Raw genomic sequence first — 203,640 nt, 5'->3', positions numbered from 1 at the left:
GACACTTTGTTGTGTAGACCATGTAACTAATGGAGGTCTCCCCGGGGTGGAAAGGGTGGGGGGGGCATGCCCATGCTCACACTTGCTTTTATCAGCTCTTACGCAATCTCATGGCTCCAGAAAGTGCTCCAGCTTGGCTCTACTTTGTTGTCGTTTACCTCTGATGATGATGGATTCTGCCGTAGTAACACATTAGGAATTCCATACAGCTACACCAACACATGAGTCACGCTCACAGGAAGGGTGATTCTAACCGTTAACATACACACAGTTGATTGTCGTCTCCTTGAGATGGTGCACGTGCTTGTGTGTTGACCCTGATGGACCCCTGTAATCAGAGGAGGAAGTGTCCAGATGCGGCAGCGTGTGTGATTCATGACCTGCTCATCGGCGAAACAGAGGAGGGTGATTCACTTTGAATTTCACAAGTTCTGTAGGTGGCAGCTTGGAAACTTGCATATGCATGTTGTACATTTGACATAGGCGCTGACTAAGCGCGCGGTGACGGCGGCCTCCAGATGTTTACCGTAATCCCGGCTCTTCATCTTCCGGATATCGGCTCAGCAGCGCTTCTGTTTGTGAGATAATTTACCCCCAAAATAGCCTGAACTGCAGAGGCTGAGGGCACCCGTGGTAACAATAGAGCCTATACATACGGGCTAGTTTGACGTCTACGCAACCACGTGGATAAAAACCCTGCTATGAGCTCCAGATGTTTGGTTCAGAACTGCGAGATTTAAACTAGCCGTGAGATTAGATTTAACAGACAGATGTGGGCCCGACACACACGCACTCATCCCGAGGAACAATCCCGCTCTTTCTCCCGGCCTGCACAGTTCTCCCATGATGCCACACTTCAAGAGCGTGGATCCCAGCTGTGCTGCGCTGGGGTGGAGCCCTGCTCTCCTGACCCCACGGAGGAGTGGACGCGGCAATCCATATCCATGTCCCTGTTTCCTCTTCCTGGAACATGGGGAACAAGGGCGGCTGGTGGTAAACAAGACGAATGGGGCGAATGGAGAGGTGATCACGAAACAGCTGGCAGCCGCTTAAGACGCCCACGTTCTGTTTTGTCGATGAGCGGCGCAAACTTCTGGAAGGATGCGAGAGTTTCCGTGTGCTGCTTGTTCTGTTTTAGGACTTTTTTTTATTCCTGCAGGATTCTTCACACAAAACATTTGCATCAACATCATTATGAGATATTTTCCAACTTTATGTCTTCGGTTCTTCGCTGAATAAAAGCGAAAACGAGTTCTGGTCCGTGTGAGTCGATTCAAACCGCTCCGGCGTGAAGGTGACCTGAGCGTTGCTGGTTATAGAACCGATTGTGTCAGACACTTGAGACACGATTTGCATCTTAAAGTCAGTGTCGGCTCTTGTTTAGAGAAGAAAAATGGTTTATTTAGCGAAGGCGTGTAAGATGAGTTTGATTAGATAAGTTTCATCTTTACACACATCTATGTTAGAGATTGACTCAGCGTTGAACTTCTAAACGGATGGCTCAGCACTTGGTGCAGGATGGAAATTGCTGCAACGGCCGGTCGGCCACCTTTGCCCCCCTCCCTCACGTCTGTCACCTCACGGTCGCATTGATTGTGAAACCGCAGGGTTGCGAGATTGATTACGGCTGACTAGGATGTGACAGATCCTGAGTCATGCAGGAAGGGGGAAGAAAAAGAAAAGGAGTCAGTGAAATTTATTAATAAAACCTGACAGTTGTGCTTAAAATGGCTGAGGTCAGATTGATTCCTAGGACTGTAATCAATTAACAGAACCAAAACCTTAATATTCAAGAGTTTACCACTTTCAGAATGTGACTTTTTTCTGAACGAATCAGCGTATTATGTGTTTCTTTGTCTGAGAGTCCTCATTTGTTCCACTGAAAGACGTGTGGACACACGTTGCTTTGAGTCTTTCATCTACAGGTGGGGACAGGTTTCTTCACGTCTATTGTCTGTCCAAGCTTTTAGCTTTTAAAATCAATGGCATCTAACAAAAGGTGACGGTGGAAACCCCAAGAAGCGATTTTAAAGGTGCCGTAAAATAATATTAGCGGCTGTAATTAGCTTTTAACGAGATGCAGACAGCACCTATTGTGTTTTGACTCTGACACTCCTCTTCCTCCTCCTCTTCCTCCCCCTCCTTCTCCTCCTGGGGTCATTTGGGACAAGAAGATGAGGCATCAGGTGGTACTTCAGGCTCTTCTCCTCCTGCATCCCCACAGGGACCGACCCAGCCGTGGTGGTCCTGACGCCCTGACTCAATATGGGTCCACTCGTCCATCCTTTTACCGAAAATTCAATAATGAGCCCTGTTTGCTTGGGCTAAGGTCGTCAATAATGCATCAAATGTATAAGACAGCTCTGAGCAGGTTTTAGCTGTTAGCATTTTTGTCTGACCTGCATTATTCGGGTTGTTGAGAACAGGGAAAGTGCAGATTTGAACAAAAACTGTGGTTGAAATGGGCACTTTAGTAGAGAAATCCTGCCTCACGGGCAGCGGATCTCGTTGGAGCCTGACGCTTTCTGGGTCTGCGCAGATAAAATGGAAATGTTCCTCTGTTTTAGTTGGAGCGGAACAGAGATCAGGGGGTCTGTGGGCGGCAGCATCAGCAGTGCTCCTCACCCCTCCTCGACATTGCGCCGTGGCCAACTCACACAACCGTTACACAAGCAAAAAACAGCCAATGGCTGCAACTTAATCACTTTGTTTTTGCAAGTGAATTCCTAAAAAATATTCAGGAGATCTCTTAGGGTTTGTATTGAGACACAATGGGGCTGTTTTCAATGGCTGCAGGAGGTGGGTGTGAATGTATTATATTGGAATAAAAATAAAGAGCCCTGTGTCGGACTTATAAAGGTTTTAGTCTGAGGCTACTTCAAGCTACATCAGGCTGTACAGCTGAATAAAAGTCCAGAGAAAATGTCAAGAAGCTGGACAATCGGACTTTTGCCAGTGGTCCCAAAAAATGTGAAGAGGCCAAGAGAGCGTCGCTGACGGGTGGAAAAAATGGCTCATACTGAGTGGGACATGTTCAGAATAATGTCTCTCGGGATTTTTCAAACTTATTAACGTTTCCAGTGAATGGACAGTGTATTCCCCCGAGGGGACCAAATCCAGCAGCATCCCGACCCAGCATTACGCAGAAGGGCTCCTTCACCCTGGACGGTCTTGTCTGTCAGTCTGTCTGTAATGAGAGCACTGATGTCATCAGGGAAGGGTTCTTCTTTCAGATGGAGACCTGCTGCCAAATCTGGGTGCTTTGTGTTCGACCAGAACCTTCCAGTGAAGCCTAGAAAGGGAAGTGAAAGTCACACGGTGGCCATATTTAAAGCTATTCCAGGTTGGATGAGCTGATGTGACCCCGAAGAGAAAAGCCATTAGTTCAAAAACCACTTATCGGCCACGACGCGCAACGACCCTGACCTTTGACCTCAGCAGATCCTCTTTAACCACCATGCTTAAATCTGGAAAACCATCAATAGGATCGCCTAAAAGCACCATAATTACGATGGATATTCTTCCTGTTAAAGAGACGCAGAGGGTGAGCAGACAGACACCCCCACCCCGTCCATCCACCCCCGCCAGCCTCTCTCCACAGCGGCATGTCCCTACTTGGCCCTTCATGGATTCCCAGAATGTTTTAGATACACTATCACAAAAGGAAAGGGAAATCAAGAGAGCGCACTCACCGGCAGACATAATACACTCTGATTGCTGATGATTACAGACTCAACCTGCCAGGTCTTTGTGTAAATCTGCTGGATAAGGAGATGTTTGTATGCTTTTTCTCCCCCATTTTTTAGCACCTTCTCTCAAATATATTCTGTAAACTTGCTTCTTCAGTCTTATTTTTTTGCAGCATAACAAGTACTAATTTAGCTTCATTCATTCCTAAAACGGTCGATTTTGTCTTTCATCGCAGAGCAATGAGCACCAGGGATCCACTGTTTTCCGCCGTATCATTCCTGCTTTTGGTTTTCATCCATTCTCCAACATTACAATGTACAATGCAAACAGTGGAGCGGCTTCCTCTGGGACGCTCTGCGTTACTCGGTGACCTCGGGGAGAACAAAACGAGCTCAGTGACAAAGTCCAGTTTCACCATGACATCATACGGAAAGGTCGCAAAAGGCCGATCCATCGATTGCCAAAGTAACCCAGCGGGATTCTTCCATTGTTCACACTGTCGCATTTTCCTTTCATACTTGATTGAGTCGAGCGGGAGTTGTTGGTCTGTGGAGAAAGAAGCGCACGAGGGAGCGGAAAGACAAAAGGAGGACAAAGGAGGACAAGTGAGTCCATGATATCCATGACGGGGCTGATGGTGACCTGGGTCCAAATAAAGGGCCCTGAGGTGCCTCATCTGGTGGAGACACTTGTTTAACCCACCCGGGTGGAGATTGTGGAGCCTTAAGAGCACCAGGAGTTACTGTAACATCTGCAAGGTTTGGAATTATAGGAAGATCAGATCAAGATTCTTCATATTTTCACAAAATTAGAAAGAAAACAGAAAGAAAGTCGACCAGTGTGATGAACATATTCAAGATGATGAAATTAATTGAAAGTAAAATTACAGCTTCGTCGTTGATGACATCATCCAACAAAAAAAGACTGAAAGTCGGAGTCCCAGTCGACAGAGACTGGTTCCATTACTGGTAATCGAGCTCAATTACACAGCAATCAGCAGACAATGAGAGTAAAACTATGTTTTGGTGTGATCTCCTGATGTTTCCAGGCTGTGAAAACACTGGTTTCACACCATTTCCACCAGGTTTCCTGGTCATTTTTAGGTTGTAGCAGCTGGATTTGGCCCCATCGGATGACTTTAAATGTGATTCATCTCATTATGGAAATTACCTTCAGGATTTTCAAGATGGCGCGGCGATAAACTCGTGATTGATGTGTTTGGATTTGATTCATCAGTCTCACACCATATAAGGTGGATTTAGAAAAACACCATTTAACATTTGCCCGTTGTTTTTAGACATATTTCTCTTTTTCGGTTAACAAATATCCAACATGGCTCACCATCGTCATGTCTTCAGGGTGTCTCTGCTCCCTCCTGGATCTTTTTGAATGTACATCAGGGTCTTGGCATCCAGAGCTGGAATGTGGATCAAAAGGATCCAAAATGTACTACCAACCTGGAATGTCGAGAATGAAATGGGATTTGGGGCTACACTCGCGATAAAAGGTTGTGCAAGTGTAAACATGCAGGGACGCAGAGACATATGGAAGCTGTTGTCCTCAGAGGCTTCGGCGCAAGTTTGATGTGACATGAAAACAGCTGTAAAAGTAACAGGCCTGATGATAAAAGCAATGCTGCCCTTCTGTCTAAAGCTCAGGTGCTGCTGCAAGATTGGACAATATTTACAAGAGAACACGTAGTCGTGTGAAGAAAATATAGGCTGTAAAGTGGTGGTTTGGGTGCAACATATCAAAGCGTTTCTGCACTTCACCTCAGGGCTGTACGTTAATATTTCAGGCACTAGGAAAGAAAGCAAAACATGTCCAAAAACAAGTGATTTCTTATACTGTATATTTAAATAATTGTCTTTTTTTTAAAAAAAATGTATTTGGGCATCTGGTTGTGTCTGAACTCCTGCAAATGAGTGTTTAACTGTTACTGTTGAGGTGAGTAGACATAACAAATCCTCCTGGATGAATGGGAAGAAAGACCATCATTTACAGAACCGTGGAGATGATGATGGGCTGGTGTGGGAACAGATATTAAGATAAGACTACAAGATAAAGACAGAGGTTAGTGCACAAACACTCACGCACACACGATGAGCGCAGCCTGCGTTAAAAATAAAAAGACTGGATGAGGTTGCCCTCTAGCGGCAACAGAGAGATATGTCGCCTTTTAAGAACAACAAACGGGTGATTCTGAAGACGTTAGTAGAAAAGTAGTAAGTCATAGGGAGCAACATTAACGAGAAAAAATACTCAAGTCAAATTAAATCGAAGGTCTTAACTTTATTGATCTGGCCTGTCACGCTAGGGTCCGCTATTATAATGTAACTACTACGTGTTGTGACAGAGGCGTTACTTTCTGTTGCCCCTGACAACACTGTTACGGAAACAGGTAAACAAATCTCCAAAGACGGGCGTGAAAGCGAAGATGAGCGACTCTTGAATTGTTGTGCATCTGGGAGAAAAGGCTCGGAACAGTCGCTCATTGGCTGTTCCTCAAAACCTTCGCTGCTAATTGGCTAAAACCGGCTACTTTTTGCTTTTTGTTTGTATTGCAGGGTATTTTTTCTGGTTTGTGAACACAAGAGGAAGGACAGAATCCAGATTTCCGACATTTGTCTTTAAAGTTTTGAGGAAGAAGGAGCGGAAGAAAAGCAACCCTCGAACAGCGGACAGAGAAATCGTAAAAATGGATGGTGAATTCGAGCAAACGTTTTCATTTACGCATCTGCCCTCCAAGAAGTTCTCATTCCTAGAGGACAAAAACACGTATACGCTGTTGATGAAATGGTAAATTCCAGCTACACCACTTAAAAGCTTGAAGCCCCTTCCTCGATTTAATGCTTGCATGAATCATTTTAGGTCCATGTTTGGGAGAATTTCCGCTCAGACTTTCACCTTTGACAGGGACTTCCGTCCTTACAACAGTGAAAAGTTTGCTCTGGTAAGACCTAATCATCATATTTAACCATTTCCTATAGAAGGTCTTTGTTTTGATGTCATCTTGATGTTTGTCTGTACAGTGTTTTTTCCAAAGCCCTCAAGTGGTCTCCAGCCTGTCCACAAAGGTGAACACCGGGGCCCCTGTGCCTCTTGGTATGTCACAAAGCTTTTCAGCACTGATAATAGGTGGAAATCAAATCTCACTGGAATGTGTCTGACCTGTGTGTAGACAGGCCCGTGCGTGTGGAAGTGGAGCAGGTACCGTGCACTCGAGTCTCCATGGACCTCTTTGACCCCATCTACACATGTGGCATCCTGAGGCCCTCTGGTCACATGGTCAAATGCTTTCACGATGTCTTCCCTGACTACGATGAACTCAGACAGGTCCTTGTCTCTTCTCATTTACCCGTCTGCCTCGCTCTCTCTCTCTTTTTTGACATGGTCCTCGTGCCCCTCTGCTCCTCTAGATGCTACAGGATGAGGAGTCCCAGCACTATTACGTGGTTGGGAGGGAGGCGAGAGAAGAGTTTTTGTTCGTCCTCTTCAAGCACCTGTGTCTAGGAGGAGAGCTTTGTCAGTACGACGACGTCATTGATCCTTACATGAACGCCACAAAGCGGATCTACAAAGATCTGATCAGGTGAGGGAGACCCCGTGTTGTTGATAGGCAAACCCAGCTGAACGTCTCGAGCGTAACTGTTCCCTTTACTGTGTAGCGTTCAGAAGGCTCCAGACACGAGGAAGATCTCCATCATCTCCACCGTCTTTAAAGTCCGGGTCTACGTGAGTGACCTTTTTAGTTCTAATCATTTCTTTTTAGCAAAGACGCTGCTGACAGGTCGTGTTAATCTTCCTCTGCAGGATGAGTCTGGACGCTGTTACCCCGGGAGGAGGGATGAAGAGCAGAACTTTGCCTATCTGATCATCAACCCCGTCAGCCATCACGTGACGTTGTTCAGCCACTCCTACGGCGTCGGGACCTTTGAGTTCCCGTAAAATAAAGAGCAACACGAGAGGCACAACCAGAGGCCGAAGCCAACAGTCCCAAGAATTTTATTGAAACAAATAAATTAATAAGTTAGTCAAGTGAGTTCAATTTCTCCTCAGTAGACACACACACGCGCGCGCACACACACACACGTCTCTTTGAAAGGTCACATGAACGTGTGTCTTAGATTAGAAAATAAAATGACACACATTTCATCAGCCTGTAACTATCGGTGGGAGGAGGACGACTTTGTAGGCTTGGCGTTTTTCTTATTGCTGTGGTCGCTGTGTGTGGGAGCTGAACGACAAATAAAAGCGCCGTAAAAAGGGAAACGAGCTGGAATGTCGGAAACGACAGCAAGTCAGTGAAGGATGGATGAGGACTAACATGCAGATTTGAGCCATGCATAGTATAGAGTCAGTCGGACGACCACTTATTATTTCTCTCACTTTTTTTCTCCCTAAACTAGCGCCTCCTAGAGGCCTCAGAGGTAGTTGTGTGGAAGCCATAATTCACTACGTGACATGCTTAAGAAAACACACATGCCTACAGGGTTTCCTGCCACGACACAAATGCCCACGCCTCCAGGGAGGCCTTGGTAGGATTGCCGTGATACGCTACGGAAGTATCAAGGGGCACCCTAAAACTCTAAAGTTACATCGCAGCAATGGGATCGACGGGGTCGCAGGTCAAAAGGTAAGCCTCGAAGCACATTGGAACACAGAAGGCACGGGTCAAATCCTCTGGCGTCTCGCCTTGTGACATTTTTAGGTTTTCTTCTAATGGCCACCACAAACGACAACATGCAACACTGTGGCTAACATTCCAGGTGGCTAAGTGTTCATTCTAATACGCTTCTAACAAGGAGGCACCTCTGCAGAGATTTAGGCCACCGAGTAAATAAAGCTATCGTTCCTCTACGAAATGAATGCATCCACCGTACCACGCCGAGAGCAAGCATTGAGGAGCTAGTGTATTCCCCAAGGCAGCAAGAGCGTCCGATTAGGGAGAGATCTACGAAGAGCGGAACAGTCAAGTACATTCGCTGAAATCGAAGCATGGAAGGAAGAGTGGAGCACCTGAGTCAACTGTCTGGACAGACACAGAATAAATGTGTCCCCAACTCTTTTTGCTGGCCAAATACCTTTATGGGCTATCGAAACCCAGCCCATAAAAGGGACGCAATTCGACCAGGTTTTGTGACCTACCAGGGCAGCGGTTTCGTCCCTGGGGGGACAGAAAACCCGGCTGGATCATCCTTAAGGACTGGGTTTGGACAAGGTCTGAATATTTTCTTTGCTGAAGTTGACAGGAATTGTCTCATTAATAAAAACCAAACATTAGTTACAGTTGTGTTATTGACGGTGATATGACAAGAGTTAGATTAAGGATTAAATCTAACTACATTAAACATGTTAACGTAGATATGTTAACAGAACTCTTAGCTAGATGCTAACTGTTACTTTAACTGGCAAAATCATTCTTAAAAAAAGACAGAAATTTTCGTTTACACAAAATTGAGTGCATGATCATAATCACGATAATTAAAAGGTAAAACATCAAGTGCCAAAGTGTGTGAGCAGGAATCGGTTTCATCGTGGCTATGAGCGGTATGTGCGTGCATGAACGTACGTATGCACGCTCTCCAGTTTTGTCCACATGCACGTTTTGCCGTGCATCAATCGAGTCCGATAAAGAGGCAGAAAAGGAAAAAAAGGCTGAGCCTCTTACGCCACTAGAGGGCGCAAAACACGCAAACGCCCGTCAGGGTTGGTTTCATGGGTAAAAACTGGCCAAAAAAACAGTCTGGATGGCATCTCCAGGGCTGTTGACTGTAAGGTCCACCGTCCCTGCAGGTTAGGCACCCTGACCCGAGGTGAGCAGCCTTGAAAACCCCATGTAGGTGACGCAGGGCCAGAGAGGTGTTATCTAAAGGAGAATGCATTTGGGCTGGGTTGGGCCACAAGCACAAAGGGTTGTGATTTGAAGGGGTTTTCCTTTTTTTTTTTTTTTGCAAGTGGGCTTTTTAGACATAAAACAAGCACAGAGTACCAAACCCTCCAAAAACTGTTTTCAGTTTTTCTGATGATTTTGTGTTAGAAACGTCCATGCACCTGTAGGGCAACTCCATTGAAGTCCAGGTTTTGCTGGTTTGTAAGTAAATTCATACAGCCAAAAAATAAATGTAAGGAAAGAAACTCTTTACAGATCTATTAGGAATTAGATGGATTACAGTCGAAGCTTCAGGCATAACATGAGGGGCTGGGGTGAAAGTGTGTCAGTAGTCGGGTCAGGGTTGTTCTCCTGTGAGCTGCTTTGGTGAGGCTTCTATGTGGAGTAGAGCCCTCTAGCGGCCGCCTATGGGAAAACCGTCATTTCAGGAAAAAGAGGAGGATGCTGCCGAGGTCAAGAGTGTAAAAATCACCTTGGACTGATATGAAACAGATGTTGGAGAAGGCGTTAGGTCAGGCTGCTCAGAGGACATACTGTAAAGGGTTTGCAATTGTGCTAAAGATAAACAAACAGACAGAAAAAGCCTCAGTTCTGCTCAGGTCGCTGTCATTCCAGATTGCCACTTTCAGATGTGGAGATGTTGAGTGTGTTGGCGGAGGGGAAGAGGTCTCTTTGGTCTGTGGGGCTGTGGTAGTCAGACGTCAGGTCAGGGTCCAGGAGGGTGGACAGCGTGTAGTTGGAGGAGCCTTTTTTCAAGCAGTGGGAGTACAAGTTGAGCAGAAGGTCCAGTTTGTTCTCGATAGACTGCACCTGAACAAACACACCAAGCAGATCGTGTCCTACAAGTGACATTCCATCAGCTCGTGTTTTCCCTTTATCACACGTCCTCCTTTTTTCATGCACCCATCCTTTTATTTATTTCATTTTGGCGGGGCCACTAAAATAAGCACAGCCCTGCAGATTCAACCCAAATGGGAAACACTTGTGCCTCACCTGTTTCTCCACCTTGACTACACGTCCCATCATGCTTAGCTCATCCAGTGAGTCCAGTTCTGGGGGTGTCTTCTCTCCCTTTTCAGGGCGTGCCTTCTTATCGGGCTGGACAGCTCCTCGCCCGATGATCTGATCCACTCTTTCACACAAATACATGCATGCACTGGCGTCACCACTGGAGCACGAGCGCTAAGCTAACAGAGCACTAAGAAGACAGAGCAAACTGTACTTTTAAGGTATAATTAACACTTTTCTGTGTTTATTCCAAGCACCACAACAGCAGGGGTTCTGCTGGTCATAGCTACCGAGTCTGCAGGCTCTTGATACGTCCCAGCATATCCAGGTGTCCAGCAGAGTACTGCTCTATGACATCCTTCACGTCGTACGGACGCAGCGTCTCCTTAAACTTCCTCTTGGCCACCAGGAACTTTAATATCCTGCAGAAATGCACAAGCGCAGCAGGCCAGCTGTTATCGGTCCTCTGAGAACCTTTGAAAGAGCCTCACGCAGCACATCCACATATACGGACAAACAGTAAACCTTTAGAGAGAACGCAGCCATCAAATTATGTGGGAGCTCTTGAGGATAACAAGATTAATTACACTGAGAGTGACCTTATCATTCAGAAACAGCCCCATAAAGAAAGCTGCCCCCATCCCCGACTGAACCCGGTAAATGTACCGAGGCGATGACAACATCTCCTGGAAGACATTTGCTTATGAGCGTTTGCTGATTGCTGCTTCAGCAACTCTGTTCTCCTTAATGGGCGTCTCATCCCTGTTTCTTTTTTTAACCCTAACCCTAAGATGACAGCTGTGAGGGTGCCACTGGTGAACCACAGCTGTGAAGATGAGGCCAAAGGTCAACAACATCTGCAATAGCAGAATGGTGACGTCGCAATTCTACGCCCAGTGAATGCATCATTGACGGCATCGGCAGTCAAGATGGTGACACGTGCAAATGGAGAGCAGGGGGGAGGGGGGTTGTGTGTGTGTGTGAGTGTGAGTGTGGGTGTGTGTGTTTGTGGGTGGGTGTGGGTGTGTAGGAGGGGTGGTTACATTGAAGTTCTTCTAAGTTCTTCAGAGAAAACGTCAGGCAGCCACATTTCTACAAAGCAAAAATAGAAAGCCAAAGATGCAAACACACACGTGCATGCACACACATACACACACACACACACACACACACACACACACACACACACTCGCACACACAGGTGAAATCTGAACTCTGGCGAGAGGTCAGCCTCAGAAATAACCATTGTAACCTTTGTTGAAGAGTGCACCGCTTGCATTTGCAGGAGCCGTGCACACCTCATGATTTTGCGGGATGTTCGGCTGCAGCAACAAAGGGGGGAGGGGGGTGGGGGGGTCCAGCAGCTGGTGGTGCAGCAGCTCCCCCACATGCAGCACTCTGCTTCTTGATGACTCCTGTATTTGGAGCTATTTTTGCAGGAAGTCTTTTTCTTATTTTGCAGGTAGGTGCAGATTTTTTTTGCCAAGATGGATCTCAGGTGTGGGTAAAAGCAAAGATCGGAGAAATGAGGGTGGGGGCTTTTGATATAGAACCTTCAAGGCTTTTAAAAAAAAATCTTTAGATGTGCTGACGCTTTTTCTCTGCTTAAAAAGCATAAAAACCAAATCCACCCTGGATAACCACAGGGCAACAGTCACTGCTATAGCTGGGACAGGAAGCAAACACATTCCTGGAACACCTGGATGAACACAAAAGTCTCACCTGTGTCCTCCGAACATCTTCGTGGGCTCTCACAAATTTAGCATGAATATTAAAGTGAAAACAATAAGGGGAAGTTGTGAACTGTAAAGCTGGGGAAAAGAATGCTGTGTGTGTGAAAGAGAGTGTGTGTATGAGCGCGAGAAGCACCTGCTGTTGATACACCTGTGTGATCTGAAGGAACTTTCTCCCTCTCCTCCCATCTATTATCTGCAGCTGCGCTCCGAACCATCTCGCCGAGTCACATGTGAACCAAAGGGATGAGAACATACATCTGATATCCAATTTAAAAGCCAAGATGAGGTTTGTTCTCTACACATCTGGCAGACCGATTCCTGACCAAACTAAAATTTAATAAGGTCGACGGAATCTTCATGTACATGTTTTTGGAGCCCTACAAAGATAATGGCATTAAGAAAGCATGAATAGAATCTCCTGAATGGCTGCAAACCCCTTGACGATATCCTTATGTGACTCCTGACAGGTTTACAGCCGCCAGGACGTCCTCGCGCGCTGTTTATTTCCACACAGACGCGTGCTACCTTCAAGAGCTCCGCTTGAAACCACGTGGACAGTTTCATGCTGCGGTGAGTAATGTGGCGAAGGAAACGGCTCTGACATCGAGGGCCGCCACACTCAATCGCCACCATCCGAGCTGCTCGAATCTCCCTGGAGAGCATCGGCGGACAGATGTTTGCTAACGGAGGTTTTGTGGGGTTTTTTTCCCCACATCAGTTAAAAACCTCTACACACGCTGTTGTGGGTGGTTGAGAAAGCGAGTCTGTTTGAGATAGTTCTGGGATGTGGATATCAGCGTATAATCGATGGCTATCACACAGACCAATATGATTAGTTTTAAAAGCTGGAATGTATTAGCTCTGTGTGTTAGTGTACACACGTGTACATCTGTGTGTCTGAATAAGCAAAAGGTCACAGGGGAACTATTGATGCCTCTGCGAGGGTTCGGTTACCTCTTCCAAAGGGAGATTTTTAGCCCTGTTGGCTAAATCTGCTTACACAGGACCTATATGGGAGAGCAGTATGTTGTTCGCCCATTAACACCCGCTGTAAATACCACGAGGTGCGAAGGTTGTTTATCTTAAAGTGACCTTATTATGACCTCACTAAAGGGGGCCTCTGCGCGGTTTGTTATTGCGGGTAAATGTTTCATCTGAGGCAGAGGTTCAACACTTAAAAAGTAAAAATCAATATACTATCTGACGACACTGAATCAAATGGACCCAGATTTGAATGCAATGCGCTCTGGACTCACCTGACCGCTCGGATGAGGGTCTTCACCGCAGGAATAACCTCCTCCATGGCCATGTCACAGTACGGTTTGTCCTCCGTGCTGTCCTCCCCAACCCCCTCCACTGTGGAGACAGAGGGACAAATTGTTATTACACTGAAACTGTCCCTGCTGTTTACACCGGTTCGATAAATACCATCGGCAGGCGGACGCGGCTTCAGCCGAAGGGACGTTCGAAAGCGGGTGCGGTCGTTAAAGCTCCAGCTCTTCTGGACCTTCCCCGGGCTCGTGGGGTCGGGGACGTTCTCCTGGCTGGGGGAGCGGCGCACGTTGGAGCCAGGGGGCAGCGGCGAAGCCTTGCTCCGGATGGTCTGAGACGAGCGGGAATTGTTCATCCGGATCCGATCCCGGAAGCCGATTTTACTGCTGACAGCGAAGGGGAAAAGCACTTAAACACTCGGAGGAGCAGGTTTAGATGTCTTCAATGATCAGAAACGTCTGTAGGAGGAGTTCTGATATGGTAAACAGCACACATGGACCCTCTCTAAAGGCAAAACCAACGTTCTGTCTCAGTGATAGACGGACTTATCACGAAGGCCGCTCCACCGCAGCGACCCGTCCATGTTGCATTTTCTGCCTTTTTAATGTGCATAACTTAATACCTGATTCAGCACCATCAGACTGATTCTGCTGATATGGCAGAAAATGAGGAAGTATTTTTAATATAAAGTCTCTAATTCAGGGAACATTCGATGACTCGCAGGAGCCACAGCACTTCAGTAGGGGGAGGTCATCTATTTACATCAAGGCATTAAGGTGAACATTCTTGAGTTATAACAGATTAGCTCTAATATAGAACACCCTCTTATAGCACCGCTGCTGCTGGGTGTCTTTCATGTTCACGCACCAAGGAGCAATTCCTGTTCAGTCCTTCAATCCGGCCTTTCTACAATCACATACCCTCTGCTGTGCGTGTTACATTTAAATAAAATATGTAGGAGCAAAAAGGATATGAGCGGAAACACCTGAAAGGTTTTCAGGTAATAAACATCAGGGGACAATAGGTGGAACAAGCTCGCATGCTTGCTGGGAGAAGAAGTCGGCCGCATTCCAGACCGAGCTTCCGTGATTGGCAATGAAACGCAGATAAAATGCCGCATGCAAACATTTTATGCATTAAAAGCTTTCAAAGTACAACACAAACATGCCGATGGTGCGTAAAGGTTGGCGCCATATGATGAGGAAAAAGCATGCAGGAGCGTTTTAGCCTTCTCCCCGAGAAGGAACGAAGCAATCAGCCGATCTGAAGCCAAGTCCAGAGCGGGGAAACTCTTTAGACTTTAGCTTCCTTCAGCGACATCTGATTCCCTCGCGTGCAACTGCTGACGTCTTTCACGCGTGCCAGGAAATAAAACACATCGTTTTCAACGCGTTTCATTGTCGTTTTCAGACAACATCGAACCTGACTCGAGGTTCTCTGGAAAGAGTTCAGGAAGGAGCAGCACTGCACCAGCAAGATTCACTCACATTTGTGGACCAGAGTCCAGAACATTTAAGCAGTAACAGCTGGAATATTCAAATTATCCGGGACAGCGGCGTGCTTTATTCTATTTTTCGTTATGGATGCTTTATAACAAAAAACAGAGATTTTTGAAAACAAATGACTGCACTGATCCACAAAATGGTGAGTGTTTTCAGGCAGGCTGAGCGGATTGTGTGTGTTAAAGGAGGACTGATGTTATTGATTGGTAATGTTTCAGCGTGCCCCCGTGCACAGGCCCGGAGCCGTGGATACCTCTGCTTGCGGCCAGCGTGAATCCGGAAGAGACCCCGTTTTTTAGAAAGGAGCTGACTGAGAAGACACACAAGTCAGAGGGAGAGAGGGTGAGGGGAGGGGGAGGAGTGGAAGAAGGGGTGGGACGGTGAAAGAGGACAGGAAGTCCTGGGACACACTCTGGGAACATGGTGGAGGCGTGAGGTGTGATGTCTCAATACTCCAAAGCCCCCTAATCTGTCCTAACCTTGTGTCCTCGAGGTTTATGAGAGGCAGTTTTGGACTATGGAGACAGTGATAAGGTGAAGGTTCATGCGCCTGTGGCACGTTTCACCTGAGCATACGTATCATGGAGTGGCAGCAGCTGCTCTGAACAATAACAGTAAGTTTACAGTCGTCTCGACAGATCTATGAAGTCCTACACTCATCTTTATTAGAGTTTCTATTAAAGAGGTCGGTAGAGTTTCCTGCAGCAAATCCTCTCTAATGACTGACAGAGATCAGTGAGAAGGTCTCTGGATCTAAGGAACGAACCTGCGTGGACCCTCTGCCTTCCTGAGAGCAGATGAAGGATGGTGGATGGAGGATGGGCAGCATGGAGAAGAGCAGATGGAAGGGGAACGGAAAATGAAGACATGAAGATGGAACCAGTGAGTCAACAATGGGAGATGGAGCAGTTGAGCAAGTATGAGCTAAGCAGACAAAGATGTAAAGCAGCAGTGTGGGGAGGGGGAGGAGGGGGGGCGTCTGCAACACAGTGGTCTCAGATCAGCATTAGTGAGACATTAATAGACACATTCATGCACAAAAAAGATCTGTACACACTCGTCTGTTCTTGGAACACCTCCTGAATGCGTGTGAGGGTGAGTAGTCGTAGGACTGGCTGTCTGGGTGTAGTGGAGTAGGCTGTATGAAGGCAGTGGGGTGCATACCTGTCCCCCGACAGGTAGGGGGAGCTGTAGGGCCACAGCCCAGACAACAGCGTATGGTAGGAGTTGTGGAGAACCTTCTTGGTGTTACGCTGTCGCTGGAGGTGACTGAACAGTAGCGTCAGTTCTCTGACAGCCCACGTGCACAAATAAACACATGAAGAACACATGACAAATAAACAAAAGAAACCCAACAAAATATGAAGAACTCACACAAAGGCCAAATCAATGGTCCAAACACTCAAAAGAAGAGGGATACTTAGGGGAAATAAGATGAGTTGAGATGCACCCATCTGCTGTCACAATACTCTCAAGCTTTGCTGAATTAAACTAAAATAATTTGTACTTGAGCAGAACAATGAACAAACACACAAAAAAGTTTATCATTAGATCGTTGCCTCTATAAGCAAAAATGTTCTGAGATTGAATTTTTCACTTTAATTTACCCTCTCCTTTTAAGCACATAACAATTAGTCAAATTAATACATAAAGGTAAAGAATAAGAAACCACTGTGCAGAAAAAAAAAAAAATGAAATCAATCCTAATGGACTGGACCAAAAACTGAATCAAGAAATTGCAAATTAAATATTAAAAACACCACTTTCAAGACCCTCTGGACCCAATGTGTAGTGGATATGTGAGTGGGACCAATACAAAGTAACGCCAGTAGTTGAGTCGAGTTCTGCCAGAGACCTCTTACATCTCTGTCTGCATATATGCACATGCCACAGCTCCAGCATGATTCCTCTCTGAGCTGAAGCTAATAGAAGAGCTTACCTGAACGAAGGCAGCATGCTGTCATAGAAGTACCATGTGGCTGTAAGGTAGGAGTGACTGGCGTCTGTAGAGTAGAGACGCCATGCAGCCTGTAGGAAGACAAAGTTCAGTAAAGTTAAAGTTAAAGTTCAGATCTGCTGTTATGTTATTTTGAAAAGGAACCCTGCAGCTGTCACCTGTATCAGGTTGGCAGCAGGCATCCTCCTCTTCTCAAAGTGCTTCTGCCGGTGCTGCTCCTGCACCTTCAAGGCGAAGCCCGACCCCAGGATTCCCTGAGGGTTGTGGATCGCGAGAAGATGTGTGATTGTGATGCCCGCGTGTAAATATCCAGTGTGAATGCCAGAAGCTTACAGCAGGCAGAGCGAAGAAGGAGACTCCCAGGAGAGCAAAGCCGGCAGCGAGCAGTCGTCCCTGCCAGGTACGAGGGGTCTTATCGCCGTAACCGATAGTAGTTAGTGTAATCTGGATGGGTCAAAGATAAAGATTAAATGCCATGAAAGGTCAAAAAAGCACTGATTTTGTGCTCTTGATCGCATGTATGAATGTGTCCATATTTGCAAGGACAGCGTGCTTTACTTCTTCAACAGACACATCGTGCGCATCGTGCAGTACTCACAGTCCCCCACCAGAGGGAGTCTGCATAGGTGTTAAAGTCTGTGTTGACGTCCTTCTCTACCAGGTAGACAAAGAAGGAGGCAAAGATCAGGACCAGAAAGCCTATGTACCAAGCAGTAATCAACTCCTGAGAGACACACAAGCAAAGACAGATATTACTCACACCTGTCAGCAGGAGCAGCTCCATCTTTACTTGCCACCATGTCATCATTATTGGCTAAATTCCCATCATCCCCATCACATTTAGCTCCTACTTTGACTCAGCAGGGAGTTTCTGCTTACACGAACAGCTGATGCATCAATTTATCATCATCACCACTGTCTAATTTTGTTGTAAAGTCAAACGGGCTCCGTAATGTAATGAGGTAGCAGGTGGACATCATTGGACTTGCCGCAACCATGTGAACATAACATGGATGTTACTTTTTACTATTGTCTGTCCTCAAAAAGTGTGTTTTTTCTGGAAGACTGCGCTGAACATTCCCACCTTGCTGTGAGCGTAAACGACCGAGCCGAGAAGTTTCCAGGTGCCTCCGCGCCGGTCCATGCGAACCATGCGTAAGATCTGCAGGAAGCGCATGCTCCGCAGGGCTGACGTGGCGAAAATGTTACCCTGCGTCCCCGCTGCTATCACCGCCAGTGACGGCACAAACACGATCAAGTCTGTGAGTAAGACGAGCAGAAAGGAGAAAGTGGAGAAAGTGGTTATTGTGGGAGCGGACTTCGCCGTTCTGACAGTAAGTCGGGGAAGGCGCGTACCTATGACACAGAAGGGCTTTCTGGCAAATCTCAGCCTTCCCTGCCATCCTCGATATCTGCAGCAACAGCCGGCTGCCCAGATCCTGATGAAGTACTCCAGTCCAAACACGACAATCATCACAAACTCCTGGAAATCACACACATGCAACAGCCACGTGAAAGAGGTGTGTGACAGATCCCCTAAACATCAGTTTGACCACAGCTGATGTGAGTAGTTTAAGCCCAATAAAATTTAAAAACAGCTGTAGTTTTCAAATTCAGACGATGCTTTTGGAAGCATCACGCTTTAGTGTACTGTATTCAAGGCTAAGTACATTAAAAATGAACTGATTGCAGTGTTCGTGTTGAATATAAAAACCTCACATATGTCTTCTATGCAAACTAACAAGTCTTTGCTCAGCACATCAATCGTCTCCCACAGTTTGTCTGTCTTGCTTTCAGGTTTTTAGACCCTACAGACAGTTTAAGAAGCAATCTGTCATTAGAACAAATGTTCATGTGAGTAAAGTCCACTAATGGCTGATTTCCTGATAATGGCTGGACGATTGATCGAAAGAGCCGACCGAGGGAACGTCAAGAATCCCACTATTAAATCACTCATGGACTGGAGCAAGGTGGGGAGACAGTGTGTGAGACGGGCTCTAAAGGAGAAAGCAGCCCATTAAAGCAGCCTGAGTGGAGGGGAGAGGGGTGGGGGATTATGGGATAGCTATTAGGATTAGTGGATCATGTCTGTGATTTCCTGCAAAGTCGACAACACCTGAATCCCCCCACCTGCTTACACGGCTGTCTGCGCCTCCACTGGCGAACAATTCAACACACACGCAAGCAGATATGGATACGGCGCAGGAAGTGAGGGGGCGTGGCATATGGGGGCGGGGGGGGGGGGGGGGGGACAGATGCTATAGCGGTCACATGAAAAGACTCTTACCAGGATGAAGAGTCCTTGGTTGGCAAACTTCTGGTGTTCGTGGATGGTCGAGAACACGGACAGCACCAAACAGCTGAACACCAGCAGGAAACTGAAAGGGACACATCAGACACTGAATTCATTCATTCATTCATTCATTCATTCAATATTAACGGGCTATAACTGACAGGAAACGAGCCTGTCACATCAGTAACACAAAGCATAATTAATCTAAACTTAAACTAAGAGCATATTCACAGCATGAAGGTCCGCTCGGCTCTATTTGTACGACACAAACCAGGGTTGCACTCAAGGAGGGTAGCGATCTCATGCACTTTGGACAGATTCATTATGTCTGGGAGCAGATATCGGAGTGAAGCTGCTCAGCTTGGAAGTTGGAATCATTCCATAGTGTTATAAACCACAGGAGCAAATCAGCAGTTTTGCTGTAGTTCTGTGCGTCAGAAGGCACGTGAGGAAAGTGAACCGAGCAAATTAACAATTGAAAGACAGAGGCCCTGCAGCTCTTGACAAAAGCGACTGCCCCACTTCAGTTTAAGACCTCCAGAATAAAACAACATCAATTGCTTTTATTTGCGTCGTCTGAAGTGCTCTCATGTTAGCATCAACACTGGCTGGGCTGCAACACTAGGGAGGTGAGAGGTCGCCACCGGATTACTGGTGAAATGAACTCAAGGTTAAAACAGAAACCCGTGTATTCTGTGTGAAGGGACACGTTTCTCCCAATGCACAGGACATTTATAATCCAGTTTCATTGCATTCACTTGCGGTTTGTTTTCATATTACATTGTCAAAGAAAGGTTTTCAAACTTAGTTTTCATAAATTACTGGCTAAATCTAATTTTATGTGTGTTGCACAAAGAGATAATTGTTCATGTTCACTCATATATGCAGGTGGCACTGCTACTATTACTGCTGCTATCGTGTGACCAGGTCTGGTGGCAGAACTTAATGTAGGATAAGGTCAGTTCAATTATATTAATCTTTATTTAAATAGCAACTGTCCAACCCGTCCCGAAGTGCTTCACAGAAACTCAGATCCTGACCCCAAATAAATATCAGTAGAAGGAGAAACTCCTTATTAACAGGAAGAAACCTTGAGCAGGACCAGGCTCATGGGGGGAGCTGATGGACGGCGAGTAAAGAAGGAGAAGTGGGGGGGCAGGCAGAGGAGAGAATAGACATACATCATACAGGCAAATAAATGTAAAGTAAATGTAAGTTATATTCCATCTTCTCTTATTCATTTGTCATTAATTTTCACTGAAATGTAAAAAAAAACAGGTTGGCCAATTATACTGGATATAACTGGAAAATGACGTATTACTGCTGTATTTAGCATCTGCAGGAGTGACTCAGTGTCATTAAGAGTGTAACATAAATTTGGGAGAAAGCTATATTCTGGAAAAAGGAGGCGATTGATGTATCCTGCCTGCCTGCCGAGCAATGAATGGCGAGCAGCAGCAGGCTTAGGCAGCAGCTGCTGGTCCAGCTGGTCCACATAGCTTAAAAGTAAAAGGACATTTGTTGGACACAACAGCTAAATCTCATGGTCAAACACAATGGCGCCCTTTCTTTCAATCAGAATGTGTTCGGAGGGTCAGTGTGAGAGCGGAAAGGAAAGGGCCCTCGCTACAAAGCTGCTTAGAGAAGTTCTGGTTCCAGTCCGACAAGAACACGTTCATACAAAGAGCGCAGAGAAACGGAAAACAGGAAGTGCACTTCGTAATTGTTGAAATGGCAATAATTCCAGAGCCTCGATGACGAGGATGGACATGGACCCACAAAAAAATGATGAAAAACACATTTCCGCATCTGGTAACGTTGCGTTCCCAGAGCACGGGTCCCTCGTTACTAAGGGCACCAGTCAGAACAAATATGACACAGCTCGGGCCGACCAGCAGCCCATGAAGGAGCAACGTCACCCACTGCTTTGGTTCCGTCTGCACACCCAGCCAGATGGCGGGTTACCACAAATAGAAAGACAAAGTAGGTCTTAAACTGCTGGAGACATAAACGGAATAAACACACGTCCCCAAATGACTACTGTGGATTTCAGTAAAGCATGAAAACACACAGACAGCATATCTTGTTTGTTCATCAGTCCGATAATATGCTGACCCGCTTGTCCGTCTCTGCCCCTCAATTACCTCAAAGTGTGTGTTTCTATAAGGAGGAGAGCAGTTTGGACAGCATTGCTCAGGTGGTGTTTTACAACACACTCACACACACACTCACAGCGTCCCCGAACACCAGACGAGTTATGGAAACAACCATTTATTTCAAATGTTTTCGTCTCCATGTAGGAACTTTTTCGCTGTCAGAAGGTTTTTGGAGACTGGAGCTGCTTTGGGGGTGAAGTTCTGAAAATTCCTGACATCATTAAATCCGAACCGGAAAAGAGGAGGAAAATGAATGCTTCTGTTGAAAAGCTGTTCCTCAAAGCAAAACAGCGCTTGTTTGCATTAGATATGGAGTTATTTATGTCATTATCAAGATAGCAAATGTTGTTTCCTGGAGAACCTGGGATCGTTTCTCAACTTCTGGATGGAAAAAAAGCAAAGATGACAACGACTGGCAGCAATGTCAGGCAGAGAAGTGGTGCAAACAACCAAATATTAAACTCTAGGCTACTTAATTATCTCCTTTTAAAGGATAGAGGGAGTAAGTTGGAACAAAAGCATCCCAATAAACTAGATGATAACTCCAGTGTAGGTCGGAGGTTTACTCTGTTATTAATTGCTCCCAAACTTTTGGAAAGAACGATCCTTCCTCAGCTCCACGCAGGATATCTGATTTTTCTAAAGAGGCCAAACAGACACAATTTGTCTCAATTTGTGGACAATGTGTGAGGACGGGCAAAATGCAAAGTAAGCAAAGAACAAAAGAAAGAACTATTATCATGGACATCTATACGGCTGCGCCTCCCACTGAACTGATGTTAAACAGAGAAATCCTCTGCTCACAGCTTGACTCTTGCTCCGGAAAGGTCCAGACAGCCAGACAACAAGTTAATGTACATCAGCCCACACAGCAACCTGATGGATTTTTAATAGAAGCAGGGCACGGTGCTTTTACTGCCATTTTCCAGTAAGTGTACATGTGTGAAACACCAAGATCAAGCATTACTTTGACTGGACTGTCAAAATATTTTAGCGAGATAAATAGCAATAACCAGTTCTAATAAACAAACAGGACTCTCTATACTTGTCTTGCTCTATCTGTGTGTGTGTGTGTGTGTGTGTGTGCGTGCGTGCGTGCGGCGTGCGTGCGTGCGCGCGCGTGCGTGCGTGCGTGCGTGCGTGCGTGCGTGCGCGTGCGTGCGTGCGTGCGTGCGTGCGTGCGTGCGTGTGTGTGTGTGTGTGTGTGTGTGTGTGTGTGTGTGCGTGCGTGTGTGTGTGTGTGTGTGTGTGTGGAGTACAGACACTACTAAGCGAAGCGGAGAATTCCTTATTGACTAAATCACAGTTTGGCAATGAGGCCAAGAAGAATTGAATTTTTCCCTTTGCCCCTACAAATTCCACTGGAGAAACAGTTTTCCCACTTTAGAGCGTTCATCTGCTCTCTGCGTGCTGAGTAGGGGAGTAGTGAATGAGTGTGTGTGACTTTGGGCACAGCAATGCTGTTTTAATCCACTTCAAACTGGAATATTTTTATTTCTTCCACCTTTTGTAGTAGCTACAACAGCATGAACACATTTCAGCAGGAGGTGGTGGAGCGGAGAAGATCTGACAGGCAGGGAGGGACGAGGTTGTGGATGGCTTTGAATGTATATAAGAGGTATATTCTGAATCTGATCTATGGATGGAGCTTGTTTGGTAAACTGAGGAGAAGGAAGTACAATAGTCATAGGCGGCAAAGCGGCAGTATACTCGATGCTACATAGGAGGAAATAGTCTGACCTGGTAATATTATTGATTTGTGAGTGAAGAAGACAATGAGCTGTCGAGCAGATATGATCAGATAGGAGAGGCAGGCGTGAGAGTGGAGAAGAACTAGAACTTTGACATGTCTGGAAGCAGGTGAAGGCCATCAAGACAAAGCAGCCACGTGTCTGTACCTAAACATGCTCATACGTGTGAGCGTGCGTGTATTCCTGGTGCCGTTTCTAATCAATGACGCTCCGACAACAGCTTTCAGGAATTGACCCTCACCCATACGCGTGCACAGAGGGAAGAATAAACATGCAAACACAGTGATTATTGAGCCACACCTTTGCACAAGGGCGTACGACAGGTAAACACTGAAGTCAGCTCAATCAGACGTTTATGTTAGGAAAGGAAGATGCGAAACCTCAGATGTAACCTTGGAAATGCAGCAGCGACCCGCATGTGCTCACCACACACAACCAACAAGCAGGAACAAACAAAGGAGAGCGTATTGAGCCTCGTGCACAGGTGAATAAAGAGAGGGTGGTGGGGAAGGAGGCCGGGCCCTCCAACCCTCCGCCTCCAGCTTCTTCATCTGGGACAAATAAAATCTTTTCCTAGCAGGAGGGACAAAAAGAAGACAAACCAATAAGAGATGAAGTGTGCTTCTTCACAGCAACAAAAAGAGCTGACTGGCCGATTTGGAGGCTACTGGCGCGCACCCCGGGAAGGGGGGCAGAGAGGGACGGGGATCCAGTCTAATGTGAGAGCGTCATGATCATGATAAATGTCCTCCCCCACCCCCCAGCATCCTTCAGGAATATTATATGATCAACAGAGAAGCGCGGGGCTGCGTTTAAGAGTTGGCATGCTGGAGTGCACCCCTGGCACAAGTACACCCCCCGAAACAAAATCCAAGTGATTTGCTATATTATATACACACACTTCACCGAGACACTCTCTTCTTTACACACGCAGGACTGCTGCTGATGTCTCAAACGTGCACACATTCACAAGGACGCCGAGACACGAGGCCCTTCAATGCATTCTGATTCTGGATGTTTTCCAAATCCACTTAAATGGCAAAATTTCCGATACATTTCAGTGGAAATTGCGCATTATTGAATCGTATTGGTGCACTGAAGCTGCAGCTGCACAGAGAAAACATGAGAGAGGAGGATATTAACGTTGCATCCTCAGTGGTTTTCATTTCCTGGAGCAGATAAGAATGTGTACATCATAGACCGCATGTTTTAGCAAGGCTGATGGTGGCAGAAGTTCAGGGCCTCGGTAGTCACATCAACAGTGTTAGTTCATGACACACACAAACCCCGCAAACAAAATCTGTGTGGGCACCCCGAGTTAAACATCATATAGGAGAATTAATGAAAAGTAAAGGACTTGGACTTGATGCTCACTGGTTTGCACTCATTTGGCTCTATGACCCTCTGCACATATGAGATACTAAATGCCACAGACTGAAATATGTGCAGCAGAGTCACATATCTATTCAGTAAATGGGGCAAATGAAAGTACAGCACAAAGGAAGCGGTGGGGAAAAGCACATGAGTGTGTGTGTGTGTATGAGAGAGAGAGAGTTGAAAACACATGAGTGTGTGTGTGTATGAGAGAGAGAGAGAGAGAGAGAGAGAAAGAGAGAGAGAGAGAGAATCCTGCACACTCTGGTGATATGTGGTGCTGTGTCTTGATGGTAATATCAGATGAGCGCGGTTTATGACACTGGGACAATTCGGTGTTAAATCGTCCACATAAATTATAGAAGATGGATGTGATTCATGTGCACACTATTGACATCAGTTGCTCACTAAGGTGGAAGAAATGGTAACCATCGTAAAGTCCTGGATAAAGTTATAATTAGCCGTTAATTCACCCCCCGACGCACACACGCACACATGCAACCTTCCTCCGCAGCCCCGCTCAGTATAATCCAGAGGACATTGTTCCTGATGCCGGGTCGTACTATGTGAAACTCGATGCTTGCGATGCAATCTGGTGGAGGCGAAGTGTGGAGAGAGGTCTGACATTTAGCTGGGGTGACACTGTTAGCAACGTTGTTAGCAGCCGCTAGCCAATTAGCACAGAGTGTAGGGGCTGCACCGCCAGTCCAATGCTGACATTTTCCCATTGAGGGGATTTAACCTTCATTCAGCTTGGCTCAGCAGGCTGACGGTGGGCACTAGCAAGAAGCATTTTGGGGAGCAATGGAGAAAGGCACTGTTAAATATGTATTTTATCCTAAAACCTTCCACAGAAACAGTTGCCAGTAGCACTCAGGACCCAACTGCGCAACTTACCAGAGGTTTATGAGAAGTGAACACTCACCTCTCACAGAACATATAAAGCTCTCACTCTGTTCCCCCCCTCCTTGACCGGGGCTACGACTGAATTTCTGGCCAATCATCATTACTCTGTGGCAGGTTTAATCTTGTTACCGTGAGAGCGGGGATCTCCAGTGATGGATTACAGAGGGTCAGGGGCATCTCTCGAGGATTGAGAAACAACAAAAAGAATGCGGTGGCTGTAATCTTTGAACCCGGGGTAATGGGATTGGCCCAGCAGTTTGACGCAGCGGGTGTGAGAAAGTGAGCCAGGGTCACACGCTGCCTCGGTGGTCAGCGGATCCAGAAGAGGAGCTGACAGGATTTAGAGAAGGGAATAATGGTGGCGGCATAGTTAAGGCTGCCGTTACTAATATGAAAAGGTCAAGGGGCGGTGAAGGGACTGTGTGAAAACCCAGGCCTAGCCTACACGATGAGCCATCTTTAGGCAAAGCCCATGATGCTAATGTTAGCACTGGTGCTGACCGAGGGGCTGCGTCCTGACCGTAACCGTTATCTGCGCCGTGATTAGAGCCAAACCCCGGTAGGCAGACCTGCCACCCCTCTCTGTCTAGTGTCAGCGCGCTGCCATCTCAGCTCTCCCCGGACAGACCCCGCTGTCTATGCTCGTGTTTGTGTAACCGTCAACGTCTTTATGTCGTGTGTAACAGCCAGACAGAGTCCAGAGCCGAGCGCACAAAAGAAAAAAGGCGCAGATCAGGCCCCGCTGAAGCCCTGTAAACACCATCATCACCCACACAAACATGCCACGTTGTTGCAGCAACTTCGCCGTCGGGTCAATCGCATTCGCAGCTCCAGCGTCAGCCGCAAACTAACTATTGCGCAATGCATCACTTCCCGAAAATAGAAAATAAAAAAGTCTGAAAAGTAGAAAGTCTACTTGAAGCGCTTGACCAATCTTTTGGTCATACTTTAGGGTTGTGGCTCCACAAATGTACACTTTGTTGTACAGATTTAATATTTATATTCAAGGTCTCACCTCGACAGCAAAAATCCGGACCTCCTCCTGTAATCGTTACCTTTCTCGGCTCCTCTCCCTTTATTCTTTCATCCTCCTTTGTCTAATTGTAAGAGAAGTAAAAGTGTGGTCAGATATGGGCTTCTCACCCTCCTGCTTTTTAACTCATTACAACCAATTAGGTGACTGGTCAAGGGAGGAGAAAGGTGGATGAGAGCAAAGAGATAATAGTCTTCTGAATTATTCATCCATTTGTCCGGTCTCATTCTCCCTCTGCCCCTCCTGCTCTCTCTTTGCTCTAAGATCCCCCGAATTACTGTCTCTTTCGCTCGTTTACACCTCTGTGGATGCAGATGTTCCAATCAAAATGCAGCTTTTTAATTCTGCAAAGCATAAACTGTAGGTGAGACGTTGAAGCCCTAAAGAACAGCTAGCGCCGTGTAAGTACGGATGTCAAGAAAAGAGGGAACACAGAGAATATAATGTAATATAAATAATAGAAATGTGGTGAGAAATGTAGCAGAGAAGCACGTGGACATGGAGATAATGAGAAAAAAATTCTGAGCGGGGACAGAAAGAGGTGGCTGCATAATGTATCGGATGGACGAGCGAGTCAAGAGGGACCAGAATGGAAAAGAGGGAGATGAGGTATCGTCTGTGAGGTCTCATCACACACTTGCTGACATCGCTTTAATGTCAGGGCCAAGTGAAGAGCAGTGGGTCCACTGACCAGCATGCACGTACACATACGTGCACACGCGGGGGACAGATTTACTATATGTTTATACACCAGTGTTGCGGAGCCCTCTGTGCACAGGGAGGGGAAAAAAAGACAAACTCACACAGAAACCCTGCATGACATCATGAAAATAAGGACGGATTGATGTGGCAGATTTATGCTTGTATTTACACGCTTTGTGCATTTCTGTACTTCTAAGAAGAAAAGACAGCGACTTCTCACCATCAATAACCCTTCATCAGTTAAAATCCTCAAAATAAAAGCACAGGAAATGAGCATCTGTTTATCGACCCATCCGCGCGCACGAGAGCGAGCTCGCAGGCCTTATAAATACTGTCCTACATTGTGATTTTGTTTGAGCGCTGTCTCCATGGCGCTGCTTCCTCACATGTTTATAGCGAGTGTCATTATAAATTAAATTGATCTTAACAGCGCTTAAGATGGGCCTCGCACGCGGGCGCAGGCGAGCAGGGACAACAGGGGAGGAAAGGCAGCGGGACCTGGGCTCTCCCACGATCCAGGAGCACAGAGACAGGCGGTACCGTCAGAGGACGACCGGGGGACAGAGCGAGCGTGGTCGCTGAGAAAAGGACAAAATCCTGATCAAAATGAGGCTGAACACATGTTTCTAGTGGACCAAGAATAAAAAAGAGAGAAACACCGTCGTACGCAGATATCAATCTTTCTTTATGTAGTTTAAATATACTTTAGTCTGTTATATTTATATCTTTAATGTTGACTTCCTGAACTTAGTTGAGCAATTATTTAACTGTAAATAAAATTGTCCTCATAAAGCGTATTAATATCAGCAGGAGCCTTTGAATCTATATTACTGATTTTGCTTTTAGGTGTTTTTTTCCAGCAATATGATGATGTACATTGAATTTCCGGGTGTTATTTGCCTCGTGGATTGTACCTCACACTGTCTCTGGAGCCCTCTTGGTTCTTTTTTATTACCTTTATCTTTAACAACACTGCCATCGTTCTGATGGAGACCAGCAAATATGATAAAAGGAAGCCTCTCCCACATTAGCGTAAACATGTTAATTCCTCATCAGTAAGTTTCCGCATTGTTCAGCTGATAAGCGTGCCGACGCAGCCTCTCACTGGGGTCAGGCCTTAAGTGAGCTCCATAATAGCAGGGCTAAACTTATTGATTTATGCTCCGGCTGACTTAAGGCATCCGCGCAGATGCTAACATCGGGCACATCCACCATCCCAAGACTGCTTTGATGGCCAGCGTCACGGGCAAGTTCACTGACGCGCCATGGTTTTGACATCCAGGGAACTGCGAAAGTCAGGGGAAATGTTCCCAGGGCTTGAGGCACGTTTCCAGTCAAGAGCACTGGGATTTACTGGCAGTGGTGGCTTGTTTTCACAGCAGGTTTCTGACAAACACTCAATCAAAACAGCTTATCATCGGAAGGGGAAATATGGATCAATTACCCTGAAGCAGATGACGTTCCAACACTGATGGTGCAGGCACAGGAGTTGTGGAGACAACTAAAAATTGTTTTTGGGGGATACGTTTAATCAGCATATTGACACAAAGTCTTAGATTAAGTTGAACCTGTGTTTATCTAAACAATAAAAAAACCTGTGAAACCAAGTCCAAATTTGCTCAATGCCTTCAACCTGTCATAATAAACTACTGGCATTTGTCTTTGACCCTATAAATATGCTTGTACAAACTACCAGTCCTTCATCTGTCACCACCATCTAAAAGCCAACAGTATCTGGAAAAAACAACCAAGAAGTCCTACCAGGCTCTTGCAATAATTTGATAAAGTTTATATTTTATCTAGAATCCATTGCATATTTTTCCTATTCTACTTCATTACTCAAACTGCTGGAAAAAAATGCCTTTAATCCTTTTTTAAGTACTCGAACATGTCCTGTACATACACATAGATTAGTCACACTCTGTCACATGATTTGCACTGATCAAGTATAGAAGCAAAAGGATGTGTTTCCCACCAAGAACAGAGGGAAAAAATCATGAGGGAGGCTGCATGTGCCTGTGTGTGCGTGTGTGTGTGTGTGTGTGTGTGTGTGTGTGTGCCTGTGTGTGTGTGTGCGTGTTTTCTTGTACTTGCTACATATTGAGAACCAAATAACTGATTCTAGTAGCAAAGTGAGGACATTTTGGGAAGTAAGGACATTTTGGCTGCTCCTGGCAACTTCAAAGGTTTGTTTGAGGGTGAAGACTTGGTTTTAAGGTTGAGGTCAGATTTGGGCCTAGGTTAGGGTTAGGATTAGGGTTGGGATGGTTAGGGTTAGGGCTCGTGGCTGGGTAATGTATAATGCCTTACGGGTGTCAACACAAAGATAGAACAACGAGGATGTGTGTGTGTGTGTGTGTGTGTGTGTGTGTGTGTGTGTGTGTGTGTGTGTGTGTGTGTGTTGTGTGTGTGTGTGTGTGTGTGTAAGAGAGAGAGAGAAAGAGGGAGATTGGGAGAGAAACTTGATTCTTGATTCCTGGGCAGCCTCCCCCCCCGGATACACATTTTGCAGTGAAAGTGGAAATGAATACAGGGACCAACCTCAGTTCCTCAGGGTCACTTCCTTTCCCCTCTCAGTGTCTCTGCCCTGCAGGGGTCAGACTGAAAGAGAGTGCTCCTGCAGGGGTGTCAGTAAACGAGCACATTCAAACTTCCCCCTCCTGCCCTTCTCCCTCTGTGTCACGCCGTCACCGTTGCGCCACAGGAAAAGTCAAGTCACAGTTAATCATAATTCCATAATATTGCTGCATCACTGTTGTAACTGTTGGGTTTCTGAGAAGAAAGGAGGAGGTAAAGACAGGTGGCGATGGAGGGAAGGGGGTGAAATGATGGAGGGGCGGGTGTGGGAGAGAGAGGGTGTGACAGAAGCATAAACGTGCCCTAATGAAGCAGAATTTACCCCTCGCAGAAAGGAAGAACCTGAAACCGTAGAAAGGTTCTCCCTCTCGATCCTCACCCCCTACCCCGTTTCTCTCCACCTTACTCATCAATAAATACCCCCGCGTGTGCTGAGTGCACAGCCGCACACAGCTATTTTCTGATTTTCATTACTCAGACTATTAATAATAAAAACAGGTGCGGCACCGAGTGACTCAGGGATTCGTTGGCTTTTTGGTTCGTTCTGTTCATTTTTTTTTAGCAGTTTTAGTGATTTTTTAGCTTCTTCTCTAATGTTGCAAAGCTGAAAATAGAGAAAAAGGCAGACGGGGCTGTTATCACGGCCCAGGTGGAAGAGCAAATCGTCCCGGATGGGGGTGGGGCAGGCGTAGACCTACAGGAGGAACACATTCCATCACAAAGCTGTGCGAGGTGAATGACTTTAATAATGTCAAAAAGGCAATTTAGCTTTAATGAAAAGCTTCCGAGCTGTGTACAGCACTATTAGCACAAAAGATGCGTGAAGAATTACCCATAATTCAAAGTGATTAGAGGGGTTATGGAAAACCTCCTGGAATCCCGTCGCAGGTCGTTTTCCCGGTACGTCTTTCGCAAACACTACGGCCGCCGTCGTCAAAGTGTAAACAAAATGTTTGGTGTGTTTATTGTGTCTCAAATACAAAGTTTTAAAACCTCATTGGGAGTTTTCACAAAGAAACTTTGCACCATTGAACTGCTAAAATTTCCCTTTTTAGCCTCCTTTAGGCTCTAGGGATCCAGGCCCATCTCCCCTGTGCTGACCGCTGCTCGTAGCTGGAAGATTACCTCCCATGTCAGGGTTTCGGTTCTTAAATGAAGCTGATTGTGGTTCACATTTGAGAATATGATATATGTTGGTGAAGCAGAAATGTAGAAGAAGGGGAAGAGACATTTTTGTAGGTTCCTCATCTAAATGATCTTCATGGTTGCTTCAGTTTGGTTTTTCTTTCCTTTATTATTGCGCAATCCCACCAGTGTGACTGAAGCTGGTTCTAGGCTAACGCTCCAAGTTATCTCCCTCAGGGGGGGGGTCAATAATACAAGACTGGTATATTTTCACCCTCCTCAGAGCCAGTCGATTACTCCGGCTGCTTGGCACAATCTCGGCTGCTGCTCCTCTGTTTTAAACGGTGAAATTATATCAATCCAGACTCGCCAGCCAAAGTCAAGGAGCAATCCAGGCGTTGGTTGGTGACATTGTGTTTGGCACCATGTGGTCTCATTTCGAAGCAGAGTTCGTTCACCGTAAACCCCCCCTGTTGGGATGAATTACTGAGGACCTCATGTGATGTCTATATGTGGCGCTGACGGTGGTGTAAATGGGCTGGGGGTTAAAGGTGAGGAGAAACACTGAAACGATCCCTCTGCATGTTGGCGGTCATCTGCCAAGCAAACACCAGGTTTACACAGAGATGTGCACACGCGCACACGTGCACACCCGCATGTGGGGAAACATATAGATCCCCAAACAGAAAATGAATCTCAAGGGGTTTTAGCCCTTAGACTCCAGGATATAATTGTGATATTTTAAGAACTTTTCCACAGAAATGATTCTATACTTTAAATATCTTCCAGTTGAATATTAATCAACTTATTGGGTCAAACATTTTAGTTGCAGTATGAACAAATTCATTTCTGCTACATGTGTTGTCCAGGCTTAGTTAAACGCCGATGAAATCAAGAGATTTGAAAAGGTTAAAAGGAAAAAAAAGAGGCTGGCTAATCTGTTATTTAAGGTTTAAACTCCAGGTTTAAAGTTTAGCTTCTGAAACGTCCCTGATCTGTAATCAGCAGTAGCTCCATCTTATCATGAGTGCACAAAAACAAAAGTCTGATGGTGAAATCCAAACTTCTTCGACAGTATTTACGAAACATCATGACATTAACGTCCCTGTCAAGGTGATATGTGCGATGCACATGAAGAAATGAATGGTGGACGGTAACGGGACACCTTGCTTTTACGCATATATAAATGTTTCATGTGGACCACGGTTAGATACAGAAGATGTTTTTTAAGGGAGGGAGAGCAGAGGATATCTGCTGCTGATTTCAGTCAGGCAAAGAGACAAATTCAGGGGGATAAAGAGACCTCGGAACTTTTACTGTAACAAGCGTGCTGTGTTTCAAAGGTGTGGACTGAAAAACACAAAGAACCCAAATTGTCATAGCAACCGAGTGGAAAAAGGGCACCTGTGGTCTTTTCTTTGAGGTTACAGGAACATGTGAACCCTGTTTAGGATGCTAAACCAAGAATCTTATGTAAGAGAGCAAGCTGCCGCTCTGAGGATGCCGTTTCTGTGCAGCTGCCACGGCTGCGGTGTACAGTGGAGGCGTTTCAGCTGAGCTGTTCAGACTTCTTTCTACACCTACTCCAGCAGACACCTGTGTTGAGAGGCTCTCTAGAAGCCGTGCACGTGTCCCGACGGCTCCCATTACGATACGCGGCTAATTAAAGGATCAGGGGGAAGTTAACCTAAGCGACCTGCAGCGGTGCATGTGGCCCAACTTCATTATAATAGATCAACACCGCCTTAATTGAGTGTCGCCGTGCGGTACGTCTTCCTCACGAAAAGGGGAGGCTCCCAGGGAGGTGGGCATTGTGTCAAAGTAAAGGTTTTCTAAAAAAAAAAAAAGGAACATTGTTAGAACAGTGACATAAAACAAGCCATCACGGAGGTGGCTGGCTACTAAAGCTGTGGCATCTGAAACGCGATCTGTGCGCCTCGGAGCCGTCGCCCTGCCTTCCCCGATGAAGAAATAACAACAGGGGCGCCGCCATCGGCTCTGACACCCGCTCGCTCGCGTCGGTAGAAATGCCACCGGCGGCAACCGCTGTCACCTGCCCGAGGCTGTGGGTCTTAACGAGGGGGCGCACTGGGCCTGGAGCGTGACGCGCGGCTCAGAGTGCGAGCTGCAGACACGTTTCCAGGTCCCGGGAGGAAGGAAGAAGCAGGCAGAAGTGAAAGGGGTGCAACTCAAAATGAGACTGAGCTTATCTGACCAAGCAGAAGTATATGGTGGAGGCTCGTGGCTCAACAGTGGGGTTTCCCTGTGCTATAAACATACGATGGCACTGGCAGTGAGACCACTGGGCTTATATAAACAATGACACATAAAGAATGGCCAAGAGTCCCCAGAGGATGGCAGCTGCTGGTGGCGCGCGACATTGTAAAAAAGATCGACTGAAATCAAAAGAAACTGCGAGACTCTTTCAGGATTTCTTCTGGAAATTCAAATAAGAGAGGGTCGCTCCTGCACGCTGCGGCAGTCCCAGGAAGCGGCTCTGAAGAGCCACCAGTGAGCTCATAGTTTTCCAGTGTTTACATCTTGCCTACATTATAGAACATATGGCCCTTGGGTACTTAAAAAGCCCTGACAGAATAGTTCAGTAAAGGGAACCGCTCCAGCTTGAGGACTATGTTTAGTGCATGTGTGGATTTGGTGAGTTAAAAAAGCAGTCAGACAGGCCTTTATGAGTTCGTAACTGCTTATGTATTATTTATTTACACCGGCCAGAAAAGTGCTACAGCCAACCAAGGGAGTCGATTTTGTCTACTGTGACATGAAAAATGCAGCGTCCTTTATTTGAGTGGGCGACTATCGGCAGGCATGGACGCAAAACCAGATTTAGAAATTTACCCCCTTAGAATTTCGGTCAAATCGAACTAGCTTCTCTCCTGGGGGGTTCTACAGAGAGAAACACGGAGAAAATGAGCACACGGGCCCGTGCTGTGATGCTGTATTGCTTCTAACTGCTGCATAAGCAACTCTGCGTGGCTTGATTGTATAGCGCAGTATATGGCTGATTTTTCTGATTATAGAAAAGTGATACCGGAACCACGGGGAGTGTTGTTATAACTTGGGCACTGCTCCGTTACTGGTGTGGGGACACTTACTTGAATGCATGGTAGATGAAAGCGAATCCTCTGGGTCTCTCCAGCACGTTGTACAAAAAGTTTTGCAACTTTCTGAAGCGTTTGCTTGACGCGGATGTGTTGGCGCGGGGTCCGGGCGGCCCTGGCAGCGGGGTGCCCAGGAGACCCGTGCGGTGAGACGGGTGCCCGCGCTCCGGCGTGGACGGTTCGCTCCTCTCTGTGTGGACGGCGGTGAGAGCCACAAACTCGACGCGTCGGTCATCGTCGGGAGCCGGGGGCGCCAGCATTCTGATGCCGCCGTTGTTCGACGGGCTTCCTAACATCCCGATCCTTGCGCGGTCACGAACTGGCACTTCTCACTGGAGCCCACGGCAAAGTTTTGACCGATCCATTGTCCGGTCCTTGTTGACTTTTACGCGTTCCAAAAACGACTCGGTGCGACGGCTTTTCTGCTCGATTTGAAAAGTTATCTGTAAATGAAGCCGCGGTCGCCAGAGAAAAGACGCACAAAAGTTGAGAACATGCGCCGCACTGGAGCGCAGCCGTCGGAGATCATTGTCCAGAATCAGAAGTGAGAGACGGCATTCGTACCGACTACAAGAAAACCTAAAGTTTCAGCTGCCATCACTTAACCCTTCTGCCGTAAACGCGTCCAGCATTCTGTTGTAAATAAGTAAAGTAAAGAAAGCGAGAAGGCGTGTAAATCGGTCTCCTCTGATTCCAACTACAGCACACAAGGTCCGCTCATCAAGTTTGTTTGCAGAGTTGTGTCTGTCAGAAAGAGGCTCGCCGCGGTTGATGTCATCCGCCTGCGCTCTTCTCCGTGCGCGTCTCACTGGTCCAGCACGCTTTCGTCCCGGCAGGCGGGGTGGAGAGCGCACCAGTCAAGACCACGGCGCTGACTGGAAGACTCAGAGGAGCGGGAATGATGGCTCGTCTGCGCGCGTCTGGCGTGGAGAGGGGGAAACACTAACCCGGAGGCGAACGAGAAGCGCAAAGGCGCAGGTGAGGACGCGCGACATGCGGTGCGCGCAGCGGCGACGCGTGCGGCTTTCTGCACTCATTGGGCTTTTCCCCGCAGGTTCAGAGTAAGATACCACCATGCTACATGTACATGTGAGCCAAAATGTGAATTATAATAACCCCCCCCCCCTCCCCCCTCCCCATAAAAAAGGTTTTTCCCGCTAAATTGAAGACGTAAGGAAGGAGAAAATGGAACCATGATTCAGAAACAGGTGTTCTGGGGGCGGCCACACAGACCACTGTCTCCTTTAGCTTTCTAAACCGATGACTGGGACATGGAGGCCTGTGGATTGGACCCAATTCCAGCGCTCTGGAGACAGATCACCTGTCAGCAAGGTCTCTGAGGAATGCTCTATGAGGTGGACCCAAACTTCTGGAACTTAGTGTATCAAGCCCCCGTCAGCAAGAGGCAAAATAACTCATAATGATGTCAAATTTCTCTGCTGCTGGAGCAGAGAGGTGCTGGAGTAATTGTAAACTCAGAGGTACCGTTAGGTAAATTCTCAGCAAGCGAAACAAATGAGGACTTTGGTTTTCTTCAAAACAAAGAGGCACAAATCTGCGCTCTCCCTCCAGAAGCTCATTGCTCAAAACAAGTGAAACCAACAGGCCCGTTCCTCAGTGACATCACTAGTGGAATTGAAGAGCAGGACAGTTGGAGGAGGAAAACCCAAAAAAAACGTCTTTAGACACATTAAATAGGTTTTGCCGCCACGGCAACAGAGGTGACTCGCGTTAGCTACGTAGGCTCTGGTTCACTGTGGTCTTTGCACACAGGTCTGCTGGATGACATGTGGGAATGTAGCTGGAGTCTCTCACAAGTCACAAATCTAGACATTATTCCCATGGCCGGCTCCCATTATGACTCAGTGCGACTAATCCTTCAATCTTGACTTAGCTCGACACATGGAGCGATGGACTCACGCTGGCCAGTGTAATGGAGTCACCTGTTGACAGCTGATCTTGGAGCAACGGCGGTTTAATGCAGACTGGTCACGATGACAGGATCCAACATGGAAAGTTAACTATGTATGAGCAGTCCATTTAAAATAGACAGAAACGATGGGATTTCTAATTGGTTTAATTATAGCTTTGGTTTTCATTCTCCTACCTCAATGGCAGTCCAACGGATCATCCCACTCTATCTCTTACATATTTCTCAATGTTTCTCTTTTGTTAAGTCCTTCAGTGTCCAAAAGGCACCTGGAAATGAAATCTTATTAGAATTATTACTAAATATAGCCAAGCAGTCTGAGACCAAATGGAGTCTTGCAAAGCTTGACCATGACAGGATGAAAGGAGGATTTGCTATCTGCACTGGGAATCTCCCACTACATCCACTCGCTCCCTTTTCCGCCTTGTGCTTCTCAGCTTTCCAAACCAGGCTGGGGGACAGAATGCGTTGACGGACACGCCACCCCTGCTCGTGCCCCCTTCACATGGACATTCTGCTTGGGCGATACTGAAGCAACACCCCCGCACCCACCCCACCCCTACCACCGTCTCACCCTGCCGCTGTGTTGCTCAGCATGCATGAATTAACCCTCAGAAAAAGGGTGGAGACCCCCCCTCCTCCCTCCACCCCAGTGACAGTACACAACAGCTGAGCAAGGTCAGAGCCTGTAAAACGGGACAGGAAATGCACCACCAGGACCCGCTCGCGCCCGCCCCCTGATTCGGCGGGCCCCGGCCTGGAATTACAGTTGGGGATGACCCAGAGCAGACTACAGGAGCCCTGATTGTTGCGCTCCACTCACACCCGCCTCTCTCCTTCTCCCCCCACCTCCCCGGTGTTGTTTTTCCAGGGCGCTACTGAGTGCACGCATTCACTCACGCCCCACAGAGCCAGCTGAGCTCCGGGAGTCGACAGCCACTTACGGAATCTATGGGAACTTAAAAATACTCACATCAGCAATTGTGCTGTACACAAAGTACAGCGTCAACCGCATCCACCCGACCCCCCCCAACTTTCTGCTTCCGCTGGGACATTTTTTTTTATGCCACTTAATAGCTTTCCCAGGCCGCACTGTTGTTTACCTTTGTTTAATCTTGTTTCTCTTCTTTTTATCAGTATCCCCATTAGCCCAGTTGTTTTTTTGGGGGGGTTTTAAGGCAGAAGGGGAAACGGTGGAGCCAAGAGGGGCTGAAACTGAAGCTGGTGAATCTGGGATTGACTCTGCCACCCGCAGACAAACAGGAGATGTTGTGAAAGAGGTCGACCGATGCGCGGCAGCTTTCCTGTGTCTGACCCGCTGCGGTCAAGCGAGCGTCAGCTGCTGTATTCGCCAGCTCACAGGAAGTTACAGTAGCGTGGGCTGAGACCTCGCTCAGTGGCCCATTCAGGACCAGTCAAAAGATCATTTGTGACCTACTACCACTTTATTTATTTTTTTTACACTTTGCCATTTGGTGCATGCAGCTCGTTACTGACAGCGCTTCAGAAGGCTGAGCGGAGATCTGCAGAGTAGACATTGAGACCCCCAGGTCAGGCAATAACCTTAATGCTGAGACTTTAAAAGGCGTTTGAGAGAGGTTAAAGTTCAGCCGCGACGAGGTCAGAAGACCAGCCTCCGACCAATAGAGAAGGCCGACTAATTGATCCAAAACAGACACAGAATATTTTTATAAGTATGACACCTATTTTATTTAATTCTGCGATATTCTAAGTGTCAGAAATAATCTGGGCTGAGGTTCTTTCATAGAAACAAGCCTTTTTCTTCCAGTTCAGGCCAATAACATTAATGAATGGAGAAAATTGAAAGGCTGAAAGATTTAAATCACCTAACAAGAACATCTTGTCCGTGATTGCACGTCAAAAGTATGTGAGAATTAAAGGGACTGAGGTTTATCCCTGGGCAAGTATTTATGCCGCTTTCCTGTATGATAACATTAATTGTGTTATTTATTAATTATTTATTGTAACATTCATGTTAAATGTAATGTAAAATCTATTTTTCTGCTGATTTTATATTTTTAAATGTTGTTTTTCATACAAATAGCCTTCTGAAAGATGAATAAAGGTGTTAAAGGGATAGATTTTACAGTTTTTAACACACAAAAATCAACTGTCATTGCTCTATACTTCTGTTTTCTTCTTGTGAGCTGTCAGGATATCCTCACAGAACACTGGTGGCACCTCAGAAAGCTTGTATTATGGGTCAGATAGTGATGGAGGCAGGGCGTCCCAGCATGCACTTCAGCGACCAGCTGGTGCTGTGGCCCAGTCACAAGATCCAGCCTGCTGCCAAGGTAGTCAGGCCCAGGTTCACACGGCCAAGGTTTCCCTGATCTGACCGGACAGGCTGGCCAAGAAAAATACCATCATACAATCCTTTTCATGCTGGACTTAATCCCAAACATTCTCACAATCCCAGGTGTTGTTAAAAAGAGCTGAGCACGAGTCTCCATTGATTAATGCAGTTATTGTTCAGCGATTAAGTCCATTAGAGGGGTTTGCTTGTGCCTCTGACTACTGTGCTTAGCAGGTGTTGCAAAATGTGCTTTTATTAAATAAAAAAAACACACACACCCAGAGAGAAAATTGCCTCAAAGTTGTACTGAGGAGTGACGTGTAGGTAAGAAAGCCTTTTACTCGGTGTCAATGAACACGCAGCATCTTTCTCTGCCTACTTATTCTTCCCTGAATAAATGGCTTGTATTACTTTAGAGCTTTATGTCAAGGAATGCAGTCTGAGCTCAAAGGAACCCAGGAGTTTCCAGATAAATAACCCATGACTCTGTTGTTAACCACCCTTAATGGCCATAAAGGTTTCCCAGCGCTTGAGAAGGGCAGCAGAAATAAGATTATTGGTGTCGTAGAGGGAATATCGATTCCAAATTTTTACTAGTGCACTACAGGTGCATTTGTGCTTGTTAAATTGTGCACCCGAGGGAAACAATGGAGACCTGATGTACTTTTTCAGCCACCCTGCCACAGCGCCACAATATTGAACAGGTGCTGCCCTCCCGTGGTCAACAAAGAGAACAACAGCTGTATCCACACCGTAATACAAGAAACGGGAAGAGGCCGGAAGAGGAGCTTTTGATAGGTACGTCTTCTGTTACAGGTGGCGTAAAACTGGCAGCATTCATAAAAGTAATATCTTACCATCGGTCAAACATGGTGCTGGTTGTGTGATGCTCCTGGGCCAGACCTCTGTTTTCTAGCAGAAAATCCCGAGGGACGTCTCACCATCAGACTGTGACCTTAAGGCTTAAGCTCACAGCACAGACATGACACCAGATGCTGTAAAATGTTCCTAAACATTCCATTCATAAATAATTAATATGTACTAAATAATAGTTACTATAGTAACAGTGTTCATCTGGGCTCCGCTGGTGAAAAGTAGTAACCAACGGTTGTCTCCATCAAACACTCGCAGTTTCGTTCCCCCGATAATAAAACAATGAAAACAAATATTAAGACTCAGGTAACTCAACTCCTCTCCTCTCCGAGTAGATCATTGATGTTGTTTCTTGTATAGTTTCTCTGCCCCCCCTCTGGATTCATCAACAGGTCTAGCCGCCTTTATAGCTGTATGCTGGCCTGCCGACCTCTGACCCTGCTGACCCACTCTACTCTTATACTTGTACTATTAATGTTTCTCTATGTTCTCTACCTATTCTCTCCTCTACCTGTCCCCCCTCTCCTCTCTCTCCACCCACCCCCCCATCAGCAGGAGGGTCCCCCTACATGAGCCTGGTCCTGCTCAAGGTTTCTTCCTGTTAAAGGGGAGTTTTTCCTTGCCACTGTTGCTTGTTGGGGGTCAGGCCCTGGGATTCTGGAAAGCGCCTAGAAACAATTTTGATTGTAACAGACGCTATAAAGATAAAGATTGATTGATTGACCTCAACAACAACATAAAAACACTGCTTAGAGACAATTTTAGAGAGATTTCATTTTAATCATGTTTTCTCACAAACAAATTGTGTTTACAAAAAAACCCATCAAAAATAAAATTGTACCTATCTAATGCATGACATGGCAGCAGTTTGAGCCACATGCAAAAATGAGATTATTTCTAAACACTGATAATAATCATTACTGTACAAACATAAAGGGAAAGGTATGAGACAAAATAATAAATGGAAAATTTAAAATTGCGCCCCTCCCTAATGAATCCGAGTCATTTCCTTGTAAACTAACATGAAGGGAAGGGTGGTGGGTAAAACAAAAAAGCAGTAAAAACGCACTTTTATAAAGAGATGCGGCGATGGATAGAAAAGTAAGTTGATGGAAGACCTACGATGACTGGCATGTGTGTTTAATTACAATAACACACAGTTTGAAGGCTTTACAACAAACTGAGGCTTCATCAGCAAAGATGATGACCCAAAAAAGAGAAACTACATGAAAATAGCCTAACCTAATAACCTCCTCTTCAAATCCCTTTGCTGTAAAAAGTGATTACTGAGGTATATGGCTTCATTTTAGCAATAAAATATATGGAAAAGGGGGGACAAATGGGATTAATTCTGACAACTAAGGTCAAACACAAACACACCAGAAACAAGTTTTGTAGACAGAGATAGACAACTTTAAAGTTAGAGAAATGCGTAGAAAAAATAGCCCAGTTTAAATTTAGATATGAGAAACAATGTTGGCCTGTGATGGCTTAGTGTCAGGGCCTATGACAGGAATTTGGACAGCACGGAGACGGCAGAAGAACCTAAGAGTGGATGTAAATGTGAGATCCAACCACTGTCCCTTTCCTAACCCAGTGTTACGTGGTGGGGTTTCCAAGACTGTTTAAGAAAGGTTGGGTCCCTCATTTCAGAAAGCATTGCTTAAAACCAGGGTGATCCAGAATGGGCCGAGGAAGATGTTGGCGGCTGTGAGCAACACGTGGGATGTTCAGCATGTTGTGGGTGGAGAAGGTTCCTGCAGGGGCTCAGTCGGTGCTGACCTGTGTGACCTGAGCATCAGCTGTCTGGTTGGTGGACTGAATGAACATTGTTTGGGTTAGCTCCTGTCCCGCTGGCATTGTAACTGGCTGAATCTGATACAATTGCTGTAAAATAAAGAGACAGCGGAGAAGGAAGTTTAGAATTTGGACAAATGTTGGCTGGTGGGCTGGAGGGTTGTTACAATATCCTGGTGTCACAACACAAATAGAGACGAGGTTGCTAATGCTTACCTGTCCATCCGTAAACTGACTGAACTGCTGCTGTCCCTGCTGTACCTCCGTCTGTGTGATCTAAAGAGAATATGAATTGAAGATTGTAAAAAGAAGGTTTTCCCATCACTGTGTTAATAAACACCTTTTTTTTGCTGAAATGATTACCTGCTGGGTGTTGGCCAGAGTCTGAATCTGACCTTGGACCACTTGTGTCCCAGATACAGGCTGCGCAAGACGAATGTACTGTAGCTGGCCAGTATTTACGTGTACCTACACACAATCGACACAAGGGGGAGACAAAGTTTGAAATAGAACAGAGGTGGTTGAAGGTAGAAGTGACAATAATGCACCGCTCACATGTTTCCCACTCCAATTATTTGGCAAATTAATAGCTTTTGATCATTTTAAATATAATTTTATTCAAAAAGTGATTAGCAATCACTGAGTGGATAGGTTTACTCTTCCTCTCAACCCCCAGTGATGTGCCATGCCATATCTTACTGGGATCTGCTGGATCTCTCCTGTGTTGGTGATGATCTGCTGCATGACCTGCATGGTCTGACCTTGGGCTTGAGCCGTCTGAGCAGAACCCTGTGCTGCGGCAGCTTGGACGATCTGAACCTGCTGGCCCTCACCCACCTGCATGGCAACAGGGGCACTCTAATGGGGAGGACAGAGAGGAGATGGAATCAGACATCAGCAGAAAGAAAAGGACTTAAAGAACAAACCAAAACTGGAAACAGCAGCAATAACTGGAGTGCAGGCAAAGGTTTATAACTGATGCAAAAAATTGGGAAATAACTAACTTCCATAAAGCTCAAATTTAAGGCACATCTTTGGGTCATCCTTAAACTTTAACTGCCTGGTTTAGCAATCATCCAGGCAGGCAGGCAGGCAGGGGATGGACAAAAGGTGACCTAGCAGTTCCTCTCTTCTGTCACAGTATTTAGAGAAGGCCATTTGATCTCCATCCGCAGTCACCTTTATGAGCGTTAGTGACCTGAGCCGGACAGCAGCTCTAAGCAGTAGTCTAATCAAAAGCCCTGCGGACATAAGCATTGGCCCGTGTGTGTGTGTGTGTGTCTGTGCTTGTGTGTGTGTGTGAACTGCAAGTACATAAATGCATATAGGCATGTGTGTTTACCGTGATGGGTGTGCCTTGTGATTGCACCTGCACCTGCTGTAACTGCTGCATTGTGGCACCTTGCAGCATCTGATAGCCCAAGAGTAGAATGAGAGAATGACAAAAAGACAGTGAGAAAGCAGTGGTAGCAACAACTTAACATATGAATGCAAGCAGGTGTGGAGAAGAATAGAAAGCTGCAACATTAGAGCAAAAACGGTGAATCTAAGCCAGATGCTGAATGGGATGTTTGTGAATAGTGAATGCTGAGGCGTAAGAAACAGGAACATGAAAGCAGTGCAGGGGGGGGCTGAGCAGGTGGATCACTCAATTTGCCCAACTGTGACAATTAAAGCAAAATCTGTGTCAGTGATCACATTTGCATTAGCTGTCTCCTTTAATCCTATTCATATTTCCTGGAAACTCTTCACTCAATATTCTACTTTTGCACTTTTCATCCAATGTTCATTTATTTTATTGACACAGGCTGATGCAACACATTTCAGGATCTTATCGTCAAATTTCCAAATATTGCTCATAAATTCTACCTTAGCCCACATGGGGTCAATATAAGTGCATGACCTTCCTGCCCTCAGAAGGCTGCAGCAGTAGCAGTGGTGGTGAATCAGGCTGGGTCTAAATAATCATGACAGCTCAGCTGAAGGCAGTTTGCTGAAGCAGCATGAAGCACAGCAACACGACACCAAGCTGCATAGACAACACTTACAGTAGAAGCTGCGTCAATAAGATCAATAGAAAGCAAAGCTAAATGTGTGTTTGTGACCTCCTGGACTGGTTAAAACAGGGTGGTGGGAGTAAGCGTTGGCAAAAAACTGTCTTTGCAGGGTCCATCATTAACTAGAATGTCAGATTTTTGGATTTCTTTAAGGTGTTTTATCATAAAATCAATTAATCGTTAAAAAAAACCACATTCAAAATACATTTTAATACATTTCTTATGAGCTGATAAATAGCATAACACCAAAATTATCTTCGTTTCATTTCATTTTGTCAAGTTTCCTGAGAGGTTTATTCTCATTCAGTTTCGATTCCACTTCATATAAAGGAAAGTAGAAGTAGCTTTTCTTTAAGGTTTCCCAGACAAGGTGTCAGCGGGTTTGGCTGTATTAGCTAAGTGTGTTCTCAGGTATACTTATTCCTTCCACTGGGACACAAATAGGCTACAGAATGTGAGGACTGTTATTAAAAAGCCAAGTAATATGTTTTTCACAGCTTGATTCGCAGCACAGGGTACAGTTAAAATAGAGGAAATCTTTTCAGCTGCTGGGTTTATTTTGCTTCTTGCTTATCTGGATAAAAGACCATTGGAAGTAGTGGCAGTATTTTGTGGAAAAACCTTTGGAAAATCTCTTATATATGGTTTTAAAAGTACCTGTCCTTGCTGTGGCTGTGCAATGATGATCTGGCCGGGCTGGATGGTGGTGGCGGTCTGAGTGCCGGGCTGCTGGGCCTGTTGTGTGCCCTGCACCTGTACAGCTCCTGGCTGCTGGGCCAGAGTGAAGTAGTACTGTACCGGCTCGGCAGGAGTTGCCGCCTGACGCATCTCCTCCTGAAGATCACACATGTTGTATTAACAGCTATCACTGCATTAAATCTCCAAGAATTATCTCTGGAGGTGTAGCAGTAGAAGTGGGAGGTTGGATAAATAACTGATGGAACGTTGACACAGAACAGTAATATAATATGGAGGATCCATTACACGATGCTGGGCTGTACTATATCCCCAAAGGCTTTGGGAAAACTGGGCAGAAGTTTAACTCAGCATGAAAACTTACACTATGGAAACTGTGAATAATAGGCAGAGTAAAAGCAAAAGTAACACATAAATTACGCCGAAACTAGGCACTACAACACATCGGAATATCGGAAAACACTGACTGTGCTCCTCACAGCTGCCTAATGAGCGAGACTTGATGAGGTTTCTCCATCACCAGAAGCGTAAACACCCCTCTCCCAGCTCCATGACAACACAGCTGAGAGTGTAGGATGTTTACATGCCTGGAGACAGTCCACTTGACAACTTCAAATACGTCATTCCTCCATCTGATATGCTACATTTGAAACGGCGCATCTCCAGTTCGCTCACACTTGTCGGTGTTATTTTCTCCATGTAAGAAGAGGGCGTTAATGGCAATAAGATGCTGTAAACATCCGACTGAAAGCCTTCACAATTTAAACCCCAGCTTCCAGTCAAGGATGTTTACAGCTCCTCCGGGTTGCCAATAATAGACAGAGGAAGGCCCAAATGACCGTAGGTTTACAAGTCTGTCACTTTCCTACCTGACGTTTGGGAGGTTTCAGGTCATCACGTGGCACGATGTCGATCAGGAAGTCAAACTGATCAAACTTGGTAATGGCCATGGCAATGTCGTTCCTCTGTGGACATATCAGAGACAGAAGGTCAAGAGATGAAGTCACACTTTAATTATGCTAATTCAATATATGCAGTGCTATATATAATCATGCTTTAAGCCCTAAGGTCAGCTGTCCCTAAATAGCAGCAGGAAAAGCTACTGGGGAACTGAAGTTCCCAGTAGTACTCTAACAGGTATTTGCTTTCACAACTGAGTTCATGGGAAAAGAGAAAAAGAAGAAGAATGTTGGTAAATATTGTTTTATTGCCGACAAAGTCCAAAGTTGCTTCTACCTGCTTCAGCAACACTTCAATTGCTCTAATCAACGGCAGATTTACAAAGTTAGCTCAAAATATTTCTGAACAATTCATCGGCTAATGACAACCATTACATGAATGTTAGAAAATGTAAACCCGACGACAACTGATCTGTGCCGTGTGCATAATTTAATCACGCCACTTTGCTGCCCTCGTGTACATGGCCTCTGATGCTAAATAGCCAGTTCTATATCCACGGCACTGCTCCGTCTCTGTGGAATTTTCCACAGGATATTGGCTGTCAGGACCCCCCACTGTGGCCCTCCCTCCACTGGAAGCTATTTATAGCTTGATTAATATCTAGTAACACAGGGTACACTTGTTCTATTGATGAGCGTTGCTAGGGTGACCCCAGCTGGCGTGCCTTCCTCACAATAGGGCTGTGATGTGTGTACTATCACGGTAAAGTGGAGGGTACCATTTTTCCTTGCTTATGCAAACAGATGTCACACATATATATAATCCTCATAAGGCACCAAGTATTGCAATAACAAATGCAAACCTAGAACAGAGGCAGATTTAAGTCTTCGGTAGTGGTCAGACAACAGGGAGTCTGAAATCTGCTAAAGGAGGACCATGTGTCAGATAAGCCAAGACACTTGCAGAGTAAACACACTTTCAAAGCACTTTTTCTTTTCTCAACTTAAAACCTGCCCCTTTTTCTACCTGTGTTGACATAAACACGCATATCCATGGGCTGTTAATCTCTCAGAGGTATGTACGTGGATAAAGTGGACTTAAGGGCTTTCGTGTTCTGCTCCACAGTTTTCCTCTGGACACATATGTGAGCCAAGCTCTGCTATGTTACAACTGCAGGTATATTTTCTGTTTCTATTCTCACATTATTACCACCTTCTTCTTGTTCAGTTGCGAGACACCAGAGTTAGCAAAGTAATGGATGAGGGGGATCAGTGACAGCACAGTTTAACTTTTATTGTTAAGGGAAAAGCCGTTCGCTGGGTGATTGTTGTCAGAGTGGAAAAGGAGTGAGAAATTTAGAGGCAGACCTGCAGTGTGCGTCTCTTGTTGTCTTCAGTGTGGATCCATGCTCTGAGGGTGAGCTCTGTGATGAAGATCTGTGCTGCCTTAGCAAAAAGGACTGGTGCCTCTGCACTGATCATCTGCACAAAGGAGATGGAGTGTTTAAATACACCCACACATTATAGGCATCAATCTCACATCACTTATAACATTAATCCTCCATTACTGAATACACGGCTTCATCACGCCTATAGACAGGACAAAATGAGCATTAAATAATCACTTATTAGCACACAAGAGCTGTCCAACTCCCTGATCTCAACAAAACCTTTTAAGTCTTAGTGGCAAATGGTCTCTTATTTCTACAGAAATCCTCAGCATGGTCAGCAGTAGGCTATATGGATACTAACCACAGGTCTAAATGTACAAGTTGAGCTGTAATAACAAGACTCTGCAGCTGTACACAAGCTGGGAAAGCTGCTGGGTCAGAAGGGGTCTTGTCTTCAGATACACCCGGCAAACAGGGAAGCCCTGATCTCTTTACCGCTTTAAGCTCTTGCTTTTCTAAGTGGATATTACTCTTGACACGGCACATTCAAGCTACACACACCCACACACATGATCTAAGGCTTTCTCTTCTGCAACTATGAAAAGCCCTGGCTGACGATCTGATAAAAGCTAAAAAGAAGCTACTCTGAATTGTATTATACCAGCACTTTGCAGCAGCTCGTGTAGTTGGTTACAGCATGATTTGGGAGTTTCACTTAGTAATGTTTCATTGTTCCTGCATGGACAAAGGTAATGTTTTGATATTCAATTTTGATTAAAAAAATGAATAAATAAATTAGTTATGAGGAGTTGGCAGTGTTTGGAGACACAGCCATAAAAACCATCATCGGTTAGACATTCAGGAATTCATTTGGCATGAGTTAGAAATGCAATTTAATGAGTCTTTGTACCTTCACGTCCTCATCCAATTTCATGATTTTCTTGATTCGAGCCAGGGGTAATTCCTGCACACGAAAATCCTTCTGGAAATAACGGTTGGATAGCATTCAGCGCATGCAAGAAGCAGACAATGTATTTCTTCATTAAACAAAATCTGTGCATTAGCTCTTAAGTACAGTATGATTGGCGTATATAGCTGGCACAAAGCCTACCATGGTCAGGTTCCTGATCTCCTCCATGACTCGAGGCCAGAAGGACTGCAGGGTTTGCTGGGCATCGCTGCCACTGGCTCCAAAAGCATCTGTGGACATCCTCTACTCTGCTGGGTAAAGAAATGTCAAGCAGGAGAGACATTAACACACAAGGTAAAATAAATCAAAAGAGAGTACACTAGACAGTACACGCACTCTCTACAACACCAAAAATACTATATTAGTTTAATCAGACCACAGACCACAGGCACAACACTTTTATTTTTGTGGCTTGTTGACATGCCCGTCCCAAGAACCCAGCGTTCCAAGTGGCTGTCATCATGTACCCAAAGCCTACAGACATGCTACTCCCTGGCTGCTGGTGACCCCACACACTCGGGACCAAACTGAAGCTACAGATCTACGTGACCCCGGAAAATATATTGCGCAATGTTTGCGTGAAGTGTCCTAACAGAAAAAAGAAATTAAACCTGTTGAAATACACCAACTATTTCATATGCATGCGTGTGTGCGCACATGCAGGCACGCACGCGCCCATTTAAAAGCCAGACATTCTGCAAGGGGTCTGAATGTTTGAAAGAGGATCCAACAGCAGGTTACTATGGCATGCCAGGAATCTGCTGGGGGAATATTGCCCTGCTTGTCTGAGCATGCAGAGCTTGAAGTGTCTGGATCACACTCTTTCACTCTCCCTTTTTTCTTACCTCGGTGAAAAGATTCAACAGAATGGAAAGAAAGGGGGGAAAGGAATTTGGGAGGTAGTAGAACAAGAGATGAAGTGTGTGGAGCTACTCGAGAGAGACAGACTGTGTAGAAGTCCACTGCTGAGGGAAGAGTAGAGCCTTGTCCAGTTCAACATGAATCCAGAGCTGAGACAAAGTATCAAAGGCTTTAACTGGGAAAGGTAAGAGAGCGACAGGGCTGCAGGCAGGCTATTGTACAAGCTAGCTATCTGGGTCAACCATGAGACAGAGGCCAAAATGCAAAGAGGACGTGACAGAACAAAAAAAGAAACATCTCTGCTTTGTTTTCTCTCGAGTTCTCACTCTGGGCTAGTAAATGATTGTTATGCCCCCAGTTCTGCCGACAGGCCAGACAGCTTACCCCATTACTCCCGACTGTCTTCCTTGTTGCAGCCACTGTGCACAGCATAAGAATAGATTGCCCCGACTCCCGTCGGCTTATTTGTACCACTTAAGTAGAGTTCTAACAATACGACATGATAAATCAAAATGTTATATCCACTAACTGGGCTCTTCACCTTGGTATTCAAAAAGAGGATACTGTGCTTGATAAATGAAAAAACATAATAAATGTTGTGGCATGCGGTCCTGCCATAGTTTTTCCTGACAGAATATATCCTAAATCAATGTGACAGAATGACAGGGTGGGGGGGGGGGGGGTTATTGAAATCAATCAGGCTGCTTGTAGCTATGGCATAGCAGGCTAGTGATTGACCTTGACAGTGTCTCCTCTTCTCTGTCTGATGCTCCAGTGTCCAGTTACATTTCAAGGTTGATTGAAATCCAGGAGCCACCAGAGCAATCCCAGCATTCCGTGGGGCAAAACACTAGTCTTTCTTCTAATTTAGCTGAGAAAATGATTCCCTTGTTTTTGGTAACACTAAAGATTATGGTAAGAGCCAAATCGGCACACGATCTTGTGATCATTTTTGAACAAGACAACCTTGTGTATCCCTCGCAGCTAAAATGGTAGCCTCATAAAATGGACAATTCGCTTGGTATTATTTCAGACGACTATTTAGCCAATTATCATGCTTACAGAGGAGAAAGTGGATATATAATCCCGCTCCCCCCCCCCCAAAATTCAAACAGTTAAATGAAATAAATGACGCCACATATACAGCAGCCCCCACTCTCTGACACCGTGACCTTCAACCTATCGCACGCTAACAAAAAGCTGTGTTGAGAAGGAGCAGAGCAAAGTCAGTGTGGGAAGAGATGAAACAGCAAGTGTGGCAAGAAGCAGCCTGAGCGTGAGTGGCGGTAAAATACAGACGTTAGATAAGAGGTGCGATGAGCGATGCATCAACGTGCCCTTCAGAGCTCCTTCTCCTGCTAGCTACCAAAAAAATGACCATAGCATTAGCTCACGTCCAAATGCTTTGTTTGAATAAGATCTGTGTGAATCACATTAAAGCCTGGTGGCCTCTTTTGACCTCTGTGGTGACTTTTGAAGTTTAACTACATTTTTTAAAAATCCTATTGGGACTTTGTTTTTTTTTGTTTTTTTTACACCTCAGCCACTAAATGTTTTAACATAAAAATTGTATTAAATATCTACAAGTTTAAAGTGAACAACCAGATATAACCAGTAAAAAAAATACAGTTAATTAACAATGATAAGTTGTTTGTTTAAATCTCTGACCTGTTTGAAACCTGGACTCAACAGTCTCAATTATTACTAGTTGCCTACAGTAAAAGCTCATAATCTATTCTATATCACAGATACAGATGTTTTTGCACTGTGACTCTTGACCTTCAATTGTTCCACTGTTCTTCCCTTGGTTGGGTCAGAGAAAGAAAAGCCATTGTAGGGTTTACAACATTCAATAGAGCTTTTGCTCTCTGGCAATGAGGGCCAAGTTAATATTGTTTCTCAGTTTTGTTGAAAACAGCTACTCGCACTTCCTGCTTCAGCAGCTCTACAGCTTTCCTTTATTCTCCTCTACAAAACTGCTGTTTGTGAGCTTCAAAGCAAAGAAACATTAAATCAGGACAGACAGAAGGACAAACAAGCTGGTTAAATCTTGGGTTTGTTCATTCAAAGCTATGAACTGATGTAAGAAATGCAATGAGAGATAGGACTAAGAATGCATCATATGTATAGCTGTTCACATGTGGTTGTGGAAAACTGCCGACGATGCAGATGTGCATCAAGGTCACTTCAGCACTACAGTGTTTAGAACATGTCTGCTAAGCATCGTGCAACTTAACCTTCTGCATTACTATTAAAAAAAGGGAGGTAAGACACAAGACTTCACTTAGAATGTTTGTGTTCAAATGGGGTTTTTTATCATCGCTTATTTTTAATCAGGTTTATTTTACTGTAATGATATATGGGGGTGTAACAACAAACATGTCCCACTCATACAAACACTAGCTTTAAATTTTAAGCATTAACGGTAAAGCCCTAACCCTGATGAACCCAATCACCTATCAAACAGAAACACACTGACATGGTTACAGCACAGTAAATGATCAACATAACTAAAACAAAAAACAAAATGTTCCCACGCAGAAATTACAGATTAACTATGGGGACATCTGCAACATTATCACACGTTGTTGCATTATCCTGAAAATGTGGCGACGTGAAGACAAGCGCGGGCAAATTGTCGATTACAGAGATGCTGATTTAGAACGCTGACGAGCGGGTTCGGTGGTGAAGCTGGACCCAGGCCGGCCAGAGGCCCAGCAAACTTTGCCCTTGGTTCTGCTTCCAGCCAAATCCAGGAAGTGCTAGTCACCAATCTCCCAAGGTCATTCAACAGTGGAGAGAGGGAAAGCAGAGAGGGAGGGAGGGAGAGAGAGATGAAAGGCGGAAGGAGAGGGAGGGGGAGGATAGAAAAGGACAGGTTTTTCAACTTTCACTGCAGCACTTAAGTGACCCTAGTGGTTCAAAAGGTGTACTTTCTAGGAAGCCGAATAAACGATCCGCTGTCAGCCACGCTTCATGAGAGCATTTAAGTTTATCTTCCTCTATCCTCTCATTGCCATCTAGACGTTCCCTTCTAATCGCTGGTAGAGAGATGACAGGAAACACATCTCACATTCCTGTGACCTTCAGCCAAGGCTAGCCCTTCTCTGACATCAATGTCAGTGGAGCTTAAAGAACTTTACATGCTTGATAACAGCTGATTCTGCCGGTTCGTCCACGCAGCTTTAGTCTAAACAGTCAGGGGGGAAATGTGGGCCTAAATGTGAACAGATGATGTGATAAACTATATGTTTCCTTTACTTTTTCCCTCTTCGGACAAAGCGTAACAGCAAAGATAGCGTTTAAAACTAATGCAGGCAGCAGTCATGGAGCCATGGGATTTGGCAGCAAAGATTTCACCCCTTTTTTTTATTTAATAAAATCTCCTTTTAACTCTCCGTCTCCATTTCCCCAGTGGGATGTTGTTTTATCAAAGGTTCAGATGGAAAGTTTCAATTAGAGAGCAAGGGAGTCAAAAGCAAGTTACAGAAGCTGCCCTAAAAACATTCCATCAGAGGAGATCAGATCAAACCATTAGTCTTCACTTCCCTTGAAGCTGACAGGCTGACAATCTGTCCCATCTGGGTGTCTGGCGCTGCTGAGGATGGGGCCCGTGGTCCTGAGGTCACTGAATCGCTGACACCCGCACTGACAACACTAAGAAATCCACTGCCATATACAGCTCGTGGGTGCCATCTTTGCCTCCGAGCTGTGCGTCACTACCTCACATGAACATGTAAACATGGACGTCTGGAGGAAAGCAAGTGTAAGAACCAGCACCAGACAGAAGCAACTGTGAGACAGGTCCCCGGGAATCAAGCAGAACTCAAGAACATCGGCGCACAGGGACGGCCATACAAGCTGCGCTGTGTAGATGCAAAAAAAAAGTATAAATAATTACAACACCCCTTCAGTATTAATAGCATATTCAAATGAACCTTCCATGGTATAAAAACCATCAATTTTGACATCCAACTAAAGGACATCTAAGACAATTGCGTAGAGCGGACAACTCCAACCTTCCAAGGAGAGTACTATAGGACAGGAAAGGGAGGGGGGATCGAGGACAACTGTAAAGGACAGACGCCGTCTCATCACTGCAGAGGGTGACGGAGAACCTAATCCAGGAGCAATATTCCCAGAACTTTAACCAACTTTAAAGCTTTGAGCGTTCACTTACCCCTATGTCCTTCATGGTGACCAGCATGCCCTGTTGAAGCAGAGCAGAATAGAGGGAAACAGATAGCCCCATTCAAGTCGTCTTGACAGCACCGGCAGCAGGAAAAGGACACACAGAGGTTGAGAGAAAAACTCTCCTTCACTTCCTCCAGTCCCTTGATTGTATCAACAGACAAAGCAACTCTGGCTCTTCTGGATACCCTTTAAAAAAAAAAAAAAAAAAAAAGCAAGCATGGCTTCGACTCCTCTCCGCGCACTCTTCTTTAACACATTTCTCCATTTCCGTCAGCAGATTCACACGATTCCATCAACATGATCCACTATTACTGAACATACAGCCACATCTTTCACTGTTTCTATTCTGACCAAGTCCCACCAACTCACCGACCTTCTCTCTTTCTTTTTTTTATTCTGTCCTGTGAGAAGCCATTTATCTTATAACTTAGTCCTAGTTGGTGCAAAGGAAAGGGTGAAAGGGACAAGAATGCCAAAGCCGGAGCAGGCAAAAACAGGCAAAGAGAACAGAGGCACTCCCGACTCGCAGACAAAAATCTCCTGCCTCCTTCCCCTTTAACGCTCCAGAGTAATCAATCTAGCATGCTACATGATACTCAAATCCCGCCTCTCACCCACTCGGGCCTCGCTCTCAAAGGCACAACCAATGAGAAGGCTCGCCCCTGCTCCATCATTGGACGCTGAAGGCGCCCATCAGTAGTGACACGTTCCCCCCCTGCTCCTCCTCCTTCCTCTGCCCAACCCCCTTTCACCAACAGCTAACTTCCTGCTCTAAGTTACCTTGAGCTGCAGGATAGGGGTCAGGGAAAAGAAAAGAGAAAGAGAGAATAGCTAAACAAATAGCAAGTAAAGTTGTGGAAAGTAAATGTGTGAAGAGCCGCTAATGGCGTCTTGCCTCGGCATTCTTTGTCCTTCAGTAGTCCCCTGCTTCTGCTGCTGCTGGACGGGTATGAAAGGTTCCACAGGCTGCTCTCTGACAACTGCTTTCTACTTATTTACAATGTCAAACTAAATGTCTCCCTCAGCCCCGCCCCCTCTCCGTCGCTACAGGCTGAGAGCGCCGTGATGCAGGCGGCCAGGATGATCCTCACTGGCTCAGCCAAGTGTCACAACGGATGCTGCATGTTGCATCCACATGATTTAAAGTAAAAAAAAAATAAAAAGAAGAAGCAAACTAGGCAGACTTGCTGTCTCATACGTGTGTTCAGGTATGCACATCCGCACAAATAGACATTTTGTCCTTGCTCTCTCATTGCTTGCAGAAATGGTGCAAGTCCCCTTAAGCAGCATCTGACAATGTCATCAAATAAGATTGATAATATGATCTAAAAGATACAAATACAGAGCTGCGTGAACGCTGCTTATTGGATAAAGTTGTTGAAAAGATGATGAACTAGATTTTGCTCGACAGAACTGATTCACAGCTACAGTTATGCAACTTTATTCATTGAGACATTGTTCTTGGTGTCAATCAGTTTTAAGCAGAAGAAATTAATACTCAATGGATCACGGCAAAGCCTTGGCACAAACTAAAACACTATCAGCTGACTAGTGGGAAAACCACACAATGTCAGGCTGCTTGTCCTATTTCTGGATAAACAAGACTTAGGAGATAGGAGGATAACTGTGTATACAAAGACATTGTTGTCCTAAACCCAAAACAGTATGCTCACAGCAGGTTCCAGAGTGGAAAAAGTTCCCAAAAAAAAGCAGTCAGGAATATCATACAATGACCTTTTTGTTAACTAAGACCTTATCCAATGGAAGGGCTGCATTCTTCCAAAACAGTAACCTTCAGAATGCCGCAATCGACCATTCACAACTGCACATGAGCACAGTTATTGTTAATACACCAGTATTACATTTGTAATTGCACCTCTTTTGGAACTAGATAATCTCACATACACACGTGAAGGTTTGACTACGACGACTCTTAAAGCGATAAGACAAAGGACACATTAGAGGTGACATTTATGCAAACGCATTTGTGCAAACTGGGATGGCAGCAATCGCTGAGGATTGGGGCTTTTTCTTTTTTTTGGGGGGGGGACTAAAAACTCAATTTACTAAAATATGACAATTGCACTAAAAGGATAGCAAGGCAGAGTCCAAACCTGTCCCATCAATGGAAAATGTAGAGGGGGAGGGGAACCGGAAGGATGGAGAAGGACAGAGAGGAGAGTTGTTACAGGAAGGGAGGGGCAGAAAATGCAGAGAGGGTAAGAGATAGAGACTCAAGAGAAACAAAGCTAAATGTTCTCTTTCTATTTTTGTGAGTAGCATTGGGACTACAGCAAGTACACCCATCCAGTTAATGATTAGATTAAGGGTGCAGAAAGGTTCATCTGCTGCAACACCGCTGTGGTTTTTGCTGTAAATGTATCGTTGCTATTCCAAATGCCTCATCAATGACATGTGACAAGGTCAACCAGAATTCCCCATGACCTGCACTACCCATAACAAATTGAATGTTTGCTTTTCGTAATGCTGTTTGGAGGCAAACATGCACCAGCTATAACTGGGAAGTTGAAGACACGAAGCATTCGGCTGAGTTTGTTAGGCAGACTCATGCATTCAACCACTAACATGCAAAATCACCTGCACCACCACAGGGTTGGTTGACTAATTTGCACTTTATTCAGATTAAGCCCCCTAAGGGTTGACCAACCCCTATTCTGTCAATTCAGATATTACACTTTAATCAAGCATTTAAGTTAATTTGTGAAATTAGAGCAGCACACATTGGGCTACTGGAACTATTCTAGTAAGACAATCCTATGACCAAAGTGTTTGAAATTCTAAAAGCACAAATATGAAATTCATCATGGAATCGTATGCTTACGCATGCAGCCTTACAATGTCCGCTGCAGGGGGTTTAAAATAAATAACAGAGGACAGAGGACACACATAGCCACGTCCACAGCGTGGACATGTCAGCGAAGTCCAAGTCGCTTTAATATTGTAGGACGTTTAAATATCGTGCCGTGCTTGACACACCAACGACTTATGGCATAAAGATTAACCTCGAAGTTAGCACCTGTGGCTAACGGTATCATAGCTGACCGTGACTACGGGCTACTGGAGTTACTGTTACCAGAGATGCGCGCCGGCGAACATTATACCGGACACATGTCCATCGGCAGTGTGCTAAGATTTATCTACACCGTGCAACGAGTCCTGTCATCAAATGAAACTTTGCAAAGCTTTCTAAAGCTAGGAAGAAACACTCTAACCAATAAAGACGACGTTTGGATCTGTCCTTCAGACCAATCAAACCTCGGACTAGATTCCACCAATCAAGGTTTTTAGAGCTAAGCTCAGTCGGCAAATGGCGCCATTTGGGGTCTAATGGAAATAGCCAATGCGTTTGGTAATAACGCGTGCAAGAGCCAACATGGCGGTCTTCAACAATTAGTTTCTTCGCCGCCCGTCGTCCCTACAGCGGGCCACCAATAAGCGCTTCAGAGAGCAGGGAGGGAAATGGCGCCTATGTTCATCTTCCAAAACAATCGTCTATTGGTCAAGAACAGCAAATGAAAAGAAGCGAAGTAATTGCCCCCGCTTCACCGAATGTGGGAGCCTTTCTTACAGACAATGTGTACATATGAGAATTTTATTTTCGTACTCACGTTGTTTTTCGGGTTCGAAGTGAAGTCCGACTCGGCGTATTATTTTTTTTTTTTTTTAAATTAGCTAGCAAGTGGAAACAAGATGGCTGCTATTCGACCCGGAAGAAGTTGTTTACGACGGCGTAATGACGTCATATAAACGACGTATGGATTTTTGTTCATTCCATTCAATTTACGCTCGGAATCGCAAAATTAATTTCTATCGATTTTGCATTCCATTGCCGCTGTAAGTGAAACTAATTTATAAAACTGGCACCCAAACTACTTTAATACTTGCAATGACACTTGCAAGCCTACAGATGAGCAGTTTCATTTTGACATCTGCATTACCCTCTCAAACCTCTTTGTTATGAAATTGACAAATGTCTAAAGGAAAGTACAAGTTTCAAGGAAACATACATCGTAACATAAAGTTGAATTTTTTTTTTAATTTAATAAAAGTGAAGGAAATACAGGCTATGAAAATGTTACAATTACTGCCTTTTCACGAGTTCCAGGAGTGTTGAGGTAATTTTCTCTAGGCTGCTGGAGTAAAGACCACTCTTCTCCATATATTGAAAATAAGCAGAAGGATGAAGGTCCAAATGGTCCTCATCACCATAAGAGGACGTGGGTTCCAGAGCCCTTTGAGGATAACTCGGAGCATCACTTAGATTGAAAACTTGTCTTGAAGGTATTTCGCTCTGGACGAAACCATCTGAAAAGGAATTTATAAATGATCAGAAAATGAAATGTATAATTTAAAAAGACAAATATGGACAATATAATACAAATAAGTTATGTCATATACATAAAATTAAATTTTAAAAAACAGTTTGCTTTACCTTCGTGATGGCTATGATTTGAGCTGGGGTATCTCGGCTCTGCTTGCATGGAACGGCTGTGTTCACTGTGCTGCTCCTCAGCCATATTGTGAGCAAGGTTCTCCCAAACACTTTCTCTGTGATCTTCATGATAATTTGGGCTTTCTACTTGTTGTCTGTAGTCACAATTTTCTCTGAGCATTCGCTCATACATATGTCTGGTAGGCAAACAGTCATCGGGATTTAAGCTGTTAAAGTTTTTGGAGACGAATGCTCTACTGGGGGTTTTCTGCAAGAAATATAGTTGTTTCTTCATTTGCTTTTATTTTTTATTTAAAAGATTGACAATTAATATAGGTGGCACATTGCAATAATTCACCTTGTGGGTTACACTTACCTCAATATTGTCTGATTTCTTGGCCATAAATTCTTTTAGAAGGTCACAAAGTTTACTTTTTAGGAATTCAGCTTCTTCTCTATTGGCAACTTCAATGTTTTTCTGGGAGATAATAGACAAACAATGAACAATAACAAAACAAAAACAACTTATATGCACAAGATTGATGATCTTACCAGCATATCATATACAACTTCTTTCTGTGAACCTCCTCTTTCTCCAGCTCTGTGATAACTTTCATAATGATGTGGGCTCTTAAAAACACATGTTTAACATCAGCTCATCACATTATGCAACACACCTTATATTTAACTCTGCCAGTTTTATCATTAATTACCTGTACGTGACCAGAATGTTGCGTTTCATTCATTCTAGGTCTCAGTGATGAGTGATCTGGTGAATGGTAGCTGTCATACTTTAGCTCTGAAGGTCCACACTCTTCATACCTTACACAAGAAATCAAATAAGTCCAAAACAGCAGCCAGCTTCATGGAGGGGACCACTTTGTTATCAACGGGAAGTCATTATCACTTACATTCTCCTTGTCTTTGCCACCTCTTCTATAGAGGCGTCAGAGAAGCGACTCTTTCTTTTTCTTTTACCCTGTTCAATATCATCACTTCTGCCTTTCAGGAAGCGCTTGAATGGCTCTGGTATGTCCGCCATGAACCTTGGAACATCACCTTTTCTCTCAAGATTTGATAGTCCCGGTCTGCTCAGCCCAGGTTTGGCTGCTTCGGTATATGGTTTTCCAATATTGTGGTCTTCCATTAACTGAGCATTTACCAAAAAGTCACGTGACTGGTCACTCTCCACCCCTCTAGAAAAGCTTCTTCTTCTGCTCTCTGGTTCCCTTGATCCCCGCCTTCTGTCCCAAGACCACTGACGGCTGTCATCATTTGGGTATAATTGCTTATAGACTGAAGACCGACCATGCTCAATTCCTTTTTCCTCAGTGCGTACAATATCCAGGGGATCCGTTTCTGGGTAACCCCTCCTGTAAGTTGCTTCTTCTACACAAGATCCATCTCGACTGTACGACTGTGACCGTCCAAGGCGCACTTCTAACCTTGAATAACAATTGGAAATGTTAGGCTTTAACTCGACAGCTCTCTGTTCAGCTCGTCCATATTGCTCTTTGTAATTGGTACGGTAATGAGGATCTCCATGAGCCTGTTTGCATCCATCTCTTTCCCTGTGATCTGTTTTTATAGTGATCTGTACATTTTCTTCAAAGCGGCCCCAGCTGCTCGTGTCCCTACAGTCTTGTTCCAAGCCGTAAGAATCTTCTTGATGGAACGAAGATTCATTTGGTTGTTTTGAGACACTGCCCCCTCTTGGAACACAATCAATCTTAAAATCCATGAGACTTGGAAGGTGTAATGTCGCACCTTGTCGTGCCAGTGAACCTTTTTTGTATCTGTTTTCCATTTGCCACCGTTGATCTGGGAGAAAAGATTAAAAAGAAAAACAAACTCTCACAACCTTACCCTTAACTACCCCTAGTTACCCTCTCCTAATTACCCTCATGCTAGCCATTCACAGAACATTTATCTCCAGAGATCCAAAAAGAATGTAGTAAAAAAACAAGCTGTTGGTAGTCAATTCCCTTTGATGATAAATGTTTGACTTGAGTTACAATATCAAGATGATGCCCATGTAGATTAAACTTTTACCTCCTGGTGAGGGAAATGTGGTGTTTCTGGACCTCTTGGCCATCTGCTGAAATAGAGAAGGACAAATATCTATTACTTCATGTATTTTTGCAGAGACAAAAAAGCCACTAATTAATTCATAATAATCAATATGCTAAATGTTTGCCATACAACTGGATGTCCTCGGCCGTCTTGTCTCTCAATCATCTCTGCTTTGGCCTTGCAAATGTTGCCTCCCAAGGATTCTCTTTTATTCCAAGTCACCAAGTCTGGTCGTTTTGTTTCCTGTATACGGAAATTAGAATACTGACTATGACTTTTATGTTAAAAAAAACCCCAAATCTTTAGCTTCCATATGTTCAATCCTTCTTACCATATATTTTTGCCTGTGTTTACGTCCAATTAGGTGGCGGACCATTTCTGTCAGATGTGCAGTCTGATTACACAGATTGCATGTGTATCTGGGATCACCGTGTGAATCATTGTTGGACAATTCTCTCAAGTAATCCAAGCCTAAAATGCAAAATAGAAAAAGAATGAAAGAAACACAGAGAATGCAAGACACCTGTTTAGTATTAAGTATTAAAAAGGATGCTATTCACCAATGATGGGCTCATCAAGTTTCATGTAATCCAGATAATGTAGAATGTCTTCAAATATGGGTGTGTTTTGCCGTCGCACAGCACGACCTAAGAAATGTACAAACTCCAGTTAACAAAAGAAAACATGGTGATATATAATAAAAGGATTTTAATGACACTTGATCAAATACAACTTCTGCCTTCCCAACCTTTATTATGATCAGGGTCTTTCTTCTTTGGTCACCAAGTTGACCTCTGATTACATCTGCAAATTAGCCCAACTCCTCTAAAACAAGAGTTCTTCTATATATCCAAGCATTTGCAGTTTTCCAGAAGACAAGGGATGCACAATATGCTGCACAGATATTGATCAGTGAAAATGCTCTTAATTATGATCCAACACAACAGTGTTTGAGATTGGGCAGCATTGTTTTGTGTGCAGGAGGGAGGGATAGTTTTTTCAGTTTTGTGCGACCAACGTGAATAACAAAAATGTTATTCGCTCAAAAGATGTGGCTAAAAAGCCAATGATCAGAGATCCAGATTCCAGAACATGGCAAATTAAGTTCTCCATTAGTGGAATGGTCCTTCTCGACACAGGCTGACAAATCACTGACCGAAAGTACAAGAAAAGAAAAGAAAGTGTCCGTCACTCTGTTCTCTGTGGTTCACCCATTCTAATTTACCATAAGTTCTGGTCCGGAGCGTTACATCCCCATGTTATGTGCAACACATAAACACTTGCTGGCAGTGGCAACACCATTGCAGTGTTTTCCAGTGCAAAGTCGTTAGGAGGCAGCGGGACTCTGTCCATCAGGGCTTGATTCTTGACATCAGGGTTGACTGTAGGAGATGATGGAGTGGGGCTCTGACCAATAACATTGGCCATTCTCTGTTAGCCAAAACAGAGTCCTGTTCAGTAACCTTTTTCCTTCATGCGTCTCAGTTGAGTGACAGTGGAGGTGGTAGCTGGCAGTAGAACTCCAGGTGTGCCAGTGGTTGGCTGTCCGGTACGCTGCCCCGTAAACAATAACCTGTCATTGGAAATAGTAGCCCAACATACGGTGTGTACGGCACCTTTTCCGTACACATGTTGAGCGGAATTCCTCATTTTGAGTAGACACATCAGTCCCAGGCAGGCAAAAGTATTTGCTGTTGATTTGCAACTGCTTTATCCCTCTTGGGGTCATGGGGAGGGTACACACACCTGGATGAGTTGTCAGTTGATTGAAGGACCCTGTATGAGCATTTGTGGGTTTGGTACCTTGCACAATAGTACCTGGGCAATGCTCTGAAGGTGTTCTGGCTCCTTCCCCTACTACCAGAACACCTTCCATGTTTGGTCTGTGGTGAGGCTCGAACCAAAAGCCCTCCACTTCTTAGCCTAATTCCCAACACACTGAGATACCACCGCCCCAGCCCCTGCAACAGGACCATCCTCTTAAAAACAATGGGCAGGAAAACAGTGACTCAGGAGACACATCAACTTCCAAAATCACAGAGGATTAGTTTTATGTCTCCTGCACAGTCAGTGCTTGAATCCTGGAGGGGAGTGGGGTTGGCACAGGGTTTCTCTGTATCGGGGGCAGGAGTGGTATGCCTTGCTTCCCATCCAGACACTGTCCATCATGCCTCAGTCCATCTCAGGCATTAAATTGATTATGGAAGTGTAACCGACCACACCATGCGTAGATAACCATAGGACTTACTAAACCATCCCAAAAGTTAAAAAAAAAAAAGAAAAATCCATCTGAAAGTTCCAGGCCAGTATTTTCAGTAATCCTGCTGCTGATGCATCATTTACATCAGGTGTTGATGTTTGGCAGCGTTGACTATTTTAGATTCAACTCAACTGCTCGTTGTGCAGTAAGTCCAGAGTTCAGGAGGGCACGGGAAAGCCTGTATTTTGAGCTATATCTACCAGCTTGTCAAAATATTTTTCTCTAAAAATAGACTGATATACCTGCCACAGAAGACGGCAAGTATAATCAGGGCAAGAGAAGATTACATTGACAAGGTGACATTTACTTACCCACAGCAATAAGGGCATCCTCCTTCTGCCGGAAATGAAAGGAGAGTAATACAAATTAAGTCAAACAGGTGCGTACACTGGTAAGATCAGTGCTACAGATAAAGAAAAGGATTTTTTTTTCTATTAACAAAAACATTTTAATTAAGTTATAGCTTATAGTGCAGTAAAATAGATGCCACTCAGATGGATTCCTTTTTTATCCCCAGAACAATCTGAGTACTTCACACAAAGAGCCAGACTTTTTTTCTGAATGGCTCATTTGTGATGCTGTCATATGTCGAGCAGCCATTTACATGCACTTTAACTTAAAGGGCTTCAGCTATGACTGAGCTATGCATAACCAATGTCAAGTTAATATAAAAGGATCCAGGGTGGGGGCTTTCCAAAGGGAGTGAACAACAGTCCCCTTCACAGATGTCTGCCATGGCAATATGGGTGCCATTTTGTTGTGATGGAAAAATGTCAGACCGTGACAACTGCATTATTCTTAGGTATCCATTTAATGGTTTTATACTGCCAAGCAGTGCAAAAACCAATATTATGATGGACTGAACAGTTCCCAAAAAGGAGCACCTTTGTAACTTATGGGAGTTACAAAAGATCAGTTGCACATGTCCCAACAATGTGAAAGAAAAAGTACATGGAATACGACTCCACAAACATGTCAGTGCCACCAGTAAAGAATGACACAGCAGTCAGTAGTCTGAATACATAACACATATTTCCGTATGGTGTCTTACCGACAAGGTAAAACGCTCAAATATTGTGACATCTCTCTGTTTTCCGTAGTCACAGAACATTTGCCATAGAACAGGGTAAGAAGAAGAAGTGTCATCAAGCATCAGATGTCCCAGGCCAGTTGAGATCAGGATTAAATCCATCATTCCACTCCTCATAACAGATGATTGCCACAGAGAAACCAACCTTTCCGTTAATGTCATGTTGTGATGCTGATGCGCATACTCATGCTCATCCATGTCTTCTAAGCCCATCTACAGACATTGATCACACCCTTACATTCTCGTATCTCGATCCCAAATCTTCATTTATGAAAACATCCCTGCAGGCCTTTAAAAGGTCTTGGATGTGATTCAATGCCTTCCTCCGGAGGAGAGTTTTCTTTCATAACATCCATTGTATTTTGAGATCCAGAGCTCCAGCAAGACAAGTTTGAGCCAGATGTAGATTTTCAAGAGGGAAATGAAATGAACACGGTTACCTGTGGTTTAATGTATAGGAACATGTTGACAAAGACGTGTTAAAAGGATCAAATTGGGAAAGGGAAATTTTAAAACGCAATGGTTGCTATAAAATGAAGACTATGAAATTGGACTGCCAAACAATCCATTTCCTTCCCAGCCACAGTGCAAATATGACGGACCTAATCAAGTTCAGCCCAATGTTGATACGTTGACATATTTTCCCGGGTGTCAACTTACTGCAAGATCAACGCTTTAAAGAGGCCTTCCATGTTCCTTTAACATCAACTGTAGAATCCCCAAACAGCAAGGCAACACTTCCTCGACTGCACATTAAAGAACTTGACACTGTGCAACATTTTAGCACATTTGGAAAAGAAAATAAGCTGGAAGATCCCAGCTGAGATGCAAGAAGAAGCTCCTTTTCATTCCTGATGTGGTACTTACCATATCAGCGGTTGGTTTGATTCAAGAAGATCAAGATGCAGTAGTTTAAACAGCGGGAAGGAGATAATCAAGGTCGAACAGGCAAGGAGGGAAGACAAAATATAGCTGGATATTCTTTAACAATATCAAGCTAATGCCACCATTAAGAGCTTGGCGATGTGAAAGATGTGCTCCCACATCTTTCGCTGAGTGTTTAAAGCTGGGGGTCCAGATTCCCATTTCCATATTGTAAATGTGTTGTGTTCATTACCTTTAAATGGCTAGGCGATGTCAGATGAATCTTATACAAGGTTTCCCCTCTCATAGACTTTTCACACACCTGTGTTTAAAGAAACTATACATCAGCGTGTTGACAAGCTGCATAAAACCCTGTTACGATGATTAATTTATAGTAACTTACAACGGTACAACTTAAGTGTGCCATTATAGTTAACGTCTCGCAATAACACATTAACTACGTACAAGTGACTACAACTTAAATTGTATATATATTCGTTTCTGAAGAAAAGCGTTTAAATGACAGGACGTCTGTCTTTATTTATTATGTATTGATATATATATATATATATTTTTAAATCTACCTCTCGGGTGTCGAATTCATTAGCTACAACTGAGTTAAATGTAGCCAACGTACCTTGCATTCAATAAACTGGGCGTCATCTTCATCATAGGGAGTCACAAATTCGTCCATTTTTGGCTAATATGTGACTTTATTTCAAGTCGCGTCGTTCAGCCAAACGCTAAATGCTAGAAGCAGCTCTGAAACGACCTCCAGCTTCAAGTTTTTGTTTGGTTATTTATAGGCACTGGCTTGCAGTTTTGCCGTATTATTTCGTTAACAAACAAACGACAACGCACGGTCTAAACTTAAAATAAGATATATTCCTTGCAAATCTGCCAGTTAATGGCGTCCAAATTTGTCAACTTCCGGAAGAAACCCTTGGATACCGGAAATGACGCCGAAATTAGTGGCCTTTCCCATAATATGCAAAAAACGTATGTCAATAATGAATTACAAGTTTCACACGTGGCTGCAAACGTTACTTTTATTTTACTAATAATAATTTGCCTCATATATACAAAAAGCCACGATGATAAATAATTTTTCTGTAGATGTAATGACAGCCACAGGTAAACTAAACAATGGAACAGACACTTTCCACTACCAAGTATGATAATGTCACTCATCAAACATTTAAGAGAGGCATCAAGATGTTTCAGTAGCAGGAGGGTCTGATCACAGGAGAATAAACTTCAGTTTGAAGGGTTGTAAATTCCCTCTGGAAGGTTGTTGAGACGCGACCGCAGCTCCTTCCGGACCTGAGTCACTTTTGCCAGTTTACGTTTGTATTCCTGAAAATGTGAAGACAACATACATCAATAAGTCACCAAAATAAGTCTGAATAAACTACTTCATGAGACAGAAGCATTTTTGACAGCAATCAATATGGAACTGTACAAAATATACATAATTCAGAATCTAAAAGTTAAAGCAAAAGACCTAGAACCCACATTAACCCGTTATCTGATGCATATGACAACAAATTTCCAGGTTTCAACTCACGCAGCCATTCCTCATGGTTTATGTCACTACATCAAGGAACCAGACTCCCACCGACATTTAGATTTAACTTTTCATAACCAGTGGGACAATGTACCAGTTGCACATTATTTAGAATAAATCTAGCAAAATAAACAGCAGCAAAATAACATTAATAAATTGACTTTGTTGATTTACATACGCCCATGTTTACAAAGATAATTGCTTCATCTTCATGTGTGCTTATTCAATGTTTGTAAAAACCGAAGCTGCAAGGAATTACAATGGCACAGTGATGTTTTTTTTCACCTTTAACCTGGCACACAACTGAAAATGTCTCTCCAGCTCGATTAGAATCAGATAAGGTTTTGTCTTTTCTCAGGGAGAACAAACCTTAGTTTTTAATCAGTAGTACAAGGAGCTGCAAGTTTACAGCTAATGGAAAAAAACTCACAAGATCTTTTTGGTTTGTTTGTTTTATTGTCACTTTTTATTAAAGGCTTGAGTAAATTCTGGGTGAAGAAACAAGTATGAAATTCTTTGTCTTCCTGTTGTCCTGTGGATAAAAGCTGGAAAGTTACTGCCATCGTACAAATATGCCATATTTAAAAAAATTTATTCTGTAGGAGAGTTTTAAAAATTTGAGTTTTAGTCAACACTTACTGTATGGGAACTGAGTTAGGTCAAAATCCAAACAAATTTCAGCGAGTAAAAGATGTTTGATCAGGTCTAATACTCAAACCTATAATAATTAGTGGGATGTGACAGATAAGGAGCAGGAGAGCACCATAACCCAGTCCGAGATGGCTGTGGTCCAGCCGGGTTTTCTGCTCTGCCAGCTTTCGGTAAGGCAGCAGGCCGTCGTCTACCTGGTAGGTCAGAAAACCCGGTTGGATTACCGCCCTCGAGGCCTGGGTTTAGACACACCTGGACTAGAGACAACACCCACAAAAAAGAGGTATAGTAGCTACGGTATGCACAGAAAAGTAAGAAAAGATTAAAATGAGAAAGGAGAGTGATTACGCACTTCAAGTTTCTGTTCGTTCTGGGCCAGGCCGTCCTTCTGACTCTGTAGGAAGACCGTTAATGTACGCGTGAGCTGCCTCCTGTCGTCTATCTCTGCTGCCAAGCGGCCGCTGTAATCTGCTAACAGCATGCAGGCCTCCTCCACCAGCCGGGAGAGCCGCTCTCCTGATTCTTTATCTGCAGCACAGGAGGCAAAAAGCAGACCAGAATATGTCACCTGAAATTTGCTATTTGACCACTGTTGAATCTGCTTCCTCAGTGATTGAGACAACGTTTTCCTTATCTTGCAGCTCTACCTGTGATCTTGTGAAGCAGTGACGTATCCTGCACCTCAGCAGGGAGGGAGGAGATGCGCTGACGTAGCGCCGAGTCACTGGAGGCTGCGTTTTCCAGCTCCTGCAGCGCTCGGATTAACTCTGCTGTCTGAGACGGAGAGCAAACACCATAAAGGGAAGGTTTTTTTAAAGGCAGGAGAGTATATATTATGCTGTCAAGGGGACATCATGATCACTTTTGTCAAGCGAGAATATAAAAAGAAATGAAGAGAAATTAGCATATTATTCTATTCTTTGTGCTTGCTGTTGGCAGAACCTGCGGGGGCTCAGCCGGCGAGCTCTGCGATGCAAAGTCCTCATCTGTCTGGATCTCTTCATAAGACCTCTTTTTAGCCTTCTTTTCTCCATCTAGAATTCATTAAAAAAAAGAGGTATACGCTTTACATTTCTAGTGTTTTTCTAGCTACATTGACTTTGTGACAGAGAAATTGTGCAGATGTAATTTGTTAAACGTATACTTTATGGATCATGTTAGTCAGGCGTAAAGCATCTCATTATTTGTTGCACCAACTCACAGAGTACTTGTGAGAGCTGATCCAGGAGGTTGTTCTCATATACAGCCCTCTCTTGCCAGATAGACAAAACCCGACCCAGCTGTTTCTTACAGCCCTCCTCGCCGTCTCTAAACAGGAAGAGAGACACTGTAAAAGCCACTGTGATGTCTAGTCCATTTTGAGGCCGAACAACAGCCACTGTTGCCATTTATCCCAAATCCCCGATTGCCACCGCTAAGGGAAAACTGACCTGTACACGTGTTTGAAAGCGTTGACAATAACCGGAGCAAAGTCCTGGGTGAATTCTGGCCCTTTTTTCTTGCTATTTTGGATCACATCATTGGCCAAGTAAAGGAAGGTCAGCTTGCGTGACACCTGAGCTGTCAGTGTTTAAATAGACATTTAAACATGTTACTGTGGAGTACTTTGATGTGGTTTGCAAAAACAAACGCAGGATTTAAAGAACAAGCATAACATTGAAATGATATTCTTGGTTATCAATAAATCTATTCCCAATACATCAAATAATCACATGGAGACTTTCTTTACCATCTATGTGCCAAATGCAGGAAATCAACTATATTTTTTTTTATATACCGATATATATTTTGCAGCTCAGTTCCATGATGGAGGTATAGCGTAAATGTTGGCTCAAGTATCGAGGGGCAAAGGAGAGCTCTAGCTCCAGTGTGATTAACAATGCACACGCTTTTCACAACTCAGACAAGATCTGAAAATAGATCTTCCACTTGCCATATAACTCTGATCCCTAAGGAAACTTATGCTAGTGATTGCAACAGCTACCACAAACCCATTAATATATAATTATATATTAACAGCTTATTCATGTCTAATAACCGAGTTCAGTCGCTACAGCGTGTTAACATTACCAACAGGTTAGGATTTGTATCTGAATGAAGACAGAATTACCCTGCTAATGAAATGGCCAAGCTTTTCTAATATTGTTCTGAGGAAGGGCAACTGTCATGATTATGTCAGAATACTGACTTTATCTTTAAAAATGAATTCCTGATTCAGGAGAGTATTATATGCCTATTTTTAAGGCAATGTTCAAAAGCTTACAGCCCAGAACAACAATAGCGAGGCCACACGGTATGAATACACTGATATTAGGACAAATCGATGTTTAGCTGTAATTATACTGGACACTACAGTGTATCAGGGTAAACCCAATGCTATGACAATCTTTTATTCCGCCATCAAGATGATATGAAGCTAATTTCAACCCGGACTCTAAAACAATTTATGGCGCTCAGTTTGGCAACATCAGCTAATGTTTGGCTTGTTTTCTCCTGAATGCTGTTTTTGTTTCTAGGCCTGTATAAACACGACTGAAGTAATGAAAGTGAGCTATTGTTTAGCCAGAGGCTAGTACTGCTGTTTCATTAGCATTTGCACAGACGGTTTTATAATTAGCTGACAGCATCGTCAACAATTTAATGCCAACCAAATGAACATGCAGGCTAATATAAGCTCTAAGGTAGCCAATATTGATGAGGCACAACCTTTTATGCATTAAAAAAGTTGGCTAGATGTGTAATCCTGCTACCAACCTTACATGAACATCATCATAATGATAATAATATCGTAGTTTTGCACTTTATAGAGACGCTTTAGCCGGAGGTAGCAGCCTCATGTAGCCGACAGCTAATGTTGCGCGGAACTTGTTTTATGGTTGTTACAATCGTCTCTTCGACCCTGACGACCGTGCCTGTCTTACCTTTTTTGAGTTCGTTGAACCAAACATTGACAATGGTCTTCGAGTGTTTTCTGTGATGAATGAGCCACAGTGACAGCGTCTGCACACTTTGCTGAGAGTTGCTAAGCTCGGAGAGTTTCTTCTCCAGAGCTGCCTCGGAGAAAGCTGACATCTTGACGAGACTGCGGGGAGAAGGAGAGACGGCCACCGCGCTTCTCCCAGATGTGTTCTCTGTCACAAATTAGCGTATCTCTGCAGGGTTTTGAGTCCAGGAGAATCAGAAACCATGCGGCAACCTCTGTGGGCGAGTGTTTTGCTATCTGGACGCAGCACTAGTGTTTACATATGGCTGGCTTTGAATTTAGCTACGAACATTTCGTGAATACCATTTTCGCACGGGAGCTATGATGCGTTCATGGCAGACGTAATTTAAAGCTTCAAAATGAATACTCCAGGGACCCGTAAAACTCTTAACTGGTTTTATAAAACTAACCGGTTTTATAATCGGTCAACTCCACTGTACACAACCGCTTAAAAGTCTCTTAACAAAAAAGGAGAGAAGTTAATTTTTAATTTTAATTTACTTGCTTTAATGACACATGGGTGACCAGAAAGGCTTACGCATAACAAAATAAGTTAATACGCAAATACATACATTTTGGTCGATAGAATATTTTAGTTGGGATTTTTATTTGTCTCTGTATTCCCCATTTCTTTACTTATGTCTGCCTTTCAATGCAGAGGTACTCGTTAATATCGTCACTACGCTAATCAGGGCCGCTGTTGAACTCAATCTAAAGCAGGATCGGCGGGCTGTCGGGCAACCAGGGCAACCAGACAAAAGCAATCTACTCCCGGTAAATTGACCTTCTTTTCAGCCATGTGGTCAAGTAAAACATCCAACATTCTTTCCAGTCGAAAGAAAATATGGTCTTTTGATACGTGGTGCTTAAATCCATTTGTTAATCGTGAGCAAATGCTCGTAAAAATACAGTCAGAATCCTAAATAAAAGTGAAGATATCAACGAGTACCTCTGCATTGACAGGCAGTAATAATCAAGACAAGATCGCACCGTACGAACCCATCCTGCAGTCCATCAAATTATACCGGTACAGGAGCGGAGAAATACAGAAATAAATGAATACAGTATATGATAAAATAATAAAAAGTGTTTAAAATGAATACAAGGTAAAACACATTAATGTGCACATACATAAATAGCCTCAATAAAAATTTATATTGATTAAAATATATGTATTAATGTATGTGTCTATTTATTTAGTTATGCTAAAGGCATCTTTGGTGACCAATAGGAGTGTGGTTTATAACCTCACCTTTATGTAACAGATAGATTTTTAAGTAAGATGTTTAAGCATACGTGTTGTTGTTAGGTCATGCCTAGAAATAAATACGATATTGGACTCAAAATATCACAAAACAAACAAACGGCGAATAAATGATAAATACTGTAAGTTGTAAATTACCAGGATTAGTAACAATAACAGAGTTTACTTGGCAAAAAAGGGTTTGATTTTGTGGCATTTCCAATCTTATCTGCCTTTGTAAAATTCAGGATTCACAATGAATATGTAAAAATACTAAATATAATAATAAAATGTATGACTATACGTGTAAAATTCAGCAACTGTCACCAAAACAATGATTTACATCAACACCAGAAACCCAACGATCACCAAGTAACCACTAGATGGTGCCGTAACTCCTCATATTGAACATTCTGATGAATAAAGATAATGTGCCAGCACCATTACCTCGACTATCCACTGGCCCCAGACGATTATACCCAAACCCTAACCCAAAACGTCAGTGCAGAAAACTGAATACATTTAATAAATTAGTAATTATCATTTTAGAGTCTTGTTTCTTGTGGTTGGAGGGTCACAAGCAATAGGAAACTCACTTCAGTGATCTGGTGAGAGCTTATCAGTGAAGAAATGTGTTTTTGAGATTGAATCCTCCCTGGGAGTGGGTAAATAAGTGAGTTTGGGCCAACTCAGGGTGAATGCATACATTTCACCTGGTGAAAGTATCCCCAGAGCTTTACTGAGAATTCAAACAAGATCTTCAGACCAAGTAGCAAGTGATTCCATAGATTAGAAGAGACCAAACTATGATCTCTTACTGAAATCCAACATCACCTCCCACATTCCAAAGCTCCCCTACAGACTCAAGAATGTACATCTCCCTCCCAGTGTGCACTCCCTTTTCAAACAACCCTTTCAAAGAAGCAGTGAAGAAAGTCCTCAAAGAACAGTTTCCAAACTAATAAACCTACTAAGAATCATATTTAAAAACCTTGAGCAGAGGGATAATAAAATAAAGAGATAATAAAAACAAACCTTATCAGGAACCACTAGCACAGATGCTTTTATTGATCTTGTTTTCTGTTACACCCTGGGTCAGCAGAGAGGTTTAGTCATCACAGAAAATAACCATCACCTATTAACTGAAAAAAGAACAACTTTATTAAAACAATTTTTATATTACATCTTATAAACAGGGTAAATCCAAGCAATGTAGAAAATCTCAAATGTGCCTTCTTAATGAGATTTTTTTAAAAAGTGACAACTGAAGGAAAATTCATTTTCAAATACAAGTCAGGTGAATTAACCAAAAACCAGTGAATAAAAATAAAATTACATAAGAACTTTTCGCACATTTAATGCGTATCAGTGACAGGAGAAAATGCTGTGAAATCTCTATTCATCTCCAGGAAGGATACCTAAAGGCAGGGCTGCTACTTATTATTCCAAACAAACTTTAAATACATGTTTATACTAAAACCTATGCAAACGCTGCAGAAATGAGTTGTTACCATTAACAGGCAGGTGGAAAATACCTTGACTGATGGTAGCTGCTGAGATATTGGGGATGCTTGAAGGGCTGGAGTAAAACAGAGGAATGCTCTACATGACCAGATTCTCACGGTGCTGCGCTGGTGGAATTCTCTGGATATTGGGTCAAGGAAGGCTGCTTCAGTAGGGCGCCATTGTACTCCCTCCGCCATGCTGACTGTAGGGCCGCTGCTGCACTTGCTCTTGGTTACTTTGCTGCTGCTGATACGTTTGATATTGATACATTTGCTGCTGATACATCTGATATTGAGGCATCTGCTGCTGCGTTCGCTCCTGCACTTGCTCTTGGTTACTTTGCTGCTGCTGATATGTTTGATATTGATGCATTTGCTGCTGATACATCTGATATTGCTGCATCTGCTGCTGCGTTCGCTCCTGCACTTGCTCTTGGTTACTTTGCTGCTGCTGCTGCTGCTGCTGCTGATATGTTTGATATTGATACAGTTGCTGCTGATACATCTGATATTGCTGCATCTGCTGCTGCTGCACTTGCTGAATTTGACATTGATGAAGCTGCTGCTGCAGAATTTGCTGTTGTTGCAGGAGCTGCAGAATTTGCTGCTGCTGAATTTGCTGATGTTGCACCTCCAGGCCAAGGCCTCCTGGGGTTGTTTGGATGCCCAGATGTACACAGCAGTTTGCTTCCTGTCCGGCATTAAAAATTGGAGTGTTGCTTCCAGGTTTGTGTGAATTTGCACTGTGGACAAGGGGCTGATTTGATGTGTTGGCATTGACAGCCTCGGCAGAACTTGAAACCTGCTCATTTCTGCTATTCGTCATTTGGTTGTCATGACTACAGTGTCCTGATGCTGGAGCAGAGACACAATGAGTTAACTGATGTTCACTATTTACCTTAGTGCAGTTAATGGGTGTCAGACAAACTGTGCTGTCAATTTCTGCAAGGTTTTGTGGCTGTGATGTCTGACCGGAGTTTTGGGTGCCCGCTACAACAGGACAGGATGCCAGCTGGGTCTCATTTTTGACCGTGTCCTGAACATTAACGTCTTCCTCAGGTTGTTTCTCACTGGTGTCATTAGTGCGGACGGAACAAAGTGGGCTGCTTTCTTCTGTAATCCTGGCTTCGTAGCCAACAGGCTGGTCCTGCTTGGATGCCACAGATGAAGCAGAGGGTAATTTTGGATTCACCGCAGCTTTTCGCACCTCTAAATCCCACCTGCGTCCTTTTGGTTGCGATGGTTGCTGCACACAGCTACTCTCCACACAGTTTTGAGACGAAGCACTCTCACCAGTGGCAGTCTCTGCATTCTTTAGGGTTTTAATTAGAGAAATTAGACCTGTAAATTGATGAACATCGAACATGTCTGCCTTTGGAGATCCGAGTTGGTCGTCTTTGCCTTTAGAAAAGAAGAGGGGGGAAGTTGCAGCACAACCGGTGGGTAATGTGGTCAGACAGACAGAAGGATCGAGCTGTGAATTAACTTTGTGAGGTGAGGGCAGTGATTCCGGAGATTCATCAGGTGGCCTTTTCCTGGTGTGAAGACATTCATCTTTTTGAGTTACTGCCGAGTTTACACTTTTTGGAGAACTAACAGTTGAAGATGGGGACTCTGGGAGAGACTTCTGATGCACTTGTGGTTCTGATTGTGGGTCTAAAGACATCTTGGCGTTGCCTTGTGGAGTGGCAGGTGTGTCAGCGCCTCCAAAAGAGTCCATCTTTCCAGAGACACAGGTCATATCCACGGGATTCAGCACCCGCCCCCGTTTGCCTTCATCCATCAAATGTTTTTCAGCAATCTTACTTTCTTCTAGAAAACCCAGCAGAAGAGGGGGGGGGGGTGGGCAAAAATACATTTTGATGTGATACTGTAAAGGAACAATTTATAACACTGCATAAAGAATATGAACTATTCTTATCAAAATAACCTGGTCACACATATGCATATATAAGAGCTATGGGTCAATTCAGGTCTAAGTAGGTTAAATCATCTGAGTTGCAACATTAGTGATGTAGTTCAGTAACTGTGACCATGTTACTGACTGTTGTCCCCCCTTACAGCCCCTCAGCATGGCTCACCCTTCACTGCACCGTCTACTTCTGCCTATAAATAAGAATCAATACTTACCATATGCAAGCAGAGCTCTCAAGAGTTTAGAGTTTGGTCCTTTTGTGACACTTTGGACAAGTTTTAAAGCTTAATGACACAAAGAATATACATTTAATGCCGTATAATGCTGTGGACCATGACTTATGTTAAGTGTGATGCTACCTTCACGGACAGGAGCGGCTTGAATACATTTATAAAGGTCTTCTCTCAACAGCACAACCTTTTGTGATCACAAAACACAGTTATAAGGCATAAACAATCCTCAAACCACCAGAACAATGTGTGATATAGAGGGTAAAATGTTACCTGTGCGTCCATCTTGGCATAAGTCTCGTGCTTTGACAACAAGTTGACAACATCCTTTAAACCAGACAATTTTGCCATATATGTCAGGTCTTTCTGCCCCCAGAATAACATGTCGCGAGGGTAATGCTTCATCTGAAAGACAAGCACGTCATGAAGCTTCTTGTGCAAGGTTGAAATGCATTACTAAAACTGTACTCACTAAATAGGCTAAGTGGTGCGTGGTGCTGTTCATGTGTTTGCAGATCAGGTCGATGGACAGCTTCTCCTCGCAGCTCTCGCACAAGTAGAATGAAGGCAGCTGGTTTGAAGCAATACCTCGACATTCCCAAATAGAGGACAGACCTGATGACAAGACATGACCACTGTAAGCTTCGGTAAAGTAGCATTTGAAGTAATATTTTAAAAATGTCACACACACACCTACTACTGGTTTTTGGCCCACTATCAGTAATACCGACAAATTGCTGGAACCATGAATCCGTTCTCCTGTGATCATCATATGAAATACCAAATCAGCACTTTAAACATCAGGAAATGGGATGAAAATGCCAACACACACCTATGGAAATCCTTGAGAGGGAGTGCGATTTAGCCAATGGCGCTCCCGTGTTGGGGACTGAGGATTTTGGCACAGGCTTGGAAGTATGGCTTGTTCTTTGAGGGTCCTGCTCTTCTACGATCCCTGGAGCAGCAGGGAGAAGGTTTGGACTGGACACTTTACTGAGGGAGGGTTTGTCTGTGATTCCTGGCAATATTTCATTGAGCTGTAGCTCTGGTTCGCTTCTCTGCCGCAGCCTTCTGTCAACGCAGGCAGCAGGAGGACGACACTGTCCATCTTGATAAGCATCCATTTTGTGAGCTAGTGCGTCAGTCAGTGAAAGGAATGTTAGATATGGGATCATCTATGACTTCCTGTTATCACTTCTTTTATTGTGGGTGATGCGTGTTGACAGACTCACCTGCTTTTACCACATCTTCAGCACCAGTTGGATCAATGCGATCATTTCTACTAGAGGTCGGCCATGATGGAAGCTGATCAGCACTGGGATCAGGATCCGACCTCTTTGTCACGGTGGCTCTTTCCATCTGATCCTCAGCTTTACTCCTGTCTTGTTTTAAAGTGGGTTCCATTTCTGAAGAAAGAACAAAATTCATGTATCTTCATTGTATAGAATCAATGAAAATATGAAATTTGACTTGGATATTTTAAAATTTACCATCACGTGGACTGAAAACTCCAGTTGGACTTTTGAGGATTGAGTCATCAGCAGTGTTAGATACGGAGGAGAAAACCCCTGAGTCGTCCTGTGCGAGCATTTCCTTCAGCCTTTCTAGAGCTGAGAATCAAAAGAGACTTTGTCTAATGGCATCTACAACTTTCAAATTTGGTTTACAAAATAGATATGTAGGCTGAACATTGTTACAAAAGAAAAAACATGGCTTTTTCTCTGTAAATAACTAATAGAGAAAATCTTCCATTGAATAAAATCTGATTCATTATATGTTTGGAATGATTCAAAGAATAAATAGGATGGATTGGATTTGTAAACTAGATTTGAATTAGCGGGTCTGTATTGTGACTAATGTTGACTGTGACTTGCTACATTTACCTTTGTTTACTGGAAGGTCCTGCAGCTCCTTATAAGTGTCCATATTTACCTTAATTGTCTGATATGACAAAAGAAAGACAAAAATGTACATGCATTCACTGCCACTGTGTGTGTCTGTGTGTGCATAAACAACTAGTTAAATAGTTTAGAAATGTATAAAACAGCCTGATGGTCTGGGTATTTCCTTAATTATGAAAAAATAAGGATGGTCAATATAGTCACCTGGAAGGTTTGAGATTCTAAATCTTTCTCGGCCTCAGACAAGCTGGTCACCACCTTGTCCAGAACATCTGGAGACAGCTTGTGGGTAATCCCAAAGAACTTTTTCTAGTAAGAGCACAAGGAGCGTGTGGTTAAAATCTGCACTAAAGCCTCCCCTCTCTACGACGGGACTCCTGACGCACCACATAGTTGTATTTGTGCCTGTTTTCTTGGAGGTGGCATTTTCCTGTCAACTTGACTGAGCACAGTTTGCAGTAGACCTGCCGCTTTGATTCACAAGACACAACTATCAGCTGGTTACGACCTAGAAAGTGAAAACAAAGAGCTCAAATTGAAACTGAACAGATGCCAACTGAAAGACATACTTATGGTTTTCTATTAATTATTCCTGACATCACTTACCAACTGCGGGTGGTTTTTTAGTGGGCTTGCTGACTGAATCGCATGCTGGACTCTTCTCGTCAGCTCCAGTCGATGTTTGTGAGGTGGAGTGGGGAGCTTCATGTGTACACTGTGGTTTCTTCAACGTATTGGAAGAGGCTTCAGTGACCCCATGTTCCACAGGCGGCACCGTGGTGGGAGGTACATGCACAGCGTGAGACCTGACGTCAGAGTTCTTACTCATTTTGGAAGGCAGGCTGCAATCACTGCTGGTTGCACGTCGTTTGGTGATGGTTGCAGCTGATTTGCGCAGAGATTCTGTGGATTCGACAATGGGTGAGCTCCGGTTGGAACTGCTGGCTTGATGACCAGACTTGCAAGCTGGGGATTTGGCAGTTTCTTTAGAAGAGCTGGATCCTGTGTCTCGACAACTGGGCCCAGCTACAGCAGACTCGACAGAGGTGGTCACGTCACAATGTGCCGATGCATTGAAGGGTTTCGCAGTTGGTTCTTGCATTTGATTAGCATTCGAGCCATTTCCTGTCGAGTTGCGACGTACCCTGACAGCATCAGCCGACTCAAGAGGCTTTAAATGTAATTCCTTTCTTCCAACAACTGGCATAAGGGTGTTGCCGGCCGATGTAGGCAGTTTCTGAGAAATTTTGTATTCTTGACTTGACTTGTTGACAAAGTCAGCTGCTCTTGAAGTACTTTCATTTTTTACAGTCGGGGACTTATTCACAGAGGCTCGCTGCGCTTCAGTGCCGTCCTCAGTCACCATATCCGCTACCTTTAATGAGAAAACATCTGTATTATTGTTAGAATCATTATAATGAAGTTATCTCTTATTTGCTTTTTCCTTGTTATATTCTTTATTCTTGTTATATTGTTTCTCATTACTTAATGTTTCTTATTATTCGTTAATGCTTAATGTTCGTGATGCTTGATGTGTGAACTCGTACCCCTCTGTTCAAGGACAGAAATGCAGCTGCTGTAAGGAGCATTAGGAAGTAACAATGACTGGAGATAGAGCTGCAGGGCATGACGCAGGAGGGGACCTGCTATCTTGTGTCCCCCCTCCCTTTAGGCACATTTGATTTCTGTGTAACTAGGGACCTCCTAATCTCAATAAAAGAAGGATGGCGGAGGATGTGCCTCAGGACGTGTTGGAGATCTGGAACTGAGCACATCTCTCCGTCCTCCTTGCTGCAAGTAAAACTTAAAGCTGTTGTCTTTGCCTCATGTGTTTCTCTCTGTTTTAGGTTGTTCGAACCTAACAATTATGTAGACTGATTGTCAATTATTACATTGTTCCAACACAACATTCAGTTTCTGTACAGAAACAGTAAAGACACACACACACACAACACACAGCTGAGGTGACTTAGGGTCACAGCTGAATCTGTGGAGCTGAGATGTGTTTAAATTTTAAGCATCATTAAGAGCAAAATGCTAATTTAGATCAGAAACTAGCAAAGATGACAGACATAACAGAATCTGTGACCTGCTGGTCGTCCTTGCATTGAACTCGAGACAGAGAGGAGGTTGGAGTGAGTGCAGGGTCGAGATTCTGCCAGGCCAGGGCGTCGGGTTCAGTAATGCCTGTGAGGAAAGATGCATCAGTTCTGTTTTCTAAAAGCTCGGAGTTACATTAATTGTGAAGTTAATCTGACACCTAACAGTGTTAAGGTTTCCATGTTCTGATGCAGCATGAACTAAATATACACACAGTAAACATGGCGTCACACACCTGTGTCCTTTAGAGTCTTTTGACTTGGTCCAGAGCTGTCTGTGTTGGCCTTTGCATTTCTAATACTTGACAAGTTAAACGGTTCTTCACAGGATTGTTCCTGTTTGATGCTGAAATGCTGCTCTGTCTGGTCCATTTCTTCTATGTTTTCTTTCGATGTTTCCTCCTCTGATTTAACAGAGGAGGCACCGATCTGTTCTTCAGCCTCGATTTTAACGCCACTGCTGATGGTAAAGGAACCTTCAGTGGTGATCTCAGTTGGTTCCTGTTCTATAGACTCTTCAGTCTTTTCCTCCTTCATCACTTGGAGCACATCACTACATTCTTTCTTTATCTGCACTGAGTGACTTTGTGAAATTGTAGCTTTTCCCTCTTCGGACATATTTTCAGTTGATGTAGGAATCCCCCCAGGAGGTCTTTTTGTTGTATTTCCACATGTACTGGTGGCACCCAAGCCAAGGTCTGTAACCATGCCAACAGTTGGGTAACTGCTCGGCAAAGGTCTCTTAGAGGTTTGCGTTTCAGTGCCAGGCTGGCTGCCTTTCGGACCTTGTTTCCGGTCCACTTGTTGAGTAATTATTCTGGGGACTGAAAATACAGAGGGAAATTATTTACGGATTTTAAAGAAGGGAGACTTTAAGGAAGACAGAACTTACCCAGCTTTCCTTTAGGGAGAATCCGAGGATGAAGTTTTCCTTTCCCCGATTTGTATTTTATAGATGCCGAGACCAATGTTGCTGTGACAGAACAGCAGAGTTGAATTCAAATCATAACCAACGTGTTTGATTATCCACAATGTTGTACCATTTTCATTAGGAAATTTGGGAGATGACTGTTTTGACAGTATCCTTGAAACTCATTGTTTTAACCATTTCTTATCTCGCTGGCAAGTCACCTCATATTTCTACCATCTACACTTGTGGTGTTTTATTGATTCTTGTTTCATCTCAGTTTACAACTTTGCCACATGTCTACAGCTGGAGCTTACCTTCTGTGTCAAAATCTTAAAATGAATTACCAAATACTCATTTATTGATCCACAGCTACTGATTTGCACACACGCTAATTGGTGATAGTGGATTTGACCTCTTCATTTCACCCGTACTTTACACACCAGTAGGGAACACACACAGAGCAGTAGGCCACAATTTACTGAGCTCAGGGAGCAGTGAGTGTCTTGCTCATTTGCAACCTGGGATATGAGCGGGCTCTAGTTACAAATCAATTTTCTTTCCTCTAAGCCACGAGCTGCCAATAATAATCACCTTGCTGGTAGGTGTATGGTCTGTCAATGGGCCTTCCTCCCTGTATTACCTTTTGAAAGCACAACAAATGATAATGTTAGAAAAAATGAGACTTTGGCTGTGACCAGTCATGAGGTCGGTTGGATGTACTGGCAAATTCTCTGAAAGGCTACTGGAGACAGCTTTTATTGGAGAAAATCATTATTGAGTTAATTGACAACAGCTCTGGTGTGCATCCCTGCAGTCAGCGTGGCAATTGCATGCAATCATGCGACAGATTGAGACAGAACACAGATTTACACAGATTTGTGAACAATATTTGAGAGAAACGGGACTTTCTTTTTTTCTTTCACAGAAAAAGTATTAAAAAATTAAAATCAGCTCATGAAATGGGAAAAAAACCAAATATCTTGTGCTTATATTTTTGTTCTGTGTAAATAATGAGCATCATGAAATAAAGCGAAAGACAGTGGCGGAATTCTCTCTATATTTCTACATATAAATAGGAATAGACTTTATAATTAGATAAAAATCTGCACCGACTGTTTGACTGGACAGAACACTCTCCTGGCTTTTAAAATATTTTTATTTAATATCATAACCGAGGTAATATTGTTCACATTTAGACATAAAAACACACAGACACGGGTTTTTACAAATGTCAACGGGACTTCAAAACACAAAACTGTGGCATATTTCTATTAATTCCATTTATGGTGCAGTTTCTGAAAAGTAAGAATAATACCTGTATATGGGATATGGAGTGAAGTCTCGCTGCTTGCTTGGCCAAGTCGAAGATTTGTGAAGCAGTGTTGGAATTCAGGGATCCAGGATGAAAGGCTTCCTACAGAAATACGCAAGACAAGTTAAAGTTATCGAGCAGTATCAGAAGTATTGCACGATTTATTCATCTGAAGGGGAAAGATATTGGGAAAGAAATAGACAAATTATAACAGTCAAGGAAACAGTCAAGTGAAGAATAAAAATCTGTGTTGTGCACTAGACAGTAAAAGTCACACATATTGTAAAATGGCAAGATTGGTGCCCCGATTTTTACTGTAAACTCCAAAAAATAGCAAAAATAGACTTGTTCAGAATGTACCGGTCTGTGTGTTTGTGCCAAAAAAGTGAGTTGTCTCTCAAAATGCCACCCAGAATTTAATGAAGATTAAAAGGATCAAAAATACATCAGCCAATGGCTCAAAATGTCATTAAAATCACTGCATGAGCAGTCAGCACTTAGATGATGACTAGATAAGGATTCCGTGTCTAAACTGTGCAAAAACTTACCAGTACAGGCTTACATGGATCATAGCCATGATGTTTAATGTAGTTATTTAGGATGAAAATATATACACAGTATATTGTTGTAAAGTCCTATGGTGTAATGGTGCGACAAATAAAACTTAGAAGTTAAATCAGAGATTTGAGACCTTTATTTCCCAGCTAAGGGTGACACACCTACAGCTAGAACAAGCAAAGAATTATTCTAAAAAGAATGCACCCGAGCCCACCACGTCAGAGTTTCAGCCTGCTCTCGTGGCTGCAGTACGACAAAGTACCAACTTGGCCCAGGAGTGACCAGATTTGACAGGTGAAGAATCCCTCCTCCTGAAGGCATTTAAAAGGAAGTGGCAGGAGCCCAGGTCCTTTCAAAGTCACAGCCCGAACCATACAGCGGTGCGGCTCCAAAGCAAGGGCCGAACGTGGTACCGCCTCTCTCAGCGCACTAATGTACCAGAAGGTGCCTCAGAGACCAAGGAGGAACGTGGTTCTGTGACGTCAGACACCCCAGCACAGAACGGGTGAAGTGCTAGTAACCTCTCCCCACAACAATGGCCACATCACTGGGCCTACGCGTGATGGATTGAGTGGATCCATTGTCAGATGATGAGGAACCCGCTTCGGTGGATCCCCGACTGCCTCGGTGCCTCACACCCACCCAAAAGAAGCATTCTCTTGATGATGGGGAAGGCTTAAACCGCCCCACATGTCAGGGACTGGAACTCGAATACGTATTAGGGCAGCCCACATCTTTCACATTTGACATAAGCTCAGTCATTGATTGTGGAGCAAATCCCAACAGCTGGAGAGGTTATGATGTTTACATTTACTACGACTGCACCGACAATGCGTGACTCGGGGAAACACGGGGGGGTACAGGGCAGTGATGTGCAACATGGGGAAGTGTGACACATTGGACTGGGCCATACTGGAACCTGCTTGCGGGAAGCTCCTTCAAGGGCACCAATGAACAACAAAGCTTAGGGTGGTGGAAGCATATGTAATTCCAACTCCAACATGGCACCTGACTAATCCCGTCAACGTATCCCTCCACTGGGACAATGGGCCAGCTCCGACCCATCTTAATTGGACACTTTACCTGCTATTGGGGGTGGATATTTCAGGTAAAGACCCTCTAGGAATAATAAAGATCAAAATAATAAAGATAAAGAAGAATAATAAAGATCAAAATGTACCCAAAAGAAAGGGCGAGGGGGTGTTGTGCGATAGTACGATTAATGGTTCCAGTCACTTTAATAGTACCCTATTAAAGGGACCGACAGGGATTGTCGGAGCAACTCTCCGCTACTTCCCTCATTGCAGTGCAATATCGAATGGCTCTTGACTTGTTGGCAGAAAAAGGTGGAGTCTGTTCTATGTTCTGTGACATGGGATGTACTTTCATTCCTAATAACACAGGTGGCTGAGTCACGCGAGCATTAGAAGGTTTGCACACCCTGTCGGAGGAGTTGAAGGAACGGCCCTCGGGTGATGTCGTGGATTTTCCCCTACGCTAAAACACTCAAACTTATGCTTCTATTAAGTCAATATACCTATGCCAGTGTCAAACGAATCAAAGTGCGGGGATACCACAACAGGGTCGAATGATGAGTCAGGTTCAGCTGATTCACGATCCAAATGATGATTTATTGCAGATCCACAATTCACCATCCATGAGAAGTAGCCCGGGCTAAGTCTGATCATTGACAAGAATTGCCCTTCTTTTATACTATTTGGAGCCTGGGGCTACCCCGCCCCGGACTCCTCCTTCTGGTTAGCTATTTTTACTCATTTTCCACCATTAAGTACCGTTTATTACACTTATCAGAAGTCAGGTGTACCTTACATGTTTTTTTTTAATAGGCACCTTCCTGTTCAAACAGGCAGCCTCCCATCTTTTGTTTAACCCTCTGATAACTTTCCCGGACTTCCCATCTCATAGCAAACATTCACTACAGTGACATGTGTACATCAAATAGTGACATGCATACATACAGCAGGTGTTCAAACAGTGACAATGACTCGTATACATTTCTCATACGCTTTACCTGTCTAATCATTATGACTCGTATACATTTCTCATACGCTTTACCTGTCTAATCATTAACTAAAAGGGTCTATCCATTGCACTCATTAACTACGACGGTCTACTCATTAGATCAAAGGTTAAATACAACAACCACACATTCTGCCTCTGTTGCCTTATGCCTGTTACCCTTTTTCACTACACCCCCTTGTTGGCCACAGCGCCAAAGCTGATGAGGATGATGTGTGTCAATCTTTTATGTAACATGTCCTCTTTCAGAGGCCAATGGGAGTAAATGTAGACAAAGTATGTAGACAAAGTATGTGCAGTGAGCGTGCGTGTGTTGTCGCCCTCACAGTCGGGGCTTTCGACCTAATATGGAATTGTTTCTCACAGCTGACCTTTCACGGGCGACGGTTGCTGGGCAGATAATCTAGGACAAAAACCTCCTGTCGTTCACCTTGTAAGAGGTGCTTTCTGACTGATAGGTGTGTTCATCATACCCTTTTCAAGCTTAAGCACATACTTGGTCTACATACTTTGTCAAAATTAGCTAACACTATTAATACACACATAGGGAATGAACTCTTTCAAAAGTATCTTTAAGGGAATATTTTCACGTTAACTTCATTCATTTGCGGATAAAATTAAATATTACTAAACACCCCAACCGTCTTCGCGGGTAAAACCGTTAAATTCATGGCTACATAAGTCCCATAATAATCAATTCTACCTTCACGGGATGACGTTCAGTCGGCATGAACGTTATAGGGAAAGGGTTAAAAACAAAGTGAAGGCTGAAAAACAAGTTTTTACTTAGTTCAAGGCCTACATAGAATAGATACACAGGCTCCAGAAACTACAAGGTCATCGCACGGAGCGATGTGAGCATTTGTGGCTTCGTTGCCGTGCTCAAGGGTACCTCAGCAGTATTCTGTAAATGTTCTAGCACCTTTCCCTACTACCAGACCACCTTCCATGGCAACACTGGGGCTTGAACCAAGAACCCTCCGCTTCTCAGCACAATCCTCCACAGACTGAGCTACCACCACCCGAGTTTAATCATGTCTATTCTTATCTTAGTGCGACCTTGATGGCCTGAAGTTTCCCAGCAGGATTTAACTCTCTTGTAGGCTGCCAGTAAGTTTCCACCGACCAACAAAGATGTTATTACTATAAATGTTGCTCATCTTGCTCAGCCTCCTGGGTGCAGGTGTTACACTGTAACAGGCTGTAAGTACGTTCTGACTGCACAAAGACTGAATAAAACTCAACAATAATTTGGACTTTGAATTGCTGAGCATGTTCATTTGGCAGAAAATTAACACTTGTTTTTCTGTATTCAAGCCAGTTCCAGACTGAGATCATTTGACCTGTGTTCACCTGTAATGGGGTCCAAAATAAAAATGTCTGAAGAGGAAGCCTTGGACAATTATTTCCCAAAAAGTTGCAAACCACTTACAACAGTGAGAATATTGCAATCACTGACTGCTGGAAAATGCTGAAAAAACTGTCGTGGAATTTCTTCTACGCTAAAACACTTAAACTTACATTCACATTAACTCTTTATACCTATGCCAGTGCCAATGATTTGAAGTGCGGAGATACCACAACAAGGTCAAATGATGAGTCAGGATCAGCTGGTTCACGGTCCAAATGATGGTTTATTGTCGATTCACAATTCACCATACATGAGAAGTAGCCCGGGCTAAGTCTGGAAACTACTGAGAATTTCCCATCTTTTATACTATTCGGAGCCTGGGGTTACTCCGCCCTGGGCTCCTCCTTCTAGTTAGCCATTCTTTCTCATTTTCCACCATTATGTACCATTTATCATACTTATCAGAAGTCAGGTGTACCTTACATTGTTTTTTTTTTTAAAACAGACATCTCTTGTTCAAACAGCCAACCTCCCATCTCTTGTTACCACGCCTTGGTAACCACGACTTTCCATTAACCCCCTGGTAACTCTCCCGGACTTTCCATCTCATTAGCAGGTGATCAAACAGTGATACATATAGAACAGGAACAGCAAACATTGATTGCACATTGATTATATTGACTCTCTTAATTTCTTGTGATTCTATGCGTAACTCTCAGCACTTAGTCTGCATAATCATTGACTACAAAGGTTTAATTATTAAATCAAAGGTTAACTATTAAAACACACATATTTGCCTTAGACGCCTTATGCCCGTTACCCTTCTTCACTACAAAAGCAAATGAAAATACTTACTAGAAAGGATGTAACGTGTTCTCTGCTGAACACATGAGCGTAGGACTCTTCATTGGATAAAGTCCTCTTACAGAGCAAACACAAAAATGCCACATCCAGGTCCTCAGAATATGGACCTGACACGTTGTGCATGACCAGGAACTCTTGCCCTACAACGAATAAGCAAAAAGAGTTTAGCCCAACACTGTAACTGATCTCTTCGTCGTCCTAAGAGCTCGTTTTGAACATTCCTCAGTTTTATATAAGTGATGAAAAATGACCACAGGTCCTTCCAGTCACACTCACCGAGCAAAGGAAATCTGTCGGAATTGTTGAGTTTCCTGTATGTTTTACAAGATGGAACTGCACAGAGATGATAAGGACCTCAGACGAAGGTGTTAATAAAGCAGTTTTGAGAAATATCGTCACTAACCTGAGTGCATTAAAAGAGAGTGAGACAGTTGCAGGACCCTCATCTCTGCAAACAGGACAAATCCAGATTTTAGACCATATATCATTTTTAAATACCAGGCTTAATACAGAGAGATATAGATAGATAGAGATATATAAAGATATATAAAGATATATAGATATTGGTTTTAGCACTACATGGCATACCATTAAATATTTAAATATCAAATGAAAACAGGACTGTTAAAAACAGCCCACTTAGTTGGCTATTGAACATTATGACTTGCATTGGCTTGTGTTGAGGAAATCACTCAAGAGGTTTGCTGTGGTGGTGTGTTTTTACAAATTATGAACCGATGGACGAAAGGCCATTGTCAGACCACGTAAATACAGAAGACAATGGCTATTTGTTGTGGAAATTCTGCACGCTGTGGAGACTCAGAGGAGTTTACTGATCAGGAGAAGTGGCACCAGCACAGCAACAGTTCATGCATGCAGGGCCAGCATCAATTGTGATGAGACATTCATACCGAGAGGTTTATAAAGCAAATAGAAGCCCACTGGCAGTTCATTTACACTATAGGTTATTATTACTAGTTATTTAGTTACCTAATTGTTTGTATAGATATTTTTTATATTGTTTTTCTTGGCCTATATTTTATATTGTAAATAGGAATCTTTTTCTGCTGTTATATTGATATTTTAGTGTTACGTTCAATGCTGCTGCATTTAATTTCCCAGTTTGGGATTAATAAAGTGCATCAATCCATCTTTTATCCACTTAATAATATATTATAATAACAGTGAATGGATTAGACATTGCTCTACAGGCCTCGAAATTAGCAGCCTGCTCCTCAATGATCTCCGAGCGGTTCCTACCGTTCTCGTAGTTGCAGCGGAACTTGAGAAACATCCAATATGGGACATCAAGTATCTGCGAAAGGAACATACAGGGAATAAGTGTCTTACCATAAAATCTTTATAGACTAAAGCATTTCCACAGTGTCCACGACGGCTGGGGTGTTGCCACTTGTCTTAATAGAGAAATAGTGAATTGAGCTTTTACCTTCACAAGCATCAGTTCTGGCTTTCTTAATTTCTCCTCTTTCGTTGCCATTAACCTCAAGTGCGTCACATCCAACTCATTCTCCCAGGCAAAAGGAAGTCGCCACGGGTTCTGGTATAGCTGTTTTTAGGGTGAAAGACGGTCATTACAACCCAAGAGTGTCATTGGATTTGCGGCCCTCAAGGCCTGAGCTTCTGAACCCCAGCATTAGAGCTCACCAGAACGTGTATGAGATGCTTTGTAGAGTTGAAGTGCTGCGTGAGAAGGTTCTCACTGAAACAGTCCTTGCAGGCAAAGCACAGATAAAGAGGTTGCACCTCCGCCTCAGTGCTGATGCATATTACAATCAGAGGAACACCTGGAGAAACGAGTATGAAGATATTACAACCTTTTTTAAAGGTTCACTGCTAAAAAGGGTAGTGAACTCACCCACAAGTGGCCACTGTGTCCTCAAACCCGCTTTGAGGGAAGGAAATAAACCAATTCTGTCTGTCCAGTCTATTGTTTAAAGAAGCAGAAATAATTATAAATATCCCTGGTATATGCCGATTTTTGAATGTAATGCACGGTTCAGACAGCTATACCTTTTTGTTTAGGACCATTTTCAGCATTATGAACTGTAATAAAGACAAATCTGACTTGAATACCGTGATTTTCACAACAAATATTTCATTTTTTTTGTCCTTTGTTTTAAAAACTACCTTTTTGGAAACATTTCTCCAACATCTGCAAATGAAAATAGGAAGTCTTTATCCATGCTAGGTGAACAGAAGGAAGCAAATCAAGGAAAAAAATTGACTTTTAAGGTCAAAACAACACACCTTGTGATGCTGGAAGGTTGCCAGGTGCTTGCAGTATTGCTGCAGAGTGTTGAAGATCATACTGCAGTTCTGCCCCAAAAACACGCAAAGGAGACAATAAAACAAGCCGCTCAGCTCTTGGATGCTCCCAAACGTTCACTTCTAGCTGCGATGCTTCCAACGTCCTACCTGGCAGCGGATGTTGTGGGGTAGAGCCGGTTCTGCGTCCGCTGCAGCGGGCACTTTAAGCGCTTCAGAAGCTGCTGGATCCCCAGGTGCGGGACACACAGCAGGCTTTAGAGGCGCGGCAGGTGTTGCGGAACCTACGGATGCTGCAGATGTTTCCGGGGCTGCTGACGTCTCCTGATACTCTTTTTTTTTTTTTAAAGGATCAAAAACAATAAATTACTTCAATAGCGCAGTAACAGTAGGCAGATACAACAAATATCTGATACGCATCTAAAGAGAAACTGTATGTGCAGGTTAACACCGAACCAGGAAGCTTTCCAGTGAAATGATACACACCCAGCCTTTTCCCTGGTTTGACCACAGTAATCAAACTGCTCATCTTGTCTTCACATCTGATGGAGTCCACTCTCGTCAAAGCTACAAATCACCGTGGACAGAGTGAAGAAACGCTCAGAATTGAAGGGACTTCTAGACATACGTGGGCACGAAAGATGATATCCAACCTTCTAGATAAGAGGCAAAATTCACTGATGCAAAGACGTCCGGCTCCATGATCACTTGCTGCAAGAGGAAGACGAGATTTTAGCTTTATACCGACAAAAGCGTGCAGGAAACGCTGTGTTAAGTGCTGGTGGTACCTTCATGTCAGCATTTAGGGTGCTGTGTATTTCCAGTGTCTGCTTTGCATAGTTGAGCATCCGTGAAGAAAATGTCTTTGAGTATTCCTGGTAGCATTGCTTTGGCAGCAAAGTGGAAGGATGCCACACATTCTGCACACATTTATAGTGATGCCCAATTTAGTCCCTGAGGATTCATTATTCTCTTCTTATTTGTGTTAGGTCCTCAAATAAAACCTTGGATTTTAGTTTAGTTTATATCAACAGCAAATATCTTCCTTATGACTTCCAACACATTTAATGAGTAAATCATCTATCATTTTATATCTTAAAGGTAAGATAATCTCCATGGGAGCCGCTTTCGGGGTGGCTCTTAAATGTGCTATTGTGGTGTGAAGGAAAAATAAAAATGGTGGAAATTTGGTAAAACCAGAACCAAACTGCACATCTCCCAACTTCACATAAAATAAATGCAACAAATTTGCATTATCAAGACTGAGTAGAACCTTCAGAACCTTCATTCGCGTGGAGCCACATGTTTACAGCAAGCACGAGTTACTTACAAAGTAAGAGTGTATGTGGTCGAAGCTCAGGATGTGTCTGATGATCGCGCGGGAGGGCACAGAGAGCTTGCAGAGTGTGCACAGGTAATAAGCCTTCCAAGGCTCTCCAGTGCAAACACACTCAATAATGTGCTGCAAGCCTACAACACCATGATCAGAGCAGAGAAACAAGGTGAAAAAAGGTCAAAACGTCCCAAATCTGTCTACTTTGGTAAGTGATATTCTCTGGCTGAAGGACAAAAGAACTGGAGCCATCTGCGAGGGACTGAAACGCCAACGTTGTGCTTTCCTCACATCTGGCCGAGCATTTGACGCCTCCACCTGAAGCCCTTCATATTTGACAATTATATCAGATTTCCTTAGTTACTAACCAAGAAGGGGATGCTTCCGTTGGCTGTCTTGTAGGTATGTTCGTAGCGTCACGCACTTTGACATGGAAACTTGAGTTTAAAAAATAAATAAAGGGAAATAAACATGAATGGACAGTCTGGTTGGCTTTGTGTATACGATAAGATGCTCTACACACCGTTCATTAGCATCAGAAGCTCCTTGTTTTCACTCACACGCTGCATGACTGAAGAAACAAGGTTTTTCGTAATTAGTCTTCAGTCATGATCAGAAAAGGACAGCTTGTCAAGTCACCCACCTTCAGAATACATTTTTGTTTCAAGCACTGTAATCAGATCACCAGGGAGATCCAACATCTGACAAGGAGAAAATTCAGTCAATTTAAGAGCCCATGTGTGGAATATTAAGAAAATCACAACACGGCTTGTCTCTTTAATTTTCAGTCTCAAGAGGGTTTTAAGTTTTGTAGTTATCACAAAATAACCTGGCAAGAATTTGACCGCATGCACACGAGCTTGTGATTTTACTTTATCAGTATGATGTCTGTGTAGATTCTCAATCATCCAGGTCATCACATCCAAGGTAGCTTTCTCTGTCAGCTGGACTGTGTTTATCAGTACTGTGTCATGCTTTGTTCTTCCCCAGTGTTGGATCCACTGGATTATGTCAAAATCATAATGTTTCAAAGAACCTTAATGATCTAAATGCACTTATGTGACGGTTTTATGTGAGAAAATGACCGCTGGCCAGCTGGTTTGCTTATTTCTCAACTGGCTTTTGTCACCAGTGTGTGAATGAGTGGATGAATCAAGTCTTGGAGCTTTCACCAGTTTGAGCATTTGATTAAATGGGAGGAATAAATTGTGCTCTAATTCTTGATGGGCGCCAGGAGCTACATAAACACTGTTGTGGCCCCTTAAATAAGGTAATAGATTCTTTATTTAACGTTGAGTGCTGGATCAACAAACCTGCAGTTCTCCGTAACCGTTGGCAAAGACTTTCCTTCTCACACTTGTAGCTAAAGTTATTCTATGTTCAGTCATGCTGGGAATCCAGGCGAAATTTAAAGAATCTGGATCTGTGTAGTTCTAAAATATAAAAAAAAACATCTATAAGTTGCATGTGCTTTCAAGTAGATATGGGAATAAATATATTGACGTTCAGGACTTACTAAGTAGTTGCTGTAATGGCTGTCAGAGAAGACATGAGTAACAATTCTGTTTGATGGACACTTCTCTCCACAACAATGACACAAGTAAAAAGAAACGTTTCCATCTACGCTGATGCAAAAAGTCAGCATAGACAAACCTGGAAGAAATCACAAATGAGTTATCAAGCATTTTTCCTGTTGTCCCATCATGTTTTTACAGTAAAGCGGCACCAAATGTGCATGAATGGCGCTACGGACCTACGAAAGGTTTGTCTCTGATGACTCGGAACACAATAATGTAGGGAAAGAAGCCTGCAAGGAAAAGGAAGACAGAAGAAATTTGCAGTCACAGACGTCACTAAATAAGGATATATTTTTGATGCTGCAGTTATTGATAGCGTGATTGATTTATCATGATTGATCTCCTGTGGAGAAGATCAAAACCCCACAATGAGAAAGTCAACACCAAATAAGGTGTTTTGTGGAAAATCTATTTGGAGAAAAACTAATTACTGCATTGGTGCAAATATTTAGAGTCTAAATTCATCATTCTCTATTTGAGTTTATTGTTTCGTTGGACGGTGAACCTTTAGCCCAGTCTAAGGACCCTCAGCGCTCTGGAACAGGTTCGCTTTTCGACCTGCCTCCCACAGCTGCAGCACCTGGTGTTCTCCAGAAAGGACTCTTGGAATTGCTGCCACAAAGTTCTTGATTGCTCTCAGTCAGTCATTTCTGCCCCAGTGGATCTCTCCCCCAGTGGATCTCTTATAACTGTGCTCTTGAGAACATTCAGGGCAGTGAAAATGTTTCAGAGCCTTCACCAGATCTGTGTCTCCATACACCCCTGTCTCTGATCTATGGGGTCCCCAGAGGTCAAACTACATGACCTTCATGCACCCACCCTGTTTCTTTTGCAGATATTTCTAAGAAACAGCCAGAAGTGCAGTTGCACACGCAATAATTCAGTACTTTTGTAAAATTGTCCGTGTTTACATTTACGTTCACTCTGCCATTATTTGCATTGAGTTGAGTGACGAGAGAATATTTTTCAGCAGAAAGCTGCAAGATAAAATGTGCAAAAAGTCCTAAAAATGCAGATGGCTATTGTGAGAAACTATAGCAGCAGATGGAAGTAGTTGTGCAAGTTGGGGGAGGACCTGTGATGTGGTTGAGAGAACCATTATCATGTTTATTCTCCTCTTTCTGGTCACAGCAAACATGATTTTTGCTCATAAATAACTACAATAAGGATAAATATGCTTACCAGGAGGCTTTAAAATCTCTAAAGGGTTTAGGGACAAAAAAAACAGACATTAATGAACAGCATTAAAAGTCTGGCTAACATGTTTTCTTGAAGAAGAAATTCAATGAAAACATAATAAAATGAAATAGTATGGAAAAATTTGTTACCCTTCTGAAATATTTCTTCCTTTCTCTGTATGTAAAAAAAAAGATATGGAGAAGGAAATGTTGACTGGTGAAAGGTCACAGTCCGACAGCATGTATGGCCAGTCCTAACTTTAAAGAACTCATCTTTTACCAAAGCATCCCATATTGTGATGTCCTGCTGTGCAGCACAGCCTCTGTTCTGCCTAATGCATCCCTGGTAACACACTGACGAAGCTTCATATTTGTCCACACGTCCCACTAGTCCTACTATACTAACCCAGCTCTGCTCGGTCTCTGGCCACACGCCTAGATGACCTCAGTGACGTTTATGTGCACTCTTAATTTCTTAGTTGTGTATATGTTTTATATACACACACACACACACGTGATAATCTATCCCCGACAATGTCCCCCATTCGGGCCTGTTTTTCTTTCTGGCTTCACTGGTTCCAGTGCCTGGCCCAGTGCTCCCATTCAGCAGTCTAATACCTCCTCTTTTATTCTACATTAATGCCGACACTCCCCTTACGGGATTAACATTTTACTTGTGCTTATCTTATGGCCTTCTGTGACCTCTTCAGCGACAGGTTCAGCCTGGTCCATTCATACACAGAACGCTCCAGGGAATCACTTAACATCCGCTTTACCCCCAATAATTAATATAGAAGCATAATAATGAAGCTATGGTGTATCTCAAATCACATAATCCAGGTGTCTGGAAGTAAACAACAGCTGTACTGTACATTTAATACACAAAGATGACAGGACACGATCAAAATACCCACCACATGATGTTTTCTTGAGAGCAAATGCTGCTTGATACTATAGATACGGGGAAACTTTTTGTTGCAGATCTAAAACAAGACAAAAAAAAGGTATGAGCAAAACTGAAATAATAAATGATTAGATCATGTTCCACCCATACTGTATTCAGGAAGAAAGTAGTATGGGAAGCCTTGATGTCACCAGAAGTTTGACTCAGGTGCTGTGGGAGCTCAGCAGGAAGAAAATCAGAAAGGATTCAATTTATTCCACATTAGTGGCTCCAGGGCTGAAATAACCACGACGACGTTATTTAGCCTCCACGTGAGGAGTGTGCAGGGCAGCTATTACGACTTCAAATGTCTCCACGTTCCAACTATGGCTCGACCTCTCTTCCCTCCATGGATGAAGGTTAGGAAGCACCAACAGGAAGGGCAAGGTGTCATATTACCTTCCTATTTTTCCTTTTACTTGTGTTATTTGTAAAAGGCGGCCTGCAGCAAGGTTCTGAGCAGCCCTCTGGCAGATGCCACAGCCTGTAAATGCATTTTGTAGTATGGTATATTTCTTCTGGTGGTGGTCAAGAGGTGCTGATGAGGAAGGAATCTTCGTAGACACCGACTTGTTTATAAGAGATGTTTATTGGAGAGAACAGTCAGGTATTTATCGGACTCTGCATTTTGCCCGAGGGAGGTTTCATGGTCCAAATGAAGATCTAGGAAGTGCTTACTTCGGTAGCCCCTTCTTATACAGTCAAGTAAACACATTCTTCTCTGATGACCTCATAACACAGTATATCAAACCCAATGGCATAGAGTTCAGTTAGTACCAAAAATGGAAGTAGGAGGGAGACCTCAGAGCACAGGCTTCAGATACTACAGTGATGATTTTATTTTTCCCCCCATACATTCTTCCTTGAGAACATTTTCTGTGGGGTTCCTGGGGTTTAGATCAAGCCACAGATTTCCAATGATGTTTGGGTCAGGAGCCTAAAGGCCTTCAGCCTGCACTGGACCTAGTCCATCATGGATTTTAAGGTGTGTTAAAGGTCCATTCATATGTGGAAATTATCCTCTTCCCAACCTTTTACAGCTCTACGTTTGCTTTTTTTATAGCTCTACATTTGCTTCCAGAATTTGGCTGAATTTCATTTAATCCATTCTTCTCTTTCCACTGGCTGCAACACATCATTCTGAACATTTTGCTGTCCAATCAAACCTTTGCTGGCAGCAGCCAAAGGGTTCCATTTCAACCTCATCGGTCCATGGGACTCAAAAGTCTCCCTCACAAACCCTCAACACTGGAAGTTTCTTCTCATGATCCCTTTCTGGAGGCCACATACGGGGACGGATTAGTGCTTTTCCAACAATCCTGTCATGCTGACGGCACCTTCACCTCCACTGTTCCTGTTGATTTTATCAGCTCTATTCTGAACTGTGATACCATCTTTGAGGGTCAGTTTCCTTCTCAGAGAGCGATGGCTTGGGGGGAGCCCAGGGCTGCTGTTGGTTGGGACCCGATTAGATGAGCATGGTTGTATATAAAGCTTTGAAAGTTACATCACCTGACCTTTCCCGATGATAACTGCATACAACCCATAACCCCAACATGCTAACTAAGGTCCTTAACAGAGAGCTCAACTCTCCCATCTCGTCACCATTTCACTCCAAAACTGTACAAAATTGGAGAGATAATTTCATCTTCCACTTGCTTAACGTTTTATTCGCTACTTAAGCACTTCTGGTTGGATGCTAACTGCATTTCGTTGCCTTGTACTTGTGACATGTGTAATGACAATAAAGTTGAATCTAATCTTAACTGGTCACATATTTGACCAGTTTTTGCACGTGCCTTTCATTCACGTGAAGGTCGAAGCAGTGCAGACTGCTGAGAAGATTGTTTCCCTCACTATAGAGCCTCCAACCACATAAACGAGAAGAACTGCCTCATTTCTCAAGCGCCCCCTCCCTTATTTCAGTAAGGGCAGGACCTCCAGGTTTAAGAACTTATTCTTTCCCATAGATAAAAAAAACTTTGACATTCAATCTTGGGAAGCACAACAACGTTGACCTGGCCTCCAAATTCCTCAGTTCCAAGAAAGCAAAAAAAAATAAATAAATAAAAAAAAAAAAAAAAAAAAAAAATAAAAAGGAGCATGTGGAGGCTGTGCTGAACAAACGAGTCCAATCCCTGGAGGCCCCACACTCACATCGATTTATTCCATTTTGGCAGCAACATGGTAAGTTTCTTCTGGTGGTGGCTGAGATGTGCTGATGAGGAAGGAATCTTCGTAGACACCGACTTGGTTATAAGAGATGTTTATTGGAGAGAACAGTCAGGTATCAGTCGGACGCTGCAGCTTGTCCGAGGGAGGTTTCGTGATCCCGATGGTGAAGATCGCCGAAGTGCTTACTTCGGTAGCACCTTCTTATACAGTCAAGTAAACACATTCCTTTCTGATGATCTCATGACACAATATAACCAACCACATGGTATAGAGTCCAATTCATAAAGCAAGAACCCAGGAGCCTATGGGCCCCTGAACTCCTTCACAGCAATTCCCCCCTGGGGAATAACAAGGTGTTCCATCACAAGCACATGAGAGCACTGGTGACAGGACTCATGTGGAACATGATTGAGATGGTGCCAGGATGGCTGAAAAAGAAGTTAAGGTCTTCAGAAGTTAGGGAACAGGGCCTGCTTGGGATCAATACACATTCTTCATATGCCACAACACATTTAGGGACCCACAGTCTTCCCCCAGGAGACAGAAGATGAATTCTGGGTGGAGATTATGGGTTAGATCACAGCTTTTGTGCATGAGGACTCAGCCTGTTCCTAAAACCCGGAGGGACAGTTTTGTCCCACTTCCAAGGTCATTATGAACACCAGATGGTTGTTTTTGCAACAGTGTACGCATTTCTAATGACCTTGAGTTGGGAAAAACATCAGAACTTCCTCTTTTGAGGTGTTCTGTCAGTCTGTAAAGCAGTGCGTCCACAAGGTTTTTACAGTGCTCCACTTTTCTCACATTACAGCCTTAATCCAAAAGAGATTAAAGTCATTTTTACTAGATTACTACCGACAAATGGGACCAGGGCATGCCTTTCCAAAACCTGGTGGACTCTAATCAAGATATGGAGACATCTTGAAGCATGATGGAAACAGGATGAGTCTGAGCCCTTTTTTTTTTCCTCCCCCCCCCCCAGTGTCATGGCAAGCGTTTACGTCATCATGATGATGAAGGCATAAGGCGCCGTCAGCAGTTTAGGTCAAATTCATCCAATTTCCATTTCCTCCATACTTTATCAGCTTTCTGAAAACCCATGAAAATTAACACAATGACAGCGAGAATAAAGTAATCCATCCGTCTGTCTTTCTCCACTTCTCCAGGTCTGGGCTGGTATGGCAGCAACAGCATCAGAAGCGAAGCTCCCATCAGCTCATCCTCCTCTGGGGGGAGAAGCAGTTCCAGATCGAGATGGCAAATGTGATCCCGTCAGCGTGTCCTGGTTCTGGCTCAAGGACGCTTCCAACAAGTTCAGCATGCTTCTCCTGGCATGGTGGACCAGTGTGATTCTATATTCTGAGCTCCCCTGGCAGGGAGCATGACGGTAAAATATCCATTTACAAGGAGAAAAATGTATCTATGACAATGCGTCTTCATAGATCATTTTATAAGAATGACATTTTCCTTGATACAATATGATCTCCTGACCTTCTGTTAGGCTGAACACACATGGTGCCCCTAGATGTGCCTGTATTTTTCTACTAAAACCAACGTTCAGACCCTTCTCAACAGCTCTCCTCACCCACCGGTGTATCCATGGCAACCATCATAAGGAACTTCTCAGCCAGCAACTATCTAACCAAACCATCAGTTCTCAAAATGGTTACCAGCTCCCAAAGCCAGTGGACAGTTGGTTCTGGTGTGTTGTCCCCATGAATGCACCAAAATCAATCCATCCATCATTTCAATTTGTTTTTTGCTGCCATTTTTTGGTTCCTCTTTATGGTTTAAGTTGTTTGTGTGCACGCTTTGTAGCCATTTTATCCAAGAATGTTTCTGTGTTATATTCTGAAAAGGAGGCATAATTAAGATTAAGATGTACTTTATTTTCCCGTGAGGAAATTGAATTGAAATGCTGCTGGCAGTAGGGGAAGGGGGTGCCAGGACACCTTCAGAGCACTGCCAGGGTACCCTTGAGCAAGGTTCTGAACCCCTAGACGCTCTTAAAGAGCCCATGGTTGTACCCTGCCTTCACTTGTATGCAGCCAGGAGCCTCCTCCTGACCCCGGGAGGGAAAATGGCAGTTAAGAAAATAAAATTACTTGTATGAACCTTTGTAAGCGAACCACAATGTTATCGTTCAAAACAAGTGCCAGAGCAGTTGTTTTGATGGTGTCTGAAGGTCAGGTTTTTAATAAAGGTGAGGAGGACAGCGAGAGCCGTCTTCATTTTTTAAATTTAAAAAAATAAAATGAACATTTTACCCCTTTAGAATGTGGAAATTCAGAAGCTGTGTAATGCTCAATATAGCATCAACAGATAAACCGGACACTCAGACTCCATTAAAATGCTCTTTCAACCAACAGTTGGCAAAAGATGAAATAAAGAGGCACCAACAGAAAAACAGCAAAGAAAGAAGATAAACCTGAGAACATGGAAGTGTTCTCCATCCCTCCACGCCCTTCACATCTTAAACCTCGTGCGTTTTCAGAAAACAAGTTTGGATGCTTTTGAAACTACAGCTGAGAAATCTACCTCAAAACATCTGGACAGGGAGCATTCCTCCTCTCCAGGTCACAGTGAATTGGCCGACCAGATCAGTATTAGTATTAGTATTAGTATTATTCCATACTTGCACCACAGGGGGGCGCACACGGAAACAAATGAGAAAAGTTGAAGAAACCCGAGCAACATTATAAAATTGATGGGTCCCTCGGCGTTTAAAAATAAAAAATTAAAACAAAAAAGGTATCGTATTGTTAAATCGTAGAATACTTTTAAATAGCCATCTTTAAATATCGTTTAACTTTTAAAATATCTTGATATTTTTTAGCCACACCAGGAAGACTGCGATTCTGTTTCACGATTTCACCAACGAGACGACTCGCTGTCCACATTCTCGAAATAACCCGACTAGTTCCGCTGTAATATCTCCATATTTCCCCCCAGTGTCTTCCTAATATGTTTAAAAAGATAAACAAAGAAATAAAAAGTAAAATACAAGTCAGAAGCGGACATAAATTGGACTCACCAGGCAACTACTGTTCTCCATCATCAGCGGTCGGACAGAAAGCTGCTCGGAGCGCGGGGGGGGGGGCGGCTGCAGAAGGGGCCTCGCTGAGGCACAGGGCCGTCCTTTTGCTGACTGTCATCAGACTGAACGTGCAGCAGCTGTGCATGTTTATGCACCCCCAGCTCCGCCCCAGCTCCTTCCAGCAACATCCTGCAGCCTTCTCTTTGCTCCTCAAAATTAACGATTGGCGAATTGCAGATCGATCACATTAATGGCAGAAGGTATAAAGGCATGTCTATTTCTGGTCGATAAGAGGGAAAACCATGCGTGTTACACAGTAAAGAGGAAGAACCAGACTCTTTTTATTAAACCAGTAAGTGAAGAGAAAAGTTCGATGTGATGCCGCAATAAAAGAAAGGACCTGCCTCGCTGAATGCATGATACATGAGAGGGTCAGCTCCAAAGAACTTTGGAGCTTTTTGGCTACTCTCCATGCGTAAGGTGGTCAGAAAGGCGTGTACATTGTGTGTGGGTGTGTGAAGTGTAAAAGCACCAGTCTTCCTTTGTTCAAACCAGTTCCAGAGTGTAGTGAGTGAAGCCTGTGTACATGTCTATTCTCTGCAGGCCTGTGTAGTGTTGAGAATTGTCTTTATCTTGTTGTTATGTGTTTCACCATATGTTTCTGTCTTCTCTTAGAAGTTAGGCAAGGTAGACTCATTGGTAAATGTAATTAAAAACAGAGACATTCCATTTGCAGGATTGTTCTTGGGCTGTGGCTGGACAACAGGCTGGACTGGACAAGCAACACGAGGCAGCTGTATAAGAAGCCCAGAGCAGGATGTACTTCCTGAGGAGACTCAGATCGTTCAACATCTGCAGGAAACTCCTCTGGATGTTCTATCAGTCTGTGGTCGCCAGCGTCCTGTCCTACGCTGTGGTCTGCTGGGGGGGGAGCGCAACAAAAGCAGACCTCTCCAGCTGGAGAAGCTGATCAGGCGGGCCAGCTCGGTGGTGGGGATGAAGCGGAACCTCTGGCGACAGTGGCAGAGAGGAGAACTACTGACAAATGCGGAGCATCATGGACAATGTCCGCCACCCTCTGCACACTGTCATCCACAGCCAGAGAAGCCTGATCAGCCAGAGGCTACGCCTCCCCAAGTTCAGGACCAACAGACTGGGGAACTCATTCATCCCCCGAGCCATCAGGCTGTTCAACTCATCACTGGGGGGGAGGAGGGCCAACAGGAGAACCGGAACATTTTTATAGTTTTATATTTATATTGTTATATTCATATTCTATTTTTAATTTATTCTATTTTATTTTATTTCTTATTTTCTTATATTCTATTATCTTTAATAGGTTTGATGGGGGGAATGGTGGTGGGAAATTTTGTAGATGCTGTAGATCTTTGGAGATGCTAATTTCCCTGGTGGACACCCCCTAAAGGGATCAATAAAGTTATCTTGAATCTTGAATCTTGAATCTTGTTGTTTGTTCTACTGTTATCTCAGGAGCCAGTCAGGCAGGAGCCAGTCAGGCAGGGGGTGCCAAACACTCATTGTAAACAGCATACCAGGGGGTTGATGATGATCACATTGGCATGAAGAATGGGATCTGGCCACCTGGGAAAACAGTGGAAAAGAAGAACTCTACCAACACCAAATGGGACTGGAGGAAGAGGACGAGGACATCTCAGCAGGGGATCTGGATTGGATTGCATGGACATTGTGAATTTGCATGTGTGTGACTATAAAGGACTGGGCCAAGGGATAGTTAGGTTGTCAGACTTCGTGCCCTGACGATTAACTCTGTTGTTGCTAGGGTTATGAACTGGCCCGGAGCTCTGTAATATTTGTATCTGGAATTGGTTCTATTGTTAAATACATTTTGAAATTGGTACTTTTCTTCTCGAAGTCTTCATTCAAAGAACACGCGGATCGGCAGCTACACTTGAAAGGTATCGCGATCCAACAGTAGTGAAGGGTAAAAGGAAAATTTCCATGTTCCTTACGGTTGCAATGTTTGCCTTTCCAGACTAAGTTCCCATGTTAACGGTTTACCTTCGTGCTGTAGTGGCTTTCCCTCTCTGTCTGATTACTGAACTATGTTGCACTTTTCTTAATTCTTATTACCTATGCCAGTGCCAATGAGTTGAAGTGGAGTTGCCACGACAAAGTCGAATGATGAGTCAGGATCAGCTGGTTCACGGTCCAATGATGGTTTATTGATGATTCACAATTCACCATACATGAGAAGTAGCCCGGGCTGTAGTGAAAAAGGGTAACAGGCATAAGGCAACAGAGGCAGAATGTGTGGTTGTTGTATTTAACCTTTGATCTAATGAGTAGACCGTCGTAGTTAATGAGTGCAATGGATAGACCCTTTTAGTTAATGATTAGACAGGTAAAGCGTATGAGAAATGTATACGAGTCATAATGATTAGACAGGTAAAGCGTATGAGAAATGTATACGAGTCATTGTCACTGTTTGAACACCTGCTGTATGTATGCATGTCACTATTTGATGTACACATGTCACTGTAGTGAATGTTTGCTATGAGATGGGAAGTCCAGGAAAGTTATCAGAGGGTTAATCTCAATCTGGGCAGAAGATACTTCTGCAAATCACTCAGCACACAACTTCCCTTTTAAATTCGCAAATTTTCCATCCGCGTAAGAGAATAGATTTTTTTAAACGAATAAACCCTTTATTTATAAGCCTATTTGTGTGTTTGCCTCTCTCTAACCTTTGTAAGCAAATCACAAGTGTAATGAAAAATGAAGTTGTCGTTGTGATATTGAGATAAATGGATATTATTTACCTTTTTCCTTATCACATTCTTTCCTCGGCTGATTAGGCGTGAAGTGGTTTTGCTGTCTCCATATTGAGCAACATGAAATTTCTTTGTCTTTATCCTTGTTTATTTGAAAGGGGACAATACAATTTCATGAAACACATGATCTCACATGGTTAAAAAGAGCCCGAATTAGCCGATACATTCTGAAGAGAATTTTCTGTATTTTGTATATGTTTCTGTTTTATGTTAGAATTACTTTAGATGTTAGGGATAATAGAATTATTAGCAAGTGCAATATCAATATCAATATCAATCTTTATTTATATGGCACTTTTCATACGCTAGGTAGCACAAAGTGCCTCACAAAGGATAAAAACAGCAAAGAGAACAAGAGAATCAAGAAAAGGACAGACACACACACATGCATACAACACACTTACACACACACCCACACACATAAACAAGCTGAGGCAAGCTGAGACATGGCTGGGCACCGAGACCTGAGGCGAAGGAGACGCCACCTTTGGAGGCCCACCAGGCCGAGGGAGGTCACGGTCCGTGACCACAGGTGGTACCGCCACAAAGACCAGCCCGACCCGGACAGACCGGAGGCTCCACACCAAAGCACAGAGCCCCCTAACCACCCAGGCCAGGGTCGACAATGGGACAGCACCTCCAGCGGTAGACCGGAAACATCTCCCAGCCTGGCAGGCCCCCATGAGGAAACACCATGAGGAGACACTGGAGCTAAAAACTGAAGGACTGAAACAGTAAATGGGATAAAAGGTATAAAAGCTAAAAGCTGAGGACTAAGAATTGAAGTAGTAAAACAGTACTAAGACTAAAACAGACTAAAACAGTAAATGGGATAAAAGGTGTAAAGACTAAAAACTGAGAATAAGAACTGAGGGAGTAAAACAGTACTAAGACTAAAACAGACTTAAACAGTAAATGAGATGAAAGGTGTAAAGACTAAAAACTGAGAGACTAAGAACTGAGGGCGTAAAACAGTAAAAGTGTCAAGTAAAATAAGGATAAGACATAAAATAAATTGAAAATAATCAGAAAATCAATTAAAGGCCTGATTAAAAAGGTGTGTCTTGTCTTACAGCTGTACAATAGGAACATACCTCCTGGCTCCAGGTGAAGACACTGTTGGACACTGTAGGTCATTTTAACCGTGTAAGACAATGATTATTTTCTTTATTTTCATATTTCATCGCATACATGGTGACTATTTTTACACACTGACCTGGAAACTAACCTGATCCACCTTTCCTGTGGATGTCTGTGTGCGAAGATGGAGCATCGCAACATTCATATTTTCGTGTCGTCTGTACTAATTTGAACCACTTCAGGAGGGTCGGAAGCTTGAAAAATAACATCATCCAGGATGATCAAGGAAGTTTGTGTTTCATCTTCTAAAGAGTCAGGAAGTCCTGCGGAAAGAGAAGCATGTGAAGAATCTTATTGTAGTCAATTGATGAAGTTTTTGTTTAAATTCTAAGAAACACTTTTTATATTGATGAAATAGGAGCTTTTTCTGTTAGAATCCATGTTTTTTGCTCTTTTACAGATGAGGTGGGGAGCAGTGTGTGTGTGTGTATGATCCTGACACTCTAAATGAAGATTTAGTTTTAGAGCCCCTAATGATTTACCTGGTTGGTCTCCTGACGTCACCTTTTGGGATCTCTGTTCTCAGAGGCGCTATGACGGGGGAGGTCTCACCTACCTCCACTTGTTGGTGGTGTCGGCACGTGAAGAAGCTGAAAACACATTTTATGGGTTATATAGGAATTAGATTAGATTAGATTCAACTTTATTGTTATTGCACATGTACAAGTCCAGAGCAACAAAATGCAGTTTAGCATCTAACCAGAAGTGCAAAAGAAGCAGCAAGTGAGGATAATAACTTAATAAATACAGTATGTGCGGTTATTTGTACAATCGTTTACCGGGTTGTGCTATAAACATATTTTACAGATGGTGTTTACATTAAATGCCTTAGACTATAAGTGCAGGAGCTATTTAGCTATTTACATAAGATAGAGGAGATGTGCAAATTATAAATTACTTGTATACAGATGATAAAGTGCACGCGCAGATAAGTTCTATTCCAGAGGCAGAGACGGGATCGAGGGTTATGCACTACAATTTTATTTAATCCAATACGTACTCAACAAAATATAACTCGGCTGTATAAAAGTTAAATTAACGAAGGGGGTGGACAGGGCTGGGGCCCCACCAGCAGGTAAAACGCAATTAGGGGAGATAAACGAACTAAAAACACCCGTGCTACTGCAAACAAAACCACACACTAGGGGAGTGATGAAAACGCCCTCCACCAGGGGTTGGGTCCCCGCCGTGGCCCGCAGCACCTGTCCACAAAGAAAAGGAACAATTAAACTTTCAGTGATAAACAATTTGACGCGACGAGCACACACACACACACACACACACACACACACCTCACACAGACAGGCAAATAAATTGTGACCAGAACGTCAACTAAGAAACGAAAAGAAACAAAACCTAAAAAGAGTAAATATAGGTTGATGATACAATTTACACGCTGTTAAGAGTCTAAAATGAAGGCAATAACTCCGTGGTCGCCTCGGCGGCACCACTACGTCTCAGCGCCGTTTCTCCGAGCGAAGGGAGAGAGAGAGAGAGAGAGAGAGAGAGAGAGAGAGAGAGAGAGAGAGAGAGAGAGAGAGAGAGAGAGAGAGAGAGAGAGAGAGAGGAGAGAGAGAGAGAGAGCGAACAGGAGAGAGTCCCGAACTAAAGGACGGAGCCAAAGCAGCAGTGGGTCCAGTAAGCGAGGTGATCTACTCCATGAGGGGTTCCCGCTGGGGCATCGCGACCCACTGACACCCGCCGGCAGCCAACTGCCCAGTGCCAACTAGCGCGCACGCCCTTACGGCAAAGCGCTCTGGACGGAAGGATGGCGGGAGGAAGCACCAACCTTCTTGGCGCTGCCAGATGAAGAGAATTATTTTATCTTGTTAGCATCTTTTATCTTATTAGCATGTGTTATACTATATGTTTTGTTTTATGTTAAAGTTAGTTTAGAAGTTAGGAATACTATATACTCTTTAGTAGGAATACACATAAGCAAGTCAGTTGACCCTTCCTTGACCTGAATACTGGTCAGACAGTTGGAGCCAGGCAGACAGGAAATGGTAGACCCCCATCGTAAAACATTACAACGTAGTTTACTGGTGTTGATAAGTTCCTTGGCAGGAATATGACTTCGGACCTGGCTATCTGGAGAAGATAATGGAGAAGAAGGACCACACCAACACCAAAGGAGGCTGGAAGAAGAAGATGGGGTCATCCAAGAAGAAGGACTGGATTGGACTGAATTAGCATCAATAATTTACATATATCTTTCTATAAAAGACTGGGTCAAGGGATAGTTAGGTCGTCAGACTTCATGCCCTGACAATTGACTTGTTGTTGCTAGGGTTATGAACTGGCCCAGAGCTCTGTAATATTTGTATCTTGAATTGATTCTGTTTGCTAAATACATCTGTTTGCTAAATACATCTGTTTGCTAAATACATTTTGAAATTGACATTTGTTTACTTGAAGTCTTCATTTAAAGAACACGCGGATTGGCAGTGACACACGAGAGGTACTGCGATCCAACACAGACAGCATGCTCATTCTGGGACAGGTTCAGTTGGTCAACAGCCCAGATAAGCTGCAACCACGCTACACCTTCGTCGAAGGGGGAAATCAACTAAAGCCAGCTGGAGGCAGTGCCTTATATAAACCTTTTTCTCCCCACCCACCAATTAAGGCACTACCTCCATATGGCACCTGTTCGGAGGGCAGGCCACGCCCTGCCACACAGGCTCCAAATTGTATAAAAGCTGGCGATTTCTTGCTAGCTTTCAGACTTAGCTCGGGCTACTTCTCATGCATGGTGAATTGTGAATCGACAATAAATCATCATTGGACCGTGAACCAGCTGACCCTGACTCATCATTCGACTCTGTCATGGCAACTCTGCTTCAACCCAATGGCACTGGCATAGGCATTCAGACTTAGGAAAAGTGTAAGTTTATTAAGTAATCAGACAGAGAGGAAAAGCCACAACATTCTTTGACCAGAGACTGTTTATTCATAAAATCCCATCACAAACACAACTCTCCTTTGCGGTCTGGGTCCAGCTTCTGCTTCTGACAAAGTCATTCCTGTAATTTCACTCGGAAAGTTATTTGCTAATCCTCTATTTTTTTAGAAGTAAGATTTTAACTTAAATAACTGTGCATGAGTTTATTCTCACTTTTTTAGAGACTCCTCATAGGAGGGTGTAAAACCCATCGTAAAAAGTACCATGGAGGCGACTGATAAATCCTGATTGGTGTCTTCTCCATGGAGCCAGGGGACATTCATCCAGAACAAGGAAGACAGGAAGTTTTCATAGGATGGGAAATGCATTGATGAACATCTCCACCTCTTCTGCACCGACAAGGGATCCAGACAAATGTCCCCTCTCCTTTAATGGCCTTTTATGACGAGGGACAGTCAATATTGTTGGCCTTGTATTAGTTCTGATGAGGGAGATTCAGTTTGCCCGCAGAGTGCCCGCAAAACTGTACAAATTAAACCCGATGCTGTTTCTAAATCTATTGGAGGTAGAGAAAGAATTGCCAGTCTGCTGCCCCCCCCCACTTCCTGCTAGAAGGAGAAGCACTCAATCAATCAATCAATCTTTATTTATATAGTATCTGTTACAATCAAAATTGTTTCTAGGTACTTCACAGAATCCCAGGGCCTGACCCCCAACAAGCACCAGTGTCAAGGGCTTTTAGATTTGGATATTCCCTCCATTTTGTCATTTTCCATTGAAGTCTATGAGGAGAGGAGAGTCTACTATCACACAAACTACAGTTTTCAATTGTTAAACCTACCAGTACTTTATAAAATGACAAAGGGTGACAGAGGGGTTGTGGGTAAAGGGATATCGTGTCTTTGATCTTTGAACATGTCTGATATTTGAGACAAATATATTTTAATAAAAGCCCATTTTATAGACTTTGAGCTTTGGTATGAAAGGACAGAGTTTAACATTGGTAATTTTTATGCAGTATTTGTAAGGATTGGGGTAATACAGAAACTGGTCGACAATTTGAATTACATGTTTGCCAGAAGGTTTTAAGATAGGAATAACTTTGGCTGTTTCATTCTGCTTAGAAATATTCTGGTTTGTAGAGTCATAACAAACATACTACTCAGCACTACACAAAAGATGGCACACTGGTAAGTTTTGATCATTTAATTATTTGGCAAGGAAATTTACATTAGCTAAAAATAAATGTCTAGCCTTGTAGAGATTGCAGGTTGTTGACAAAATGGTGGACCTGATTGATGTTCTCTGTAATGATTATTTTAGTGTCTGAGCATTGGACAAGTTATATTTTTATTATATATCCTTCTCCATGCGCAAAGAATCATGACAATGCACACACACACGAGGTGTGGTGAAAATTTGATATTGTCTGGAAATGAACAGGAGATCATATTTTGAGAATAGAGTGAGCGCAGATATAGGTAGACAACATTAGCAGACAAGATCTACAAAAATATAATCGTAACCCATGTCCCCAAATCAACCGGAAGTCCCATACATCCCTTTTATTGCTGTTCTACTGCAGCTTTATGAGTGAAGGAGCTCATAAAGTTTGTGCGACAAAACTAGAAATTATGGGTTATTTTAATGGTGTAAGGGGAGAAATAGCAGGCATCGTATATCTTTGGATACAGTTGTTAGGGTGGCTTAGTCCTTTGGTAAGTGGGGCGCTGTGCAGTGAGGGGAAGCTTAAGGTGATACTGAAGCTGCTTGATAGTTTATAATGACTCCAACTTGTCATGAGATCAGTGTTTCCCTAGAGTTTCTGTACTCCATTTTGATTTTTAAAGGGAGACTTCTCTTAATCTTTTTTCTTCTCTCTTCTAACATAGCTACCAACATTGGTGTCCATATCCCTTCGCATACGAGCAGAACATAGTGGAAATTGGAAGCATCCTCTATTCCAGACAAACCAATTATCTGGTGCAATCCATTCTGGGAGAGGGTGCATTTGGCAAAGTAGTCAAATGTATAAGGTTGAGAGACAACAAGACTGTGGCAGTCAAAGTCATGAAGAAAGAAGAAGATTACTATGATAGTGTAGAGCAGGAAGTATGTAACAACAACTTTTGTTCCTATTTGCCCCTGTATGTGGTTTAATTAAGGTGAACCTTGACATTTGTCTCCTTAGATACAAGCCCTGCTAAGGCTTCAAAGACTGGATGCAGAAAAATGCAACATTGTCCAGATTCACGCAGCCTTTTTTGACAGAGGGTATTTCTGCTTCGTCTTCGAGTACCTGGACAAAAGTCTCTTTGACTACATGGCGGAGAACGATTTTCGTCCTCTGCCTCTAAACGCAATCAGATCTATTGTCCAACAGGTACATCTCGCTGCACTTCCTTTTTCATTAATAGCCCTTTGATCTAATGTTGAAAAAGTATTCTGAAAGTGTTTTATTTTCTTTAAGCTTGCAATCGCACTTCAATCTCTGAAGAGCGTGGGAGTGACTCACCGCGATATAAAGCTGGACAATATTATGTTAGTGGACCATGAAAAGCAGCCTTTCAGAGTCAAACTTATCGACTTTGGAATTGCCACTGTTGCCTCCACTATACCACAGGGCTCAGTTATACAGGCCCTCTGTTCCATGTAATTATTTTTACAAATGTTTAAAATCATGGAAATCTATAAATAACCAATTGTAAAAAGCAAATTAACACCCTTTTATAGGTCTCCAGAGGTCCTTCTGGGTCTTCCATTGACAGAGGCTGTCGACATGTGGTCTCTGGGCTGTTTGGCTGCCAAGTTACACCTGGGGATTTCGCTGTTTGATGCGGACAATGAGTATGACATGGTAAGTATATTTGTAGTATTTGGAGTTTACTTCATTCTTTTCTTTGAACTTTTCTGCAACATAAACTTTTTTTGGTGAATATTGTGACGTGGTGTTTTCTTTACCCACAGATGATGAGCATTGTGGCGCTACTAGGTCAACCTCCGAATCGAATGCTGGATGCAGGAATATATACGAAGCAATTCTTTAAGAAATATATGTGCGCAGGGAATCGATCATGGAAACTAAAGGTATCTGTGGTAGTTTGTCTAAGATATTTCTTACGGACTCTAATTTTTTCACAAATTAATAGGTAGGAATGTTTATTTTGTTGTCATTAACTCCTTTTCTGTTATCTGTTTAGAAATGCCACGGAACAACAGGATGTCATTTTCTGGATTCTTTGGATGACATTTTAAGCGTATGTTTTTCCAGTTTTCATTTGTTATTCACATCAATGTAACAACGCTTTCTTAATAGCATAAAGAATATATTTACAGGGTAATTAACTACTTTAAATCAATTGTTATTGTTCCAGGACATCCCTACTAAAGGCAGCGAAAATCTAGGACTTGGTCTTTTTGTTGACATGCTCAAGAAGATGCTTGACCTAGATCCTGCTACGCGCATTACCCCAGCTCAACTGCTGCATCATGGTTTTCTGACAAACACTGAGTAAGTCTACACAAAGGTCATTCATTTCAGTCCTAAAACCTTTGATTTATACATTTGAAAAAATTGCAGGATCTCAGATAATTATTTAAGTCATGTATTTGTTGTTTTGAAGGGTGGGGACCACCTCTGAAGAGCTAGAGGTCACTGCCAGCAAGGAAAATGGACAGACGTTGCAGTTGCAGTGTGAAAACCGACAGCCGAACCAAGAGAGCCAATTAAAAACAGGGCAGAAAAGAAATCGTGACTCTAACGATGACGACCCAACTTGTCAAGATTCCAAGCGGCCTAAATTTCAGTCACGAGTGACACCAATGACGGACACACAGATAAATGATGATAATTCCACTGTTCAGAGGAAGCTTCCTGATGGGAAGGATGGTGAGCCTCATTGCTCCACCTCGATGGCTGTGCCCAGGTTCAGCCAAAAAGCTTTAAAAAGAAGAAGGAAATACACAGGCAGGAAAAGAGAGAAACAGACTCCCTGAACACATATGTTTGGGGGACAGTCCCATCTGGTCTTTCAATCACATATTCACCCTGAATTACAATAAAGGAAGCTGATTTCATTATTTTAAACACTAGTTTCTGGTTTTTTTTCCAAGACCATAAAGTGTTTACAGAAAATCAAACAACTAATTGGTGCATTCAAATTAATATAATTATTATTTGGGAACCTATTCCATTGTTTTGTTGTGCCTGAGGAAAAGTTGACTGATTTTTACTTTGTCCCATTTACTCTGCCTATTGTTGCACACAAACTCGGAGTAACAATATTTAATATGTTTTTTCAAATATTTTATTCTAAGAAGATAAAAACATTGCAAACCTAACATAATTTAAGAGGCAAAAAATGTTTTAGCCCAACTTTCTGGGCAATAGTGATATAGCTGATGTATAAGTACTTTGTATACAGTTGCTAAAACAGACAGGAAACAGCTAATAAGATAAGATATGTTTGATAAAGATACACAGGATATCCCAAACAACTTGTAACCAACTATTTTGAATTAATCCTGCACAATCATCAACACAATCATCCTTAGCAGATGTTGTATGTGTTGCTCTCACCAGTGTTTTCAGTGTAAATCACTACAGCAATTGTACAGAAAATAATCAACAACCTTTGTGTCTGTGTTTCTTTTTTCATCTGCTACTATAAACTGTTGGCCTGACCCGCAACAAGCAACAGTGGCAAGGAAGACTCCCCTTTAACAGGAAGAAACCTTGAGCAGGACCAGGCTCATGTAGGGGGACCCTCCGGTGATGGACGGCTGGGTAGAGAGAGAGGAGAAGGGGGAGGACAGGTAGAGGAGAGAATAGGTAGAGAACATAGAGATACATTAATAGTACAAGTATAAGAGTAGAGTTGGTCAGCAGGGTCAGAGGTCGGCAGGCCAGCATACAGCTACAGAGGCGGCTAGACCTGTTGATTGTGAGGGTGAAGTTTTGATCACCCGCGCTGTTCGTTCACTAGACTCAGATCAACCACACAAATAACAAGAGTCTGTAGTGAAGAAGGGTAACGGGCATAGGGTCTCTGAGGCAAATGTGTGTGTTTTAACAGTTAACCTTTGATTTAATAATTAAACCTCTGCAGTCAATGATTATGCAGACTAAGTGCTTAGAGATACGCATAGAACCACGAGAAACGAGAAAGGGGGTTAATGGAAAGTCCGGGAGTTACCAAGGCGTGGTAACAAGAGATGGGAGGTTGGCTGTTTGAACAAGAGATGTCTGTTTTTAAAAAAAACATGTAAGGTACACCTGACTTCTGATAAGTATGATAAATGGTACATAATGGTGGAAAATGAGAAAGAATGGCTAACCAGAAGGAGGAGCCCAGGGCGGAGTAACCCCAGGCTCCGAATAGTATAAAAGATGGGAGATTCTCATTAGTTTCCAGACTTAGCCCGGGCTACTTCTCATGTATGGTGAATTGTGAATCGACAATAAACCATCATTTGGACCGTGAACCAGCTGATCCTGACTCATCATTCGACCTTGTTGTGGTATCTCCGCACTTCAATTCATTGGCACTGGCATAGGTATAAAGAGTTAATGTGAATATAAGTTTAAGTGTTTTAGCGTAGAGGAAAATCCATGACAAGTCCTTGCAAGGGAGAGCTGAGCAGCAGTTCAAGCTTCCTCTCTCAACTCAGCTCATCTGCTGCTCGCTCACCTCTTTTATTTGGCGCATACAAGATTTATGTCAATCAGGACCTCACGATTCCTTGTTTCCTACGTACTTTTCCCATCTTTACGACTTCCTCATCTTATCGAACAAGGTACCTATAAGTGCTGGTTATATAAACAGCTCCAGCACTTGATTTAAACATTCACACATTCCTTTTCTTAAACACTCCTTAAACACTCTAAATCTACTTACTATAGCATTGAAACGATAATAGTAATAACAACAATAATTCTTCTCACATGATGAATTCAGAGGGGGGGGCAGAGAAACTATACAAGAAACAACATCATCAATGATCGAGCGGAGAGCAGAGCAGAGCAGAGCATAGCATGACCCAGTGGGGTGACAGAGGCCTGTCAGGTGATCATGTTTCTGGACCCCGGCAGCCTTGGCCTATAGCAGCATAACTAAGATGTTAAACTAATAACTAGACGACCCCCTAAGTATGATAATTTGTCTGTCTAGGATAACTGCAACTACAAAATTAGTGACAATAAGCATTTTTAAAGAGGAAGGTTTTAAGTCTGATCTTAAAAATAGAGATGGAATCAGCCTCCCGTACCTTTTGTCAATACTTGTCAGAACTCTGGCTGCAGCATTTTGGATCAGCTGGAGGCTTCTTAAAGAGTTGTTTGGACACCCTGATAATAAAGAATTACAATAGTCCAGGCTACCTGACGCAACTCCAGACAACTCCAAGCTGCGGAACCGCGTCTCAAGCTCACCAAGTCTCGCCTCCAGAGCCATTAATAAACTACACTTTCTGCACCTATTCCCTTCACTAAAGGAGGCAGAAGAGTAACTAAACATTTCACACACTGAACAGACACAAGGTGAGACAATGGGTGAAACAGATGGTGAGGCCATGCTAATGCTAATGTTTGGTTGCATTGGCAGAGTCCCGTATTTGTTCAATATGAATTATTTATTTGTTATAAAGTAACTAGAATTTCCCAAGAATTCAATTTTTTTTAAAAAGTGAATCCAACACACACCGTGCACCAACGCACTCTATTGAGAAGACAGGAAGTGGCGCATTACGTTCCCCAACGGAAGCAGGACCGAGCCAACACCCCCCACCCCCACCCCTTTCAATGCTAGAAGGAGAAGCACTGAAGACAGACAGATGAAGAGAGGAAACAGGCAGCCTATGGAAGGCTAACAGCACCATTGAGAGCCTGTTCAAGCCTCCTACAGCCAGGTGATCGTTCTCCATCCAGCGGTAGTTAAAGACTGGACCAACCAGGTGAAGTGTATGTTGGGCAGAAAATGTCCTGTTAATTTAATGGGAAGAGACATTTTGTGGCTAAAACTTTGCGTAGCCCAGAAAGCATTTGGATGGGATGACACAGACTGCATAAAATGTCCTACAGAAGCACATTTTTAATACAATGGTGCAAATTTTAGCATCAAACATCAGCTGAACCATGACTTCCGCTGCCCTGCCCACTCAAGTGCAAAACAGGAAGACGATGGTGGCATTCTGGCAAGCACTGAAAAACAATCAACTTTATGACTCTGTGATCTCTTTATTAGCCAAAAGGGCACCGCTGCAACTGTAAAACTGTAAAATTCTGGCGTGATCACAATCCTGTCTACTATTGTTGCGACTGCAAGCATTAGCTAATGCAAAGTTAGCAATGAAAAGCTAAAACTATGTGGAGATCAAAAAAAGAATATATCTTCCTCCCCAGAGGACGGTGTACAGGGTGCACTTTGCGTGTCAAAGAAGTGGAATGAGCTTGGGTTTCATCTCAATCACTGCTGCACCCCCCACCCCCCCTACACACACACACACACATACACACATACACACACACACACACAGGAAGACCCTATATAAAAGGGATGAACAAAGGTGAAAAATCACTTGTTTGGGGAGCAACTCAGGCTCTTTTGGAGGGATAAAGTCTCTCTGGATCTAACTTTCTGGGTCTCGTGCTTCCTTTGGACTTAGGTGGGCCTCAGATTCTAACACGAGATTCAACACTTGACACGTTGACGGGACTCAGCCTCTCACTGAAATGTAACTTCTGAAGGAAAGATCCACGCTTGCTTCTGTGTTTGCCACCCAAATATCTGCCCAGCTTGTGAAACGTGGCACCTAATAAGCTAAGTGCACGTTAGCTTCAACAACACAACGCCAACAAGCAGTCCGACCAACTCAACAACATCGTAACGGACCATTTTCCACAGCAAAAAACAGACACAAAGGTGTTTTTCTGGTCAGGCCATTTAATCAACCCATAACTTTATGTGTAGTAGCATCCTGACAGGTGAAGCCCGTTGTTGGGGGAACATTTTGTACATTTGTCATTCAATTCTTCTCTTTTATCCTGTGTCCTGTGGGGGGGGGCAGTGTCCTTTCCTGTCTCCAGCTAAAGCCAGAGTGTGTAAAAGACATTGTGTGACTGTCTCTGTCATTGTATGTGCACGTCGCCATGTAACCATGTGTCATTATAAACAGAAAAAAGACCCGTGAAAACAGCTCATTCTCACCCTAAAACATCATTCTTCTGTTAGAATATTCTTCCTGGACACCCGTCTTTCACACTGTACAACACTTTTTATTTATCACACACACACACATACACACACACACACACACACAGAATCAACGGTACCAAGTGAAGTAACAACTAAAGAACCCTGACAACATTTTTGTATTTTCAGTGTCACATTAAGATGACTGAAAAAGAGAAACAACATGCACATTAAGCATCCTGCTATTTAAAAAAAAGAAAAGAAAGTGGAAGTCATCGGATATAAATTCTTTAAATATTGCTGTGAATATAAGCTCTCACACCTCCCAACACCTCCCAGCTTTCCTCCAGGACAGAGTTTGAGGACCAAGAAGCATCCCACAGATTCCAGCTGAGCTGTTGCTGAACGTGGAGATCCACTGAAAAGCCAAAACAGGAAGGAGCTCTGGAGGTCAATGGCGGAGGGAGGCCTGATTTGTTCACGCAGGAATGCTTATCTTCCTTTAGGAAATAAAACCAGCCACACACAATGAGCCTAAAATCACTGTCATTAAAGTCCTTAAACTCTAAAAGGATTCTCTCACCCTCGACCCCCCCCCCCCCCCACCCCCACCCTCCGGGCTCATATCGGCCCATGAACATCTTCAAATAAACATGTAAAACCTAAAAAAATCTCACGCTTGCTCTCTTTGCCCTTAAAAAACTTCTTTTCTTGGTGTGAAACCCCACTTTTCCGATCCCTCGGACTTCGCCCCGAGCCTCTGAGCTCGGCCTCGTCATAGCTCGTCGTGGCTGGCGGATTCGTCGGCTTTGAGCTTGAACTCGGCCTCTGTGATCTTTCCGTCTCCGTTGCGGTCTTGGTTGAAGAACATGTTGTCGATGATGCGATAGGGGTCAAATCCAGGCGCCAGACGACCTTTGCCCTCGTTCACCTGACGCATGATGTAGTCGGTAAACTGCAAATTAAAGGGGAAAAAAATTCAATTCCAGGTAAGGACCACCTGACGGTCCACCTGGAGGGTGAAACTGGTCAGGACGGAAACTGAACCTAATCGAATCCCCCGACAACGGTGGGTCAGGACGCACCTCAGACGGCTCCACCAGCTTGTTGTTGTCCTTGTCCATCTCAGAGAAAAGGTCGGGCGACACGTCTTCATTCCAGATGAACATGTAGCCTTCGGGAAGTCCCTCCTCCACGCTGATGAGCTCCACATCAAAAACCAGCACGGCGCTCCCGGGCACCTCGCCAGCTACAGACACGAACAACACAGACAACTGAAAACTCAAGACGGCACATGTGTAGCGTCGCTGCTAGCAACGGCTCAGGCCTGTCCCTTTATCCTGTTGTTACTGGCCATCCACCCCCTGGTAAAGGCTTTATCGTCACGACTTACTGACTCCTCTCTCTCCGTAGGCCAGATGAGGAGGAATAATGAGGTGCCGTTTCTCCCCCACACACATGTCCATCAGTCCCGTCTCCATTCCTGGGACGACCTGGTTAGCTCCTAAAACAATGTTGTAGGTCTTCCCATAGTTGTACCTGTAAGACCCAAGTGAAAATATTGAACATGCTGATCATTTTGATGGGCTGACATTTTAGATCAAGTGCACGTTGTAGCGTTATCATATCTTTTTTTGGGGCATAACTCTACTCACGTGGAGTCGATGGCTGTGCCGTCCATCAGAGAAGCATTGTAGTGGTACTTGACAAAGTCCCCCTTCTTGGTTTTCTTTTCACACTCTTCTGCTTTTTTAGTCACAGTGATCTCGGTGATGTCTGACGGGTTGTGGAAGTCAATGATGTGGACGTCAAACACCAGCACGGCAGATCCAGGGATTTTAGATCCTGAGAGAAACATTTTATTAGGTTGAGTGCACCGTCACAACACAGGTGGCGGAAAAAGAGCATGTTACACACCTGTACCCTCCTCTCCGTAGGCTAGATGTGGGGGGATGGTGATGGTGCGTTTCTCTCCGACACAGATGCCAATCAGACCCTGGTCCATGCCGGCGATCACGTAGCCGAGGCCCACGTAGGTGTCATAGGTGTGATTACGAGAGTAGCTGTCGGACGGAAAATGTTAACAATTGTCATATCAAAACAAACAATAAGTATCATTTTCTGTATGGTTAATTTGGCTTAAATCACACGCATACTGATATATAACAACATTCTAGGGTCATTTAACGTTCTAGCATTCATTTCATACAGTCCATTCCATTATTTTGGCAAACAAATTATTCTGCTGCTGTGTGAGGTTTAATGTGACAGTGCATGTGCGTGGGGGGGTTGTGTGCATGTGAGTATTAGCATAAGATGATAGGTTTCTGTTCTGGTGAAACAGTATTTACCACAAGGACAGGAAACATTTCAAAGTTTCACTTTCTCGGCGCACGGCTGCAAGAAATACAGCTGTGTCGCCATCTAGTGGTTACATGTGGAACGTGCATGTTGGCTGAACGTTTGGTGTGTGTGTTTTTTTAAAGCGGGGCGCTTGATTTGTTCAACATCCACCTGGAATCGAAAAACGTTCCATCGAGGAGGCTGCCGTTGTAGTGGTAGCGGATAAAGTCCCCAGAGACGGACTTCCTGGTGCAAGAGTCCGGCACGATCTGATTGGTCACCGTGATGCCATCTCTGGGGTTGTGAAGGTCCAGAAGAACGACATCAAACACCAGTGAAGCCTGTCCTGGGATGTCGCTGCCTGAAGGGTGTGAGGGAGAGTTGTAGAGAGGGAGAGAGAAGAAAAAAGAGAGATGTTTTTCAACTACAAACATGAGGTATGTACTGCCACCTCGTGGTAAATTTGTGAAAGCACAAATGACGTCTCAAAGGGGCTCATTACACGCATGCACGCAAAAGGATAGCTCGTGATGCTCACCATCTCCATTCTCTCCATATCCAAGCGATGGCGGCATAGTGATAAAGCGCCTCTCTCCTACGCACATACCCAGAAGCCCCTGGTCCATACCAGCAATCAGCCACCCAATTCCGACATATGTGTCGTAGGTGCGCATACGCGTGTGGCTACAGCGAGGGACGGAGGCGACATGTCACAAATGTGTATGTAGGTGAAGGATTTGCAAACGCGCAGTGATAGAATGCGTCAGACCTGGAATCGAACAACGTCCCGTCCAGCAGGGTGCCGTTATAGTGGTACCGAACATAGTCGGACACCTCCACCTTCCTGGTGCAGACGGAGGGCGTGTGGTAGGTCTTGATCTGGACGCCGTCCTCTGGGTTCCAGACATCGAGCAGCAGGACGTCAAAGTGGAGGATGGAATCAGGAGGGATGAGGTCACCTGCATGAGGGGAGATCACCACTGTCATTTCTAAGTGATTATGTGCAGTTCATGACACACAGTTAAAAACACTGAAATGGATTTGACTCATTTGAGACTTCTATTGGAATTCTCTGTATTCTGTTGGAATTCTCTGTAAATGCCACACACCACCTGCTCCAACCATCTTTAATGTTTGTTACACATTTAATGGGATTTTATTTTGCCTAGAAACTATCAGAATACATGATAATCAACAGAAAAAGGGACAAATCTGATTGCTGTTGTGCGGACCAGTGTTTATATGTCAGACCAAACGTACAGCTGCTGTCACGGTGATCACTGCAGAAGGTACAAAGTAAACCCAGCTGGCGTGGGAGTGAAAGGACTAGGTGGTGGTGGCGGTTACTCTTCTCGCTGTTTCTCTAACACATTCTGGAGCCAGAGCAAAGACTGTGGCCTCTGCTTGTCCACACACGTCTCTCCCATTATACACACACAGACCCACACACACACACACACACACACACACACACACACACGGACTCTGCTGGTATGCTCTGCTATCCACAGTTAGGAAGGCTTAAGCATGAACTGTAAAACTGATGCTCCCCTATCAGAACTTCTGTTGGCGCTGTAGCTGTTTGCTCCGGATCAGCTTCTCAAATGGACTTCCTGGTCTGCGATGACATCATCCAGGACGGAGCAGCCCACTTCCCCCTCTGCTCTGCCCCGCTCTTATATGTCACACAGCAGAAAGACTACAGCCTATTTTTGGTCCCTTATTCCTCTGCCAAAGACGTCCAACCAAATTCTCCCATTGTGTGGCTGAGCGGTACCAGCTGTGATCTTTAGAATGACCCCCACCCCCACCCCAGAGGTATAAACACTGGCTAAACCTCAGACTTAGTGGGGAGCATGTTACATTCTGCCCCCACTGGTTCGGTGGGTGGTTATATGTATATATTTTAAAAGCGTAATCATACACACCATAGCCTTTCTTTCCATAGGCGAGCTGGGGGGGGATCTTCACCAGACTTCTCTCGTTGACACACATCCCCACCAGAGCTTTGTCCATCCCTTCAATCAGCTGCTTCTTTCCAACATACACGTTGTAGGTGCTGCCACGGTCGTAGCTGAAACAGATGGAGCGCGATCAAACTCCCCATCTTCAGATGTAAAGAGCAAATTTCCAGAGAAAACACGTGTCCTAACATTGTCACATAAGGATAACGGATGATCTCGGGGTTACTTTGACATTTTGCGGCCTTTAAGCCACATTTGGACTGCAAATACACTCCAAAACAGCCTTATTGATATTTTATAACAGCTTCTGGACGGACTGAGGATTAAAAGTGTGCATCTGATATTGGCACGCGTCAGAAGTTCTAATGAATGAATTCATCTTTGACAGGGAAGGTTTGCAGCCCCTCATGTTACGCAGTTGCGGCGCTGCCTGCCTGCGTGGCTAATGAGAACCAACCACGGGACGCGCTCGTTTACGCGACGCGCACGACGCGACGCGCACTGAGCAGCCGGTCCGATTCGGAAACGTTCCACGCAACACTCACCTGGAGTCAAACTTCTTGCCGTCCGGGAACGTGCCGATGTAGTGGTAGCGCACATAATCCCCCACCTTGACTGCGCGCACGCACTGCTCCGGCACGAAAGTTTTCTCAATTGAGATGTCGTCTAACGGTACCGGCGGTGCGTTGCAGGCGGCGAAAGCCACCAGAACCGACAGGAATAACACCCACTGCACGGATTTGATCATTTTCTTGCTCGCAGGCGATGGAGATAGCTGCGAGTTTGGCCTGTACGTCTATGTGCCGCCTCCCTGTTCTCTTGTGCTTTAGTTTCCTTTACTCCGACTTGGATAGAAGTCCTGCCCCCGGCCCCAAAACAGGGACAAACATCCGTCAAGATGAATGGAAACAAGCGAAACATCCGGTTGAACCTTCGAGTTAAAACCTGGGTAGTTTCCCTAAAAGAAAAAAGATTAATTCAGGTTAATTCTCTGTATAAGAAAGAAAAGTATTCCGTAATATAACTAGCATGAATGAGTAAAGAGAACCCGTGTTTGGCAGAACGTTGTGCTTTTATTTTGAAATTTGCTCTTAATTTCCTCTCTCTTCCATCTGACTTGACGCGCACGGGGATTGAATGGGATAGTTTTGGGCACCACGTATTGCTCTTGCGCACTGCAGCTTCTGATGTGTCAACGTGGTAACGCGGGGGTCTCCGCCGCGCTGCAGACATTCCGGCCATCACAACAACCCCCCCACCCGGATACACACGCGAGCTTCCAGTCCAGAAACACAATTTCACTCCAGTCGGGTTCTAGATCGACCCATAGCTTTCTGTTGAGCCTCGGGGGTTCAGGGGTCCACATAGGAATGCTTCTACGTGGCAGTGGGAGGGGGAGGGACATTACTCTCACCAGGGGTTCAATTAGTGACGGACAGGAAGCAGGTTCACTTTTAGTGGGGGACTGTTTCCAGCCATATATAAGAAAGGTCATATTTAAAAAAAAACTTTTTTTTCATGTTCAATTCCTAATTATATTAAACCACTCCAGCAAGTTTGAATAAAATTGGTTTCTCTGCCTACAGAAGAGCTGTGATTTTACTAGCGTGTTATTTAGTGGGAGGAGCAGATGCAGGAGCGACTGCTCCAGACCCGCGACCGGGGGAGGGGAGCCTTTCCCCGGTTACGTGTTGAAACGTGAGGCGGACGCACGCCACTAGTCCGGGACCATCACAGGAAGGCCTTCCACTAAGTTAGGGGGGAAAATGGCACCCAGCATTTCTTCTCAACTTTTCTGCGCGCTGTTAGTCGCCGTTCTCGCCTCAGTCGCGGAGTCCCAGTATGAAAAGTACAGCTTCAGGAGCTTCCCCAGGAACGAGCTGATGCCCCTGGAGTCCGCTTACAAATACGCGCTCGACCAGTACACCGGGGAGAACTGGACGGAGACGGTGGAGTACATTGAGGTGTCGCTGCGGCTCTACCGGCTGCTGCGGGACAGCGAGGCCTTCTGCAACCTCAACTGCAGCTCCGTCAGGCTGGACGGCGAGGAGAAGTTTGCCGACTTCCCGGAGTTGCGGGCGTTCGGCAACGTGATGAAGAGGGCGCAGTGCTTGAAGCGGTGCAAGCAGGGGCTGCCTGCGTTCAGGCAGAACCTACCCAGCCGGAACACCTTGGACGAATTCGAGAGGAGGGAGCCGTACAGATACCTGCAATACGCCTACTTCAAGGTGCGCATATGCGTTCCTTTATGCGCCCTTTACGCGTGAAGCCGCGACGCAAATGCCCGCTGACGTCACTGGCGTGCCACGGATGCACGGCACTCCGTTCTGCTCCAACAGATAAAACAGCCCATATACTTTGCATTGATGTTGGATGTCCCATTGTGACTTCTAGTTTGTTTTATCACATTTATTAATTTTTTTGGGTTTGTTTTTTGTCTCTCGTAGTCTAACAATGTGGCCAAAGCAGTTTCTGCTGCCCACACCTTCCTGCTGAAACACCCCGATGATGAGATGATGCAGAGGAATATGGCCTACTATAAGAGCATACCTGGAGCCGAAGAACACCTCAAAGACCTGGAGACGCAATCCTACGAGGTGCACTTGACATGACCCGCTTTACTGTCTTTCCTTAATGTTCAGATAATCCAGAGCGGCCTATGTTTGTTATTTTCTGGTCTAATGAAACCTCACGCGTATTGATTTAAATATATCTCTAAGAAATGGTATCGCATGCTCCGCAGACATTGTTTGTGCGCGCCGTGCGAGCATACAACGGCGAAAACTTCCGCACCTCGGTGTCAGACATGGAGCTGGCTCTGCAGGACTTCCTGAAGGTCTACGACGAGTGCGTGGCCGCGTCCGAGGGCCCCAGGGACGTCACTGACTTCAAAGACTTCTACCCCTCCATAGCTGGTCGGTTGGCACCTCTTTGTTGGCGTTCGCGTGTCCCCGTGTTGCTTTGACGTGTTGTCCTTCTTTCACTCTGGGACAGATCACTACATCGAGGTCCTCGGGAGGAAGGTGAGGTGCGAAAGCGACCTGACGCCTGTCGTCGGGGGTTTTGTCGTAGAGAAGTTTGTTGCCACCATGTACCACTACCTGCAGTTCGCCTATTACAAACGTGAGGGCCAGTGTTGTTACCACGGCAACCAGAGACTGTGAACAAGAAACAAACACCTTAAGGCCACCAAGAGCATAAATCTGTCCATCTTATGCTTCCAGTGAATGACCTGAAGAACGCCGTTCCATGTGCAGCCAGCTACATGCTGTTCGACCCCAGTGATGAAGTCATGAAGAACAACCTGGCTTATTACCAGTTTCACAAACAACAGTGGGGACTGACGGAGGAGGACTTCCTCCCCAGATCTGTAAGATCACGCTGAATTATAGACTGTGGCCATCAGTAAATTCCTCCCACCTAAAACTGGTTTTACATTGGGAACAACTGTTAGCATGGCTCGCTTTCAGTGTCAAACGATTCCAGTGACTCCGAGTGACCTGTATGAAAATGTAGAAAGAGGTCATTTTAAGGGAACACAGAAGTCAGGCTCAAAACCCTTATTGGTTTTTTGATAATGCAGGTGGCCTGTGATTATTGTCTCCAATAATTTATAATTTTCCCATGCTAATTCTGCAGGGTCAGTATTTGACCTACCATTTCTTTGCCAGTTCAGTACAGCATACATTACAGCTGTACGAGTGTGTGTGTGTGTGTGTGTGTTGCAGGAGGCATCGCGTTACTACAACCAGACCAACATGCAGCTACAGATGCTGGAGTTCTCCAGACAGCACTTGGTGAATGATGATGAGGTGAGCGCTGCGGATCACGGCGTTACATTGTGCATTTGAAAAAAGTCCAGCTTTTTTTGAGAGAGAGAGAGAAATTTGCACCTGGTTGTTTGCTCAGGACCACGTCTCATATGTGTGAATGGAAAAATCCTGAGGTTTCAGTCCGGTCACATAACACCCGTCAGTCTAACACAGGCCGCGCGTTTCGCTGCAATGCTAAAGTTGGCCATGAGGTGGCAGCATATCAACGGGTGTTTTCTAACGCAGCTATGGGGCCCCTCAAATCACTGGCAGATAAACCAGGATTATATAAACTAGCAAACATGGCAAATACCTTTCAGCTCCAGACTCTAATCTCTTTAGTAATGTCAGCTATGGAAAGCATTGAATAGAAATATTAGTGGTAGCATTTACACTAATGCAAAGGCTGAAAATAAAAAAAAGTGGATTTTTCTGTTTCCACAGGGGGAGGTGGTGGAGTTTATAGACGAGTTCCTGGAGGAGGAGGACCCCGTGTTGGAAAGCCCGCCGAAAAATTAAAGGGCAAAAAACTACCCTCTCTTACAGTTAGTATTTATTTGTATGGAATAGAGCTCTGTCTGATGACTGTGCTTCCTGGAGTTTCATGTCCTGAACATTTCTGAGTTTTGTTTTGTATTTTCCTGCTAAATATCCTTTTAGACATGCAGCACACTGGCTTAATGAGTCATGACAATAATGGTAATAAACATCGAACTATTTTTAACGTTGCGTTTTTCTCTACTGTGAATCGTGTTGATTATCAGTCAATGGCAGTGATTTTGGTTTCTCCAATGAATTAATAATAATAAAAAAAAAATGTTTTTAAAAACTCGAGGATTTCACCATCATGACTCTAATGACTGGCACTTGTGAAAATATATGTATTGTTAATGCCATGAAAATATTTCAAGATATTGAAATAGGACCACAGTTTGGAGGGGAGAAGAGACGATAGCCGCAGCCCTAACCCCAGCCCTAGTCACATGAGCATGAGGGGCCTGTGGAGCAAAGACAGAAAAATTGCTGAGTTGTTTAATACTGTTTGAACATTGAGTGTCTGTGCAGTTTGTCACACTGTGATGTTAAAGGTCCAGCAGGGAATGTTTTCCCTTAGTGTCTCGGACTCTGGCTCCCTCGTATTACCGATCCTTCTCTCTCTCTCCAGCCTTTATCACTCCTCCATGCCTATTATATTCGTGGATCACCTCATAAAAATACAGTATGAGATAATTCCACGTTTCTGTCAAAATTACGAGAGCAGTTTAACACTGAGTGTCCGAAGTAATCTTTTATCTGCACATTTGACCTGGACATAAGAAATGAGAGTAAAAAAAATGTGTTAGGGGAGTTTATTGCAAGGATATGAACACAAAAATGCAACTTTCTGCCAGACATCAGGGTTTTGGAGCAAACAAAATGATTTTTCTTTGACCGCATGAACAAAAGAAAGAGTCGAGATTAATCCTAACACACAAATACTACAGCAGTTTCACATACAATTGACTGTGTACACAGTGAATCAGCATATTTACAGAAACAGTAATGCAATATTTTCTCTTTTCGCATGTCCTTGCTACAAAATTTCAGAAGCATTAATCGAACATTTGAGCCTCTAAGAACACTTGACAAGACAGTTGATGTAAAGTGACCTGCTGAGTTTATGTGGCAGCATAATGTGACAAATCCATGATATCAACCACAAATAAAACACTTTTTATAAGATGATTGTTTCAAAAATTACTTTGTATCCATCTAGAACAGTTTAGTGGTGGTTTCCTTGAAATTGTTGGTGCGGTGGGACTTCACTTTTGCCTTTCTAAAGAACAACATGAAAAACAAATGCAAGGAATTCTAATTTTACCAACACACACAAGAACGATTTTTAGTTTTCTATAGTTGCTACATATCATTAAAATGAAAACCCACATAGCTATAGCTCATATTTACAATTGAATCTTAAATATAGGTTAAATATTAGTTGGCTTTTCTTTTCTCCGCTTATGCAAACCAGGAGAGAAGCCTTCATTTCTTTAAACGGGACGTGGATGTCAGGTCAACCTTAAAGTGTTTTGATGAGAAAAAATGTATTTAACCACATTAGATTAACAGTTACTCTCGTCCCTGCACACCCACAAAGGACAAGTCAGGCAATATACAACATGCTGAGACATACTTAACGCAAGTGGATTAACAATTCTAACGCCATAAACTCCAGCGAGGCGTATCAGATCATGTTGCCTCCTCCGTTGGTTGTCAGACACAGACAGACTGAGAGATGCACGAAAACACCAAAATGTGTGAGCACATTTCCTGCTCTGCTTCACCACAAACTCTTCGTTCAGCTCTTTCGCATTTACCCGCCACCCTCTGTAAATATTACATTGCCATTTAGGACGGCTGGCTCAAGTCTGCTGCAATAACTCGGAAGTGTTTTTTTTGCCCTCAATCCTCACTTTTACCCCTAATTTTGATGTCATTTGAACCACTGGGAGGAAGCTCTAGCCAGCAGTCAGTTCATCCCAGTAATTTTATGCATTCGCAAACTGGTCAGGCTGGGTTAAGGTGGAAGCCACTGAGATAAAGGATTTGCAAGCGGTCTTCATAATGAAGGAGCCCTTTGTTTGACTTCACTTTCACCTCATCGTCCAAGTCAAATTGTGGATAACAGGGCCGTTGATTGTTAATTTGAGAGCAATGACAGTTGGACCGCCAATAAACAAGCAGGCAAAATAAACCCGACAAACATCAACACACAAACATCTTCACCACAGTGTCAAAGAATTCTGGGGATGAAGTCTTCAGATTTTCAGGTGAGCAGTGAAGTCTTTTTGGATCATTTCGTTCTGCGGTTTAGTTCATTCCAGATGCAACAACCCCACTTGTCCACTAGGAGGCCACAGCACAGGAAAAAGGGGCACATTTTTAAAATTTGGTTGGGTGGGAGGAATTCTATATATTTTTTCTTACAGTTTTCTCTTCACATTTCTTAGTTCTCACGAGGGGCTGTGCAACGTTTGTGTCCTCTGTCATTGTCTTTGGTTCCTACACTTTTTGCTGCATCTCCATCTGTTGAGCTGGTCTGGACTGGCTCTGTCCCTTCCCGTTCATCTCATACACTGAGCTCTTCTGCTGTTGCCGCCGGTAACACCACACCCCGACCATTACGGCGATCGCGACCAAACACACCACCACGATGATGGCCGCTACTTTCGGACTTTGGCCGGATGAAGCTGGGGGTGGGCAGTTCTCGCCCGTGCAACCCATCTCCCCCATTTTTCCCCCCATCTCACCCCTCTCGCCACTTTCTCCAGGTAGGTTGTGCATGGTGTGGTCCTCCATGACGGTGACGCCATCGGGCCCCAGAGGAGCTGGGTCATGGTTGACGAAGGATTGTTGGGTTAGGTCATTGATCCAGGAATAGGTGGGAGCCTGTTCCCTGTCTGAGGTCGGGGTGGTTGTCGGGATGAATCCAGGCCACAGCTTCTGTCCTCCTGCTTGCTCTAAAACAGGCTCTTTAGACGGTGACTTGGACTGGTCTGGCAGACTGATGTGAGAGCCGGGTTTATGACTTTGAACTTCGTTGAACACACCCATGTCCTTTCCCTCATCCTTGGATCGCTCCACCAGGGAGTCCCTATTTTCCGTTTCTGTCGCAACCACGGGGTAACCGTCCAGCCAGGTCTCATCCGTGGTGGCCTTCCCTCCATCTGCCATCTCAGTTAAATTCAGGCGATGATCTCTTGTTATAGAAAAGATGACATGATAATCGCTATCTTTGATGTCTTCCTGACTAGCCTGATCTTCATAGCTGTTATGGTCACCGTCTTTATGGTCACCGTGGTTGTAATGACCATCTTGATCAGTCCTCCGATCGTCATCATCATCATCATCATCATCGTTTTCACCGAGATCGAGCGGATCATCATGATCATCATCACCATGATGATGATCATGATGATCCTCGTCGTCATCATGATCAATGTCGTGATGATCATCACTGAGATCATCATCAACATGATCATCAACAGGATCATCCTGATCGTCATCGTGATCATAGCGATCATTGTGATCGTGATCATCATGATCATGGTGATCGTGACCATCATGATCATTGTGATCATCATCGCCATCATCATCATCGTGATCCGCGGGATCATCGTGATCATCATGATCAACGTGATCATCGTTATCCTCATCGTGCTCATCGTGAGCATCATGATCATCATCGTGATCATCGTGATCATCAGTGTTAGTGTAATGGTCATCGTCATCTTCCTTTTGGTTGTAATGGTCTTCGTCACCATCGTCATCTTCGTTGTCCTCGTGATCTGGACGCTCCAGAGAGTCATCCAGGGGTTCCTCATCTCCATGATCCTCAGTCACATCCTCATGATCTTCATAACTTTCATGCTCATTGTAAGCATCATCCCGTTCATCATAATCGTGGCCATCGTATCGTATCTGTCCGTGATCCTCATCGTGTTCACCCATGTCATAATGGTCGTCAGCATTGTCCTCATTTCGGGGATGGTCCAGTCGATCCAGATCCTCATGCTGAGCTGGAGGATGAGGCTCCGGATGGTCATCATCGGCATCGTGGTGGCCCTCGCGGTGATCATCGTGGTCGTCTGTATCATGATAAACATAACGATCTGATTCCTCGAGGTCATCGGGTTGGATGGGTTTCTGGGAATGGTTCAGTTCCTGACTCTCGTTCTCTTTGCTCTCCTCTGATTGGACGGTGGAGTCTCTCTGTGTGACGTCATCTTGGAACGCCTCAGAAGGGAACCAGAACATGTGTTTTTGGGAGAGGAGAGAAACAGGCGCGTCTGTGGCCTCATCCGCTGTGACCCCGGGCTCCTGCTCTGGCATGGGAAGGCCTATAAAGTCCCCTATGGTCCTTTCCTCCTCATCTCCTCCTTCCATGTGTCGACGTGCCTGCTCCACAGTAAAGGTGGTCTCTTGATGCTGCTGACTTGGGTCCCCTTCCGTGTGTGCGGCTGCGTGCACCTCCTCCAGCACCTCACCGCGAGCCTCCACTGCTCTCTGTTCACGGTCCTCACCGTCCCTGTAGGTATCAGGAAACTTGTCCTCATAGTCCACGTGGCCCTCGGTCTCATCTGCAAGAACACAACAACAGTTAAGGTGTAGTTTGTTGGGCTTCGAGGATTAAAACTTCAATCTTAGGAGCCACTTCTGGACATGGTCATGACTGTCATGACTGTTACTCTTTAGGTTGCCACGCCTCTCACATCCTGTCTCCATAGGCAACTCTGGACTGTTCCCCCTCCGCTTAAACTGGGACACGCTATGGTATGTCACACTGAGGTATCAGAGCTGCCATTTTCATCTCAACTGACAATTGGGACTGTGTTTTCTTAAACCTACAAATCACCAGTGACTTAACAGCGAGAGGAGCGACCTCAGCGCTGCCTGGCCCAAAACCTTTTGAAGCAAAGCGGGACCCCTGGCTTTAGCTGTCCTTCATATCTTCTTCCCTGATTTATTGAAGCCAGTTCTCACCTCTGACACAAATCTCCACCATTCCGTACCACTCCCCACAGCTGTCACACAGCAAGCTGAAGGCTTTGTGCCCACTAGGCATCACATAACCCGGCACACAGGTGTACAGCAGCTCATCTCCCATCTCATATCCCGAATGCTCCTGCAGACGGGCGTTTGGGAAGGATGGGGGATCCCCACATGGAACACCTGTAATAAACACATTAAATAAATGGTAAAAAATAGTCAGTGATTTCAGCTGATTGCTAAAACTGTTTTTATGCTCCAAATCTCAAATCGCCACCATGACCTTAAGGTCCGAACAGTGAACCATAAACTGGATATCCAGTAGTGCTTGTTCTGAGTTATGTAACATCCGCATTAGCTCCTTTTATCGGTGGTGTCCATTAAAAATCTAAAATCAACAGCGAGACGCTTTCTTGGGTTCAGACTACTTCAGTTGGGGTTTGTGCTCGCTTATCGAATGAAGTTGTCATATAACAAACACACAACTAGACACTCATGGCAGATCTGATCATGCTAAAAATATGCAATCTTAATCTTTCTCTGTTTCTGAGTCCGTTTGCAGGTCCTGAATCACGGGCAAGCGTGTAGTCACCTCTGTCTTTGATGCAAAAAGCGTTCAGATTCACAGCGTCCCCTGTGGCGTTTTCCGTCTTCACATCCACGGCCTTAAGAACGCCGCCCACCACGTTGCACACCGTGGTCCTACACAGGCAGCAGGCAGGCAGGCAGGCAGGCAGCAGGCAGGCAGGCAGGCAGGCAGGCAGACAGGCAGACAGACAGACAGACAGACAGACAGACAGACAGACAGACAGACAGACAGACAGACAGACAGGGTCATTCAATGACAATAGCGATCCAATTATTACATCAGAAAAGGAGGAATTCTGCCAAATTTATGCGTCTCTCAACTGTGACATTGAACACCCAATCATTGCTGTTCATGTAGCGAAAGACTACCGTGGGTGTCCACACGGGCGCTACATCGGTTAAATACACATCGGCATTTTTACCGCATCTCATCAGATTCAGGATTGAGCCTTTCAAAGGCACCTTTCACATTAAAAGTTCGCACAAAAAGGCAACAAACGTCATTGACAAAAAGGTTAAATCTCTGTTATTGGTGATTGAGAAACACGCGGAGTAGCTATGAGTCAAAAAGCATGCTTGCACTGTGATAACTTTAGCTTATAAGGACAAAAGGCTGCGAGACTGTGGGGAAAAAAGCAACCAGACAGAAATTGCCAAAAAAAACACTTGGAATGAGACAAAAAAAAGAAAAAAAGACTGTTTTCACTGTTTTAGCTCCTGCAAGAATCAAGAGTGACATTAATCACATTGGTTAATTTCTTAACAAGGAAACCTGTATGTGATTGACAGGGATGAATCTTAGCATTATAACAATGATAGAACTAGATATCAACTGGCACGTGCACTGAAAAACAGAACATTTTTAGGAAAAATAATTAATTGAAACATTTTAAGATGAAAAATCTTTTAGATGACCTTTAACCCTCCCCCAGAAGGAGACTAATAACCAGCAAGAGAGGAAGACTAATGCTCTCATCGATGATGATGATGATGATGATGATGATGATGATGATGATGAGAGATGAAGGATTGGTGATGTGATGTAACACTTGACAGGTTGACCCACTTTTTTTGACACTGTGACACCAGATTTTAACCTCTGTTTTCTTCGGCACAGCAGATTGAGGTCAGGGCGTTGGGAGGGGAGACACACAATAGATAGGTGATCTACTGTCAAACATGGTAAGGGCGTGTGAAAACTGATGTCCAGCAGCAAACACGTACACAGTAGGGATCCTGCCAGCTTTGTCAGGCTTCTTCGTTCTACTCTACAGGTGGAATTTTAAAGAGGGTTCACTTTAACAACACAGAACAAGGTCTGGTGGCTTAGCTGTGTCCCAGTCCCAGTGAGATCGTGCCAGATTTTGAGTGAAATCTTCAATTAAATGTAATGTTTTGGTGCTCATGACATGAGAAATTTGCCACCAGCAACCAGAGAGGGCGGTAGCAATAAACGAACAGAAATTGAAAAAAACGGATCTGGCAATTTTAGCTAAAAACAAAGTTTTGATTGGATGATACGTGATGACAGTGATAGTTATTGAAAGTCATGATTACCCCCCGTCACCACCACCACCACCACCACCACCACACCCCAGCCAGCACCGATGTTCCTAAACTCTGCGTCAGTTTCTCTTGTTGTTGCAAGGTGCGTCATATTACCATGGAGACGAGAGGTGCAAATGGAAGCAGTTGTCGACATGACACCCCGGCTCAGAATTCCCTCCTCCTCCAGGAGGAAACAGAGGAGCCTTTCTCCATCTCATCCTCTCCCCACCCCCCCAGCTGAAATGTGCCCCCATCTGATGATTTCTGTTCCAGTACAAACCCCAACCTCATCCCCACACTTTCCTAACTGACCTTTGACATCTCCTAAAATGCCACATCCTCCTATATGTGCCTGAAGCTCACACATACACACAGTTCTTACCCCACTGTGCCTCCGTACAGCCACCCACGGGTGCAGGTGGAGAAGAAGCACTCGACCACAGCGTGACGGAGCTCGGCCGATGATGCCAAGCGGGCGGGCAGAGAGGCACAAGCCCGCTCGGCTTCTCTGAAGCCCATCAGGCCCGTGGAGTTCTCCAGGTTCAAGACAAATAAACGACCTAAGAGGACAGAGAGCAGGACATCAAAGGAATTAGTCTCAACGGGGCACATCTAAAATTGCAAATTGCTTTTTCTGTCTAGTTATTAACAAATAGAAAACTTTTTTTTTTTTTTACCAGAGGGGTGTTGAGCAAAAAAAAGACATTTTTGTACATTTTTTAAGTGAATTTAAGTTACTAAAAGTATTTTTTGCAAAAAAAACGCAAAATCTCTCAACACATTATAAGTACAAAATTATGGTTACTGTAAAATAAAAAAAGTACACAACACAATAGGTGATTATTGTGGTTACTTGCACCCACAGGAGAGCATGAGTGTCTTCATTATCACTCTGGTTTCACACAATTAGTGTTCAATAATGATGGCTAAAGAGTGTTCTCAAGAGCATTTTACATTTTAGGCTTGAAAAGCGCGACGAGGTGTGAAGGAAAATTACTACTAAGTTCTAAGTTGTACTATAGAGTTGACCTTTACTCTCATTTAGTGTCCTGAAGGAGCGTCTAAGCTCTCAGAGACCATATCTTGTTTTCCATTCTTCTCAGAGCCAAAGCAATGCTGGAGAGACAAACAGGGCAGATGATTCTCCTGGGTCCAAGGTTAGCCTCTTCTGTTGGGGACAGTGAAGGAAAGGCTGGCTGGCACCATACATGGTTGACTCCAGCCAGTGACCTTCTATTTGCTTTATAAACCTCTCGGTACGAATGTCTCATCACAATTGAGGCTGTTGCTGTGCTGGTGCCACTTCTCCTGATCAGTAAACTTCATTTCAACCCGTTTTAATGGCATATTGCTTGCACCAACATCATAAATATTAACTTACCGTCTGCATTAACAACAGAAGCCACAGCAAGACAAGACAGACATCCGAACAAGAGAACAAGCTTTTCATTGCGATCCCTCATCTTCGTTTGCTCTCCTAGGTTCGGTTTCCAGAAATAAATAGTAATAAAAAAAACCTTCCAGAAGTCTTCACAGAACCGAGTGACTGGGCAGGGAGTTGCGCTTGCTGTAGCAGTCCCTCCTGATGGGCAGAGATGCTCTGAGCAGGAGGAGGAGAAGGTAAGTTGGGTGTCAAGTGCGAGTGATGACGGGAAGAAGGCGGCTCGGGAGTGAGGCGCGGTTTATCTGCCACAAATAGTCTGATGGAGCACCGGTGTGAAAACTCGCATCCAAGTGCTGGTAAAAAAAAAAAAAAGGCATGGATCAAACCCGGAGTGAGGACCGGTGGTCAGGAAAGAGAGGAAGAGAGAGGGGGAGAGATAGAAGAGAAGAGTTTACTCAAGTGCCCTTAAAATGTAATATAAAATGAGGGATTTGCCATAAAACCTTGCATTTGTGTGTGTGCGTGCGTGCGTGTGTCTGTGAGGGAGATAAAGCCAGTTGACCAGGGCTCCTGTGGAGCTCTTTGGAAGCTGCAATCATTGTTTCAGTGAACCTGCAGGTGAAGATAACCGACCTGAATCCCATGCAGGCTTCCCTGGAACAGAAGTAATGTTATTACCTATAAAGACCTCATACAAAGACAATAAAAATCATCGCTGCATGTACGTAGGCTGCTTTAAAACCTAAAGGCCACCACATTTATAGCCTTCAAATAACTTAATTCATCATTTTGGTCAGATTAATCAAATTGCCTGCAAATGGCACGGGATTGAGGTCACATTAAAGCTGTTTAAAATGGATTTAAAATGGGTGATAAATTAAGAAATGAAATAAAACTAACAGACCAATGGAAATGAGTCTGATTATTTCAGTCCATAGTTGAAGTTGTAGTTTGTTTGGAGTTTTCATTTAGTCCCTTGATGGTTTAGTCAGTTTGAAATACCAGAAATTATTACTGCTGATAACATAAAGTGGGCTCGTTGCAGTGCCCAAAGTGCCCTGTTTTTCCAATTTGTACTTGTGTTCACATCACACAAACATTGCAACATTTCAGGTATTCCTGTAGGAGTGGTATACTTGTAGAAAGTTCACACTTCTTCCTCTTCCTTTTTCCACTTCACACCTTTCCCTGTTTCATTTCAAACTGTGTTTTACTGTCATGCTGCACATCGTAGGGGCGACGGTTCAAACACACATCAGTGGAACACAGATGAGGATTTAAAACTTACAAAGTGGCTCCACAATGATTCATTCGTTGCTGCCACACTATGTTTTTTGTTGTTTCTACCCATGGTCTAATTGTTCTTACAGGATCAGTGTCACATCATGTTTGTGATATGTGTTTGGGGGGTGGGGGGCATCATCCTGACTAATGCACAGAAGCTATTTTTGGAAGGGTGTGGGGTTGAGGCGGCCAGGGGAGAGTGATGGCGAGGAGGAGGGAGACAGTGATTCACAGCTGCAGCATCTCAGAGAGGATGGTGAAAATGATTTTTGCTGCAGGTGATCCTGTGCTATGGGGTGGGTGCCGGGGGGGGGATTCACACAGGTGTGTCATCTCACAGGGCCTCCGGGTACAGCCCCATCACGCCGTCTATAACGAGGAAGTACCACGCCGACCACAGGATTGCTCTGAGTGGGTGAGACCGGTAAATGGTGAGACATATCCTGTCAGGAAAGCAAATGGATGCATCCCTAAAAAGAGGGACTGTATAGTGTTGTCTCCATGGCAACAGCCTTTTAAGAAAAATGGAACGGTGCATATTTGCATCAAAAGAATTTCCCCCAAAAATCAAAGTACAACAACTAACTCTGCAAACGAAAAGAAGATGGTGAGATTGTCAGCATTTAATTATAAATTTACTGATAAATAGGTTGGAGGAAACTGATGAACTATTCCCCAAACTAATTTCTATCAATTATCTTCATAATTACCGATCAATTTTCTCTGTTTACGTCCCTTGGCAGTGGGGTTGATGCTATCATCGGATCACAGTCACAACAGAGTGACCCAGTACAGAGGAGAAGGTCATGGAGCTGTGCAAAGAACAGAGCGAACTTGTGTGTGTTGCTCAGCTCCATTTACACTCCAGGTTAGGCTAAAACTAAAACTAGCTCCACATGCATTTTCTGAGGGACTACACAGAAATTTATGGCTGCTGGTGATGTGATTGTGACTGCACACAACATTGGAGTTATTTATAAAGATATTTTGGGGGGGCTTGGTTTAGCACAGCACTTTCATTCTCTTTGAACACAATTAAGATGAATAATATTTTGATGAAATGGGAGAAAAGAGCGTTACTGTCTGCAACAATGACTCCTTTGTATTTACGTGTTCCAATGAGTCACAACATTAAGATTAAGAGCACCCTGAAGCTGAGGCAGCCGGTGGGACTCAGGCCTATTTTTTATTATTGCGTACACTTTTGACATTTCAACATTTCTCCTGTGAAAGCAAGACTGAGACCATGGTGAGACCATGAGGGTATGTGACAGCTGCATGCTTTGTTAAATAATCTTTCTGAAAATAGATCAAGCTTTTTTTTTGCATATAAAACCATGGCTGTGTGAAAAGATAGAAAGTAAATGTGCTTTATTCCCCAGTGAGAACAGCTATGTAATAGTTATTATACATACTAGTAGATGAAAGAGCAACATATTGTACACAAATAGCTGACTAGATTTACTTATCTTGAGTTACTTTTCACTACTACAGGACTCAAACTAAATTAAAGGCCTACCTTCTCCTTTTACACTATTATGCGGGTTGCATAAGGTTGCCCTCTAGTGTTGGCTGCTGGGAGCGGACATCGTTTATTTTTAACCCCCGTTTCCATCTCTCGACTACATTTTATCGCGCTTTTTACGACGTGGCAAGCCTGCGTTCTTTTTGCATTGATGGCTGCACAACACCTTCAACTCATGTTTTTTCTCTTGTGTTTAATCTCCCACACGTGCGTAAGAAATTGCAATTCCAAATTACTGTAAGGCACATAAAAACGGATGGATATTGTACAGAATATAAACCTGCTGATAATGATGATGTCCGTAAAGAGGCCAAGAAAGAAGGGTCTCTGAAGTCATAAAACGTTTTTCTTCCTCTTGTTATTTTTACTAAAACGTCAGTAATAGGACACTTTATTCAGTAACAGGACACTTTATCTTGATGCAGGCGTGACACCAGAGTATGTTTGGGTGTGTTTCTGCAGGATGGAGCCTCGAATATAACCGTTTTTCCCATTTCTCCTGCAGTCACAGTCCTTCTGCGTCTCCTTAGCTGACCCGCGGGTTCACGCAAGGACGCGCCTCGTCTCGCCTCTTCTCCTCCCTGGACGTGGACAAAACGGATCCCCCTTGATTGTTATTTTAAAAAAAGAAAATCTGCACAAGACCCCACAATCAAAACAAATGGGCCACGCGTGCTTTTCCCGCAGCAATGACGTCACGAAAGCCCTCCCCTTCCCCTCGCGAGTAAACACACAACGTGAGGCGAAACGCCTGTGTCAACGGCACCGACGTGCGTTTAGCCGACGCTTTTGTGAGCTCAAAGGGGACATTTTGATATCGCCTCTGTGGATTTCGGCTCGTTATTTGTGCGGCGTCTCTCCCGCGGTTGAAAATTTCGAAAGCCTCGGTGGCCAGCTGACTCGCGCTGGAGAGATGAAGGAAGAGGCGGAAGTGAAGTCACTTGACAGACCGTCCATGTTATTATTGTTATTTTGGTAGCCCTGTGATGAGACGGGCTGCGGAGCCGCCGGTCTCCGACACGACGACCGTCATCGTTGACGCGGGCCGCCCCGGACCGACACCGCCGTCTCACTGGACCCGAAGACGGGAACCTCGCTGACGGCTGGGTCAGGGCGGGCGGAGGAGGAAGGTGCGAGGACCCAGGCTGGAGCTCGGCTCCTACACTCCTGCCGAACAAAAATAAAACGGGGACAAATACAATAACCGCTCGACTGGTGCCTGTGCGGTCTGCTCCGGGGGACCTAGCACCGCAGACATGAACGGTATCACCAAGGGCCGGTTCGAGGTATGCCAGAGGGAGTGGACCACCGGTGGTTAAAGTCTTTCTTTCTTAGATAGGGAGGGGGGGGAGTCGTGGGCTCGTGTTAGCAAACTGCGTGTTGGTGTGTGTGTGCGCGCGTGGGTGTGTGGTCGCCCGTGCTCCTTGTTTTACATGCAATCAGGAGCCGAGCTGTCTTGTCGGTCAAGGGTAATCCGAAATCCAGCAAAGTGTCCTGCGATCCGGCAGACAGTGACAATATGGTGCTGAGGACTGCGGGACAGGAGGGCTGTGGCTGAGTCGTAAATATATCAGGGCCGTGGCTGGCTGGCAATGTCGCCTGAGGTTACAGGCGTTCGGGATTGTGGAGGGATGCAGATGGAAATAAGGCCAATAAGAATCCAAGCAGTGTAACAACACCGGATTACTCATCAAAACTGTAAAAATCAAACGAAAAAAACCAACAACACTGACACCTCCTGTGAATGTGAGGAGGCCTGGGTGGGTTTCTGAGACCCACTGGCACTCAACAGATGGTTCTGATTTCAGAAATCAGTAATTATATAAAATTACACAACACAGAGCTCACATTTGCAGGGTAGAGCTACACACATGTAGCACCAGGTTGTGCTGTAATAATCAGATCAAAATCAATTATAAACCCAATGATATCCTGCATGATATTGGATATTATAGCGTGCAGTTTTTTGTTGGTTTTTTTTAAAAAAAAAAACCTCAACTTTGAATTAAAAATGCAGTCACTAAAATGCTAATCACATTAAATGTACCTCTGGTGCTTCTAATATTTGACCAGGGGCTACAGGTTGTTTTGTGACGGTATACTTTCCTTATACCCCCAAATTCTGGAGAAACCATTAAAAGAAAATCATTTATACATCACTGGTTTTCTTTGAGGTGTGCTCTGACCTCTGTCAAATGTTTGAGCTCTCTATGCCTGTCAGTTTCCTTGCACACTTTACGAGTGGAGGGAGACGGGGGCATCTGCGTGTTGCCATATCTGTGGATTTCTGACTTCTAAGCTCCTTAAAAGCAGATAGAAACCACGGTGATGCTTCTTAAAGAAAATCGAATACAAATTCTAGACAAGGCATCAAATAGGGACTATTGCGCCTATTTCTTTAATATAGTTATAAACTGAATAGATGCATGAGCCAAATGTGAACGCTCCCTGTTAAACACTGTCTAGGAATAGGAGCATGACTGCAGAGAGGAACTCCCCACATGGGAATGCTGCTCCGCTGGCACAGAGGACAAATGACTTTACTGGCTACCTGATTATTAAACAGATCATTTGTGTATCCATGTGCTCACTGAGGGAAAGGTCAAAGGTGAGTGATGTGCTGCAGAGGAGGTTTGGGATTAATTCTAAATTTATTCTTAAATCCTAAACCACCTCTGTCTTAATTCACTGTAGGCCTGTCGTGAGGCCAAGCGCTCTTGAGAGCAGGCGGCCAGAAGAATATTATACAATTATGGCCAGTTTAGGTTAATTTTATATCATTGACACAGGTCTAAATATAACTGATAGAGTCATATGATGAGGAAAATTACTTAGCCTATAGGTCTTTTAATCCAATTAAGCTTCCCATAAGTGGCTCCTGGTCCCTATTGGTAAAATCCATGTATTTCAGGGATTTGTGCTCGTGTTTTATTCTGTAGAGCTGTTTCTATTCTGTGCTTTATGGCACATTAACAGCACAGGATTGGATTGGAGTTTGTTTCAAAATAATGGTGTTTGGGCAATGCTTTGTTGCCTGGTGATTTTGCCATGTAATTTCCTACCTCACATCCGCTATCATTAATGACATTTGCACACACTGCTTCCTGTTCTCCCTTCACTTCAGCTCAGTTCCTTTGTTTGCCTCTCTCTATTCTCCTGCCCCCTCTCTTCCTCCCGTCTTCCCTCTGCTTTATTGCATTCCCTCTTGAGGAGTTTGTATCTGCCGTGGAGCGAGGTTGGAGCCCGGGCATTTTTCTTTGGGCGCCAACCTTTGCTCCCACCGTGCCGCGCTTTTCCTCGCTTTGTTTTGTGTTGTCTGGTTTCGCAGAGCTTGCGTGCGACACTGTGGGGTGTCCCCCTCATTAGATACAGTTCCTGACTCCTTGAGGATGCAAGTGTATCAGTGGCAGGATGTGTGTCTGCAGAGGCGCAGGGAATGTGGGTGTTTGCCATAATTTATATTCATGGCTGAACGCAACCCACCTGATCTAGAATGTTCTTCCTCTGCTCTTTACACAGGGAGGTATGACTTAAATCACCTGTGAGTGTGTGCGTGTGTGTCTGTGTGTCCCTCTCAGCAGATGGCCAGACAGCCAGTGAGTAGACTAATTGAGATAAGCATGCCAACAAGCTGACCAGGCTAACAGAATTATAAGCCTGTAAGGAGGAGACATGGAAAGCCAAATGTAATACCGGCTTCATTATTAGCACAGCTTAAGGAACTGCATATTCATTATTCTGGTTTGTAATTTAAAATGTACATGCAGGGTCTTATTCTGTTAAAGTGCACGTTAGCGTTCCTCACAAACCACCACTCCCAAGCTCGTATGTGCAACGAAAGTGTTGCCCGTTGACATCGTAAGGTGGTTGCACAGCAACAGGATGAGCACAGGCGGATCTAACTGCGAAGCCCGAGTTACATTAAGCGTCCCAGTAGCTGTGACGACAAACCAGTATGTACAATAGAGTGAGCTCATCTAATGTGGAATGTAGCCGCTGTAAATGCACCAGCGAGACTCCCGCAACGACGGTTTCAACAATTATCGAACCAAAGCGACAACAATCGGCGCAAAGGAGAGGATAAACACCGACGCTGTCTTTGTGTTCCTCAGCTGATCTGTGGCAGAGAGGTGGCAACCAAAGATGGGTTGCCACTGCTCAACATACAAAATCTATCCATGGAGATGCAATTTCTTGTCACCTGTTGTCTGACGCATATTTTTTGGCGTCTATCCCGACAATAACTGGGCGAGAAGAGGGAATACGCCATGGGGAGGTCAGGAGTCGAAAGCAGGGAGTTTAGAAATGACATTATCATTCCTTAAAGCTACCACATACAATATGTCTGTGTTATCTTCAGTCCTTCAGCTCTAATAGGGTTTTGTTCTTTGACCTTTGCCCTCACAACAGCTTGTATATCCTCTTTATTGACATCAAATGCACAACACATACCCTCATAACTAAGAGTAACCATATTATTTTCTGTCTTGGCAGGTGTTCTCCAACAGCGATGAAGCCCCTATTAACAAGAAGCTCCCCAAAGAGCTTCTTCTTAGGTAAGAGAAATAATCTCCACTCTCAGCACGCACACAGAAAACACTAGAACGCACCCGGAGACGCTAGCTTAGGCCAGGTTACTGCATGAGACCAAACGGCTCGTTGCAGCTGGGGCTGAGAGGAGGGATGAGTGTGTTTTTCATGGGTATATACTGTGTGTGGTATGTGCCATATATTGGTCACCAGTGTCTGACCTACAGACATATTTTTCTACATGACCCAGAAGAGTGACATCACGCACGCACACGTGTGCACCACCATGCCGCAGAGCTACATGCAGGTGTACCTCTCTGCACTCAACCCATATTTAAATCAGCTGAGAGGATAAACACCTGCGTGTGTGTGTGTGTTTGGAGAGAGAGAGAGAATGCTCTTGGCCCTATGCAAACTGTATGTCTGTGGACATGCTATAAATAGCCCATCGTAGCTGATGGGGAATTCCGCAGTGCTGTGCTCCTCTGCTGCTCCAGCTGTGATCTACGGAGATTACAGTACAGCCATCACCACCAGCACTCCGCTCACTGGTGGATGGAAAAGCATGAACTCTCACACCCGCTCCCCCTCACACCACAACACATGACCTACTGTCACATTGAGGCACTTACACAACCTCAGCTGTCAGGAAGGTTCACTGGTAATGGCTTTAAATCCTGTTTTACACAACAGAAAGTGGGTTGGCTGGAGCAGATATTTCTGCATTTACTCTTTAATTTTGTTTTGAATTGTCTCTAGTTCCCTTTCGAGACATTCTGTTGTAGATAGAACATAAATGATCATATATCATAAGTGTGTGCTTGACCAGAGGTGTCTGGGGTTGAAATATAATAAATTTTACTCCAGCTACAAGACAGCAATCAATAACAATAACATGGAACAGAATGGAAGAGAGAGTCGTCCTTGATACCGATACCTTTGAGGCTTTTGTCACCGATACCAAATCCAGCACTGTGACATCAGAAATGGATCCCCAAATGGAACCCGTGTACCTGAAATTCCTGTTCATCAGCGCGGAACATTTTCAGTTCAATAACTCATAAAATGGCAAAAATGGGATCAGCAGCATTTGTTGTAAACAGATGTTAACTAGGCCGGAACAGGTGAGAGACATTTGAGCTTTTAGGGTCTTCGTCCTGCAGAAATGCTGAGTCGGCACCCCTCTTGCTGTCATAACTTAGCGGAGTTACCATGACAACAGGTTTTGGAATCACGGTGAGTCTCCGGAAGACCTGCCTGTGAATTCACCCACCCCCCAACAAATTCTCCATTAAAATCCCATTACCACGCCAGAAAAAAGCTGTTCCCCGACAGAACTTAATGGCACAAGCAATGGTTGATAGATTACTGTTTGTGGTATGTCACGTCTGTTCTGACTTCTGAGGAAGTAACGATGTGACATGGAGCACATGCTAATTTTCATTTCCGAAGAGGTTTCACCATTTATCTCTCTGCATTAAATTATTTTGGGTCGGTCCAATTAGCAGTAGCTAACCGGAGGAATTTGATTAAAGCAACCAATCGATGATTGTAGTTATTCTCATTTAATCGTCTTCTCGGACGACTGCTCACTCTGAGATCTGTGTGCCTCTGCGTGTTTAAAGGGTTTTTCATGCGTGGGTTTGTGTGCATGTGATTCCTGGTGCAGACATGTCACAACATGCTCGTACCCCACGGCCATCGAAAACACGCAGTATGCAGCGCCTCTGTCGGTATTTGTATGAAAGAAGCAACGGCCAGGCTCACATTTACTGCATTCAAAGGTGCATTTCAACCTCAGATGCATTCGTGCCGATGGTGGTCCTCTGAATATTTCACATTTCATACTAAACAACCTTTTTAATTGCTTGCCTGAGCAACAAAAGTTTGTTCAGGTTGGTTTTAATTATGTGTGTGGTTTCCGTATGTCCCGTGCTGTCCGTGGCTTTGCCTGCCTGAGTGCCAGAGATTACTCATTGGCAGATTAATGGATTGAGCTGACCTAGTAGCCTGCTGCAAGCAGGCCTTTGTAGCTGACCAGCCTGCAGCTCAAACGCCCGCTTGGCTGTGGCCGACCCAAAACAGGATTGTTCTGTTGTCTAGTGACACCAAAACCATGTAATAAGTCACAAAGAAGATAGTAATCAGTCAGAGACCAGAGGGCTATTTTATCTCCTATACAAACTGATCTTTTTATTCTGTCCCTCTGTCTAGAATATTCTCTTATCTAGATGTGGTTACACTCTGTAGATGTGCCCAAGTATCCAAGGTAAGGACATCCTTCTCCACACACTGCTGCTCCTAAAGACACCCCCCCCCCCCATATGTTTATGCTTTTTTAGATGAATTATTTGCTGAAAATTAAAATTGTAATCGACTTAAAAATATTTCAGAATTCTCTGGGAGTGAGTAGCGCCCTCTGCTGGGTGATTTTAAGTGGACAGATGAATTAAAACCAGTATAGACTATATGTCCTGTGTTTAAACACGGAACAAAAAAGTTTTTCATACGAAAATTCCAATGCTTGTGTGCCTCCAAACTGTCTGTCTCCTTCCCAGGCGTGGAACGTCTTGGCCCTAGATGGGAGCAACTGGCAGAAGATTGACTTATTTAACTTCCAGACAGACATTGAGGTGAGGACTGTGGTTCTGAGAGAGGAAAGGTAAATTTGTGCATAATTCCATGGTTGTGTGCAGTTTTGAGCAGCATCACGCTTCCAGAGGCAGGATCAGAAGGTCTTGGTGCCGACTGTGGCAGCAGGGCTGATTGGCTGTCCTGTGACTGTGTCCACCTCTGTGTCCATCTCTCTTCCAGGGCCGCGTGGTGGAGAACATTTCGAAGCGATGTGGAGGCTTTCTGAGGCAGCTGAGCCTCAGGGGCTGTCTGAGTGTGGGCGACGCCTCCATGAAGTGAGCTTCTCCTTGTCTCTATGGCATTGGTTCCGCTGTATTTTGTTTTACCATATTGGTTTGATTATTGCTATACTAATTCTCTCTGTGTAGTCATGTTACCTTGTGCCTCTTCAGTTCCAGAGGACAGTACTCGAGAATCTATTCTCAAATCTATTACATTTTACTTCACCCTGTCCACATATGTCCTCTCACTTTACGTAAAGACAACAAGCAAGCTGAGAGAGCTTCAGGCTTCAGAGACTAAAAATAGAAACATACGGTAGCTGTACAACGACTTCCCAACGGTCCATAGATGACTCTGTTAATTGGTTCCTGAGCACCAAACATCTTCTGACGTCTCAGTTATTGAATAAAGCGTCTCTCAGGTGATTTGCACTCTCCTTTTCCTCAGGACATTTGCTCAGAACTGCAGAAACATCGAAGTGTTAAACCTAAACGGCTGCACAAAGATCACCGACAGCACCTGCCTCAGCCTCAGCAAGTTTTGTTCCAAACTCAAACAGCTGGATCTCACCTCCTGTGTGTCCATCAGTAACCACTCTCTGAAGGCCCTCAGGTATCAGGCACACATTATATAATGTTATCACAAAGTAGATCATCGTGCCGGAACTCCAACCTGCAGCTTACAGATTGGTCCATTGAGAGGACCAATGCTAAAAGTCATTCTTTGCCTCTGTTTTGTGGTTTTTCTTCAGCGATGGCTGCAGAATGCTGGAGCTGTTGAACCTGTCATGGTGTGACCAGATCACGCGGGACGGCATCGAAGCTCTGGCCAGGGGATGCAATGCTTTACGAGCACTGTTCCTCCGAGGCTGCACGCAGGTACATTAATGTCTCACACCAGCAGGATTAGACCATGATATAGCTTTTCATTCGGTGGACACCTTGACCTTTCTTTAATGAGTGTTTCTGGTTCTTTGATCCATCACAGAGGACACTTTTCCCACCATAAAATAAAATCTATGGTTTTATTAAATTCCAAGTAGTTCAGCATGAATCGATGATCATCATTGTTGAGTGTTATTTCCTATCGGCCTATTCATCTACACACAGTCAGATCTATAATGAAATAAGTGATGGATGAAATACTTTTGCAATGATTCCAGCTGGAAGATGGAGCACTGAAGCACCTTCAAAAACACTGCCCTGAACTCACCACCATCAATATGCAGTCTTGCACAGTAAGGCAGCTATTGGGATCTGGGTGGAGAGATGTTAATGCCTGAGTTCATGCCCTCATGCTTTTGTCATTGGTCCTGTGTGTCTGTCTCAGCAAATAACAGATGAAGGCTTGGTCAGCCTGTGCAGAGGATGCCACAAGCTACAGATCCTCTGTGTGTCTGGCTGCAGTAACATCACCGATGCCTCCCTCACTGCAATGGGGCTCAACTGTCCTCGACTCAAGTGAGACACACATATAGACGCAGTGACACTCATTTATTTTATCATCCACAGAATCTCCCTGGCAGGCATGATGACTAGGTGTTTTTTTTTAATCATTACCAAACTGTGTTTTCATTTTTGCTTTTTATTGGTTACCAGAGAAACGTGGTTGGACACTCGGCCTCACTAGAGCAATACACTGACTTGCTTGTGGATATAAAAGGTCACGCAGATGAGAGATTGAATTGACATGTAACCTAATGTACTGAAGACTGCGATTCAGTCGCTGTTTACTTCAGTTTACTTGATGACATCAGCCGTGCTTGGTAACAAGCCTGTCCGAGTTACATGCTATATGTTCGTGTGCGTTCTCAGGATCCTCGAAGTTGCACGATGCTCTCATGTCACTGATGCTGGGTTCACTGTGCTGGCCAGGGTCAGTTTATGGCTGTTTTTGTTCTTCTCTCTAATCCACTTAACTTCAATTTCGCTTCGATGTCCGAGGATGAGTCAGTGAATGCTGTGTTTGTCTGTGCAGAATTGTCATGAGCTTGAAAAAATGGACTTAGAAGAATGTATTTTGGTAAGATAAAGTTATATAAAGCATTGTTTTTATGGAATTGTTCTAGATTTTGGGTATGAGAGGACTTCACTGATATTTCTTGTCCATAGGTGACAGATAACACACTGGTTCAGCTCTCTATCCATTGCCCTCGCCTTCAAGCACTGGTAAATATTTACACCTCCTTTTGTTTTGACACAAGCGCCCAAATGCATATGGAACCATCATTTACCCAGCGTGTTGTTCTTCTTACAGTCCCTGTCACACTGTGAGTTGATCACAGATGATGGCATCAGAGCCTTGAGCAGCAGTACCTGCGGCCAAGAGCGCCTCACGGTGGTGGAACTGGATAACTGCCCCCTTATAACCGACGTGACGCTGGAGCACCTGAAAAGCTGCCATCGGCTGGAGCGCATTGAACTCTACGACTGTCAGCAAGTCACCAGGGCTGGCATCAAACGCATTCGGGTCAGTGGACAGACACGATACAATTTTGCTTTTATTTATTTTATTATATTCCCTGTTGGTTTCCTAAAGAAACTCTAGAATGAAGCTCTAACATTACTGCGTTAGTCTAAGACTCAATTTGTGACCAGAGGTAAATCAAGCTAATTAAGTGTTTAACAACTAAAATCCGACTTATTATTGTTGTCATTGTAATAAATTGAATAGAGCCACTCCTCCTCCTAGTAATAAAAATAATAATAATAATAATGATAATGACAGGTCTCTTGCTACATTCAGCACATCAGGGTTCTATTGTTCTGTGGTGATTGCATTATGGCCTCACTCTCTGCTCTTTGACTAGTGTGCCACTTTGATATTGATGTAATTTTTGGAACACATTTGTAAACAAACCCCATTAACTCTGTAATTCAGAAATATCTAATAATGTCAGTGGCACAGTGGCGAGGAACCACTGGTGCCTTTTCTGGGCCTTTCTGAGTGTTGAGTGTGTAGCATTTGTCTCTGCTGTATATGTCGATCCCTCTATTGACCGAGTCACAGTTGACTGAAGTCAACGTAAACGTAAACAACGTAAGCCCAACGTAAACCTGTATTCTCACAGGAAATAAAAATGTGTGCTGAGCACAAAATAGAATCCTGGTTAAACTCTTTTCTTTTTATTATTATTATATCCTTAGGCCCATCTCCCGGAGATCAAGGTCCACGCCTACTTCGCCCCAGTGACCCCTCCTCCTTCTGTTCACGGAGGCGGCCAGCGTCTGTGCCGCTGTTGCATCATCCTCTGACAGTGGAGGGCCAGGGGGGGGCACCTCTGTTTGCAGGTCCTGCTGCTCTGATCTGGGCTAAAATGGGTGGGAGCGGGACATCAGGGTAGGTGTAGGAGAGAGGAGGGGCTGGACCCACTCACTGCTCCTGATCTCTGATTAATACACAGACTGATCGCCACTGGTCCCTGATCAGTTGAACCTGCCCCTCCTCTTTCCTCCTCGAGTCAGAGTTGCAGCAGCCCAGGTCCGGATGTGGAGGATGGATGGGGGAAACAGTCATGGATGGACCTTTGCTCTCTGTGTCATTATTTCTTTCTCGCTATAAAGACAAGGACCGGCGCTCCGCTCCATGACATCTGGACAGCTGGTGATGAGCAGGGGGACGTCTGAACAGTAGAGCTACCATTCATCATGTTCTAACAAACAAACAAAAGAAATACGTTATCATCTTGGACACTGTCTGTGGAGTATCATCTCAACCAAACACATGACTCCTCTGTTTGACCATCCTTTTTTCTGCTTTGTCCACTAAACGGCAGCATGGAGCGAGAGAAGAGTTGGATAATGGAAAATGCTGATTTTCTGAGTACAAACAGTAAAACCACAGCATGGCCAGGTTGTGAAGAAGAATTTAGAATAACGGGAAGTACCAAATGGGACACGCGACATCTCTGCATCTGAAAATGTTGCGGTTTTGCTTCTGTTTCCTGCAGAAACTTTCACCATGGAAAAAGATATGGATGGCAACTCAGTCAAAAAGAGTAAGCCAACAAAAGTCTGTCTTTTTTCAGTGCTTATTGTAATAGTCCATGTCTGTCTTTTCACAGAGGGAGATCTGTTATGTTGTGGTTTTGAGATCAAGAAATGAATCTGTTGCTGAAATATGGACCTATAATTCTGACCCCGGACATCTAACGGCATCATGTCGACTGTACTCTACTGACATGAGTGGCCTCTCCTGTGCACTGCTTAGTTATGTTGGCTCGTTGGTCCTGACCTCTATCAGCAGACCTGTGTGGTAGCTCCCACCTGACTACCTAAGCTTTTGTTTACATCCTGAATAAAATTAGCGCCACGGGCGAACTTGTTTACATCGGTAGGATTCCAGCCTGTTCAGACTGTTCAGAGGAAGTTAGGTAACAATTTTAAAACTGTGGTGCATCCACTGTTTTTAACTTGACTGAGTCCATTACTCAAATATGTATTTTGGATCTTGAAGGTCAGCATTGGTGCAACTTTGCTGCACAGCGAAGCAAAAATATCCTATTAACTGAGAATATATGAGAATGTGAGCAAAGGTACTTCAACTTTTTTGACAATCATGAGTACTTCAAAATCTTTTCTTTAATTGGCAATGTTTTGATGTAGGATGAGATATTATAATAATAAATTATATATTCCACCTGAGACAGAATTATTAAGAATAACACTGGCCTGAATAGTTGGGCTATTGGGCAGCAATATGTGGATCTATAAAGAATCAATCACAAGTGAAATGTGATGTATAGGCCCCAAATGGTTCAAATTTAAGTAGATGTTTCAGTATCTCAACAGGGCCCTGTCATGTTGTGTAATGCATTATTTGAACGTGATACCCCTCTACAAATTTACAGAAACGAGTGAAACTGTGGTAGGACACATGTGTGGTATCAAGTATTTAAAGGCCGGAAGGTAGACAGAAAAATTGACAGGACTGAAACGAGAGCTGGCAGAATGATGAAAGACTCACATGGACTGAAAACATCACTGGCTTTGTCCTGTTGTGATACTAATGCCCCCTCTTCAACAGCTGTTTTAACAGTTTTATGTTCAAATGATAAAGAAATAAAAGAAAAATAAACGAATAAATAAAAGTGACTAATAGTAAATGTGCTCCGTCTCTGGGTTATCTTTTAATGAGCATTTAGTGTATTTTGAAACGTGCATACCAGAGCTACGCCGCAAGATGTCACCCAAGAGCTACATAGATGGCAGACGCGCCCACGATGACTGTGTGTTGAGTTTCTTTAAAGGTGGTACAAAGACAGTGTATCATCCAGTAGACGAATTATATAACTTAATGATGCCTCTCAGTATATATCTTTGAACACAATTCACGGAGAAGTAGAATTATTAATATTTTACATCAGGCATTGTGTTGGACAGCTGTGCGGTGCGCAAAGACCCTTGGGCCTGATCGTTGATCGGCTGCTCCGCCTGTAAAAAACTGCAGTACCCGGGCAGAGCGTCAGCTTCCTCCGCCGCGTCTTGTGTTTAACGGTAACACCAATTATTCCTGGCTTGAAGAAAAAGCAGGAACCTCGGGACTGGATTAGAACCCTCGTTGCCTAACTTTTGTCCAGTTTGAGCACGGGAGGAGCCGATAGCTGAGTGATCAGCAGACTTTTTCGACTGTGGTCATGGATTAGAATAGCGAGGAGAAGTCAGGCGTTCGGCCTGCAGGAGACCTGAGCTAGCGGCTGTGAAGCAGCGAATCCTTGTTTGGGTCGCTGTGCTAACTAGCAAGGCGCTATTTTGTTAGCATAACAGATAGCTACCCGGGCTGCTACCTTGTTTTGATGTGGACAGACTGAAGCTATCTGCTGAGGTTCAACAATAATAGACTGCTTTCCCAAACTTTCTGGAAGTTTTGAGTTCACCTTCGGAGCTTACGTTGCTGGGGGTGGGGTGGGGGGTAAAAGGGACGACGAGCTAGCTCGGATGTTTGGCACACAAACTTGAGCTTTTCATTTGGAGAAAACATTAATAACTCGGTTAAGCTGCCGTCCATTGACCATATTGCGAGTTGATGAGCAAACGGCTGCTGGCTGTCCACGCAGACTCTCAACCCATTCACGGAAATACAATTTAAACCTTTTTGGGACCTCGTTGCTGCAGCCACTGTCTCTTGTCTTCGGCCGGCTCCTGTGGCTGGCCACACGGCTCTGGGTCCCCAATGGAGGAACATGACAACATGGACTATTTTTACCAGCAGGTTTTGCAAAAAGACGTTACCCGCAGGCTGCAGGTCGGTCAAGACCTCGTTGACTACATAAACGATCCACAGCGGTCCCCGGACGTGGAGCAAGACAAACCCCGGCTGGATAAGACCGTAGACGAACTGACAGGATGGGTGAACTCCAGCAATTTCAAGGTGAGACATCTGTGCTTCTCAGTGCATCACAAATCACATTACTCTCCACTTTTCATGAGCTCCCTTTCATGGAGTCATGGAGCCTTGAAGTTGTGGAGCCCAAAGATCGATTTCAGTGTGATTTCAGGAAGATTCTAAATGTAATTTCTTATTTCTTCAGGGCGTTGACTTCACCTCTTAAATTCCATTTTTGCTGATGATAACGTGTATATATTTCTATGTACACACTTTGTGACCCCCAGTGGTGCACCTTGGAGAGCATTTCTGCGTTGTTGAACTTTAAAGCACTGTTTTGGCTGAGAAGGCTGAAGGGAGCCATTGTCACCACTGTAGACAAGGAGAGCCTGGTTGTGGTGGGGGAGGGGGCCGCGGGGCTCATTGTTATGACCTATGCTTTACCCCAGTCTCTTCGTTTTGTCTTTCTTTCTCACAGAAGTGCTAAATTGCTGTCAATCTCTCCTCGATCTTTCGGTTCTCTGCTGCTACACACTTCCTTTGTGCGCGTGTGTACCAGTCTTGTCCGCTTAAATATTTTCCAGTGTGAGATAATTTTTTTTGCCAGTCCAGACAGAAATGTGCAACATCCTAAAATCTCATTTCCACAGTTAATGCTGAAACGGAACACCACCGAGGAGAGTCTGCACAGATGGCTCTTAGAAAATGTACCGCTCGTATCTTCCTTTGCTGCTTATTGTAGTTGAGTCATAGGAAAAAAACCTATCTATATATTTTTTTCTGCTTTTGAAAAATAATATTTTCCGATAGCATTGATGGCATAAACACAACTGGAGGCAAACGGGGTTTCATGAACATCATTTTTATTTGGGTGGTACTTGTTCCAGGTCAGTTCCTGGCAATTGAATGTTTCATTGGCTTCCCTATATGAGGATTTTAGTGGCGATGATTCTCTCTAGGATGTCTGTCATAAAAAAGTCCTTGGCAGCAGGTGAAGTGCTGAGTAAGCGTTGTCCATGCAGAAGGAAATCTAGGGGATGTTTCAAGAGTTGGACCACACGTCAGTGTTGCTTTCTTGTGAAAGCAACTGAGTGTTTTTCCTCTGCAACCCGGTCAAATTCTTATGTTAGCCTAGTTTTTCCAGCTTTATTCTTTGATTTTCCTTTATATAGGAACCTTCCAGTAGCAAAATGTTTTGTATGTATTGCAGTTTTGATTTGGGAAATGTAGTCTTTAGAATGAATGACACTGTCTCATACTGGCAACCTCATATATTTAACATCTCTTCAGGTCAAGAAACACAGTTTGAACAATACTCTGATTGAGTAATCGGGAAAAAGTCTGCTCGTGTAGGCTCCATTTTGGAACATTTTGTCCCAAAATGCTGTATATTTCTCTGTTCATAATTCACTTTAAGCCTGCTTAGAATGCAGAGTGAAGTCTGTACATGGTTTGGGAATTAACGGTGTTGAGCCAGCATATGCAGCAACCTCACAAAGAACCATTCACGACAGGCTAAATATTTACATTTTTCTCTCCAGCATACCTTGGTTACGCTGATCTTTACAGACTGCTATTTACTGTATGAGTAAGTGCTGGAAGATTACATACTGTTGTGGTCACATGCCAGGTATTTTGTTGTTAAAGATTTTTGGGTGATTAAAGCAGGTGGCAAAAATGTCTTCCATTAATCTTGGTTTGAAAATATGTTTGTGGGTGGCTTTGTTGGGGGTCTTGCCTGTATCCCTTTCTTTATTATTTTTACCTCCCGCGTGTTTCTTTTTCTAATCTTCCCTCCCACGATAAGTCAGAATCTCATGTTTCTTCTGTTAACCGTTTTTGTTTTCCCCGCATTATTGGCCCCCATCTATGTATTTTGCCTCTTCTACCCCAGTCATCTCTTTTTCCTTCTTGTTTTAACCTGGCTCTGCTCTTCGTTTGACTAAAATAGGAAGTGCAGCCAGTAGGACATAATATTTTTTAATGGATTTTCTTTTTGTAGTTCTCACAGTCGCCCCGGCTGGGCCAAAAAAAGCATTCCAGCAGCACTACACCATGTGGGATTCAATCCTAATCAAAAACACAGTGGAAAACTCATCTTAACCACTGGACTGAAATCCAGCCTCCTTCCCTCCATCCTTACATTTCACAAGCCTGCTTTTCTCTGACTGCCAATTTACAGTCGTCTAAATGAGCGAGATTACATGTTTTCTAAAAAAGGTCAATCTCTGATGTATGAAGATGACACAACATGTTTACGTAATCAAGTAGGACCCAGCTGTTAACCTGGATGAGGACGTATGGTGCGTCAGCCGGGTGGCCCATCAAGACTTACGTAAACTCATTCACTGGAGTGGATATGGTGGTGATGCCGATAGCGGCCCAAACCTGAGGCTTGCTTCTTGGGATGACATAGGTTTGGACCTTCGTGGAGAAAGCATGAAGGTTGGAGAGGAAGTTAGATTTCCATCTAGTCTAATGGGTAATGACGTGGTTCCCGGTGGCTGCTGTATCTTGGCTATAGTAACATCTGAAGGCTTAAAATGCAAATTCTTGCATGACATCAAATTTTCTTGTGTATAAGTTGAGCAGAACTGAGGAGGGTGGAGCTTGAGAGGAATATAGGTGTAATTATTCTATCAGAATCCCTTAATTTGCATAGAAAACAAGTCTCTGGGACGTTCTTTTTAAATTCATTATTATGACCAAGATTAGAGTATTTTGACCCAGAATGACGCAACTCTTCTAGCCCGTCTATTGTAATGACCTGTTAACGGGATGACCAAGTACTTCTTTGAAGAGACTCCAGCCGGCCCCATGTGCTGCCTTTCTCTTCTACTCACTTCTTTCACTGGCTGCCCATTAAACCCAAAAGAGACTTTAAAATACTTCTACAAGCGCCATCATATCTGGAGAAGCTGATAATAGATATTAAGTGCTATATTCTCTCTTCTCTATCCTTCTCCCTTACACCATCTTCCCTTCTTTTTCCTCTACACACCCAACCAACAATGGGTGAGTCCTATCATATGAGCTTGGATCTGCTCAAGGTTTCTTCCAGATAAAAGCCAATCCCGTGCTTTGCAGCACTTTTGCTCATGTCGTCTTTTGGACAGTAAGACTTAAAAACTCACGTTGCCACGTTAGCAACTGACCCACCGGCCGTGCTCACCAGCGAGCGCAGCCTCGAGTTACAACTAGTTAGGACTGAAACTTGACTGACCGTGATTTGTTTTGCCCGGGACTGACAAAAGGCGTCACAGACTTGAAATCATGGTGTCCAAATCCGGTCTGCTCGGGTTACCAGCTGTTACAGCAGGAATTCATGACTATTGAACATTCCCTGGGGAAATCCACGGTAATCTTTCTCATTCCCATTATTTGTTGTTTGTAGGTGGCGTTGTTGGGGATCGATATCTGTGGCGCGTTTGTGGACCGCCTGGGAGAGCGCTTCAGAGGATACCTGGGTACAGGTGAGATTTTTTAGATATCTATCTCTATCTATCTATTATACTGTATTAAAAGTTATTTATAGATAATGGTACTTTCTGCTTTGTTCCATTTTTTTTTTTCACTTCCCTTTTTCCTGTGAAAGACCAGCAGAGCTACTTTAACGCCTGGCACCTTCCTGTCTGTATTGTAACCTTTAGTTTCAATATATATGGGTTTGACATTGATGCACTGTAGCTTTGGCTGTAACACCCTCAAACCAGGCTTCACATTCACAAGGCCTCCGTTGGTTGCACCTTGTCTGATCAGTTTTTATGCTCGGTGCGTCTGACTGCCAGCCCTGGTGGGGCTCCTCCGTGTGTCACCAGCTGTCTGTGTCAGCCAGACTGGCTCCTGTCCCCAACAAACACAGACGACCCCGCAGGACGGCTCGGGGGGCCCGACTCCAACCTGTCACACCGTTCAGAGCCTGCCATCTAACGCGCAGACACAAGCTGCCATGCTTTATTTCCCCTCCCTGTCAAGGACTGCGCATTTGCCAGGCTTTTATGTAACCGAGGTGCGCGTTCACAGTTCGTGGTAAAAATATACCCATGAGCCACTGCTGGCTTTGGAATCCCCCTCTGTCCCCCCATCTGACTTCCATTTCTCCTTTCCTGTTATTTCCTCCTTCCCTTTCTATCCGTCCTCCTCCCCCTCAGAGAATGAGATCATTTACGCTGAGTGATTGTATTGATCTACAGCACCAACTTCTTTTTCCAGGGCCGTGCAGCATGTGCATGTAAATTGACACTGTACTGTTGCCCTTTAGGGTAATTGTCAGATATGAAGTGTAAAAGGAAGCGGAGCATTTTAGATTGTAGTTTCCTCATGCAAAACCAAGTAAATCCATACTTTCTAGCTAGTCCCTTAGTGCTGATATTTATTCCCAACTTGGATACAAAAGGTGGTTAACTTTATGTTGGGTACAGTTAGCATTCTTAGCAATGTTAGCATTCTCCTGCTCTAATGTGATGTTTGTGCGCACATGCCTGTGTGCATCTTTCATCCATACCACAGTGGCTGACATTGTGTGCCACACTGTCATGTGTCATTTCTTCTGTTCAGTATTGTGGCCATGGAAACCAGATGTTATGGTAACATAATGAAGGCATACACACAGCCAGTGAGAAGGAGTGATGACCTCACCCTCCTCCCTCAAGAATAGGCGTTTGTCTTGGTATTAGCTGATCTCATTGATAAATAAGAGCATTTTAAAGGGAGTTTCTGGGTTTATTGCACATGAGAAAGTTTGTCCCCCCCCCCCACATTAGTAGAATTAAAGCTGTTTGTGTTTTTTTGTTAAACACAGCTCTTATGAGCTTTACGACTGATATTCTTTGAAACAGCTCTTTTTTTTAAAAATAAAGATGTCTTGAGTCATCGTTTTTGGCCAGTGTTTAACAGTGCTGAGTTTAGAAGTAATGCATCTCATTGTTCATAATAAAGAAACACGTCATCCACTGTAACGTTTTGGCCCATTGGGCTAAAGTTGAATTATTACACCTTTCATTAAAAAATGCTTTGCTATCATTTTGTGGGACAGTAAATCTGATTGGCTGTCAAGAGTAAAGCATTATTATTATTACTGTTTTCTTCTGCGTTGCTGCCTTTGTTCATCTATTTGCGCTGCCGTATCGGTCGTGTGCAGCTGACATAAAAGCATTTGATGATCTTGACATTATTTTAGTCACGGTCCATTTCTCTTTGCTGTCCTAGTAATACATCTCTCACGCGCTCATTGCCCGTAAGAAATCCTATATCATTGTACTGTATTTATTTTTGTGTGCGTTCCAGATGCACTCCACTTGGGGGCAGTCTTTAATGCCTCTGTGGTTTAAAATTGGGGGACTCCTGTGTGCTGTGTGTAACCTCATTTGTCCTTAACCTCGTCAGACGTTGACTCGCATCTAACTCAACTCTTTTGCTCTCTGTAGTTTTGCCAGCTCTGGTGGACAGGCTGGGGGATGGAAAGGATCAGGTCAGGGAAAACAGCCAAGCCCTCCTCCTTCGCTGTATGGAGCAGACTGCTTCACCCATGGTGAGGCACACACATTTGGAGAGTGGACCTGCGGCCACAAATAGCACTGATAGCACTCAAATATAAATCAAGAACATTTACGAGATACTGTTCTTTAAGAATTTCAATCAAATTTTGTCTTCTTTTCTGTGTACTGTGCTGTCAGAGGACATGGTGTTAGCGCCCTCCTCTGGATATCAGTTGCAGTACACACTTTAATCCATAATCTTTTCAAACCCCCCACCCCACCCCTCCTCGATTGGGCTTCTGGCAGTCCTTCCTTTCTAGTTTCCACTCATGGTCTTTTTTTATCTCTCCCACCTCTTTTTTCTCTGTGATCCAGTACATTTGGGAAAGGTTGCTTCCTGGCTTTAAACACAAGAACTTCCGCTCTCGTGAAGGGATCTGCCTCTGTCTCATCGCCACACTGAGCACGTGAGTAACTTCCTCATCTATGTGACATTTCAAGGCTGTTCAGTACATTCAGCTACACATTCTACACTCAACATTGCATTCATAGATGTGCAACATTGAGCTTGATCACACACTCGTTTGGCTGAATTCAACGATCGTTTATTGATTTAATTTCTTTTTAGGCTCTGATTGTAGAATCCAGGCTGATTCTTTAAGGTTAATCTACTTAACTGTTTTTGTGACAGTACAGATGGCACACATGCCATGACTGGCCACTGTTGCTATATTCAAATTATAAGCAAAATTACCCCACCGTCTAAATCTTTCATTACTGATTACAAGGAAAGTTAAGATGAGCTCAGTTTGTATTTCAATAGTTAAAAACACTAAAATTTGTTATTTCTTGCATGTCCTTTAACCATTTTTTCTCTGTATGTTGTGGCTATAATTGTCCTTATGTTTGTTCCAGGTATGGAGCTCAGCCACTGAGCCTCAGTAAAATAGTTCCTCATCTCTGCTTTCTAACTGGAGACCAGAACCCACAGGTAAGAAACCCAATATTTATTGTCATAATAATTTCTGGTGGATGGTATATTAAACTAAAGTAGCGCTCTGTACTTATGTGAAACGCATGTTTTTTTAAGTGCTGTGATTATCACAGTTATTAGTGAGAAGAGGGGAGAGCCTAGAGCCCCCTGCTGTTTTTTACTGCACAAAGTTGTGCATTAGAACCCATCCATTATCCCACACAACGGTAATAGCTTAGCTTTGCTATGTGTGTGAGTGTGAAAGAGACAGATGGAAGCAGAAAGAGGTGGGTTTGGCCTCCTGTGGAGATGTACCCCGAAAGCTGAAATCTGCTCCTGTCATCTACCCAGTGATTATCTACCCACAGGCTGTCGCAACCAATCAATATCTTTAACAAATACCCCCACCCCCCGGTCAATTGCACAGAAACTCTTTACCCACCTCCATCACATCATTGCTTACGCTATGACAAAAGGGAATAATGTGGGCCTAACGCAGCTCCTATAATCTGTTCATCAAGAAATTGGAGAAATATATGGTGTATTGAGTAAAACGGAACATTTCAAGTACCTACCCACACATCGTGCACTGGTGTATTTATATTTAAGTTTCTAAAAGATAGTTTGCTGTTTGCAGGTACGCGAGGTCGCCACAACAACACTAGTGGATGTATATCGTCATGTTGGGGAGAGGGTCAGGGCAGACCTGGCAAAGCGTGGATTACCTGCTGCACGGTGAGTGATTGCTGGCATTGTTGAGCATTATTTTGTCAGTGTAGGCTTGCTGGTGTGTTTGTGTATGTGCGCCGGTGCCTGCACTTTCTGCACAGCGGGGGATTCTTTGTTGAAGACTCTTTGGCCTCTGGTGTGTCCCGGGTCACATCGTGCACTACTCTGCCAATCACCGGAACACCGGTTCAGAGCACAATGCTGACGGACCAGAGGGGGGCATAGGAGGAAGGTGCAGATTGCACACAAAGACATTGGAGTAGGTGGGGTAAAATGATTCAAGGAAAGTGTGCGCTCATGTCTACTGAAAAGAATATCTAATGGGTGGTTTCATCCTTTTTTGGTTGTCCCAGTAGCCAGTGTTGTGTGCTGACTGCTCAGGATGAGCCTTGTGTCTGTGAATGCTGGCTGGGGCTGTGTGTCATGTGTTGTGCATATTAAAGCTTGCCTGTTTACATTTAAACATACTGTCTATCTTTCCGGGGATCAACGACCAGTGTGCATCTGTCCGATTGATGTCTTATATGGTTGACAGATGCAGTGATTCAAGTATAAAACACAGTATATGTCGTCCCCGCTTTACATATTTACCGGAAATATTTGAAGCACTGATATGAGTGCTGGGTTACTCGTTCCTCGCTGGAATGTTGGGCTGTCAGCAGGATCTTTCTGGCTGGATCACATATCAAAAGTGTTGAGTTGGCATCAGATAATGAGCGACAGAGTGATAAAAGACTCAGAATTGAGCTGGAGAACAGAAAGCAGCAGGCTTTTCATCCTTTAAACTCCACACCATACCAGGGTCTAAACCATAATATATAGTGATTATTAAACAATAGAATCACTGCAAATGTAGACTGAGGTTGGTGGGGTGGAGGAGGAGTGAAATGAATTGATTTTGGTGTTTGGAAGTGAGAAGAACCAAATGGCAGGAGCAGATTTGCTGTATTTTGACCGCTAGCTCAGTAGACCCTCTCCTTTGTCCAGTGTTTATTTGTATGTGTGTGGCGTGCGTGGTGCAGGTTACATAAAGAGTCCCTACATGTGGTTCAAAATAACTGCCTTGTATGCCTAATAAGATTGAAGTGTATGTACCGGCTAGAGCTTTCTCATTGGTGTGCTCAGACGACAACACGTACCGTACATATAACAGAAGGTGGTGCGTGAGCCCATTGCATGCTTCGGTCTGTCGCTCTCATACACACACCCCTCCCTCCCTCTTCCCATCTTTCCCTTCCCTCCTTTCCTCTCAGTCACTGCACCATGTTGGATACCGAGAATTAAGGGAAGCCAAGGACCAGAGCGTGTCACTGTAACATGGGAGCTAACGCGCTGTTGTTTAGCAACACAGCAGCCTGATTGAGCTGTCCGCTGAGGTCTTTTTAAGGCAAATTATATTCAAGGGACTGCTGGCTGGATTATTTTTGAAGGAGAAAAGACAAATTCAAATGGTAATGAAGGAAAAAAGGGACCACGTGAGAATCCCGTTGAGCTGAAGCATCCATTGCAACGTTAATTATCATGAGCTGCAAAGCGGTCAAAAGGGAGACGTACTAAGGACGGTGTGTATTGCCCTTTTCTTGTCTGCACATCAGGGGCTAACCTTGTGGTAAATAGATGGAGTGTCTGCGTATGTGGGTCATTGTATCTCGGTGTTGTTGCATCTGCAAATACAGATTTGGGTCATTTATTACCGTTTGCCTTTTATTTTTCTGTAAAATGGGTTAAGTCTCCGCTTGACGAGCGGGCAAAATTCAGCTGTCTGGTTTGTGATTCTCTGCTGGCATATCTGACACACCCACCTGCCATCAAGTGTGCAGAGGGGCAGGGGGACCGGCTCTCCACATGTTGCTGCTGATTAATGGGATTCACAGCATCTTTGCTATCTCAACGCAGTGTTCCCCCTTGTGTGCAGCCCCCCGGGTGTGTGCATTTGCTTTGTCATGATGTTGTCAATGTAAACAGTTGTGTTGTGAGCTCGAGTTGCATTTATAGAATTATTCCACTTTGTCACATTTGTTGTGTTCTGACCTTTCTTCTTCTCTGCCTCCAGGTTACAGACGATATTCAGTCGCTTTGATGAAGCTGTGAACTCAGGCAACATGGCTCTCAGCCCGAGTCACGGTCAGTTAATCCCCATTTATTTGACACTTTCGTCAGGTTTTGCTGTCGTCCTCATCAGGTGTTTGCTGTACATTTGAATATTGTGTGTGTGCTTGCATGTGCAGGAGCGTGTGTCTGACTATATCTTATCTTTTTGTTGTGTTTGGTTTGTTGCCATAAGCCACTCTAAGAGGACCTAATGGGATTAACGGTTTAATCTTTGTGTGTGTGTGTGTGCACATGCACATACATTTGAATGATGCTGTAGATTTTCACGTGAGTAAAGATAAAGGTTGTTGCTTTTGAGTGGCCTCCTTTGGGATCTCCTGATGCTGTGGGATCAAATCTATAATCAGTTGATAATATCACACACAATTTATCGTTTCACAATTTTACTTTGGCATTAGAGGTCATAAAATAGGCAAAAAGACAGTATAAAGTGCCATTTTAGGGGGTTTTTAGCCACACATTTGGTTAAAGATTGCTCTGTTTCTGTTCTTGATGACATTCCATCTGAAAACGACGGTTCGTTTTGGTGGATGTTTACTTGTAACAAGTTAAACTATTGTGTCCAACATCGATGTTGCCCCCAGTGCAGCACCATTTGATTGAATTATGATCAGATCATTTAGTCAGACCTCACACAACAAGTTTTGAGAGGTTCAAGTGCAAAAAGAGCAGAAATGTATGACTTTATTGGCTGCCAGTCATGTGATGAATGTGTGCTTATTCAAGTGGATCTTTGTCCAAATTATCTGTCAGCTGTGTGGCTTTGAGCTGAGTTTGTGGTCTTTGACGTCTGTTATGTCTGTTGTTGTCTAGCAGCGCCTGTCACGGGTTGTTATTACCTTTAGGCTGAGATGGGGGCAGCAATTGTTTTTGTCTGCTCCGCTCTTCTACAGTTTATTTGTAGAAGGATGCATGGGCCAAAATAAGTTGAAGGTTTTCAGCTTCTTTCCCGGGGACATGGAAAACGAAAGGTTGGATGGTACAAACCTTTTTGACCGTAGCTTCAACTTCTGAGTAAATGTGCCGTGATTGTGGCTGAAAGCTGGCTGCTCCCTCACAGCATTACCTTTGCTGCCACCTTCAGTGTACTTAAAAGCTTGTTTCCTACTTATTTCTCAGCAGCTGTGACATGTGACACGACGGTCAGCTAAATTAACCAAAAGTTGGGACCAGAAGGGCAACAATGTTAGTTTTTTCCAGACTATTTTGTTAATGATGTGATTTGTCAGCCCTACTTGAGAAATGAACAAACAATAAATGAGCAATTGGACAGTTAAAAGCATCTAATCTTTATTCGGTCTGCTTCATTAAATGGATCACCCCTCCTATAAACTGATTTATCTCTATTTTATGTGCAAAGCAATCTGACAGTGGTAGGACGGAGGTCAGCTTGTGTTTATCTTTGACTTTCTGAACGTGAACTTGAAGAAATTACTGAGAATTCATCCTCCTTCAAGCACATTCACACAAGTTCGCTCCTCGCTGCCCTTGTCCCACATCTCTGAGGCCAGCGCCTTTTGCTCTGAAGGGTTTTAGGCAGCTGTTGCTGAGCACAGAGGGAGGGCAGAGGAGGAAGCAGACAGAGATCTTTCATAGTAGGCGATTCAGAGCAGTGCCTATCACTGCCTCTCCGTGATTCATCATGACGGAGACAGTACGAGATGGAATAAATGGGAGAGGAAAGGAAAAGAAAACAAAGGATTAAGCAACGTCAGGAGCAACACCGCAGACAACAGGAAGTCTATTTTGGATTTTTGGACAGACCATTGTTTTAAAGTCCCTACGGGAGGTTTTTTCACCAATAATAATTTGTGACCATGAATTTTGGGGATGATGGCGACGGTAAGTGTGTCTCTGTGTTGTTAATCTTATCTGGCTGTGGATGTTGGCACCCAGACAACAGGCCTGTTGGCATATGGTTTTGGGCGGAAATCAGATTAGACCCGAAGCACTTTCACCCCAAGTCCTCTGGCTCAGATTGAGGCTACATCGGTAAGTCTGGGGTCGCCTAAAATGTCATCACATTCAATCATTGTTTGTGTTTCAACTTTTGAATAAATTCACACAAAAGAGGCATAAAATGTCAACCTCTGTGGATACCAGTTGCCTCACAGGCCGCTGGCTGCATCTTCTGGATGTTTTTAACACATTTCAACTGGAAATCTGACACATCGATTCTGCCTGAACGATAACTCTTGGAATTATGTCTCTTTATTTTGATGTCATCATTCAGCTTTTCTATTAGTGATGTTACAATTTACAAGTAGAAGTTTTTTTTTTCTCTCTGGCATTTGCTCATGCAAAGGAAATGCTGGTATTGTTGTCACGTTTGCTGATTAATGCTGACCGCTCCAGTCTCCAAATGCTTGTAACACATTTGTGCTCGCACAGACACACACACACACACACACGTGTGCACACAGTGTGAATATCAGCAACAGTCTTCATAGCTTTCATTGCCTGTCATTCGATGTTGACAGCAGAGACTGACACACAAACACATTCTCTCTCTCTCTTTCTCTCTGTGTGTGTCTCTCTATTCCTCCCCCTATCTCTATCCATCCCTCCCTCTCTCTGTCTTTCTCTCTCTCTCTCTGTCTCTCAGACATGTTAATTCTGCTTCAGTGCATCTTTATCTTTGCAAAGGAAACCATGACCCCTTTTCCAGACTAGGCCAGCTGCCATGGAAAAGATTTTCTTTGAATATTACAGTTTATCCCTAAATGATATCTGTTGTGTGTTTGTGCTTTTAAGGAGGGCTTTTCACTCCTCCAAGCTACCGTGGGAATGGAGTTTCTCTCTGCTGTTAGAGGATGCAGATGTAGATCTCCTGCTCCTCCTGTTTTGTTATGAGCTCATGCATTTTCACTGCAGACGCAAGTGTTTGCAGGAGGAGCTGCGTGTTTCATAGTTTGCTTCTCTCTAATGATGCACATACCTCTTCTGGTTTATATTGGAGTTGGTCCAGTCGAGCTTTTTAAGCAGCTTTTCCCCATTTTTTTTCTAACCAACGCTCGTTTCTCTTCTGAGGACTGTTGGAATACTTTAACATGTCGTCCTCTGCTTGAGGATTTGCAGATTTCCTGATATATGAGATTTCCAGTACAGCCTAAACAGACTGTCTGTATAGAAATTATAATTCTTCCAAACATATCGGGTTATGCTCTTAATCCTATTAAGATTTTTAACTACAAAATATGTGGTGTGGTCAGTTGCAGCTCGGACGTGCCGTTTTCTTTTTAATTGTTTAAGTATTCTTGACAGACATTCTCAGTTAAGTAATAATTGCAAAGACAACAACACATCCCAGCTACAACAGACAACACATATTTTACAGTTCAAAATGTTAATAGGTTAGAGCATACCATGGACTCTATTTGCCACATAGTGAATAATTTAAAATAATTATTTTTTATGATTCTTAAAAATAAATTAAAGTTTCTCTTCCAAACTCCCATCTTTGCATTAGGTGGTTAGCAGTACAATGGTGTACTTGTACACCCCCTTCCCCCAGTTCTGTCCAGAGTGCCCTCACATTAACCCAGTGGTCTTCTCCACTCTTCTTCCCTTCTTTTTTTAAATTGAAAATAGAGGGAGGCAGGGAACTCAGCCAGGAGTTACCATGGCAACATTGCCTAGTACATGGTGGAACAGAGATCTGTCTCTCAATGTGTGAGCGGATGTGCAACAGCCTTCATCGCTTTGGATGTGGCTGTTTTAGCAAGCCTATGTCTAAAGAAAATGTTGTTTACCCTTTATGTTGCATTATTTCAGGATTATTATTTGATTACAACAAATTCCAAAAGTCGTATGTGTCAAAACACTATTAATATGCCAATAGCATTTTAAATATTTGTTTGAAATTCTGTCCAAGTGCTTTTGGGAATAAAAGTGGGTGTAGGTGTGCAGATTGGATTTATGCAGCAGTTTTCCATGTTTGCTGCTCTATTCATTTGAGAAGCTGGTCACCATGGCAACAGCATGTGTGCTGTTTCTGTGCAAGGGACACCCCTCCACAGGAGACATTTGCTCCTGTGGGATCTGACTGGACACAAAAGCATGAGATGCAAATCATGCCAACACACCCGCCAATAATTATTAATCCCTGATTCGTGACCTAATTGCTAATGAACCTGTGGGCTTTGTTGAAAAGCAATTAACCACAATTGTGACTCCAAATCACCTCTGTGCTGTGAACCTTTACACTGAAATTAAACAGGAACTATCAGTTCAGTTAAACCAAACTGCTGTCAGGCTGTATAATAAATATGGTGACTTTAAAGAACGCTGCACAAACTATGGATTACTAACCATTCCTCCATGAAGAGTTAGTTTCCTACTGCATTGCTGGATTAAATTAGGCTAATATATTTTACAGAGCATGGTATAGTTGAGTTCCTCGCTGGTTTTTAGACACCTTCAAATCCAGTCTCTTATTTACAAAGTCATAATGATCAATACTGGCAATACCAAACGTGCACATTGCAGATTCTGTGAAAATGTGGGAGGGTCAAGGGCTCAGATGGAGGGGTGTGGTTTGGTTGCCTTTACCCTTCCCCACACCCCTCCTTTGATCAGTGTTTTATAATCCTTTGTTCTTTAAAGTGATAATGCAGCGTTCCATTTGAAAATAAATCTTCCCTCGCAGGAAAGCAGCATGTGAGAGAATCTTCTAGGTTAAGTGGTTGGTACTCGAGTATGTGGGGGCAAGAAATAGGGAAGGAGATTATAAAAAGCAGGAGTGTGTTTGTTGTCCTTGGTAACGTTTAGGTTAGCAGGTCTGGCAGTGACACAGAGAAGCCCTGTTATTCTTTGTGTGTCTCTGTGTGCATGTGTATTCCTTTATCTTTCAACACACACACACAGATTCACAGAACTGCCTCCGCACTGGCTGCAACATGATGATGTCACCTCTCATATGATTGGCTGTAAGGCTGCTGAGGGAAGGAGGGGAGATGCTCTGAGAACGGGAGAGAGGGAGGGGTAAAAAAGAGAGAGATGGAGTGAGAGAAAATGCCGGCACCTCTGTGGGTGGAGGGTTTTTGTTAAGAGGAGTAAGCGACGTTTGTGCGTTTGCTTCTCAGCCTTAACTCCTCTATGACGTGTGTGTGAGGTTGCGTGAATGTTTTGGGGCACGGCCTGAAGGAGAGGGGGGGGGCCCAATACCACACCCTCCCAGAAGCATGAGGCGTCTTATCTGCCAGCGGATCTGTGACTGTGAGTTTACCTGGGTGTGTGTATGTCAGTGGCACGTTTGGTGTCTGGTATGTTTAGCAGTAAATTGTCGAAATGTCTACCAACCACTGTATTTGAACCTATACAGTAGTTTCTACAATCACGCATAAGCACATAGTCGGCTGGTTTTTTTGCATGTTTGTCAAAAGTATAAGCGGCATGAAATAAAGCGTGGGCTTTTGGCTTTTCAATGTCCAAGCAACAACATTCCTGCACAGAGTGTTGTGTGTTTGCACGTCGGCTGCAAGTGCCTTCACCTGGCGATGCCCAGTAAATGCTGCACCACTGCTGAAAGTGTGTCTCAAGTTTCAGCACTAGTCTCATTTCTGCATTCATGCAGCCTGATGGTTTGGGATAGAGATATGTCAGCTCCCTGTTACATGGACTCGTCCTCAGATGTTTGTCTCTATTTTGTCAAGTATGATTTGGTGTGTTTTGTCATTGTTGTTGGTGTGTCTCTGCTTCCCTTTCTCTTTAACTTGCCTCTTGCTTTTTCAAGCTCAGCAAGAAATCCTGTGAGATGCTTTAGATGAAAGTAGAGTTTTTTTGTGTATTTGTATTGTATAGTGTATTTTATGATTAGTTGCTTTTATTTGTATATTATTGTATGTTCTATTAATATGACTTGCAGAATTGATTTGAGTACTTTATAAAGAAAAATAACCACTCTGAAGTGTGACCAATACCCACCACAGAAAAGAGGCGTTCCTAAGATGATTCTCCTCCCTCTCCCACTAGATCGCAGTTTTGAGGACGATGACAGTGTGGATGGGAATCGTTCTTCCTCAGCCCAGACCTTCAAGGTCCCAAAAGTTCCCAAGAAGCCTGCAGATTCCTCTGCTGCACGCCGGCCCAGTGCAACAAGTGGAAAGCTTGGTAAATACGGATTTGATCTCAGTCTCGACCAAATGAATTTACACATCTAAATGCTTGACAACAACAACCACTATTTGTGATCGGATTTCCCCAGTTACTTTGGAAGGTGATAAACTGGTAAAGTGGTTAGAAAGCCCGAATGCAGGAAGAGAGTAGCAGTTGACAAGTATTTTCTCAGGAGGATAAGATATTAAGTTGCACAGGGTGGAGATGACAAGGATAGCAGCTGGATATTATTGTGGACATGTTTATACCAGGTATCTATTGCTCTCTATGCCGTCCACTTGGAATCCTTCCGCTGACTCCCACATTTTCCTCTATTTTTCTTCATGACCAACAAACGGTTGTAAAGGGTGTGGTCTTCAGAGATTCCAGCCTCCAGAGAAATATGTCTGATGTATATTATGCCCAGGAATCCCACTGGAAACACATGCTGGTGTGTGTGTGTGTGTGTGTGTGTGTGCGCATTTATTAACACCCTGTTTTGTTTTTGTAGTGTCCAAGGAAAGTGCTGGGGCAGTGGATGAGGAGGACTTCATTAAGTCTTTTACAGATGTCCCCACTGTCCAGGTGCACTAAACATGATCTTAAAGATTGTATCAGCAACTCTGAGCAATAACACAATTGTTCACTTACACGACATTGGTCCTGACAAATGGTTGGCAGCTTGACCAATCAGAGGACCCCAGAAATTTACCAGTCCGTCTAGGCCACCGATTGTCAATGTAGGCCTAGAGAAACATACACGAACTGATGTGAACCTACCAGAACACGTTGTTGTTCCAACCAACCAGAGGAGAGGAGCAGGGTTCTGTTGTGTTACTGCTCAGTGATACAACCTTTGCACAGATTTTACATATTTATACTATGATGGCCGTCAAGGTCAGGCTTTCTGAGACATTTGTGATGACTCTGTTCCCCTTCTACCCCTGCAGATCTATTCCGCAAGGGATCTGGAAGACAACCTGAATAAGATCCGTGAGATCTGCTCTGATGACAAACATGACTGGGACCAGAGAGCGATTGCTGTCAGTAGATTCACTTTAAACGCATGAAACTTTTCTGTTTCTGTGGTTTTGATTGGTGATTGTTGCCATGTTTTTTGTCCCCCTATTATCACCTCCACAGCTGAAGAAGATTCGCTCACTCTTAGTTGCCGGTGCTCCCACCTACGACTGTTTCTACCAGCATTTACGACTCCTGGATGGAGCCTTCAAATTATCAGCTAAAGACCTGCGCTCACAAGTTGTCCGTGAGGCTTGCATTACTGTGGCGTGAGTGATTGCGTGTCATTTAGCTGTTCAAATAAATAATTCCAAGATGACCCTAAGCTGTAAAAACAAACACCAAAACTCATGTAAACACGATTTCTGTTTTCTTGTAGTTACATATCGACAATACTAGGGAATAAATTCGATCACGGAGCAGAAGCGATCGTGCCCGTATTGTTCAACCTCATCCCCAACTGTGCCAAAGTGATGGCCTCCTCTGGGGTGTCTGCCATCCGCATCATTATACGGGTATGCTTTCCAGCCGCAACCTTTGCAGTTTTAAATGTATGTTTTTCTCATTTATTTTATTCTTTTTGCCCTGTGTCTGCAGCACACTCATGTCCCTCGACTCATTCCCTTGATAACCAGTAACTGCACATCCAAATCTGTAGCCGTGAGAAGGTGAGGCTAACAAAAGCATATTTATTTAGACCTCTGAATAAAAGAGTTTTTGATTTGAATAATTTCAGTTGAAAATTAGGAATGCTCATGCAACTGTATATTTCCAGGCGCTGTTATGACTTCCTGGACCTTCTGCTACAGGAATGGCAAACCCACTCACTGGAGAGGTGAGAGTCATTACCTGTAGATTTTAGACCAGATTTTATTTAAGGTTAACAAATCTGTTCACCACGTCCGTAGGCATACATCTGTTCTTGTTGAGAGCATCAAGAAGGGAATCCGAGATGCAGATTCAGAAGCTCGAATTGAAGCTCGCAAGTAAGATGCCCACAATCGAGCTGTGTTGTCTGTCTTTCATTCTTTTGTTTCCGCATTTGTTTCCTTACTGCTTGTGGTCTTCTTCAGAGCTTACTGGGGGCTGAGGAACCACTTTCCATCAGAGGCCGATGCTCTTTACAACTCGCTGGAATCCTCTTACCAAAGGACCCTTCAGTCCTGCCTGAAGAGCTCCGGCAGTGTGGCTTCACTTCCACAGAGCGACCGCTCCTCTTCCTCTTCTCAAGAGAGCCTCAAGTAAATATATTCAGCAAATCTCCTTTAGTTTGTTCCTCTTAGACCTCAAAAGTTACATGGTGAGAACCAATTCAGTAATTCTTTTAGTGATGTTTCATCTGTGGATTTTCAGTCCTCGTTTCATTACTTTTGTGTACTTTGATAAAATCTCAGTTTCTGTGAATGTTTTTCTCTTTTTATCATCATAAGGTAAAGTTCAGCCTGAGCAATGTCACTGTCTGAAACTTAACTTAAAAATTCCTGAAGGATCTCTCAGGAAATTGTTTAGTTTTTGCTTGCTGCCGTCTGACCCTTTTGTCCTCCTTTCTTTAGTCGGCCTCTAACCTCTAAATGGTCAGCAGCTCCTGGCAGAGGTGAGTCAGCAACAACACAAACTCACCATCTTTCTTGTGATTTTGTGCGACGTTGCGGTCGTTAAAACCCAGACAACGCGAAAGGTCGGCTTGTCTAGAACCATTTCCCCTCATTTTCATCTACACGTGCCTCGTCAATTCTGTAAAGCAATCCTGTTAAGTTTCCAATTTCTTTTTTAAAATTTTCCCCCATGTATGCGCATCTGTACAGTTGCTTTTGAAGTTCTGTATCAGTATCAGTATTGTGTTTGGTGCCTGCATGTTGTTTTGTGATGTGTGTATATATACCCCATTATCACCTTCCATCCCCCCCCCCCCTCCTGTCCTGTCAGTCCCTGCAAGCTCAAAGGGTAGAGTGTCAGCGACCTCCCTGCAGCGTTCCCGTAGTGATGTGGATGTAAATGCAGCCGCTGTCGCTAAGCATCGATACGTTGGACAGACCAGGGCAGCAGGGCATCTGCCCCCTGGCTCCTATTCCTCACTGGGTAAGGGCCCCGCCAGGTGAAATGAATGACTTATAAGATGCGGACATCAGTCGGCAGGATATCAGCGGTTCGTCAGCTCAGATGGCCTCATGTTCGTCACATGTGGGTCATTTAGTAAAGGCTTCCGCTCAATGAAAGCTCTTCACACCTCTAGAACAGTGTCCAAGGATAAAACTACGATAAACACATGATACTCTTGCTTGGGCTGGCCTTTCTCCTTCCATCTACTGTTCCCTCCTTCCTTCTCACTGTCAGAATGCAAGCATGAGCATTTTCTATGTATGCATGTTCTATATGTGAAACTCATTCTCCATGTTGATTAGCCTGCTCCAGTGACTGATGGATCAGTGTCATTCCTCAAGACAAATGCTTAGTAATTATTACACACTGTGTTACTTTCCTTGTCATTTGTATCTTTCTTCCCTTTTTACTTAAATTTCATTTTTCGTATTGGGTCTACCTCTCCTTTGATGTCTTTCCTTAAATCATCATTTATGTCAACCTTTTCCCTGTGTTTCTTCCCTCTCCTTTGTTCTCTCTCTTTGCAACTAAAGATGATGCCTCTGATAAAATAGATGGTAAGATCATCTTGTTCTGCTTAAATGCTATAACATCCCTCTGCTTTTCTTTTCTTCTTTTCCTTCACTTTACCCTGTCCTCCATTCCATGTGAGCTTTATAGCTGCGCTCTGGGGCCAGAGCGCCCCCTGCTGCCATACTCATTTTTTACTCATCTATATGATTCTGTTTGTAGCATCCATTCAATTGGTTGAAAATTTTGAGTTCATATTCTCTATTTTTTATTCAAAAAAACTAACTGGATACAACTATATTAAAATGTATGGTTAAAAGTGTGTTGTTTAACTGAGGAGTGAATCTTAAAATGAATTTTAAAGATGAAAATACAGTTTAAAGACACTTTTCTGCAGAATGACTATTTGGTAGTTCAGTAGCAACATGGTGGTTGTGACTATATGCTGCAAAATTCTGAAAACAGTGATGATTTGAAAAACAAATCCATATTTTAACATTTCCATAACTCATTTATTAATGTACATACTTCATGTAATATAATAGAACAGAAACCTTGGTAAAGTATATTGGTTTGTCCCTTGGCTCCCAGGGATCCAGTGTTATTGTAGGGATACCATGTGTAATGTAATGTGCTGGTTACAACCTGCTCCTTCTTTCTTTATCTGTAGGGACCAGGTCAGATGTTCTGCAGTTGTTGCTTGCACAGGAACCACCTGAAATCAATAAATTTGCTCATTTGCTTCCACAAATTCCAAGTCACACTTGGAATTTAGTTGCCTGGTTATTATTTTAGGGTGTGTTTTTAGCTAAGCAGCTTCTAGCATTGATAGCTGTCAGAAGTACTCTGCTTGATTCCGTGTATTTCTAATTTGTTATTCAACCTCTTTTTTCCCCTCCCACTGCTAAAATGCAGGCCGTGTACGTACCAAACAGCCTTTGTCCACTCCCAGCGGTATGACCAGCCAGGGTGACTCACGGGGACGCAGCCGCGCTAAGATGGTCTCCCAGTCTCAACGTAAGTATCACCCCCCCCTCCCTCCTCTTGGCGCACACAGCCTAAATGAACTTGCTTTGAAACAATGTCTCACTCTGTCATAATCCCATATATGGCATCAGAAACAGGTGAACTGTTGGGAACCTGTTGCAGTTTCTTGTGCTTTTTGCTCCCTGGAGTTCAATTATTTGTTGCCACCACGGGGACAATAAGCTCCATGTGAATTTGTTTGTGCCTTCAGGTTCCGATGAATCCGATTGCACACCAGGTACTCTTATTTGTATGTCAGAGTGAGTGTGCCTATCTCTGTGCCACAGTGGGAATTTTTGACCCACCTGCTACCGCTGTCATTCCAATCACAGTGTTTTGTGTAAAAGGGAAGCGTGAGTGTGTGTCTTACAGCATGCTGTGTCTCATCACTGGATATGGTTTGGTGGGCAGTTTATAGTTGCCACGGTAGCCGATCTCTGGCTTTCATTTATTTTGTCATTTAAATTCCTTTAGAACACAAAGTATTGCGTGCTTTCCAAAAGACCAATTTGCATCAGAGCTTACAAGTGGAAACACTTTTGATCAGTATTGTGGAGAGAATTTTGACCCCTGTCTGTCACCAATGACCCAGATCTCGTGCCAAGGCCACTGAGTATCTGTGGCGCTTTAGAAACCCACTAATCAGATCAGAAAGTTGGATGAATTAAAGAACTGAATCGATCCCAAAATCAGTAGGTATGCAGCTGAAGAGAGACTTAGAAAGATGTCTGTGTGTTAAAGTGTGTATGGATATGTTTGAGCATACAGTATTAACTTTTGAGCCATTTTACTTTCCTCATGGTGAACAGGCTTTGTCTCATACATGTGCCGGCTTTCCCAACATGCACTGCTTCTCCCAGGCTATCATTTGTAGTCTGTGTTTTCAGTAGTTGTTTTCTCTTTCCAATAATCAATTTCTTTGATTAAAGTGCTTAAGGTTTGCCTTCATTCTTGATGTGGACCACCAGGATGTGCTCCCATAATGCGTTGTCTGACTCCATGATGCCCCCAGTTTTGTTTTTTGTTTTTTTGCGCTGATACCCATAATTCATCTTGGTTTAATCTGCTGTTCCTTCCCCCCTCGCTTCTGCTCCCCCTTTCTCCCAACCATTGGGCTTAATCGCTCAGGATCTCAGTCTGCTACCCCTGTCGGTGGTAAGATTATAACACTACTTCTTTTTAAATGTCCTCCTTATCTCCTTTATTTCCCTGCCTCTTTTGTCCTGACTTCTTCCTCCTTCACTTGCATTTAAAAAGTTCACTCGCTGTCTGGCTCAGGAGCGCTGAGATTTTTAATCTCAGGCTGGTTAAAAATGCACCACTTTTGGAATCGGGATTGCACACTAAGGTGTCGAAATTTGAATACCAAATTTCCACTTCATATATTTCTGTTTATTTCATCTCTCCTCTTAGGATTGGGTATTAGATATAATGTGCTTAGATTGTTTGTGTGGCTTTAGTTGAGCTTTTGTGAGTCACGAACACCAAGGGTTTCCCATCACTGTGTGCGTGGTTTTTATTCTGTAATTGGTTCATTTTCATTTGGTGATCCCTGGAGTTCCCCCACTTGTCTGCATATGCATATTTAAGCACCACAGAGTAGCTCCTCAACTGTTCTCCTTATGGCGATGGATTGTTGCTGTAGAGTAAGACACACGGGCTTTAATTAATTTGTTATGCAGAGGAAATGTAGTTATCTGTTAATCTACTTATATAGTGTCGTAGTTTTAATTGTTGAGTTGAGATAAATATTCAATGCGATTTTAGTAATATAGATACAATACAAAGCTCTGAATTTTCATTCCCTGCTTTGTTTGATCTTTAAAGCTGGCAGTCGAAGTGGCTCCCCCGGGCGTGTTCTGACCAGCACGGCGCTGAGCACCATGAGCTCAGGACCCCACAGGGTGTTGGCTGGATCCAGTACAGATGGACGCAGACGAAGCCGCATTCCCCGGAGCCAGGGCTGTTCCAGAGATTCTTCCCCTACCCGTCTGTCCGTCGGTACGTTCGGGAAGTCTTAGTGTTTAAACATAATTGATGGTCGATATATTTCTATTAAATCTTTGTATGAAGACCTGACCTCATTCAAAGTGTGCAAAATACTTTTAGGAGGATAAGAATGACATTTTGTTAAACATCTGAATGTTTATGTTTGTGTACAGATTATTGTTGTTGCTGATTTTGGTGGTGATTTTGCTCTTATTGATTAACCGAGCTTCAAGGCACTCGGGCCAGGCTTAATATCTTTCTTGTCAGGACAAATTCCAGAAGCATCCAACTTGTGTAAATACATGGTTTTTATTCTTGCTCCCTCTTGACCTTGTCCTCTGTCTCTCCTTCCCTTCCTGCCCCCACTGTCCACGTTGACTAGCTCCTTCCAGCATTAGTTCCATATACAATGGAGCAAGCAGAGGAGGTAAGGCCCGGAACCCTGAACAGACCATCCGCCATTCCCCAACTAATTCTAATTATTCTCATCTTGAATCATCCCTCAGTCTTTACCCCCCATTACACTGTGATCCATCATCTAATGTTGATCCAGTCTCCAATCCCTCTAACCCGTCTGGTTCAATGCTTTGGTGGTGGTGATGGATCCCAGTGATCAGCTATACCCCAGCATTGTGATTATACCACTCACTAACCTGTTGCCAGCAATTAATTTCACGCAGGGGCAACAAGGCCTCACCAGAGCTTTGTGTAACTTCATTGGTCGGCTGATTAACTGTGGCTGAGCACGCGCATAAAGGTGCTAAACGGATACCATGAACACTAATTTTGATCGTGATGCAACTACGTGGAATCGCAGCCCGTCCCTTCAGCCTCTGCTTCCCTTGCTAAATTCTTCCCATGTCACTTGCGTTAATAATCTTTTATTTCTGCGTGTTGATCACCGGAGTGAATGTGACTTTGTGTCATTTAAATGTGGCTCAAACTGTCCTGTGCCTCTTTGGGTTCATCTCACCTTGGGTTCAAATAAGTTTACCCTCAAAAATTAGACTGATTTGCAATTATCCTTTTTGTCTATATCATGATTATAAATAAAATCCTTCATAGCAATATGACCTAAATCCATTTTTCTCTTTTGAATTGATCATTGCAATCGGCCATTCAATCATTTCGGTTCCATTGGAGGAGTATGTTGAGATGTTCCCAGAGTTGACTGGTGTTCCGTCAGTTTGTATCTTCTGTCATATGTTTGTGTTTTTTCCACGTACCTTCCCATTCTTCCTTGTCACCACTCACCTTTGTCTTTTTCACTGTCTTATTCTCCCTCTTTTGTCCATTTTGTTCTTACACCACTGCTCTTCCTTCCGGTTTTTCCTTCCTCCTTATCTCTGCGGTGTCGCTGTGTTGTAACCCGGGCGGCGTTAGCTCGGGGCAGTCGTATTCCACGTCCCAGTATGAGTCAGGGCTGCAGCAGAGAAGCCAGCAGGGAGAGCAGCAGGGACGCCAGCCCCGTCCGCTCCTTCACACCGCTGGGTGAGTAGCAGTAGCGGACTGGACGCCAAGGAGAGCTTACAAGAATAGATGAAGGCTTTTGTTTTAATTGAATCATTAAATCGTTCCCAATCAAACAGGCTAAAGGTCTTTAGAATTAGGGAGAATCTTGCATGCTTCTTTATTTACTTCAAACTGTTTGATTAGTCTTCTGAGTGTGTTATTTGCATGTGTGAGTGAGTGTTAAACTCTGTGTGTGTGTTTGTGTGTGTGTGTTTTTCCAATTTCTATTGCAGCGACGCGGAGCTACTCTCGCTCCACTGGAGCTCTCCACACACCTGACACTTTTGGGGCTGCAGGTGAAGGCTGAGTACACGTGTTTCTCTGTACTTCACCCACCCACTCTGCCTCAATTTCTGTTGACTCTTCTTCATTATTTAGCAGCCATGCGTCTCCTTGTTGATTAATTGTCTTTTTTTTTGTTCATCAACGTCCAGACTGTTTATTTTCCCTTTGTTTTTAACTTTTTCTGCTCCAGGATGTCAAATCTTCCAGTGGAATCGCATGTTTCCGCCTTTTCAGTTGCCAGTTGACAACCATTCTGTCAGCTTCACTGATGCCAGTTTTTTTTCCTTTGAGCTCCGTCCCGTCTCTGTAGGGACATCGGCTCCCTTTCCTGTTTTCTGTTGATCATTCTTTCTCCCCCAGTGGCACCTGCAATGTCACCTAACGAGTCATCACGTCGACTTACATGTTTTTTCATGGGAACTGTTCTGTTAACCTGTTCGGTTTGAGTATGTGACAGAGGATGATGAATTGGATCAACAGTGGGGGTAAAAAAAAAACTAGGAAAGACACCCCTGAGCATTTTTCATCTCAAATCGCCACTCTTTCTTTGTGAACAACTGCAGGATCGGGCTTTGGTATCAGTCAGTCCAGTCGTCTTTCCTCTTCGGTCAGTGCCATGAGGGTCCTCAACACTGGGTCGGATGTTGAAGAGGCTCTCGCTGATGCCTTGGTATGAAAATCCTTCCCAACAACATCACATTAACAAGAAAACACATGGCAAGCTGTCACTTTGTGCAACTCACTCTTCAAGGAGTGTGTACCTGCATGTGTGTTTGTGTGTGTGTGTGGTAACTAATCCCTGGTTCTACCTTTGTTTAATGCTGTCAGCTGTTGGGAGACATGCGATCCAAGGTCAGAGTCTTCTCCTGCTTCATACCTGCATGCTGTGTGTGTGTGTTGTACTTGCTACATACGGAGTACCACATTCTGCATTCCACTAGCAAAGTGATGACGTTTTTGGGAAGTGGGGACATTTTAGCTGGTTTTCACAACTTCAAAGGACTGTTTGAGGGTTAAGGCCCGGCTTTAATGTTGAGGTTAGAATTGCGTTTAGGTTAGGCTCAGAGGGTTGCAGCTGGGCATTATACCCACTGAAATCCTCACAAAGATAGAAGTGTGCGCAATTAGCTGCTAGCTGTGTCCTGCATTTTCTAATGATATTTGATTTATCTACACATGGTTACATTAATGTTTTGTGTTCCCACCCATCCTTAGAGGAAGCCAGGGCGGCGACGGTACGAAAACTACGGCATGTACTCTGACGATGATGCTAACAGTGACGCTTCCAGCGCCTGTTCCGAGAGATCCTACAGCTCCAGGAATGGAGGAGCCATTCCCACATACATGAGACAGACTGAGGATGTAGCTGAGGTTGGTGAACACAGCAGTAAAACACAAAATGTTACAGGCAGAACATTGAAATCAGAAAATACTGAGTGACAATTCTAAACATATTACTCTACTATTTGTATGTATATGTGAGGTGTCAGGCTAGACAAACATAACTAATTTATTTTACCTCTGCAGATAATTCAGAAAGACTGCAATAAATAATTAACCACTGAAAAAAATCTTATATTGGGTTAGAGTTTTTTAGTTTTAATTGTGATAACTAATTGGCTTTGAAAGTCTTTTAACTTCAAAATTACAGTAAAAATTTATTAAATCCTTGATTTCTATTTGGCAATAATCTTCTGGTTCCTGTCTTCTTTCAGGTTTTAAACCGTTGTGCCAGTGCCAACTGGTCAGAGAGGAAGGAGGGGCTGTTGGGCCTGCAGGCCCTGCTAAAGAACCAGCGCACTCTCAGGTCGGCCACCGGACGCTCAGATGTTCTTCTGAGGCGGTCGCGCACTTTTTCTAATCAAACTGCAAATTTGTTGTTGCTCTGCAGTCGGGTTGAATTGAAGAGATTGTGTGAAATCTTCACCCGGATGTTTGCCGATCCTCACAGTAAGGTACGAGTGCATGTGACACGTATCCACACGCACAGACACGCGCACTCGTGGGCATCATCATTTCATATAGAATCCTTTTTCATCAGACCCCCCCCCTTCCCAAAAAAAAAATACATCCATCCCTTCCCTAATTCTACTGGATTCTGCCAAAGAGAGACAGATTATCCACACTTTTTACAAATTTTTACAGTCCGGGGGGCAGGAGAATAATTTAAAGAGGAGAAGAGCCGGCCATGATGTGCACACACAGATATACCCACTAATATAAGGCATGCAGAGTGTGCCACACCGACTTCTAATGGCATGCCACACCTGAGTGTGTGTGTGTGTGTGAGAGCTCACTGTTTGTCGCGTGGTTGTTCGCTGTTGAGCAGCCAGTTCACTGCCACTCGTCCTCTTTCCCTCTTTGCAACCTGAAGCACCACTGACTGCACACACTGACATGTATGCAGAGTTCCAAAGGCTGCCAGATCTTCTCTATGATTAACTGGCTGTATTTCATCCTCTTTAACACCCCCACTTCTTTGGCATTCCTCGAGTGTCCACGGCCTCACACGTGTCGTAAGGTGTGTGAGAGCTCCCCCCCGCCTTACTTTTCAAACTGTGACCTTTGATGATTTGATGAATTGCAGCGAGACTCCGGCAGGGTGTATGGCACAGCAGAATCCGGTATAAGCTCAGCCTCCTTCAAGGTATTGCATCTCACCTTGGTTCCTGTCATCTTTGCAATCTACACCACTCCCACTTTTCATCTCCCATGTCTTTCCACTTCTTTTTTTCCAGTTTTTAGGTCTTTTCTGTTTTGCACAAAAAAGATACCACATTATCTCAAAAATGTCTCTGTGATTCTGTTTTTGTAAAAAGGTCAACATTGTGAGTAAAAACTCACACTGACAGCAGTGAGATATCCCCCCCCCCACCAGGATACTAACGGATGTCTCTCTTTCTCTCCCCCCATGCTCCCTCACTCTGGGAACTCTCTGTAGAGAGTAAGTTTAGCCAATGTTGCTGTGTGTTTGGATATTTGCTTCATTAATCTAATTAGGTTCACGGTCCTGATGACGATGCGTCACTCGCACACTAACTACCTCACGCAACTGAACGCTCTTGTGTTATTGGCAATGTTTTATTTTTTTGCTGCTGTGGTAATGGATTTAACTGTCTCAGCCTGACTGACTTCTATTATTATTAATCATTTTAGTGGTTTCAAGGTTTTCATTTGAAACTTTGATGTCAGTAAATACTAACATCCCATAATTACTCTTGAGTTCTTAATCTAAGTACCCTTTAAGTACAGATCTTTCTTGCATGCCTTGTATCGGGGCTATCCAGACCCAGTCCTCGTGGTCCCTGTTCCATTCGGGTTTTTCATCCTACCAGGCAGAAAATGCTTTCAGCAGGGAAGTGGAATCCCAGGTAAAAGCATCGTCTACCCTGTAGGACTGAAGCCTCGGCTGGATTGTTGCCCTTGAGGACCGGGTCTGGACATCCCCCCTGTCTTAAATTCTACATCAGGAAACCATTTTCTCTTGTGCATTTAGGTCTTCAGTATGTTCCTGGAGACGCTGGTGGATTTCATCCAGGTCCATAAGGAGGATCTTCAGGACTGGCTATTCGTTCTGCTGACACAGCTGCTGAAGAAGATGGGCGCCGACCTGCTGGGCTCAGTACAAGCTAAAGTTCAGAAAGCTCTGGATGTCACACGGTTAGTATCAAACTTGTTAAGCTTTTTATTTCATCTGGGGAAACACAAGACTATGCATACAAGAATATGTTGAAAAGGGTCCTCGGGAGGGTTCTTGACATTCATTTCTGCTCGCATCTAGAAATTTACAGGAATATACTGACACAAAAACTCTTAAGCATTTACTCTGACGTTTTTCTCTCTCGTTTTTCAAACAAAAAACGTTGGCATTGAAATAGATAAATGTACTACAGGAAGTTATATTTATTCCTGACATGTTTGTGTGGGGACTGAAAGTCTTCTTTTTGTGCATTTGCAGAGAGTCTTTCCCCAATGATCTGCAGTTTACTATTCTTATGAGGTTCACAGTAGACCAGACCCAGACACCAAATCTCAAGGTAAAGTGTTTGTGTGTGCGCATTCGTGTGCATGTTCTATGTATGAGTGTGTGTGCTCGCGTGCGTGTGTGTTCTATTTATGAGTGGGTGTGTCTGTGTACTCCAGTGTGTGTGGGTGTGTGTGAGTGTAGATCTGAATAAGCAACATGAGGCTGGAAGCTCAGGGACAGTGTCACTGCTACTACCTGCCTGCACGTACTCGCCGCCTAATTTCCCATCAATCCTGGGCTGTGATTGGATAGTGGTTAGATTGCTTCCTTGCTCTGCTACACTGGTTATTTCCTTCAAAATGTACTCCTCTCACTGCTCATCTGTCCTTTCATGCACTCCCATTGTTCTCCCATCTGCACCTGCTCAATGTTTCTCAAGTTGACATATTTAAGTCACCTTTTTTATTTTCCCTTGAGAATGAAACTGTCTTTAGCACCACTGTTAAATCTAAATGTTTGTTGATTTATACAGTATTTATGCCCATTGGCTGTTTAATAAAAATCAACATTACTCTCCATTATTTAGCATCTCCAATGGTGAAACACGAAACAGTACTTTGATGGGTGTATGTTGATTTAACTCGGCATTACATCAGCCGAAGTAAAAATGTATATTTCATCCAAGAATAATGGAAATAAATAAATTGCCCCCCTACGTTGTGCTTCAGCATCCTCCCCGCTTTCTTTTGTCTTCCCGACCCTCTCCCTTTCCTGTCTGTTTACCATAAAATGACACGGTGCCTCTCCTCTTTCTCTCTGAAGCCTGTTCGGAGCTCGTGTTGTGGCAGGGGAGGGTCCGGGGTTAAATTGTTCCCCCCGAGAGCGCGGCGCCGTGCCTGCTCTCTAGACGAGCAGGCCGCAGCCTGGAGCCAGTCCTCCCAGGTCAGTGCGCTCCGGGGGGAGCAATTTTGTGGCGCGGACAATGGTGCTTAGTAAGTTGAAGGAAGATCTGGTGGTTAGGTGCAACTAGAGAAGAAGGAAGACGAAAAGTCATCAGGGGACTGAAAATTCGGGGGCAGGAGCCTGCAGTGAATGTTTGAACTTTTTTTGGTCCTATCTATCTTTTTTTTCGGTTTGTTTTCACAAAGCATGATCACACTCTGGTCTTTTCTCTTTTATTCATCATTTGATTTTCAGACCTGCAGAGGATTGACAATCAGCTGTTTGTTCCTTGAATGCTTTTAATAACTTTCTAATGTGTCTGCATTCTTTTTGTTTTCCCATTTTGTTATTCAAATTATTATCAAATATATTTTCCAGGTGAAAATTGACCGTGCATACAATCAATTAAATTTCAGCATCTTAATCGAGTTTTTCTGTATCTAACCTGTAGGTGAAGGTGGCCATTCTTCGGTATATCGAAACACTGACATTACAGATGGAAGCCCCAGACTTTGTGAATTCCAGTGAGACGAGGCTGGCAGTTTCACGCATCATCACCTGGACGACCGAGCCCAAGAGCTCCGATGTCAGAAAGGTGCCAGCACAATCTAACGTTACATGGCTGAGAAAGACCTCGAAGCTTTCACCCAGCAGTTGAACAAATCCCTCTTATTCACCTATGCACAACATCAAAGTAGAAAGATGTATAAAGAGAAGGATTTTTCATCTGTTTACAGGCAGCACAGTCGGTGCTCATCTCATTGTTTCAGCTCAACACGCCTGAGTTTAGCATGTTGTTGGCAGCTCTTCCAAAAACCTTTCAAGATGGAGCTACAAAACTGCTTCAGAATCACCTAAAGAACACCGGCAGCGTGGCACAGGTAACACATGCTCGTACACTGAGGAACATGCATTTCATGTGAGTGCCACACTGTAGTTTGAACTCCATCCCTCTGATTACAGGCACCCGTGGGCAGTCCTTTAACACGCCACACTCCTAGATCACCAGCCAGCTGGTCCAGCCCAGTGACCTCCCCTACCAATACCTCCCAGAACACCCCATCACCAAGGTAACACATAACTGGACCAATAGACCTTTACCCTCTACTTCAAAATACCTTCAACAGGAAAAGCCCTCGAACAATCATTTATATTAATATGGAATAAAGATCAACTGGTACTTTTGTTTTTTAGCTGTTGATGTGAAGGAACGTTACCTCTTTTACCGCAGCACCCCTTCTGTATGTCTGTTATTTCATGTAGTTTTCAATACAACACTGCCAATCAAAGATTTGAACACACCATGATTTATATTTTAAATTCTTCAATATTTTTTATCGTTTGCTGCATATTCCCATATACCTTGCTTCATAATTGGGATTTCTTCAGTAAATTTCTAGACTGTAGAAATTAGTGAACAAACATCGAATGAGTAGGCGCATCCAAATTTTGACTGTCCGTGTATACAAAAGGGAATATTTAAATCTACCAATGTCGTCCCTTTCCATTTTCATTTGTGCACAGTGCTTTTGACTACGACACAGAGAACATGAACTCGGAGGATATCTACAGCTCACTCAAAGGCGTCACTGAGGCAATCCAGAACTTCAGCTTTCGTAGTCAGGAGGACATGAATGAACCGGTCCAAAGGCGGGACGGAGAGGAGGTTGGTATGATAGTATTTAGGCTCTCGATATATTTGTTTATCGCCCCATTTTTGAGCAATGTTCAGTTAGTTCTTCTCAAAAGAAGCTACTAATAGTGAAGGGACTCTGTATTTGGCCACATTGTCTGAGTAAGGATCAAGGAACTGCAGCCTCTACTTGTCTCTTGCTAGAATTCGAAGTTTAAATGTCGTACTGACAACCCAAGACCCCAGTTAAGGGACAGGGTGTGCCGGAATGCAGAGGTGTGACCTCCTGACATTTTCCTCCTGGACAGCATTTGAAATCTAACCGGCCCTCAGGTCATCAACCTGCCAGCGTACACCTGACTCGTCGCGTCACCTCATACGGTGGCACGAAGGGGTCCATGAACAACGCTGCTGCGTTTGTCTGTGTCCTCACAAGAGTGTTTTAAATAGACGTCGATGTAAACCCGCTTTGACCAAAACCTGAAATACCCAGTTATGATTCAGATTAAAAACACTTGGATAATTAAAGCTGCCGTCATTTGCAGACATTTGCAGACACATTTCTGTTGAGCTCTACTACGTTTGCAGTATGTCATCACCTACCCTGTGTGCATAACAGCTGTGCTAATATTAGCGTGGAATAATGAGACACGGTGAAATTGCATCTATGCAGGGGGACAGCGGGACAGATGGCAGAGGGTCAGACGTGATGGATGGAGGCCGCATGGCTCTGGACAACAAAACATCCCTCCTCAACACCCCGCTGCTCTCCTCCAGCCCACGAGGAGCCCGCGAGCATTTCTCAGACTCTCCCTTTAAACACAGCCGCAAAGACACCAGCATGGACGATTCGGAGCAGTTCACCGACGGTACACTCATAGAGCAACCTGAACACATTGGTTTAATCAAACTGGATAAAGTTGTGGTTGAGATTCGGTGTCTACTTTAACAGATAGCGGACTGGACCAGTCGGAGCTGGTGGCCGAGCTTCTGAAAGAGCTGTCCAACCACAACGAGCGCATCGAGGAGAGGAAGGCGGCTCTGTGCGAGCTGCTCAAGTTGATCCGTGAAAACACCCTGCAGGTGTGGGACGAACATTTCAAAACCATCCTGCTGCTTCTGCTGGAAACGATGGGCGACCGAGAGGTAAACGCACTCTTCCTGTGGAATTGCTGCCAAAACGGGCCCCTTTTTTTTTTTTACCTGAACCGTTTTAATTCTCCCAGCATGTCATTCGAACACTGGCCCTGCGGGTGCTGAGGGAGATTCTCAACAAGCAACCTTGGAGGTTCAAGAACTACGCAGAGCTCACCATCATGAAGGCCCTGGAGGCTCATAAAGACCCCCATAAGGAGGTATGCAACTATTCACACACGCATAAAGCCATTGATTATAATACCAAGACATTACCCAACATGCCTGTTTCCAAAGGTGGTACGAGCAGCAGAGGAGACGGCGGCCATGTTGGCGTTGTCCATCAGTCCAGACCAGTGTATCAAGGTGCTGTGTCCCATCATCCAGTCAGCGGACTACCCTATCAATCTAGCCGCCATGAAGATGCAGACCAAAGTGGTGGAGAGAGTTCCCCGTGACAGCCTGATCAACCTGCTGCCGGAAATCGTGCCAGGACTCATTCAGGCAAGACAAGGAGACGTCATATGTTTGACATGGCTTTGAAAGTTCAGGGTCGTTTTGGGTGTCAAAGTATCTGTTTCAATGGCGTTTTAATGTGTTAACTATGGGTTTGACAGGGCTACGACAACTCTGAGAGCAGCGTCCGGAAGGCCTGCGTCTTCTGTTTGGTGGCTATTTACACGGTGATCGGAGAGGATCTCAAACCGCACCTCAGCCAGCTCTCAAGCAGCAAGGTGAGCCGGAGCATTTAGTCCAGTCGGTTAATTAAGCTTTTATTTACCTTCCAGAAGCATCAATCCCACCACTACTCTATTTATGTGGTTTTCTCTAGCTGAAGCTGCTGAATCTCTACATCAAGCGTGCCCAGTCTGGCTCCAGCGGCAGCGAGCCCCCATCAGAGGGCCTATAGGAGGAAGGGTGCCCTCCCTCCAGACATCCACAGAACTGCAATTCTGCCCGCCAGACACAGAAAACACCCTTGATCTCGCATCCACACATCCCAAACTCCTTCACAGGAGCCAACTCTTTCCATTGAGACGTACAGTCTGCTTGCACTCACACATTAAGGTACACACAGCGCTCATAAATTTTCCCGTCTCTTTGCAAGATGGCAGTCATGAAGATCAGGGAGCTGTCGGACTCCCGATCACCCCTGATGGTCCATTCCACCCAGACGTAATCGAACAGTTACATACTCCACCCACTCATTAGTCACTCAAGGATGAAGATACTGCATCAAAGTCCGTCCTCTGCAGCTTTTATTTCCAAAAAAACCCCTTAAATAACACTCCAGTTATATCCCAACGTCAAGGGGAAAGGATGCAATTGCATGTTTTTCATTTTTGAAAGGTTGACAGAACAAACGGTGCCACATTGTGTCTTTCTTTACAGTGAGAACGTGGGGCCAGGTAGACGGGAATGTACATTTCCATTTGTGTCATTTTGGCTTTATTTTCCACTGCGGCAGTTTTTATGGTCTGGAGTTCTCTCGCTCTTCCTCTTTCAGAAAGGTGCTGATTTGCCTAAGAGGTACGATGGAGCAACAATGTCAGCATTAACAGAAGTCATGGGTCACACCAGCCAGTACCTAATGCAGTAAATAGGCAGATTCCAAAGTATAGGAGGCACTGTGCTTGGCTATGCATGAGAAAATTTTAAAAAAGTAACTTTTTATTGGGGTTGTAGTGACATCCAGGAGAGTGTGACTGAAGTTTTTAAATTATGTGAACGTCGGAACCTTTCAGAAAAATTCACAAGGCACGATTTCTCCAAACTCCTCTTGGATCCATTCAGTTCCGGAAGAAATTGTGAGCACGAAGTGGCTATTATCACTTAGTGGATATGTATCTAAATATGAAGATAAAAAGGTATATCCAGTAATGGTGTCATTTAGGAGAGTCCCCTGCCAGGGTGCATCTGCACCAATCCTCTCTCTCTCTCTCTCTCTCTCTGTTGCGTGCTGTAGTCTCTCATTTTCTCTACTGAGAAATTTGTAGAAATGTATTATTTACAGTTCTAAAACCTGTCATCCTTTTTTCTTCATTGTCTTTCTTTCCCTCTTCTGACATTCTAGTTTTCACCGTTGTGTTCCTCTGTGCATTTACAAAGCTGTGCTTACAATAAAAATCCAAGTTGTACAGATCACAATAAGCACCGCGTCTGAATTTTGCTGTAGAAAAAGTGAAATCATTGGTCTCCTCAAATGATCCCAAATGTGATGTGAGTTGGGAAAAACGATGAAGGCGTCAGGGCTTTCCGGAGTTGGTGCCGTCAATCATTGTTTTTAATAAGTTAAACCCAACACAATAGCACGTAGACATTCTGTGCTGCACCAACGCCTTGAGTTAAAGGTTATTGAGAAAAAAAAAACATTTTGGTTAAAAAAGAAAAGGTCAGACGAAGAACCGGACCTCCGTCTGACAGCACCAATCATCCATGTGCGCTGTTCCCGCGCCTCATCGAGGGTCCAACCATTGGATAATCATTAACCAAAGAGTGTGTAAACTACATCCGTGTGTAAACTACACCCAAATTACCGCTCAGAGGGCCTTCCTTCCACTTGGGACACGTTATATTAATTTAGCAGCTGTCGGCGACGATGTTCTGTCAGTCTTGTCCTGCAAACTTCACACGCGACAGCATCGCTCTGCGCGGGACGAATCTCCCCCAAACCTCATCCTTTCACCGCGTAACGGTGTCTCCCGTGCGTGTTCGTCGCATCTGCACGCCGTTTCTCCAGGTTATTTTGTTTTGTCAATTATTATAGTTTCTGAGACAACGTCGGTTGGACACAATGACGAAATCCCGGAGGCTTCTGATTGGCTGGTGTGGCTGCGCGAGCCACAGAGGGCCAGCTGTGATTGGCCAGGCGTCGCCCTGGTACCCTTCCTGGGGCTGGCGGTGGCAGCCCACAGGCTTCGCTGACCGACCCACTGTATACTGAGGGAGCCATGTTGATGCCCGGATTTCTGTGAGCTGTGGTAGTTTAAGGAGCGCGGTTCGAGGACCGGAATCTTCAGCGGTGATACTGCCGCCGCCATGAGAACGGTGGACCGGGTCGGGATGGTAGAGGGAACGCCAGAGGAGATCGCTTAGAACTCGAAGCAAGTCAAGTTGATGCTAGTTAGCGCGATAGCTAGGTGGCAACAGCTGTGTGGACGCTTTGTGAGATGCGGCGTACGTACTTGCACCAAATAATATTTTAAGCTTGCACAACTACGCGCGTTAACACCAGCTTCCTTGCTCCTTCCGACCAGCGTGCTCGGAGACATAGCGGACCGCTCATCTGCGTACATCTACGCTTACATAAGTGGCATTTGTAGAGCTAGCTAATTGTTAGCTAACGCTAACATGCAGGAAATCACATCGCATGTTCAATCACGACTTGCTGGCTGAGTGGAATAACCCTCCCTGACTTTCAGGCAGTCTACAGACTGTGGAGCACTTCACTGTGTGATTGAGGAAAGCATACTTGTGGAAATGTGGCGAACCATTCAGTGTCTGAAGGATACCAATTCGCCTGCCCAGCTTGCCAAGGAGAGGCTAGCAGGCTAACAGCATAACTTGACTCTCACGGTGTCACCCAGAAGCTGTAGAGCCCACTTCCTGGCTAAGCGACCTCGTACCTGAATCAAACTGGCGGCCCTCCAAGTGGAAGCCGAGGATAAGGAGCTGGGGGCGATGGCTTGGGTTCTGAAGATGGACGATGCCACCATAGAGTCAGGGCTGGTGCACGACTTCGATGCCAGCCTGTCCGGTATCGGACAGGAGCTTGGTGCTGGAGCCTACAGCATGAGGTTAGAAGATGTCTACAGCTTCTTCACATCAGCTGTAGCTCGGAGGGATCCTTCCCGTGTGTTTATTCCCTTTGTACCGAGCCAGATGACTTTGCATTGTTTGCTGATTTTGCAAAAGGCTGCAACCATTTCTCACACATGAAGTATCGCAAGTAAGATAAAAACAGGGGAGTCTGCAAAACAGCCTTTTTTGTCAACATTTGAACTGGAAAAAACTTTGTCTAACATCAAAAGTGTTTTCTCATTCCATTAATGGAAAAAGGTTTAATCTCAAGCTCACCCCAATACCACTGGTTGGTGGTGCTACATAAATGTGTGTTGTTCTGCACCGAGCCTCGCAAGGTGATAGTATTTGTTGAACGTGCACGTGTCTTATCAGCAGCCTCCTCTGCCATCTGCTCGGAGCTTGCACTTATCTGAACGTGACGTATATGTGAACAACTCTTCCACATTTATGAGCTTGGCAACCATCCCTTGAAAGTTGCTTTTAGGGACCAAATTAAACAGCGGCGTCGGTGACGTGAGCGGTAACCTGCTCACTTTGGGGTCGGGCTGAGTTTTTCAGGGCAAGGCTGGTGTCAGCAGCCGGCAGGAACAGAATGTCTCAGTATGTGTTACTGGAACCAGCCTCTCGGATTTCAGGAAGCTTGTAGCTCGCTGGGCAGGAGATCTGTGGGTTCTGTCTGGGTCTTCACTTGTTAGAGTAAACACGTCAGACAACGAGGGAGCGAATGACTCTCCGAATGAATCTCTTCTGCTGCGATGAGGAAGATGTTTCTGGAATATTGTGAAGTTTTCGTGTCACTTTAGCTCCATCTTTTTTTTTTTTTTTTACAGACAGACATATTTACTGGTTTATCATGATGAGTTGAAGATGGAGAGATCAACAATGGCTGCTGAGTCTGCCAAGACTTGGAGCTGTTCAGGCTATATCTGGATTCTGCAGCTCATTTTTTTTCTCAAGCATACCTAATGAGAGCCATTTGGTTGAAGGACAGTCCCCATCGCTTATTCTAAAATAAACCGTCTTCGGTGATCATTCTTGTCTTGAAAAAGCCAAATATGGGTCCTTTAAAAATGTAGATAACTCCTTCAACCCTGATAAGAATAGCAGGTGAGAACATTATTGCAAAGTTCAAAGATGGGTTTGTTTTTAAGGACATGAGCCTTGTGAATGAGCTCATGGGTTTCTGCCTCACGCCGGCGTAAACTTTGCTCCAAATAGAGGTTCTTGTGTTTTCTGCGTGTTGATTTGTCTGTTTTCTGTCCTCTTTGGTCTCTCAGCGACGTGTTGGCTCTGCCAATCTTTAAGCAGGAGAAAACCAGTCTTCCTCCTGAACACGAGACCAAAAACCCCCCATTCCAGTATGTGCTGTGCGCTGCCACATCGCCCGCCGTCAAGCTGCATGACGAGACGCTCACATATCTGAACCAAGGTGAGGCGATGTGGGTGCACGCACGATTGATTTGATTGTGCTTTTAAATCGAAACCCAACATTACACACCTGAAGCTTTTGGCTTTCCGTATCTGTCGCCTCAGACGACCACGTCCCTCTCAATCTTGCGAATCTTCCCCCTCGCCCCCATTTTACCCCTTTTCCCTTCAGGCCAGTCTTACGAGGTGCGAATGTTGGACAACAGGAAGCCCGGGGAGTTACCAGAGCTCAACAACAAGATGGTGAAGGTCAGACCTGAGGACACGCGGACAGAAAACCTTGTTTTCACGTCAGAGCCGCTTTACAGCTAACTGTGCGCGTGTTTATTTGTGTAGAGCACAGTCAGGGTGGTGTTCCATGACCGCAGGCTGCAATATACAGAGCACCAGCAGCTGGAGGGCTGGAAGTGGAATCGTCCTGGTGACCGTCTCCTTGACATCGGTAATGGGGCGTGGCACAAGATTCTTCCCATTCCTTTAATTATGTGTGGGGGGAAAAAACAAGTGTAATAATGAAAACAAGGCAGTCAGATGTGTTTCACAAGTCAGGCATTAAATTATCTTTTTAACAGTTGCAAAAAAAGTGCACTTGCATGAATGAATTCAGTTAGTTGATTAACTGAATGTGCAGCAGACTACGAGAGTAAAACATCAGAAAATCTCATTTGAAATACACAAAAATGCAAGGATTTAGTGCATTTCAAATGGTTTTTTTGGTCAAATGTCTGTGATTAAGGTTCAGATTGGTGTGCTGAGGTGTGCAGGTTGTCTGTTTTTATCCTTAAAAAGAAGAAGCATTTGATGGATAATCTAGCCACAATAATTCCTCGTTCTGGTGTCAGTGCTCTGTTGATAGTCACATTCTCTGCAGAGAGCAACACACACACGTGCTCTAGAGTTGTCCCTCCTGCATTCTTCGTGAATGCCTCTCTGCTAGAAGGCAAACAGAACTAAAACACAAGCTGGATTTCCCTCAGATTTATAGCCCACCCTGCTGATTCAAGCAAGTTTGAAATGTTCCTGCACGTATTTTACTGTAATGAGCGTGTGGGGGGTGTGTGTGGGACAGATATCCCCATGTCAGTGGGCATTGTGGAGCCAAAGACTCATCCCTCCCAGCTCAACGCAGCGGAGTTCCTGTGGGACATGAAGAAAAGAACTTCTGTTTTTGTGCAGGTATTCCACACAAGCTCTCTTTGTGTCGCTCCTGCAGGACACAGAAACAATAGTACTCGCCTCCACAATCATTTACTGCTGTCCTAACTGCTCCAGGTGCACTGCATCAGCACTGAGTTCACCCCCAGGAAGCACGGTGGAGAGAAGGGCGTTCCCTTCAGGATCCAGATTGACACCTTCGCCCTGGGAGACACTGTAGAGTACACGGAGCACCTCCACTCTGCCTCCTGCCAAATCAAAGTCTTTAAGGTGCACCCTTATTCCCTCATGAGTGGAGCTCGGTGGTGTTTTCCACCCTTTGCTTAGCCTGAATGTGACGGTTACAACTCCCCTCCCTCGTCCCTGTTCAGCCAAAAGGGGCAGATCGTAAGCAAAAGACGGACCGAGAGAAGATGGAGAAGCGCACAGCCCAAGAGAAGGAAAAGTACCAGCCTTCCTACGATACCACTATCCTTTCAGAGGTCGGTGTGAGGCGAAATCCAAATCTCAATGGTGACATTTCTTTGAATCCAAGGTTAATTCCAGTGGAATTGGCTCCTTTTCAGGCATATAACTTCAACACATAAGTGAGAACAGGGAAAATTATTTTGGCATTTTTACTTGATATTTCCACTTCATCATCATTGTCGTTTTCATAAGTCCTAACAGGAGTTTTTGTCCCCCCCACCACCCTAAACCAAATGTTCATTTAATCTGTTTTGGCACTCTAGTTGTGTAGAATCTAATACCAATCAGTTTATTTATTTTATTTTTTCCCAGCTATATTTCTGGCTTTGACCATTTCCCCCAAAATAGAGCTTTTTAAACTGCATTTTGGCAACTGACCACAGGCCATTAATAAAGGTTTTACAGCAGTCTGTTCCTCAGAACGGCTTTTGAGATGAGAGAGCGCTTGGCAGAACATTTAGAAAGATTTTCCTCTGAATCCTTAACAAGCTTATTTGTGAAACACGGCGCTAAAACTGTAGAGAAATGGGCGCTCTTCCAACGTGACGTCTGTCGATCTTTCTCTTGACTGCGAATCGCCTCATCTTTTCTGCACAGACAAGACTTGAACCCATCATAGAGGACGCGGGCGACCACGAACTGAAGAAGTCCAGCAAGCGGACTCTTCCTGCTGACTGCGGGGACTCGCTGGCCAAGAGAGGCAGTGTAAGCAGCTCCCAACACACCATCCACAGACTGCCTTCCAAACGCAGGGAATGGAACGCTTTCATGGCTCAAGCGCTTTCAGCGTGTCCCCTTTTTTATAACTGTTTTTCAATTATTGCTCCGGTTCATTAGTCAGCTTAAGTTTTAATCTTAGAATTTTCTTACTATTCAGTTGCATCTCTTCTCAGTGCTCCCCGTGGCCCGACAAAGCCTACGTCAGCACCAACCAGGCAGCTACTCCCTCCTTCTCCTCCACACCGCTTTCCACCTACACGGCCTCCTCAGTACCAGACAGGTATGAATGCGTGGGTGTGTGTAGCCTGTTCACTGGGCTGGTGGCTCGGTCTCACCTCTCCGTCATCATCCTTTCCTCTCTCGTAGTGACTCGTCCTCACCCAATCACCAAGCGGACCCTGGGAGCCTCGGCGCTTCTGAGGTGAGGCTGTTGCCTTGGTTGACGAGCCTGCAGTTTGAGCCGCGCCGTCTTCTGACGCCTGTTTCTGTCGTATTGTGCAGCAACTGAGCCCCACCGCCTCCATACAGGACACGCAAAAGTGGCTGCTGAAAAACCGCTTCAACTCCTACGCACGACTCTTTTCTAATTTCTCAGGTACACACGTTGATCATGCACTGGAGTGGAAACGGGCCGTTGGGAGCAACACTGACTTCTTAAATTCATTATCAGGTTCTGATTTATTGAAGTTGACCCGGGAGGATGTGGTCCAGATTTGTGGGCCAGCTGATGGGATCAGACTATTCAATGCACTTAAATCCAGGTGGGTGTGGGGGTGTGTGTCTGCGTGTCTGTGTCAAGATGACATCATTTTAATGTTTGATATCTGTGTGTGCAGGTCGGTGCGTCCCAGATTGACAGTGTACGTCTGTCAGGAGAGTCCTGCGGATGAGAGACAGGGTTCCACTGAAAACGGAGAAAACAGCATTTCCCCTGGTTTACATGGTAAAAATGCCCCTTTCGAACCCCCTGGGCTTATGCTTGTGTCCTGTTTACGACTGCCTTTCATTTCTTTGCAGTGTATCACGCGCTGTATCTGGAGGAGCCCACGGCTGCAGAACTGATCCGCAAGATCGCATGTGTGTGCGGCCTTCCACTAGGAACAATCAACCAGGTGTACCGACAGGGTCCTACGGGCATTCTCATCCTTCTTAGTGATCAGGTATATGTGCACAAACACTTGAACATGGCGAAATTTAAATTTATGTCCAAATATTGTAAAAGATGTTTTTACTTCCTTTTTCGCACATTGTCTCCATCTAGTGGTGGATGTCGTGTATGTACAACGACTGTAGATGACTATAGATTGTAGAATGACTGTAGATTTTCACAAGACCACATTTTGTTTGGAGCCTCTAGGTTATTTAACTAGTGTGAAGCGTACGTAGTCTGCTCAACCAGTCATTTAAAAGATTTTAATAGATAGCTCTATTATTACTGAGAAATGAATATTTCCACTGACTTTTTTTCCCCAGATGGTTTATAACTTTCCAGATGAGAGCAGTTTCCTGATCAGCACCGTCAAAGGTCAGCTCTTAATGCTGGTATTGTCTTGCAACATAATTGTCCTGTAAAATCTCTTGGTAAACATGCGGTAGATGAGGATTAATGGGCTGTTTTTGCTTCATCAGATGAACTGGGTGAAGGACTCCATCTAATCCTGAAGTAGAGAGAAGGACAGATGGCATCACATATTCTCCTCCCTCTCTTTTGGAGCTGAAGACTCCCTCCGTCCGTCTCTGCCTGCCTCCACTCCTTCCTTGTCCTCCCTCCTGTTCCCTCTAAACCCTCCCTCATTGGAAAGCAGACAGACTGCACTATAGCCATGTAAATGTTAGAATCTGACATGGGTGTGTCAACTGTTTCATATTGAAAACACTATTAATGGAGGACAAAGAGGAGATGAGGGGAGAGTTGGTAGTGTATGTATTTTGATTTTCACGTGTTTCTTTTTTATGTCGTTTCTATGGGGAGGCTCCCAGAGAGCGGAGGAGGGTTCGACACGTTGGTCGACGGGAGGAGAAAGTTTCTCAGTTGCTCGTTGCCCTCCTTACTCAACATGCACAAGTACTTGGCCAGTATTGGATAGCCTGCATTTCAGAACAGCATGCAGTCTCAACATACTAACTTGTTTCAGGAGAAACTCTGCTTATCTAACATTCTCGACGTTTGTCTTAAATCATTGATCAGCTGAGTTGGCCAAGAAGTCTTGGCTACATTTGGTGATTGTTTCTTTTTTTTGGGTGTTTTTTTTATTTTTTTTATGCTGGCACCATCTTTTATCCGTAGGGGGTGTTGAAAAAGCTGATTTTGGTCATTTCACACATCCAACTTTTCTTCTGACCCAACATCCCACTGAGCTCAGCTAACACAGCCTGTTCAGCCTGTGCTTTTATCATTTTATTTAATTGCTTATTTATGGATCTGCCATTTCCCTCACTGGAATGGGACTGATTCTTTTTTGTTTGTTTGTTTTCTGGTGCCATATTAGCTGTCGACCCTGTTCCTTTGACACTGCCTCTCACCACATCTTTGGCTCGTGTGTGTTTTACGCTGGTTTTGAAACACTGGTTTGGTGAAGTGAGGTAGAAACCTTTTCAAACTGTTTGTTTCTGGTGCGGTCATGCCTACACTCAATCCCATAATATGGACCAAGCAGCTTTAAGATTACTGGGCGCTTTTGAGGAAAAGTCAGACAACATTTGTAGAGCCGATCCGATGGCAGTTTAGTTTGAACCTTGTTTGTGTGCTGCAGGAAATGCAACAGAGCAAAATAAGACCATTTCAGGATTTGAAGGACACTCCGTTTAGTGAGGCTAAAGACTTATTGACAAGCCTGATGTTAAGTTTAAACATATTTTGAATGGCCATAAAGTCTTTCTTTAGCCAGTCCAGATATCCATGGCAACCCATAACCAGGTCAGGAGGAGGTAATGTTGGGAGTTTCAGATTGAAATCAGCTATTAACATTGCTGCCTGGTAATTGTTGCCCCATCTGAGGTCTGAGATTTCAATAAGAGTAATTCAACTCGGAGAACGACAATTATTAGCCTGAAATATGAACACGATTCATCCAACATCAAGTCTTAACTATTTTTAAACATCTCTAATAGAACTGGTTACTCTTTGGCTCTCACTGGCTGGAAACTCTTACTGCAGCCAACATAGTGTCAAATTAACCTTGAGCTATTTTTTTCAATAGCCATGCATATTTCGTATTGGTGACACACCTGGGGCATTTAGAAGCCCCGCCGTGTGGTGACATTTCTTGTCTTTAAGTAGCCCCTTAAGTCTTTGCTTTTATATTCTGTGATCATCTGGATGATGGATGTGGCACAAAATGCCAATGCTAGGTTAGCTAGGTAATAGGTTCTGTCACATCGTCTCATCCAGACAGATTTTCTTTTGCTCTTTCTGCTTTTATGACCTGAATGTGACAACCTGCCCCAGATTTGGCCTGCAGAATTGTTTTAACTTGCGATAATAGTTCCAATAGTCTTATTCTATCAACTCCAACATCATGGCAGCTCCACATTTGTCTTCAAAAACTTTTTAGGAACTTTAACTGGCCCAACCTTGCAGTTTGTTGGACACTGAAGATGTTTCATTCAGTTTGCAAGCTTCCCTTTTCCTCAAAAGTCAGTAGTTGTCAGGGTTTTTTTTTTTTTCAACATTTCTTGTTTGTTTTCCTGTTGATAACATGAATCTGTTTAGCTTCCTTTTTAGTAAAGAGCATGTGTGAGATGGAGAAAGAAGGGAGAAGAGGATTTCACTTCGCTGAGTTTAATTCCTCCCTTTTCCAGACTTTAGCAATACAAGTCTGCACTGAAAAATGTAAAAGAAAAAACACAAAAAAAAACCCTGAGCTCAGCTCGTAGTACCACAACCACAGTCAGTCCTCCCAGTCAGTACATTAAAACAAAAACTGTGTTTTCGTCTCACCAGAGCCAGGACTGTAGCTCTCGTGGTGTTTACATGAATTAAAACATGTAGTACTAACAGTGCAGTCGGGATACTAAGACAGCCTGAGCCTGTCATCTGTGTGTGAGTGTGAGCAGCAGAGGTAACCACTGTTTTTGTGCAGCCTAATGTCGATGGCGATGCTTCTCATGTGCACAGTATCATATGCTGGAGATGTACACAACCACATGTGCTGGGAATAAATGATTTCATAACTTTTCTTCAGCTGTTCTGCTTTTCCATTTGAGAATGACTGGTGCGGTCCGGAAATTAGTGTGCAAGAGGTGGTTTGGGTGGTTTAGTCTGATGATCAGACCAACAACAAAACTTCTCTTCACGAAGGAGATTTAGAAGTATCCTTGTGGTGATTATTAAGGTTGAATTAGCTATTTGAGCCAGAGGAATTCTGTACAGTATGGAAAGGTAATTATCTAAAATAAGTTGTCTGTAACACAAATTACCTTTACAGTTTTCAAATTTAAAAAAAAAGACTGAAATGTCTGATCACATTTTGTATACAGTGTACAGTCATGGCCAAAAGTTTTGAGAATGACACAACTATTAATTTATACAAAGTCTGCAGTTTCAATTTTTATAATGGAAATTTGTATATACTCCAGAATGTTATGAGGAGTGATCCACTCAACTGCAATCATTTGCATAGTCCCTATTTGCCTTGAAAATGAACTTTATCACTAAAACCACATTTCCACTGCATTTCAGCCCTGCCACAAAAGGACGAGCGAACATAATTTCAATGAAACACAGGTGTCACACACATTAACACAGATGTGGGTGTTCATGAGGACAAGGCTGGAGATCAATCTCTCAGGATTGAGTGACTTGACACTCTTGTTCCTCATCTGTTAGTCATGGTTACCAGCAAGGAAACACGTGCAGCCATCACTGCATTGCACAAAAAGGGCCTAACGGGGAAGTTTATTGCAGCGAGTAAGATTGCACCTCAGTCAACCGTCTATAGGATTATCAAGAACTTCAAGGAGAGAGGTTCAATTGATGCCAAACAGGCTCCAGGGCGCCCAAGAAAGTCCAGCAAGCGGCAGGACCGTCTCCTGAAGTTGTTTCAGCTACGGGATCGGGCCACCACCAGTACAGAGCTTGCTCAGAAATGGCAGCAGGCAGGTGTGAGTGCATCTGCACGCACAGTAAGGCGAAGACTTTTGGAGGAAGGCCTGGTGTCAAGGAGGGCAGCAAAGAAGCCACTTCTCTCCAGCAAAAACATCAGGGACAGACTGATATTCAGCAGAAGTTACAAGGACTGGACTGCTGAGGACTGGGGTAAAGTCATTTTCTCTGATGAATCCCCTTTCCGATTGTTTGGGGCATCTGGAAGAAGGCTTGTTCGGAGAAGACGAGGTGAGCGCTACCATCGGTCTTGTCTCATGCCAACAGTGAAGCATCCTGAGACCATTCATGTGTGGGGTTGCTTTTCGGTCAAGGGAGTGGGCTCTCTCACAATCTTGCCTAAAAACACAGCGATGAACAAAGAATGGTACCAGAACATCCTCCGAGAGCAACTTCTCCCAACCATCCAGGGGCAATTTGGTGATAAATCAAACGGTCAATAAAAGCTTTTGATACTTCTAATTGCTTCTAATTGTATGTCATTATACCATAGAAACATCTGGCAAACACCTAAAAACCCTGAAGGAACAGACTTTGTGAAAATGTAATATTTAGTCATTCTCAAAACTTTTGGCCATGACTGTAAGTATGTATGACAGTTGTGTTTGTTTTATATGAATATATTGTCTAAGGTTTGCATTTAAAAGGGGGAATAGTTTTATTTTCGGCTGAACTGATTGATATATGATTCCTATAGATCTATCTATTAGAAATCACTTCTTTTGCTCACACCTAACATACAGTATATGATTGATGCAGCTTCTGGGCGCCTTTATAAAAAGCCCTAAAAGTGCCAGCAGCGCCCTCTATTGGTGCAGATAGAAATGCAGTTGCTACGCCGCCTGGGGAATGTCAGGACGGAGGCGAACCCAGGAGCAGGATGGAGGGGGGTCAGGGGTGATTTGACCCTTGAACTTCCAAGTATCCAGTTGTGTTGATCATAAAGCAACCTTATATGTAAACTCTACTACCACGTCACTACACCCTACTCAGCATCCTGTACTTCCGGTATCTACTCTTCAGTGTCCTGCCCAACCTAATGGCGAATAACACTAATTGGTTCTTCTTTGATGCGTTATGAGCAATAGTCCATCCTGGATGATGGGAATTGAACCCTAATCTCTCTCCAAGCATCTTGATCCTAGAACCGGAAACAGTCGATAATCTGCCACCTCAACCAGCAATCCTTTCCCAGAGCCTTACTCTCAAACAATATACAATTTTTTTAAAGATAAATAAATGAAAATAAAGCTTCCCCATCAATAAAGTCTACTTCCTTTTCTATAAAAACGTTACTGATTGGGGGCGATACGCTGCGCCGTTCTCCGTGACGTCATCAGACGTTCCCTGTGCGAGTCCAGGAAGTGAACCTCTCGCTGTTGTTTGTGTTGTAACGTCGACTCTTCACTCAGCTTTGGAAAGCACACGGGCCGAAATGGCAACGTTTATTTCAGTCCCGTTGAAAAAGTCATCCGAGGTAGATCTAGTGAAGCCGCTGTCCAAATTCATCAATGTCGCGTACCAGGCGAGCGACGAGCAGGGGGAATATATCCGCGCCGTGGAGGAGCTGAACAAGCTCCGTAAGAGCGCAGTGGGAAGGCCGCTGGACAAACATGAGAGCTCCCTGGAGGTTCTTCTCAGGTACACAATCTTCCATTTTATGGCAGGGCTGAGAGTTGGCAAAGTTGGGAACTTCGTAGCAACTTTTACCCACGTTGACGTTCGTCATTGCCGCACCCAGATGTGTTAGCTTTCAGTTGCTAACCGGGCAGCTAAAGTTCGAGAAGCTTACGAGCTAACGCAGCTTTTCCACTTAAGTAAATAGCTCATGGCGATGTGGTTTTTAAACATGCTCGAATGAACTGTCTGACAAGAATAAAAAGAAAGCGGTATTATTTACGGGGAGCTTTTTGATAAATGCTTAGTCAGTGAGGCGACCTGAGGAGCTGTCAATTTAAACTTTACCAAACGGGAACAGACTCAAAAGGTTAAAAAAACATAGGTCACACTAATAAAACTCATTAATTAAATCCAAGAAGTGACACAATTTTGACGACAACATCTTTGATAGCCGTCTAAAAATCAGCTTTGCCCACATGTGCCTCTGTCAATGTATCATATGGATACATGATCAGACAATATTGTGACGCAGCATTTTCCACCTAAACATTATATACTTTATAAAGGTGGTATAATAATAAACTGATAAAGAGGAGACAGGGAATTTCTTTCATAGCACAAACAGCCGCTTCACGTCCCACTTTTCACTTTACCACACATTACTGTGATTAGACTCACTTGCATAAGTTGTTCCCCATTTAAAAGCTGTTGTCATTTGTCCCGGGTATCAACTGACATTGCTGACAGTTTGAAGTGTGCTATTGGCCACTTTGCCTTGCGTTAGTCAAGGTTTGGTCTCATTGACTCATGGGTTGTCCAGATTCCACGCCCAGATTCCACGAGCGCTCCCTGTGCCCTGGAACAACTTGCATGCTTCCACTGCAACGCATGAACACAATCTTAGCACGTTGAAGGAAATAAGGTCATTGCTAAAGCTTTTGATTTGGGAATTCCTCAAATTGATAAGCTGTAATAACTGTTATTTGTTATATATATGAGGAACCAGGTGCAGGATTTACCTGTCTGCACAGAAAGGCTTGACGCTGGCGCCAAGAGCCCGATCTCTTTCAAACCTGCACAGTTTTACGTTGCCATGGCACCCATTGTGTGGACTAGAATGTTGTCTTTCTTTCTCTAGTAAACCAAGAAGCACAGCTCGGCTCATCTTCCGTGGGCCCATTTGATTATAACTTCTTGTACGTGTGTATATACGTGTATATAGGTGTATATCTACCCATTAAACCCAGTTTTATGGAACTCTGGACATCAGGTTTGATAGTGGATCAACTGGAAATGGGGATTCCCTAACAAGCGTTTCTGTAAGCTGTCACCGCTAAAAATAAATAATTCACGTCACTGTTACACACATACAAAAAAGAGAAGGTGTGTGTGTGTTTTCGTGCCTGTCTCGCTGTTAGTGACTCACTTGTAGCTGAAACGACTGAGCTTGAACTCCACTATAATCACGACCTTGTGATTCCGTTATTCCATTAAGTACGTTTATTTTAGTTCACACATTTCAGAAAAGGTGCTTTTAGTTTGTGTCTTTCTCTTTTCAGGTATTACGATCAGCTGTGTGCCGTCGAGCCCAAGTTTCCCTTCTCTGAAAACCAGGTGGTTAAGTGGACATCCTAAACGTTTTTGTTGGTCGGTTTCCAAAAACAAGGAGCGAGTGTGTAATTGCTGTCTTTCTTTGTCCACAGCTCTGCTTAACCTTCACATGGAAGGATGCGTTTGATAAAGGGTCACTGTTTGGAGGCTCAGTCAAGCTTGGTAGGTGCTGCTCATTTGCATCCTTCAGCTTCCGGATAAAAATATAAAAGCGTAACAAAGCAGAACCACTAAGCAACCTAGTTTGTTATTTATTCCATTTACCTTTGAGTATTCTGTCCTCTGCACTCCTCACATTGTGATTATTTAACGTCCACAAAATGTATTTAGTCATCGCTGCATGTGTTGTGTCTTTTGCAGCCTTGGCCAGTTTGGGCTATGAGAAGACTTGTGTGCTGTTCAATGTAGCAGCTCTGGCCAGTCAGATCGCCTCCGAGCAGAACCTGGATAATGATGAGGGGCTGAAGACCGCAGCCAAATACTATCAGGTCAGCACGTATGGCTTTACCTTAGAAATGAAACGTATGTTATCTTCCTGGAGAAGAGGTGTAACGCGGATACTTTGGTGTCGGATGCATTAGCTGAGTGGTCTGAAAACTTGTCTCACTCTCCAGCTGGCCAGCGGAGCTTTCGGCCACATTAAGGACACAGTTCTGTCCGCGCTGAACAGAGAGCCAACCATGGACATCTCCCCGGAAACTATGGGTACCCTGAGCACAATCATGCTGGCACAGGCCCAGGAAGTCATCTTCCTCAAGGCAGCCTCAGGTGCTGGTCCAATACACATTATTGATAAAGGACGTGCAGGAGCGACCTGTTTCCTGCAAGCTCGTCATTAACGCGAGCTGTTGAACCAACAGATAAGATGAAAGACGCTGTCATCGCCAAGCTGGCCAATCAGGCGGCAGATTTCTACGGCGATGCCTTCAAGCAGTGTCAGTACAAAGACAACCTTCCCAAGGTACGTGAAGGGCAGCCATGGGTAAAGATTAACCTGAAGAGACTCTGTTGAGCTTTCCAACAGCACGCCGGCAGCTGTGTCTTCAGTGCTGCGGAGATAGCAGAGTTGGGGGTCTGCATGTATGGAGGGGGTGTGTGTGTGTGTGTGTGTTTTGTCTGTCTGGTTGCGTGCTGGGTTTTTTCCCCTTTATGTGCATTTTTGGAAAATACAACTGGAAGAGTGGTCCTCATGTTGCAGACTGCTCTGATCTCCAGCTGTTTCTCTTCTCCTTGGTTGACTTCACCCTGCTTCATTGGGTTTTTGTGGTGATCACTCATTAACTAGTCTCCATCAGGGTTGGTTTCTTATCTAGGAATGTGAAGATTTAGAGCCTGTCTGTGGTATGAATGAAATACCTGAATGCACACAGCACTCAGATTTTTTTCCCTCTGGACACAGAAGATCAGATTAAATAGATTAAAGCTGAATGTTTAAAGGAAATTACTACGTTTTCAGGTTTCTCCACATCAAGTACCTGAGGCAGTGTCAGAGATGTGACACATGAGGCATTATTAAAATGCTGCTTATCTTTAAATGTTGTTCAGTTGAACTCCAGCTCACATCACAATTGACATTTTAATTGTTACTTTTTATCACTTTGGAACAACGGTTGGATTCAAAACAGTCCGTTTGTAAGGAACGGATCTATAAATAAGTGAACTACATGTCATCAAGTTTTCATCATTTTGTAATAAAGCCCCGAAGCTTTCATTTTTTTGTGTAAGAAAGTTAATATTTTTGGATGGAACCATTAAAAGAGATACATAAATCAGTGGAGCAGAAACAACCCTGACCTTTAACCTAAATATCCTCGTTAATTTGTTTCCTTTGGCTCGCAGCTTCCAATATTATATGAAATGTATCATTTCGACTTTTCTGTGTTGAGAAAGAGAAATGTAGTTTAACAAGCAGGAAAAAATGTACCCCTTTGTCCACACACACACACCCACACACACTCACACTGGCCTTGTGACGTGAGATGAAGGTGGTCAAAGGTTAAACACTCACGAGCTGTTCTGTTTTCTCTCTCGTCTTTCTTTCTTTCTGTCTTTCTTTCTTTCTTTCTTTCTGCATCCCCCCTGTGGTGGTGGTGTTGGCGCTGGCACTGATTGTGTGTGTGTTTTGTGTCGTGGGTCTGCACACCTCTGACTGCTTGTGCTTGTTTGGTTATTTTCGTGATGTCATCCGTGGTTTGATCCTGCTGGTGTGCGCGTCTCCCTCTCTGTGGTTTGCATTGCTCTTGTGTGCACCTGTCCATCCGTGCGTATACCTGTATGCGTGCCTGCGTCTCGCTCTGTGGTTGCCTCTCCCTGGTCAGTATTTTTATTTTCAGGAAGTGCTGCCCGTGCTGGCGGCCAAGCACTGCATCATGCAGGCCAATGCTGAGCTCCACCAGAGCGCCCTGGCTAAACAGAAGAAGCGCTTTGGAGAGGAGATCGCTCGCCTACAGGTGCTTTGTCTTCTCTCCCCCCAACGCTTCACCCTCATCCGAAATCGCCCTGTTCTCACTGCCTTCTCTTGGTTCCGTTCACCCGCGCAGCACGCAGCAGAGCTGGTGAAGACCGTGGCGTCTCGGTACGACGAATACGTGAGCGTCAAAGACCTGAGTGACAGGATCAACCGAGCCCTCACCGCGGCCAAAAAAGACAACGATTTTATCTACAACGACCGCGTGCCTGAAATCAAGGATCTTGAACACATTGGCAAGGCGGCGCTGGTCAAAGCATCCCCCATCACAACGCCACTCAGCCAGAAATTCTCAGGTGAGACAGATAATGGAACAATGAATGCATAAACAACACTTAATTACAAAGAGCATTAAAGAACACACACCTCTCCAGCCAGCTGGGCTCCTGTTTAGGTGTTTCCAGCTCTAAGATGACTTGTCAACGTCATTAATTATCCTCTCCTGCGTCTCTGCACCTGTTACAAACCACAATGCATCCAGTCCATTGAACACGCGCAACAAGTTCTGAATTGGAAACCTGAATTGCAGCTGAAAGCCAGTTCTTCTTCTTGCTCCTTTGGTTCCAGACTTATTTGAGAAGATGGTCCCCATGGCGGTGCAGCAGGCCATGACTATTTACAACCAGAGGAAGTCTGACTTTGTTAACAGGCTGGTGGGAACCATGAGGGAGGCCACCAACCTCTGCAACGGGTATGCAGTCGCGTCTTTTAAAGATGCTTTTAAAGATTTGCCTTTTTTTTCTTCCAATTAACAGCTGGGAGTGGGCGTGTGCTTTATTTGTATGATATTAAAACTGCATTAAGAATTAGATTTGTCTGGAAAGTTGAAAATGCATAACTGTACATCAGGGTGTTGGCGTCTCTAAACCTGCCAGCAGCGCTGGAGGATCTGTCCGGAGACTCTATCCCACAGTCTATAGCCGAGAAGGCGCGCTCCATCGTGCAGCAAGGAGGACTGCAGAGCATCGAGCAGCTCATCAAAGACCTGCCGGAGCTCCTGACTCGGAACAGAGAGATCCTGGATGAGGTCAGATGAACAGGAACCCACTAGGTTATGTGTACAGTATGCCCCAGTACAGCCCCTTTAAACCACTTGTTGTGGGAGTTTTTTGTCCAGTTTGTGGATAACATATGGGCTTATTGATTTTAAAGGCTGATCTGGACAAATTAAATCTAATTCTCCCCCACCACTATTAAAAATGGGACATATTTGTCTGCTATGGCAGAACTCCCAGATGAAAATCATCACTGAAGTCTAATCCAGATTTTTGGGCCAAGAACTGTGTGTCTACCAGCTTCAGCCAACCTGCTTTTAGACAATGTGCATACAACAAATAAACAGATGGAAATAAAGATTAAAAGCACAAAGCGCTTCCAAATTTGTTGGCAGATCTGAGAAGTGCTCACCAAAACATTCACATTTTTCCCCACAAGTACTTGACTGTGTTTTAATAAAAGCAAAGAACATCCCCCCGGCTTTTTTTACTAATTTATTTCTTTTTTTAATATAAACATCATTAATATTGATGTTCAAAACTACTAAAAAAGCAGTCTGTTTGAAATAAGCTTTTCAGAATACAATGAGACTAGAATATCCACTCTACATGGTCTATAGAGTATGGACAATACCCGTGAATCCATGTGCACAATTAGAAAAGGAATTGTTCAAGAACTGAGTCGATTGTAATCTGTCGTGTGGATTTACTCAGTGTACTGAGACGCCGCCATCTCAACCAGCCTGTTTGTGCATTGTGATGTCCTCAGTCTTTAAAGATACTGGATGAGGAAGAGACGACGGACAACGACCTGCGGGCCAAGTTCAACCAGCGCTGGAACAGAACGCCCTCTGGAGATCTGTACAAGCCCCTCCGTGCAGGTAGAGCGGGAGCGCGACTTGATTTGGATTGGTTCATTTGACGTCTCTCTCCCGCTGCTGTCCTGTCTGTATTGCCCCCTTTCTCCTCTACCCCCCTAGAGGGAGCCAACTTCCGCAGCATCTTGGACAAGGCTGTCCAGGCGGACCAGGTGGTGAAGGAGCGCTACAACACTCACTGTGAAATGATCGCCTTGCTGTGCAAACCCGAGAACGAGCTGAGCGCCGCCATCCCGTCTGCCAACCCAACCAAAACACTGCAGGGCAGCGAGGTCCGTACGCCTCTAACGCGTTAACTCTGCGGATCACGTGACCCTGTCGTGTGACTGTTGCAGCCCACTTCACTCACCGCTGCTGCTTCCTGTACCATCGTAGATACCTGTGAATTCTTCAAAGCCAACATTAACTCGTGCAAAACCTCTGCCGTGAAGCTTCAAATGTGTTGAGCCGAAATACCGCAAGAGTCTCTTCACCAAATGTCACGAGAGATCACGTGCAACAGCTTGATTTAAGATAAACAAAACCACAAAACACACCTGTTAGAACATCAGTTATCCTCTTCACTCTCAACAAAAAGCTAATGTAACACACAATAGCTCATCGGTGCTCAATTGTCTGACTCAACAGGCTTTTTTCCTTTTTTTTTGCTGTTTTCATTTACAGCGAAACAACAATATGGATAAACAATGCAGCCGTCTCCCTTTCAGACAGCGACAATCGTTTAAGCCGGTGACAGTCCGGATGAACCAACTTTTTAACTGTTTTGTTTACACGCTTTGTTATGTCACAGCAAAGCAAAGCCTAATCATTAATATACCTACACCGCCTGTACCGATGCGGCCTGCTTTCACAGCCCACTCCCTTCTCCCCACCCCAGCTCCATTTTTCATTCCATTTGCTGACGCTGCAAAGCGTGTCACAGGGGAGCTTGAGTTTCTGAGCAAGCAGAGCTGGGAAACAGAGATGTGCAGCGACACGGCATTTATGCCAAAAGTGTGGAATGGGGGGGGGGCAGCTGCATATTTCGATGTGCCAGAGCTCTGTGCGTGACTGTGACCGTCTTCACTCAGGTGGTGAACATGCTGCGCTCTCAGATCACCAAACTGGATGAGATTAAGAAGGAGCGGGAGACGCTGGAGGGAGAGATCAAGGCTGTGACCTTTGACATGTCTGTTAGCTTCCTAACGGCCCTCGCCCGGGATGGGGCCATCAACGAGGAGCAGCTCTCAAGCACCCAGCTCGAGCAGTTGTACGGTGCCTACAACCAGAGGGTCCAGGCCAGCCTTCGGACACAGGAAGAGCTGCTTGGACAAGTTCAGGTATGCTGGCAGGACAAAGAACAAGCTGCCATTTCAGAAACGTTTTCTTTTTTTTAAATTCCCCTATGTAAATCAATAGGGGGCCAAAAAAGCACAAAGAGAAATCACCCATCTCTCGCTGTGAGAGCTGAACGCTTCACTGTTTACTCGTAACGTGCACCTGCCGTCCATGGTCTAACTCCCTGGTCTGATTTCCTTATTTCAGACCTCCCACCAGGAGTTCAGCAATCTGAAACAGTCCAATGCAGAAAGCAACCAGAGGGAGGAGGTGCTGAAAAAGCTGGCCTCAGCTCATGACAGCTACGTCGAGATCAGCAACAACCTGCGCGAAGGCACCAAGGTACTCGCTCAGCACAACACACTTCTGGACCGGCGTAAACTGTCGGAGTAACGCTGTGTTGACAACAGAAGGTGTTAGTCTTCTGATGGGGGAGGGGGTTCATTTGGGTTCACGGGTTCATTTTTTTTGTCTGTTTTAATTGTTTCTTTCAGTTTTACAACGACTTGACAGAAATCCTCCTGAAGTTCCAGAACAAATGCAGCGACATAGTCTTTGCTCGCAAAACAGAGCGCGACGAACTGCTCAAGTACGAAACTGCTCAAAACTCAACAGCAGCTCCGCTGAATGAATGTGCCTGTTTCTACGTTTCAGTTTGACGTGACATATGCGAGTAAACGTTGTTTAATTCCTGTTTTTAGGGAGCTTCAGCAGAGCATCGCTCGGGAGCCCAGCGCTCCATCCTTCAACGTCCCAGCCTATCAGAGCACCCCAGCTCCCCCTGCCGCTGGACCAACACCAGCGCCAAGAACGGTCTTTGTAAGCAGCCCTTCAGATATCCGGATGTGAGCACCGACTGTGGCAGGACGGTCATGATTGTCTGTTTTGTCAGGCCGAGCAGCAACCACCGGCAAAGCCCCCGGCGAGGCCACCTCCACCTACCTTCACCCCTCATGCCGCTTCCAGCACACCAGCCAATGCAGCACCTGCCAGTACTCCACCTAACAACCCACCACCGGTGGCTCCGCCGACACAGGCCCAGGGCCCACCTTACCCCTCCTACCAGGGCTATCCAGGGTATGTTTAGCATCAGCCTGATTTCTAACAAGACTAATCCTCTGTGGTGCCTGAGTCACGCTCCTTTAGTTAGCTATAACTTACTGTACCCTCGTATCATCTCTAAGTGCGGCAAAAAGTAGATTCATGACGGAGGAGCTTCCATTCTGAATTGTGAGGAAGTTAGATTCTAGTGTAGGTCATCATTTGCTTGATTATTTATTTTATTTTTTAAATTTGGAAGCGGGTGGCTTTTAGATACACAGCAGTTGAATTCAAATCACATTTCACAACTTAACAACAAAACCAGTTCTGTTAAATGTCTCATTTTCTTCCCATGCAGGTACTACCAGATGCCTATGGGCTACAACCCCTATGCTTACGGGCAGTACAACATGCCCTACATGTCATACCAGGCCACTCCAGGACAAGCTGGCTACCCAGGCGCCCCTCCTGCTGGACAGCCATACCCTGGCTACCCCCAGCACCCTCCTCAGCAGCAGCCCTACTACCCACAGCAATAACCGCTCTCATTTCTCATTATGCCTCAGTTTACACCAAATAAATTGCCCCCAGCAATAACACTGCATCTCCATTAGACCCCCCCCATTCATCTTTTGTTTTCTTTAACTAACAGCAGCTCTATAAAGTGGAGGCCATCCTTAGAACTGTTTTGCACTTATTCTTCTATCTGAAACCATCAATCTCTTCACTTTCGTCCTCGTATTCTTATCAGCCTTTTTGATAATCATAACAACCTACACTGATGCACTAATTATGCTATTTTTGTGTTTATTATCATTTTCTATAACATTTCTTGTAAAACCCTAAGAAGTTTCTACTGATAGTGACTCCATTTGCTGGACTGCTGTAGAACCCATATAGGAGGACTTGGAAACCCAGTTTTCTGGTTGGGCTGTGGGTGGGTGGTCATTACTAGCCCTGCCAGAAAGGCACATCCTCACTCTGCCACCTACTCACTCAACTCCCAATGCTTTTCTCTCAACCATATTCCTATTTTTGTAACATGCTGATGCCTGGCTGATGTATAAAGAATGGCCTGTAGGTTTTCTAATGTAAATCGTAACTATGGAGAATCCTGGTCTCTTTCGCTCTTTCTCCTCTCGCTTGCTCACATGGGAAATGTTAGTTTGTTTCAGTGCTACAATCAATTTGTGGGAGAAATTATCCTCTTCTACATGCATATACATATATATATATGTACTGTATGTGTGTGTATAAAAGACCTCTGTTTGTGGTTAACCAGGAAACTGTGTGCTGCACTTTCATCCTCTTTGTGTTCCTTTGTATGTCTTTGCTCTAATATAATTAAAATTTACCAGTCTTGACGTTGGTCTTGTTCATCAAACTGTAGGTGTTTGCAAAGCCGCCAGGAGGGGGCAGTAATGCGGCTCACAATGCAACGCCCTCCGAGGCCCAGGTCATCCACCCACCGAGATTGCTCATTTTAGCCAGTCAGCGGATGAATTGTGCCACCCCGTACCATCTTAAACCCCCTTCCAGGCCCTGTGGGCACACCTTAGTTAGATGGTGTGCAAATTATTCTAAGGGGGAGGTCACGATCTCTTCCAATCACATTTCCCTGCAGGTGAATTCTCCACAGGCAGATTTCATCTCCTGATATTTATTCTGTGTCACTAATGATTTCACATATTTCCTCCGTGTGTGTGTGAGGGAGAGAGAGAGATGGGCAGATGGCAGCACAGTTTGTTGTCTGGAAGGATGCATGAAGATGTTGGCAGGGAGCTGCTGGTTCCCCGCCTGCATCCATCATTCCTCCCTTTTTCCCTCTTCCTCTTTGTCTGGTCTTTTTGAGTTCCCATCTAACCTGGCGATGTTTGCTTGTTCCCTGGCCTCCCCACCCCCAGATTTCCTTTGCTTCTCAATCCCAACACACACACACACACGGGCGCACACACACTAGCACCACCTGTCTTTCTGCATCCTCAGCTCTTCTCTCTCTGCTCATAACCTCTCATCTGTCCCTGCTGCCTGGCCTGCACAACATTGGCAGCACCTCCACCACGCTGGTCAACATCTCGTGACTCAGGAAGCGCCGGTGACATCATCTTCATCTTGAGTGTGTGAGGCTTTAACTTGCATCTCTGGGATGAAGTGAGACAACACACAGTGTCTCTCTCTCTCTCGCTCCCCCTCTCTCTGCCACACACACCCTCCAATCCTTCTCTCATTCTATCTATACAACCTACCCTCGCTGCCAAAGCTAATTGTAGCCCTGGATGTGTTTATCAAAGGTGTCTGTGCATCTCAGGCGCTTAATTTTAACAAGCCGTCCTCCACTGGAGGAGTGTCATATTTTAATTGGTCTGAAACGGAATTAAGGCAGCGAACAGAACACTGCAGTGACAGGTATTAATTACCTTCTGCCTAATGGCTCCCAAACCCAGCACACAGCCTTTTCTGTTGCTCACGCTCTCTCTCTCTCTCTCTCGCTCCCCCCCCAACTCAATCGTCCCCCCCCCCCCTGCTCACCATGTGTTGGCTCCCAACAGGGCTGAATCGAGTGTTTTCTTTGGCTGGGATTTTGATCTCGCGTACAATTATTTTAAAACTACTGTGTGGGCGCTGGGAGGGGGGCAAGAAAAAGTAAGTTTAAAGAAAATTATAAATGATGAGAAAGTGTGCCTGATGGAATAGGTGGGAATTCGAATGCAGGGCCCGGCTAATGCTCTCGGTTACCTGGGGAACAACAAGCGGGGTGATGCTCTGGGCTGGGTTCTGCAGGGAGACGTTGGGTCGTGTGAGGTTGACAGGTCATTTACAGCCTTTCATGGAACTGATCGCCCCCGACAGCCTTGGCCTCTTTCAGCAGGAGAACGCTCCCTGCTACCCAGTATCCATTTCCAAGACGGAAACTGGAATAAAAGTGTCAATATAAGTAACAAATTAATAATTTAAAAAAAAACACAAGGTAAAATAATGGAATTACTCATTTGGACAGCCGTGAAGCCATTTTGAGCACTACATGCTTCCTCTGTTGTGAGCTGCTGATTCCTGTTGGAGGGTTCCAAGTGTCCTGACAACTGTTGCCATGGAGAGTTGGCGGATGGTTTTCCCAAGAAAGTTGTCCTCCACAATGAGGTCCGTGTGGGACAAACCACCCAAATGACTTTAAAATAGCAAAAGTTCCATCTGAAATAGGCAAAATCTTTGATTTGTCATGAAAAAAAACCCTGTTATCAGTAAAGCATCGCCGCTGTGTCACCATCTTCACCATCCCGGTCTTAAACTGGCCTGTCAGGTCAAATTACATCAGAGTTAAACTGGGATTAAAACGCGTCGGTGCCGCTCCATCGTGCTTTTCACCCTCCTCTCTCTCTCTCTCTTTTTTGCAGGGAAAGACAAGTGTTGGAATCTAAAAACAAATGACAACAGTGTTGAAATCTCATTTATGGTGTTAATGTGATCAGTCTACCAGCTCCCAGTTTGCCAGTATGCGTGCATGTGCAAAGGCTGATAATTCTGCCTCAGTGAAAAAGCTCACAGGTCTCATACATACATTTTTTTTATTTCCTTTTTGGGTTTTTTTCCCCCATAGAAGCAAGATGCCTGAAATAGATCTGATTGACAGGTATAGAGACTCGGTTACTATAACAACTACCTCCTGGCTCTCATGAGCGCTCTTCTCCTCTCCTCCACCCTCCTCCTCACCTCTTTTACCACCTCTCCTTTTTTTTACCCCCTCCTGTCTCTCTCTCACCCCCTCACTGTGCGCGTATGTGGGTGTAGAGGAAAGAGATTATGAAAAAGAACTCGACGGCAATATTCCTTCTCATGGAGATGTTTGTGTTGCGAGATGGAGTCCTGGCGGTAGTTATTGGATCTAACCTGTGTGGGCGAGGGTAGGCGAGAGTGGGAAGATGAAACACGCTTATACAACACGGGCAAATAAGCCTTTTATATTCCATTTTTTTCCGCGTATCCTTTTTGGTGCTCTGTTCCTCTGTCAGGACGAGCTGCTCCACTTGTATAATCAAGTCAGTCCACCGCTCTGTGTTCCTGCGTGCGTGCGTGCGTGAGTGGGAGTCTGTGCGTATGCGCGCACGCGTGTCAGGAAGCGGCGCAATGTGGCCACCCGATAGGATGAGCGGGTTTCAGGAATAGTTAAAACGCACCGCGACTGACACCGGAGAAGATAACAGCAGAGAGAGAGAGTGTGTGTGTGCGCGCGTGTGTGTTGGTGGGAAGTGGACGGACGTCATTGCTGCCACCTGCTGCAGTGGGACAAAGGCCAGAAACCAACACACACGCGCATGCGTATG

General features: G+C 44.2%; 14 protein-coding genes and 3 long non-coding RNA genes across 78 annotated transcripts; 9 read left to right on the top strand and 8 right to left on the bottom strand.

Annotated features, from left to right (window-relative positions):
* Nucleotides 1–6,084: 6,084 nt before the first annotated feature.
* Nucleotides 6,085–7,728, top strand: cfap300 (cilia and flagella associated protein 300). Its single transcript, XM_057020682.1, has 7 exons — nt 6,085–6,489; nt 6,562–6,643; nt 6,723–6,795; nt 6,872–7,026; nt 7,110–7,282; nt 7,359–7,425; nt 7,504–7,728. The coding sequence occupies exons 1-7, from the start codon at nt 6,389–6,391 to the stop codon at nt 7,636–7,638; spliced, it is 786 nt and encodes a 261-aa protein (XP_056876662.1). The 5' UTR covers nt 6,085–6,388; the 3' UTR covers nt 7,639–7,728.
* Nucleotides 7,665–35,034, bottom strand: LOC130518237 (potassium voltage-gated channel subfamily KQT member 4). 4 transcript variants are annotated; one of them, XM_057020678.1, is made up of 14 exons: nt 34,086–35,034; nt 19,346–19,436; nt 18,415–18,541; nt 18,143–18,318; nt 17,657–17,782; nt 17,392–17,502; nt 17,217–17,312; nt 17,041–17,129; nt 16,266–16,391; nt 13,756–13,985; nt 13,584–13,683; nt 10,882–11,013; nt 10,577–10,715; nt 7,665–10,393 (listed from the first exon to the last, which is right to left on the bottom strand). In XM_057020678.1, exons 1-14 carry the CDS (start codon nt 34,385–34,387, stop codon nt 10,190–10,192), a joined length of 2,049 nt encoding a protein of 682 aa, XP_056876658.1. In that variant the 5' UTR covers nt 34,388–35,034; the 3' UTR covers nt 7,665–10,189. The 4 variants fall into 4 exon arrangements, with proteins under 4 accessions (XP_056876658.1, XP_056876659.1, XP_056876660.1 ...); XM_057020679.1 differs by having other exon boundaries at nt 13,756–13,982; XM_057020680.1 differs by lacking the exon at nt 16,266–16,391.
* A 4,936-nt stretch (nt 35,035–39,970) lies between these two features.
* Nucleotides 39,971–55,831, bottom strand: nfyc (nuclear transcription factor Y, gamma). 9 transcript variants are annotated; one of them, XM_057021588.1, is made up of 11 exons: nt 55,706–55,831; nt 47,163–47,272; nt 46,962–47,033; nt 46,029–46,142; nt 44,631–44,726; nt 43,723–43,899; nt 42,351–42,419; nt 41,708–41,866; nt 41,372–41,476; nt 41,225–41,284; nt 39,971–41,098 (listed from the first exon to the last, which is right to left on the bottom strand). In XM_057021588.1, exons 2-11 carry the CDS (start codon nt 47,259–47,261, stop codon nt 40,979–40,981), a joined length of 1,071 nt encoding a protein of 356 aa, XP_056877568.1. In that variant the 5' UTR covers nt 47,262–47,272; nt 55,706–55,831; the 3' UTR covers nt 39,971–40,978. The 9 variants fall into 9 exon arrangements, with proteins under 9 accessions (XP_056877568.1, XP_056877570.1, XP_056877573.1 ...); XM_057021590.1 differs by having other exon boundaries at nt 46,962–47,030; XM_057021593.1 differs by having other exon boundaries at nt 46,962–47,030; nt 47,163–47,269; nt 55,706–55,789.
* On the top strand, nt 52,852–53,255 carry LOC130518742 (uncharacterized). The gene is made up of 2 exons (XR_008948132.1): nt 52,852–53,023; nt 53,102–53,255. It is a non-coding gene; the product is annotated as an uncharacterized LOC130518742 (long non-coding RNA).
* Nucleotides 55,832–56,105: 274 nt separating the features above from the next.
* Nucleotides 56,106–63,747, bottom strand: si:ch211-13c6.2 (uncharacterized protein LOC100000125 homolog). Of its 5 annotated transcripts, none has more exons than XM_057021584.1 (13): nt 63,454–63,747; nt 63,070–63,138; nt 61,174–61,198; nt 59,163–59,249; nt 58,934–59,073; nt 58,732–58,845; nt 58,582–58,624; nt 57,441–58,350; nt 57,243–57,351; nt 57,082–57,159; nt 56,906–57,007; nt 56,530–56,797; nt 56,106–56,402 (listed from the first exon to the last, which is right to left on the bottom strand). In XM_057021584.1, the coding sequence occupies exons 1-13, from the start codon at nt 63,508–63,510 to the stop codon at nt 56,179–56,181; spliced, it is 2,226 nt and encodes a 741-aa protein (XP_056877564.1). In that variant the 5' UTR covers nt 63,511–63,747; the 3' UTR covers nt 56,106–56,178. The 5 variants fall into 5 exon arrangements, with proteins under 5 accessions (XP_056877564.1, XP_056877563.1, XP_056877566.1 ...); XM_057021583.1 differs by having other exon boundaries at nt 58,582–58,627; nt 63,454–63,746; XM_057021586.1 differs by lacking the exon at nt 61,174–61,198 and having other exon boundaries at nt 58,582–58,627; nt 63,454–63,713.
* A 104-nt stretch (nt 63,748–63,851) lies between these two features.
* LOC130518740 (regulation of nuclear pre-mRNA domain-containing protein 1A-like) lies at nt 63,852–68,343 on the bottom strand. 4 transcript variants are annotated; one of them, XM_057021599.1, is made up of 7 exons: nt 67,956–68,342; nt 66,465–66,594; nt 66,236–66,342; nt 65,977–66,068; nt 65,682–65,808; nt 65,387–65,562; nt 63,852–64,172 (listed from the first exon to the last, which is right to left on the bottom strand). In XM_057021599.1, exons 1-7 carry the CDS (start codon nt 68,104–68,106, stop codon nt 64,074–64,076), a joined length of 882 nt encoding a protein of 293 aa, XP_056877579.1. In that variant the 5' UTR covers nt 68,107–68,342; the 3' UTR covers nt 63,852–64,073. The 4 variants fall into 4 exon arrangements, with proteins under 4 accessions (XP_056877579.1, XP_056877578.1, XP_056877580.1 ...); XM_057021598.1 differs by lacking the exon at nt 63,852–64,172 and adding an exon at nt 64,820–65,286 and having other exon boundaries at nt 67,956–68,343; XM_057021600.1 differs by lacking the exon at nt 63,852–64,172 and adding an exon at nt 64,820–64,915 and having other exon boundaries at nt 67,956–68,341.
* Nucleotides 68,344–70,296: 1,953 nt separating this feature from the next.
* Nucleotides 70,297–96,612, bottom strand: LOC130518737 (uncharacterized). Of its 3 annotated transcripts, XR_008948131.1 has the most exons (44): nt 96,472–96,611; nt 91,234–91,302; nt 90,470–90,494; nt 90,324–90,341; nt 89,318–89,371; nt 89,081–89,217; nt 88,878–88,997; nt 88,208–88,265; nt 88,088–88,135; nt 87,933–88,001; nt 87,562–87,701; nt 87,020–87,151; nt 86,885–86,942; nt 86,718–86,798; nt 86,382–86,563; nt 86,214–86,282; nt 86,094–86,118; nt 85,977–86,009; nt 85,822–85,890; nt 85,611–85,750; nt 85,393–85,512; nt 85,206–85,260; nt 84,349–84,393; nt 84,222–84,278; nt 83,937–84,085; nt 79,136–79,234; nt 78,412–78,460; nt 77,803–77,883; nt 77,147–77,734; nt 76,901–76,998; nt 75,418–76,186; nt 75,198–75,319; nt 75,016–75,120; nt 74,794–74,851; nt 74,401–74,520; nt 74,143–74,316; nt 73,743–74,042; nt 73,604–73,669; nt 73,383–73,525; nt 73,184–73,315; nt 73,040–73,097; nt 72,896–72,964; nt 70,796–72,577; nt 70,297–70,402 (listed from the first exon to the last, which is right to left on the bottom strand). XR_008948131.1 is itself a non-coding variant. In XM_057021580.1 (43 exons), exons 1-43 carry the CDS (start codon nt 96,493–96,495, stop codon nt 70,932–70,934), a joined length of 6,654 nt encoding a protein of 2,217 aa, XP_056877560.1. In that variant the 5' UTR covers nt 96,496–96,611; the 3' UTR covers nt 70,297–70,931. The 3 variants fall into 3 exon arrangements, 2 of the variants coding, with proteins under 2 accessions (XP_056877560.1, XP_056877562.1); XM_057021580.1 differs by having other exon boundaries at nt 70,297–72,577; XM_057021582.1 differs by lacking the exon at nt 73,604–73,669 and having other exon boundaries at nt 70,297–72,577; nt 96,472–96,612.
* A 2,936-nt stretch (nt 96,613–99,548) lies between these two features.
* Nucleotides 99,549–100,397, bottom strand: LOC130518659 (uncharacterized). The gene is made up of 2 exons (XR_008948116.1): nt 100,240–100,397; nt 99,549–100,060 (listed from the first exon to the last, which is right to left on the bottom strand). It is a non-coding gene; the product is annotated as an uncharacterized LOC130518659 (long non-coding RNA).
* Nucleotides 100,398–106,067: 5,670 nt separating this feature from the next.
* Nucleotides 106,068–107,419, top strand: LOC130518194 (dual specificity tyrosine-phosphorylation-regulated kinase mbk-1-like). Its single transcript, XM_057020606.1, has 5 exons — nt 106,068–106,189; nt 106,300–106,419; nt 106,533–106,589; nt 106,707–106,843; nt 106,956–107,419. The coding sequence occupies exons 1-5, from the start codon at nt 106,112–106,114 to the stop codon at nt 107,326–107,328; spliced, it is 765 nt and encodes a 254-aa protein (XP_056876586.1). The 5' UTR covers nt 106,068–106,111; the 3' UTR covers nt 107,329–107,419.
* A 2,260-nt stretch (nt 107,420–109,679) lies between these two features.
* Nucleotides 109,680–111,782, top strand: LOC130518171 (uncharacterized). The gene is made up of 2 exons (XR_008947951.1): nt 109,680–110,283; nt 110,995–111,782. It is a non-coding gene; the product is annotated as an uncharacterized LOC130518171 (long non-coding RNA).
* fkbp9 (FKBP prolyl isomerase 9) lies at nt 111,253–116,705 on the bottom strand. The gene is made up of 10 exons (XM_057020564.1): nt 116,374–116,705; nt 115,793–115,938; nt 114,634–114,823; nt 114,403–114,548; nt 114,036–114,225; nt 113,439–113,584; nt 113,177–113,366; nt 112,915–113,060; nt 112,607–112,770; nt 111,253–112,476 (listed from the first exon to the last, which is right to left on the bottom strand). Exons 1-10 carry the CDS (start codon nt 116,574–116,576, stop codon nt 112,297–112,299), a joined length of 1,701 nt encoding a protein of 566 aa, XP_056876544.1. The 5' UTR covers nt 116,577–116,705; the 3' UTR covers nt 111,253–112,296.
* A 749-nt stretch (nt 116,706–117,454) lies between these two features.
* Nucleotides 117,455–121,362, top strand: crtap (cartilage associated protein). Its single transcript, XM_057020565.1, has 7 exons — nt 117,455–118,056; nt 118,276–118,425; nt 118,572–118,743; nt 118,823–118,951; nt 119,053–119,198; nt 119,557–119,640; nt 120,085–121,362. Exons 1-7 carry the CDS (start codon nt 117,595–117,597, stop codon nt 120,157–120,159), a joined length of 1,218 nt encoding a protein of 405 aa, XP_056876545.1. The 5' UTR covers nt 117,455–117,594; the 3' UTR covers nt 120,160–121,362.
* On the bottom strand, nt 120,973–128,977 carry susd5 (sushi domain containing 5). The gene is made up of 5 exons (XM_057020563.1): nt 128,687–128,977; nt 127,688–127,865; nt 125,762–125,871; nt 125,164–125,352; nt 120,973–124,760 (listed from the first exon to the last, which is right to left on the bottom strand). Exons 1-5 carry the CDS (start codon nt 128,766–128,768, stop codon nt 122,683–122,685), a joined length of 2,637 nt encoding a protein of 878 aa, XP_056876543.1. The 5' UTR covers nt 128,769–128,977; the 3' UTR covers nt 120,973–122,682.
* A 3,232-nt stretch (nt 128,978–132,209) lies between these two features.
* Nucleotides 132,210–143,992, top strand: fbxl2 (F-box and leucine-rich repeat protein 2). The gene is made up of 14 exons (XM_057021461.1): nt 132,210–132,784; nt 135,993–136,054; nt 138,243–138,297; nt 138,587–138,661; nt 138,843–138,937; nt 139,332–139,496; nt 139,636–139,762; nt 140,047–140,121; nt 140,214–140,344; nt 140,699–140,759; nt 140,862–140,906; nt 140,996–141,052; nt 141,141–141,353; nt 142,031–143,992. The coding sequence occupies exons 1-14, from the start codon at nt 132,755–132,757 to the stop codon at nt 142,136–142,138; spliced, it is 1,299 nt and encodes a 432-aa protein (XP_056877441.1). The 5' UTR covers nt 132,210–132,754; the 3' UTR covers nt 142,139–143,992.
* Nucleotides 143,993–144,309: 317 nt separating this feature from the next.
* clasp2 (cytoplasmic linker associated protein 2) lies at nt 144,310–178,864 on the top strand. Of its 35 annotated transcripts, XM_057021443.1 has the most exons (45): nt 144,311–145,253; nt 148,603–148,681; nt 150,635–150,738; nt 151,061–151,152; nt 151,601–151,676; nt 152,296–152,393; nt 154,441–154,511; nt 160,473–160,610; nt 161,107–161,180; nt 161,546–161,638; nt 161,739–161,884; nt 161,995–162,130; nt 162,213–162,283; nt 162,391–162,450; nt 162,524–162,601; nt 162,689–162,856; nt 163,169–163,209; nt 163,542–163,694; nt 164,249–164,272; nt 165,141–165,242; nt 165,463–165,489; nt 166,380–166,406; nt 167,079–167,252; nt 167,623–167,667; nt 168,624–168,731; nt 168,986–169,048; nt 169,601–169,707; nt 169,866–169,889; nt 170,253–170,408; nt 170,753–170,844; nt 170,929–170,992; nt 171,625–171,684; nt 171,979–171,981; nt 172,534–172,697; nt 172,996–173,074; nt 174,398–174,541; nt 174,684–174,827; nt 174,910–175,016; nt 175,471–175,612; nt 176,253–176,448; nt 176,532–176,725; nt 176,806–176,934; nt 177,011–177,217; nt 177,331–177,447; nt 177,546–178,864. In XM_057021443.1, exons 1-45 carry the CDS (start codon nt 145,056–145,058, stop codon nt 177,621–177,623), a joined length of 4,653 nt encoding a protein of 1,550 aa, XP_056877423.1. In that variant the 5' UTR covers nt 144,311–145,055; the 3' UTR covers nt 177,624–178,864. The 35 variants fall into 35 exon arrangements, with proteins under 35 accessions (XP_056877396.1, XP_056877408.1, XP_056877398.1 ...); XM_057021416.1 differs by lacking the exons at nt 171,625–171,684; nt 171,979–171,981 and adding an exon at nt 173,827–173,946 and having other exon boundaries at nt 144,310–145,253; XM_057021428.1 differs by lacking the exons at nt 163,542–163,694; nt 171,625–171,684; nt 171,979–171,981 and adding an exon at nt 173,827–173,946 and having other exon boundaries at nt 144,310–145,253.
* A 761-nt stretch (nt 178,865–179,625) lies between these two features.
* Nucleotides 179,626–188,466, top strand: ubp1 (upstream binding protein 1). 7 transcript variants are annotated; one of them, XM_057021457.1, is made up of 17 exons: nt 179,626–179,817; nt 180,304–180,510; nt 181,795–181,946; nt 182,118–182,194; nt 182,282–182,387; nt 183,015–183,121; nt 183,218–183,370; nt 183,472–183,582; nt 184,166–184,273; nt 184,462–184,568; nt 184,655–184,709; nt 184,790–184,883; nt 184,959–185,049; nt 185,125–185,231; nt 185,306–185,448; nt 185,762–185,813; nt 185,918–188,466. In XM_057021457.1, the coding sequence occupies exons 2-17, from the start codon at nt 180,395–180,397 to the stop codon at nt 185,953–185,955; spliced, it is 1,617 nt and encodes a 538-aa protein (XP_056877437.1). In that variant the 5' UTR covers nt 179,626–179,817; nt 180,304–180,394; the 3' UTR covers nt 185,956–188,466. The 7 variants fall into 7 exon arrangements, with proteins under 7 accessions (XP_056877437.1, XP_056877436.1, XP_056877435.1 ...); XM_057021456.1 differs by having other exon boundaries at nt 180,301–180,510; XM_057021455.1 differs by having other exon boundaries at nt 179,626–179,890.
* Nucleotides 188,467–190,724: 2,258 nt separating this feature from the next.
* On the top strand, nt 190,725–200,685 carry pdcd6ip (programmed cell death 6 interacting protein). Of its 2 annotated transcripts, none has more exons than XM_057020059.1 (18): nt 190,725–191,033; nt 192,572–192,626; nt 192,716–192,785; nt 192,984–193,111; nt 193,238–193,391; nt 193,484–193,584; nt 194,957–195,073; nt 195,164–195,386; nt 195,658–195,781; nt 195,940–196,117; nt 196,855–196,966; nt 197,066–197,235; nt 198,034–198,282; nt 198,488–198,622; nt 198,775–198,869; nt 198,982–199,099; nt 199,173–199,357; nt 199,680–200,685. In XM_057020059.1, exons 1-18 carry the CDS (start codon nt 190,828–190,830, stop codon nt 199,858–199,860), a joined length of 2,601 nt encoding a protein of 866 aa, XP_056876039.1. In that variant the 5' UTR covers nt 190,725–190,827; the 3' UTR covers nt 199,861–200,685. The 2 variants fall into 2 exon arrangements, with proteins under 2 accessions (XP_056876039.1, XP_056876038.1); XM_057020058.1 differs by having other exon boundaries at nt 194,942–195,073.
* The last annotated feature ends 2,955 nt before the right edge of the window (nt 200,686–203,640 follow it).

Source organism: Takifugu flavidus, chromosome 21 (genome assembly GCF_003711565.1).
Source record: "Takifugu flavidus isolate HTHZ2018 chromosome 21, ASM371156v2, whole genome shotgun sequence".
Classification (NCBI taxonomy): domain Eukaryota; kingdom Metazoa; phylum Chordata; class Actinopteri; order Tetraodontiformes; family Tetraodontidae; genus Takifugu; species Takifugu flavidus.
Note: the sequence above shows the minus strand (reverse complement) of the source record. Positions and strands in the feature narration are given on the sequence as shown.

Coding starts and splice junctions, on each gene's coding strand:
- cfap300 (XM_057020682.1), top strand. CDS start 6,389: ATGGATGGTGAATTCGAGCAAACGTTTTCATTTACGCATCTGCCCTCC. Junction 6,490..6,561: donor TATACGCTGTTGATGAAATG/GTAAATTCCAGC, acceptor GAATCATTTTAG/GTCCATGTTTGGGAGAATTT. Junction 6,796..6,871: donor CGGGGCCCCTGTGCCTCTTG/GTATGTCACAAA, acceptor ACCTGTGTGTAG/ACAGGCCCGTGCGTGTGGAA.
- LOC130518237 (XM_057020678.1), bottom strand. CDS start 34,387: ATGTTAGGAAGCCCGTCGAACAACGGCGGCATCAGAATGCTGGCGCCC. Junction 17,130..17,216: donor CTGCTGCCAACCTGATACAG/GTGACAGCTGCA, acceptor GTCTTCCTACAG/GCTGCATGGCGTCTCTACTC. Junction 16,392..17,040: donor AGCATGCTGCCTTCGTTCAG/GTAAGCTCTTCT, acceptor GTGGGCTGTCAG/AGAACTGACGCTACTGTTCA.
- nfyc (XM_057021588.1), bottom strand. CDS start 47,261: ATGTCCACAGATGCTTTTGGAGCCAGTGGCAGCGATGCCCAGCAAACC. Junction 44,727..46,028: donor ACAAGAGACGCACACTGCAG/GTCTGCCTCTAA, acceptor ATATGTCCACAG/AGGAACGACATTGCCATGGC. Junction 41,285..41,371: donor CTCTGGCCAACACCCAGCAG/GTAATCATTTCA, acceptor TATTCTCTTTAG/ATCACACAGACGGAGGTACA.
- si:ch211-13c6.2 (XM_057021583.1), bottom strand. CDS start 63,510: ATGGACGAATTTGTGACTCCCTATGATGAAGATGACGCCCAGTTTATT. Junction 61,199..63,069: donor CATCGCCTAGCCATTTAAAG/GTAATGAACACA, acceptor CATTTCCGGCAG/AAGGAGGATGCCCTTATTGC. Junction 58,628..58,731: donor ACGGCCGAGGACATCCAGTT/GTATGGCAAACA, acceptor TCTCTATTTCAG/CAGATGGCCAAGAGGTCCAG.
- LOC130518740 (XM_057021598.1), bottom strand. CDS start 68,106: ATGTCAGCTTTCTCCGAGGCAGCTCTGGAGAAGAAACTCTCCGAGCTT. Junction 66,069..66,235: donor TCAGCTCTCACAAGTACTCT/GTGAGTTGGTGC, acceptor AATGAATTCTAG/ATGGAGAAAAGAAGGCTAAA. Junction 65,809..65,976: donor CGCCGGCTGAGCCCCCGCAG/GTTCTGCCAACA, acceptor TCTCCGTCTCAG/ACAGCAGAGTTAATCCGAGC.
- LOC130518737 (XM_057021580.1), bottom strand. CDS start 96,495: ATGATGGAGAACAGTAGTTGCCTG. Junction 77,735..77,802: donor TCTCCCTAAAGGAAAGCTGG/GTAAGTTCTGTC, acceptor CTGTATTTTCAG/TCCCCAGAATAATTACTCAA. Junction 74,521..74,793: donor GGACCTTCCAGTAAACAAAG/GTAAATGTAGCA, acceptor TTTGATTCTCAG/CTCTAGAAAGGCTGAAGGAA.
- LOC130518194 (XM_057020606.1), top strand. CDS start 106,112: ATGTGGTCTCTGGGCTGTTTGGCTGCCAAGTTACACCTGGGGATTTCG. Junction 106,590..106,706: donor CTTTGGATGACATTTTAAGC/GTATGTTTTTCC, acceptor TTATTGTTCCAG/GACATCCCTACTAAAGGCAG. Junction 106,844..106,955: donor GGTTTTCTGACAAACACTGA/GTAAGTCTACAC, acceptor GTTGTTTTGAAG/GGTGGGGACCACCTCTGAAG.
- fkbp9 (XM_057020564.1), bottom strand. CDS start 116,576: ATGATCAAATCCGTGCAGTGGGTGTTATTCCTGTCGGTTCTGGTGGCT. Junction 113,061..113,176: donor GGCACAGCCATCGACTCCAC/GTGAGTAGAGTT, acceptor TGGGTCTTACAG/GTACAACTATGGGAAGACCT. Junction 112,771..112,914: donor CTACGGAGAGAGAGGAGTCA/GTAAGTCGTGAC, acceptor TCGTGTCTGTAG/CTGGCGAGGTGCCCGGGAGC.
- crtap (XM_057020565.1), top strand. CDS start 117,595: ATGGCACCCAGCATTTCTTCTCAACTTTTCTGCGCGCTGTTAGTCGCC. Junction 118,744..118,822: donor CTTCTACCCCTCCATAGCTG/GTCGGTTGGCAC, acceptor ACTCTGGGACAG/ATCACTACATCGAGGTCCTC. Junction 119,641..120,084: donor ACTTGGTGAATGATGATGAG/GTGAGCGCTGCG, acceptor CTGTTTCCACAG/GGGGAGGTGGTGGAGTTTAT.
- susd5 (XM_057020563.1), bottom strand. CDS start 128,768: ATGAGGGATCGCAATGAAAAGCTTGTTCTCTTGTTCGGATGTCTGTCT. Junction 127,866..128,686: donor TTCTGTTGTTAATGCAGACG/GTAAGTTAATAT, acceptor CTGTCCTCTTAG/GTCGTTTATTTGTCTTGAAC. Junction 124,761..125,163: donor GGTGGAGATTTGTGTCAGAG/GTGAGAACTGGC, acceptor GTGTTCTTGCAG/ATGAGACCGAGGGCCACGTG.
- fbxl2 (XM_057021461.1), top strand. CDS start 132,755: ATGAACGGTATCACCAAGGGCCGGTTCGAG. Junction 138,938..139,331: donor GTGGGCGACGCCTCCATGAA/GTGAGCTTCTCC, acceptor CCTTTTCCTCAG/GACATTTGCTCAGAACTGCA. Junction 140,907..140,995: donor ACTTAGAAGAATGTATTTTG/GTAAGATAAAGT, acceptor TCTTGTCCATAG/GTGACAGATAACACACTGGT.
- clasp2 (XM_057021416.1), top strand. CDS start 145,056: ATGGAGGAACATGACAACATGGACTATTTTTACCAGCAGGTTTTGCAA. Junction 161,639..161,738: donor GGGACCAGAGAGCGATTGCT/GTCAGTAGATTC, acceptor TCACCTCCACAG/CTGAAGAAGATTCGCTCACT. Junction 177,218..177,330: donor TCGTGCCAGGACTCATTCAG/GCAAGACAAGGA, acceptor TGGGTTTGACAG/GGCTACGACAACTCTGAGAG.
- ubp1 (XM_057021457.1), top strand. CDS start 180,395: ATGGCTTGGGTTCTGAAGATGGACGATGCCACCATAGAGTCAGGGCTG. Junction 180,511..181,794: donor GCTGGAGCCTACAGCATGAG/GTTAGAAGATGT, acceptor TTGGTCTCTCAG/CGACGTGTTGGCTCTGCCAA. Junction 185,814..185,917: donor CCTGATCAGCACCGTCAAAG/GTCAGCTCTTAA, acceptor TTGCTTCATCAG/ATGAACTGGGTGAAGGACTC.
- pdcd6ip (XM_057020058.1), top strand. CDS start 190,828: ATGGCAACGTTTATTTCAGTCCCGTTGAAAAAGTCATCCGAGGTAGAT. Junction 196,967..197,065: donor GTACAAGCCCCTCCGTGCAG/GTAGAGCGGGAG, acceptor CTACCCCCCTAG/AGGGAGCCAACTTCCGCAGC. Junction 198,283..198,487: donor AGCTGCTTGGACAAGTTCAG/GTATGCTGGCAG, acceptor TCCTTATTTCAG/ACCTCCCACCAGGAGTTCAG.